At 38.5% G+C, this 258,356-nt stretch overlaps 24 protein-coding genes, 3 long non-coding RNA genes and 6 pseudogenes across 52 annotated transcripts; 20 read left to right on the top strand and 13 right to left on the bottom strand.

Annotated features, from left to right (window-relative positions):
- Positions 1–1,425: 1,425 nt before the first annotated feature.
- On the top strand, positions 1,426–6,524 carry LOC126629721 (uncharacterized). Its single transcript, XR_007625837.1, has 5 exons — positions 1,426–1,698; positions 1,793–1,903; positions 2,006–2,285; positions 5,155–5,413; positions 6,156–6,524. It is a non-coding gene; the product is annotated as an uncharacterized LOC126629721 (long non-coding RNA).
- A 25,837-nt stretch (positions 6,525–32,361) lies between these two features.
- LOC126628266 (uncharacterized) lies at positions 32,362–33,923 on the top strand. Its single transcript, XM_050297889.1, has 2 exons — positions 32,362–32,473; positions 32,569–33,923. Exon 2 carries the CDS (start codon positions 33,189–33,191, stop codon positions 33,804–33,806), a length of 618 nt encoding a protein of 205 aa, XP_050153846.1. The 5' UTR covers positions 32,362–32,473; positions 32,569–33,188; the 3' UTR covers positions 33,807–33,923.
- A 4,777-nt stretch (positions 33,924–38,700) lies between these two features.
- On the top strand, positions 38,701–45,371 carry LOC126629064 (N6-adenosine-methyltransferase non-catalytic subunit MTB-like). 2 transcript variants are annotated; one of them, XM_050298957.1, is made up of 7 exons: positions 38,701–38,936; positions 39,509–42,210; positions 42,539–42,622; positions 43,703–43,807; positions 43,928–44,036; positions 44,510–44,661; positions 44,832–45,371. In XM_050298957.1, exons 2-7 carry the CDS (start codon positions 39,523–39,525, stop codon positions 45,273–45,275), a joined length of 3,582 nt encoding a protein of 1,193 aa, XP_050154914.1. In that variant the 5' UTR covers positions 38,701–38,936; positions 39,509–39,522; the 3' UTR covers positions 45,276–45,371. The 2 variants fall into 2 exon arrangements, with proteins under 2 accessions (XP_050154914.1, XP_050154915.1); XM_050298958.1 differs by having other exon boundaries at positions 39,411–42,210.
- A 252-nt stretch (positions 45,372–45,623) lies between these two features.
- Positions 45,624–48,332, bottom strand: LOC126629065 (sec-independent protein translocase protein TATB, chloroplastic-like). The gene is made up of 6 exons (XM_050298959.1): positions 48,046–48,332; positions 47,825–47,946; positions 47,092–47,151; positions 46,699–47,002; positions 46,187–46,327; positions 45,624–46,105 (listed from the first exon to the last, which is right to left on the bottom strand). Exons 1-6 carry the CDS (start codon positions 48,251–48,253, stop codon positions 45,978–45,980), a joined length of 963 nt encoding a protein of 320 aa, XP_050154916.1. The 5' UTR covers positions 48,254–48,332; the 3' UTR covers positions 45,624–45,977.
- A 5,872-nt stretch (positions 48,333–54,204) lies between these two features.
- Positions 54,205–98,050, top strand: LOC126629234 (uncharacterized). Of its 2 annotated transcripts, XR_007625686.1 has the most exons (3): positions 54,205–54,510; positions 55,473–56,954; positions 97,854–98,050. XR_007625686.1 is itself a non-coding variant. In XM_050299197.1 (2 exons), exons 1-2 carry the CDS (start codon positions 54,427–54,429, stop codon positions 56,874–56,876), a joined length of 1,488 nt encoding a protein of 495 aa, XP_050155154.1. In that variant the 5' UTR covers positions 54,205–54,426; the 3' UTR covers positions 56,877–57,148. The 2 variants fall into 2 exon arrangements, 1 of the variants encoding a protein (XP_050155154.1); XM_050299197.1 differs by lacking the exon at positions 97,854–98,050 and having other exon boundaries at positions 55,473–57,148.
- On the top strand, positions 62,895–66,009 carry LOC126629230 (silicon efflux transporter LSI2-like). The gene is made up of 4 exons (XM_050299190.1): positions 62,895–63,053; positions 63,723–65,086; positions 65,167–65,356; positions 65,466–66,009. The coding sequence occupies exons 2-4, from the start codon at positions 63,896–63,898 to the stop codon at positions 65,726–65,728; spliced, it is 1,644 nt and encodes a 547-aa protein (XP_050155147.1). The 5' UTR covers positions 62,895–63,053; positions 63,723–63,895; the 3' UTR covers positions 65,729–66,009.
- LOC126629232 (silicon efflux transporter LSI2-like) lies at positions 66,156–140,621 on the top strand. Of its 5 annotated transcripts, XM_050299194.1 has the most exons (5): positions 136,347–136,488; positions 136,617–136,806; positions 138,646–139,816; positions 139,897–140,086; positions 140,196–140,621. In XM_050299194.1, the coding sequence occupies exons 3-5, from the start codon at positions 138,677–138,679 to the stop codon at positions 140,456–140,458; spliced, it is 1,593 nt and encodes a 530-aa protein (XP_050155151.1). In that variant the 5' UTR covers positions 136,347–136,488; positions 136,617–136,806; positions 138,646–138,676; the 3' UTR covers positions 140,459–140,621. The 5 variants fall into 5 exon arrangements, with proteins under 5 accessions (XP_050155153.1, XP_050155150.1, XP_050155149.1 ...); XM_050299196.1 differs by lacking the exons at positions 136,347–136,488; positions 136,617–136,806 and adding an exon at positions 66,156–66,973 and having other exon boundaries at positions 138,516–139,816; positions 139,897–140,076; positions 140,196–140,373; XM_050299193.1 differs by lacking the exons at positions 136,347–136,488; positions 136,617–136,806 and adding an exon at positions 125,834–126,681 and having other exon boundaries at positions 138,516–139,816.
- On the top strand, positions 66,967–69,639 carry LOC126629233 (silicon efflux transporter LSI2-like; annotated as a pseudogene).
- LOC126629229 (silicon efflux transporter LSI2-like) lies at positions 74,019–77,082 on the top strand. Its single transcript, XM_050299189.1, has 4 exons — positions 74,019–74,278; positions 74,997–76,348; positions 76,428–76,617; positions 76,725–77,082. The coding sequence occupies exons 2-4, from the start codon at positions 75,158–75,160 to the stop codon at positions 76,985–76,987; spliced, it is 1,644 nt and encodes a 547-aa protein (XP_050155146.1). The 5' UTR covers positions 74,019–74,278; positions 74,997–75,157; the 3' UTR covers positions 76,988–77,082.
- Positions 87,837–98,050, top strand: LOC126629243 (uncharacterized). Its single transcript, XM_050299213.1, has 2 exons — positions 87,837–88,170; positions 97,269–98,050. Exons 1-2 carry the CDS (start codon positions 88,053–88,055, stop codon positions 97,775–97,777), a joined length of 627 nt encoding a protein of 208 aa, XP_050155170.1. The 5' UTR covers positions 87,837–88,052; the 3' UTR covers positions 97,778–98,050.
- On the top strand, positions 90,625–96,609 carry LOC126629242 (uncharacterized). Its single transcript, XM_050299212.1, has 2 exons — positions 90,625–91,422; positions 95,434–96,609. The coding sequence occupies exons 1-2, from the start codon at positions 90,762–90,764 to the stop codon at positions 95,550–95,552; spliced, it is 780 nt and encodes a 259-aa protein (XP_050155169.1). The 5' UTR covers positions 90,625–90,761; the 3' UTR covers positions 95,553–96,609.
- LOC126629227 (silicon efflux transporter LSI2-like) lies at positions 109,392–112,598 on the top strand. Of its 2 annotated transcripts, XM_050299188.1 has the most exons (5): positions 109,392–109,538; positions 110,219–110,277; positions 110,361–111,582; positions 111,663–111,852; positions 112,142–112,598. In XM_050299188.1, exons 3-5 carry the CDS (start codon positions 110,392–110,394, stop codon positions 112,408–112,410), a joined length of 1,650 nt encoding a protein of 549 aa, XP_050155145.1. In that variant the 5' UTR covers positions 109,392–109,538; positions 110,219–110,277; positions 110,361–110,391; the 3' UTR covers positions 112,411–112,598. The 2 variants fall into 2 exon arrangements, 1 of the variants encoding a protein (XP_050155145.1); XR_007625685.1 differs by having other exon boundaries at positions 110,219–111,582; positions 111,663–112,048; positions 112,142–112,280.
- On the top strand, positions 126,678–129,093 carry LOC126629231 (silicon efflux transporter LSI2-like; annotated as a pseudogene).
- Positions 129,528–131,826, top strand: LOC126629244 (uncharacterized). Of its 2 annotated transcripts, none has more exons than XM_050299215.1 (3): positions 129,528–129,969; positions 130,541–130,612; positions 131,485–131,826. In XM_050299215.1, exons 1-3 carry the CDS (start codon positions 129,845–129,847, stop codon positions 131,642–131,644), a joined length of 357 nt encoding a protein of 118 aa, XP_050155172.1. In that variant the 5' UTR covers positions 129,528–129,844; the 3' UTR covers positions 131,645–131,826. The 2 variants fall into 2 exon arrangements, 1 of the variants encoding a protein (XP_050155172.1); XR_007625689.1 differs by having other exon boundaries at positions 129,903–129,969; positions 131,401–131,582.
- Positions 136,414–154,065, top strand: LOC126629226 (mitogen-activated protein kinase kinase kinase YODA-like). 3 transcript variants are annotated; one of them, XM_050299187.1, is made up of 13 exons: positions 147,717–147,991; positions 148,359–148,443; positions 148,687–149,393; positions 149,529–150,266; positions 150,551–150,638; positions 150,736–150,798; positions 151,073–151,233; positions 151,343–151,418; positions 151,508–151,567; positions 151,658–151,765; positions 151,930–152,169; positions 152,549–152,640; positions 152,800–154,065. In XM_050299187.1, the coding sequence occupies exons 3-13, from the start codon at positions 148,825–148,827 to the stop codon at positions 153,317–153,319; spliced, it is 2,715 nt and encodes a 904-aa protein (XP_050155144.1). In that variant the 5' UTR covers positions 147,717–147,991; positions 148,359–148,443; positions 148,687–148,824; the 3' UTR covers positions 153,320–154,065. The 3 variants fall into 3 exon arrangements, with proteins under 3 accessions (XP_050155143.1, XP_050155144.1, XP_050155142.1); XM_050299186.1 differs by lacking the exons at positions 147,717–147,991; positions 148,359–148,443 and adding an exon at positions 136,414–136,488; XM_050299185.1 differs by lacking the exon at positions 148,359–148,443.
- A 24-nt stretch (positions 154,066–154,089) lies between these two features.
- On the bottom strand, positions 154,090–154,554 carry LOC126629246 (short-chain dehydrogenase TIC 32, chloroplastic-like). The gene is made up of 2 exons (XM_050299216.1): positions 154,444–154,554; positions 154,090–154,319 (listed from the first exon to the last, which is right to left on the bottom strand). The coding sequence occupies exons 1-2, from the start codon at positions 154,547–154,549 to the stop codon at positions 154,090–154,092; spliced, it is 336 nt and encodes a 111-aa protein (XP_050155173.1). The 5' UTR covers positions 154,550–154,554.
- A 662-nt stretch (positions 154,555–155,216) lies between these two features.
- Positions 155,217–157,688, bottom strand: LOC126629241 (short-chain dehydrogenase TIC 32, chloroplastic-like). Its single transcript, XM_050299211.1, has 8 exons — positions 157,556–157,688; positions 157,225–157,456; positions 157,057–157,136; positions 156,584–156,737; positions 156,241–156,319; positions 156,008–156,092; positions 155,742–155,788; positions 155,217–155,607 (listed from the first exon to the last, which is right to left on the bottom strand). The coding sequence occupies exons 1-8, from the start codon at positions 157,659–157,661 to the stop codon at positions 155,548–155,550; spliced, it is 843 nt and encodes a 280-aa protein (XP_050155168.1). The 5' UTR covers positions 157,662–157,688; the 3' UTR covers positions 155,217–155,547.
- A 2,571-nt stretch (positions 157,689–160,259) lies between these two features.
- On the bottom strand, positions 160,260–167,790 carry LOC126629239 (short-chain dehydrogenase TIC 32, chloroplastic-like). Its single transcript, XM_050299210.1, has 8 exons — positions 167,590–167,790; positions 167,234–167,465; positions 167,068–167,144; positions 161,426–161,579; positions 161,200–161,278; positions 160,970–161,054; positions 160,701–160,747; positions 160,260–160,566 (listed from the first exon to the last, which is right to left on the bottom strand). Exons 1-8 carry the CDS (start codon positions 167,693–167,695, stop codon positions 160,408–160,410), a joined length of 939 nt encoding a protein of 312 aa, XP_050155167.1. The 5' UTR covers positions 167,696–167,790; the 3' UTR covers positions 160,260–160,407.
- A 1,132-nt stretch (positions 167,791–168,922) lies between these two features.
- LOC126630306 (SKP1-like protein 21) lies at positions 168,923–171,617 on the top strand (annotated as a pseudogene).
- Positions 170,143–170,826, top strand: LOC126629248 (uncharacterized). The gene is made up of 2 exons (XR_007625691.1): positions 170,143–170,293; positions 170,490–170,826. It is a non-coding gene; the product is annotated as an uncharacterized LOC126629248 (long non-coding RNA).
- A 2,226-nt stretch (positions 171,618–173,843) lies between the features above and the next one.
- LOC126629238 (short-chain dehydrogenase TIC 32, chloroplastic-like) lies at positions 173,844–222,320 on the bottom strand. 5 transcript variants are annotated; one of them, XM_050299206.1, is made up of 8 exons: positions 222,135–222,320; positions 221,779–222,010; positions 221,611–221,690; positions 221,138–221,291; positions 220,793–220,871; positions 220,556–220,640; positions 220,290–220,336; positions 173,844–174,215 (listed from the first exon to the last, which is right to left on the bottom strand). In XM_050299206.1, exons 1-8 carry the CDS (start codon positions 222,238–222,240, stop codon positions 174,057–174,059), a joined length of 942 nt encoding a protein of 313 aa, XP_050155163.1. In that variant the 5' UTR covers positions 222,241–222,320; the 3' UTR covers positions 173,844–174,056. The 5 variants fall into 5 exon arrangements, with proteins under 5 accessions (XP_050155163.1, XP_050155165.1, XP_050155164.1 ...); XM_050299208.1 differs by lacking the exons at positions 220,290–220,336; positions 220,556–220,640; positions 220,793–220,871; ... (2 more) ...; positions 221,779–222,010; positions 222,135–222,320 and adding exons at positions 174,353–174,399; positions 194,101–194,185; positions 194,331–194,409; ... (2 more) ...; positions 202,370–202,601; positions 202,726–202,886; XM_050299207.1 differs by lacking the exons at positions 173,844–174,215; positions 220,290–220,336; positions 220,556–220,640; ... (3 more) ...; positions 221,779–222,010; positions 222,135–222,320 and adding exons at positions 193,330–193,697; positions 193,832–193,878; positions 194,101–194,185; ... (3 more) ...; positions 202,370–202,601; positions 202,726–202,886.
- On the bottom strand, positions 174,652–175,183 carry LOC126629247 (uncharacterized). The gene is made up of 3 exons (XR_007625690.1): positions 175,035–175,183; positions 174,846–174,924; positions 174,652–174,692 (listed from the first exon to the last, which is right to left on the bottom strand). It is a non-coding gene; the product is annotated as an uncharacterized LOC126629247 (long non-coding RNA).
- LOC126629236 (uncharacterized) lies at positions 178,574–189,393 on the top strand. Of its 5 annotated transcripts, none has more exons than XM_050299200.1 (6): positions 178,574–179,007; positions 179,095–179,193; positions 180,567–180,654; positions 181,026–182,281; positions 187,712–187,799; positions 188,171–189,393. In XM_050299200.1, the coding sequence occupies exons 4-5, from the start codon at positions 181,030–181,032 to the stop codon at positions 187,762–187,764; spliced, it is 1,305 nt and encodes a 434-aa protein (XP_050155157.1). In that variant the 5' UTR covers positions 178,574–179,007; positions 179,095–179,193; positions 180,567–180,654; positions 181,026–181,029; the 3' UTR covers positions 187,765–187,799; positions 188,171–189,393. The 5 variants fall into 5 exon arrangements, 3 of the variants coding, with proteins under 3 accessions (XP_050155157.1, XP_050155156.1, XP_050155155.1); XM_050299199.1 differs by lacking the exons at positions 187,712–187,799; positions 188,171–189,393 and adding exons at positions 179,826–179,888; positions 187,348–187,659; XM_050299198.1 differs by lacking the exons at positions 187,712–187,799; positions 188,171–189,393 and adding an exon at positions 187,348–187,659.
- LOC126629237 (SKP1-like protein 21) lies at positions 209,551–228,315 on the top strand. Of its 3 annotated transcripts, none has more exons than XM_050299203.1 (10): positions 209,551–209,713; positions 224,633–224,902; positions 225,326–225,547; positions 225,743–225,934; positions 226,014–226,124; positions 226,323–226,401; positions 226,849–226,946; positions 227,085–227,263; positions 227,530–227,663; positions 227,770–228,315. In XM_050299203.1, exons 2-10 carry the CDS (start codon positions 224,867–224,869, stop codon positions 227,784–227,786), a joined length of 1,068 nt encoding a protein of 355 aa, XP_050155160.1. In that variant the 5' UTR covers positions 209,551–209,713; positions 224,633–224,866; the 3' UTR covers positions 227,787–228,315. The 3 variants fall into 3 exon arrangements, with proteins under 3 accessions (XP_050155160.1, XP_050155161.1, XP_050155159.1); XM_050299204.1 differs by lacking the exon at positions 209,551–209,713 and adding an exon at positions 216,083–216,182 and having other exon boundaries at positions 224,770–224,902; XM_050299202.1 differs by lacking the exon at positions 209,551–209,713 and adding an exon at positions 223,470–223,668.
- LOC126629245 (SKP1-like protein 21) lies at positions 216,176–217,595 on the top strand (annotated as a pseudogene).
- A 669-nt stretch (positions 228,316–228,984) lies between the features above and the next one.
- Positions 228,985–229,952, bottom strand: LOC126629719 (uncharacterized). Its single transcript, XM_050299824.1, has one exon. It carries the CDS (start codon positions 229,857–229,859, stop codon positions 229,074–229,076), a length of 786 nt encoding a protein of 261 aa, XP_050155781.1. The 5' UTR covers positions 229,860–229,952; the 3' UTR covers positions 228,985–229,073.
- Positions 229,953–231,261: 1,309 nt separating this feature from the next.
- Positions 231,262–232,012, bottom strand: LOC126628776 (uncharacterized; annotated as a pseudogene).
- A 2,403-nt stretch (positions 232,013–234,415) lies between these two features.
- Positions 234,416–235,544, bottom strand: LOC126630035 (uncharacterized; annotated as a pseudogene).
- A 486-nt stretch (positions 235,545–236,030) lies between these two features.
- On the bottom strand, positions 236,031–241,323 carry LOC126628572 (uncharacterized). Its single transcript, XM_050298312.1, has 10 exons — positions 241,098–241,323; positions 239,743–239,964; positions 239,390–239,526; positions 239,234–239,278; positions 239,100–239,153; positions 238,631–238,735; positions 238,324–238,527; positions 238,151–238,236; positions 236,916–237,934; positions 236,031–236,803 (listed from the first exon to the last, which is right to left on the bottom strand). Exons 2-10 carry the CDS (start codon positions 239,918–239,920, stop codon positions 236,529–236,531), a joined length of 2,103 nt encoding a protein of 700 aa, XP_050154269.1. The 5' UTR covers positions 239,921–239,964; positions 241,098–241,323; the 3' UTR covers positions 236,031–236,528.
- A 911-nt stretch (positions 241,324–242,234) lies between these two features.
- On the top strand, positions 242,235–245,117 carry LOC126628573 (uncharacterized protein At3g49055-like). The gene is made up of 6 exons (XM_050298313.1): positions 242,235–243,242; positions 243,341–243,417; positions 243,785–243,896; positions 243,999–244,115; positions 244,258–244,601; positions 244,754–245,117. Exons 1-6 carry the CDS (start codon positions 242,310–242,312, stop codon positions 244,767–244,769), a joined length of 1,599 nt encoding a protein of 532 aa, XP_050154270.1. The 5' UTR covers positions 242,235–242,309; the 3' UTR covers positions 244,770–245,117.
- Positions 245,093–247,212, bottom strand: LOC126628575 (probable prolyl 4-hydroxylase 12). Of its 2 annotated transcripts, none has more exons than XM_050298317.1 (7): positions 247,035–247,212; positions 246,442–246,558; positions 246,270–246,327; positions 246,078–246,179; positions 245,897–245,954; positions 245,630–245,802; positions 245,093–245,530 (listed from the first exon to the last, which is right to left on the bottom strand). In XM_050298317.1, exons 1-7 carry the CDS (start codon positions 247,103–247,105, stop codon positions 245,177–245,179), a joined length of 933 nt encoding a protein of 310 aa, XP_050154274.1. In that variant the 5' UTR covers positions 247,106–247,212; the 3' UTR covers positions 245,093–245,176. The 2 variants fall into 2 exon arrangements, with proteins under 2 accessions (XP_050154274.1, XP_050154273.1); XM_050298316.1 differs by having other exon boundaries at positions 246,442–246,561; positions 247,035–247,210.
- Positions 247,213–247,592: 380 nt separating this feature from the next.
- On the bottom strand, positions 247,593–250,483 carry LOC126628574 (uncharacterized). 2 transcript variants are annotated; one of them, XM_050298315.1, is made up of 6 exons: positions 250,465–250,483; positions 249,146–250,211; positions 248,772–248,830; positions 248,510–248,638; positions 248,079–248,214; positions 247,593–247,987 (listed from the first exon to the last, which is right to left on the bottom strand). In XM_050298315.1, the coding sequence occupies exons 2-6, from the start codon at positions 249,848–249,850 to the stop codon at positions 247,724–247,726; spliced, it is 1,293 nt and encodes a 430-aa protein (XP_050154272.1). In that variant the 5' UTR covers positions 249,851–250,211; positions 250,465–250,483; the 3' UTR covers positions 247,593–247,723. The 2 variants fall into 2 exon arrangements, with proteins under 2 accessions (XP_050154272.1, XP_050154271.1); XM_050298314.1 differs by lacking the exon at positions 250,465–250,483 and having other exon boundaries at positions 249,146–250,453.
- A 2,272-nt stretch (positions 250,484–252,755) lies between these two features.
- LOC126629286 (uncharacterized) lies at positions 252,756–257,515 on the bottom strand. 4 transcript variants are annotated; one of them, XM_050299273.1, is made up of 11 exons: positions 256,993–257,515; positions 256,816–256,902; positions 256,460–256,603; positions 255,600–256,378; positions 255,275–255,363; positions 255,058–255,161; positions 254,872–254,971; positions 254,422–254,497; positions 254,178–254,289; positions 253,559–254,090; positions 252,756–253,464 (listed from the first exon to the last, which is right to left on the bottom strand). In XM_050299273.1, the coding sequence occupies exons 1-11, from the start codon at positions 257,291–257,293 to the stop codon at positions 252,972–252,974; spliced, it is 2,817 nt and encodes a 938-aa protein (XP_050155230.1). In that variant the 5' UTR covers positions 257,294–257,515; the 3' UTR covers positions 252,756–252,971. The 4 variants fall into 4 exon arrangements, with proteins under 4 accessions (XP_050155230.1, XP_050155231.1, XP_050155232.1 ...); XM_050299274.1 differs by having other exon boundaries at positions 255,600–256,360; XM_050299275.1 differs by having other exon boundaries at positions 255,600–255,688; positions 256,993–257,514.
- Positions 257,516–258,356: the final 841 nt, after the last annotated feature.

Raw genomic sequence — 258,356 nt, 5'->3', positions numbered from 1 at the left:
ACACAAAACAAAAATGCACAATTAAAATCCTACTCAACGGAATCGATACGAGAATAAATGCTCTTTTTTGCCAATGTTATCAATGTGTAAAGAGAATTGCACATGTCCAAGAGGCATTCGAATGGTTATTACCTGCTGCAGAGCGCACCGGTTACCCAAAGGTTATATTTGTTAGCCAAAGAAATACAATTGTTTCCATCAATCATGCATGTCTTTTCACCAAACATGAAAATAAGCAGTGTTTAATTTGAAGAAAGATGATTGTGGCAATGACCCAACTCCCTACTCTGCCAATGCAACCAGACGCGTGTGTGTATATATATATACACACACACATATATTCCTGAAATATTCAACAAGGTGTGACGTTGGATTGGCAGATATTGGGGTTTGGATTGGTGAAATCCTATTGGGGATTTTGGCGGAGGTTTGGGCTGGAGAGTTGAGAAGAGTGTCCGAGTGAGAAAGGAGAGAGAGCTGTATTCCTGAGCAGTAAGAGAAATGTTGTTAAAGGAAATGTCTACGAAAGTGAGACTTCTCATGAACTATTTATCATTTTTTATTGTATAATATTTTATAATGTTGCAACGAAATTGTGCGAAAAAAATAAGGTGACGATATATTCACCCATCTCATATAACTTCTTCATTTTTTATTTGCTAAGGATGACGTTAATAATAAGCCTATACAACTTTTGTATCATTGCCAGGGTGGCGTCAAGTAAATATAATTTGCTCTAAATAGCCTGATCAACTTATATGGAACTTGACAAATTGTTATAGTAGCCTCACGATTTAATAATATATTATCACGTGAAAAACGAAAAACGGACACTACACTTTTAGACCAACAAATCATATTAACTTAAAATTTGAAAATTTTTATCGACAAAAAAAAAAAAAAAAAACTAAAAATTCTTATTCCCCACCCTCAAACTTAAATCACACATTACCCTCAAAGTGTGGAAAATAAAACAAAAATAAACAAAAATAATACATAAACTTTCACTTGACTAGAAAAAATACGATACAAATAAAGAAATAAAACTAGAAAATAAAACAGAATACAAAATAAGAAAAAAAAAAAAAGGAATGGATATATAGAAAAAGGGAACTTTAACGAAAAGCAACTAGTACGGTTCACTTTAACAAAAAATCATATTTTTACACTAAAAAGTCAATCCTGGTACTATTCACTTTACCATTTATTTTTTCCTTATCATTAAAACTCAAAATTTTCAAGCCATTTTCATTAGTTTTCCTATAGAAAAATAAGGTACAAATTTGCCAGGCGCTGGGATCGAACTCGTGACCTGGGAGCCTGAAAGGGTTGAGCTTTGCACGTGCAAGAGGACTTGTGGGAAAACCCTAGGACTTTCAGTTATATAAGTTGCTTAACAGCTTCGTTCTTCATTTCCAACCTAACCCTTAGCCGTTGAGAGCTCATAACCTCGAGCCCAGAGCCAAGAGCGCGCTCTCTCTTACTTCCTCATCGTTTCTTATGGAGCTTATGAGTACATCAAACCCTAATCTAGTAGCACCTGCACATTTTCAAAACCCTCCGCCTCTCAACCAAGCCGCAGACTCCCTCAGTTCTCTCCATTCTTGTAAAAAAAAACACCACCACAAACCCTTGCCCCATTTCTTCTCCGCTCATCTCTGAAACCTTTGAAATCACAGCCCCAACCCTCACTGAAAAGTGAGAATCCTCATTCTGTCTGAAAATTTTCTGGTCCATTGGCATTTAATGGTGGAAATATGTGAAACCTCATGCATGTGTTGGTCTGTTTCAGGGACTGGGTTTCCAAAAAGAGACATGAAGATGGCGCTACGGGCCCAACCCCAACTCGCAATGCAAGAAAGGAACTACGGAGTTCCTCCCAGCTCAGATCCGTAATCTCAAGGTATAACCCACGATTTTCATCTTTGTTCTTGTTCAGAAAGTGCAGCAGTCTGATCTCTGTGAGGTAATTCATCCCGATATTAACGTTCTCCTCCCTTGTTAGATTCTGCTCCTCCCCATCACCACCAACAGTGGCGGATATTTCGAAGGTTGTTCTGGTGGAGTTTTACCAGCTGTCGGAAACTCGGGAAGGAAGAGGAGGGAGTGTTTAGGGTTGAGTATGGGGATGAGATGGAGGGTGTGGAGGTGGCCGAGGCGGCGGCGGAGGAGATCGGTATAGCTGATCTGGCAGTTGAGGAAGGCACCAGGGCTTTGAAGGACTTCATACCCTACAATGGGGTCTTGAACTTGGAGGGCGTTCACAGGCCACTGCTAGCGTGCAGGTAATTAATCAATTAATACTAAGTAACCTACATGAAAAAATACGATCATTTTCTGCGAAATCTACTCACCTGCATTTTATGTGACATGAAGCGTATTCATTCCGGTAGTTGGCCTCGATTTAGTTTCTAATTTCTCTGTGAAATCTACTTATGTGCTATTTTACTTATCATTATATAATTTGAATGACACTTTGAAAAAAACTTTCCGAATATAATGTGACAATCTCATCTTGGTACACTTTTTCTTGCCTCTTGAAAGGGTACAAGCAAGGCCCACGAACTGACATTGTTTTTTGAAAGGCAATATAATGATTTAGTTTTAGATTCCTTACTTGCAATTATTGAGCAAAGAATACAAAAAAGCTATTGTCTATATATATCCAATAATTTATCAAAAACATTATGCGAGCAAGTAAAGCCATGGTTGAAAAGTTAGTCAGTTGGTGACAGTGCATCCGTCTTTTTCTTGAATTTCAATTTTTAGTATCTTACTTGTAGCTGAATCAGCATATCCAAGTGTTATCACTGTTTGAGAACTGATCGGTTGGTCAGAACAATATGTTCGTTGTCTGTTAACTTGACTTCAAGCTCGATTTATATGTGCTAGAGGCGTTTTAACATATCTTTTTTCACCCAAAAAGTAGGGTAGTGTTATGATAGGATTTTTACCACACGCACAAAATGATTAAAACATCTATAATGCTTACAAGAATGATAATGATATTGTAGTATAAATGATTCTGCTGAGAGACTCTGATCGTGTAACTTTCACATACTCAAATTAGTTAGAAATTTCAAATTAGACTAAACTAAAATCTGACCGTGTAACTTTCACATACTTTATACCAACCTTTAAAAACAGAAGATTAACCTTAGATGACTACGAAAGAAAGAGATCATCTCCGGATCTCTTTCACCAAATCCTCCTAATCATTTAATCTGGACCCTTAAAATTTGATTCAACGACTACAATCCTTTAAAAGTTATAATCATTTTAACCGTTGGATCAAATTTTAAGGGTCTCAATTAAATAATTAGGAAAATTTGGTGGAAGAGATCTGGAGAGGATCTCTTTCCGACTATCAAAGTGCTTCAAAAGAATCAGTGCTATTTCCAACCTTGAAAGATTCAAAGATTCAATCTCTGCCAATGCCAGTCCTTTCTGGTACAATGCCTCTGATAATTGATCACGGGTTGTCTCCAACTTCTTTTTAGGGTTGTGTCCATCTTCTTCTTATTTTTCTATAACAAGAATCAGTGCTAGTTATTATTAACCTATCGATAAACTTATGAAGAAAAGCTCGTAAGATTTGTTGATTCTCTGAAATAATTTTGGCAGATCTTCACAACGGTTTCAAGAAAGACGAAATAAAAATAAGAAGTATGCTTTCACACATAACATAGTCCCTTCTTTTTTCTCTATATAACTCATATTTCTCACATTTTTCATCAATTTCGAACGCAAATAAAACATGTTAAGCATAATAAAATTACCATAATAATGTTACGTAGTTTTTTTTTTCTTTCTAAAATTCTCTCGTTACATAAAAAAATTACCCAAACCTCATTTCTTCTACAACAAGCTGCACATAGTAGGTATACATTCTGAGTATGAATGTTATTGTTTTGGTGTCATTTTAGTCATCTATGATACATAGTAGGTACTATCAATGATATTTTTGTATGCAACTTTTGATATATGATTATGTTTTTCGGTCCCGTCACATATGATATCCTAGATTTGTAGGCGTTCATGCACAAAATTGGGTCGATTTTGGACCAATGTAAATCTGATCGTGAATCACACAAATGCATAAGAACACAAAGATATATTGGGGTTCACCACAAGTTGGGGCTACGTCCACACTGGTGTCGATTCGGTTTCACTATGTAAATTGAGGGTTACAATGTACATGGAGATAGAGGTTAGGGTTTGCTCTCTTTGCTCCTATTTGCCCCTATTTAAAGTGAGGTGAAGGATCCATTTATAGAATAAGGGTTCCCTTCACCTCCTACATGCTTCATAGGCTAGGTCGTGAGGCCCAAATACTAAGGCCTAATATATGGTACAACATGACTTCCTTAATTCTTCAGTCAATAGAGTCTTTTGGTTGAAGACTTTAAATCCAATCCATGTGTAAGTCGAAGTGACTAAAAGTGGTCCTGAAACCAATACTCGACATAGGGCAGTGCCCATTCTCAAGCAATACTTAACTACAGGTAGCACACATTGCGAGGTTGCTCGACTAGAGGAAATGCTCGAGGCAAGGCAGTTGCTCTGCTGGAGACAGTGCTCGTTGCAAGGCAGCTCGACTCGTGGTGTTCCTCGTGCACTCGAAGTCAGCATGCATTCATTATGAGTTAACTTTCGATATGACTCGGGTTTGCTTGTCGAGTTCGCATATGGGTCTATATGTCTGCTCCACAGATCGGGTCCACAAGTCGGGTCTCTAAGTCGGGGCCATATGTAGGGGCTTTGAGTTGGGGCCACAAGTTGGGTCAATGAGTCGAGTTCCGAGCTCAAGTGTGTCCAATCTAGTAAGTCCGACCATGAATCACACAAACGAACAAGACACACAAAGATATATCATGGTTCACCCAAAATTGGGGCTACGTTTAGGGGTGGAAAAAATTCCCAAAATTCCCAAACCAAACCAAAAAAATACCGATCCCAAACCAAAAATGTCCCAAACCGATTTTCCCAAAATTTCGGTATTCCCATACCGAACCGAAAATATATATTTTTAATTATTTTATATATATATATATATATATAGATAATAATATATATTGTTTTTTTAATATAGTTAGAGTTAATTTGAACCGTTGGATTGCTTCAAATTAATCCATGCCATCCATTCCTTGTTAGGTTTCTCCCAGTCTAGTTTCATTTCTGATTTCTCACTCAGCCTTCCAACACCGACAGCCTTCCTTCGAATCGTCTCTGACTCTCCAGCCGCCCAGCCTTCCTTCATGAATCACCACCCAGCCACCGCCACGCCAAAGCATCAAAGACTGAACTCTCCAGCCTTCCTTCACGAATCGTCTCCGACTCTTGCGATCTCTCTCTCACGGACAGAACTCTCGATCTAGCACCGAGTCCGAGTCTCACTCTCACCCCAAATTAGGTAACTAATTTAGTGTTTTGAAATCTAATTTCTGACACTCATCCAAAGTAGGGATTGTTGGCAATTTTTTTTGTTTGTGTGTTAATAACTTATACATTTCTTCCATCTTCATCTGTTAGTTAGTAGTCATTCAATAATTAAAATGATGTTTGATTGAGTTTGTCGTATTCTTTTTGAAAAATCGTTTCTTTTATTGATGATGCGCTGCGGCACCCGTGTTTGATGCTATGTATTTGGTTTTGGCGGGTTGTAGGGGGGTTAAAGTTGTTTCTGGTTGCATCCTGCTCGCTTCATTCAGAATGTTGGTACTAGGCGCTGTGTTAGTCCATTAATTTCATGTTCACATAATACTTACAGGGAAACTCTTCAACTTTCTAGATGGCTAGTTCAAATTGTTAGGCTCTAATATCATAGCTTGGAAGTGGAGAATTTCAACTCAATTCTTAATGAACTGCACTTTTGTTGCGATACCTTAACTAACAAAGGGTTTAATGAGAATAATACCCCTGAGTTTACACTCTGGAGAAATAGATTGAAGTTATACTTTTTTCTTGGAGTCTTACTTGCGACAATAAGTAAATCTCTTTACACCTGCACACACATCATTGAATTAAGCGTTCACTGGTGCACCTTTACATGTAATAAATTAAACCGCTATCATTGATCATTAATCAACAAAGAAAATTATTAAGCACTACTACAAGTGATTATCTATGCTGACTGATTTCCTGGTTATCTTCAGGGAGAAGTGTTAGCAGGTTTAGCACTGCTGTAGCAACTGAGGAGTTAATCATTTCACCTGTTCAAACTTCAAATTAGTCACACGCTGCGTCAGGTAATATTTTTGTTTTGGCTATAGAATCTTAGATACATGGTCTTGCTTTAATGTTTGATAGCAAATCAAGTTTTGTAATTCTGTGCACAGATTGGCATATTCTAGGCAGATACTTAACTGGGCCTTGCCATTTAATTGGCATATTTGTGCACAGATTAGTAGAAAAAAGACATGACGTTACAAAGTCTGTAGGTTTGCCATCCTCTATATTAGAAACGAGCTGGTTTTTATTTGCTCGGAATATATTTCTATGTTGAATGCTAATATTTTTGCTTTTGGATTTGGTACTTAATTTATTTTTATTGCATGCATGTGTAGTAGAAATTGAATAGGCAGATGCTATTGTGCACAGACAGATTGGCAGATTGCTTTTGAATAGGCAGATGCAATGAAAGTATGAAACTATGTCAAATTGGCAGATTGGGCAGATGCTATGAAAGTATTGAATAGGCAGATTTCTTTTTAATAGGCCTATATGTCAATTTTTCAATATAAAAGATTGAATTTTAGCCCAAAAGCATAATATGTCAAATTTTAGTCCAAAAGCCCAAAACCATTTCGGGATTCCCGATTTGTCCCGAAATCCCGAAACTATTTCGGGATTCCCGAAAATTGGGATTCCCGAAAATTTGGTTTGGGATCGGTATTGCAATTGGGATTCCCGAAAATTTCGGTTTGGGAATCGGGACAAGGGTTTCGGTATGGGATCCCATACCGAACCACCCCTAGCTACGTTCACATTGGTGTCGATTTGGTTTCACTATGTAAATTAATGTACATGGAGATATAGGCTAGGGTTTGCTCTATTTGCTTTTCTTTGCCCCCCTTTAAAATGATGTGAAGGATCATTTTTATAGAATAAAGGTTCCATTCACCTCCTACATGTTTCATGGGCTAGGGTGTGATGCCCAAATACTAAGACCTAATATATGGTACAACAATATGCAAGATTGATATGGATGAGCAATCTTCGAGAAGCCAGTTTGTGTTTACCCTGCATATATCGGGGGAAAAACAAAACCAAGAAACAAAAAGTCAATGGGGTCTTAAATCTTATCGACCTTGCTGGAAGCGAGAGATTGTCAAGGATGGGTGCAACTAGATAACGGTTTAAGGAAACCCAAGCTATTAATAAAAGTTTTTCATCCTTGAGCGGCGTAATGTATGTTTTGGCGAATAAGGAGGACCATGTTCCATTTAGGAATTCCAAGTTGACCTCTCTACAAGTATAATAATCAATGATAGTTTTACCATTATGGCTGCTTGCTTTGTTCTCAAGGAATTATAGTATTTATTTCACATCTTTTTAATGCATAAACAACCTTGTCTGGGAGGAGATTGCAAGTCGTTGATGGTAGTCAACGTCTCGCAATTTTCCTCTTTCGTCGGGGATACCCTATGTTCGCTCATATTTGCTTCTACAGTTTACACGTGTGAACGGATTTCTCGAAGGCAAATGACCAAGACCTTGCAGCTAGCTAGTTCAGCTTGGTTTGGTGTTCTGAGGACCACCAAGAAGCTTGCTCAACCAGCTACTGCTCATTCTAGTGTGAAAAGGACAACCGTGAATACCTTATATCTAGGCATGAAGAACTTACAACTAGACAGTCCAGCTCCGTCTGGTGTCTAGTGAAAATTTATGAGGTTTAGAATATAAATCACTAGTAGAAAAGAAAACAAATGCATATAGTTTCTTATCTATTTAAGAAATCATGAGCTGTCAATTGTCTAATCACATCACACCTTGGATGTTGATTCTGCCCTTCCGTAAGCTATAGGTTTAGTTTGGATCTCAATCACATCAACTTTGATGTGAAATTCCAAAATTTGATGAGGTATTCACAGCTTCACCACGGCTTCCAAAAGGAATTAGATGACATGGCCAGATTTCTTAAAGAGATAAGAAACTATATGCATTTGTTTTTTTTCCTACTAATGGTTCATGTTCTAAACCTCATAATTTTTCACTAGACACCAGACGGAGCTGGACTATCTAGCTTTAAGTTCTTCACGCCTAGATGTAAGGTATTCACGGTTGTCCTCTTCACACTAGACTGAGCACTAACTGGCTACACAAGCTTTTTGGTGGTCCTCTAGATAACAAACCGAGATGGACTAGCTAACTGTAAAGTTTTGGTCATTTGCCTTCGAGGAATCCCTTCACACGTGTGAACTGTAGAAGTAAATCTGAGCGAGCAAAGGGTTTCCTCGAAGGAAAAGATATCTTGCGAGACGTTGACTACCATCAACGTCTTGCAATCTCCTCCTAGACAAGGCTGATTATGCATTAAAAGAAATGTGATGTAAATACTACAATTTCTTGAGAGCAAAGAGCAAGCGACCATATGGTAAAACTATCATAAATTATTATAACTGTAGAAGATAAATAAGCTTGGAATTCTCAAATGGAACATGGTCATCCTTATTAGCCAAAGCAGACATGATGCCACTCAAATGGAATTCTCAAACTTTTGTTAATAGCTTGGGTTTTCTCCAACCGCTCTCCGGTTGCACTCGTCCTCGACAATCTCTCAATTCTAGCAAGGTCGATAAGATTTAAGATCCAATTGACTTCTTGTTTTGTGTTTTCGTTTTCACCAAATTACATAGGGTAAACACGAAATGGCTTCTCGAAGATTGCTCGTTCCTACAAACCTAAGATATCATTTGTGACGACACTAAAAAAACAAAATCATAAGTTGCATACAATTACATAATTGATAGTACTGTAAAATTAGAAGGTAATGCTAAAATGACACCAAAGCAATAACATTCATACCCAGAATGTATACTTGCTATATACAACCTGTTGTATAAGAAATGGGGTTTGGTTTATGTTAGAGACATCCACGATTGTTATGCCAGAAACGTTTTCGTTTCCATCTGTATCATGGTGTATCAAGTCCTGAATCTCTCTGTTATAGATTCTGAGCACTGAGGCCTGCACATAATTAAATGGCATTATAATTTGCACAATTCAACAAACAAAAAACAAGTTAATAGTACATGCATCCTGTATGTCCAACCCTGGGTCATAAGGGACTGACTTGTTTGGAATATCTGCTCGAGTGAACAAGGTATTAAACATTTCTACTTTGGAGCATTTCGTCTGCCCATCATAGTATAAGTTTTCCCAGAACCTATTTGATCATAAGCAAATATGCAGACCTGAAAAAAAACAATCAATATTTTTTAGTGCATGCCTAAATGTACCAAATGAACACATATTCAAGAATGTCAGGGGCAATGTTGACCTTTGTGGGAAGATTGGAGCTTCCATGTGCCAACATTTCCATGGCAAAGACTCATTTCTTTCTAACCAAAGCAAAAACGCACAATTAAAATCCACCATTTGAAACATTTATGTACACAATCCTACTTAGCACGAGGATTCCCAGGATGATGTTTTTGTGGAAATATCGGAGTTTGTGTAGAGTGCACTCGATGGCCACAAGGTAAAGTGATCTTCTTTTCTGAGCATTTTAAACTGTGACACTTTTATTTCTTCCATTATTTTGGTTTTGAAGTCCATATTCGAGCATAACTTTTGCCCTCGACAATTGGCTGCCAATGCCTTAATATTGTGTATTTTTGTTATGTATTGATTTTTTTCTTTCCCTTTTATGTGTATTTCTGTTTGTTGAATTAGAACTTCTCCTAACCCCTCTAGTGAATTATTTTACCTTTCATACACGCAAAGGCATGCACTAAAAAAAATATTGATTGTCTTTTTTCAGATCTGCATATTTACTTATGGTTAAAGAGGTTTTGGGAAAACTTATACTATGATGGACAAACTAGATACTCTAGAGTAGAAATATTTAATACCTCATTCACTCGAGTAGATATTTCAAACAAGTTAGTCCCTTGAGCCCCAGGGTTGGACATACAGGATATAGGTATTATTAACTTATTTTTTGTGTTGAGTTGTGCAAATTATAATGCATTTTAATTATGCGCATGACTCGATGCTCAAAATCTATAACAAAGAGATTCAGGACTTGTTATCCACAAGTGGTGCAGACTTGGCAATGACAACACACGGAAAGCAATACACAATACACCATGATGCAGATGGAAACGCACACGTTTCTGGCCTAACAATCGTGGATGTCTCTAGCATAAACCAAACCTCATTTCTATGTGCAGCCTCTTCTACAGGCTGCACATAGAAATGAGGTTTGGTTTATAAAGACATCCACGATTGTTAGGCCAGAAACGTGTGCGTTTCCATCTGCATCATGATGTATCGTGTACTGCTTTCTGTGTGATGTCCTTGCCAAGTCTGCACCCCTTGTGGATAACAAGTCTTGAATCTCTTTGTAATAGATTTCGAGCATCAAGGCATGCACATAATTAAAATGGATTATAATTTGCACAACTCAACACAAAAAATAAGTTAATAATACCTACATCTTGTATGTCCAACCCTGGGCCTCAAGGGACTGACTTGTTTAGAATATCTGCTCGAGTGAACGAGATATTAAATCTTTCTGCTCTGGAGCATATGGTATGCCCATCATAATATAAGTATTCCCAGAACCTCTTTGACCATAAGCAAACATGCAAACTTGAAAAAAGACAATCATGTTCTTTTTAGTGCATGCATTTGCGTGTATGAAAGGTAAACGAATTCACCAAAGGGATTATGAGCAGTTCTAATTCTACAAACAGAAATACACTTAAGAGGGGAAAGAAAAAGGATCAGTACATAACAAAAATACGCAATATTAAGGCACTGGCAGTCAATTGCCAAGGGCAAAAGTTATGCTCGAATATGGATTCCGAAACCAAAATAATGGAAGAAAGAAAAGTATCACTGTTTAAAATGCTTAGAAAAGAAAATCACTCTACCTTGTAGCCATCGAGTGCACTCTCCACAAGTTGCGATACTTAACATCCTCCTAGAAAGCCTTGTGGTGGTAAAATTATATTTTTGGCCTACAAAGTTAATAAAACATTTATGATGAAATTAGATCCAAATAATTTGTCTCTATGATTTTAAACTAGATAAGAAAAAAAAAACATTTTCTTTTATGTTATAGGCCTCTTGAATCTTTTATTTACCTATTTTCTTTTATGTTATTTATGTGTAATGCCGCATTACACCAAAATAACATCTAAGTAAATAGAAGATTCAATAGGCATATAACGATATATATATATATAGACCAATGAGCTAATTAAACCCAACCAAGAAAGCAAACAAAATAGAACCCTAATATTACTTGAAGTTTATCATTTGCAGCTCATGCTTCAATGTAAATTTTTTTGAAGAAGACAAGGTAAGAGCTCAAGATTTATAAACTATGAAGAATGATAGAGATTTTGATTTTGGTGTGTGATTTATTAGGATAGATGGTGAGTTATATAGAGAAAGAAGAAAAGAATAGGTTATGTGTGAAAGCTTACTTCTTGTTTTTATTCCGTCTTTCTTGAAACCGTTGTGAAGATCTGCCAAAATTATTTCAGAGAATCAACAAATCTAGCCCCATTAACGTACAGATGAAATCACAAGTGAATTGATCATACACTCACCAACGAGAAATATAAATGAAGTGCTAAGATCGGACCAATCTTCAGGAAAGAAGAAATAAAATACAAGAAACCATTAACAATTTTAGGGTCTTCCTTTTCAAGTTTGTGCAAAAGGAGCGTCTTAAAGTGTCGAACCTGACGTCCAGTTGATGTTGGATCCATCATGCGTGCCTTCTGAAATCCTTGGAAGCGGCCTGAACGCACAAAAATAAAGGAACTTTAACAAAAAAATTTCGATACTGTTCATTTTAACGAAAAATTTTGTTTTACATTAAAAAGTCAATCTTGATACTATTACTTTACTCTTTATTTTGTCGTTATGTTAAAACTCAAAATTGTACTTTTGGAGAATGACACGTGACGCAACGAAATCGGTTAAAAATCATATCCAAAATTACATATAAAATCATTTTTTTAATTATTTTATAAAATTAATATTTTAATACAAATTGTTTGGGCTATTCAGTTTAAGGATGGAGATGCAATATGCAATTATTATTTATTAAAGGCAGTTACTAATTACTTGAGATGATTGAATCATTTTTTACACGCTGGAACTGCTCTATGCTACCTGAATTCTCAAGGACACTATCCATATTAAATAATGAAAATCTATATCAGACTCTTCAACTTCAAATAGGGAAACAACATATCAATTTGGTTTATCTGGTTCAATATTTAGCCAAATTATGTGACTAACAGTAGTATATTAAGGATACTAAAACATAAACCAACCAAAAATTCAGTTTTTTGCAGTAAATTATGGCGGAATGAAGGAGAGTTCTAAATGATCACATATGAAAATAGAACAAAGATTGTTTAACCTCCCATTTTCGGTGCCCTCCTGTGCCTTTTTGTTTGTGTGCAGTGGCGAAGCCACGTGAGGGCGAGGAGTGGCGGACGCAGACAATCCTTGTCCATGAAAATACAGCCTAATTGGAGCCTCTATAGCTCATTAAATCATCCAAAATCATGTGACCTAAAGAATCTCATGTCATCTTTTCGAATGCCAGTAAATCTAGTCTTAGATTTTACAAAACATAGATACCCATCCAGAGATTCAAATAAATAAGAAATTTAACTGATACAATCAAGGACGCGGGAGTGAACTGCGTGGCGATGGGGAGCTCGCCGAGGTTCCAGGTCTATGAGGTGGATTTCGGGTGGGGAAAACCCGAGGGGGTGAGAAGCGGGTCGAACAACCGGTTCGACGGGATGGTGTACCGTGTATTTGTACCGAGGGAAGAGCGGCGGGAGGAGCATCGATGTGGAGATTAGCTTGGAGGCTCCGACGATGGAGAAGCTCGAGCAGGACACTGGTTTTCTGGTCGTTGAAAACTAGTTAATTGAGCTTAATTAATTAAGCATGGATTTGGGTTAATTTGAAGGCAGTTTAATTAGTAGTGTTAACTATGGGATTATAATTAATTAATTGGTTCGTGTGTGGGTTTAGTTGAGACAGGCCTTTAATAATTACTACTGGAGTCACATAAGGACCACTTTTTATTTAGATTTGTGTGGGAGAGTGAGTGTTTTGTTGGACTTTAATTTAATTTTCTTTTTTTATTTATTTTTCACTTAATTGGAATTTCGGACCTTTCAATTCTCAAATTTAAATTCTATATAAATGAATGTTATTTTAAAATTTCTATGAGTGAGATTTTAAATATAAAAAAGTTCGTATTCAAATTTAATTTTTTTTAAGTTAACCAAATAAGAAAATTCATAAATTCTAAAAATTAAAATTTTGTTGTTTCAATTTTCGTCATTTTAAAATTCCTCAGCAATTTTGAATTTTCTCATCTAAACAAGATGTGAAGGACTATATCAAAAATATGGGGGTGCAGCCCACTGCCAATCATACCGAACCTCATACAACGAGTTGAATCATTTAATACAAGTTGCAGTTATTTTGTAATTAAGTTTGCCGATGTTGGACTTTCACATTATTCAACATATACAAAGCTAGTAGAATCATCAAAATGATGCTCAAATGTTGAAACAATTGGGTGCGAAACACACCTTCACTTTTAACTTCTCAACCAACAATGCCTCGACTTCTTCCTTCGTCAACTTAACATTGCCACACTCTGATCCCTCCACGCTGCCTATATCGCTGGGACTTGCTGCATCTTGCTTAACACCAAGTGGCGGTCATTGGCGTCTCATGCTACTCGGTACCTCCAATTTTCTTGTTTCGATTCTTCACCACTTGTCCATAGGAACTTGATCAAGACTCCTCTCTTTCTAAACAAAACAAAAACGCACAATTAAAATCCACCATTTGAAACCTTTCTATACACAATCCTACTCAACGAATCGATACGATAATAAATGTTTTTTTTTTGCCAAAGTTATCAATGTATGAAGAGAATTACACATGTTCAAATTAATCAAAGTTACAAGACTTATAAAGTCACATTGGTTAAAAGAAGTCATGTCTGTTTGAATATAATATGATGAATTATTCAAAAGGAAAACTAATAAAAAAAAATTTAAAACTTTCAGTTTTAATGATAAGAACAAAATAAAAAATATAGTAAATAGTATCATGAAAGACTTTTTAGTGTAAAAAATATAATTTTTCATTAAAATAAACAGTATCGGAAATTTTTCGTTAAAATTTTATTATCCAAAAGCATTCCAATGCTTATTACCTGCTGCAGAGCACCAGTTGCCCAAATGTCATATTTGTTAGCCAAAGAAAGACACTTGTTGTCTATCAATCATGCTTGTCTTTTCACCAAACATGAAAAGAAGCAGTGTTTAATTTGAAGAAAGATGACTGGGCAATGACCCAACTCCCTACTCTGCCAATGCAAACAGAAACATATATATATATATATATATATATATATATATATATATATGTTATATTATATGTACATATATTCTTGAAATATTCAACAATGGTGTGACGTTGGATTTTGCAGACAGGGGTTTGGATTGGTGAAATCCTATTGGGGATTTTGGCTGAAGTTAGGGCTAGAGAGTTGGGAAGAGTGTCTGAGAGAGAAAGGAGAGAGATGTGAGCTGAAGAACAGAGGAGAGAGAGAGCTGTAATCTTGAGCAGCAAGAGAAATGTTAAGGAAATCTATTAAAAGTGGAATTTCTCATGAATTGTTTGTCACTTTTTTTTTTTTTGCGGTTGCGTTTCACATTAAGCAATAAACTACCTCTTTCTATGGTGAAGCTTGTTTTATTTTACTTGCATTGGATTCATTTTGATTTCCACGTCAATAAAAGAGTCATTTTTCGAGGATTGTGAGACTCTCTCGACCTTGCCAAAAGAAAGTATTTTCTCAATATTTATAATGTTGCTATGAAATTGGGCAAAAAAAAAAAAAAGGTGACAATAGGGTGCGTTTGGTACGCAGACGGGACGAGACGGGACGGAACGAAGGTGTAATTTTTGAAAAAGACATGGGGTATATTTGTCTTAAAATGGTAAAACATTGTGTTCCACAGACGTGGAACAAACCCGTTCCAGGGGGGGAGGTGGAACGCAAAAACACCCAAAATCTGTCCCGTGGAACAGCCCGTTCCACCCATTTTTGGCGCACCAAACGCGGGACGGAACGCCTCGTCCCGTTCCGTCCCGTCCCGTCCCACGTACCAAACGCATCCATATATATCCACCCATCCTATATAACAACTTCATTTTTTATTTGCTAAGGATGACTTTTATAATAGGCCTATACAACTTTTATATCATTGCAGGGGTAGCATCAAGTAAATATAATTTGTTCTAAAGAGCCTGATCAACTTATATGGAACTTGATAAATTGTTATAGTGGTGTCACGATTTAATAAGGGAATTATTATTAGCCCTTCAAAATTCTCACTCTACACTCCTAACTTTCTATATTTAGAAAGAAAAATACACTTATGAGGAGTGTAAAATAAAAATTTTGAAGTGCCAATAACATTTCCCTTTAATAATATATTATCACGTGAAAAATGAAAAACGGATACTTCACATTACTCTTTTAGACCGAAAAATCATATGACTTAATACAATCCCATTGCTACGATAGAATTTGTGGCTTGCCAGCTTTTTGCAGGAAATAACATAGGAGTAGGATTCTTTCTCCTTCTAATCTCTCTTCCCTTCTATCCCCTCCTATTTAAACGGTTGCGATTACGCAACGTTTACATCTTGTTTTGAATTTTTTATATAAAAAATAAGACAAAAAGAATTCTACTTGTTAATAGGATGGTAATAGGAGACGAGAGAATTCTACTTGTTATCGATGTCATTTACCACACCGTACCTTTGTACAAAAGTAAAAGCAATCTACCTCACTAAGGGAAAAATGGGAAGGAGGGTAGGGTTTCTTCTGATGAAATAAAGGGAGAGAGAGCAGCGGCTATTGTATGTGTGGACAAACTTTCTGATTAGATGGAGTCTGGAGATAAGAAAATAAATTGTATTGGGTTAGAGAAAAATGAAGTCCATTTTTGACTTAAATCTTTACCTTGTGAGCATGGCAGATATTTTTTGTGGTGTGAGAAGACCTTGTTTTAAGAAAAAAATATATGCGCATATCTTTTAAGGATTAGACAGCTTAATCGCTTAAGTATGTTCGACATCCATATCAAATTGATATGTCATTCGTATTATTGAAACCACTGAAAATTCGATTACAAAAATGTATATCTTGAAAGTAAGCATAATCTTCATAGAAACAAAACTATCTGTATAAATAAAGGTGGAGGTACCACCGAGCCCGTATCAGAGGCACAGCTGGAAAGCTGTCCGGTGTAGTCACATCAGCACGAGGCACCTGGGTGACCGTCAGGATCAGCGGGCAGCAAAGGTGGAGGTACTGCCGGTACAAAGTGTACCGAAGGAGTAGAAGCCATTGAAGACAGAAATGGGTAGTCATCCGCAGAAGAGAAAAATGAAAGAGAAAAAGAGGATCGGGACACTGACAACACTGATCTCATATTTTTCTTTAGATATGATCAAGATTCCTCATGAAGTGGATGGAGACAAACCCCGTCTAGTCTCTCAAGTTCCATTCAACAAGACTTAACACAAACCCTAAATTTTCCTGTGTATTTTGAAATGATGTTATCGTGTCGAGTATGATTTTGTCAAAATTAACTTTGAGGTAATTCATCTTGATATTAACGTTTTCCTTTAAACAAGCTTTACGTGTTTGAGTGATCACCTACGAAAATTAGTTTTTTTATACTAAATTTGCAAATTATGTGATATGTTATCAACCGAAAATAAACACATTAATCAATATTTATAATTGTCAACAACTGCATTATATGGTTTACTCAATTTAATCTAAAGAATTCGTTTTGCTACCATAAAACATTCATAAAAATAACAAATCCACAGGTCATTAAATAAGTTGGCATCAGTAGTAAACCAAAATAAAGCAGTTTCTAGTGCAAACCAACAACCAAAAGACTTCCTAAGCATAATGATCTCCACTTGCATCACATGTAGACAAACTCCATCCACATAAGAACTCGAGACAAGGAGCTCATCATTAATCCGGGGAATATCATAATTTTGACTATCAGGGCAGTTCAGCAAAATTCAATACTACCATACCATCACATTTAACAATTCTAAATTGCTGAAAGTTAGCAGTAATACACCCAATAGTTTCCTCCTGCCCATCTATAAACCCTTTATTGGTCAATAAACATTCATGCTTATGTTGAATGTTAAGTTCTTAATGTTGTATTAACAATGTGATTTTCATTACTTACAGTGGGCTTGATCAAAAGCAAGGAAGAAAATATCGGTAATATCGGAAATATCGGTAGTCCGAAAACACGGAAATATCGATGGAAATATCGGGATAATATCGATATCGATAAAAATTACATGGAAACCACGGAAATTGTAAGAAAAACTTGGAAATTTTTAATGAAACTTTGCAGGATGTTTATTTAGTCAATTATCTATTAGTTTATCACAAAAAATTGAAAGGAAATGCATTGCATGATGGATTTAACTGATTTAAGTTGATTATATAGCGAGCTGGCAAACATTGTGAGTGTAGAAAATATGTAGTAATTAATGAAAGAAGTTTAAACACACCATAATCATTTATATATAACTAATTAGTACAATATTGGGAGGTTTTATTTAGGATATTAAAAAAAAAAAGGAATTGAATAAAATGATGAAGAATAATGTGCCGAATTTGACACTTTAAATTTCTTACACATAAGCATGTGTCTAGGCGTTGAAGTTCCAAATTATAGTATATCAATTAACGATTGAAAATCAATAGGTTGAATAAGACTAAACTTTAATTTGGATGCCGATTATGTTTTTTCAAGTTTATATAAAGTAAAAGAATTGAATTTTGGAAGCCAAGAGTGTGTCAATTGTTTTATAATTCGTCCGGTCAAACCACGGTGAGTTGGCCAGCGTACAAGGTATCAATCTCTTCGTCTCGTCGAGTAGTACAACTTTCCTTTTTGTTTCACTCAATTTCGTTGAGTATTGAAAAAATTATACTCATTTGAATCTTACCCAGTTTCCAGCGACCGCAGTGACTTTCGAGTAATTTTCCGGCCAAACCACGACGAGTCAGACGTCGTGTGAGATACCATTCTCTTCGTCTCTTCGAGGGCTACAACTTTCGTTTTTGTCTTTCTTGATTTCGTTGAGTTTTGACAAAGTTATGGCCTTTTAAAGTGGGTGTAAATTTTCGGCCGAAATTCTGATTTTCTCTCCCTTGGGCGAGTCCCACATCGCCCATGCGAGGGCAGTGAGCAAGCAATTTGTCCTATAAAACCCACATTCCCCTGCTCAGCAGGGGAATGTGGGTTTTATAGGACAAATTGCTTGCCGAGAGCAGGGGAATGTGGGTTTTATAGGACAAATTGCTTGCTCACTGCCCTCGCATGGGCGATGTGGGACTCGCCCAAGGGAGAGAAAATCAGAATTTCGGCCGAAAATTTACACCCACTTTAAACGGCCATAACTTTGTCAAAACTCAACGAAATCAAGCAAGACAAAAACGAAAGTTGTAGCCCTCGAAGAGACGAAGAGAATGGTACCTCACACGACGTCTGACTCATCGTGGTTTGGCCGGAAAATTCCTCGAAAGTCACTGCGGTCGCCGGAAACTGGGTAAGATTCAAATGAGTATAATTTTTTCAATACTCAACGAAATTGAGTGAAACAAAAAGGAAAGTTGTACTACTCGACGAGACGAAGAGATTGATACCTTGTACGCCGGCCAACTCACCGTGGTTTGACCGGACGAATTATAAAACAATTGACACACTCTTGGCTTCCAAAATTCAATTCTTTTACTTTATATAAACTTGAAAAAACATAATCGGCATCCAAATTAAAGTTTAGTCTTATTCAACCTATTGATTTTCAATCGTTAATTGATATACTATAATTTGGAACTTCAACGCCTAGACGCATGCTTATGTGTACGAAATTTAAAGTGTCAAATTCGGCACATTATTCTTCATCATTTTATTCAATTCCTTTTTTTTTTTAATATCCTAAATAAAACCTCCCAATATTGTACTAATTAGTTATATATAAATGATTATGGTGTGTTTAAACTTCTTTCATTAATTACTACATATTTTCTACACTCACAATGTTTGCTAGCTCGCTATATAATCAACTTAAATCAGTTAAATCCATCATGCAATGCATTTCCTTTCAATTTTTTGTGATAAACTAATAGATAATTGACTAAATAAACATCCTGCAAAGTTTCATTAAAAATTTCCAAGTTTTTCTTACAATTTCCGTGGTTTCCATGTAATTTTTATCGATATCGATATTATCCCGATATTTTCATTGATATTTCCGTGTTTTCGGACTACCGATATTTCCGATATTACCGATATTTTCTTCCTTGGATTGAAGCAAGAGCCATATGTGCTGAGGGTCAAGGTATTGTTTGCATGATTGGAAATGAAATAGCACCATTGGCTATGGATATGTTAAATAACGTCTATGGTTTGCGTGTTGGCTTCGGTGCCACATGACTAGAATTGCGAGAGGGAAACTCTAGATGTCATGACCAAAGAGTTAGGCACTTTGAGGAGCTGGAACGTTTGACGGAAAATTTTACATTAGTAATCCAAACGGTGAAGTCAATTAAAGTTGGTATTGAATTCGTTTTACCTTTGTTCGCTTATATTAATTTTAGAGAAAATTAGAATCCCCCACCCATATGACAATTTTTTTTATTAAACATTTGTGCATTTCAGATTTTGATTAAAAGCATTTCACTACTACTAGTTACTCATATATTTTACTTAACAAATTAATACTAAATTGTGTTAATATGTATGAAGATATATTAGAGAGAAATATCAAGAACTAGAGAGAGAAATTAAGAAGATAGAGAGAGATGAATGTACTGTTATATTGATTTCTTACTGAGAAAGTCATTACACTTAGGTTTATATAGAAGTCATAATACATGTAACTGACTAACTAACTAAGTATACAATCTATTGACAAGTGTCAACATCTCATAACACTAATATATCATAACATCCCCCCTCAATCTCATGTGGGGATGCACCAAGCATGAGATTGTTACAATGAGACCGAAACAAATGAGAACTAAGCCTTTTAGTTAAAATATCGGCAAACTGCTCCCTAGAAGAGACAAACTAAACCATGAGCCGTTGTTTGGCAACCCGTTCTCGCACAAAATGAACATCGATTTCAATGTGCTTTGTGCACTGATGTTGAACATGATTAAAAGACAACGTGATGGCAGACAAGTTGTCACAGAATAACACATGAGTTGCAGGAAGTTTGATGTGCAGAAAATCAAGAAGTTGTTGTATCCAATCAAGTTTTGCAAAAATGGAAGACATAGCTCGATATTCAGCCTCAGTACAGAACCGTGAAACTGTATTCTGCTTCTTGGAGGACCAGGAAATGGGATTACCACCCAAAAACACAACTAAGTCAATTGTAGAACGTCGATCATTAGGATCGCCAGCCCAATCAGCATCACTAAAAGCTTTTAAATGCAAATCACGAGCATAATATGATATACCAAAGGACATTGTACCCTTTAAATATCGCATGATCCTCTTGGCTACAGTGTAGTGGAAGACCATAGGTGCTTGCATAAACTAACATACTTGATGCATAGAAAAAGCAATATCCGGCCTGGTAAAAGTGAGATATGCAACGCACCAACTATACTGCGATAGGCTGCAGGATTGTTAAAAGGAGAACCATCATCATTGGGTAATCGATTGTACAACAAGCATGGTGTATCACAAGGCTTGCAATAAACCATTTCAGCCTTCTGCAACAAATCTTGAATGTACTTGGTTTGAGACAAGAAAATACCTGTTCCAATTCGAGTGACTTGGATGCCAAGAAAATAGTGCAACTCTCCCATATCCTTAATATCAAATTCAACTGTAAGAAAGGCAATAACTTGTTGAATGACAGAAGAAACACTACCCGTGATGATTATATCATCAACATAGAGCAAGAATATCACAATCTCAGTGCCAAAATACTTAACAAACAGAGAAGAATCAACATAAGTAGATGCAAAACCAAAAGAATGAAGAAAAGTGGTGAACCTCTCATTCCATGCTCGTGGGGCCTGTTTCAACCCATATAAAGATTTGTGCAATTTACATAATAACTCAAGATGATTCGGATCTTCAAACCTCGGAGGTTAAGCCATATAAACCTCTTCTTGCAACAAGCCATGTAGGAACACATTTTTAACATCAAGCTGCCTTAATGGCCAGTGAAAATGTGAAGCCAAAGCTAGAATTAACCGAACTATAATAGGTTTGATGACAAGACTAAAAGTTTCCCCATAATCCAAACCAGGTTCTTAACTAAAACCCTTAGCTACCAACCGAGCTTTATGCCTAGAAATAGAACCATTAGAATTTCTCTTAAGCTTGAAAATCCATTTGCTTCCCACTAAGTTTTTCTAAACAGGTAATGGGATTAAAGTCCAAGTTCCCTGATGATGGAGTGCTTCAATCTCTTCTTGCATGGCTTTATACCAAACAGGGACCTTAAGAGCAGATTTGTGAGTTGCAGGCTCACACAGGGATAAGTCAACATAACTGGAATCACATAGATTACTGAGAAATGCTTTCTCCTTGAAAATACCATTCTTACTCCGAGTTTGCATTGGATGCATATTTAAAGAAGGAATAGGTAACACTGGATGCAGTTGAGTAGGATTGAACTCAAGATCGACAGGGAGTGAGGAAGAAGAGTTTGGTGATACAGTAATAGACTGAAGAGAGGATGCAGCTATGGAGTGCAAATGAGATGGTTATGGGGATATAGGTATGAGAGATGGTGATGAACTCATGGCTGAAGGTATGGAAGGATGAACCATAGTATTGGTAAGATTAGGGACTGGTGTAACTGAAGATGCAGGAAATGATGCACATGATATGGAACACTTGTTAGATTGAGAGAGTATGTGTTGGTAAGGGAATGTTGATTCAATAAACATAACATGCCAAGATACATATAATCTACCCTTTAAGACATCATAACAAATTAATCCCTTATATTTAGAGGCATATCCCAGAAAAACACACTCAGTAGTTTTAGGTTGTAATTTGGAAGTGTTATAGGGCTTGAGTAAAGGAAAAACATGAACACCCGAAGACTCTAAGATGGGTAATGATAAGAGAGGTACCATAAAGCAACTCAAATGTAGACTTATGCTTTAAAACTGGGGTAGGCATTCTATTAATCAGATAGGCAGCAACCTGACAAGCAAACGACCAAAACTGAGAGGGAAGCTTGGCATTTTGCAGCAGTGTAATAGTTGTTTCAATAAGGTGTCTATGTTTTCTTTCAGCTAGGCCGTTTTGCTCAAGAGTATATGGGCAAGAGATTTGATGCAACACCTCTTTAAGTTTGAGAGAAGATTGAAGTTTATGATTTATGTACTCCCCCCCCCCCACCATCTGTTTGTAAAGTCTTAATGGTCACAAAAAACTAAGTTTGAACATATGCATAAAAGGAGACAAAGGTATCAAAAAAGTTTGATTTATTTATAAGTGGGAACTCCCAACAGAATCTAGTACATTCATCAATGATAGTTACATAGAATTTGAAACCATCAAGGGAAGTACATGGTGCAGGACCCCAAAAGTCATTGTGTACAACTTCAAAGGGGATTTGGGATTAATGAGTACTAGATTGAAAATGAAATTTAGTAAATTTCCCTTCTAGGCAACTATAATAGACAATTGGTGCATCATCCTTAGAACACCTAATATTAGCTTTACTGAGCATGGTAGAAACCACATTATTGGTAGGATGACCAAGCCTACTATGCCAAATAGATGAACTAATAAGCTATCCCAGATATGCAGAAACCTTGATATTGCTTGGTGAACAAGGAGATGAGGGTTTGGCAAGAGATGGGATGGGATAAAGTCCATTACTGCAGAGCCCTTTGTATAGAATCCTTCATGTGGCATTGTCCTGAATCCAAAAACAAAAGGCATCAAAAATCAACCAGCAGTTATTATCAAGACAAATTCTATGTACGGATAATAAGTTCTGAGACAACTTAGGCACATATAAAACAGAATTCAATTTGATAGGTTGTACTGGTGTATTAAGAACACTACTGTCAATATGAGATACTGTCAAACCTTCTCCATTAGCAGTTTGAAATGTCTCATTTGTGGGATATGGAGAGGCTAAAGATAGGTTACTAAGATCAATGGTCATGTGATTCGTGGCTCCAGAATCAGCAATCCAAAATTGAGGAGAAGTCTGAGATGAAGAGGCCTGAGAAGATGAAACTATATTATGCACTCTTGGTACAGATGGTGACGAATAAGATGGAACCATATCATGCATAGCTTGCATTGCAAGTTGAGCTAGAAACTGAGGTGCTGAAGGAGGATAGGAATAAAAATCCATGGATGGTTGATGTGAACCAATGTATGCAGGGCCCTTATCATTGTAAAAACAGAACTAAGTAGTGTGATTGTGCTTCCCACAAATCTGGCAAGCAGATTTATCCCCTGTCTTTGAACGGCAAAATGGGGCAGTATGACCACAAGCATTGCATAACTGACAAGGCTGAGCAGAAGACACATTCGGAGGTGGATCAAGAACACCGGAAGTAGGAACATGAGCCTGATTGAAGAATGGTTGTCTTGGTGTAGAATATTGATACCCTTGATTGAACTTTCCTTTACACTTCTGCTTGTTATGGTTAAACTGCCTAAACGGAAGTAGGAACATAAGCCTGATTTTAAAATATTGATTATATCTATTAATTCATAAATTTACATTTTACATCTAATGTTTATTTTCTTTTGGATGGCACTGACACAACTAGAAGAACAAAAAAAAAAAATCATGGTTGAAAAGAAAAACTTTAGAAAAAAAACTTCATAACACTATTATTGTAAGTTTATTATTAGCACCTCACACTTTGTAAAATGCACCCTAATTCTTGTTTTATTATTAAATAATTTAACACTCTAAATTTCTTGAAGTGCGAGTAACATTTCTCTTATATTTCATTGTTATAAAACTTACTTTAAACCTGAACAAGCGAGTTTTTTTTAGTTATAACCTGTCCGAACCTAACCCAATTTCAACCCGTTCATGGATTGGGTTGAGTTGAGTTGATCATTTGCCCGTTCATCCCCATCCCCAACCCAACCCGATCCCGAGTTGTATTACAATGTCAACGTCAAACCTAAGTTTCTACTGTATTTGGTGTTTGGAGCATTTGTGGGATTGGATTGCAATGTCAACGTCAAACCCCTGCAAATTTAGGGTTTTTGGTGGCTTATGTTGCAACGTTTTCTCCCAAAAAAATAAAATAAAAACTTTGAAAAATCCAAAAATATGTTGCTTTCTTTATTTATCTAGTTGATTTTACCTCTGTTTTTAATTTTCACAAAAATTGGTTGATTGCAAGTTGCAAATAGATAAAATAAAGGCAAATGATCTTATACTGGATCATGCACTCATCAGCAAGTCTATATTCACATCAACCACACCTACACTACACTGAAATTTAAAGCAATTAACATGATTTAATTTAAAGATGCAAGTTTGGGGGTGATTGTTGAGCACCGACACATAATTTTGAGCAGTTAATTTTTTGTAGCTCAGTTTTGCGATGCATGGATGAGAAGTACAATTAAATCACAGATCCATACAACACATAATTGAGTACATGTATTACTACCGGATCTACAACTGAACTTACAAGGATATGAAATTTTACCTCCCAGATGCACAGATCTGGGCCCTTGGAAGCTTTGGCTGTTTTGGTCCGTTCTAGGTCGCGTGTTGTTCATTAGTCCCTCGAGCTCACATGGATTTGAGCATCATGCACACAAACCATCAACATGAATATACAAAGATCAAGAGTTTCCTACCACAAGTAAGCAGCTCCAAGGTGAATTTTATATGAGACATGAAGTGAGAGATCAGTTATGAAGGCTAGTGATTTTACTTTTTTTTTTTGGATTTGTGCTGTTAGAGTGTTGTTCCTCATTTTACCCATTATTTCGTCAGCGGATCCAGAACCTCATACACATATCAGACTAAACATGTGTTAGTTTCCTACTTTTTCTGTCTAAATATCACCAAATGGACACATATTCAAGAATGTCATGGGCGATGTTTACCTCTGTGGGAAGATTAGAGCTTTAATGTGCCAACATTTCCATGGTAGAGACTCGTTGGTTTTGGGTTTTTGCAGAGAAGAGTGAGTGTTGTTGAGCGGCTAGGGTGAAGGGTTTGTGTTGATGTGAGAGGGGAGGGTAAAGCATTGAAGTAGAAATGGTAGATGAGGTGCGGCTAAGGTTGTCATATTTTTGAGAGATGGGAGCTAGGGTTTTGGTTTTTGAGAAAAGAGCAGCTAGGGTTCTAAGTTTAGAGAAATAAGAGACATCTCTCATATTTAAGAGAGAGATAGGGCTGAGGGAACTGCAGAGATAGAGAGAGAGCTGTTTGGCTCTGGGCTGGAGAATAAAGAGAGAAGTAGCTGATGGTTCAAGAGAGGTTTCAAATGTCAGAAATGAAAGAAATGCGTGTGCTTTAGTTTTATTGGATGTAGGGGACATGAGGGTTGTGATGCCAACTGCATCCCATTTCAAGTGCAGCAAAATCTCCACCCAACCAAGCAAACAAAAAAAAATAGAAAAGTAATATTACCTTAAGTTTATCATTTGCGACTCATGCTTCAATGTATCTATCTCATGCTTCAATATAAATTTTTTTGAAGAAGACACCCTAAAAACTCAAGATTTATAAACTATGAATGTTACACTCGACCCCCGATTAAGGTAGTTTTGAGTTTTTATTTAAAAATGATTTTTGTGTCTTAATTGGTGAGCCCAAAGGGCCCACCCCTGTTTTATCCCCTATTCATCTCTTATATTTAAGAGAGAGACAAAGCCCAGGGAACTGCAGAGATAGGGAGATAGCCGTTTGACTCTGGGCTGGAGGATAAAGAGAGAAGTGGCTGATGGTTCAAGAGAGGTTTCAAATGTCAGAAATGAGAGAAATGTGTGTGTTTTAGTTTTATTGGATGTAGGGGGACATGAGGGTTGTGATGCCAACTGCATCCCATTTCAAGTGCAGCAAAATCACCACCTAACCAAGCAAAAAAAAAAAAAAAAAAAAAAAGAAAAGTAATATTACCTTAAGTTTATCATTTGCGACTCATGCTTCAATGTATCTATCTCATACTTCAATATAATTTTTTTTTTGAAGAAGACACCCTAAAAACTCAAGATTTATAAACTATGAACGTTACACCCGACCCCCGATTTTAAAGGTAGTTTTGAGTTTTTATTTAAAAATGATTTTTGTGTCTTAATTGGTGAGCCCAAGAGGCCCACAGCCTGTTTTATCCTCGGTTCCATTCCCATTTTCCTTCTTTTTTCTGATTTTTATAACACACACACTTTCTCTTATCTCTCATTCTCGACAACTCTCTCTGTTCCTCTCCGATACACCCCCCACACCCACACTCAGTTACGCACACACACCCTAGGGCCCTCCCAAGCAAGAACTCGAACCCTGGACAGGTCCGTGGTGCACCACAGTGGCGGAGACCGCTGTTCTCTTCCTCTCTCGTTGAACTCCAGTGAGTTTCTTGAATTTTCGACCTTGATAAGCTTCATGACTCTCTCTAATATTCCTATTGATTGATCAAACTCTAGTTAGAATTCATTTTAGGTGCTTTGGTGAAGGTTTGTAGTGAGAAACAACTCGGAGGTTTGTTTTCCCAGTTTTACCGGCGAGTCCGACAGCTTTTGAACCAATGTCCAGCCAAACCATGATGAGTTGGCCAGTGTGCAAGGTATCAATCTCTTCTTCTCGCTGAGTACTACAACCTTTCTTTTTGTTTCACCCAATTTCATTGAGTATTGAAGAAGTTATACTCATTTGAATCTTATCCAGTTTCCTGCAATCTCCGCGGCTTTCGAGGCATTTTCTGGCCAAACCACGGTGAGTTAGACATCGTGTGAGTTACCATTCTCTTTGTCTCGTCGAGAACTATGATTTCTGTTTTTGAATCACTCAATTTCGTTGAGTATTGACAAAGTTATGAGCGTTTAAAGTTTGTCCAACTTTCCGGCCGAAATTCCGCCTTCCCTTTCGTTTAGCTCCGGCGAGCGGCAACCAAACTAGGCCTTTAGGCCTTTCTTGCCGAGCCCAACCCAACCCTTTTAGGTTTTTGTTTTAAAGGCATTTGGGCCTTGTAGGTTAAAGCCCAAAACCAAATTTAGTTTGGTTTTATTTTTGTTTCTAAAAAAACATAATGTCTTTGGCCTTTCTCCTTTAGGGCCTTCGACCTGAGTAACCCAAAACCCCAAGCCCAATTCCTAAACCCAAAACCCATCTACCTAAATCCTAAACCCTAAACCCATTGCCCTAACTTATTAACCTAACCTTTAACCCTAGCCCAAGTCTTTACTAAACCCTTTACTATTTTAAACCCTTAACCCAATCCTCTAACCTGTTAACCCAAAACCCTTTTTAAATTAGAAAACCCTTAACCCATTAACCCATTATCCTAAGCCCAACCTACCTAAACCTAAACCTAAACCTAACCCAAGTCCAGACCCTAAACCCTAGCCGACCCAAAACCCTTTATGGAGAATATTCCGTTAGGGAATATTCTATTGACATTTACGAAATTTAACCAGGACCCTTCTTAGGGTAATTCGACATCCTGAATCCGTTTCCGACGTCTGTTTTCCCAAATTTAATTGTTATAATATAGTTTTATTAATTGTACCATTTATATGCTTAGGGGCAATTATATTGGTGTTTCTGTCTTCGCTAGCTGTGTGGCTCTTTAGCGGCGAAGTACTGTGAGTGGACCCCCTTATAAAATGCATGTTTTAATAGTAGAAATGCATACATGGAAAAGCATGATTTAGCAATTATGTTATATGAAACGCTTTGAGATAACACGCTTACTGAGGCTACTTTGAATTATTACTATTTTTCCTATAACGCGTGTTCTTGTAGAATATCTTATGGATGACGATATGATATTTAGAAACACCTCTTTATAGTATAGATGATGGATGCCTTTATATATGTTCAATGATTTTGTACTTACCTAGTGGTCATTTCCGCTACGGGACGTAAGGATAGATTCTGGTCCGTCCTAGGCAACGTTTTGGTGTTGGCATAGGGCCTGGAGTGTGTTTTCTCTGGCTATTTAGCACAGGGACGGGGAGCCGGCATAGGGCCTGAAATGTATTTTCCTTTGACTGTCTGCTCAGAGACAGGGAACCAGCATGGGGCCTGGGGGTTATTGGACATTCACTAGTGATTATTATATATACAAGTTATGATTTGAGACATTGCACGGCATGCTAGGTTTCGGAAAACCTATGTTTATCATTATATATGTGTTTTTATAAAACCTGGGGATTAGTACGTTGATGACTGTTTTACTATATATATCAACTTGGTCTACTTATGTTTATTTTGCGCCCCCTTCAGGACTTAGAATCGAGGCATACAATCCCTGCGTCAAGGCACTTCCGCATCGGCATCTTCGAGTCTTCTTGGTGTGGGACCCATTCTTTCATTCATTCAATTTTATATTATTTCCTTTAGTGTTCTAGTAGTTGTATGCTCTAAACACGTTCCTTAAATGCATATTATTTATTCTTTTATATTTATAAACCTTATCAATTCCTTGTTTTCAGCATTTGCATTCAATAAATGGTTTTCGTCACCCTCGGGTGTTGGCCAACACATGCCTATCCTGGTATTCGGAGAAATATCGGGATCGGGGCGTGTCAATGAAGAAGGATAGAAATTTCAATTTTGGTGTGTGATTTCTTAGGATGGATGGTGGCTTATATAGAGAAAAAAGAAAGGATTAAGTTGTAGATAATGTCATGTGGTACGCTGTGATTCGTTAAAAATTTTATCGAAATCTATCATCAAAGATTCTAACAAATAGTGACACGTGACGCGACATAATTGGTTAAAGATCTTATCAGAAATCTATCATCAACAATTCAAAACACGTAACGACATGTGGCACAACGAAATTGATAAAAAACTTATCGAAATCTATCACAAAAAATTGTACTTTCGGATAAGGACACGAGACATGACGAGATCAGTTAAAATCCTATCGAAATTACATATATTTTTTTTTTATAAAATAAAAAATACTAATATTTTAATATGAATTGTATAGACTATTCAGTTTAGAGGTGAAGATACAATAGACAATTATAATTCATTAAAGGCATTTACTATTCACTTGAGGGATTGGAATTACCTATTACCATCTGAAGCCCTTACACACTGAAACTGCTCTAAGCAGCCTGAATTCTCAAAAAACACAATCCACATTAAATTACGAAAATCTAAATCAGACTCTTCAACTTCAAATAGGGAAACAAAATATCAATTTGGTTTCTCTTGTTCAATATTTAGCCAAATTATGTGGTTAACAGTAGTATATTATCTAAAATATAAACTAACCAAAATTTCAGTTTTTTGCAATAAATTATGGCAGAATGAGAGAGAGTTCTAAATGATCACATATGGAAATACAGCCTAATTGGAGCCTGTACGGCTCATTAAATCATGTCCCACAAAAAATATGTCACCTAAAGATTTGAGTGCACTTGAAGCATGGGAAAATAATTCATTGGATAAAGAATCTTAGGTCACATTTTCGAATGCCAATTATTGGTTTGGTACTGATGTGTTTCTATAAAAAGTGGATATAAAAAAAAAGCTAAATTCAAAAATATGTTTGGTAAACACTTAAAAACAGCTTATTTTCGTAGTTTTGGATGAAAATAAGCTGAAAATGTGAAGCAGCAAAAATAAGCTTATTATCAGAACACGGCAAAAACAAATTTTTTTTCAAAGCCTAACAATACCAAACCAGCTCTAAATCTAGTCTTAGATTTTACAAAACATAGATACTCATCCAGAGATTCAAATAAATAAGAAATTTAACTGATACAATCAATGGATGAATGCTAAAGAATAATTGACGTTGGTATGACATCATGATCATCAAACCATCCACACGAATCAAGTGCAGCATCTCCAGCTCCATCTTGCTGGTGTATAAGTATAAAGCCACCAGCTTGATACCGTGCAGGAAAATCTTCTCACGTTTTCACTTTCCAGAATTCATCTGGAAATTTTCCTGAAATTTTCTCCAACATTACAATATTGACCAACTATAATGGTAATCCAACGACACCATCTTATTTACATTGTATACCCTTGACAAAGACCACGTGAAAACATAAGAAACTGAAAGGAGGCATACACCCCTCTCCAACTTTAGAAACGAGGCATACACACCAAAACAATTTTAAAACCCGTAGCAACCCGCACATTCCGATCAAACTAAGCTCCCACATCTGAGGTTAGGATTGTCAAATAGTTTATACAAATTATCCATTTCACCACCAACATTGCTTGTTTGACATTTCACTAATATCACGTAAGATTATACGCAATCCAAATGTGATTGCAATTTCTTGCAAAATGCCCAAATGCAAGGTTCCTCCAGACCGACTCCCACACAGCACATCCCCTAAAACCAAACCAAGAAGCCTTCTTTCATTACTGTGTCTAGTATGCTCTATGACACATCATTACATAGACTAATTGTAATTAAAGTGAATAACAAAAATGATTAAGGGCTCGTTTGGATGTGCTTTTAAAATGACCGATAGCGTTTTTAGAAAAAATATTTTTTTATTCCAAAAGCACTTAAAGTGTTTTTTTCAGAATTTACTTGCATTTTTATTAAGAATTGGTTTTAAAAACATTTTCAACAGAAACGCTTTCAATCATTTTAAAAGTACATCCAAACGAGCTCTAATTCTTCAATGTGAAGAAGCTCTGTGCAGAATTAAATAAGGAAGCCGAAGAGGATTTATTTATAGCAGTTGAATCAAAATTCAATTGCCCGGATCTATTAATCCCTAGGCTCAGATCCGGAGAGGATTTGTGTCCGGAAGCTACAAGCTTGAGCCTCAGACCGATTAAATGATAAGACATCGGACAAGGACCTGTCCAAGAAACAAAAGAGAGCATAACTATTTAGTCAAGAAAATAAGGAAGCCGAAGTAATCGAGACCAATGCACCCGACAATAATTGGTGGACAAATTTCTTCAAACGTTAATTGGGTACATGTTGTAAAATCGACTGTGGGTGCAGTGGAATAAATGAAACAAGACACAAAATTTACGAGGTTCCTCTACAGTCAGTGTGACTGGAGTACGTCCTCGGGGCAGCAGCGGCGCTTTCATTATAATTTGAAATAATAGGAGTACAAAGATAACTCTCTCTATTATCTCCTCTCATCTTCCTCTATTCTCTCTCTTCCTCTTCCTTCCTTCCTCTCTTTCTTTCCCGTGAACTCTTCACATCTATCTATCTCTTTGTTGTGTTTCATAAGGCTTGTTTTTATACAAGTAAATCACATGCTAAATAGTGGAAGGGCAACTTGCCCATTATTTGAGTGGACATCCATTTCTACAACACTCCCCCTTGGATGGCCACAAGTCTTCGATTGACTCGTTAAAATCTTGATTTGTTTTGAATGCTCCACCTGATGAGTATCTCCCCCAGATTTCAAATCATTTAGGTTGATCGTTGATCGTTCTGCTTTAGTCTCTTAGTAAGAAGAGTTGCTAAAAGAGTTGCTTTACTTGTTGTTAACTTTCCACAGGCTTTTTCTTGAACTGGGTTGTAGGACTTTCTGCTAGACTAGCATCCAAAGGTCTGAATTTACTCCTTTTATCTGGAGCGGAATTTGATTCAAGAGTAGTGAACACTTGATCTTGAATCGGACTTGTGATTTCTTTAAGGACCTTCGAGGCTTGATCTTGAATGAAATTGGACCATGAGGAGCTTCATGTGGCAAGTGATCTTCAGTTTTGTCAGGGATGAATCAGCACGTGTTTGTTGCGCTTGTCTCCACATGCTTCAATGTATCATTTTCACTTTCCTTACTTGCTCCCCTTGCTTAAGTAGTATTTTCACTGCTTTTCCCCCCATGCATATGTGGCATCTTCTCTTGTAGGATTTGTCCCCTGGTGCAGAAGTGGAATGCAAACCCTTGCATTTGGATGGTTCATCACTTCTTGGTGACTGGAGACCCAACTCCAACCGTTGAAGATGACTACTCGAGAGCAATACTAGGTAAGCAATCAGGAAAGGTTCCAGGCAATCGGTTCCTTACCGGGAGTTTGAGTGGAGGTTCCGACATATTGCTTTCCTTATCCTTGTCTTTGCAGGCAAGAACATGGACAAAGGAAAGGACAGGGAGATTGCATGATATGAGATAATCTTGCTCTGGTCCCTGAAGATATGTGATAATCTTGCTCTGGTGTGACATGTTTGAAGAGGTATTCTCGGAGAGGAAGAAAACTGAGTATTTCGAGATGCTATGTTGAAGATGCATTCTCGGAGATGAGGAAGAGTTAGGTATTCTTGCAGTGTTGCAGGTCTGCCTTGTTATGGAGAACAGAGGTCGACATATATAGAGATTTCTCAATAGCAAGTGGTGGTGCTGTGCTTTTACTCTTGTCAGCAACTGTGGTGTAAATAGAACAGTAAGATTTACGCGTTTTCAACTTTGTCAGAGATCTTTGACAAAATTGCACGCGACATCTGAAAAGCTGGGATTACGTCTGAAAAATGCCAACGAACTTTATTCAGGAAAATCTGGCTTTTTGAAATTCGGAGAGCCGTGTCGCTTTGATCTTTGAACAAGCGGCTCTGTTGCCTCTTCTTTTATAGAGACATCAATTGCGTTCAAGAGTATGCTCAGAAAGTTGCTGCCTGAGAAATTTCCACCTTCTTGCACTTCTGAAATTTTATTTGACCTCTGTTTTTCCTTCATCATTTCTGAAAAATGACTTGCCCATCTAACATTTGCTTAGATTTGAGTCTTATGAGTGATACAGACGAGCAGCGTCAGGATAATATATGGCGCCCGTCCTTCTTATCTTCTAATGGTCCTCTTACGGTTGGGGACTCTGTGATGAAGAATAACATAACCGCTACTGTGGTAGCTAGGAATCTTCTCACTCCAAGGGATAACAAGATCCTTTCAGAACGGTCTGAAGAGTCGGCCATTCAAGACTCCTTGGCTCTCAGTGTTCAGTGTGCTGGCTCTGTGTCCAATATGGGCCAACGCCTACTTGCTCAAACTCGCCAAGTTGAATCATTGATGGCGGAGGTGGCAAGTCTTAAACAAGAGATCAGAGGGCTCAAGCACGAGAATAGGGTGTTACACGTGCTTGCAAATAGTTACTCTACGAGCATGAAAAGAAAGCTCGTCCAACTGCAGGAATCCGAAAGTCGGATTCAAAGTGATCACCAGAGGTTCGTTGCTAGATTCCGAAAGCAACTGATGCCTTCCCCTTCTGGTGTTTTGCTAAGTACTGGGGTGCCACATGATCAATCTCCAGTGCCTCCCCCTTCTGGGGTACTTCCGAGTACTGAGGCTTCACATGAGCAACCTTTGTGAAGGCTTCATCCTGTTTGTTTGTTTTAACTCATGTGTATGTATATATCTATAATTTCTTGGAGATATTAATAAATAAGCTTTATTTCATTCAATGTATTGTGCCAAATACAATAAAGCATATACTTCACTAAGATGTGGTACTTCTGGACCAAATATTAATTTATCTTTACCCTCACGAAGATAAATGATTATTCTTAGTGTCTTCATCATATGAGTATTCAACTCATAATCTTCAATCCATATGATTCTTTTAATATCATAAATATTATGGATAAGATTCGTGTTGGTAGATTGTTCGATCTGCAGCTCGAGACAATAATTCCTTCAACACTTTATAATTTTTCTAGACTCTTCAGGAGTCCCAATTTAATATCATCAACTCTTCAAGAGTTATAATTTAATGTCATTGACTCTTGCAAGAGATTTTAGTATGTTGCAACAATATCATAATGATAGTACTCACTAAGGCAATTTATATCATCCATTGGTATTGAGTACATATTTTATGTTTTACCCTTCAGAGGCTTACTTCAAGCAATTTGAATCCTTCAAGGGTTTTCTACACTTCATGACACATTTTCCTTTGGAATTTATACAGAGCAATTTGCTCCCATGTATACTTGAGGGATTTACTTATGGAGATATAATGTGGGCGACTCACAACCCTTCGTATATAATTCTCCATTCATATGAACTCGTTTACAACCTTGTGTCATATCATGTAAGTGTATTACACTATATTACAAATGCCCATATATAACCTCCTTGGTTTAACATCATTTGGCTATTTGTATTGTATTCAAATATATATAGGTTCATTTGCCCACGTTCTTACAAAATTTGTAATGGAATTGCCTTTCTCCATTTTTGGCCAATAATTTTTCTTTTGTCGACGAACAAAAGAACGTGACTTAATATTAACACAGCTTATTGATGAATTTAGTAGCTACTTGTAAAAACCAAAATTACCATTGGTTATCATCAATCCGTGATCCCATACTCTCATGTGCACGCGCATGCATAAAAACTTTTCATTTCTTTGGATATCCATTGCCTCTTCAAGGGCATGACGCTATCTCTTCCAGGATAGTCATAATTGAGAGAATGTGGATCATAACCTCCTCTTGAGCGTTATAGAGCTTGGATTTTAATCTCCACTTCCGGGAGTTGAGTCATTGGAACCTATATGTCTATTATGCTTCATGTATGAGACATCAACATTCCCATGTCTGTGGATTGTCCTATCTGGGACGTGTATCCATGCGGCGACTGTCATGCTTCTGGCATGCAACAGTTATGCTTCGGGAATGCAATAGTTCAGTAGTGCCATATTATTCTTCTTTCGAATAACTGAACCTTTTGAGTCTAAAAATCTGCCACGCTTCAGGCGTGCAATAGATAAATCATTTACTGTCTCATTATTTTGTCCAACAGGGACATCAATTCTTGTAGGCACATTTGCAGTAAGTATATGTGATTTCATCACTTTCGTTGCATCATTCAATTATTTCAATTTCATTTTCTCATTGTTTGTTTCGTGAATCAAAATAAGACAAATTCTCTTCGTTCTTCTGGAACGGTCTTTTCTCATCATTCTTCTGGAATGATATTTTCTCATCGTTCTTCTGGAATGATGTTATTTTCTCCCCCTAATGGCAGGAAAACTGTCTTATCAAAATCATAGTCCGCAAATCATGCGGTAGACATATCCCCAGTCAAGGGTTCCAAATATTGAATGATAGATGATGTTCAACATCAATGCCTAATCTACGATGATGCCTCATTTCAGTACGTTGTGGCAGTCTTACATGCACATAGATAACACAACCAAAAACTCGTAAATGTATAATGTTTGGCTAGTTCCCAAACACGAGTTGTACTGAGAAGTATTGATGGTTGATAATATGTCTCAACCGAATTAATAATGCATTATGTAAAGTTTACATGTTCCCATGTAGAAAATTGGCAATTTTGTTTTCTTGAGCAGAGCGTTGGTAATCAATTTCACCCACTTAATAAATGTTTCTGCTAAACCATTTTAAGTATGGACATAAGGAACTTCTGGTCCTTGTTTAATAGTCTGTTAACCGAGACTCTTATGTCCTTTATTATGGTTAAGTTGAGGCACTGCGGCACTTTAAACTTACGGTACTCATCAAGGAATTTCATGTCCTGATCTTCAGGATCAAAGGACTTCATGCTTGATCTTTTTGTATGATGGAACTTCGGGTCCTATCATTTTATATGATGAGGATCAAGAAACTGCAGGTTCTGATCTAATCAAGGAACTCTAGGTCCTTGTTATACTCATTGTAACAAAAGATAAGTACAATAAATAAATTAAAGCAATAGACGGTAATTCCAGCCATAATGAATAAAAATTGCATTTAAGTAAATAAAGCTTGTGACAAGGGCTTTAATTCAGCACCATCAAAACTTAAAGCAATAGGCGGTAAAACCGTCCATGGTAAATAAATTGCTTTAAAGTAAATAAAGCTTGTGACAAGGGCTTTGATTCAGCACCATTCACATAAATATCAAAGCTTTAAAGCAAAGGGTAATAATTCTACCCACTATAAATAAATTGCTTTAAATAAATAGAACTTGTGACATGGGCTTTAAACCAACACCATGCACATAAATAAATATATAATTTTATTATTTCTTTTCATAATGGTGATGGTCTCATCAACTTCCCACTATCAACTTTATTATTATTTTTTATTATTTCTTCCCTTCACTTCTGTCGGGGCACCCATCCAAATTGTCCTTATTTTATTAATGTTTTCATTTCACAACAACAAGTCCTTTTAGTTACTCAGGAAGTAAAAGTAACAATAAGTTCCAATTGGTGTTCCTCCTCCGGTGAGTTTCGAAAAAGTCGAAACGGTTCCCATAAGTTTTGGAGTCAAAAGTGTCTGCAACTTATGAGAAGATCAAACCGTTAGATTTAGTTCAAATTTTAGTATGATATGGATAAGAGGATACCAAACAACTTTCGTGAAGAAACAATTTCGATTTGAGCTACAGAAATAGAGTTATGGTACTCATAAGGTGGCTGTCCAGTTTTATGCGGAAATTGGAAACTGGTTTAGTATTTCAGACATCTGCAACGATCGCACCGTTAAAGTTTTCTGAAATTTTGATATGTTGTAGATATTGAGTGGACGAACAACTTTCAAGAAGAAAATATTTTAATCCGAGGTCCGCAAGTTGGAGTTCAGAGGCTGTTTACATTGCTGTCAAATTCTTTACGAATTTTGAGTATGTACTCTTTTGCTTCTGCAAAGGATGATATACAGTCATACAACAATATATATAGTTGCTTCAAGAAAATCAATTGTACTGAGATTTGAAGATGAAATGAAAATTGTTTCTTATCTGTGAGATTCCAGTTGAAGGAGGTGAACATGATTTGTGGCGTTGTGCTTTCCACTGACATAAGAGCTTCTCGTGCTGATAACGTGTTGTAAAATCGACTGTGGGTGCAGTGGAATAAATGAAACAAGACACAAAATTTACGAGGTTCCTCTACAGTCAGTGTGACTGGAGTACGTCCTCGGGGCAGCAGCGGCGCTTTCATTATAATTTGAAATAATAGGAGTACAAAGATAACTCTCTTTATTATCTCCTCTCATCTTCTTCTATTCTCTCTCTTCCTCTTCCTTCCTTCCTCTCTTTCTTTCCCGTGAACTCTTCACATCTATCTATCTCTTTGTTGTGTTTCATAAGGCTTGTTTTTATACAAGTAAATCACATGCTAAATAGTGGAAGGGCAACTTGCCCATTATTTGAGTGGACATCCATTTCTACAACAGTACACGAAATAAGGAAAATAAAGCTAAACAGTTGAATCAAAAAATGAAGAATTTGAAGGAAAGGAACAGAACCATAGCATCTTGTGGGAGGACTAATCCAAGGGTCACAATGAATTTGAAGTGAAGTATTTTCTTCTGCTGGTTATCAATTGTCATAGTTAAGATGGGCGCTTGTATTAATCTCAGCGGATAATTTAAAATTTATATTTTGTTATATTAAATTGTGAATAATTTATTGTACTATATTATAATTTTGACCTTATTTTATTTGGACAATTAACGTTGGTCTATGCAAGTGGTCATCTACTACAGTTTACAGTGGTGGAAATAAGTATTACCCTTATATCACGGCGTGGGTTTAAACCCTATAAATTTTCTAATCTAATAAATCTATCGTTTGTGTATGAAGTGAGGATATTTTTTGGTATTTTGAATGTTTCACTTTTTTTGCCTTCTCACTTTAGACACACACATGTATGTCGATACGATTTTCGGAAGATGTGCAGCACATTGGAGAATTAGATATATTATTGAAGAATTCGAAAGGCTTGCTTCATCCTTCTAGTTAGTGGAATGGAACCATATTCTTAGAGAAGAGAAGTTTATGGCGAATGCTATGATCTCCTCATGTCACCATGTGAGTAATATGTGTATTTGGGAGGGATGAGCCCTCTCCAAACCAAAAATACTTTTCCAGATATCTCGGATGTTTCCGAGACTTCTCTTTAAAATAATTCCTTTGTTTTCTGAAGAAAAAAAAAGGTTCCATACCTACCAACCTGAACTTAATTAAACTACTTAACTCTCTGTCGGTTTACCAAAAAAAAAAAAAAAAAATTTTATGAAAAACTCCTAGTACTGTTCACTTTAACGAAAAATCATATTTTTACACTAAAAAGTCAATCCTGGTACTATTTACTTTACCCTTTATTTTGTCCTTATCATTAAAACTCAAAGTTTTCAAGCCATTTTCATTAGTTTTCTATAAAAAAAAAACCTAAATATAGTTTTGTTGAGTGTAATTTAAAAATTAAAATTATACTTGTGTAGAGTCAAACCGTAACCAAACCGGTTCAATTTGGCGTCTAGGGCTTTACAGGAAAAATACACAATTTCTCTCTCTCTCTCTCTCTCTCTCTCTCCCCTCATCGCCCACTCTCACTCCCCCCACCCGCCAACGTTCCACTGTCCTCCTCCCTCCAAAATTTGAAGGCATCGCAGAAATATAATCATACGTCCGAGAGGAGGATTTACAGACTTGCGAAAATTTCGATCGGCGTTGAGGTTTGAGGGACGGCGGATTCTTTCTCGGGTAAGTCCGATTCAGATGTTACGAAATTTGAGATTCTGAAACCCTAGTTTCTACTGTATTTGGTATTTGGGGCATGTGTGGGATTGGATTGCAATGTCAACGTCAAACCCCTGCGAATTTAGGGTTTTAGGTGATTAGCTTGCAATTTTTTCTTAATTGTGCTAAACATTTGGAATTATAAGCTATTGAATTGGGTTTACTGTTCAGAGTGTGTTTACGTGCAATTACTAGCATTAATATGATAAAATGAATTGGTTTAGTTGTTTTTCTTTTAGGGTTTTGGTTGAAATTGCATGTGAAGCACTTCATTATTGCAAAAGAAAAAAGCTTGAATTGGATTTTTGGTATTCCAGTTTTATTGTTGGGTAAGTCAATCTAATTGGGTTCGGGGTTAATTGTGATTGTTTACAACTCTCTTATTTTTAAGTGGATTCATTGACTTGTGTTGATTTTGTGTTTTACATCTGGATCCAGGATCATTTGGTCACTAGGCTTTCCAGTATCTGCTCCTGATGTAAAATACATCAGGCAAATCAGAAATAATAGTAATAATTATGTTTGTTAATTTGAAGGCCTTAGGGTTTTGATGGATTCTCCCGAACGTAGTCGGAGTCATGTGAAACGAGAGTTGGAGGATAGCTCGGATTTGAGGAGTGATAGGGCTGGAGACGATGAAGAGTGGGAGGGCAGTGATAAGAGGAAGCACAGGTCAATCCGATCAAGAAAGTCTGGCAATGGAGAAGACACGGGAGGAATAGAGAGCAGTGGAAGAAGGAGAAGTTATGGGGACAGAAGTGAGAGCCGAAAAAGATCAGGTGGTTCTAGCATTGCAGATAGCGATGAAGATGATTATGACTCAAGGAAAGAGTCACATTCTAAGCAGATGAAGAAAAAACAAGAAGAGAGCAGTTTGGAAAAGTTGAGCAGTTGGTATCAGGACGGCGAATTAGAGAACAGGCAAGATGGGGGAGATAAGTCGGGAGGTAGAGGGTCAGTTCGAACCGAAGAAAGTGATAAAAGGAAAATGAGCTCAAAGCTTACACAGCATGAGGATTCTCAGAGTAAAAGTAAGAATAAAGAGGAAAGACCCTATGATGGAGAGCTTGAAAAGACACTTGGTAGAGACTCCAGGCATTCGGAGAGCAAGGAAAGTAGCCATGAGAGGACACATGGTTCTTCTGAACAGGTGAAGACCTCAAGAAGAAGATGGGATGAATCAGAAGGTGGGAGAAAGGCAGAAGAAAGTCATTATGAAAAATTTGATTCAAGAAGCAGTAAGCCTTCTGATTCTAAGTATGAGAGTTCTAAGGAAAAGAGTGCCACTGTGAGAAATGAACCCAGTGACAGGAGAATCCGTGGTGTGGATTCAAACAGTGATAGGCCTACCAAATCTAACAGGGAAGAGAGAAAACCTGATTTGGAAAAGAGTAAGATTAAAAGCAGGACCGAAACACTGGAAGAAGGCAACAGTGATAGTCCTGTCACTCGTGAAGATAGATCACACAGGGAGAAAACTGAAAAGCATAGACAGCAGAGAACTCCAACTGGTCGGGATGTTGTTGAAAGCAAGGAGAGGTCTTTGAATGCAGATGAAGAAGCAAATGCGGGGACGAAAGACAAGGGTCCTAGAGAAGTAGGAAGAACCACCAGGTCAAGGACACCTGATAGGAGTGGGAGGCGTTATCTGGATTCAGAATACGATTATGACAGGAATTTTAATCTTAAACGGAAGGAACTGGAAAAAGATGGTTATAGGAATGATCGACCTAAAGGCAGAGATGATGACTGGACTGACAGGAGTAGGGATCGGGAAGGTTCCAAAGAGAACTGGAAAAGAAGGCAACCCAGCAGTAGTGAAAAAGACTCCAAAAATGGGGACATCAATTATGATCAGGGTAGGGAGTGGGAGCTGCCACGACACGGTCGTGAGAGGACTGACAGTGAAAGGCCTCACGGTCGGTCTGGTAATAGGAAAGATGGAAGCCGTGGTGAAGCTGTGAAGACCTCATCAAATTTTGGAATTTCAAATGAAAATTATGATGTGATTGAGATCCAAACCAAACCAATAGATTACGGAAGAGTAGAATCAGCATCCAACTTTGCCAGGAGGACCGAAGCTGGTCAGCAATCTGATGGGAAATCAACACCAAGTGAGGAAGAGTGGGCATATCTGCAGGATGACAGAACAAGGAGTGATATGTATGGATCTGGGCCACCTAGGGAAGATTCAAAGGAAATATATACAGATGATATTAACTCCTTGCGAGATCAGAATTCATGGAGGGAGGACTCTGATGCCCATGGAGGCAAAGGAAGAGGACAGAAAGGTTCCATGCCTGGGTGTGGTACTGGTGGCCAAAGTTCTGGGGGTGGTTCACAGCCTCCATATGGAAATGCGGAGCCAGGTTCCTTCAATAGAAATGCTTCGCAAGGGATGAAAGGGGGGAGAGTTGGTAGAGGAGGAAGGGGTAGGCTTACTGGAAGAGATAGCCAACCGGTAGGAATTCCACTTCCAATAATGGGATCGCCGTTTGGCCCTCTTGGAATGCCACCACCTGGACCTATGCAGCCACTTACACCTAGCATGTCACCTGCTCCAGGTCCACCGATGTCCCATGGTGTCTTCATTCCTCCATTTTCTCCTCCCGTGTGGCCTGGGGCTCGGGGAGTTGACATGAATATGTTAGGTGTCCCACCTGGTCTCTCCTCAGTCCCTCCTGGACCATCAGGCCCAAGATTTCCTACTAATATGGGTACTCCGACAAACCCTGCCATGTTTTTTAACCAATCTGGCCATGGAAGAGGACTTCCTCCAAACATATCTGGCCCTGGTTTTAATTCTGCAGGACCAATGGGACGAGGAACTCCGGCTGATAAAAATCAAGGTGGTTGGTTTCCTCATAAAAGTAGTGGACCTCCTGGTAAAGCTCCTTCCAGAGGAGAGCAGAATGATTACTCTCAAAATTTTGTCGATACCGGTATGCGACCCCAGAATTTCATCAGAGAGCTAGAGCTTACAAATGTTGTGGAGGATTACCCCAAGCTGAGGGAGCTTATACAGAAAAAGGATGAGATTGTGGCTCATTCTGCTTCACATCCCATGTATTACAAGTGTGACCTGAAAGAGTTTGAGCTATCCCCAGAGTTTTTTGGAACCAAGTTTGATGTCATTCTTGTGGATCCACCTTGGGAGGAATACGTTCATCGTGCTCCTGGTGTTGCTGACCACACAGAGTATTGGACATTTGAAGAAATAATGAATCTTAAGATTGAGGTAGTATGGCTGAAAATCACATTTTTTTTCCCTGACAAAAGATTAGAAAGAGGCATATCTATGAGCTTATGCAAAACTTGCTGCTTAGTTACTTTTTATTTCTTAACTTCGTAGTGGTAAATATTAATAATAAAGCAGGTATCGACAGGTGCTTCATATTATTAAATATTAGCATTTTCATATTCTTTAGGCTGCACATACATTTATATGTACTGTACTGTATTAGACATTTAGACTTCATTCATATGCCATAAGGGTTTAATTATTGCCTTTACGCTTCCTCTCACCTTTGACTCAGTAATTGAACTTTTGTCTTTTGTGCTCACAGGCAATAGCAGACACACCTTCTTTCATTTTTCTTTGGGTGGGTGATGGCATGGGTCTTGAGCAGGGTCGTCAATGTCTAAAAAAGGTATTTAATCAAGAATTGTTGGTTGGATTGTGTAGAATTTTTGATGTGTATTTCATGAAGAAACAATTACAAGATGAAACATATATATAGGGAAAGAAAGTAGACATAAGCCTAACTTGCCTAACTTGTGTAACTTGCCTAATTTCCTAACTTGCCTAATTCACACAAAGAATGTTGACTAGCCTAAACCACTAGCCATCCAATACTCTCACTTTTCCAACACTCCCCCTCAAGCTGGATCGAGGGGATTCCTTGAGCCAAGCTTGGACAGAATGCGCATGAACTGAACCGTAGGAAGAGGTTTAGTAAAAATGTCAGCCAATTGATCATGACTGCGAGTGTAATGAGTGTTGATGATGTTGGCTTGAACCTGTGCTCGAACATAATGACAATCCACTTCAATATGCTTCGTTCTCTCATGAAATACAGGATTGGAAGCAATATGCATGGCAACTTGATTGTCACATAACATAGATATAAGTTCCTTACTGTAAAACCCTAAATCAAACAGAAGACTTTTCAGCCATCTTGGCTTCATAATGTTCTCCAGCCATCTTGGCTTAGAGTAAAAGAAACTTAGCGGAAGCCATCTTGGCTTCATAATGTTCTCCAGCCATCTTGGCTTAGAGTTCTCCAGCCATCTTGGCTTAGAGTAAAAGAAACTTAGCGGAAGCCATCTTGGCTTCATAATGTTCTCCAGCCATCTTGGCTTAGAGTAAAAGAAACTTAGTGGAAACGATCAACAGAGCCAGGAATTTAGAGTTCCTGCTCTGATACCATGTAGAATTTTTTATGTGTATTTCATGAAGAAACAATTACAAGATGAAACATATATATAGGGAAAGAAAGTAGACATAAGCCTAACTTGCCTAACTTGTGTAACTTGCCTAATTTCCTAACTTGCCTAATTCGCACAAAGAATGTTGACTAGCCTAAACCACTAGCCATCCAATACTCTCACTTTTCCAACAGATTGTAAACGCAACATGGGGTTGCCTTTGTTGATGTAATATGGTGTTGGATGATATGTATGTGTAAACTAATTGTAATTATCGACATCTAATCAATGTGGTCCTGCAGTGGGGCTTTCGTAGGTGTGAAGATATATGTTGGGTGAAGACAAACAAAACTAATGCAACTCCTGGTTTGCGGCACGATGCTCATACTTTGTTTCAGCACTCAAAGGTTAGTGTAATGTTTCTAGTGTACACCTTTATCCTATCACCTGCCCTCCTCCCTTGTTGAAAATCCTGTGGTAAGCTGAGTGTTTTTTAAATGGTTTATTCTGTTGCCAATACAATGAAGGAACATTGCTTGATGGGAATAAAAGGCACTGTTCGTCGCAGCACTGATGGTCATATAATCCACGCCAACATTGATACAGATGTGATAATAGCCGAGGAACCCCTGTACGGTTAGTAACCACAACAAGGACGCTGAGTTTTATTGCTATGTGTGAATCATGGGTATAAAGTTGAAGAGTGGTGGGGGTTTTTATCTCAATGTTTCTGTGATTGGGTCATGTGATGTGTAGTGAGCTGGTGGCAGTGACATAGTCTGCTAGAGAGTTTGCATTTGTGAATGTGTCTAAAATGAGTCAAATGTTTTATGCTGTTGGTTTATATATAGTAACTTGGTATTCATGTTATTTCTGTTATGTTTTAGACGTTAAATGGTGACACAATGATCTCTGTAGCGAAATTTTACTTTCGGTGTAAACACATAGAAACAGTCGTATCCTCGAACAATTAACAAAGTGAGGAATGGGGGAGAGAGAAAAGGCATTATCAATTACATTATTCTTGGTTCTTGGGATACCATCCCATTTGCATCTAGAGCAATGAAAATGAGCACCTATGATGCTAAATTGTGCCTTCGCAATTGCAGGTTCAACCGAAAAGCCTGAGGATATGTACAGGATTATTGAGCATTTTGCCCTTGGCCGCAGAAGGCTTGAGCTTTTTGGTGAAGACCACAACATTCGGTCTGGCTGGCTGACTGTTGGTAAAGGACTATCCTCATCGAATTTTAATACCGAGGTAAAATAGCTTAAGCTCAAACTTTTTGTGCTTTTTGTTTGGTTTTATATTGCAAAGTAGAAATATGAATAACCATACGTGCCAGAAAGTGGGCTTAGAGTCGATTAATTGTACCACTGCATCAATCTTGTTCCCTTGTCAACATCAAAATTCGTTTCATGATTCTCCAGGGCTATATCAAGAACTTTGCTGACAAGGACGGGAAGGTTTGGCAAGGAGGGGGTGGACGAAACCCTCCTCCAGAGGCACCTCATCTTGTTGTGACAACTCCCGACATAGAAGCACTTCGGCCCAAGTCACCAATGAAAAACCAGCAGCAATTGCAGCAGCAGAATTCATCGTCCATTTCTCTGACACCGGCAAATTCCTCCAACAGAAGACCTGCCGGAAATTCGCCACAAAATCCAATTGCTCTTGGTATAAAACAAGAAGGTTCAAATTCCAATCCCTCAACTCCAGCTTCCTGGGGGCCTCCACCAATGGACGGTTTTAAAGGGAGAGACGGCAACAATATGTCGTCCGATGATAAGGTTTTTGATATGTATGTATACTCCGGACAGCCAAATGCGGAGTTTGTAGATTTTGAGTCTCACAGACATATGAATTTGTTGTAAGAAAATTCCGAGTATTCTCTTTATTTGTATTTTAATTCTTTTTCCCTCTAATATAATGGAAAGAAAATGCGCTTTGTTATGCATCCATCTTCGTCATTGTTCATCTTATTCCTTTTCACTCAGTGTTTAAAAATATCGATATCGGTTGCTTTCGATGAAAATGATGAAATTCTTCTATGGCAGTTTGTCGATATTAACTGATATGCCGAAAATATAGACAAAATTTGTCAGTTTTAGACGAAATTTAAAAGTTTTTTTGATATCTTGTGAAGTTTGGACTTCACCCTCTTTTCATGTCTTTTCTCTACTTCTCTAATATTTTCAAGGAAATATTGACCCGTATCGAAAAAATTTCTAACACTACTTTCACTTTGAATAAAATTGCTCAAATATTTGTGTCTTTGAAGCTGAAGACATCATGGTACAAACCCGAAAAGAAAGGTCGAAATTCACTTTCCAAAAAATGGCATATCTACATTAGTACTAGGTCAAGATATTGCTACTAGATGAGATTGCAAACACCTTTTTGGACACTGAATTATACAGAAATTCTACGTACTAGACTAATTCCATATTTTCTTTGAGAAGGAACAACAAAAGTGGGATTTCTCAGCTCCATTCATCCTCTGTCAAAGCTTCATGTCTCAACTTTGAGATTTATGAACAATTGGCAAGCGTCCGTCCATCAATTGTAATTTGTTCTTATGTCTCAATTTGAGGTTGTTGAGGCGAAGGCGTTCTAGCGGCAGTTTCTTCTTCAACAGTTTGAGGTTGCTGGGGTAAAGGCGTTTCCACAGCAGTTTCTTCAACAGTAGCTGTTACCAATGTACCTACACAACAAAATCATCAAGAGCGAGAGAGAGATGTATGCATTCAACAAAGTTGTCAAGAGAGATTTGATAACGACTAACCTTGAGATGAGGTCTGAGGTTCAAACTCACTTTCCGCTGGAGCAGATGCCTGCGCCTGCTTTTGGGCAGCTGCTAGCTGCTCCTCTGTGATCTTTAAGTACTCTTCTGTGGTGTATGCTTTGGGTGGTGATGGAGCCCCATCTGCATTAGACAATTGACAGGTCCGGGTTTATTAGACAAAAAACTATTTGCATTGAATCATACAGCGACAACATGAATCTGATAAAAAAAAAAAAAAAAAGAAGACTAAACACTGAATATTTTCCTCTGTACAAAGCAGATGTAGCACATATGAAGGATGATGCATGTGCAAGAAATATTATAGGAGATAGAACCGGCTCAACATTTCCCAGCTCTAGTTACTCGTATTTGTTTTCTTTCCTACCATTAGTCCATATTCTAAACCTCACAAATTTGTTCTAAAGTTCCATAATGTGTCAATTGATGTAATGGTTAATATTTACTTTTTCAAAACGAGGGTACAAATTTTGAAGAACAGGTTAATCACTTACCGGTGTCAGCCGTGTTCTTGGAATCTTCAGCCGTCGCAGTTGATGAAGAAGTTGAAGTCTTGCCCATTATTCTGGCATTGTACGCATCTATTGATGATAAACTTGAAATGTCTACAGTTTTGGAATCTTCAGCCGTGGTTTTGGAATCTTCAATCGTGGTTTTGGAATCTCCAGTCATGGTAGTTGATGAAGGGGTTGAAGTCGTGTCCATTTTCTTGCCATTGAATGCATCTATTGATGAACTAGAAATGTCATCAAGACCGATCTCCTTTTCTAGGGTGCTCTTGAAATCCCTCGAAACTTCCTACATGCAGATGTACGTACATGCAACATTGACATCCTTCTCATAAGAGGGCATAAACATACATTTCGAATGAAGCTCATATTATCTACCTGAAGTTCTCTAATGGTGGGTTGAAAAGCACGCAAAGTTTTTCCTAAAGTCCGAGCAACCTGCATGAAGATAAATCGTTACTCAGGAATGCCAGAACATCTGCTAACTGTCGAGACTAAACATTATCAATTCTTTTCTAAAGCTTGTTATCCTAAGCTCATGACACTATCATTTTGACAGACGAAAAATCTGTGAGGGGTTCATATGCCAATCGTAACCCCCCAATTCTCCAAAACCCCTCCATCCCCGCTACTCAAACTGAGAATACATGCATCTACACAAGAAATTAAGGGCTCGTTTGGGATTTCCTTCTGGGAAAGTCAAAAGTGATTTTAACGACAGAAAAATTTATAAGTGCTTCTAGTTTATGTAAGTACTTGTAATGCTTCCTGGGAGAAGCACTTCTAATGCGGAAGTGCTTCCAAATGCATTTCCAGGAAACACCTGGATTTCTTAAAACATTATTGTGCTTCTAGCACAAGCAATTTGGCTGGAAGAACTAATGAGTAGAAGTGTTTTTTACGAAACAATTTGAGAGCTCAATTTCCAGCATAATATAACATACCACGGGTAATGCTAGACACTCAATTTGGAGACTAAAATTTGAAAACTAAAGGACATGGAAGTTGATAATTGGTTTATTACTTATGTGTTAATAGACTGCTCATTTCTACCGCCACATCATTTAGTCTTCAAATTGAGTCTCCCTGCATTACTCAACATACCACTTACCTCAGCAAGTCCTTTGGGACCAAAAACCAGCAGAGCCACAACGCCAATAACGAGAGCCTCCGGAGCTCCAACCCCAAACAGGGATGCATAAACCACCATACCCTTACACCTTCCCCTCCTCTCTGCACCGCCAAATCACAAACGAGCTGGACTGTTTAAGCAAAACAGCAAACAAATTGCAAAAGCAAGAAAACCCCACGAACCCAAATACAGAAAGTTACCTAATTTCAAAGACTTCGGTGCCAATGAGATGCCCAGCTGCTTCAATCCAATCCATGGCGCGAAAGGGCTGAGACCCAGTGGAGGAACCACAGAGCAGAGCTGAAACTTCGGGTCTTTGCGACGAAATCTGGCTGCTTTTGTGCCTCCGGCGGTGGATGACGGCGAGCACACAAACGTAGCAGCAGCAGGAGCAATGGTGGACGTCATGGCAATCCGTTCAAGAGTTCTGATAATTTTGGAGTCATGAGCTCTGGTGGCAGTTCTTCCAAAATTATACCAACCAGAAGAAGCGTTGGATGTGTTTTCAGATTTTCAGCAGTTCTGGGTGGGCCTGGGAAAGTGGGCTTTGTAATCCAACTGAGAGAGGATCACGAACACTGAATGATTTTAGAAGATGGGTTTGATCTATCTTTTGTTGGGCCAGTTTAAATGTTGTTGATGTGCTCTTCTTTGGGCCCAAATTATATATGTTACTTGTTTTCAGATACAGGCTAAGGCGGGTCAGGGTGGGTTAGAACACAAGACCTCGTTTGGAGGAGGTAAACGCTCTTAACCGCTTTGGTTACAACAACAAATCCTTTTCATGTGAAAATTTGGCTCCTAATGTTCTTTTCTTTTCTTTTTGGTATATGGAACGAAATGTTGTTTTGTAGGGGTTTAAGTGATTTTCTAACAATAGATACTTTAAGCTACTCTAATTTATTTAGAGTTGATTGAATTACGAGAGTGACAAGTCACTCCCTCGCCTTGCAGCGTCGACATATGTCTTCTAAGTTAAGTCGTTTCCTAAAATGACTCAACTTATTTTACGATAATCCAAGCAACAATACTTATTAATCAACTAAACTAACACATACAAGCAAAAGATTCGTGCATTAAGGGCTCGTTTGAAAGTACTTTCAAAATGACTAAAAGGGGTTTTAGCGAAAGTGTTTTTAGATTCTAAAAGCACTTGAAGTGCCTCCTACAAGAAGCACTAGTAATGTGCTTCATGCATGAAATATTTAAGTGTTTTTCTATGATTGGTTTCAAATATATTCTTACTATAAGCGATTTCAGCCATTTTAAACATACTTTCAAACGAACTCTAAATCCTACAACAATGATTGACCTTCATCCATACTTCCAAAGCAGGATGATGATGAATTATTCTGATGAGAGAATTTTGCATAGGAGCGTAATTTATGATGGAGGATCTTGAATTAAATCTTTTATATGCATATAGTATGTTATGCATGTGTCTGTATATTAAAAGTTTGAGATCAAATCCCCCACCTACTTGATAAGTGGAACATGTGGTGTGCTGGTTTAGCTTTTGGCTTGTAGGACCATAGCCACAACACCTAGCCACCCCATTAGAGGGACCATTTTATGAAATATCCAGTGGTTGCACCTCCCTTGGGGGCCCCTGCCTTTTCCAATATTTGGTTACATGGGTGGATCTAGAACAAAGAAGTATCACGTTCTACACTTCAAATGTAACCAAACTTATATTTTTATTTTTTTATTTTTTTATTTTATCAAAGTGGGATATGCATATGATTAGTGTTAATATGATAAATTATCCTTGTTTCGTGAGCCAGCCAAGGATGAAGTCATAAATTTGTAAGAATGAGGGCACTTTCAAACAACAAGGTACAATTAAAAACCTCAAGAATTTACTGCACAAAACACTTATATATTAATCCATAAAGTTTTTCACACAACATCTTACAATATTCTTCAACGCGTTTTCATGCAAATAGCTCTCTCTATAAAAATAATCATGTTATCATTGATCCATTGATTTCCCATTCGATTTCTTAATCGATTTTTCAGAAATTTCATGGCCGAAAATGCTCTTTCAACAGTGGCAATAGCAACTGGAAGAGTTAATGCTAATGTCACAAGCATGTAAACTAGCGGATACACCTTGTCTTTTTTTCCACTAGACCATTTTTTTTTTAGTTTAATTAGAACTGACGTTGGAATTGAAATGCAATCCATTTTTTCATTTGTAGTTTAATTAGGGCTTGGGAATTGGAATGCAAAAGTACACACGCACACACAATTGAGTGGGGGCAGATGCCCCCTAAGCCATATACAACTCCGTCCTTAGGGCCATCATGGAAAGGCTTCTCCATAGTATCGCGTTGAGAGTATTGTCTCATGTTAGGTTGATGAGGTGTTTTGTTGAGCATTTGGTAGGCATGTCGACATATGTCAAGCTATGCTACGAAGACTCCTCAAACATCACCTATCGTGTCCTGTTGAGATATGTTGAGCATACATTTCAACGAACACCTAATAGGCACTATCAGGTCTTGGATCAAATTGTCATAAGCTATTCAGAGGACTTTCCAAGCCATTCTTCTGTTTTCGATCTCAAGACATGGTTGATCCCTAAATGTATCTACTCGGGGAGAAAACTAAGCTTAGTTACTAAGGGTTCTAGTTCGACATCTAGGCTCAATCCAAAATCCTTATGGGTTGCACAAACACTGTCTACCATAATTCACTTGTATATTTACTTACCACTAATAGATATGGAAGGAGCTTGTATTGTTTCAATCTTGAAATTTTTCTGTGCTTACAACATAGTATTAATCTTACATGTGAACAACCACGTACCATATCAGCTATAAAAGAATAAATTTATCTTATACCCGAACAACTATATATCATTCTGATTCATAACTCACTCGATTTGTTCATAACGTTCGACTAGGGACAAGAACACAATCTTAATATAAGTGTGTGTGACTAGGTAACATGAAATTCAATAATTAAAAAGTAAAATCCGACACCATAAAGGTAGAAAGGTAAAAAGGTAAAAAGGTAAAAGGATAAAAAGGTTAGTAATAATAATAAAGGGGAAGAAAGAGGGTGTTGAGATTTCATTATCAGAAAGCAAAAGGATTGAATATTTGAATGGATGGAGGGATGATGAAAGCGAAAACCACCCGTGCAAGTTTAATTTAGTGTATGTGCATGTCGCTATCTTACGCACGTGGGGTGCGCACAAATACCCATTCAAAAAACACAAAGGCATCGCCCCCACGTGCACATCTTTGACAAAAGGTTTCATCTTAGTGGAAAATATAATTAAAAATTAGAACTTTCTGCCTTTTTATTTTATTTTCTTGGTTGGAATTTGTTATTTGTCCAAGTTATATTTCAATATAGTGATCAATTGATAACTCGTTTAGAAGTATTTTTAAAATAATAAAAAAAAAATTTGAGGAAATTAGTTGGCTTCAAAAAGTATTTTAGTGTTTTTTATTACAAAAAGTATTAGATATTTGTTTCTTGTATGAATAATTTAAAGTGTTTTTTCAAAAACCACTTAAATTTTTATTGAGGATTATTTTCAAAAATATTTTTACTAAAATGTTTTGATTATTTTAAAAGATATTTTAAACAGGCAATTAATACATCATTTTATAACATTTTTTACCAATAAATTAACAAAATATAAAGAAAAATTTACCCATGATATTGTATGACCATCTCCAAACGAAATTGGTAAGCATAGCCTCATCTAAAATTATAGCCTCGCAAAAAATTATTTAGAAATGAACAATGTCAGGCTACTCATATACCTTCTCTCTAATCGGACCCCTCAATAATTTATTAGTTTGAAATTTATACTCTAAATTTATTAGTTAATTTAACTAAACTAATGTAGGATGTTCAAATCTAGCCGTTGAATTTTAACTCAGACATCGGTTACAGATAAATTTCCAGACAAATATTTTTGAACTTTTGAATCTTTAGGTATCGTTTGGTATGCAGACGGGACAGAACGGGACGGACGGAGAAGGAGCAAAGATGCCTTCGGATGGAAACAATGAGGAAGAAGAAGGAGACCGAGAGATTATAATTTTATGTTCCATAGTTGTGGAACGAGTCGTTCCAGAGGGGATGAGGCGGAACGAAAATTCACCAAAAACTCGTCCTGTGGAATAGCGCGTTCCATGCATTTTAAACGCACCAAACATCCAAATGTGGGACGGAACACCTCGTCTCATTTCGTTTTGTCCCGTACTACGTACCAAACGGTACCTTAATTCTCTTCAAAACGTCCCAGTTCTTCTCCCATAATTGGGCCCACTACATATTGTAATTTATATTTAACTTGAAAAGTTACTGAATTTGCGGTTATTCTGTTGGGCTGTTCCGTTGTGGGGATGGCAACTGAAATGCGGTCACGAGAGGGGCGCGGGACTCGCGTAACGTAAAAATCAGAAACCCAGAATATTACGAGTCACGAGTATCTCACGCGGTCACACCACCGCGGCTGCTTTTCCCATTAAAATCACCGCTGAATCATTAACTTGGTGGGACATGGTTGGTAAATTAGAACTACATCAGAGCCCAATTATGTCATTTTGTATTCTCTGGCTACTGGAAGCACTCTAATTTGTGTGGAGAACATGATTTTTTATTGTTTGTTTATGCTGTCTTCGGATCTAAGCTTGTGTGGGTCTCCCGTTGTATGTTGGGTTGATGCTCTCATTTTGCTTGGACCTTTTACTTTCCCTGTAATTGTTTATCCAGCCATTTTTGGGGCTTGTACTAGTTTTTATCATAATGAAAGTTGACTTTGTGATTAAAAAAAAAACAACGACCGCTGTAAATACTATATCATTTCTCATTACCAGTTAATAAAATTTTTAGTATTTATTAAGTGGTGGTTAGATAATAATTTGTTTTTACCTTTTTAAACTGAAATCTTGTTTGATAGCTATTTTTGGTTTTCAAAAAATGAAAACAAGAAAAATACTTTCTTAAGTTTTCAAAATTTTGCTTTCAGTTTTTACTTTGTTGTTTTCAATTTTCATTTTTATGAAAACTGAAAAACTAAAAGTAGTCAGTTAGGGTAATGCTAGTGAGACAATCTATTAAAACTATATTTTGTAAACCGTATGACGTGGTTGTTGGTGATTAGATTAGTGTTTATTAACGTGTTTATTTTCTATTGGTGACACGTCACGTAATCTACATATTTGGTTTAAAAAATTGGTTTATGTAGAGTTACTCAATTATCAAACGGCTCTAATTAAAACGTGTTTAACTTGAAAAAAGTACACACATAAATAAAAAGGGTAATGCTATTAACACACATGTTTTTAAATCCCACACATTCTTGTTAATTTTATCTATGGATCTTCTTCAATTCATTCGGTCCAACCGTTGGAAATTGAAAAGGGCGTTTGAAAAAGTGTGAATAAACATCACCTATTAATAAAATGTGTGTGTAAGAGAGATGACAGCTGGCTTTCTTTTGTCCAATCCCTTATCCAATTATCCCCCAACTTGCAAGATTTAATCATTAATTAGTGAAACCCATGGCCACAGTAAGCTAGTTTAATACAGCTATTAGTTTTGTCAACATTAAATAGATACATATGTAACTTGTCGAACAAGTTCCTCTTCATTGCAATGAATCTATCAACATGTCCAGATCATTGTTATGTTTGAAAAACATAAAACCAATCAGATCTATTACATCAATAATTATTAAATTAGGAGAGATTCTTTCTTACGTCAATATGATTAAAGATATAGAACGAACAAATATATTTTCTCAGAAACAGTCAAGACCTTTCCCAACAAAGGATTAAGTTATTGCATTTAAGAAAATTCAAACATATAACATAGGTATTTTTTGTCTGGTGGAGTCTTTCACTATTATCACCTCTCAGAGAAACGAACCTCTTGGCAAGCGTTGTTACTAGTTATGGTCACTCTATTCAAAACTGCTACATTTGGGATCACTCCGACGGCTTGGAATGCCTTCCTCTTTTACTGTATTAAACTTGGATGTACTTGTTCGATATGAATTTTATTTTCTAGCAGAAAATATACGACAATATTATATATATATATATATTTATAATTTCATAACAAAAAATTAAATAAGGCATCAAGTGACAAGCCCACGTGCAACTAATTTCTTTTCTCCTTGGTTTATCCATCACCATCGATATCCATATTATTTTAATTAATTGATACCCAAAAGATTTATAAAAATAAATTAAATAATTCAGCAATGCAATAATGCGAGATAGATTTTGCTAGAAAATAGAAATAAAAAATAAACGTGTGGGTCCCATTTCTAGAGAGAGATAGTGTACGCATATACAATACAATACAAGCTCACATTTTTCATTCATTCATTCATTCATTCATTCAGGTTCAAGAAACGTTGATTACCAGATCGAATCCGCCATGCCGGTCGAATCTCGCCGGAAAAACTGTGGTTATTCGGCCAAATAGCTCCGAATTCGAAACCCAGTTGCTCAATTTTCGCCGGAGTTGTTTATTTGAGGAAAAAAAGCAGAGGAATTTAGCTTCTGAAGCAAAGCAACGAGCTTTGTGGGATCACAAAAGCAATCATGAATAGCAGCGTTGACACTATCAGCGCCGCCGCCACCGCCATCGTCTCCGCCGAAGCTCGCGCCCAGCCCACCACCGTCTCTGTAACTCCCCCTCTCTCTGTCTATTGCATACATATCTTTATGCATGTGTGTTTTTCTCTTCTCCCAATTTGTTAATTTGTTGTGACTTTTGGGTCCTTGTTATACTCTGTTTGGTTGCTGAGAAACTGTGGGAATCTAAAAACGCAGTTATGGCCAGTTGGATCTTGCGTTCTTTTACTTATTTTCAATCCTCAAAAGTGAAAAGTATTAATCTTTGAGTGTTTTTGTATTGCAAATAATCCTTGGAATTGTCACACATCTGTGTCTGTGTGTCTGTGTGTCTGTGTGTCTGTGTGTCTGTGTGTCTGTGTCATGACTTGCTTTGTTTCTCAAATCAATGAAAACATTAGAGGAAAAAGTTGAGAAATTTGATTGAACTCGGACAATTTAATGACTGATTAATTAGTATAAAAATGTAAGAATTTATTTTAATGGAGACTTTCTTGTGTTTGTATTGCTATGGTGACTTCATTTTATTTCAACTGCTAGTATTTTTGGTAGGTATGTTTTGATGTGGTAGATAACTCTGGAATTCCAGATTTTGCTAGGTAGCACTTAGCAGAGTTTCAGAATTTTCTGTAAGGTATCTGGTGAACATTTCGTAGTTTAGAGATTCTGGAGTTTCGGCGGAGAAATCCAGCCGGGAAGAGTACCTACTTCCCATTCTAACAGCTCTTCTTTCTTGTTGCCATTGCTATGGAGGAACCGGAATAGCTATAAACCCAAAAACTGTAAAATTCAATTTCAGTTGCCATCTTTGTGTTATTTGCTATGTGATATAGAATGGTGTATAAGTAACTTTTACATGAAATACTCGTGTATTCGTTTGTGGGTCAAGAGTGAACTCAAATCTGTGCGGTGATAAATTTTGAAGAGTTGGTTCTTCTGGTGTCTTTCGTGCATTTTTTTGGTGTTAAATTTTGAAACTGTGTCGTTGACAATCTTTTACCATTTGACTACAGAAAAGAAGATGGGGAAGCTGCTGGAGCCAATATTGGTGCTTCGGCTCACATAAAACTAGCAAGCGAATTGGTCATGCTGTCCTCGTGCCCGAGCCTGTAGTGCCAGGAGCTGCAGTTTCAACCTCTGATAACCAAACAACCTCCACCGCAATTGTATTACCCTTCATTGCCCCTCCATCTTCTCCTGCATCTTTCCTTCCATCCGATCCACCGTCTGCTTCCCAATCACCTGCTGGATTTCTGTCCCTCACATCCCTTTCTGCCAATGCCTACTCTTCGGGTGAACCTGCATCCATGTTTTCCATAGGCCCTTATGCATATGAGACACAGTTAGTGTCACCACCTGTATTCTCTACATTCAACACTGAACCATCTACTGCTCCATTCACTCCCCCTCCTGAATCCGTTCAGCTGACTACACCTTCATCCCCTGAAGTGCCATTTGCTCAACTTCTGTCATCTTCATTGGACCGACAACGTAGAAATAGTATTAACAACCAGAAGTTTCCACTGTCCCAATACGAATACCAGCCTTACCAACAATATCCGGGAAGTCCAGGTGGTAATCTCATATCACCAGGATCAGCAATATCGAATTCAGGAACATCTTCTCCGTTCCCAGACAGACACCCTATGCTTGAGTTTCGAATGGGGGAAGGTCCCAAACTCTATGGATTTGAGCATTTTACCAATCATAAGTGGGGTTCAAGGCTAGGTTCTGGATCTTTGACACCAGATGGTGCGGGGCTGGGTTCCAGGCTAGGTTCTGGAACATTAACACCAGATGGCTATGAGCTAGGTTCAAGGCTAGGTTCCGGATGTTTGACCCCCAACGGTGTGGGAGTTGGTTCAGGGATGGGTTCTGGATGTTTGACGCCTGATGGTACTGGACCAGCATCGAGAGACGGTTTCCATATGGAGAACCAGATTTCTGAGGTGGCATCCCTGGCCAACACAGAGAGTGGATGTCAAAATGGTGGAACTATAATATTTGATCACAGGGTGTCATTTGAATTGACTGGTGAAGATGTTGCATGCTGTCTTGCGAATAAAGCATTAAGAACTGCAACGGAATATTCAAATGATATAGCAGCAGAAAACTCAATCGAAACAGATGCGTTATTAACAGACTCCAACAATCACCGAGTGTTTAATGTTGAGGAAAGTTTGAGTAGAATTCCTGAAAATGCTTCAAGAGAAGGGGAGGATCAAGGATACCGGAAGCAAAGATCCATCACACTTGGGTCGACGAAGGAGTTTAATTTTGATTACACAAAAGCTGAAGTTCCGAGTAAGTCCAACATCGGCTCAGAATGGTGGGCTAACAAAAATGTTGCTGCTAAGGAATCTAAGCCTTGCAATGACTGGACTTTCTTTCCGATTCTACAACCGGGAGTTAGATGACATAGCAATGGTTCAACATGGCTTTTCTGATGTGTATAGGTAGGGGATCACGTTGTTGACGGACAAATGGATGCAGAGGTGAGAGTTTCTTACGAACGAAAAACATAATTCAGAGAATAGATTGTAGAATTGTTAGTGTTAGTACTCAAAGAGCATTCTTTAGAGCATTTTTTTTACTTTGATGTTATACAGAGGATAGAATTCACTTATAAAGATGATGTGCTGTAAATTATTTTTTGTTCAATGTGTAATATAAAGGTCGAATTACGTCATTTGTGTAATGCATTTTATCTTGGTAGGATTTGTACTCGAAGATGCATATCGCATTCTATAGGAAAATGCCCAGAAAGCTCATACTTTCTGGGCCTTATTGGAAGTATAATGCATTATATATTCGAAAGTCGATTTCTTTGCCCTAAACCAGTTGTGAATTCGAAAACCAAAATCGGGTTCATGCCCGAAACCAGGTTCAAACTTGGAGTGAATGGAGATGGAATGGAGAGCATGAAGTGCCTTAAATATGTAGGGCAAGAGCTTCACTGGTCTAACATTGTAGGGTAATGGATGTGCAACCAATCAATACGGCGCCAATAATTGTTATGAAGGATTAAAAGGATAAGCATAGAATTAAAAATGTCAGGTAATGGCCAAAGCTCAAGTCTCTGTCAACCATCACGGGGTGGTCTAGTGGTTGAGACGAATTCTTGATCTGTATTCTACACGGCACATCCTGAGTTCAATTATTGAATCTGGTGAATCATACGATAATGGTTATAGGAGGTTGAAATGTCTATGTAAGTTTTTCCAGCTTCTGAAAAAGGTAGAATGTCATGGCGAAGCCACCGTCCTTTTTTTTGTTAGTTAAAAAAAGCTCAAAAGTGTCTGTCCTACCCACTTGCCCAAAACAGGGCAGAAATGCAAACTGGGAACAGGCTGTGACCAACAAACCAGGAGACATGATAAAACAAGAAGGAAAGCATTAGGGCAGCATGTCATGTGGAAAAAAGTTCATGGCTCCAACTCCAAACCTCATCACCATCAGCTGGATCGAGGTGCATATTGCAGTGTGGCTAATTGCACACCAATAGGTTTTTGTAGTGCTTAGAAATAATTGAGGGTTTGTTTGGAACTGCCTCGGTTGGAAACACATTTTTGTTGATTTTTTTAAACGCGTTTTTTTTCAACATAAACGTGCTTTTAATTTTATTTGTTAAATGTAGTAAAAAAAAAACATTTTGATTATTAGATAGCATTTTTAGCCGTTTTAGAAGAAATACTAAGCACGCATTAAAACTAATTATGGATTATAAAAACACTTTTTGGAGGTTAGAGTTCATTACCAACTAGTGCCTCATTTTAATTAAAATTTCTTACACGCTTCTAATGAAAGTACTTTTAAATAATGTAAGTGCTTATAGGTAGAAGTGTTTAGTACAAATACAAATTTCAGCAAACCGTCCTTGACATTTTTTTAATAATTAATATGGGCTATAAGTTGAGAAAAACCTACACATGAGGACTTCAAAATAAAAAATAAAAAAATAAAATTACACATGAGGGCAGCTCATTCGAGGAAGGTATTTTTGACTCTTTCTGACACCTATTTAGCTCAAAATATTAGACTTCCAATTCTTTATTGCATGTGAAATTGACGTTAATGGTTTAATAAAATGTGTCACATTATTTGGTTATGATTATCACATAACTTTTTTAGGTTAAAAAGAATCAGCTAACAGTTTCTTTACGATAGTTTATATTTTTAGGGGTAGGTAACACTTACAAAGATAGTTCAACTTTTTTTAGTCTAATCGTGTAATTTACCGACACAAAAAATTAAATAAAAAACATGCCGTATGAAAATCTTAAATGCTTTTATAATTATGAATCTGTATGATTCAATATTTTTTAATGACATCTTTAATTAATCTATCATTCAATTTTATTTCTTTCTTGTTTGTTTTTCTCTCTTGGCAACATAGTAGACAAAACCAAAAACCAAAACATGTTACATCACGCATGCTAGTTTTGTTGCTGATCCATCTAAGCATCGTACATGTTTAATATATCTATTGCAAACCTAATTTTGTTGCTAATGCGTTAAAGAGTCTCATTCTACAATTTTATTGATCGGGCCTCACTTGGTCGGCGTCATCTACGAAAAAAAAAAGATTTATAGGTTACATAACTGACATTAAATAATTTCTTGCAAGTCTTGCTTCGCTATCAAGTCTATCATCTTATGAGAAAATAATGACAGGATTAGGCGTTTGTCTTGGAACGCCGTGTCACAATTCATCTTTTTCTTCCACTCCCTATCCGGTCTAACACTTCCAATTTGTCATCAGATCAAAGTTCAAACCAGAGATCGGTTCACAGAGATTCAGTAAATATTAAATTCCGCAGGCAACAGATTAAAAAAGGTTGTAATATTAGGTGCCGATCGGTAACTATTTTTTTTAACTCATGTTTTATAGAGACTACCTCTTAGTGTATTTTAACGATCCGAATAGTTTATCTTTTTTATCTCCACTCGAAGATTATGTTTAACAAATCACTCAAATATGAAATTACTTCACCGTCAGATTAAGGGTTTAGTACTCAAAAAATTTTATTCTACAATCCTTACAAATATATTTTTCTTTCTAATTATAAAATATTTAAAATACAAAATAAAAATTTTGAGGTATCAATAATAATTCCCTTAAAAAATGTGTAAAAATGATATCGCCGATCTGTCCCAATAAACAAAAGATCCAGATCGACTAAACATTATCATTTTGTTGCTCTCACTAAAATAGAGTACAAACTTTTTTACCCATAATTTTTAAATATAATAATAAAAATAAAACTCTGCGGAAAAGTATAAGAATAAGAGTGAAGTCCCCATATTTGCATCATATAAAATAAGGCATTTGATTTAGATCGTGATTTTCATACTTTTTTTTTTTTTTGAGTTTTTTCTATTTTTATTTCTTTGTTTTTTTTTTTTTAAAGGAAGGACAACGGTGGCAAGCCACGATTATCTACAATTTTCATGGACAGGGAAGCCATGGTCATTTCTTTGTTTTTGTCCTTGTATTGTTTAATTTATACAATATAAATACCATGTTTTTTTCTCTCCGCTTTTATTTCTTTGTTTTGGTATTTGATTATTTGATTTATGCAATCTAAATGCTAGGAGAATAGGTAGAAATTCTTTGTATGTGAACAAAAAAAAAAAAAAAACCCAGAAGAATAGGTAGAAATTCTTTGTGCATGACCAAAGAACAAATGTGTATAAATATTATTGAAATATAATTATTTCGTTATGTCTTGTTAGCGACAATAACATCAACACATTAGTATTGAGATACAAACAATAGAAAACTTCATTCTAATCGTTGGCAAAGATGACTTTTATACTAAAACCATTAGTAAGATCAAAATATAATTTTAGTCCCTTGATACATTAATAACTTCATTTATTAATTACATTTTGATTTTTTAATTATTTCTCTTTTTCTTCGTAATTTTATTTTATTATAATTATAACTAGCATTTGCCTATACACTTGTGTGTATGAACACATTTTTTTTTAAAATGAGAAGGAGAGAGGGAGAGAGAGAGAACGTGGGGGGAGTGGGAGATTTTTATTTTTAGTTTTATTTATTTATTTATTTATTTTAATATTGAAGGTATTTTAACTTCATCTTCATATGAGGTTTCAATAAAAAACAGTAAAATTTGGACCTGTGAAATTACATTATTGGCCATCATTTTTTTTAGTGATAGAAGACTAATTTGTCTTTTCACCCTCTTTTGATTGACAAAGAGGGTTTCATTAATTGGTAGAGATTTTCATTTCATTTATCGTAATATATTTTGTTGTAAACATTTAGATAAACTAATTTTTGTTATACAATATCCTTCGATGTAATTTGTCTTCTTCATTTAGGTACATTAAATTCATTATAATACAATTTGATGCATACATTTAGGTACACACATTTTAGTACATACATTTCGATACAAACATTTAAGTACATTAATTCAATATAATACATTTCAGTACTAATATTTTGGTGCATACATTTCGGTACACGCATTTAGGTACATTAATTTAATATAATACATTTCGGTGCATATATTTCAGTACATCTATTTCGGTACTAACATTTAAATACATTAGTTCAATATAATCCGTTTCGGTAATAACATTTAAATACATTAGTTCAATATAATACATTTCGGTACTAACATTTAGGTACATTAATTGAGTATTTCAAGTTTGATGAATGTTAAATAAAATTAATAAATTAAATATTTAATGGGAGACATTAAATAAAATGCACATTAATTATCTTGAATTGAAGACATATCAAGGAACTATAATCAATATGTAATCGAATTTATTTTAAATTTCAATCTTTTTGACGGATTAAAGTTAAAAAACCAACATTTAGTTCACTCTAGATGATGAATATAAACAATTTATGTTTGTTTCAAGGCTAGATTGTTAATTCCGAATGAAAAAAAGGAAAAAATATATCCAACTATTTGTATTAAGACACTGTGTAATGGACAGTGTTTTCGGCACATTGTAAAAATTCTCATTGGACTGAGATGGTTTCATTCATGTGGGATTGTGACTGGTATGATGTCACATCCGACTCTGCTGTAGTACGATATTGTCTGCTTTGGGCTTACCATTCCCTCACGGATTTGTTTCTGAGAACTCCGACGAGAACTTCTCAGTGGGTCACCCATCCTAGGATTGCTGCCTGAACTCGCTTAACTTCGGAGTTCCGATAGAATCCGAAGCCAATGAGTTCCCAAAATGCCTCATGCTATAGGGAGATGAGCATGTACATATAAGGCACATCACCCTCCTCTCCGTTGGTTGATGTGGGATCTTACAATCCACCTTACTTAAGGGGAACCCGGCGTCCTCGCCGGTACATTCGCACCAAACAGCAGAGTGGCTCTGATACCATTATGTCACATCCCAGTCTGGCTTCGCCGTAACACGATATTATCCGCTTTGGGCCACACTCTCATGATTTTGTTTCTGGGAACTCACACGAGAACTTCCCAGTGGGTTATCCACCTCACTTAAGGGGAATTCGGCGTCCTCGCCGGTACATTCGCACCAAACAGCAGAGTGGATCTGATACCATTATGTCACATCCCAGTCTGCTTCGCCGTAGCATGATATTGTCCACTTTGGGCCACACCCTCACGGTTTTGTTTCTGGGAACTCACATGAGAACTTTTCAGTGGGTTACCCATCCTAGAATTGCTCTCGCCCGAACTCGCTTAACTTCGGAGTTCCGATGGAACCCGAAGCCAATAAGTTCTCAAAAGACCCTGTTCTATAAAAGGTGGACATGTACATATAAAGCACATCACCCCCTCTTTGTTGGTCGATATAGGATGTTACAATCCACCCCCCTTAGGGGTCCAACGTCCTCGTTAGCATATTCGCATCACACGACATAATGGCTCTGATACCAAACTGATACATCTCAATCCCAACTCCACCGTTATACGATATTGTCCGCTTTGGACCACGCCTTCACGATTTTGTTTATGGGAACTCAGAGCAACTTCCCAGTGGGTCGCCCTCTTCGTTGGTCGATGTGAGATCTTACAATCCACCCCACTTAAGGAGAACCCGACGTCCTCGCTGGCACATCTGCACCAAATAGCAGAGTGGCTCTGATACCATTCTGTCACATTCCAGTCTCGACTCCGCCGTAGCACGATATTGTCCGTTTTGGGCTTACCATTCCCTCACGGATTTGTTTCTAAGAAGCCAGACCAGAACTTTCCAATGGGTTACCCATCATAGGATTGCTCTCGCCCGAACTCGCTTAACTTCGGAGTTCCGAAGCTAGTGAATGCCCAAAAAGCCTCGTGCTATAAAAAAGAGAGCATGTACATATAAGTCATATTATCCCCTATCTGTTGGTCGATATGAGATATTACATATGACCTTAAAGTGCATCAAGGATATATTAAAGACAGATAATCACAGTCAAAGTTTTTAGCTTTTTATTTTAAATTTCATTGTGTCGATTTGGGAACTGAGAAGAAGCCCCACTCACTGCAAATCGATCGATTCCCTTTTAACTTATTTATAAATTACCCGAAACAGAAAAGCAGTTCAATCCCCACTTCCTTTAACCTTTTTTCGAGGTAAGATCTTTGTTTCTTTTGGTCTTGGTATTGCTAATTAATTTCGATTTTGCTTAAAAGTTCAGCACTTTTCTCCGTCCAGCTTGAGCTACCTTTCTGTTTCGTTCTACTTATAGCAAATACAGTGGGTTGTTTTTGTTGAAATTAGCAAACAAATCGCCATTAACTTTTTTTTTCCTGATGAATTTTTGTAAATTTCTATTGAGTTGTTGCTATTAAACAGAATGAAAGATTCAATCTTGGCTTGGTTCTTCTTGTAAATTATTGAGATTTAGGATGCGATTGTTAAGAGGATTGACATTGGATAGGATAACTCGGGAAGAAATAGATAGCAACTTCAAAGATAAAAAGATGAATTAATTACTCATGAAGGAATGTTTTCCCGTCTAATACCACAACAATAATAGGATTAGAAGGGTTAACTTCGTTCATAACTACTCAATCGTTTACCTTCAATTCGGACAAAATTTGGAAGTTGTCCTTATTTCTAACGAACGCAGCCTTACAGTTCACGTAAAGTTGCAATACTGCTGCTCACTGATCCTTATATAGAACTTCTTGTTTGTTTTACCGTTTGCATTCAAGCTGTTTGGTCCTGGTCTAATTCAGTCTCTAAGTTGAATCTTTATTAAATCTGATTGTGCAACTGGAATTGGTTTTCGTGTTCAGGTCTTTTCGTTTAGCTAAGTGGAATTGGCCCGTATTGATGCTATGGTTAGCTATCACGAGTAAGATCTTCAGCTTCTTACGATACAGGCGATATTCTACTTTAAACTAATATAGATTACGGGGTTCAAATCTGAGTGCACGGGAGGGAGCACATCCAGTCTTAAGTTGGAAAAATGGCAATGGCTTCTCCAGTCAAAGTGGTTCTTGGCTCGATTGCTTTTGCATTCTTTTGGGTGTTAGCTGTGTTTCCGGCTGTCCCTTTCTTGCCAATCGGTAGGACTGCAGGGTCCCTCCTCGGGGCAATGCTTATGGTTGTTTTCCGAGTCTTAACTCCTGATCAAGCATACGCAGCTATTGATCTCCCAATCATTGGTCTTCTGTTCGGGACAATGGTTGTGAGTATCTATCTCGAAAGAGCAGATATGTTCAAGTATTTGGGCAAGTTGCTCATGTGGAAAACTCAAGGGGCAAAGGACTTGCTCTGTCGAATCTGTTTGATTTCTGCAGTTTCGAGCGCTTTCTTCACCAATGACACCTCTTGTGTGGTTTTGACTGAGTTTGTTTTGAAAGTTGCAAGACAACATAACCTCCCGCCTCATCCTTTCCTACTCGCCCTTGCCTCGAGTGCAAACATTGGGTCTGCAGCAACCCCGATTGGCAATCCTCAAAACCTTGTTATAGCTGTACAGAGTAAGATATCTTTCGGGACATTTGTGATTGGAATTCTCCCTGCAATGCTTGTGGGAGTTTGTGTGAATGCTGTGATTCTTCTATGTGTGTTCTGGAGATTGTTGTCTGTCCAGAAGGATGAGGAAGATCCAGCTCTGGAACCTGTTCCAGAGGAGGATGTAAGTTCTCATCGGTTTTCACCAGCTACATTGTCACATAGTACATCCTTAAACTCTCAAGAAATGAACTCTAGATTGGAAACCCCAACTGTGCAAAGTTCTCTGAATGTTAATGTGAGCATAGGTAATGTCGAGACTCTTAGAAACCGCTTACCTTCTAGCGAGAATGAAGCGAACAAGGTTCCTAGTGGTGCGATAGAGTCTGCAAGAATTTCAAGTGCATCAAAAGAGGACACGAATGATTTGTCTTCTCCTAAAAGGGACAGAACAATCCCATCAAAAAGGTCTCCATTGAATGATAGACAAACAGATGCATTTCCTATGGAGTCGTTGGAAGGGAAGGAACATCTGACCAAAAGATGGAAAAGGATATTGTGGAAATCTGGTGTTTACCTTATTACTATAGGAATGCTGATTGCACTGCTTATGGGCCTCAATATGTCGTGGTGTGCGATTACTGCTGCACTTGCTCTGGTTGTTCTTGACTTCACGGATGCCCGTCCAAGCCTAGAAAAGGTAAGTTTCACAAGCACGAAGTTCACTCCGAACGTTAGATTAGATTACAAATGTAACAAGTTTCCTTCTTTCTTTGACAGGTTTCATATTCACTCTTGATTTTCTTCTGCGGAATGTTTATAACCGTCAATGGATTCAACAATACCGGCATTCCAAGCAATCTTTGGGACTTCATGGAGCCGCATGCGCAAATTGATCATGCTAGCGGGATAGCAGTTCTTGCAGTCACCATACTTGTGCTGTCAAATTTGGCTTCAAATGTACCAACTGGTATGTATGCTGATATTATTTTCCGTTTGCACTCTATAAGAACCAAAATATTATCATACTTCCAGCAGCCACTTAACATGCATGTTTTTTTTTCTTTTGTGTTGGATAGTTTTGTTGCTTGGAGGGCGGGTGGCAGCGTCAGCGGCCCTAATCTCTGCTGCGGAGGAGAAGAAGGCGTGGCTCCTATTAGGTTGGGTGAGCACTGTGGCCGGAAACCTGTCGCTTTTGGGATCAGCAGCCAACTTGATAGTGTGCGAGCAGGCTCGCCAATCTCCTCAACTTGCCTACACATTGTCCTTCTGGAGCCATCTGAAATTTGGAGTCCCCTCCACTCTTATAGTCACTGCTATTGGTTTAACACTAATTAGATGAAACTTTTGGACAACAAAGAAAGCATCTTTGTATAGTTTTATTTCTACCTTTGTATGGGCAAGCCTGAAAGATTGCGCCTTTGTAACCAAAATGTCACGGGTTCGAGTCGTGAAAATAACCTCTTTACAAAGCAAAGACAAAGATGCGTATGATAGATGTTTATCCTCCCCCCAACCTTCACAAAGCGCGGGACCTTATTAGCTTGGAGTCTCCTTTTATTTGTATGGGATTTGTTTCGGCACAATGAAAAATTTCTCAATGGACTCAGATGGTTTCATTAACGTGGGATATTGATTGGTGCGACCTTAAAGAGCATCAAACATATATTAAGGACAAAGATGATAACAGTCAAAGTTTCTAGCTTTTTATTTTAAATTTCATTGTGTCGATTTGTGAACTGAGAAGAAGCTCCACTCACTGCAAATCGATCGATTCCCTTTTTACTTATTTATTAATTTACCCGAAACAGAAAAAAGTTGAAGCCAACTTCTCTTTATGTTTCATGTGGTTATATGTTCTGATTCTGGCAGCAGATCATGGAAAAGCAGTTCAATTCAATCCCTACTTCCTTGAACCTTTTTTCGAGGTAAGATCTTTGTTTCTTTTGGTCCTGGTATTGCTAGTTAGTTTAGCTTTTGCTTAAAAGTTAAGCACTTTTTTCCGTCCAGCCTGAGCTTCCTTTCTGTTTCTTTCTATTTATAGCAAATACAGTGGTTTTTTGGACAAGGGTTTTTGCTGAAATTAGCAAACAAATCTCCATTAACTTTTTTTTTTTCCTGATGAATCTTTGTAAATTTCTATTGAGTTATTGCTATTAAAGAGATTGAATGTTTCAATCTTGGCTAGGTTCTTGTAAATGATTGAGATTTAGAATGAGATTGTTAAGAGGATTGACTTTGGATAGGATAACTCGGGAAGAAACGGATATAGAAGATGAATTATTCATGAAGGAAAGTTTTCCCGTCTAATCCCACAACAATAGTAGGATTAGAAGGGATAACTTCGTTCATGACTGCTCAATCTTTTAACTTCAATTCAGACAAAATTTGGAAGTTGTCCTCCATTTCTAACGAATGCAGCCTTACAGTCCACGCGAAGTTGCAATACTGCAGTACACTGATCCTTATATATAATTTGTTTGTTTTACTGTTTACACTCAAGTTGCTTGGTTCAGGTCTAGTTCAGTCTCTAAGCTGAATCTTTAGTAAAACTAGTTGTGCAACTGGGATTGGTTTTTGTGTTCAGGTCTTTTCGTTTTTGGTCCGTATTGATGCTATGGTTAGCTATCATGAGTAAGATCTTCAGCTTCTTATGATACAAGCGATATTCAACTTTAAACTAATATAAATTACGGGGTTCCAATTTGAGTGCATAGGAGGGAGCTCACCTACTCTTAAGTTGGAAAAATGGCAGTGGCTTCTCCTGTCAAAGTGGTTCTTGGCTCGATTGCTTTTGCAGTCTTCTGGGTGTTGGCTGTGTTTCCGGCTGTCCCTTTCTTGCCAATTGGGAGGACTACAGGGTCCCTCCTTGGGGCAACGCTTATGGTTGTTTTCCGAGTCTTAACTCCTGATCAAGCATATGCAGCTATTGATCTCCCAATCATCGGTCTTCTGTTTTTGGACAATGGTTGTGAGTATGTATCTCGAAAGAGCAGATATGTTCAAGTATTTGGGCAAGTTGCTCATGTGGAAAACTCAAGGAGCAAAGGACTTGCTCTGTCGAATCTGTTTGATATCTGCAGTTTCGAGCGCCCTCTTCACCAATGACACCTCTTGTGTGGTTTTGACCGAGTTTGTTCTGAAAGTTGCAAGACAACATAACCTCCTGCCTCATCCTTTCCTACTTGCCCTTGCCTCGAGTGCAAACATTGGGTCTGCCGCAACCCCGATTGGCAATCCTCAAAACCTTGTTATAGCTGTACAGAGTAAGATATCTTTCGGGACATTTGTGATTGGAATTCTCCCTGCAATGCTTGTGGGAGTTTGTGTGAATGCTTTGATTCTTCTATGTATGTTCTGGAGATTGTTGTCTGTCCAGAAGGTTGAGGAAGATCCAGCTCAGAAACCTGTTGCAGAGGATGATGTAAGTTCTCATCGGTTTTCACCAACTACGTTGTCACATAGTGCATCCTTAAACTCTAGATTGGAAACCCCGGCTGTAAAAACCTCTTCAAATGTTAATGTAAGCGTAGGTAATGTTGAGACTCTCAGAAACTGCTTACCTTCGAGCAAGAATGAAATAAACAAGGTTCCTAGTGGTGCGATAGAGCCTGCAAGAATTTCAAGTGCATCAAAAGAGGACACGAATGATTTGTCTTCTACTAAAAGGGACGAAACAATCCCATCAAAAAGGTCTCCATTGAATGATGGACAAACAGATGCATTTCCTACGGAGTCGTTGGAAGGGAAGGAACATCTAACCACAAGATGGAAAAGGATGTTGTGGAAATCTGGTGTTTACCTTATTACTATAGGAATGCTGATTGCACTGCTTATGGACCTCAATATGTCGTGGTGTGCGATTACTGCTGCACTTGCTCTGATTGTTCTTGACTTCACGGATGCCAGTCCAAGCCTAGAAAAGGTAAGTATCGCTCTCCGTATGTTAGATTAGACTACAAATGTTAACAAGTTTGATTCTCTTTCTTTGACAGGTCTCCTATTCGTTCTTGATTTTCTTCTGTGGAATGTTTATAACCGTCAGTGGATTCAACAAGACCGGCATTCCAAGCGATCTTTGGGACTTCATGGAGCCCCATGCGCAAATTGATCATGCTAGCGGGATAACAGTTCTTGCAGTCACCATACTTGTGCTGTCGAATTTGGCTTCAAATGTACCAACTGGTATATATCTTGATATTATTTTCTGTCTGCACTACAAATATTCTCAAACTTTCAGCAGCCACTTAACATGTATTTTCTTTCTTATGTGTTGGATAGTTTTGTTGCTTGGAGGGCGGGTGGCAGCGTCGGCGGCCCTAATCTCTGCCGCGGAGGAGAAGAAGGTGTGGCTCCTATTAGCTTGGGTGAGCACCGTGGCCGGAAACCTGTCGCTTTTGGGATCAGCAGCCAACTTGATAGTGTGCGAGCAGGCTCGCCAATCTCCACAACTTGCCTACACATTGTCCTTGTGGAGGGCAAGCATCTTTGTATAGTTTTATTTCTACATTTGTATGGGAAAGGTTGCTCTTTGTGATCGAAAGGTCACGGGTTCAAGTCATGAAAATATCCTCTTTGCAAAGTAAGGGTAAGGATGCGTACGATAGAAGTTCCCTGGCCCTCGCAAAGCATGAAGCCTTGTTGGTTGGGGTCCCTTTTGTTTTTTAAGAAACAATATTATTTTCGCTATGGGGGTGGGTTTAGCCTCACAATGGGCTAACAATAATGTAGTTCAAATTAGTCTTTGGCTAGAGCTGAACCTAAGACATCTCACTTACAAGTTGTTTGTACCATACTTAGGGCTTCCGTATTTAAATCTTGTATAAATACTCGGGAGACTTAAATGTAATTATGTAATAAAGGAAGGGGCAAATATATAAGAAGTGAGGAGCTCTTATTCTATAAAAGGACTCCTCACCCTCACAATTAAGGGGAGGCCAATTCCTAGGCCATCAGAGACCTCACTCTCTCCCTGAGAGGCTCTGAATCTCTCTCCCTCACAAACAAAGAAATACATAATCAGTGTGGAAGTAGCCCAAACCTTGGGGTGAACCACGATACATCTTGTGTTATTTACATTTAATGCAGATTCACGGTCGGATTTACGTTGTTCCAAGACCTCCGGTTTTGTGCATCAACACAAGTGAAGAGAAATATCACTAGAACGTAGTACTAAGTGGGATTTTACTATAGGCTCAAAGCCAAAATGGTTCTTAAGATTTGCATAATCAATAGAAATGGTCAATTTTAAAAGTTTTGGAACTTAATCGTTTCTTAACCAAATTCGACCCATAATATATCAAAATGAAGATAGGTAAGTGTAGAACAAGATTATACCTATTTGGAAGCTCAATTGTTGCAATAGATGGCCGGAATATAGCCTGAAATTTGACTGGTCCGTGGGAAAACTGGAAAACTCGCCGAAAACTAGGTAAACTTTAAACGTTCATAACTTCTTCAATACTCAACGAAATCGAGTGATTCAAAGCTCAAGTCTCTATCAACCACCACGGGGTGGTCTAGTGGTTGAGACAAATTCTTGACCTGTATTCTACACGGTACATTTTGATCCTGTGTTCAATTATTGATTCTGCTGAATCATACGATGATGACTATGGGAGGTTGAAATGTTTATGTGAGTTTTTCCAGCTTCTGAAAGAGGTAGACTAACGTGGAGAAGCCACCGTCTGGTCTTTTTTGTTGTTAAAAAAGCTCAAAGTCTCTGTCCTACTCACTGCCCAAAACAGGGCAGAAATGCAAACTGGGAACAGGCTGTGACCAACAAACCAGGAGACATGATAAAACAGGAAGGAAAGCGTTAGGGCAGCATGTCATGTGGAAAAAAGTTCATGGCGCCAACTCCAAACCTCATCACCATCAGCTGGATCGAGATGAATATTGCAGTGTGGCTAATTGCACACCAATAGGTTTTTGTAGTGCTTAGAAATAATTGAGGGTTTGTTTGGAACTGCTTTGGTTGGAAACACATTTTTGTTGATTTTTTTTAGACGTGTTTTTTCAACATAAACATGCTTTTAAGTTTATTTGTTAAACATAATAAAAAAAAAAACATTTTGATTATTAGATAGATTTTTTAACCATTTTAGAAGAAATACTAGACACGTATTAAAACTAATTATGGATTATAAAAACACTTTTTGGAGCTTAGAGTTCATTACCAACTAGTGCCTCATTTTAATTAAAGTTTTTGACATGCTTCTAATAAAAGTACTTTTTTTTTTTGGAAATCAGATAAGCTATAACCGGGCAAAGATGCCAAAAGATTACAAGAAAGCCTACCAAAGAGGCAATCAAACAACAGAAACAACAACAGAAAATAGAACAAGAAGGTACAAGGGAACCATGACGCCGCGTCTAATGATAAAGCGTCCCTTCTCAAGCTATCAAAAAACTACTAAGAGGGGCAAGGAAGGCCATCATTGCATAAGACATGGACCAGGGAAGATGGGGGTCTATTGACCCAACAGAGATCACATACTTCCCTACATTTTCGCGACGTCAAAAAGTCCGTGACCGTGTTGGCCAGTCTTGGTACCCAAGACCAGCGACAAGCTTGAAAAACCATTCCCAATCTAAAGCACTTCCTAAGAATGGGAAAAGCATCCCAACTGCCCTTCTTTGCCGGATCCCTCAGGCAAGATAATGCTTCGAAAGAGTCAGATTCAATATATATCGAATTCCATCCGTTTCTTACCCCCAGATTACACCCATGCATAATGGCCAAAGCTTCCGTCATAGTAGCACCAGTAGCCTTGATCTTATGCCTAAAAGCAGCCAAAAACCGACCATGCTCATCCCTTGCCACCATCCCGGTGAAACCCTTACCCACACTTGCCTCCCAGCTAGCATCCATATTAATTTTGATAACTCCTTGATTCGAAGGAGACCACTGCACTCCATCACCCATACTCGGTTGATTGAGCAAAGATGGGGAACTCGGCCTATTGATTGATTCCTGATAAGTCGAGACCAATCTGGAGATAACAGCAACCATCCTGCTGAGGTAGATAACTTGATTGTTGAACTGAAATTCACATCTTGATTTCCAAATATGCCAGCATGTGAAAGCAATATAAGATATCTGATTAATCCTCACCTCCATGGACCCAATCTCCGCATCACCCATTTGCACGATCCAGTTTGCCCAGCTCGAAACATGCAGCCAATGAGGTTGCAAGTTCAACATACCCCCAAACCAAACCACCTCCACCCATGGACAAAAAAGAAAGAGATGTTCAATGGACTCATCATTAGAGTTACATAGAGGGCAAATGGGACAAGGAGAAGATCTATGAATATATAAATTCTTCATAGTAGCTAAAGCCGCATGCAGGGTCTTCCACATGAAAGTTCTTATTTTTGGAGGTACCTTCAACATCCAGACAATCTTCCATAAGGTAGTAGGAATGGAGACCAACCGGTTTGATTGAAGGCTGCAATCAATATTTCGAGTGAGACTCCAATAATAACCTGATTTGACTGAATAAGATCCCCTATTGTCATAAGGCCAAACCAATATGTCCTTGAGCGTCGGATCACCAGTATGCATATCCAATATTGCCTTAATCTCCAAATCTGCCAAGAAAGGTTTTAAAAAATCAATTTCCTATTCCCCACTCTCAGGACAAATTAGCGACTTCACCTTTAGATTTTTTGAGACTTGAACTGAACCCAACGGGGACGATCTACCCAAAGGAATGGAGGGGAGCCATCTGTCCACCCAAACCCTCATGTCATTTCCATCCATGATCTGCCAATGGGCACCATTCCTCAGAATCTCTCTTCCAGCCAGAAGGCTAGACCAAACCTAATAAGCTCTCCCACCCTTCTTAGCATCAAGGAAAGAGCAATTAGGAAAATAACGGGCCTTAAGCACAAGTGCCTATAAGGATGTAGGTTCCAAAATCAACCTCCAACACTATTTGGCCAACCGAGCGTCATTGAACATCACAAAGCTCCTTAGGCCGAGACCCCCTTCCTCTTTCAGCTGACCCAACCTCTCCCTGGATACCCAATGGATCCGATTTTCACCTTGTTGACCCCACCAGAATTTAGATAACAAGGCATCCAATTCGTTACAAAACAATATAGGAAACTTAAACAAATTCATTGGATAAGCCGGGATTGCTTGTGCCACCACCTTAATCAGGATCTCTCGTCCAACTTGTGAAAGAGTTGATTTTTTCCAACCTTGCAGCTTATCCAAATGCATGCCTTTAACATAGGCCAGCCCAGCTTTCTTAGATCTTCCCCATATAGCAGGAACCCCGAGATAAATCCCCGGATCTCCCACTCTCTCAAATCCGAGAATATCTGCTAGATGTCGAGAGACCTGTCCTTTACTTCCACCCCTATCCGATCTAACACTTCCAATTTCTCATAATTTCAAACCAGATATCGGTTCACAGAGATTCAGAAAAATATTAAATCCTGCAGGCAACAGATTAAAAAAGGTTGTACCATTAGGTGCATATTGGTAACACTATTTTTTTTACTCACGTTTTTTTAGAGCCTACATTTTAGCGTATTTTAACGATCATAATCGTCTATTTTTTAAATGTCCACTTAAAAATCACATCTATAAAAAATCACTAAAATCTGAAATACAGTACGAACTTTTTTACGTTGAAAACCTGTAATTTATAAATATAATAATAAAACTCTAAAGAAAAGTATAAGAATAAGAGCGAAGTCCCCATATTTGCATCATATAAAATAAGAAAAACTAATAAACAGAGTTTGAAAACTTTAAGTTTTAACGATAAGGACAAAATAAAGGGTAAAATGAATAGTACTATGATTGACTTTTTAGTGTAAAAATGTGATTTTTTGTTAAAATAAACAGTACCGTGAACTTTTTGTTAAAGTTCCCTATAAAAAATGCATTTTTTTAGACAGTGATTTTCATACTTTTTAAAAAAAGTTTTTTCTGTTTTTATTTCTTTGTTTTTGTCCTTGTTTTGTTTAATTTATGCAATATAAATGCCGTATTTTTTTTCTCTCCGCGTTTATTTCTTTGTTCTGGTATTTGAGTATTTGATTTATGCAATCTAAATGCTAGAAGAATAGGTAGAAATTCTTTGTGAACAAAAAACAAACCGGAAGAATAGGTAGAAATTACAAACGTGTATAATATTATTGAAAATATATATTCTGTTACGTTTTGTTAGCAACAATAACATCGACACATTAGTATTGAGATATAAACATTTAGTTCATTATAGATGATGAATATAAACAATTTCAGTTCGTTTCATTGCCAAACTGTTAATTCCAAACCAAAAAAAATGAAGAAATAGATCCAATAACTTGTATTATAACAATGTTAACAAACGGTATTTTCGGCACATTGTAAAATTTCTCATTGGATTGAGATGAATTCATTAATGTGGGATTGTGATTGGTACGACCTTAAAGAGCATCAAACATATATTAAAGACAAAGATAATCAAAGTCAAAGTTTTTAGCTTTTTATTTTAAATTTCATCGTGTGGATATGGGAACGGATCAGATCCTCTCCTGAGCTAAGGATAAGGATCCTCCTGATAAAAAAGTGTGGGTGTTGTATTTTTATTCAACGACTACAAACAAAAGGATACCTTTAAAGTTATAATAATTATAACCGTTGAATTTTCATCCAATAATCCACATTTCTTGGTTCTCCTCACCCTTAGCTCGGGAGAGGATCCTGATCATATGGGAACTGAGAAGAAGCTCCACCCACTGCAAATCGATCGATTTCCTTTTTACTTATTTATTAATTTACCCGAAACAGAAAAAAGTTAGAATCCCAAAGCCAAGAACTTTTTATGCTTCATGTAGTTACATGGAAAAGCAGTTCAATCCCCACTTCCTTGAACCATTTTTCGAGGTAAGATCTTTGTTTCTTTTGGTCCTGGTAATGCTAATTAGTTTAGATTTTGCTTAAAAGTTAAGCACTTTTTCCTGTCCAGCTTGAGCTTCCTTTCTGTTTCATTCTATTTATAGCAAATACAGTGGTTTTTGGATAAGGTTTTTTGCTGAAATTAGTAAACGAATCTCCATCAACTTTTTTTTTTTTTTCCTGATGAATCTTTGTAAATTTCTATTGAGTTATTGCTATTAAACAGATTGAACGTTTCAATCTTGGCTTGGTTCTTGTAAATGATTGAGATTTAGGATGCGATTGTTGAGAGGATTGACTTTGGATGGATAATTCCGGAAGAATTGGATAGCACCTTCGACGGTAGAAGAATTATTCATGAAGGAAAGTTTTCCCGTCTAATCCCACAACAATAGTAGGATTAGAAGGGATAACTTTGTTCATGACTACTCAATCTTTACAATAGTAGGTTAGAAGGGATAACTTCTTTCATGACCACTCAATCTTTTACCTTCAATTCAGAAAAAAATTTGGAAGTTGTCCCCCATTTCTAACGAACGCAGCCTTACAGTCCACACGAAGTTGCAATACTGCACACTGATCCTTATCTTCTTGTTTGTGTTTACTGTTGCATTCAAGCTGTTTGGCTCAGGTCTTAGTTTTTCAGTCGCTAATTTGAATATTTATTAAATCTTATTGTGCAACTGGAATTGGTTTTCGTGTTCAGGTCTTTTCGTTTTTGGCTCATATTGATGCTATGGTTAGCTATCATGAGTAAGATCTTCAGCTTCTTATGATACAAGCGATATTCTACTTTAAACTAATATAGACTACCGGGTTCAAATCTGAGTGCACAGGAGGGAGCACATCCAGTCTTAAGTTGGGAAAATGGCAATGGCTTCTCCTGTCAAAGTGGTTCTTGGCTCAATTGCTTTTGCAGTCTTTTGGGTGTTGGCTGTGTTTCCGGCTGTCCCTTTCTTGCCAATCGGTAGGACTGCAGGGTCCCTCCTCGGGGCAATGCTTATGGTTGTTTTCCGAGTCTTAACTCCTGATCAAGCATACGCTGCTATTGATCTCCCAATCATTGGTCTTCTGTTTGGGACAATGGTTGTGAGTATCTATCTCGAAAGAGCAGATATGTTCAAGTATTTGGGCAAGTTGCTCATGTGGAAAACTCAAGGGGCAAGGGACTTGCTCTGTCGAATCTGTTTGATTTCTACAGTTTCGAGCGCTCTCTTCACCAATGACACCTCTTGTGTGGTTTTGACCGAGTTTGTTTTGAAAGTTGCAAGACAACATAACCTCCCACCTCATCCTTTCCTACTCGCCCTTGCCTCGAGTGCAAACATTGGGTCTGCAGCAACCCCGATCGGCAATCCTCAAAACCTTGTTATAGCTGTTCAGAGTAAGATATCTTTCGGGACATTTGTGATTGGAATTCTCCCTGCAATGCTTGTGGGAGTCTGTGTGAATGCTTTGATTCTTCTATGTATGTTCTGGAGATTGTTGTCTGTCCAGAAGGATGAGGAAGATCCAGCTCTGGGACCTGTTCCAGAGGAGGATGTAAGTTGTCATCGGTTTTCACCAGCTACATTGTCACATAGTACATCCTTAAACTCTCAAGAACTGAACTCTAGATTGGAAATCCAGACTCTACAAAGTTCTCCGAATCTTAATGTGAGCATAGGTAATGTCGAGACTCTTAGAAACCGCTTACCTTCTAGCGAGAATGAAGTGAACAAGGTTCCTAGTGGTGCAATAGAGTCTGCAAGAATTTCAAGTGCATCAAAAGAGGAGACGAATGATTTGTCTTCTCATAAAAGGGACGAAACAATCCCATCAAAAAGGTCTCCATCGAATGATAGACAAACAGATGCATTTCCTACGGAGTCGTTGGAAGGGAAGGAACATCTGACCAAAAGATGGAAAAGGATATTGTGGAAATCTGGTGTTTACCTTATTACCATAGGAATGCTGATTGCACTGCTTATGGGCCTCAATATGTCGTGGTGTGCGATTACTGCTGCACTTGCTCTGGCTGTTCTTGACTTCACGGATGCCCGTCCAAGCCTAGAAAAGGTAAGTTTCAGAAGCACGAAGTTCACTCCGAACGTTAGATTAGATTACAAATTAACAAGTTTCTTTCTTTCTTTGACAGATTTCCTATTCACTCCTGATTTTCTTCTGCGGAATGTTTATAACCGTCAATGGATTCAACAAGACCGGCATTCCAAGCGATCTTTGGGACTTCATGGAGCCGCATGCGCAAATTGATCATGCTAGCGGGATAGCAGTTCTTGCAGTCACCATACTTGTGCTGTCAAATTTGGCTTCAAATGTACCAACTGGTATGTATGCTGATATTATTTTCCGTTTGCACTCTATAAGAACCAAAATATTCTCAAACTTTCAGCAGCCACTTAACATGCATGTTTTTTTTTCTTGTGTTGGATAGTTTTGTTACTTGGAGGGCGGGTGGCAGCGTCGGCGGCCCTAATCTCTGCCGCGGAGGAGAAGAAGGCGTGGCTCCTATTAGCTTGGGTGAGCACCGTGGCCGGAAACCTGTCGCTTTTGGGATCAGCAGCCAACTTGATAGTGTGCGAGCAGGCTCGCCAATCTCCACAACTTGCCTACACATTGTCCTTCTGGAGCCATCTGAAATTTGGAGTCCCCTCCACTCTTATAGTCACTGCTATTGGTTTAACACTAATTAGATGAAACTTTTGGACATCAAAGAAAGCAAGCATCTTTGTATAGTTTTTTGTCTACCTTTGTATGGGAAAGCATGAAAGATTGCTCCTTTGTAACCAAAATGTCACAGGTTCGAGTCATGAAAATAACCTCTTTGTAAAGCAAAGACAAAGAGGCGTATGATAGATGTTTATCCTCCCCCGACCTTCACAAAGCGGGACCTTATTGGGGGTCTCCCTTTATTTGTATGGGATTTTACTAAAATCTGTAGGCCATCAGACGCTGGGTTTAATTGTTTTGAAGTAGATGAAATATGGGCCTTTTGACCCCAAAAAAAGAGAAGAAAATATTATGGGCCAGCAGAGTAGTTGGGTTTTGGACCTTACAGTACATTAATCAGTCATGATTCATGATGACTTTAGGATTGCTAATGGCAGTTCTCAAACTTTTCGGGCTGACTATATATATATATATAAATATATATATATAGGAAGCCTTTAAGGGAAGGGATCTCCATTTTTCAAAAAAAATGGGGACATTTTCTTAACTGTTAGATTTGATTTTAATGAAATCCTGTGGTTGAGATTCTGTGGCCTGTGATTTAATCTCAGTCATTGAATTTTATTAAAGTCAAATCTAACGGTCAAGAGGGTGTCTCCATTTTTTTTGAAAAATGGGGATCCCTTCCCTTAAAGGGTTTGTATATATATTAATACAATCATCATCCAACGGTTGATATAATTCATGTGAATATATGTATTTAATACAACCATCATTTGGCCGTCTTGATGGTGATCCTATTATATACATGTAAGTATCAAACTTTTAATGAAACATAAAACCGACAAATTTTTGTATGTATTTTATGGTTTATGTTGTAGGTAGAATTATAGCATATGTGTAATTGTGTAAATCTTAACTGATTGTATTAGAATTCCTTACGTAATATGGAAGATCTTAGACTTTCTTATTTGTAGCTCAAGTAAGACCATTATGTTTTTTTTTTGTTTTTTTAACAAACAATATTATCTATACTAAGGAAGGGGGTGAATTTAGTCTCACAATGTGCTAGCAATAATGTGGTTCAAATTCGCCTTTGGCGAGAATCAAACATAAGACATCTCACTTACAAGTGAAGAAGTGAAGAAGAATACTATTAGACCGTAGTACTAAGTGGTAGTAAGCCTGTTATGTTACAATACATAAAGGCACAAGATAGTGTGAAAAGACCAATTTTTCCTACCCCTTTCTTTTCTCTCTTTCTCCCTCTCTTTCTCACACCCTCTTTTTCTCTCTCCTTCAGTTAAATTTAGCTGCTTTTTCATTAACGTTGCTTTGAGTTCTATTTTTAATTAAAAGTCTGTAACAGTTTTACATGTGGATATCCCCTAAAACATAATAATTTTCTAAGAAAAATGAGAAGACTATTTTGTCATGTCATGGCAACTATCATAACTTGGAACTTAGAAGCCATTTCAAGTATGATTCAAGTAACATTAACTTGGAACTTAGAAGCCATTTCAAGTATGATTCAAGTAACATTGAATGAGTATCAATGAGTTGTGAAAATTTTTAGACCATATCCATCTCCCTTGGAGTCAACTTTTTTAGTGTGACTATTATTCTGTCATGTAATACTATTAATTTAATGATTTTTTCTGCTTATTAATCCACTTCTACTAACAATTCTTACAAAATCACATCAACAAATTTATATTATAACACATAAATTCATAACATTACGTGAAAACATGACCATTATGGATCTCGACTTGGTCCCAACATAAAGCAAAGCCAAATCTCTACATAAGAAAAGGATTGTGGAAACATGACACCTGCGATCCATGGCCCCACAAATTTTAGCTATTTATGGTTTTCAAAAAATGAAAACAAGAAAAATACTTTCTTAAGTTTTCAAAATTTTGCCTTCAATTTTTACTTTGTTGTTTTCAATTTTCATTTTTATGAAAACTGAAAGTATTCAGTTAGGGTAATGCTAGTGAGACAATATATTAAAACTATATTTTGTAAACTGTATGATGTGGTTGTTGGTGATTAAATTAATGTTTATTAACATGCTTATTTTCTATTGGTGACACGTCATGCAATTTACATATTTGGTTTAAAAAGTTGGTTTATCTAGCGTTACCCAGTTATCAAACAACTCTAATTAAAACGTGTTCAACTTAAAAAAATTACATACATAAATAAAAAAGGGTAATGCTATTCACACACATGTTTTTACATCCCACACTCTCGTTAATTTTATCTATTGATCTTCTTCAATTCATTTGGTCCAATCATCGGAAATTGAGAAGGACGTTTGAGAAAGTGTGAATAACATCACCTATTAAAAAAATGTGTGTGTGAGAGAGATGACAGCTGGCTTTCTTTTGTCCAATCCCATATCCAATTATCCCCCAACTTGCAAGATTTAGTCATTAATTAGTGAAACCCATGGCCACATTAAGCTAGTTTAATACAACTATTAGTTTTGTCAACATTAAATAGATACATATGTAACTTGTGGAACAAGTTCCTCTTCATTGCGATGAAGAGAATCTATCAACATGTCCAGATCATTGTTATGTTTGAAAAACATAAAACCAATCAGATCATTGTATCAATAAAAATCAAATTAGGAGAGATTCTTGCGCACGTCCATATGATTAGAGATATAAAACAAACAAATATATTTTCTCAAAAACAGTTGAGACCTTTCCCAACAAAGGATTAAGTTATTGCATTTAAGAGAATACAAACATATGGCATAGGTTATTTTTTGTCTGGTGGAGTCTTTCACTATTATCACCTAGAAGTATGTTTTTAGAAAAACCAACCTCTTGGCAAGCGTTGTTACTAGTTATGGTCACTCTATTCAAAATTATATTCAAAATTGCTACATTTGGGATCACTCCTTGCCTTCGACGGCTTGGAATGCCTTCCTTTTTTATAGCTATTTTTGAAACTGTGTCGTTGACAATCTTTTACCATTTGACTGCAGAAAAGAAGATGGGGAAGCTGCTGGAGCCTATATTGGTGCTTCGGGTCACATAAAACTAGCAAGCGAATTGGTCATGCTCAGTGGCGAAGCCAGGATTTGCCGAGGGGAGGGGCTAAATTCAAAAGAGTGCAAGGTTCAATCGAAACGGTTGCCTTCACATTGGAGAGGGCAAAGTTTTGAATCAATATTTATAACAGAAAACAGTATATCCACCAAATCGGTTGTAAGCGGTAAGATCAAAGGCATGTAAGAAGCTTAAATTGGTAAGAATTAGATTCTAAAAAACATTAGGCGCTAGTCAGGCGGCGGACTGGGGCCTACCAATTAGGCGCTTAGGCGAGATTTAGGTAGGAACCTAGATGGATTTAAATGTCTTTTATTGTAAAATAAGCATTACACGATATTTACATTATTTTAAAAAAAATTAATACAACATTTATAGATAATGTGAGAGTTTAAGATAAATACGCTGGGGTTTTAAAAAGAGGGGAAAAAATACATACAAGAATAATAAATAAATAAAAGAAAAGAGAAGAGAAAAATGGGTTAACAAACCACAAAAAAATGTGTTGTCATAATTTAATAGGAAAACTAATGAAAAATGCTTGAAAACTTTGAGTTTTAATGATAAGGACAAAATAAAGGGTAAAGTGAATAGTACCATGATTGACTTTTTAGTGTAAAAATGTGGTTTTTCGTTAAAGTGAACAGTATCAGGTGTTTTTCGTTAAAGTTCCCTAATTTAAATTTAGATCATTGATTAAGTTGATTCTTTTTTAAACGTTTGATTTGGATTTAATTTGTCAACATAAGTCTAGCGATATACGACTTGTTGATGATTGAACTATGTAAAAAGTAGTTATGCTCATTTATAAGTGTGTTTACGCTAAAAGCCTAAAAGTGCATTCATTAGTTTATTCAATATCTAAATGCTTCTTCGTGAAAGACTTCCTGAAGAATAATCTGACAAAAAGCACTTCGAGAACTTAGAAAGATGTAATTTTTATGGCAGATGTAACTAAAAGTGCTCTTTAGCCATTCCAATGGCATTGCCCAACAGGTCCATCCATACATGCATGCATAAAAAAAAGGAAAACTTTGGGGGAGGAAGCCGAGAGGTAATGGGGACAAGTGGTCCTCCCATCATATTTTAATATTTGTTTTTCAAATTAAGCCCAAATGCCCAAACACACCGTTTCACTTATTTTAATATTAATTTTTTTTTTTCAAGTTTTCCCTTCCCTGCGCAGCCATGAAGAACTGCTGCAGTTGTAGCAATTGTGAGCTGTAATCCGGCGAAACCAGAGGTGCTATGGGGCAGCAAACCATGATTTTTGGGCATGTTTTCCTGTGAGAGGAGGGGCGGACCCCTCCCGGGCCTTAACAGCTTCGCCGTTGCACGCGCAGCGTTTGTGCAGCTGCAGCAAAAAACATGGCTTCATTTCCGGCGAGAGGAGGGGCGGGTACTCGCTCCTGGGCTTCATTTCCGGTGAGGGGAGTGGCGGTCGCCACTCCTCGCCCTCACGTGGCTTCGCCACTGGTCATGCTGTCCTCGTTCCCGAGCCTGTAGTGCCAGGAGCCGCAGTTTCAACCTCTGATAACCAAACAACCTCCACCGCAATTGTATTACCCTTCATTGCCCCTCCATCTTCTCCTGCATCTTTCCTTCCATCCGGTCCACCATCTGCTTCCCAATCACCTGCTGGATTTCTGTCCCTCACATCCCTTTCTGCCAATGCCTACTCTTCGGGTGAACCTGCTGTTAGCCTTATAAGGTTATACAATTAAAACACAAACGAAAGAGTGACTGACCTGATTCCAATGGTAGTTATCGAAGATGCAGCAGCCATGCAAGCAAGACGTGATCGATAAAACTCTAATCTTTATGTTTGCCGTGACAAACAGAAACACCAACTATTCTGTAAACTCCTAGCTTTATGACAAAGCTCTATGGGAAGCCTTAGTTGTCGTGTCTAGGGTTAGCAGGGACCGGTGTTTATATACTAGCCAAAAAGTCTTAGATTCCGTCCATAAGGGAAAACTAAAACTCTCATTTCTTGGCTCTCAAGTAAAATATTATAATAATATATTATTAAGGATTCCATCAATCCTATTTCCAATATAAGACACCTTATATAGAATTAATATCTTTAAGAGATTAAATCACAATTAACATTATTCTCCAATATTACATTCCTATTACATGTAGTAGACCACTTAAGGTTGATTTATATTGGATAAATCCAACATTCTCCCACTTGGTCTACAAAATGTAATATTCACGTTTATACTTGAGATTGGAGACTAATGTCACTTTAGTGGCCATGTAACAGTGATTACATCTCGTCCTTAATGCAGCTTCTGTCAAATGCATTTCTTAACATGGAACTAACAAAGTTGTAGGATTGACACAACCCAGAACCTTCATAATCACACATGCTAAGATCCTCATTCACATGAAACACAAATTATGATCAAGAGATGAAACTTTAAATAAACTTTAAATTAACTAAAATGTCTTACTTTATATCATCTTAGGTCCACCTTATTGTAACTCACAAGTTACACTTTATGCTTCTTCGAAGCCTTAAATCTGCCAATGCAGATATCCTTCATCTAATGAAACCACCATAACCTATAGGTGTGAATACATCTCCAAAATAATCATGCATCACCTTCATTAGATCAGTAACAATACAAACAATGTTTGTAACCAACGGACACAACTGAAAATACCAAATAGGCACATGTCCAAGTAAAATATCCCAAAAACTTCATAAAACAAATTAATTCAACACTTGTGAGCAAGATGAATTAATATGTTTTTGACACTGATCTATGCACCATACCAGTTACTTTCATAATGATTTCCAACACCTGCGGGCAAGATGGAAATCTTCACAACTGAGGTAGTGCACAAACCATGCCATGACATTTAATATGCAATTTGATAACAACTTGAAATCTGATATATATTTCATCAGATGATTGACTAGCACACAAAAAATGTGACTTAATGAATCCAACTGGAGATTAATATGAATACATGGATTCTATACATACTTTATAGGTCATCTGCAAATGTAAGACATTACTAACACGAAACTCAAACTCCCACTGATCTGCAACATCGTTACTTAATTTGCAAATCAAAAGTCACTTAAATCATACTGCCTTTGGGAATAGCCTTACTTAGTCAATGAATGCATATTACCTCAATGAAAGGTACAACTAAGCATGAAAGCATTCACTGCTATTTACACAAAAAACGTGCATCCAACAACCGTCTTATATGTATTAATAAATCCACATTTATGCTAAGTCCTTATGAACCCCAAAACAATATGATCAATCGAGAAATCTAAATGATTGCAAGTAATAGAAAATGTACGCATATACCAAGTATCCATTTGTGCAACTTAAACATATTATAGACATTCAAGTAACACAAATTCATGGAAGATAGAATAATGCTTTAATAGATTCATGCAAGTCCACTTAGTGCTCAAAATTTTAGAACTCCCACTAAGTTATCAGAGTTTATACTTGCAAATAAGTTAATGAGTGTGAAGCCCAATTTTCGTTCACTAATTCTCCCACTTGGGCAAACACTCGTTAATATATTCTTTTAAAGATGTACCTAAAGAAAATGTCTTTATATATTAGACATAATAAAATAGACATCACAACCAACATAAAGTTGTCAAACAGAATTTCAGCAATGAGTTACACTTACTTTAGAATTTATCATAATTAATTTACAAGCTTGATTGCTACCAAATTTATACTGATCAAAATAGACATACTAATCTTCATAAAATAGAAATACAGAGCCATTTTGGGTCAAAATAGTAGTCTAAAGTCACGTCTCAAAAAACATCACAATCTGCCAGTAAAAACTGTCTATACGAGCATGGGTTACTAGTAAATTCACCATAATTAACATACATGGCAGAAAATTACGAAAATTTGCAGACACATATTAGACATCTATATGTTAAACATATCCAAAATTCAGGTCATTTGGTGACCATTAGACATGTCATTCACCCGATTTAAATCAAGACACGTAATCTGCCAGAAACAATTATGTGCTTCTATCATGAATTTATGCATCCATAACAAATTCAATTTCATATCATTTCAATTTCGATGTCCAAATGAAACTTTAGTATTCAAATTTCATCCTCTAAATCGACATCATAGTTCAAATTGAAAAGATTTTCAAGCATAAGACTTAAACAATGCGTACCTTAGCAATCCTTGATTAACCTTCATGGGTCCAATACTTTGCATCAACAAGTCTCATGAAGAGACACAAAATACGTCATGATGCAACCGATTTCCATGCCTTCAAACCACAACCTTTTATGGGGCTCATTGTGGAAATTTTTGTCACTAATGGCATGGAACTTTATCCCAATAAACTTCATGAAACTAAATTAATTTACACCTGTAGGCAAGAAAAATAACAAGTTTCTAGTACTAGATTTTATGTCACAAAAGTTCCTTCATGAAAAACTTCAACACCTGTAGGCAAGATGAAGGTTTTCACAACTTCTGTGAAATAAAACCCATACTATGCCATCTTAATTAAACTAAAAGAAGTAATCCACACCTGTAGGTAAGAAGATTATCCCTTTTATTCTAATTAAGATGCAAAGTTGATCGAAGTAACTCAAAAATACAGTCTCATCATCAACTGAGCCGTTGCGGCTTCCTTTAGTTGAAAAGACATTTATCAACTCCGTCCTGAAACAATGCAAAAGTCACATGGATTAATTAACTGTAAGTGACAAAATTATGATAACCTGATTCAAGCGTCGAGTCCTGCCAACAAATGGCACTAATTCCTTCATGACTCCCTTTGACATTAAATTAATCTCAAGAAACCTGACAACATACTTGAAAGAGATTAATCACATATAGAACAAGTTTTATTCCACCACAAGAATGTCAATACTTATCATTACGGAGTCAATTGCTTGAAATAGAAATACTTTATGTAATGCAAAAGAACAATACATTCCTTTAATTTAAAAACTAAATTGCTCAAATGTTTTCTTAAGTCAAACGGGTTCCTTTTCTTTTGTACCTTTCTTTCCGTAGTACAAGGCTCCTAAAACATTAGCATCAAAATCGTGCATTAGCCTTGTAAATACCAATTATATAAAGGAACTACCAAAATTATTTTCTTCCATAGAAAACATTTCCAGTATATGCCCTACATTAGCCTTGAAAAGTTTCTTTTCTTCTCCCCTTATGACATATAAAAATTACTAATCAAAGCACTGCTTAAATTCTTTAGGCATAGGAAAAACCACAAACAATAATACATGTTTGAAAATTCATGCTTATCAATTAAGCCACATACTTTGAATGGATTACATACCTCATGCCTTCATATGTTCATCACTTCTTTGTAAACATATGTATAATCACATGACCAACCAAAATTCTCATATAAGAATAGATAAAAATACAAATGAGAATTGTCACATAATTACTACAAACCTTATTCATTTGTATAATACCCTTGTTCTTGTCACTGGATGCTTTCTGTCATTCTCAGTCAATTCACAAATTATACATCAATTTTTCACAAGTAACTAGTCATGTATAATTTAAATGACTTTTGAGATAAGAAAGCAAATTGTAGACAAACTTGATTGATTAGTCATGCATATTTCTTGTGCTATTAATGGCATAAAAGTTCATTCACATCTCGTGAAAATTAGTGAAAACAACACTACAATTCACTATAGTCCAAAACCCATGGCAATATTAAAAATATGTTATCTCATGCTTGAACCAAATTAGCCATACAAGCAACACTATACATGCCATTTGCTTAACAATATTAAAATTTTGGTTCAAGCAAATTAGTTACAATTTATCATATGCTACGGTCATGGAAGAAATTGTGTCACCTTACACATCTTTGAAACATATCCGTGATGCTATAGATGCAATAACAAAAATTGCCAAAATTTATATTGACCTGCTTTCAAATATAGACATATATAAACTTAGCATATGCATTCCTGCAACACAACTGTAATATATGTTACCACAATCATATATATAGGCACAAATCATATACCAATAATAGTATTGAGACATCTAAAAGTGAACAATTCCGTTACCAACATTCCGAAAGATGTCAAGCAATATTTGAACTGTTACGCCTCTTTCTTAATTCTAAGAATTAGGTTGCAGTCAAAATTGGGTTCTGAATAATTAGTTGGTTATGCAAGTACGAAAACTCTTTGATGCCACCAAAACAAGGAACCAAAAACATAATATTCCAAGTAATAAGGAGATGTCACGGCATATGTAAGTTATGCAGGAACCAAATAATCACCTTTTAAATCCACCACAAAATCTTGTCAGCAATTAAGACCAAGGGAAAAGATTACACCAAAAACCCAAAATCCGAATTGAGTCGATGAAACACAATGCTCTGCTTTGGCAGAGGTCAGCTTGCTAAATTGAGAGGCCGCATCACTTTTCCAGTGTAAATGTGTATTTGCATATGCTTACAAAATTGACAAAGACATCCGTAGTACATGGTTAAACATTCCAACCAAAAACATCAACTTTAAAATAGAAAATCTGAAATATGCCATGGTTTCCAGTCATAGTTAATCCAATGAACTAACTAATCAATTTTCTTTAACATCCCCTTATCAGAACTATTGGTGGTAATCAAATTTGACTAATCAAATAAAAATTACATGCTCTTGCTTGATCAAATATTAGCAATCTCCAGACTTTGGTGGTTCGACCCAAACATATTTTATGCAATAAAGATGCCTGATCAAAAACTATCAACTAAACCATATTGTTTGCAATTAAAATAGGTATAGTTTAAAAAACTGTTGGGATTTGAAGCTTATTCCATATTTGGATCATCACCATTATTTTAATTTTATACTTCAACACGGTTTATATATATACTTCTCCGCATGCGGCATGCCACTATTATAGTATTGATCCACGATTTGCTGCTATTCTTGATAAAGTTTCCCAGATTCATCATGCCATAAGATTATTAAAATTCTTGACTAAAACCGAATGGTTATATAACCTATTAACAATCATCAATTGTACCGATTGAAACAACATGGTGGTGTTGCCAAGTATATGCAATCATAACATGGATTAAAAACGCAGCTCATAAAAATATTATATAGTCCAACCTAAACCCTAATAGGTTTTAATCATATAACCAATGGCTCTGATACCAATTGTTAGCCTTATAAGATTATACAATTAAAACACAAACGAAAGAGTGACTGACCTGATTCCAATGGTAGTTATCGAAGATGCAGCAGCCATGCAAGCAAGACGTGATCGATAAAACTCCAATCTTTATGTTTGCCATGACAAACAGAAACACCAACTATTCTGTAAACTCCTAGCTTTATGACAAAGCTCTATGGGAAGCCTTAGTTGTCGTGTCTAGGGTTAGCAGGGACCGGTGTTTATATACTAGCCAAAAAGTCTTAGATTCTTTCCATAAGGGAAAACTAAAACTCTCATTTCTTGGCTCTCAAGTAAAATATCATAATCATATATTATTAAGGATTCCATCAATCCTATTTCCAATATAAGACACCTTATATAGAATTAATATCTTTAAGAGATTAAATCACAATTCACATTATTCTCCAATATTACATTCCTATTACATGTAGTAGACCACTTAAGGTTGATTTATATTGGATAAATCCAACACCTGCATCCATGTTTTCCATAGGCCCTTATGCATACGAGACACAGTTAGTGTCACCACCTGTATTCTCTACATTCAACACTGAACCATCTACTGCTCCATTCACTCCCCCTCATGAATTCGTTCAGCTGACTACACCTTCATCCCTTGAAGTGCCATTTGCTCAACTTCTGTCATCTTCATTGGACCGACAACGTAGAAATAGTAGTAACAGCCAGAAGTTTCCACTGTCCCAATACGAATACCAGCCTTACCAACAATATTCGGGAAGTCCAGGTGGTAATCTCATATCACCAGGATCAGCAATATCGAATTCAGGAACATTTTCTCCGTTCCTGGACAGACACCCTATGCTTGAGTTTCGCATGGGGGAAGGTCCCAAACTCTATGGATTTGAGCATTTTACCAATCATAAGTGGGGTTCAAGGCTAGGTTCTGGATCATTGACGCCAGATGGTGCGGGGCTGGGTTCCGGGCTAAGTTCTGGAACATTAACACCAGATGGTTATGAGCTAGGTTCAAGGCTAGGTTCCGGATGTTTTGTTGGAATATATTAGCATTTTAGGTATTATATTGTTTGGGTTTTAACTCCGCCTATGTAAGTTTATCTTACATTGCCGGTCCCAAGCCCGGATAAAGGAGGAGGGGGAGGGCGTCAGGTAGTCGACAGCCGGCACTCCATGGTTACGTCGAATCCTTATGAAAATGAATCCAGAACGAAATTGCGCTAAAGCTAGGGCGTCACCCGTAAGTGGCGCGCTGTGTGGCTCGAGCACAGTGATAAGTGAGCAAGGGTCGCTGTATCTCCATCGGCACCCGGATGCAGTGTTAAATGAGCAAGGGGGCCATAAAAACTTATTTTCGAACGACTCCACTTAAAGTTGTTTGGGAGCATATGCTCCTATTAACTTTACACGGGACACACAAAAGAAGTACTTTGATCCTATTAGACGGGGGAGGGTGAAGAAGCTAGGACAGAATGGTAGAGTTCAAGAGAGCAAAATGCGTTTAGGAACGTGGAATATAAGAACCTTAACGGGAAAATCTATGGAAGTAGTGGAAGTTATGGTGAGGAGAAGGATAAATATTATGTGCCTACAAGAAACTAAGTGGGTTGGTCGTAAGGGAAAGGATCTAGAAAACTCAGGGTTTAAACTTTGGTATTCGGGCACAAATAGAACGAGAAACGGTGTTGGCATCATCGTGGACAAGACCTTGACACAAGATGTTGTAGATGTCAAGAGGGTAGGAGATAGAATCATGGCAATCAAGATTGTAATAGGACAAGAACTTATCAATGTGATTAGTGCGTACGCACCTCAAGTAGGGTTGGATACGTTGGGAAGACCTTGGAGACTTGGTGCAAGGAATTGCTCAGACGGAGAAGTTATTTATAGGAGGAGATTTAAATGGACACGTGGGCAGGGAGACAGGCAACTATGGAGGTTTTCATGGTGGCCATGGTTTTGGGGAGAGAAACGAGGATGGGGAAGCTATCTTGGATTTTGCAATGGCATATGATCTCTTCTTAGCCAACACCTTCTTTAAGAAGAGAGAAGAACATGTGATCACCTACAAGAGTGGGTCGTCAAAAACACAAATAGATTTTCTTCTAATGAGGAAAGGGGATCGTATAACTTGTAAGGATTGCAAAGTTATACCGGGAGAGAGCTTGGCTAATCAACATCGCTTGTTGGTGATGGATGTACATATCAAAAGAGTGAGAAAAAAGAACAAGACTTGGAAGTGCCCAAGGATTAGATGGTGGAATCTAAAAGAAGAAAAACAAGCCATTTTCAAAGAGAAAGTAATCACCCAGTGTGTGTGGGATAGAGAGGGGGAAGCTAGCCAAAGGTGGGATTCCATGGCTAGTTGTATCCGAAAAGTAGCAAAAGAGGTATTAGGAGAGTCCAAGGGCTTTGCTCCACACCAAAAGGAATCTTGGTGGTGGAATGAGGAGGTACAAACAAAGGTGAAGGCTAAGAAGGAATGTTATAAAGCCTTATACAAGGATAGGACCGATGAAAATGGTGAAAGGTATAGAAAAGCGAAGCAAGAGGCGAAGAAAGCTGTGAAAGAAGCTAAGTTAGCGGCTTATGATGATATGTATAAGCGACTAGATACCAAAGAAGGAGAGTTGGATATCTATAAACTAGCTAGAGCAAGGGAAAAGAAGACAAGGGACCTAAACCAAGTGAGGTGCATCAAGGATGAGGATGGAAAGGTTCTTGCTACAGAGAACGCGGTCAAAGATAGATGGAGAGGTTATTTTCATAATCTTTTCAATGAAGGACATGAAAGGAGTGCTTCTTTAGGGGAGTTGAGTAACTCAGAAGAGTGTAGAAACTACTCATTTTATTGTCAAATCCGGAAGGAAGAAGTGGTTGTAGCTTTGAAGAAGATGAAGCATAGAAAAACAGTGGGCCCAGACGATATATCGATCGAAGTGTGGAAAGTTTTGGGAGAGACATGTATAACATGGCTCACTGACCTTTTCAATAGGATTTTGAAAACGAAGAAGATACCAAATGAGTGGCGAATGAGCACTTTGGTGCCTATCTACAAGAATAAGGGCGACGTACAAAATTGCATGAACTATAGGGGTATTAAGCTAATGAGTCATACAATGAAGCTCTGGGAGAGAGTCATTGAGCATAGATTGAGGCAAGAGACACGGGTTTCGGATAACCAATTCGGGTTCATGCCAGGGCGCTCAACCATGGAGGCAATCTATCTCTTACGAAGATTGATGGAAAAATATAGAGATGGGAAAAAGGATTTACACATGGTCTTTATAGATTTGGAAAAAAACGTATGATAGGGTCCCAAGAGACATTCTTTGGAGGATTTTAGAGAAGAAATGAGTACGAGTAACATATATCCAAGCTATAAAGAATATGTATAAAGGAGCAAAGACTGCCGTAAGAACTCATGAAGGACAAACCGAAAGCTTTCCCATAATTGTATGATTACATCAAGGCTCATCCTTAAGTCCTTACCTTTTTGCGTTGGTAATGGATGAGTTAACATGACATATTCAAGATGATATTCCTTGGTGTATGCTTTTCGCAGACGATATAGTGTTGATAGATGAAACTCAGGAAAGGGTAAATGCAAAGCTTAACCATTGGAGAGAAGTGTTGGAATCTAAAGGTCTTCGCCTAAGCCGATCAAAGACAGAATATATGAAGTGCAAGTTCAGTGCAAATGGAGGCCAAAACGAGTTAGGGGTGAGGATCAGAGATCAAGAAATACCAAAGAGCGACCGTTTTTGTCACCTAGGATCTATCTTGCAAAAGAACGGAGAATTAGATGGAGATCTCAACCATAGAATACAAGCTGGATGGATGAAGTGGAAGAGTGCATCCGGCGTGTTGTGTGACCGCCGTATGCCACTGAAGCTTAAGGGAAAATTTTATAGGACGACAATAAGGCCGGCGATGCTGTATGGCACAGAATGTTGGGCGGTGAAGTATCAACATGTACACAAAATGGGTGTAGCGGAGATGAGGATGCTTCGTTGGATGTGTGGGAACACGAGAAAGGACAAGATTAGGAATGAGGATATCCGGAGTAAAGTAGGAGTAGCCGAAATTGAAGGAAAGATGAGAGAAAATCGGTTACGGTGGTTTGGACATGTGCAAAGAAGGCCTACTGACGCTCCGATTAGAAGATGCGACTATGGGACAGAGGTTCAGGGCCGAAGGGGTAGAGGAAGACCTAGGAAACTTTGGAAGAGACTCTAAGAAAAGACTTAGAGTACTTGGATCTAACGGAGGACATAACACATGACCGAGCACAATGGCGTTCTAAGATTCATATAGCCGACCCCACTCAGTGACTTGGATTTTCCAAGTCTCCAACCGAGAAGTTTTCCTCACTCGGGAAATTAAGGGAACACTACCTCAACCTACATGCTCCACTCACAAAGCTTCAACATACAAGCTTCAACAAAAGAAAAATTCAAAGAACTTAGCGAAGAAGGCTTTGGTGTATTTAACACATTACGTTGAAATGAAGCAAAGCTTATTTATTGATATCCCCGATAAGTTACAAATATGTACATATACATGAGTCAAAATAAACAAACAAGAGGGAACCTTCACGAAGGTTGCTTAGGAGAAGTCTCAGCTGTCGGTAGAGCCCCAGAAAGAGAAGGCACCAGAGATGGATCATTTGGAGCCTCAGTACTGGACAGAACCCTAGAAGGAGGAGGCATCAGAGGTTGATCATTTGGAGCTTCATTACGCGGTACAGCCCCAGAAGACGAAGGCAATAAATGCCTTTGGAACAAACCCACAAACCTCTGATGATCAAGTAAAACCTGACCATCAGATTCCTTCATCTGGTCAAGCTTCCTCTTCATGTTTGTAGCATAGTCATGTGCGAGTCGGTGCAACTGTTTATTCTCATGCTTGAGCCCTCTAATCTTCTGTTTGAGACTCATCACTTCAGCCGCCAATGATTCAACTTGGCGGGTTCGAGCAAATAGGCGTTGGGCCATATTAGACACAGAACCTGCACACTGAACACTGAGAGCCAGAGAATCCTTAACAGCCAACTCATCAGACCGTTTGGAAAGTAGTCTGTTATCTTTGGGAGTGAGAAGGTTCCTGGCCACCACCGCAGCGGTCATATCATTCTTCATCACAGAATCCCCAACGGTAAGAGGACCAGTAGGGGAGACGAAGGATGGGCGCTATATGTTGTCTGGAGAAGGCGTGGTTGCCTTTTCAACAAGGTTCAAGTCAAAACAACGGTCGGAGGGGCCAGACATTTTCAAAAGTGTTGAAGAGAGAAGAGGTCGGACAAATCAAGATCTTAGAAGTGCAAGAATGAAGCTTCTACTAGTGGAGATTCAAGTGTGCTTTGGAACTTAATGCTAGCCTCTATAAAAATCTGCACTCGACGGAGCTTCAGAAATCGAAGAGGCGCCTGCTCAGAAATCGAAGAGGCGTTTGCTTTCTCAAAAGCTGGGCTGCTCAAAGACAACAAAGGTCGATCTCAGAAATCGAAGAGGCGCTTGCTTTCTCAAAAGTTGGGCTGCTCAGAGACCACGAGGGCCGATCTCAGAAATCGAAGAGGCACCTACTTGTTCAGCCTTGTCAGCACCTGTCACACGCACACTCAGCTTTGCGGAAATTACGAGCATTCTGTCGAAGATTTCTGGTGAAGTAGAAAGCACATGAATCTTACTGTTCAATCACCTACTTTCCACACTCAACATTAGCTCATGGGTACCACAGATAACTTTGCCAAAGTTCTCTAACAAAGTTGAGACACGTGAAGCTTGCAGCTCCCACTACATCGCTCTGACCAAGAAGGGTAAAAGAATAGCAAAGAAACAGCACTAACAAAGTTTAGACACATAAATTTTGAAGGTCTAGCTACCATATTATTACCCACAAGGGTAAAGGAACAGTACCACTGCTGGATAATTGGAAAGTCACTGTGTGTCAACCTCTATGCTCCGTGGCAAGGTAGACTAGCAAACATGCCCAACCTTTACTCACATTCGAGAAAACACTCCCAACAAGATTACTTGCTCCAAAATCGAAGAGGCACCGCCCTCCGAATCTCGAGAGCCAGACTCCCAACATGATTACTTTCTCAAAAATCGAAGAGACACCGCTCTCCGAATCTCGAGAGCCAGACCCCCAGCATGATTGCTTTCTCAAAAATCGAAGAGGCATCGTTCTCCGAATCTCGAGAGCCAGATCCCCGACAGGATTGCTTGTTCGAAAACCAAAGAGGCACCACTTTCTCAACTTCGAGAGCCAGATCTCCTTGGATAAAGCTTGTCTGTAATCTTCACACGCAACATCAGCTTTCCAGATACCACAGACCACTTTTTCAAAGTGCTCTGACAGAGTTAAAACATGTGAAGCTGGCAGCTCCCACTACAGTGCTATGACCAAGCAGGGTAAATGAATATCATTACTACTTGTTAGGGAGACTCCTATATATGTCGACCTCCATCCCCAACGGACAGGCAGACCTGCAAAAATGCTCAACCCTTTCTCATATCTGAGAGGGCACTCCCAACGAAGCCTTTCGAAATATTCAGCTTTCTTTCCCCCCGATAATACCTCTGCAAACAAGCTATACCAGAGCAAGAATATCTCATATCATCAGGGTTAAAAGCAAGAGTATCCCATATCATGCTTTTTCCCTGTCTTTTCCTTTAGCCTTGTTCTTACCTGCAAGACAAGGAGAAAGAGAGCAATCAGTCAGCACTTGGAATCAAGCTTCCAGTCAGGAACTGACTGCCTGGAACCCCTTACCTGATTACTTACCTGGCATTGCTCTCGAGTACTCATCTGCAACATCTTATGCTTCCAGGGAAGATACCGCATCTGCCTGAGGAATAGATAGGGCAAGTGAGAAGGATACAAGGAAGCATGTGGAGACAAGCGTAACAGCACACGTGCCGATATATCCATTACTTTGTCAAAAGCAAAAGTATCTCATATCAGCAGGGTCGAACGTACTCTAGATTTGATGGACTTGTTTTGACCCTCAAATTCTTCAGTCGGCCTTATACTCTGGAGGAAACCAGAAAACCCTCCAGCCCAATTCAAGAATAAGCCTGTGGAAATTTACTTCTTCAAAAGCAAAAGTATCTCATATCATCTCTTCTCATTTTTCTTCTCTTTATCCTTTATGCTGCCTGCAAGATAGGCATAATGAGAACAATCAGCCGGAACTCGAAATCAAACTTCTGATCTGGGACTGATTGCTTGGAACTCTGATTGCTTACCTTGTCTGTCACCTCTTTCAGCAGATCCCCTAGCTCGGCGACTTGGGGGACTCCTACTACATGGTTTGTATCGCGCTTGACCAAGCTTGAAACTACAAGTAAGCTTCAAGTGAAATTGATACATTACCTTGTGCATCTCCACCAGTTAAAGATACCACCCCTGGATGGAGGAAGAGTACTTCCAGAAAAGATGTCACATCTACCTATGAGACAGATAAGGCAAGTGAAGACGATACCACACTTCGGTACTTAGAAGTTTCGTGATTACGAGATCATTCTCCCACAATATTTCCTAATGTCATTTGTACTAAATCATTCACTTGTACTCACTAAAGGAGAGCTTACACCTATGTACTTGTGTAAACCCTTCACAATTAAAGAGAACTCCTATATTCCGTGGACGTAGCTAATCTGGGTGAACCACGTACATCTTGTGTTTGCTTTCCTGTCTCTATCCATTTATATACTTATCCACACTAATGACCGGAGCAATCTAGCGAAGATCACAAAAAGCGACCGTTTTCGCTACCTAGGATCTATCTTGCCAAAGAACGGAGAATTAGATGAAGATCTTAACCATAGAATACAAGCTGGATGGATGAAGTGGAAGAGTGCATTCGGCGTGTTGTGTGACCGTCGTAGGCCACTAAAGCTCAAGGGAAAATTTTATAGGACAACAATAAGGCCAGCGATGCTGTATGGCACAGAATGTTGGGCGGTGAAGCATCAACACGTACACAAAATGGGTGTAGCGGAGATGAGGATGCTTCGTGGGATGTGTGGGCACATGAGAAAGGATTAGATTGGGAATGAGGATATCCGAGGTAAAGTTGGAGTAGCCGAAATTGAAGGAAAGATGAGAGAAAATCGGTTATGGTGGTTTGGACATGTGCAAAGAAGGCTTACTGACGTTTCGGTTCGAAGATGTGACTACGAGACAGAGGTTCATGGCCGAAGGGGTAAAGGAAGACCTAGGAAAACTTTGGAAGAGACCTTAAGAAAAGACTTAGAGTACTTGGATCTAACGGAGGACATGACACAAAACCGAGCGCAATGGCGTTCTAGGATTCATATAGCCGACCCCACTTAGTGGGAAAAGGCTTTGTTGTTGTTGTATATTGTTTGGGTTTTCTTATAAGTTTAGTTTGGGCCTAGCCTGTTAGCATTAGGGTTAGGGTTAGTTTATTATAAATAGAGTGCTTTGTTATTCATTAGAAATCAAGCTAGTCACAATGTAACCTCTTAGGGTTTTGTAACCGTTCCGGCATTCTCGTTTGTTTAATAATATTCCTATTATTTTATTAATCTCGTTCGTTGCGCACTGTGATATTCAACTTGGTATCAGAGCAGATTTGATCTTTTGGGATTTAATATGTTCTTGATAGGTATCCATGTTGTTTGTTTGATAATAGTTTTCAGTGTTAGTTTTGAAAAGAAAAAAAATTGATTATGTTTGCTCGGACGACCCACCAGAATCTGCCCCACTTCCGCTGCATCGTCACCCAGCCATCAGCCTTCGTACCAGGTCTGCAACTAGAAACCCAGCACATCTGCTGTTCGTATCCAACACCAGCTGCATCACCACACCGTTTCCTGCACTGCATCCGCACCCTCTGCACGCCTGCACATACCCGATCACTCGATGCTGCACCACTTCCGCAAGCCCAGACGACATGACCTGCTTCCTATTGCCAGAATCACCGAAGCCGCACCTTCGTCGAACCAGCCTGCACTTGTGTGCCCAGATTCGATTGCAGACCGTATCTACTTGAAATCCCGCTGGTGCCCATTCTTGCTCGTCGCTGTTGCACCACCAGTTTGACCCGATTGCTGCTTGTTTTATTGGTATTATTGTTTATGAAGAAGAAAAAAAAAAGGAACGTACAGACAGAAGAAAGAAAGGAAGAAGGAGAGAAGAAAAAAAAATGAAATAAAAAGGAGAAGAAATGGCAAAAAGCGAAAGGAAAGAAAAAAATTGTTTGCTGTTGCTTTAGGCCCACACGGGCAAAAGAAAAAAATGTTTAAGTTTGTTTTTAGGTCGACACGAGTTGTTGGCCTATTTGGAATTGTTTTGTGACCGTTATTCGAGTGCTTGAATTGTAACCACTTGAGTGATAGTATTTGTATTTGTTTGTTCGTTGCTACAATTGAGATATGAAAATCTCGTCCGTTTAGTGACGGGTTCTTTCCATACTCTCAACTCTAGTCAGTCGGAACCAGAATCAGTTTGCCAGCAAGAATCAAGAATCAAGAATCAAGTCAAGTTTGCCAGTTTGCCAATCAAGTCAAGTTTGCCAGTCAAGTCAAGTTCGCAAGTTCGCCCGTTTGCAAGTTCGCCAAGTCAAGTCAAGTCAAGTCAAGTCAAGTCCAATTCAGTCAAGTCAAGTCAAGTTTGCATGCCTACCAGTCCACCTAACGGAGCCAGTCCGCATCTGCATGTTTGCAAACCCATGTCGTAAACCGCCATGAGTTTGATGGGGGGTGTTGGAATATATTAGTATTTTAGGTATTATATTGTTTGGGTTTTCTTATAAATTTAGTTTGGGCCTAGCCTGTTAGCATTAGGGTTAGAGTTAGTTTATTATAAATAGAGTGCTTTGTTATTCATTAGAAATCAAACTAGTCACAATGTAACCTCTTAGGGTTTTGTAGCCGTTCCGGCATTCTCGTTTGTTTAATAATATTCCTATTATTTTGTTAATCTCGTTCGTTGCGCACTCATATTCAACTTGTTTGACCCCCAATGGTGTGGGAGTTGGTTCCGGGATGGGCTCTGGATGTTTGACGCCTGATGGTATGGGGCCAGCATCGAGAGACGGTTTCCATATGGAGAACCAGATTTCTGAGGTGGCATCCCTGGCCAACACAGAGAGTGGATGTCACAGTGGTGGAACTATAATATTTGATCACAGGGTGTCATTTGAATTGACTGGTGAAGATGTTGGATGCTGTCTTGCGAATAAAGCATTAAGAACTGCAACGGAATCTTCAAATGATATAGCAGCAGAAAACTCAATTGAAACAGATGCGTTATTAACAGACTCCAACAATCACCGAGTGTTTAATGTTGAAGAAAGTTTGAGTAGAATTCCTGCAAATGCTTCAGGAGAAGGGGAGGATCAAGGATACCGGAAGCAAAGATCCATCACACTTGGGTCGACAAAGGAGTTTAATTTTGATTACACAAAAGCTGAAGTTCCGAGTAAGTCCAACATCGGCTCAGAATGGTGGACTAACAAAAATGTTGCTGCTAAGGAATCTAAGCCTTGCAATGACTGGACTTTCTTTCCGATTCTACAACCCGGAGTTAGATGACATAGCAATGGTTCAACATGGCTTTTCTGATGTGTATAGGTAGGGGATCACGTTGTTGACGGACGAATGGATGCAGAGGTGAGAGTTTCTTACGAACGAAAAACATAATTCAGAGAGAATAGATTGTAGAATTGTTAGTGTTAGTACTCAAAGAGCATTCTTTAGAACATTTTTTTACTTTGATGTTATACAGAGGATAGAATTCACTTACAAAGATGATGTGCTGTGAATTATTTTTTGTTGAACGTGTAATATAAAGGTCTAATTACGTCATTTGTGTAATGCATTTTATCTTGGTAGGATTTGTACTCGAAAATGCATATAACATTCTACCAGGAAAGGCCTAGAAAGCTCATACTTTCTGGGCCTTATTAGAAGTATAATGCATTATATCTTCGAAAGTCGATTTCTTTGCCCTAAACCAGTTGTGAATTCGAAAACCAAAATCGGGTTCATGCCTGAAACCAGGTTCAAACATGGAATGAATGGTGACGGAATGGAGAGCATGAAGTGCCTTAAATATGTAGGGCAAGAGCTTCACTGGTCTAACATTGTAGGGTAATGGATGTGCAACCAATCAAGACGGCGCCAATAATTGTTATGAAGGATTAAAAGGATAAGCATAGAATTAAAAATGTCACGTAATGGCCAAAGCTCAAGTCTCTGTCAACCACCAAGGGATGGTCTAGTGGTTGAGACAAATTCTTGACCTGTATTCTACACGGCACATTCTAGGTTCAATTCTTGATTCTGGTGAATCACACGATGATGGCTACGAGAGGTTGAAATGTCTATGTGAGTTTTCCGGCTCCTGAAAAAAATAGACAGCCGTGAAGAAGCCACCGTCTGGTCCTTTTTTTTTTTGTTGTTAAAAAAGCTCAAAGTCTCTGTCCTACCCACTGCCCAAAACAGGGCAGAAATGCAAACTGGGAACAGGCTGTGACCAATAAACCAGGAGACATGATAAAACAAGAAGGAAAGCGTTAGGGCAGCATGTCATGTGGAAAAAAAGTTCATGGCTCCAACTCCAAACCTCATCACCATCAGCTGGATCGAGATGCATACTGCAGTGTGGCTAATTGCACACCAATAGGTTTTTGTAGTGCTTAGAAATAATTGAGGGAATTGAGGGTTTGTTTGGAACTGCTTCAGTTGGAAACACATTTTTGTTGATTTTTTAAAACGTGTTTTTTCAACATAAACATGCTTTTAAGTTTATTTGTTAAACGTGGTAAAAAAAAACATTTTGATTATTAGATAGCATTTTTAGCTGTTATAGAAGAAATACTAGACACGCATTAAAACTAATTATGGATTATAAAAACACTTTTTGGAGCTTAGAGTTCATTACCAACTAGTGCCTCATTTTAATTAAAGTTTTTGACATGCTTCTCATAAAAGTACTTTCAAATAATGTAAGTGCTTATAAGCAGAAGCATTTAGTACAAACACAAATTTCAACAGACCATCCTTGACAATTTTTTAAGGGAAATTTTATTTGAACCCATATTTTGTATCTCAACACCCAGCTTACTTTTTATATCCACATTGTATTTGATTTATCTATCATTATCTCTTTACACCCAACGTTATTTCCAAAACCGCCCTCACTTATCAAAACTCAACTTAATCAAACTTCTTTTTACACCCAACTCAATCTACTTAAAAATAAAAAATAAAACCCTAACTAGTCCATCATCTTCATGGAGCAAAGCCCCTTCTCTCTCTCTTTAAAAAATCCTTCAATCTCCCATGGTTGTCATTCTGCACCCCCATCTACTCCTCCGTAGTCATCCAAACCTTTTTCTCTTCCTTTTCTTCATCATTTGACATCTCTAAATTTCTAGAGCACTAATTAGCTTAATAATTGGTATGTGTTCAATCGATTGGTTCAATTTTTACGTATTGATTCCTTTTTCTTTTCAATTAAATGAGCTTCTGGTTAGAGTGTTTAATGAGTTTGGTATGTTTCAATTAAATGAGAATCTTCTAGACTCTATATTCCTATCTGTGGTAGAAAAATGGGTATGTCCATGATAATTTTTGGTAGATCAATGAATATTTTTAACTGTGGATTTTTTTTTTTTTTGGTCAAAACCGTGGATATTTATTAGATACAAAAGTTGCAAACAGCAATTCACATTACATTGAACTGTGGCTAAAACGTATATCGCCTTTGCAAGTTTTAAAGGCGAACTCAAAGCTAAGCAATTTTTATTGTGGAGCAAAACTTCGGGAATTGATCTAACCTGGATGTGTAATTGAGTTTATGCATTTTAATAATTAAACTAATAAATATTTCAACTACATATGAATTTAATATCGTAGTATCTTTTAGCCTCTATATGCCACAAAAGTTGCGAACAAAAATTCACAATACATAGAATTGTGGTAAAAAAGTGTATCGCCTTTGCACGTTTTATAGGTGAACTCATAGGTAAGCAGTTTTTATTACACTACTACAAAAGGGCCTTATAGTGTCAGTAGGTTATGTCGGTTTAATATAATATAGTGGTGGACAAGACATTTGCGATACCTACTGAACATGACGTCAGATTTTCTGTCACTTGTAATCGTTATACACTGTTTATGTCGCTTTTAACCGACATAAATATTTAATGTCGCTTATAACCGACATACATTTTAATAATTTTTAAATAATGGTGTCGCTTAAAATAAAAACAGTGTCACTTTTAAGCGACATAAAGTATAGGTGTCGCTTCTAGCCGATACTAATTATTGTTTTTAAATATTTTAAAGCCTGTGTCGGTTCTGAGCGACATAGATTTTAGTTTTTTTGCACGTGCAAAGTTTTCTTATTTCGACGCCACATCCAATCACTGATTCACTGACATGTCTCTCAGACATACGTCGGTTTGAACCGACACAAAATTTCCCTATTTCGATGCCACTTGCAATGACTATAAAATTTGTCAGGCTCACGTCGGTTTGAACCGACGCAAACTTTTCCTATTTCGAGGCCACCTGCAATGTCTATCAGGCACACGTCGGTTTCAACCGACGCAAAAGTTTCTTATTTCTATGCCACTCAAATCTGTCTGGCTAACGTCGGTTTTATCCGACACAATTTTTTCCTATTTCGACGTCACTTGCAGCAACTGTCGGCCTTAACCGACGCTAACTTTTTATCCATATTTAAACACCCTTCTATTTTTTTAAATACTTATCTCGCATGAAAAAAAATTTGGCAGGATATTTCCCCCCGTATTTTTAAACGAAAAAGAGGATGTCAATCTCCCTCTTTCAAAAGGCTTCACCTCGAGCCTAAAGGTCATTTATCTTTCCCTTCTTCCAAGCACACCAAAAAACCGCAGCTCATCTCTCCACATTTTTTCAAACCCTAACCTCCGTTTCTGCAAACCAAACCTTAATCTTCCATCATCAACCCATAAGACCTCACAGCCATGGATTTACTGCATCACCAGAAGGGTAGCAGCACTGATCTTGGTGCCAACGCACTCAGAGGTAAACTTCTCACCCTCCCTTGCCGATTCATGCACTCATGTTCACAGATTGAAATATACCATACAAGAAAAAAATCTTCAACTCCTCATGCTTGTGTTGTTTCTTTTGCAGGGACTTGAGATCTGTAAAAAAAAAAAAAAAAAAAAAAAAAAAAAAAAACTATGCAACCACTGGTACAGCCCTAAATCGCATCTCAAGGAAAAACCACCACAGAGTTGTCTCCGTTCTAGATCCGTCATTTAAAGGTATAGCAACAAAATCTATTCTAATTGGATGATTTGGCGGTGAAAAGGTAGGAAGAATAAGTGGAACTCTTGATGTATTTACAACATTCCACGTAGCTATTAATATGTGAATGCTAAGCAATCTAATGCATGACTCACTAAAGCTATAATCTCCATTGAGCTCATCTTTTATGTTCTTATTTAGTAAGATCAGCAGTGCGAAAATCCATATAAAAATTCATGCATGTTCATTTTGGATCTGAAGAGCAAGGACACTGGAAATCGCAAATCCATAATTTTTGAAAGGTATAAAACCTGAGTTTAATCTATAGAGATTAGAGCCCTAATGTTGAAGTAGTAAAGTAATGGAGCATTGATCTGATGGCAAGCATGGCAGCATGGAGCTACATAATTTGTGGTCTTCGACAAAGGCAAGCACGGGAAAGCATCATGGCAGCTGCTAGTATTATATGCAAGCATGGAGCTCTGATTAGTATTATATGTAATTGTTAGTTTTTTTTATCTTCATCTTGTAACCGGTTCTCTAATGGCTCCTATATATGTGTTATTTGTACTTCCTTATTTATATGACATAGAATACATTTAACAAGAAATTCTACACCCAAAGACCCCAGTTGAATTCTTGAATAAATTGAATCTGTCAAGTTTGCATCTCATGTACCATCTGTGTAGGAATGCATGATAATTATTTTATTTATCGAGATGTTGGGTAATGTTGGTTAGGACAGACAATAGATTGAGTATTTTATTTGTTAGTTGCTAGTTGATGTCGGTTATGACCACCATCATATCAGAACATCATGTCGCTTTTAGCCGATGTCATAGTGGGTGTCGCTTTTAACCGACGCTAAGTTGTGGCGGATTAAGCGCACAAACGGACATCGAAGCCCTTTTGTGACGCTAGCAATGGTGTCGTTATTCCAATCCGACATTGCATAGTTTTATGTCGAATTTTTATCAAATTTTCGACAGAAATTGGAGTTCTTGTCGGTTTTTGGTTCGCCGATGATAGCCTCTTTTGTAGTAGTGTTGTTGACCAAAACTTCGGGAATTGGTCTAACTTGAATGTATAATTGAGCTTACGCATTTTAATGATTAAATTCATAAATATCTCGATCGCATATGAATTTAATATCGTAGTGTCTTTTAGCCTCTATATTGGTATATGTGGCAAAAAAATGGGTACCTCCATGAGAAAATTTTGTAGATCGATGAATATTTTCAATCTGAATATTTATTAGATACCAGAAATTATTAGTCTATTCGCAAAAGTCTAAGTCAATGCCACATACAATATTTGTTAAGATATATTTAGAGAACTGTTATTAGCACTCCAAAAATCTCATTCTACACTTTGCATAAGTGTATTTTTCTTTCTAATTATAGAAAGTTTGGAGTGCCAAATGAGATTTTTGGAGTGCTAATAACAATTTTCTATATTTATATACATTTTATTTTAGTTTGGAAGTCGACTTCCTTTTTTTTTTCTTTCTTTATCAAGTTAAGAGTTCACTGACTGTGACCCTATGCAACTAGTTGCTGATTCTTTTTGAATAATCAACATTATTTCTTACAATGTCTTGGGCGTATGAATAATAGAAAGAAAACGGTCATGATACAAGCTGAATAGTAGTAATACTAATTAGTAAACAACTTGTGCATGATGTTTGCTTATAACCAAGTGACATGAAGGGACAAATGTGTATGTTTCATGCATAAATTGGAATAGTATTAGTAAATGCATGATGTTTGCTTATAACCAAGTGGCATGAATGCTTATAACCAAGTGGCATGAAAGGACAAATGTGTATGTTTCATGCATGACTTGGAATAGTATTAGCAAATGCGTGATGTTTGCTTATAACCAAGTGGCATGAAGGGACAAATGTGTATGTTTCATGCATGACTTGGAATAGTATTAGTCGTCGAGAGATTTTGCATCAAGTTGTTTTTGTTTTTAATATGTATATATTAAGTTCTATTTTAATGGGATTGTTCACCACCCCTAAGTTGTGATAATGCCTTTATTTATCGTTGTTATGTGAGTTTAATTAAAATTTGAGATTGTGTTTATCCACTACATACATTTCAATTTTTTTCTTTTTTGAGTCGAGTGATAGCATTAATAAGTTAGATGTTAGATTAGTCACCAACAAAATTCGAACCAACGTCGTCATGCAAGAGCACAACACTTTTTCACCACTGTGGTAAATGGCCACTTACCAACAAGTTGATTGACATGTGTGACTTTACTAATACTATTCCAAGTCATGCATGAAACATACACATTTGTCCCTTCATGCCACTTGGTTATAAGCAAACATCATGCACAAGTTGTTTACTAATTAGTACTACTCTTATTTAGCTTGTATCATGACCATTCTTTCTGTTATTCATACACCCAAGAAATTGTAAAAAATAATGTTGATTATTCAAAACGAATCAACAACTAGTTGGACAGGGTCATAATCAAAACTAATGTTGTAAGAAATAATGTTGATTATTCAAAACTAATACTATTCCAAGTCATGCATGAAACATACACATTTGTCCCTTCATGCCACTTGGTTATAAGCAAACATCACGCATTTACTAATACTATTCCAAGTCATGCATGAAACATACACATCTGTCCCTTCATGCCACTTGGTTATAAGCATTCATGCCACTTGGTTATAAGCAAACATCATGCATTTACTAATACTATTCCAAGTTATGCATGAAACATACACATTTGTCCCTTCATGTCACTTGGTTATAAGCAAACATCATGCACAAGTTGTTTACTAATTAGTATTACTACTATTCAGCTTGTATCATGACCGTTTTCTTTCTATTATTCATACGCCCAAGACATTGTAAGAAATAATGATGATTATTCAAAACGAATCAACAACTAGTTGCACAGGGTCACAGTCAGTGAACTCTTAACTTGATAAAGAAAGAAAAAAAAAAAGGAAGTCGACTTCCAAACTAAAATAAAATGTATATAAATATAGAAAATTGTTATTAGCTCTCCAAAAATCTCATTTGGCACTCCAAACTTTCTATAATCAGAAAGAAAAATACACTTGTGCAGAGTGTAAAATGAGATTTTTGGAGTGCTAATAACAGTTCCCTAAATATGTCTTAACAAATATTGTACGAGGCATTGACTTAGACTTTCGCGAATAGACTTAGAATTTCTGGTATCTAATAAATATCTAGATTGAAAATATTCATCGATCTACAAAATTTTCTCATGGAGGTACCCATTTTTTTTGCCACAAATACCAATATAGAGGCTAAAAGACAATATGATATTAAATTCATATGCGGTCGAGATATTTATGAATTTAATCATTAAAATGCATAAGCTCAATTATGCATTCAAGTTAGATCAATTCCCGAAGTTTTGGTCAACAATAAAACTGCTTACCTATGAGTTCAACTATAAAATGTGCAAAAGCGATATACTTTTTAACCACAGTTCTATGTATTGTGAATTTTTGTCCTCAACTTTTGTGGCATATAGAGGCTAAAAGATACTACGATATTAAATCCATATATGGTCGAAATATTTATCAGTTTAATCATTAAAATGCATAAACTCAATTACACATCCAGGTTAGATCAATTCCCGAAGTTTTGCTCCACAATAAAAACTGCTTAGCTATGAGTTCGCCTATAAAACGTGCAAAGACGATATACTTTTTAGCCACAGTTCAATGTAATGTGAATTGTTGTCCGCAACTTTTGTATCTAATAAATATCCACAGTTAAAAATATTCATTGATATACCAAAAGTTATCATGGACATACCCATTTTTCTACCACATATAGGAATATAGAGACTAGAAGATTCTCATTTAATTGAGACATACCAAACTCATTAAACACTATAACCAGAAGCTCATACCAATTATTAAGCTAATTAGTGCTCTAGAAATTTAGAGATGTCAAATGATGAAGAGAAGGAAGAGGAAGAGGTTTGGATGACTACGGAGGAGTAGATGAGGGTGCAGAATGACAACCATGGGAGATGGAAGGATTTTTTAAAGAGAGAGAGAAGGGGATTTGCTTCATGAAGATGATGGATTGGTTATGGTTTTATTTTTTATTTTTAAGTAGATTGAGTTGGGTGTAAAAAGAAGTTTGATTGAGTTGAGTTTTGATAAGTAATGGCGGTTTCGGAAATAATGTTAGGTGTAAATAGATAATAATAGATAAATCAAATACAATATAGATATAAAAAGTAAGCTGAATATTGAGATACAAAATATGAATTCAAATAAAATTTCTCATTTTTTAATAATCAATATGGGCTATAAGTTGCGCAAAACCTACACATGAGGACTTAAAATAAAAAATAAAAATAAAAAAATAAAAAAATTACACATGAGGGTAACTCATTCGAGGAAGGTATTTTTGGTATTTTGACTCTTTCTGACACGTATTTAGCTCAAAATATTAGACTTCCAATTCTTTAATGCCTGTGAAATCGAAGTTAATGGTTTAATAAAATATGTCACATTATTTGGTTTATGATTATCACATAACTTTTTTTTCGATAAAAATAATAAGCTAACGGTTTCTTTGCGATAGTTTATATTTTTAGGGGTTGGGAACACTTATAAAGATAGTTCAACCTTCTCTAACCATGACCGTGTAATTCACCGATACAAAAAATTAAACAAAAAACATGCCGTGTGAAAATCTTAAATGCTTTTATAATTATGAATCCGTATGATTCAATATTTTTTTAATGACATCTTTAATTAATCTATCATTCAATTTTATTTCTTTCTTGTTTGTTTTTCTCTCTTGGCAACATAGTAGACAAAATCAAAAACCAAAGCATGTTACATCTCGCATGCTAGTTTTGTCCCTGATCCATCTAAGCGTCGTACATGTTTAATATATCTATTGCAAACCTAATTTTATTGCTAATGCGTTAAAGAGTCTCATTCTACAATTTTATTGATCGGGCCTCACTTGGTTGGCGTCATCTACGAAAAAAAAGAATTATAGGTTACATAACTGACATTAAATAATTTCTTGCAAGCCTTGCTTCACTATCAAGTCTATCATCTTATGAGAAAATAATGATAGGATTAGGCGTTTGTCTTGGAACGCCATGTCACAATCTCTCTTTTACTTCTACTCCCTATCCGATCTAACACTTCCAATTTCTCATCAGATCAAAGTTCAAACCAGAGATCGGTTCATAGAGATTCAGTAAATATTAAATTCCGTAGGCAACAGATTAAAAAAGGTTGTAATATTAGGTGCCGATCGGTAACACTATTTTTTTTTACTCACGTTTTTAGAGCCTACTTCTTAGTGTATTTTAACGATCTGAATCGTCTATCTTTTTTATCTCCACTCAAAGATTATGTTCAACAAATCACTCAAATATGAAATTACTTCACCATCAGATTAAGGGTTTAGCACTCCAAAAATCTCATTCTACAATCATCACAAGTATATTTTTCTTTCTAATTATAAAACATTTAAAATACAAAATGAAAATTTTGAAGTACCATTAATAATTCCCATAAAAATTGTGTAAAAATGTTATCGCCGATCTGTCCCAATAAACAAAAGATACAGATCGACTAAACATTATAATTTTGTCGCTCTCACTAAAATAGAGTACAAATTTTTTTACCCATAATTTATAAATATAATAATAAAAATAAAACTCTGCAGAAAATTATAAGAATGAGAGTGAAGTCCCCATATTTGCATCATATAAAATAAGGCATTTTATTTAGACCGTGATTTTCATACCTTTTTTTTTGTTGATTTTTTTCTATTTTTATTTCTTTGTTTTTTGTTTTTTTTGTTTTGTAAAAGGAGAGACAATTGATGGCAAGCCACAATTATCTACCATTTTCGGGGGCAGGGAAGCCACGGTTATTTCTTTGTTTTTTTCCTTGTATTGTTTAATTTATGCAATATAAATGCCATGTTTTTTTCCTCCGCTTTTATTTCTTTGTTCTGGTATTTGATTATTTGATTTATGCAATCTAAATGCCAGAAGAATAGGTAGAAATTCTTTGTGCATGATCAATGACCAAATGTGTATAAATATTATTGAAATATATATTATTTCGTTACGTCTTGTTAGCGACAATAACATCGAAGCATTAATATTGAGATATAAACATTAGAAAAGTTCATCTAATCCTTGGCAAAGATGACTTTTATACTAAAACCATTAGTAAGATCAAAATATAATTTTAGTCCCTTGATACATTAATAACCTCATTTATTAATTACATTTTGATTTTTTAATTATTTCTCTTTTTCTTCCTAACTTTAATGTATTAATTTTATTTTTTTATAATTATAATTTTCATTTCATTTATTGTAACATCCCACATCGCCCAGGGGAGTGGATCCTCTATGCCTTATATGTATATTCTCATCTCTACCTAGCACGAGGCCTTTTGAGAGCTCACTGGTTTTGGGTTCCATCGGAACTCCGAAGTTAAACGAGTTTGCGCGAAAGCAATCTCAGGATAGGTGACCCACTGGGAAGTTCTCGTGTGAGTTCCTAGAAACAAAATCGTGAGGGTGTGGTCGGGCCCAAAGCAGACAATATCGTGCTACGGTGCTGGAGTGGGCCCGGGATGTGGTGGACCCCGAGCCGGGATGTGACAATTTGGTATCAGAGCCTACCCCTGGCCGCGTGTGTGCTGATAAGGACGTCGGGCCCCTAAGGGGGGTGGATTGTAACATCCCACATCGCCCAGGGGAGTGGATCCTCTATGCCTTATATGTATATTCCCAACTCTATCTAGCACGAGGCTTTTTGGGAGCTTACTGGTTTCGGGTTCAATCAGAACTCCGAAGTTAAGTGAGTAGCGCGCGAGAGCAATCCCATGATGGGTGACCCACTAGGAAGTTCTCGTGTGAGTTCCCATAAACAAAACCGTGAGGGCGTGGTCGGGGCCCAAAGCGGACAATATCATGCTATGGTGGAGTCGAGCCCGGGATGTGGTGGGGCCTGGGCGGGGATGTGACAATTATCATAATATATTTTGTTATAAACATTTAGATAAACTAAGTTTTGTTATAAAATATACTTCGACGTACTTTGTCTTCTTCATTTAGGTATATTAAATTCATTATAATACAATTCGGTGCATACATTTAGGTACACACATTTCAATACAAACATTTAAGTACATTAATTCAATATAATACATTTAGGTACTAACATTTTGGTGCATACATTTCGGTACATTAATTTAATATAATACATTTCGGTGCATATATTTCAGTACATACATTTCGGTACTAACATTTAAATACATTAGTTCAATATAATACATTTCGGTACTAACATTTAGATACATTAATTGAGTCTTTCAAGTTTGAAGAGTGTTAAATAAATTTAAAATAAAATAAAAACTTTTTTTTTATTTTAAATTTATTTTAACACTCTTCAAACTTGATTTTTGGTAAAAAAAATTAAAATTTGTATATTAATAAATTTAAATATTTAATGGGAGACATTAAATAAAATGCATATTAATTATTTTGAATTGAAGACACATCAAGGGACTATAATCAATATGTAATCAAATTTATTTTAAATTTCAATCTTCTTGAATTATTAAAGTTAAAAAACCAACATTTAGTTCACTCTAGATGATGAATATAAACAATTTCTGTTCGTTTCAAGGCTAGACTGTTAATTCCGAACGAAAAAAAGAAAAAATATATTCAACTATTTGTATTAAGGTACTGTGTAACGGACAGAATTTTCGGCACACCGAAAAAATTCTCATTGGACCGAGATGGTTTCATTCATGTGGGATTGTGACTGGTATGACCTTAAAGAGCATCAACAACATATTAAAGACAAAGATTATGACAGTCAAAGTTTTTAGCTTTTCATTTTAAATTTCATTGTGTCGATTTGGGAACTGAGAAGAAGCTCCGCTCACTGCAAATCGATCGATTCCCTTTTAACTTATTTATAAATTACCCGAAACAGAAAAGCGGTTCAATCCCCACTTCCTTGAACCTCTTTGGAGGTAAGATCTTTGTTTCTTCTGGCCCTGGTATTGCTAATTAGTTTAGATTTTGCTTAAAAGTTAAGCACTTTTTTCTGTCCAGCTTGAGCTACCTTTACGTTTCATTCTATTTATAGCAAATACAGTGGATTTTTGGATAAGGGTTTTGTTGAAATTAGCAAACAAATCGCCTTTAACTTTTTTTGTTCCTGATGAATTTTTGTAAATTTCTATTGAGTTGTTGCTATTAAACAGATTGAAAGATTCAATCTTGGCTTGGTTCTTCTTGTAAATTATTGAGATTTAGGATGCGATTGTTAAGAGGATTGACATTGGATCGGATAACTCGGAAAGAAATAGATAGCAACTTCGAAGATAAAAGATTAATTAATTACTAATGAAGGAATGTTTTCCCGTCTAATACCACAACAATAATAGGATTAGAAGGGCTAACTTCGTTCATGACTACCCAATCGTTTACCTTCAATTCGGACAAAATTTGGAAGTTGTCCTTATTTCTAACGAACGCAGCCTTACAGTTCACGTAAAGTTGCAATACTGCTGCACACTGATCCTTATATAGAACTTGTTGTTTGTTTTACTGTTTGCATTCAAACTGTTTGGTCCTGGTCTAATTCGGTCTCTAAGTTGGAATCTTTATTAAATCTAATTGTGCAACCGGAATTGGTTTTCGTGTTCAGGTCTTTTCGTTTAGCTAAATGGAATTGGCCCGTATTGATGCTACGGTTAACTATCATGAGTAAGATCTTCAGCTTCTTATGATACAAGCGATATTCTACTTTAAACTAATATAGATTACGGGGTTCAAATCTGAGTGCACAGGAGGGAGCACATCCAGTCTTAAGTTGGAAAAATGGCAATGGCTTCTCCAGTCAAAGTGTTTCTTGGCTCGATTGCTTTTGCAGTCTTTTGGGTGTTGGCTGTGTTTCCGGTTGTCCCTTTCTTGCCAATCGGTAGGACTGCAGGGTCCCTCCTCGGGGCAATGCTTATGGTTGTTTTCCAAGTCTTAACTCCTGATCAAGCATACGCTGCTATTGATCTCCCAATCATCGGTCTTCTGTTCGGGACAATGGTTGTGAGTATGTATCTCGAAAGAGCAGATATGTTCAAGTATTTGGGCAAGTTGCTCATGTGGAAAACTCAAGGGGCAAAGGACTTGCTTTGTCGAATCTGTTTGATTTCGGCAGTTTCGAGCGCTCTCTTCACCAATGACACCGCTTGTGTGGTTTTGACCGAGTTTGTTTTGAAAGTTGCAAGACAACATAATCTCCCACCCCATCCTTTCCTACTGGCCCTTGCCTCGAGTGCAAACATTGGGTCTGCAGCAACCCCGATCGGCAATCCTCAAAACCTTGTTATAGCTGTTCAGAGTAAGATATCTTTCGGGACATTTGTGATTGGAATTCTCCCTGCAATGCTTGTGGGAGTCTGTGTGAATGCTTTGATTCTTCTATGTATGTTCTGGAGATTGTTGTCTGTCCAGAAGGATGAGGAAGATCCAGCTCTGGGACCTGTTCCAGAGGAGGATGTAAGTTATCATCTGTTTTCACCAGTTACATTGTCACGTAGTGCATCCTTAAACTCTCAACAACTGAACTCTAGATTGGAAATCCCGACTCTACAAAGTTCTCCGAATCTTAAAGTGAGCATAGGTAATGTCGAGACTCTTAGAAACCGCTTACCTTCTTGCAAGAATGAAGCGAACAAGGTACCTAGTGGTGTGATAGAGTCTGCAAGAATTTTAAGTGCATCAAAAGAGGAGACGAATGATTTGTCTTCTCATAAAAGGGACGAAACAATCCCATCAAAAAGGTCTCCATCGAATGATAGACAAACAGATGCATTTCCTAAGGAGTCGTTGGAAGGGAAGGAACATCTGACCAAAAGATGGAAAAGGATATTGTGGAAATCTGGTGTTTACCTTATTACCGTAGGAATGCTGATTGCACTGCTTATGGGCTTCAATATGTCGTGGTGTGCGATTACTGCTGCACTTGCTCTGGTTGTTCTTGACTTCACGGATGCCAGTCCAAGCCTAGAAAAGGTAAGTTTCACAAGCACGAAGTACACTCCGGACGTTAGATTAGATTACAAATGTAACAAGTTTCTTTCTTTTTTTGACAGGTTTCCTATTCACTCTTGATTTTCTTCTGCGGAATGTTTATAACCGTCAGTGGATTCAACAAGACCGGCATTCCAAGCGATCTTTGGGACTTCATCGAGCCGCATGCGCAAATTGATCGTGCTAGCGGCATATATGTTCTTGCAGTCACCATACTTGTGCTGTCAAATTTGGCTTCAAATGTACCAACTGGTATGTATGCTGATATTATTTTCCGTTTGCACTCTATAAGAACCAGGTCGCACTGGGTGCGATGGCAAATGTCTTCGCCCATGAGCGGTAGGTCTCGGGTTCGAGACTTGGGAGCAGCCTCTCCATAAATGGGGGTAAGGCTAGCCGACATTCACCTCTCCCATACCCTGCGTAAAGCGGGAGCCTTGTGCACTGGGTACGACCGACCGACTCTATAAGAACCAAAATATTCTCAAACTTTCAGCAGCCACTTAACATGCACGTTTTTTTTTTCTTTTGTGTTGGATAGTTTTGTTGCTTGGAGGGCGGGTGGCAGCGTCGGCGGCCCTAATCTCTGCCGCGGAGGAGAAGAAGGCGTGGCTCCTATTAGCTTGGGTGAGCACCGTGGCTGGAAACCTGTCGCTTATGGGATCAGCAGCCAACTTGATAGTGTGCGAGCAGGCTCGCCAATCTCCACAACTTGCCTACACATTGTCCTTCTGGAGCCATCTGAAATTTGGAGTCCCCTCCACTCTTATAGTCACTGCTATTGGTTTAACACTAATTTGTATAGTTTGATTTCTACCTTTGTATGGGCAAGCCTGAAAGATTGCACCTTTATAACCAAAATGTCAAAGGTTTGAGTCGTGAAAATAACCTCTTTGCAAAGCAAAGACAAAGATGCTATAATATTTATATATATGTTAATACAATCATCATCCAACGGTTGATATAATTCGTATGAATATATGTATTCCTATTAAATACATGTAAGTATCAAATTTTTAATGAAACTTAAAACCAACAAACTTTGGTATGTATTTTATGGTTTATGTTGTAGGTAGAATTATAGCACACGTGTAATTGTGTAAATCTTAACTTATTGTATTAGGATTCCTTACATAATATGGAAGATCTTAGACTTTCTTAATTGTAGCTCAAGTAAGCCCATTATGTTTTTTTTATTTTTTTAACAAATAATAATATCTACACTAAGAGAGGGAATGAGCTTGGTCTCACAATGTGCTAGGTGGTTCAAATTCGCCTTTGACGAGAATCGAACCTAAGACGTCTAACTTACACGTGAAGAGGAATACCATTAGACCGTAGTGCTAAGTGGTAGTAAGCCTGTTATGTTACAATACATAAAGGCAAAAGATAGTGTGAAAAGACACAAAATTTTCCTACCCCTTTCTTTTCTCTCATTCTCCCTCTCTTTCTTGCACCCTCTTTTTATCTGTCCTTCAGTTAAATTTAGGCTGTTTTTTCATTAACGTCGCTTTGAGTTCTATTTTTAATTAAAAGTTTGTAACAGTTTTACATGTGGATATCCCCTAAAACATAATGATTTTCTAAGAAAAATGAGAAGACTATTTTGTCATGTCATGGCAGCTATCATAACTTGGAACTTAGAAGCCATTTCAAGTATGATTCAAGTAACATTGCATCAATGAGTTGTGAAATTTTTTAGACTATTCATCTCCCTTGGAGTCAATTTTTTTTAGTGTGACTATTATTCTGTCACGTAATACTATTAATTTAATGATTTCATCTGCTTATTAATCCACTTCTACTAACAATTCTTACAAAATCATGTCAACAATCTATATGGTAACACATAAATTCATAACATTACGTGAAAACATGACCATTGTCGATCCCGACTTGGTCCCAACATAAAGCAAAGCCAAATCTCTACATAAGAAAAGGATTGTGGAAACATGACACCTACGATCCATGGCCCCACAAATTTTAGCTTGAATAAGCTTAGTAGGAATAGGATCCTCTCCGGATCCTCTTTGTGGGGATCCGGATGATCAATCAATTGTGTCCGTTCATCGTACATCGTACAGTTAAAAATCATTTTAAATTTTTTATATAAAATTGAAGATAAATAGTACCTAACGAAAACTGGCCGCACGATATACGATAAACGGACACGATTGATTAATTTCTGGATCCCTACAAATAGATCCGGAGAGGATCCTTGTCCAGTTTAGTACATCTCCCCTTGTGTGCAGGTTGGCCATCGTTCATCTCCCATCACCAAACTCTTGCCTTATGTTTGGCAAAATAATTGGTACAAAATACAAAACATCCAGAATTTTCTTTCAATTCTTTTTGTTAGACCAAGGCTTAGGTTCGAATTTCGCTACTAAAAATCTCTCTTGTGAGCTATCTGTAAAAATAAATACCAAGGACATTTATAGTAATGCCCTAGCCTTGAGATGGGTAGCGTTCCCTGCCCTTAAGCTTTTAAATACCAAAGAAAATCAATCCTACTTCCTAAGAAATTAATTTAGTATTATTTTCCATAATATATATATATATATATATATTATAACCTAAAAATATCTTGATTCCAATAAATATATAAAAATCACTAAACCGGCACCATAAAATTCGTGGAACACTACGAAAAAATATGAAACACATAAAATAATTTTTTTTAATTACTTTAGCCGTTAGATTTAAATTTGGACCATTAGATTTTTTTTTTACTGTTGGATTTGATCAAATTAGATCTTAGTCGTTGAATTCGATAAATTTATAAATATAAAACAAAAAAAAAACACATATATGGTGGGCCAACCCCACTAACTCAGAGGGGAATCCTGGGCTAAATTTGCCCTATAAATGAGTTTTGGGTTTTAACTCATATTTGCCCAAAGTGTTGGAGCAAGTTGGGATAAGTTTAGAATCTAAAATTTGAGTTTTACTCCAAGGGTCGGAGTATGTCTAATAAAAATAAAAATGTAGACATCGAAATTTCGGTAAATAAATGTTGACCGATAAATCAAAGTTTCAACGCTCATGTATTACATAAATTTTACACGTAGCGTGTGTCTAAACGAAAATTGAAATGAGTTGGAAAAGTCATCAAATAGGACACGTGTCAACACCTGGCAGAAACGACTTATTTCATCTGGGATATTATATTCAAAATTAGGCCTTGGAAAATTCAATAAATACAAGCCCATTTCATTCATTTGGGGGGGGGGGGGAAGAACCAATTCATATTACACCTTGAAGCTCTGAAGCTCTAAAACTCCGAAGCTCTCAAGCATCCAGGTTCCCGAAGAATCAAGAAAGCTCTCTTCGTTCTTCGTTCTTCGTTCATCGTTCTTCCAAGATCAGGCCCCAACGGCCCTTTGGATTAACAATCATCCACTAATTCAAGATCAAGCCCCAACGGCCCTTGAAGAAAGCATCATCGTTCATCATCCGTTCATCTAAGATCAAGCCCCAACGGCCCTTTGGATCAACAAACATCAACAAATCCACACGTCCAACCGTTCTTCAAGATCAAGCCAAAAAGCCCTTGGAGATCCGTTCATCACTGTTCTTCAAAGATCAAGCCCAAAAGCCCCTTTGAAGATCCGCTCAAATCCACCTTCAAGATCAAGTCCATGGCCCTTGAAGAACGCTCATCCTTAGATCAAGCCCAGCGGCCCTTTGGATCAATCGCACATCCACAAATCAACACCTTACGGAGATTGAATCAGAGGATCAAATTTGAGAGAGATTGTAACCCAAAATCATCAAATACAAATATTTGTTTGTGCACGTTGTTCTTGTCTCTTTCGTTTCAGGAATTTTCCGTGTTCACAAATTGGCACGCCCCGTGGGACATCTCTACCTCTCATCTCTTTCTCCGTTCAAGGAATCCAAACACACCTCAAAGTCAATGGCATCAAGCAAGGGACAAGCCATTCTCGCAACCACTGAGGGAAGGATCCTAAGCACTTCTGCCGCAAACGGACAATCCATTGGCGCCACAACCGCTCCTCAACATGCCACTTCAAAGTTGGTGCCGCTAAAAGAGCAAGGGGAGCATCAAAGGTGTGAGTCTGTCATCAACCTGACCTCGCTAGGGGCACCGAAGCATGCTGCTGAGGCACATAAGATGACACCCCAAAACAGCCAACAACGTTCTTCGTCAGCATCCTGGATGTCTAAAGGAAAGTCACGTTTATTGGTTGCACAAGTCATAACCATCGGCGTTACCTCCATCGAAGAACAACTGGCTCAAATGAATGAAGCGATCGCAAGGCTAACACGGATTGTTGAAGAAAAAGACTTGCAAATCGCTGCACTCGTCAGCCGACTGGAGCCACAGGACGACGAGAACCCCGACCTAGAGAATGATCCACTAAAGAAAAGAGATGACGAAGAAGAGGAGCCTCAGGTGGAGAAAAACGATGTGAAGCCGGAGCCAAACCAAGCAGCGGCACTCATGGGATCTCTTTTTATCCAGCAGTTGCAGGAGATGATCACCAACACCATCAAGGCACAGTACGAAAGGAGCTCACATACCTCCTTGTTCTACTCGAAGCCCTATTCCAAGAAGATTGATGCCCTAAGGATGCCAAGGGGTTATCAACCACCGAAGTTCATGCAGTTTGATGGAAAAGGAAACCCAAAGCAGCACGTTGCACATTTCGTCGAAACTTGCAACAACGCGGGGACGGAGGGAGACTACCTCGCCAAGCAGTTTGTGCGCTCGCTGAAAGGAAACGCATTTGAGTGGTACACAAACCTAGAGCCTGAGTCCATCAACAGCTGGGAGCAATTAGAGCGGGAATTCCTCAACCGATTCTACAGCACCCGTCGCACTGTGAGCATGCTAGAGCTAACGAGCACAAAGCAGTGGAAGGACGAGCCAGTCATTGACTACATCAACAGATGGCGCACTCTAAGCCTCGACTGTAAAGACAGGCTCTCGGAAACCTCTTCAATCGAGATGTGCACCCAAGGCATGCAATGGGGTTTGCAATACATCCTTCAAGGCATTAAACCGCGGACTTTCGAGGAATTGGCCACTCGCGCCCATGACATGGAGTTGAGCATCGCCCATCATGGGAAGAAAGAACCGATCGCCGACTACAAGAACGACAAAGTTCTTGGGCCAAAGTTGGAGAAGACTGCGTGGAAACCCACCAAGGAAGCAATGACGGTCAACACAACTCCCGTCAAAATCCCTACACGAGGCAAGGCGATTCAAACTGAAGCTTTTCGTGATCAAGAGATGCGTAAACGCACTTTGAAGGAGCTTGAGGAGAAGACTTATCCATTCCTCGACTCTGATGTGGTTGCCATGTTAGAAGACTTGCTGGAAAATAAGGTGATCGGCTTGCCTAAGTGCAGACGGCCAGAAGAGATGAATCGCACCGACAGTCCAAGGTACTGTAAATTCCACCGCTTCATCAGTCATCCGACAGAAAAATGTTTCGTGCTGAAAGATCTCATCATGAAGCTGGCTCAGAAAGGAATCATCGAGCTAGATCTTGACGATGTGGTGAAGTCAAACTATACCACCTTCACTTCTGGCTCTTCCGACTCAAAGTTTTCACCTCAACCGCTGGGGGCATCCTCCAAGACAAGCAAAGTTGAAGGATGGACTCAAGTCACTCCTAAGAAATTGCACAAGAAGCATACGTCTCCTCCACAAGTCCGCCAATCGGAAAGGGGGCAAAGCAGCTCTTGTCAACCTTCAAAGCAACGTGAACGTGTTGAAGATGATGAAATTTCGACACATAGATCGTCCATCCCCATCACGATGCGTGATTTCTTTCCTGAAGACTTCTTCAACTACTAAGTCAAGGCTCCTTGCTATGAAGATTGCGAGGAACGACTCTCTCAGATCGCTTGACGAACCAAAGCTCCTTGTTTGCATGAGCCTAAACTGCACGAACCAAGGCTCCTCGCCTGCATGAGCCTAAACTGCATGGCACAATGCTCCTGGTCTGCACGAGCATAAAAGGCAACACCAACGCTTTTGGTCTGCACGAGCATAAAAGGCGACAACCCAACGCTCATTGCCTGCACGAGCTGAAACTGCAACACGGCACCAAATGCTCATTGTCTGCACGAGTTGAAACTGCAAACGACACCAACACTCCTTGCCTGCACGAGCTGAAACTGCAACACGGCACCAAATGCTCCTTGTCTGCACGAGTTGAAACTGCAAACGACACCAACACTCATTGCCTGCACGAGCTGAAACTGCAACACGGCACCAAATGCTCCTTGTCTGCACGAGTTGAAACTGCAAACGACACCAACACTCATTGTCTGCACGAGTTGAAACGGCAAACGGCACCAAAAGAAAATACCAAGAAAAAAAAATGTATTTTGAACTACGTTTTGACTTGATCTCTTTCTTTGGAATGGTACGTAGGCAGCTTGAATATTCAATTTCAAGTTCAGTCACATCAAAATAAAATAAAAAATGTTTCACAAAAAAAAAAAATACATATGTGATTACTTTGTTTTTTTTTTAAATAAATAAATAAGTGTTTCATTGATAAAGGTCAATTTTATTACAAATTTATTTTGTTAAAAAAAAATTGCAATTTTCTTTGTTCACAATTAAATTACAGTTTCTTAAAAAAAAAAAATCAGCAAGAAGGCACTTGATTGTGCCTGTGAAGCCCAAAGCCTGTGCAGCCCAGGCCCTTATCGAAGCCCAAAGGGATCATCACCTCCGGAGCCCAAATCCATGAAAATGAGCAGCCCAAAAGACCCTTCTTTCCCAAAGCTCTCCATCATAGCCTTCTCCTCGGATTGCAAGCATTCCACCCTCGTCCACCTCTCACTTCTCCTCACTGCCCTTTTCCTTGCCGCGTCATCACTCTTCTATGGTGCTGCTGCTCAGGAGGACTGACACCAGCACCGCCGCAGCAGCCACATTGTTAGCCATGGAGCCCTCTCCGACGAGGAAGCCCTCTACATCAAGAACCGCCAGCTCCTTTACTACCGCGACGAGTTCGGCGACCGCGGCGAGCTCGTGACCGTCGACCCCTCGCTCGTCTTCAAGAATGACCGGCTCCGGAACGCTTACATAGCTCTGCAGGCGTTGAAGCAGGCCATTCTCTCCAACTCGCTCAACATCACGGGCAATTGGGTGAGATATAATGTCTGCAAGTACACCGCAGTTTTCTGCACCAAGGCGCTCGACAACAGCACGATCAGGACCGTGGCCGGGATCGACCTCAACCACGGCGACATTGCCGGGTACTTGCCAGAGGAGCTCGGGCTGCTCACGGATCTCGCATTGTTCCACATCAACTCCAACAGGTTCTGTGGAAACTGTTCCTCACATCACACCCGCCGCCGACAATTCCCATTGGTCCCCGTCCCTCTCATCCGACCTCTACCGAATCGACGCCTGGGGTGGGCCCTACTTCATCGTCAATTCCTCCGGCAACGTTGCCGTCCGTCCTCACGGGAGGGCGACTCTGCCGCACCAGGAGATCGATCTGCTGAAGATCGTGAAGAAGGTTTCGGATCCAAAACCGGACTGTGGGCTCGGGTTGCAGCTACCGCTCATTGATCACCTGCCCGATGTGCTCAAGAACAGGCTCGATCGCTCCAGGACGCCTTCGATCTGGCAATCCGGTCACACGACTACGGCTCCCACTACCAGGGCGTGTACCCGGTGAAATGCAACCAGGATCGGTTCGTCGTGGAGAACATTGTCAAGTTTGGATCGCCGTTCCGGTTCAGACTGGAAGTCGGGTCGAAGCCGGAGCTCCTCTTGGCCATGAGCTGCTTATGCAAGGGTAACCCCGATGCCCTTCTCATCTGCAACGGATTCAAAGACTTGGAATACATTTCTCTGGCGCTGTACGCTCGCAAGCTCACCGTGATTGTTCTCGAGCAAGAGGAGGAGCTCGATTTGGTCGTTGATTTGAGCCGGAAGCTCGGCGTTCGACCTGTGATTGGCGTTCGCGCTAAGCTTAAGACCAAGCATTCGGGCCATTTTGGTTCGACGTCCGGCGAGAAAGGGACTTGGTCAGCAGCCTGCCATGGCGAATGGAATAAGAGCAACAATGGGAAATAATTATGTTATGAATAGAAGGATCGGAATGGCATCGATGGCTCGAGAACAAAGTATGCGTCATCATCGGAGCGGTGTCGTCTTGCGATGGTCATCTTCGTCGTTGATGGGCCTGCAATTCCAATTGCAGATGAGTTGGCAGTCGAGTCTACTGAGTCAGAAGCACAAGAATGGCCTGCCGCCTCTACGGTTACGCAACCTCGGCAACTCTTGCTACCTCAAACAGCGTCCTCCGTGCTCCTCCTTCTTCCTCCTCCTCCGTCTCTTGCCTTGCAGCTGCCACCAACTTCAAAGACCGCTGTCAAACGACTAGCCGGCCGAGAAGCTCTTCCTTAAACTCTAGCTCTCCGTCCGTCTTCGTCCTTCCCTACAAAATCCCTCAGCCAAGCATATTAATTTATACAGAAAAAAAAAAAGTGGTGGAGCAAAGCAAAGCACCACGTGAAAAAAGGGGAATGGTGGATCAAGCACCATGTGAAAGCAGACGAAAAAAAAAAAGTGGATTCTTGGTGGCTAGCACCATGCAAAAAAAAAACAAAGGGAAAATGGGTTTTGGGATGGTGGATCACTCCACGTGAAAAAAAAAATATATATATATATATATATATATGTATGTATATATGTATGTATGTATATATGTATGTGTATATATATATATATATATATATATATATATATATATGTGGGTATAATATATATATATATATATGTGGGTATAATATATATATATATATATATATACAGCAAAAAAAAGAAGGCATTAAGAGAAATAAAAGTCCATTTTATTTTATTTTTTCTGGAAATTTTACATAAAATTGCATTCTACATACCCAAAAAAAAAGAAAAAATAATAATAAAAAAAAAATTTACAAATGTGCAAACAAACGGGAGGGAGTCTTTATTGCTCAGGTGGTGTCTCAGTACTCGGTGGAGCTCTAGGAAAAAGAGACGTCGGAGGTTGACTGTTTGAAGTCACACCACTCGGTGGAACTCCAGGAAGAAGAGGAGCCGGAGGTTGATCATGAGGAGCTTCATTACACGGTACAGCCCCAGAAGACGAAGGAAAATGCTGCTGGAACAAACCCACAAACCGCTGATGATCAAGTAAAATCTGACCATCAGATTCCTACATCTGGTCAATCTTTCTCTTCATGTTTGTCGCATAGCTATGTGCGAGCTTATGCAACTGTTTATTCTCCTGCTTGAGCCCTCTAATCTCCTGTTTGAGACTTATCACTTCAGCCGCTAATGATTCAACTTGACGGGTTCGAGCAAATAGGCGTTGGGCCATATTAGACACAGAACATGCACACTGCACACTGAGAGCCAGAGAATCCTTAACAGCCAACTCATCAGACCGTTTGGAAAGTAGTCTGTTATCTCTGGGAGTGACAAGGTTTCGGGCCACCACCGCAGCGGTCATATCATTCTTCACCACCGAATCCCCAATGGTAAGAGGACCAGTAGGGGATATGAAGGATGGGCGCCATATGTTGTCTGGAGAAGGCGGGACTGCCTCTTCACCAAGGTTCAAATCAAAACGACGGTCGGAGGGTCCAGACATTTTCAAAGGTGTTGAAGAAAGAAGAGGTCAAACAAATCAAGAGCTTAGAAGTGCAAGAAGGGAGTTTCTACAAGCGAAAATTCAAGTGTGCTTTGAAACGAACTGCGTGCCTCTATAAAAATCAGCACTCAACAGGATTTCAGAGATCGAAGAGGCGAGCTCAGAATTCGAGAAGGCCATTCAAAAATCGAAGAGGCAAGCTCAGAAATCGGAGAAGCATCTTGCTTTTCCAGACGCGTCGACACCCGTCACACGCAAACTCAGCTTTGCGGAAATCACGGGCAATTTGTCGAAGCGCCGATCCCAGATATCGAAGAGGCGCCAGTCTTTTTCAGCCTCGTCAACACCTGTCATATGCACACTCAACTTTGCGCAAATCACGGGCAATTTGTCGAAGATTTTCGATGAAGGAGAAAGCACGTGAAGTTTACTGTTCAATCATCCAACGGTTGCCGACTAGAGTGAAAGAACAGTACCAGTTATTAATTCATATAAATGACCACCTTCACCCTTCATAGCAAGGCAGACATACAGAACCTTTCTTCATCTCCAAAAATGCTTTCCCAACGAAGCCTCTCTAGTCATTCAGTGTTCCTTATTCCTTGGGGTACCTCTGCAAATAAATGACACCAAAGCAAAAGTATCTCATATCACCAGGGTAGAAAGCAAGAGTATATCATATCATGCGTTCTCCCTATCCTTTCCTTTGTCCTTGTTCTTACCTGCAAAGACAAGGATAAAGAAAGCAATATGCCGGAACCTCCACTCAAACTCGGGTAAGGAACCGACTGCTTGGAACCCTTCCCTGATTGCCTACCTAGCACTGCTCTCGAGTACTCGTCTTCCACTGCTGCTGTACTTTCAAAGAAGCTGCCACATCTGCCTGGAGAACAGATAAGGCAAGTGAAAATGATACCTTGCAGCATGTGGAGACAACGTGCAGAAGAAACAAGCAGAGAAGAATGCGACCTGCACAGTCAACTCAGCAGAAGGAGTCTGAGATGAGGAACTCGAGAAGATGCCACATCTGCCTGAGGAACAGATAAAGGAAATGAAAATGATACCTTGAAGCATGTGGAGACAAGTGCAACAAAGCACGTGCTGATTCATCCGCTACTTCTTCAAAATCAAAAGTATCTCATATCATCTGGTTTGCAATCACTCTGGACGGTGAACTCGTTTTGACCCTCAAATTCTTGGGTCGACTTACTAGGCGTTGTGGGCTACACATGCCGATTCACCGCCCTTGAATCAAATCCTTAAAGATCAAGTCACCAACTGGAAGAAGAGCCCATCAATCTTGAAGATCATACCGTTGACCAAACTGCTCAAGTGTGAATTAGAAAGATTGAACAAAGCAACAAGTCGTCACCTCCACCTCGTGCTTGTTTGCCATGTGTTCGAGCCAACCTTTAAAAAATCAAGCCTTAACGGCCCTTGAAGAAGCTTCCAGCCGAATTCAAGATCAAGCCTCGACGGCCCTTGAGGAAATCACAAGTCCGATTCAAGATCAAGTGTCTACCACCCTTGAATCAAATCCAGTTCAAGAATAAGCTATGGAAAGTCAACAATCGGAGGAAACCAGAAAACCCTCCAACCCAGTTCAAGAATAAGCTGTGGAAAGTCAACAATTGGAGGAATCCGGAAAGTCTTCCAATCCAGTTCAAGATCAAAGCTGTGGAAAGTCAACAAGTGCAACAAAATACGTGCTGATTCATCCACTACCAAAGCCAAGGATCATCTACCACATGAAACTCCTTGTGGTCCAATTTCAACCTTCAAGATCAAGCCTCGACGGTCCTTGAAGAAATCTCAAGACCAATTCAAGATCAAACCTCAACGGCCCTTGAAACAAACTCCAACCCAATTCAAGATCAAGCCTCGATGGCCCTTGGATCGACATCTACAGTAAGGGACTTCAAAACGCATCTCCTATACGTGACAATCACATGTATACGACACGCCTTGAAGTGGGGGCATTTGTAGACATCGAAATTTCGGTAAATAAATGTTGACCGATAAATCAAAGTTTCAACGCTCATGTATTACATAAATTTTACACGTAGAGTGTGTTTAAACGAAAATTGAAATGAGTTGGAAAAGTCATCAAATAGGACACGTGTCAACACCTGGCAGAAACGACTTATTTCATCTGGGATATTATATTCAAAATTAGGCCTTGGAAAATTCTATAAATACAAGCCCATTTCATTCATTTGGGGGGGGGGGGGAAGAACCAATTCATATTACACCTTGAAGCTCTGAAGCTCTAAAACTCCGAAGCTCTCAAGCATCCAGGTTCCCGAAGAATCAAGAAAGCTCTCTTCGTTCTTCGTTCTTCGTTCATCGTTCTTCCAAGATCAGGCCCCAACGGCCCTTTGGATTAACAATCATCCACTAATTCAAGATCAAGCCCCAACGGCCCTTGAAGAAAGCACCATCGTTCATCATCCGTTCATCTAAGATCAAGCCCCAACGGCCCTTTGGATCAACAAACATCAACAAATCCACACGTCCAACCGTTCTTCAAGATCAAGCCAAAAAGCCCTTGGAGATCCGTTCATCACTGTTCTTCAAAGATCAAGCCCAAAAGCCCCTTTGAAGATCCGCTCAAATCCACCTTCAAGATCAAGTCCACGGCCCTTGAAGAACGCTCATCCTTAGATCAAGCCCAGCGGCCCTTTGGATCAATCGCACATCCACAAATCAACACCTTACGGAGATTGAATCAGAGGATCAAATTTGAGAGAGATTGTAACCCAAAATCATCAAATACAAATATTTGTTTGTGCACATTGTTCTTGTCTCTTTCGTTTCAGGAATTTTCCGTGTTCACAAAAACTCTGCATCGGAAGAATAGGTAAAAATTATTTGTGCATAACAAGGAACAAACTGGAAGAATATGTAAAAATTCTTTGTGCATGACCAAAGAACGAACTTGTATAAATATTATTGAAAACACATCGATAGTACTATATCGTTATATCTTGTTAACGACAATAACATCGACACATTAGTATTGAGATATGAACAGTTTGTTAACTATAGATGATGAATATAAACAATTTTCGTTCGTTTCATTCTCAACGGTTAATTTCAAACCAAAAAATAAAAAAATATATCTAAACACTTGTGTAACGGACAGTATTTTCGGCACAATGAAAAATTTCTCAATGGACTTAGATGGTTTCATTAACGTGGGATAGTGATTGGTGCGACCTTAAAGAGCATCAAACATATATTAAAGACAAAGATGATAACGGTCAAAGTTTCTTTTGGAAATTTTGAGTAGAATTTCATGGTCCCACATTGCTCACCACTATGGATGCAAATTTTCGCCTTCTTCTTCTTTGACAAAATTGCACCTACAAAACAATCAACACCTTTGGTCAAGGCCAAGAGCCTCACGCGCCTATGATGAATTGAGGGGGGGCTTTGGCCGAAGAACCTCCGATGCCAAAGTTAGAATTTAGAGAGAAAAGTGTTTGGAGAGTTTTTGGGAGTTTTGCAAGAGTGTGGAACTTAGCTTTTTAGAGAAAATGGGGTCCAATTTATAGAGCATGGCCGACCCTCTTTGGGAAAGGGAGTGGCCGGCCTTTGGGTGTTTTTTTGGGGTGTAATGGGTGAGTTATTTGGCAATTAATGGATTAATTAGGTAATAAATCCATTAATTGGCCAATTAACTCAATTTATATGGAATGTTTTGAGGGTTATGGAGTAAATACCTTGTAGGGAATATAAGATGAGGATGGATGAAATAATTTTGAATTTGTTACCTATTTTGGGCACTTTTGGCTTGGTTGAGGGATGCTTGCCCGCTGCTCGCGCGTAGGAAAATTGGTGTGCCTCAAGGGTAATTTTGTCCTTTTTACCTAAAAATCCACGTGTCGTCTCTTGATTATTTTTTGCTCCACAACCACCACAAGGTTTCCTCACTTTATAAGGCTTTGTCCCTTATAGAAAGTGATTGGAGTGATGGATCTTAGAGAATAAACTTGGGCTCACCTTTGGAGTTGGGCTTTGGGCTCGGGGTGTAATTAATTATTTTCAGATTTAATTAATTTTTATTTTTTACTGACAGACTCATCCTTTGGATGAAGTCTGAAGTGTGGTGAAAGAATGCAGAAAGCAAACACCCCTCTGAGAAGATGTCTCCCCACAGATGCATCCCTTCTCCATATTTGTTGCGAAGAGGCATAATCATATTATATATACATCCATCTGCATGGCATTTAGAACACAGAAAATATCAAACTGTTCTTCTACATTCCTAAACCTTCTTACTAAGAGAGCCACACTAAAATTCACTAGAAGTTAAGTTTTCTGGTGCTGGAATTCTAACTTGATCGTTGAATCCTAGTGAAGCAGACGTCCATAGAACTACAAGTACTGAGTAGGGACGAAATTTCTGTTTCAAGGACATTGCGGTACGTAAGCCTTGATCTTCAAGTTGTCTGTTTTTATATTTTTTTATTCTTGTTCATACTCTGTTAATTTCCTATTCGCATTTATTATTTATTAGCATATATAATTTTATCACAGATTGTTGACATATATCCAATGGTTTCTAGCTTTTTATTTTAAATTTCATTGTGTCGATTTGGGAACGGAGAAGAAGCTCCACTCACTGCAAATCGATCGATTCCCTTTTTACTTATTTATTAATTTACCCGAAATAGAAAAAAGTTGAAGCCAACTTCTTTTTATGTTTCATGTGGTTACATATTCTGATTCTGGCAGCAGATTATGGAAAAGCAGTTCAAGCCCTACTTCCTTGAACCTTTCTTCGAGGTAAGATCTTTGTTTCTTTTGGTCCTGGTATTGCTAGTTAGTTTAGCTTTTGCTTAGAAGTTAAGTTCTTTTTTCCGTCCAGCCTGAGCTTCGTTTCTGTTTCTTTCTATTTATAGCAAGTGGTTTTTGGACAAGGGTTTTTGCTGAAATTAGCAAACAAATATCCATTAACTTTTTTTTTTTCCTGAGAATCTTGGTAAATTTCTATTGAGTTATTGCTATTAAACAGATTGAATGTTTCAATCTTGGCTTGGTTCTTGTAAATGATTGAGATTTAGGATGAGATTGTTAAGAGGATTGACTTTGGATAGGATAACTCGGGAAGAAACGGATATAAAAGATGAATTATTCATGAAGGAAAGTTTTCCCGTCTAATCCCACAACAATAGTAGGATTAGAAGGGATAACTTCGTTCATGACTACTCAATCTTTTACCTTCAATTCAGACAAAATTTGGAGGTTGTCCTCCATTTCTAACGAACGCAGCCTTACAGTCCACGCGAAGTTGCAATACTGCTGCACACTGATCCTTATATATAATTTGTTTGTTTTACTGTTTACACTCAAGTTGTTTGGTTCAGGTCTAGTTCAGTCTCTAAGCTGAATCTTTAGTAAAACTAGTTGTGCAACTGGGATTGGTTTTCGTGTTCAGGTCTTTTCGTTTTTGGCCCGTATTGATGCTATGGTTAGCTATCATGAGTAAGATCTTCAGCTTCTTATGATACAAGCGATATTCTACTTTAAACTAATATAAATTATGGGGTTCCAATTTGAGTGCATAGGAGGGAGTACACCTACTCTTAAGTTGGAAAAATGGCAATGGCTTCTCCTGTCAAAGTGGTTCTTGGCTCGATTGCTTTTGCAGTCTTCTGGGTGTTGGCTGTGTTTCCGGCTGTCCCTTTCTTGCCAATTGGGAGGACTACAGGGTCCCTCCTTGGGGCAACGCTTATGATTGTTTTCCGAGTCTTAACTCCTGATCAAGCATATGCAGCTATTGATCTCCCAATGATCGGTCTTCTGTTTTTGGACAATGGTTGTGAGTATGTATCTCGAAAGAGCAGATATGTTCAAGTATTTGGGCAAGTTGCTCATGTGGAAAACTCAAGGAGCAAAGGACTTGCTCTGTCGAATCTGTTTGATATCTGCAGTTTCGAGCGCCCTCTTCACCAATGACACCTCTTGTGTGATTTTGACCGAGTTTGTTCTGAAAGTTGCAAGACAACATAACCTCCTGCCTCATCCTTTCCTACTTGCCCTTGCCTCGAGTGCAAACATTGGGTCTGCCGCAACCCCGATTGGCAATCCTCAAAACCTTGTTATAGCTGTACAGAGTAAGATATCTTTCGGGACATTTGTGATTGGAATTCTCCCTGCAATGCTTGTGGGAGTTTGTGTGAATGCTTTGATTCTTCTATGTATGTTCTGGAGATTGTTGTCTGTCCAGAAGGTTGAGGAAGATCCAGCTCAGAAACCTGTTGCAGAGGATGATGTAAGTTCTCATCGGTTTTCACCAGCTACGTTGTCACCTAGTACATCCTTAAACTCTAGATTGGAAACCCCGGCTGTAAAAACCTCTTCAAATGTTAATGTGAGCGTAGGTAATGTTGAGACTCTCAGAAACTGCTTACCTTCGAGCAAGAATGAAGTAAACAAGGTTCCTAGTGGTGCGATAGAGCCTGCAAGAATTTCAAGTGCATCAAAAGGGACGAAACAATCCCATCAAAAAGGTCTCCATTGAATGATGGACAAACAGATGCATTTCCTACGGAGTCGTTGGAAGGGAAGGAACATCTAACCACAAGATGGAAAAGGATGTTGTGGAAATCTGGTGTTTACCTTATTACTATAGGAATGCTGATTGCACTGCTTATGGACCTCAATATGTCGTGGTGTGCGATTACTGCTGCACTTGCTCTGGTTGTTCTTGACTTCACGGATGCCAGTCCAAGCCTAGAAAAGGTAAGTATCGCTCTCCGTATGTTAGATTAGACTACAAATGTTAACAAGTTTGATTCTCTTTCTTTGACAGGTCTCCTATTCGTTCTTGATTTTCTTCTGTGGAATGTTTATAACCGTCAGTGGATTCAACAAGACCGGCATTCCAAGCGATCTTTGGGACTTCATGGAGCCCCATGCGCAAATTGATCATGCTAGCGGGATAACAGTTCTTGCAGTCACCATACTTGTGCTGTCGAATTTCGCTTCAACTGTACCAACTGGTATGTATCTTGATATTATTTTCTGTCTGCACTACAAATATTCTCAAACTTTCAGCAGCCACTTAACATGTATTTTCTTTCTTATGTGTTGGATAGTTTTGTTGCTTGGAGGGCGGGTGGCAGCGTCGGCGGCCCTAATCTCTGCCGCGGAGGAGAAGAAGGCGTGGCTCCTATTAGCTTGGGTGAGCACCGTGGCCGGAAACCTGTCGCTTTTGGGATCAGCAGCCAACTTGATAGTGTGCGAGCAGGCTCGCCAATCTCCACAACTTGCCTACACATTGTCCTTGTGGAGCCATCTGAAATTTGGAGTCCCCTCCACTCTTATAGTCACTGCTATTTGTTTAACACTAGTTAGATGAAACTTTTGGACAACAAAGGAGGCAAGCATCTTTGTATAGTTTTATTTCTACATTTGTATGGGAAAGGTTGCTCCTTTGTGACTGAAAGGTCACGGGTTCAAGTCATGAAAATATCCTCTATGCAAAGTAAGGGTAAGGATGTGTACGATAGAAGTTCCCCTGGCCCTCGCAAAGCATGAAGCCTTATTGGTTGGGGTCCCTTTTGTTTTTTAAGAAACAATATTATTTTCGCTATGGGGGTGGGCTTAGCCTCACAATGGGCTAACAATAATGTAGTTCAAATTAGTCTTTGGCTAGAGCTGAATCTAAGACATCTCACTTACAAGTTGTTTGTACCATACTTAGGGCTTTCGTATTTAGATCTCGTATAAATACTCGGGAGACTTAAATGTAATTATGTAATAAAGGAAGGGGCAAATATGTAAGAAGTGAGGAGCCCTTATTCTATAAAATGACTCCTCACCCTCACAATTAAGGGGAGGCCAATTCCTAGGCCATCAGAGACCTCACTCTCTCCCTGAGAGGCTCTGAATCTCTCTCCCTCACAAACAAAGAAATACATAATCAGTGTGGACGTAGCCCAAACCTTGGGGTGAACCACGATACATCTTGTGTTATTTACATTTCATGCAGATTCATGGTCGGATTTACGTTGTTCCAAGACCTCCGGTTTTGTGTATCAACACAAGTGAAGAGAAATATCACTAGAACGTAGTACTAAGTGGGATTTTACTATAGGCTCAAAGCCAACATGGTTCTTGAGATTTGCATAATCAATAGAAATGGTCAATTTTAAAAGTTTTGTAACTTAATCGTTTCTTAACCAAATTCGACCCATAATATATTAAAATGAAGATAGTTAAGTGTAGAACAAGATTATACCTATTTGGAAGCCCAATTGTTGCCATAGATGGCCGGAATATAGCCTGAAAGTTGACTGGTCCGTGGGAAAACTGGAAAACTCGCCGGAAACTGGGTAAACTTTAAACGTTCATAACTTCTTCAATACTCAACGAAATCGAGTGATTCAAAAACGAAAATCATACTTCTTGACAAGACGAAGAGCATGGTACCTTTCTCTATGGCTAACTCGTGGTGATTTGGCCGAAAAACGACTCGAAAGTGGCTAATAGTTTGTTTTAGACAGTGAATTTGTGGCTTATGTTGCTTTTAGTTTGTTATTACGTTATGTTTATTTTTTGGCTTAATTTAAATGTTTGGGAACTTGTGGTTCTGAATGAAAATGTGGGTTTGTGGTATTTTAGCTCAAAGTCTCTTATTTTGCAAGCTCTGGTTTCAAATGCAATCTCTGGTTTTTGAAGATAGTATAAAGGTGGGCAAAGGAGAAGGGCAATTGAAAAGGTTACATAGCTTGCTTAATGATACTCAATGAATCTTGCAGCTGCAACTTTCTTTCTTACATATATATATATATGTACACACACATACATATATCTATTAAAATTGGTGTGATGTTTAGAGAGGCTAAGGATTGATTTGTGAACTGAATTTGTTGTGATGTTTAGATAGGCTAAGTATACATTATATATTTCTATTAAAATTGGTTTTGTGGAGCTATTAGAGCTTGCGTATTAGGTGTTTGTGAAAATTCCACATGGAGTTAGCCTCTAACTTTAAATCTGTAACATACATATCAAATTCTCAAAATATCAGATATCTTTATCCCTTTCAGGTAGTTGCATATATTAATGCGTATTAACTATTAATTATAGATTATGGCCCTGCTTTGGAACTAATGTATATGTCTTTCTTTTTCATAAGTTGGTAGTATTCTCTTGTACTATGTCAAACGAAATTGAATCCCCATCCTCAAATTTTAAGTTATTAAGAGATATAAAATAATTTATGTAAGCAGCCCAACAAGAGGCAATGGAATGACAGGATGCTTAATATACCTATTTATGATTGTTAGATCGAAGAAGGAAGTTCAATTTATCAAGATCAAGTTTTGGAGTAGCAGACACCACGTCACCTTCGATTTGAGGTATGGAAATCTCGAACTTGGAATATGGCTGCTTTCATATTGTGTTTTTCTTTGAATGCCTTGGATTGTATGTATGAAATCAAAACTGAAATGATGTTGCAAGTTACCGTACTTTAAGAACAATGTAGTCGTGTTAAAAGTTTTCCCAATATGGCTTTGGTTCAAGTTAGCTGGTAGCAGTGTAGTTATATAAAATTAGTAATAGTGGACCATGGTTCCTTTGGATCTTACATTGCTTGGGAATTGAAGTTAAGTTTGGTTGGCAGCTTTGATTGCCCTGGTAATGCTGCAGTTGACCGTTACTCACAACTGACTCCCAGCTGCATTTATAATCATTCAGGATCGATGAAAATATTCGTTGGGTTTCAATTAATTTTCCCATGACTTGGTCATGCTTCCATTCGTGACTGATATGATTGTGGATTTTTTATAGTAATAGTACAATCAGGTTTTGTTCTGAAATGGGAAGTAAGACTCATGACTCATGACAGTATATCGCCTATGTTTACCCAAAGGGTTGCCGATGTTAATATATATGCCTTCATTTTGGTTCTACGTTAAAGTTCAGGATTGGCTTCACTGGCCTTTCCTTACTATTTGATCTGCTTTACCATCAATTTTGATCACAGTTTTCATATTTTATAATTGGTGTGTAACTTGTGTCTTATGCATCAAATACCATTGGTGTTTACAATTACTGGAATATTATACTTTAGCATTAACATTCATAAGTGAATGTAGCTTTTAGCTTTGTTTTAATTTTGATGTTTCTGTTTACATTGTTCTAGTACGTGTCTGAGAGATGTCAAACAAGGACTTTGAAAATTACCTTGATGATAAAGCTAATTGGCCAAAACCAATTTGAATGTTAGAATGCAATCAAGGAATGATACTTTGTTTCAACAATTTGAAGACAATGATGTTGATGTGGTAGATGAAGAAAGCTTGGGGGCGAATCAAGAAGGGGAAAACATGCATTTGAATTACGACAATGTTATGAATGATGTTAGAGACCACATAGCCGGATTTTGATTATTGAGCATATATGTGTTGTATTAGCACATGGATATCAAAATAGTATGTCTAAGGTTTAATTTCATATGTTTTGAATATCTCAAAATAAATAAATAATTGAAAAAAAAAAAAAACTTTTTTCAAGAGTTAAACCAAACAAGTTTTCAAATTTTTAGATTCAAAAATAGTTTTTAAGTTCAATGCCAAACACGTTTTTGAAACCTTAAAAAAAACTGTTTCTAAGAGATGTTCTTAAAAGTTAGTTTTAAGAACAATTCAAGTTTTTTAGTAGGATACTAAACAGGTTTTTAGTAGTTCGAAAGAGATTTATAACAAGACATAAAGCGCAACTTTTGTCCAAATTCTAGACATCCCACTAACCCAGAAAAATACAAAATGACAACTAGCTACTCCAACGTGATCAACACATTTGCTTCATTTTTCACGTTGGTGGGTTATCCTGAGCCCCTCAAATAATTAACAAATCATCCAAACATGTTTTATGTTGGTGGGTTATCATGAACTTCTCAATAATTAATAAATAAACCAGCATGCTTTCACAGTGTATCTACACTACTTGGTTCCAGGAAGTGATAAAACTGAAAGTTGAACAATGTTTTTACTCCCACTATGTCGTTAACTTTTAGCCCTCAAGTCTTAATTAAGTTTTTTTTTATTGTTGTTATTAAGTTTTGTCTGCATTAAAACAAAGTCACCACCTCCCACTACATCATTAACTTTTGACACCTACAGTTATTTTGAATTAATAGCACATAATAAAGCTACTTTAATTTTCTTCTTTGGAATTACTTTAATGATGCAGGCATCCTTGGTATTTTCTTCTCTGGGATTACTCTAAGGGAACTTAACAAAAAGTTTTCGCTACAGTTTATTTTAACGAAAAATCATATTTTTACACTAAAAAATCAATTATGGTACTATTCATTTTACCCTTTATTTTGTCCTTATCGTTAAAACTCAAAGTTTTCAAACTTTTTTCATTAGTTTTTCTGTACTTTAATTATGCAGGCATCCTTGCATTGCCTTAAAAATGCATGCAATCTCGGACACGTAACAAAGCTGCTCACTTTGATGAGCAATTTTCCCTAAAAAAAATTGAGTGCATCACAGTCACAGATCATGGCCCATAAATTATGAAAATAGTTACGAAAAACTACAAAAGCAAGTGCCCCTTAGTTTACGTGAACAAAAGTATAAAATTATGTGAAAAAGTTTAAAAGTGTGTAAAAAAGAAGTCTAAAGATGTATGTAAAAGTTTAAATGTGTGTGTAAAAGTCTAAAGCTATGTGAAAGTAAAGACTTTTGAACACCTATGTTTTATGTTGTCGTGTAAAATCTCTATAAAAGAGATGTCGATGTACGTACAATGTTATCATCTGTTGTTCGAACTAGAACAATGCTTCTCCATATTTTTTGCATGTGAATAGGCCATTGTAAGATCAGTTCCCCAATTTTTACACAAAAGGACAATCTAATGTTTTCAAATCTTTTATCTGGAACTACTAATATGAATCAAGAACTAGGATGACTGCCAAGGGTGAATATCATTTATAACCATTTGTGTATGTCAATGACAAAGTGTTTGCTAATGTTTTTTTTTGTATAAAATGTATAAATCTAGACACTGGCCTATAAAAAATATTCGCTACATTATCTATACAGCCTTCATTATCTGTGTAAATAGTATTAGTTTGGATTTCTATGCATTTATATTTTGGGAGTTATAAATTTTTAGAACATGTTCTATAGTTGGATTTTCACTCTCGCAACAACATGCGGGCATAGTTTTCTAGTATTATGGCATGTTTACGTAAAGGTAATCGGAATAAGAAAACAAAATTGAATTCCAAATACGGGATACTCCAATATTTATTGAATATTGGAGAATAAAAAAATAGTGGGACCTACACTGTAACATCCCACATCGTCCATGGGAGTGATCCTTAAATGTATATTCTCATCCTTACCTAGCACGAGGCTTTTTGGGAGCTCACTGACTTCGGGTTCCTTAGGAACTCCGAAGTTAAGCGAGAAGGAGGCCAGAGCACTCCCATGATGGGTGACCCACTGGGAAGTTGCTTGTGAGTTCCAAAAAACAAAACCGTGAGGGAATGGTAAGCCCAAAGCGAACAATATCGTGCTACGGTAGTGGAGCAAGCCCGGGATGTGGTGGACCCGGGCCGGGATGTGACATACACAGATTTTATAATCCACCTCTAAAATTTGGAGGAATTGGATTCCCCATCAATCAATAGGATGGTTCAATTCATTGTATTCTGATTGCACAAATTAAGAAGTGTTAATATTTGGTTCCAACCAATGTCTAAAATATCAATGATATCGGAAATATCGGTAGTCTAAAAACACAGAAATTTCGTTGGAAATATCGGGATATTATCGATATCGATAAAAATTGAATAAAAACCACGGAAATTGTAAGAAAAACTTGGAAATTTTTATTGAAACTTTGCAGGATGTTTATTTAGTCAATTATCTATTAGTTTATCACAAAAAAAAATGGAAGGAAATGCATTGCATGATGGATTTAACTGATTTAAGTTGATTATATATCGAGCTGGCAAACATTGTGAGTGTAGAAAATATGTAGTAATTAATGAAAGAAGTTTAAACACATCATAATTATTTATATATAATGAATTAGTACAATATTTTACACTTTATACATTGCATAAGATACATGAGTGACTTAGTACCATATAGAGTTCCTATCAAGGTCTAAAATATCGATGATATCGGAAATATCGGTAGTCCAAAAACACGAAAATTTCGATGAAAATATTGGGATAATATCGATATTTTAGACTTTGGTTCAAACAAAATGATGGTATGATATGATGACAAACCCTAGCTCATTTTGTTCTACTGCCATTATGCCATACCCAAACAATGACTTCAATGAGTAGACACCAACAAACAAAAAAGTTGTACGAATTAGAGTTACCACTTAATAAAATCTATTAACATTGTGTAATTTAAACCCACATACCGCGTATATCGTATCTATTAGATTGGCCAAGTTGTTCTTGTTTTTAGCTTTCGAGTACTTTTGGTTTGATGAGCTTTCTAATTTAAATTCAAGATACCATTTTTGAAAATTGTGTAGATAATGAATATCACATTTATGAGAGGAGAGATCTTGCGTGTATTTATAAGTAGTTGGGTTACTCCCCATATTGTCAATTGATTTTATGATGGAACTCTATCTTCTTCATGGTATTAGAGCCAAGTTGTCTCACGTGTGAAGCTTATCGGCCAAACGTGTTTCACGTCACTCGATTTGTATTGTTCATATGTTTGACTTGAAAATTCGTCACACGTGAAAGTGTGTGTTGAGAATGAGTCACACCCTTGTATACGCTTATAAGTAGTTAGACTACTTCTTATATTGTCAATTGGTTTTATGATGAAACCCAGCTTCTTCAATTTATACATATTCTTGACGTTTTATTAAAATCATTGTCAATTAGATGGCATAAGTATGCTTTATGATGAATAAAAAAAGGGGAGATACGGCACTACTTTATAATTAAAAGTTGGGTATCAATCAAGTTGTATTTTCTTTGTTTCTTAGGCACATATAATCAGGTTGTGCCTAGGCTACTCAATTTACCTTTTCTACAATATTTTGATAAAACATACAAATGTTTTTTAATTTTACACTGACAGTTATATACTGTCACATAGTAATTTTAATTCACGTATTATAATATAAATATAAAAAATATAATATCACATAAAATATCGTGTAAATTTAGAATATAATTTATTATATATATATATATATTATAAATGAGGGAAACAAATCAATATTATAACATGATGATATGACAGTCACACTAATAAATTTCACCATTGCTACATTTTTTTATTAAAACAATTAGTGGATATAGGAAATTATGCCCTTGAGCAATTATAATGCCCTTTAGTGGACACTCGTAAAATATAGAGAGTAAAATGAAATTTGGTGAAGAGTATTTGTATTATAGCTAAAAATACGCTAAAATTAATTAAAAGTAATGTTTTTTTCATCAGTATTAGTACTAACTTTTTTTTTTTATACTATTCGATAACAAAACTGTAAGATCCCACATCATATAAGGGAGTGAATCTTTAGCCTTATATGTACATTCTCACCTCCATTTAGCACGAGACATTTTGGGAGCTCACTGGCTTCGGGTTCTATCAAAACTCTGAAGTTAAGCGAGTTCGCACGAGAGTAATCCCATGATGTGTGACCCACTTCCCAGAAACAAAACTGCGAGGGCGTGGTCGGGTTCTAAAGCAGACAATATTGTGCTACGGTGAAGTCGAGCCGGAATGTAGTGGGGGGTCCGGACCAGGATGTAACAAAAAACGATCTCAATTTTTTTTGAATTTTTACATAAAAAATCTGTGTATAATAATTTATAATACGAATAAATCTGATCATAAACGTAAATTTCGTTATCTGATCATAAGATGTCGAGAGAAAGAATTACTTTCATCAACAATTCGTATTTTAAAAGTTATAAAAATGAAAACTCAGCAGCTCCAGACAACTCATTAATGTCTTTTGAGCTCAGAATAGAATACTGTCTCTCTCTCTCTCTCTCCCTCTCTCCCTCTCTATAAAAGCCACGATTCTCTTCTTCCTTTCAATGGAAACAAACTACATAAAATTCCTCATAATCCAATCCCCTTTACGTCCTTCATTTCCAGGGATTTTGTTCTTCCGAACTATTTCACTGAGCAATCAGAAGAAGCCCCTCAAATTATCGTCGAGATTCGTGCCAGATTCCAAGTGGGTTCAGCTCGGATTTTGCAGCTCCTGAAAATTTACAGTGAGTATCGTTTTGTCTGTTATCCAAGTTTAGTAAATTACTGAGTTTTTTGAGTTAATTTAGTTGTCTGTGGATTATGTGTGAGTGTTTAAGTTTGCAAGTATATCTGTGTTGCGAGTTTGTGGCAGTGAGCAATTTGGGATCGAAACTTTTTGTTTGGTTACCGAGAAAATTGGAGAAAGAAAATGAAGGGGAAGATTTGAACGTTGTTGTTACCGTTATTTTTGGTTCTGGGTATTGAAAATTGGAGGCAATACGTCCGTTGTGCTCGTTGAAATCAGAGTCTTTGTGTTGTTTTACATGACCCAACTTATTAAGGTTTGGATTTGAAATTATGGGTTTCGTTTGCAATTTGCTGCTTTTCTCAGGAACCAAACAAAGATTAAGGCTTGGGGATTGGAAAGAAGTGGGTGTGAGCTAATTTAACTTAGCCTTATAAAGTGTGAAAACCTTTTAGGAACAAAGCCTTATAAAAATATCAAACACATTAAAAATGATTATATAACGGACAAAGCCTTATAAAGAACCAGGATCCTCTCCTGAGCAATTCCTAGGGACCCCGCAATCTTGCCCGTTTATTTTATATCGTGCGGTTAGTTTTCGTTAGGTACTATTCATATTTGAATTTTAAAATTTAAATTTTAAATGATTTCTTACCGCACGATATACAATGAACGAACAAGATTGCGGGATTCTTAGGATCCCTAGGGAATTGCTCAGGAGAGGATCCTGGTTCCCTTATAAAAATATCAAACACATTAAGAAAGATTATATAATCATTTAAATAATCTGAAGTGTGAAAGAACTAGACTTGACATTCGTGTCGTGTTTCTCGTGTTCGTGTCGTTTTCGTGTCATACCCGATATCTTAACGGGTCGTGTCGTATAATACCGTTAAAGTAAACAGGTAATATATCCCGACCCGAAATCAACCAGTTAATATTATCAGGTAATATGACTCGACCCGTTACTTGTTAAGAAAATATTTTTTAAATCAATAAAAATGAAAATGAAAAACATAATTTGACCAAAAAAAATGGAAAACATAATATCAAATTAGTATATACATACTAAATTTCGAAGTTGACCCATTCATGAAAGTTGTAAAGCTTTTCATTACAAATTATTACATTTTTCACACTTCTACAATAATATTGTTAATTTTATTAATTTTGCACTCAAATAAAAAACATTGTTCATGAGATTTGGAGAGTTTTAAAAATCTAAACGGCCATGTAACCATCATTTAAGCATTGAGCATGCAATTATGAATGTTTATTATGCTTTCACATCTTTCAGACTTATACATTAATGATTATGAATTTTGTTTATTTTGAACTCCTTTCAAAATACTATTCATGAGAGTTTGTGTGGTTTTAAAAATTCAAACGATCATATACCCATCATCAAAGTGCGGAGGATGCGACTACGAGCATTTACATATTTTTTTTCTTATTTTTCGCACATGTAAATTAATTATTATAATTTTTTTAATGTGTTTGGTATTTTTAAATTACTTGATATTTTTATTTTTAATGTGTTTTATGATTTTTAATCTCAATCTTTGCCTATAATATACTATAAAAATAAATAAATAAATAAAACTAAAATTTTAAAATTTATATAGAATAATAATTAATAAACTATATATACATATTCATTATATCTATTGTATTTTATAGTAAGTTTTTTTTAGTAGTTTAAAAAATTAAAATCATCAAAATAACTTTTTTCTTATCGTGTCGAAACAGGTTACCTGCGTGTCACTCTCGTGTAAACTTGTTAAGGACCCATTATTAACGGGTTATTATCGTGTGATCCGATAATAACCCGATTAGTTATCGTGTTGACCCAAAATCCGTTATTACGTGTCGTGTAAGAAATTGTCAGGTCTAGAAAGAACGCAGAAAGAAAACACAGATGTCTCCCAACAGATATAGATTACGGGGATTGGTTTTTGTGTTCAGTCTCTAAGCTGAATCTTTAGCAAAACTAGTTGTGCAACTGGGATTGGTTTTTGTGTTCAGGTCTTTTCGTTTTTGGTCCGTATTGATGCTATGGTTAGCTATCATGAGTAAGATCTTCAGCTTCTTATGATACAAGCGATATTCTACTTTAAACTAATATAGATTACGGGGTTCAAATCTGAGTGCACAGGAGGGAGCACATCCAGTCTTAAGTTGGAAAAATGGCAATGCCTTCTCCAGTCAAAGTGGTTCTTGGCTCGATTGCTTTTGCAGTCTTTTGGGTGTTGGCTGTGTTTCCGGCTATCCCTTTCTTGCCAATCGGTAGGACTGCAGGGTCCCTCCTCGGGGCAATGCTTACGGTTGTTTTCCGAGTCTTAACTCCTGATCAAGCATACGCTGCTATTGATCTCCCAATCATTGGTCTTCTGTTTGGGACAATGGTTGTGAGTATCTATCTCGAAAGAGCAGATATGTTCAAGTATTTGGGCAAGTTGCTCATGTGGAAAACTCAAGGGGCAAAGGACTTGCTCTGTCGAATCTGTTTGATTTCTGCAGTTTCGAGCGCTCTCTTCACCAATGACACCTCTTGCGTGGTTTTGACCGAGTTTGTTTTAGAAGTTGCAGGACAACATAACCTCCCACCTCATCCTTTCCTACTCGCCCTTGCCTCGAGTGCAAACATTGGGTCTGCAGCAACCCCGATTGGCAATCCTCAAAACCTTGTTATAGCTGTTCAGAGTAAGATATCTTTTGGGACATTTGTGATTGGAATTCTCCCTGCGATGCTTGTGGGAGTTTGTGTGAATGCTTTGATTCTTCTATGTATGTTCTGGAGATTGTTGTCTGTCCAGATGGATGAGGAAGATCCAGCTACATTAACACATAGTACATCCTTAAACTCTCAAGAAATGAACTCTAGATTGGAAACCCCGACTGTGCAAAGTTCTCTGAATGTTAATGTGAGCATAGGTAATTTCGAGACTCTTAGAAACCGCTTACCTTCTAGCGAGAATGAAGTAAACAAGGTTCCTAGTGGCGTGATAGAGTCAGCAAGAATTTCAAGTGCATCAAAAGAGGAGACAAATGATTTGTCTTCTCATAAAAGGGACGAAACAATCCCATCAAAAAGGTCTCCATCGAACGATAGACAAACAGATGCATTTCCTACGGAGTCATTGGAAGGGAAGGAACATCTGACCACAAGATGGAAAAGGATATTGTGGAAATCTGGTGTTTACCTTATTACTATAGGAATGCTGATTGCACTGCTTATGGGCCTCAATATGTCGTGGTGTGCGATTACTGCTGCACTTGCTCTGGTTGTTCTTGACTTCACGGATGCCCGTCCAAGCCTAGAAAAGGTAAGTTTCACAAGCACGAAGTTCACTCCGAACGTTAGATTAGATTACAAATGTAACAAGTTTCTTTCTTTCTTTGACAGGTTTCCTATTCACTCTTGATTTTCTTCTGCGGAATGTTTATAACCGTCAATGGATTCAACAAGACCGGCATTCCAAGCGATCTTTGGGACTTCATGGAGCCGCATGCGCAAATTGATCGTGCTAGCGGCATATATGTTCTTGCAGTCACCATACTTGTGCTGTCAAATTTGGCTTCAAATGTACCAACTGGTTTGTATGCTGATATTATTTTCCGTTTGCACTCTATAAGAACCAAAATATTCTCACACTTTCAGCTGCCACTTAACATGCATGTTTTTTTTTCTTTTATGTTGGATAGTTTTGTTGCTTGGAGGGCGGGTGGCAGCGTCGGCGGCCCTAATCTCTGCCGCGGAGGAGAAGAAGGCGTGGCTCCTATTAGCTTGGGTGAGCACCGTGGCCGGAAACCTGTCGCTTTTGGGATCAGCAGCCAACTTGATAGTGTGCGAGCAGGCTCGCCAATCTCCACAACTTGCCTACACATTGTCCTTCTGGAGCCATCTGAAATTTGGAGTCCCCTCCACACTTATAGTCACTGCTATTGGTTTAACACTAATTAGATGAAACATTTGGACAACAAAGAAAGCAAGCATCTTTATATAGTTTTATTTCTACATTTGTATGGAAAAGGTTGCTCCTTTGTGACCGAAAGGTCACGGGTTCGAGCAATGAAAACCACCTCTTTGCAAAGTAAGGGCAAAGATGCGTACGATAGAAGTTCCCCTGATCCTCGCAAAGCACGGAGCCTTATTGGTTACAGTCCTTGGTTTTTTTTTTTTAAACAAACGATATTATTTTCACTAGGGGAGTGAGCTTAGCCTCACAACGAGCTAACAATAAAATGGTTCAAAATTAGCTTATGGTAAGAATCTAACTTAAGACTTCTCATTTATAAGTGAAAATGAATATCATTAGACCGTTGTACTATGTGAAATTTTACTATAATCTGTAGGCCATCAGCCTTTGGGTTCAATTGCTTTTGAAATAGATGGATTATGGGCCTTTTGACCGGAAAAAAAAATAGAGAAGAAAAAATTATGGGCCTGTAGAGTAGTTAGATTTTGGGCCTTACAGGACATATATACTTGATTAGTGGTAAATACATATAGAATCAGTCATGATGACTATTGTAGTGCTAAATTGCTAAAGACCGTTATCAAACTTTTGGGATTGGCTATAATACTTACATATATTTTCATGCAACTATTATTTGACAATTAGATATAATTCAATAGATGTATTTTACCCAATCATCATTTGATCGTCGTGATAGTAATTGTATTAAATACAAGTAAAGTATTAAATCTAAAACTTTTAATAAAAAATAAACTAAAGAAACCCAAAACCAACACTTTTTTGTAGTATGTTATGGTTTATGTTGTAGTTAGTGATTGTGTAAATACTAATAAATTATATTTAAGATTTATGTGTAATCTAGAAGATCTTAGGCTTTCTTTTTTGTAAGACAAGTAAGCTCCTTATGTTTACTATAAATAAATGCACAAGGTAAGGGAAAAAGATACACACAGAATTTTCCTACACCTCTCTTTTCTCTCTACCGTCGCACTCTGTCTCTCTCCTTTAGTTAAATTCGGCCACAACAATTTAGTGTTTTCTGACGTTGCTTTGAGTTCTATTTTTAATTAAAAGTTTGTAACAGTTTTGTGTGTATATTCCTTGAAACATAATGATTTTTAGCTTAAGAAGAATGAGAAGGCTATTTTGTCATGTCTTGGCGGCTATCATAACTTGGAACTTAGAAGCCATTTCAAGTATGATTCAAGTAACATTGATGAATGAGTATCAATGCGTTGAGAAAGTTTTTAGACTATACCCACCTCCCTTGGAGTTCATTTTTTTAGTGTGACGCATTCTGCCATGTAATATTATTTATTTAATAATTTCATCTGCTTATTACTCAACTTCTGCTTACAATTCTTAAAAAATCACGTTTGTCTATATTATAACACATAAATTTATAACAGTACGTGAAAATATAATTATCTAACATTCCGACTTGGCCCCAACATAAAGCAAAAGCCAAATCATTACACAAGAAAAGGATTGTGGGAGCACGACACGTGCGATCCATGGCCCCACAAATTTTAGCCTGAAATAGCTTTGGTGCATCCCCTTGTGTGTAGGTTGGCCATCTTTCACCCCCAACACCAAACTCTTGCCTTACGTTTAGCAAAATAATTGGTACAAAATACAAAAGAAACAGAATTTTCCTCCAATGAAAATCAATTATAAAATAATTAACGAGAACAGGTTAAGTTAGCAAGGATAATTTTTTCATTAATTAAGGCTTAAGTTTGAGTTTCGTTGCAAAAAAATCTCTCTTATAGGCGGTCTGTACAAAAAAAATAAAAAAATAAGTGTAGGTTCTCAAAGATACTTGTAATAAGGTCATTTCCAAGCGAATGAGGGCCAAGGGACTCCTTTTAGCCCTATATCCCTATAACTCTGCAAGAAATTATATTTTAATGAATAGTGTTAGACTATATTTTATACTATCTCCAACCGAGGATGTCAAATGGTCATAGGTCAAACATTGCTCTTTGACAAAAAATCATCTTCAACCAAGGGGGCTAAAGGGCCATATGCCAAACATAATTTATGATTTTAATTGAATTAATACGGTTAATTAAATTAAACTACTATATTAAAATAAGGTTTTCGGACATATTTTGAGTGTCATTTGTTGTCAAATGAATAAGCCTCCGAATTTCTTATCTTTAATTTTTTTTTATAGGATTTCGAGTTATACGTGTCGCTAACATGAATAACTCTCCAAATTTCTTATCTTTATGTAATCTCAATAATTTTTTGGATAGGATTTCGAGTGACACATGTTGTTAAAGTGAGTAACTTTTCAGATTTCTTATCTTTATGTAATCTTAATAATTTTTCATATTGGATTTCTAGTGCCACGTGTCGAGAAGTAATTGGTTGTGCAAATTTTAGATAGGATTCTTATCTACGTGGCACTTCTTATCTTCAGCTTTCAATGTTGTAGAAATGGTGTAGGTATTTATAGGGAAAAAAAATTAGATTTTATTTTTTAAATTCGTCTTAAAAAGAATAATTCAAATTCTAACGGTAACTTGACAGCAGCATGAGGTTAGTTAGCCGCTGCTAGCTGGTGTCATGCTAACACCAGGTAACCGTTAACATTCAAATGGGTTGAGCTGGAAGGCTGGCAAAATGTCAAGCTTGACATTCTGGTGCTGGAGGGCTGGCTGGTTGGTTAGAAATGGCCAACCTGTTGGTCTGATTTGAGGGTTTGGACTCGGTGGGGCCCATAAGCCCTTTGGCCTAGCCCTCGGTTGAAGACGATTTTCGTGTCATTCCGAGCAATTTTTAGCCCTATAACCTTTTAACTGAGTTGGTTGGAGATGGCCTAATGCTTTGACTCTGAGATGGGGGAGCGTCCTCTGCCCCTAAGCTTTTAAATACCAAATAAAATCAATCCTAATTCCTAAGAAATTAATTTAGTATTTTTTTCCATAATAATATTATATTAATTCCTTAATTCCTGTACCATGTTTTCGGTGAATAAGACTACCAAAGTGCGACATATGCGACCGGATCTCTCCACCTCAAACTGTGACTAAAAATGCAGTGTGAAAACAAAAACAAAACGTCATATATTCATCCTAAGATTATCACGAATTAAGAAAACAAACAAACAAGGAGACGGCCCGCATGTATCTCGTGTGCGAAGTCAGCTACGACGAAAGATTCACAAACTTTCACAATCACAATTTGAAGCTTGAAATTTTTGGAGTGTTTTTGTATCGTAGGCGGCCTCAACTCGAAAAGCAAAGAGTGCATTTCCACATGATGTGTCCAGTGAAAGCTTTCGTGCAACCAATGCATAATCTGAGTAGTGTCATCTTTCTAATGAATGCTAGCCGCATATTTAAACAGTGAACTATCTGTTAAAAAAAAAACTCATTTGATACGTCTTATTTGCATGGAGAAGTATTGATCTCTTTACATGAGGAGAGATTTTATCGCATGTTGTTAAGGGACCGCTATATGCTCACACACCAACCATTTTCTGCACAACAACGAGAAGTGTATGAAACTCAAGGAGACCACCACAAACATCCAGTCATTGACGGCCACGATGGAGGACAATGGTTCGTTTACATGCTCAAAATTTTATTTGGAGAACAAGTGGTGGCAAAATACGGTTATCCACCTCTTTCGGATCCAGAGAGGCCATGTGGAATTTCACCCTGCCCGCAACCACAGTCAAGTAGACTCGCTAACTCATAGCATCGAATTTTGAACCTCTCACAATTTTTTGTTTATTGGGGGGACCTCCCACATGCTCGAAATTCCATTTTAGTTAGATATTCAGAAAAAAAAAATATTAATATGAAATTTAAAATAGGGAGTTTTAACAAAACACTCATGGTACTGTTCACTTTTAACGAAAAACTACATTTTTACCTTTAACTGGTACTATTCACTATACATTTAAAAATGATTTTTCGTTAAAAGAGAAGTTTTTTTGGACTTTTCGTTAGTTTTTCTTTCTTTTAATAGGGTAAAAACTATTTGACTTTCTATAGCAAACAAAAAAGAAGAACAAATATTTAAAAACTCAATATGTACTTTGATGGGTACTAAATTTTGTGAAGAAGAGGCACATTACCATTTACTACCAAAATTCTCCTATATTACGGTGTATCTTAAGTGTCATAATTTTTTGCCTTAGATCTTCGTCATAAATTTTTTATCAATGATTTAATAGCTAATATTCTCAGTGTATTGAATACCACATATCATACTCAAAATACCCTCATGTACCTCTTTTTATAATAATTTTTCAAAGTACCGATAACAACTTCCTCAATGATCTTATCCTATAATGAATCAAAGATCATTATGTAAATATTATGCTACGTTTACGTAAAGGTAATCGAAAAAAAAAAAACAAAATTGAATTCCGAATACGGAATACTTTAATGTTTACTGAATATTGGATAATAACAAAAATAGTGGGACCCACACTGATTTTTAGAGGAGGAATTGGATTCCCCATCAATCAATAGGATGGTTCAATTCATTTTGTTCTGATTGCACATATTAAGAAGTGTTAATATTTGGTTCCAACAAAATGATGGTATGATATGATGACAAACCCTAGCTCATTTTGTTCTGCTGCCATTTTGCCATACCCAAACAATGATTTAAATGAGTAGACACCAACAAACAAAAAAGTTTGTACAAAACAAAATTACCACTTAACAAAATCTATAATTAACATTGTGTAATTTAAACTCACATACCGTCAATGCCGTGTCTATTAGATTGACCAAGTTGTCCTTATTTTTTTTGGAGTTTTAACGAAAAGTCCGCGATACTATTCACTTTAATAAAAAAACCATATTTTTACACTAAAAAGTCAAACCTGGTACTATTTACTTTACCCTTTATTTTGTCCTTATTGTTAAAACTCAAAGTTTTCAAGCCATTTTCATTAGTTTTCCTTATTTTTTTTGCTTTCAAGTATTTTTGGTTTGAAAAGCTTTTTGATTTAAATTCAGATACCCCTTTTGAAATTTGTGTTGATAATGAATCTCACATTAATGGAATGAGAGACCTTACGTGTACTTATAAGTAGTTGAGTTACTCCTCATACTGCCAATTGATTTTATAATGAAATTCTATCTTCTTTATGGTACTAGAGTCAGGTTGTCTTGCTTGTGAAGCTTAACGGCTACACGTATTCCACATCACCCGATTTGTGTTGTCCACGTGTTTAGCTAGACTACTTTTCATATTGTCAATTAGTCTTATGATGAACCCCTAACTTCTATTAGTTTATACATATTCTTAACGTTTTAATAAAATCATTTTCATCTCATTAAAAAATAAAAACATTATGTATTTCACTAAGTAAGGTTAGTTGATCTTATTACTTGTGAGTTTGTAACATGCTAATTTGAATTAGATGGCATGAGTATGCTTTATGATGAATAAAAAAAGGGAAGATACGGCACTACTTTATAATTAAAAGTTGGGTATCAATCAAGTTGTCTGTTCTTTGTTTTTTAGGCACATATAATCAAGTTGTCCCTAGACTACTCAATTTACCTTTTCTACAATATTTTCATAAAACATACAAATGTTTTTATGTTTTAGAATTTTATAGTGACAATCGCATACTATCACAAAGTAATTTTAATTAACGTATTATAATATGAATATAAAAAAAATATGATATCATATAAAACATCGTATGATTTTATGATATAATTCATTAAAAATATGAATATTATAACAGAATGAAACAAATCAATAATATAACGTGATGACATGACCGCCACATTAAGGGCACGTTTACTAATCCGTAATTAAATTAAGAGAAACTGAATTGAAGAAGAATTAGATTAAGGAGGAATTGGAATGAGGTGTAACCAGAATCAGATTCCTATTAGAGTTGTTTACTAAAACTGTCTGGAATTGGAGTAAAAAAGACATTAATATATATAAACTGTTTACTAATTCTTATGAATCGGAATGAAAACTAATATGATTACTAAAATACTCCTAGTTGAACTAATCTATTTTATATGCTAATTATTTTTAATAAAACTTTTAATCTTTCTTTTTTTTTTGATGAAAAAAGGCCAAAACCCATCATTTTTTTATTTTTAGTAGAGAGAACAAATTTCTTTTTTATTTTTTAGTAAAACTTCTTTATTCTTCATTGTTCCTATTTTTTTTTTTTTTTGTGTGTGACCCTCTCTTCCCCATCTTTCTCCCGACCCTCTCCCTTTCTAAAATTTATCCCATCTTTCTCTGTTGCCTACCTACTGCCGCCCACCCCATTCTAAAATTTCCCCTTTTTTCTCTACTACAGATCAACCCCACCTTTGCGAAGAACCTTTCATGCTCTCTCCTTCCATATCCCAGCCTTGATTACCTACTAAAATTGCAGCAAGGTTCTTCTTGGTCTGTGATTTGATATACTTTTGTGGTTTAATTGTTGTGGAAGATGATGGTGGCTAGGTCTGTGTCCTGGGAAAGGCAAGGGATGTGCGACGGTGGTGAGGGAGAACGAGAGGGATAACATTAGGGACAAGAGCTTGGGTTTCTTTGGAATTTCAACTTTTATGCGAAGGCATAATGGGTATGAAAAATGGATTCTGCATCCCCTCAATCATCCGGAATCCAAATACAATCCAATTATTAGGAGTCCAATTCCTCCACATTTGGGAATAGGATTCCAAAATTTGTGTGGGACCCACTAAATTTTGATTCTCTTAAATTTGGTAAACACTGAAGTATTCCGTAATCGGAATTCAATTCTTTTTCTTGATGCCTATTACCTTTACGTAAATGTGCCCTAATAATCACCATTGCCACATTTTTTTTATTAAAATAATTAGTGGATGTAGGAAATTATGCCTTTGACAATTACAATGGTCTTTAGTTACACTCATAAAATATAGGGGGTAAAATAAGATTCGGTCAAAAGTACATGTATTATAGCTAACAATACACTAAAAATTAATTAAAAGTAATGTTTTTTTATCAGTTAGTTATAGCAAAATAGGTAGATATTCATAATATTTTTATTGGTTCCGATCATTTGTTTTATACAAAAAATAGTCTCATATTTTTCTAAATTTTTACATGAAAAATCTGTATATAATAATTTATAATACGAATAAGTCTGATCATAAACATAAATTTCGTAAATTGATAGTAAGATATCGAGAGAAAGAGTTACTTTCATCACCAGTTTGTATTTTAAAAGTAAAATATAAAAATGAAAACTCAGCAGCTCCAGACAACTTATTAATGTCTTTTGAGCTCAGAATAGAATACTCTTTCTCTCTCTCTCTCTCTCTAAAAGCCACGAATCTCTTCTTCCTTTCAATTGAAACAAGGGAGCTACATCAAATCAAATTCCTCATAATCCAATCCCCTTTACGTCCTTCATTTCCAGGGATTTTGTTCTTCCGAGCTATTTCACTGTGCAATCAGAAGAAGCCCATCAAATTATCGTCGAGATTCGTGCCAGATTCCAAGTGGGTTCAGCTCGGATTTTGCAGCTCCTGAAAATTTACAGTGAGTATTGTTTTGTCTGTTATCCAAGTTTAGTAAATTACTGATTTTTTGAGTTAATTTAATTGTCTGTGGATTCTGTATGAGTGTTTAAGTTTGCAAGTAGATCTGTGTTGCGAGCTTGTGGCAGTGAGCAATTTGGGATCGAAACTTTTTGTTTGGTTCCCGAGAACATTGGGGAAAGAAAATGAAAGGGAAAATTTGAACGTTGTTGTTACCGTTATTTTTGGTTCTGGGTATTGAAAATTGGAGGCAATACGTCCGTTGTGTTCGTTGAAATCAGAGTCTTTGTGTTGTTTTACATGACCCAACTTATCAAGGTTTGGATTTGAAATTATGGGTTTCGTTTGCAATTTGCTGCTTTTCTCAGGAACCAAACAAAGATTAAGGCTTGGGGATTGGAAAGAAGTGGGTGTGAGCTAATTTAACTTAGTGTATGGATATTATATTGCACTGTAAATTTCAATGATCCATATTTGTTGAGTTCACTAAGTGTCGTTTGAAGCCGGGTTTGGGAGTACAGCACGAGTATTTGATATAGTCATACTCCTGTGATCTACCAAATTTTAGACCGCAAGATTTAGGTGCTAGTGGACTTTACTTAATTTTGGTTGTTTTTGTAGCATAGCTTTTGGTCTATTAACTAACATAGAGATCCTTTAAATAGAGTTACTGACATGCAGCCTTTATCCCTGCAGATTTTGATAATTTGCTGAATTAATTGTGAACTCGTGTAACGGATTGGTAACCCATGTAATGGTGTTATACAATTGACTTCTAATGCTAGAAAATGAACTACCTTTAAAGCACTTTCCCTTGGATTTTGAAAACCGTGTATGAGAAATATGCCTTCATGGTGGGGGAAGTCGTCGTCCAAAGAAGCAAAGAAGAAGGCAGGAAAGGAAAGTTTCATTGACTCTTTACATCGGAAATTTAAGTTTTCTTCAGAAAGTAGAGTGAATAATAGATCAGGAGGATCTCGAAGAAATTGCAATGACACAATTTCGGAAAAAGGATGTCAATCCCCTATAGAATCAAGATCTCCTTCACCCTCAAAAAATGTTGCCAGATGTCAAAGTTTTGCTGAAAGGACTAATGCTCAGCCACTTCCACTTCCTGGTCTACATCCTGCTCATGTTGCTCGTACAAATTCTGGAATTAGTATATCAACAAAACCGAGATCAGAAAAAGGCTCTAAGCCATTATCGTTTCTACCTCTCCCGAGACCTGCGTGCATCGGTAGTAGGTCAAATCATACAGACGTAGATGGAGACATGGTCACTGATTCAGTCTCTAGTGAGAGCTCTGTTGATAGTGACGATCCAGCTGACTCATCATGCCATCGTAGCCCTCAGGCAACTGACTATGACAATGGTCCTAGAACGGCTGCTGGCAGCCCTTGCAGGTGAGCTTTCATTTATTGCACATGCCACTATGCTACTAGTATGCATGTTTTTTTAATATGCATGATTGCGCATGATTTATTTGTAATTCTTTTAGCTTGCTCATCCCTGACATTTTTTCTGCAATTTTTATGAAGTGTGATGCTCAAGGATCAGTCATCCACTGTTGCTCCAGTACTCTCAAGAGAGCCAAAAAAATCAGCTAACATTTCTTTCAGTAATCACGTTTCCCCTACATTGCCTAAATGGAGACTTTTAGGCAGCCATGTGCCAAACCTACAGGTTCCTTATAATGGAGCTTTGTGGAGTGCTCCCGACAGCTCATTGTCAAGTCCTTCTAGAAGCCCAGTGAGAGCATTTGGCACTGAGCAAGTCGTGAACTCTGCTTTCTGGGCTGCAAAAACTTATACAGATGTCACTCTACTTGGATCTGGCCACTGCTCCAGTCCAGGTTCGGGTCACAATTCTGGGCATAATTCAATGGGAGGGGATATGTCTGGACCGCTGTTTTGGCAACAAAGCAGGGGTAGCCCTGAGTATTCTCCGGTACCTAGTCCCAGAATGACAAGCCCAGGGCCAGGCTCAAGAATTCAGAGTGGTGCTGTTACGCCTATTCACCCTAGAGCAGGAGGGACTCCCAATGAGACACAGACAAGCTGGGCTGATGATGGGAAACAACAAAGTCACCGTTTACCTCTTCCCCCGACAATTACAATTGCTTCCCCTTTTTCTCATTCAAATTCAGCAGCAACATCTCCTTCTGTGCCACGAAGTCCGGGAAGGGCAGAGAACCCACCAAGCCCTGGTTCACGCTGGAAAAAGGGAAAGCTGCTGGGTAGAGGGACTTTTGGACATGTTTATGTTGGTTTTAATAGGTAGATACTAGATACCCAAATACATTTCTTTTCTCTCTCCTCTCTCTCTCTCTCTCACACAACTAAGCAATCATTTATCTAAGTACTTAGCCGTTAATACTCTAAAGGATATAAAATTCAGGGAGCTAATGCTAATGGAACGTTCTGAATGATATTTGCTTGATGATTTGGCCAAGTGTAGAAAAAAAAAATATCCATTTTATCTCAATAAATTAGTTTTTCTCATAGGTTGCTTGTATGTGAAATTTATGCCCATCTGATTTTTTATTACCAACTTTGTTCAGTGAAAATGGTGAAATGTGTGCGATGAAGGAGGTCACATTATTTTCTGATGATGCAAAGTCAAAGGAAAGCGCTAAGCAATTAAACCAGGTATTTTGTTTTAGGTTTCAAGTTCCTTCCTTGGACAAAAGTTATATGCTTTCCTTCATTTATTTTATTTGACTCTTATGTTGCAACGTTTTGACAGGAAATTGCTTTATTGAGCCGTTTACGGCACCCAAATATTGTGCAATATTATGGGTCTGAATCAGTAAGTCTTTTGTCCATGATATATTATTTTTAGTACACATTTAAATATCGATCTTTCATTTGTCTTTTTTGTCAATATTACATTTCTTAGTTATCACTTATGAGTGAAGCTTAATCTCTACACATTGAGAAGTTGTTAGTTCACTGGTCTATGGAGAAGCTAAGCATCGCACTCTAGATTGGACCCCATAGAGCCACATTTTCTGCAAAATTAACTTTTATTTGAAGATTCAAGCAACCACAGTAATTTATGCTGATATTCATTCCTATAACAGGTTGGTGACCGACTATATATATATTTGGAGTATGTATCTGGTGGCTCCATATATAAACTTCTCCAAGACTATGGGCAATTTGGCGAACTAGCAATTCGTAGTTATACTAAGCAAATCTTGTCGGGGCTGGCATATTTACATGCTAAAAACACTGTTCACAGGTGAAATTCATTATCTATTCTTGATCAAGTAATTTGAAGCATAAATTCAACCGTTGTAATATACTGATCGTGATGTAATTACTAAACATTAAGCATCTTTCATGTTCAGGGATATTAAAGGAGCAAATATACTTGTAGACCCAAATGGACGTGTCAAGTTGGCAGACTTTGGGATGGCCAAGCATGTAGGCGCAGGCATACTTAATCTCGATATGATTAAAGGAGTTTGACATGATATTGCAAACCATAACCCACTATCTTGTGTGCTTTTCAGATCACCGGGCAGTCATGTCCGTTATCATTTAAGGGAAGCCCTTACTGGATGGCACCTGAGGTTAGATTGCTTCTACTTTTTCTATTTTTCTCGTCAATGACATGCTTCTTGATGGGTTTACTTAGGTCTTCATTTTGGTTGCTTGCCCAGGTTATAAAGAACTCAAGCGGTGCCAACCTTGCTGTGGATATATGGAGTCTTGGGTGCACTGTTTTGGAAATGGCTACGACAAAACCACCTTGGAGCCAGTATGAAGGGGTAAGAATATATATCTATTATCTACAAACAAATACTTTTGTACATTTATTTATTTATTGGATGTAGGGCTGGGGGTTATAAGAATTTGAATTTGAGATTGAGATCATTGCGGCTGTTCAAGTATTCTTTACATTGTGTAATATTTTTCTTTTTGTGGTTAAAAGGTTGCTGCCATGTTTAAGATTGGGAATAGCAAAGAACTTCCAGCAATGCCAGATAGCCTCTTGGATGATGGAAAGGATTTCATAAGGCAATGCTTACAGAGAAATCCACTACATCGTCCTACAGCTACCCAGCTTTTGGAGCATCCTTTTGTGAAATATGCTGCGCCTTTGGAAAGATCTATGTTGAGCACTGAGCCTTCTGATCCATCCTCTGGGATTACAAATGGAGTGAAAGCACTGGTATGAATTCCATTTTTACCACAAATGTAAAATTGGTGTCTTACGGTGTTGGTAGTTTTGTGATCATTTTTTCATTTATGTTTGAGCATAGTGCATGCTATCAGGTTCTATATCTGTTATTTCCTAAATGTGTGCTAAGAACTCATGAGTTCACATTACAACCCAACCCAGTCCCAATATGTAGAGAGAATACAGATGTTGAAATCTGTGTTTTAGTGTCTCTATCCGTTGAGGGATTGAAATTCTTTCCTTGTGTTTCATCAAGTATAAAAACATTTATGAATCCTTTATTGGACTTTGATGAAGCAGCTGTTATTTGCACGGGTCCTCTCTTCTTGCCTCTTATTTTCATCTGTTGTGTTTTATTGATCATTGTCAGGGTATTGGGCAAGGAAGGAATTTCTCCAACTTGGATTCAGATAGGCTTGCAATTCATTCATCTAGAGTTTCAAAAACTAATAACCATACCAGGTCTCTCTCTCTCTCTCTCACACACGCACACACATACATTTATGTATATATCCATCTATCTCTATGTTTCTCTCCGGTGATGTGTACGACAACATCTGTGATGATGCATACGACAACATTTTGATAATGAGATTTTGATCTTATTTGCCTGAACTGCAGTGAGATCCATATTCCCAGGAACATATCATGCCCCGTCTCACCCATTGGAAGCCCTCTATTGCACTCAAGGTCACCACCACACCTAAATGGAAGAATGTCACCTTCACCTATATCTAGCCCACATACTACTTCGGGCTCATCCACTCCTCTTACAGGTGGCAGTGGTGCCATTCCATTTATTCACATGAACCAGTCCATCAACTTGCAAGAGGGTTTTGGAGGAATTTCAAAGCCCTCGAATGGTCTTTATGTCAATGGTCCTTCGTCCTATCATGATTCATGTCCTGACATGTTTCGAGGGAAGCAGCCAGGATCTCATATCTTCTCGGAACTGATACCCTGCGAAAATGATGTTCTGGGAAAGCAGTTTGTAAGGCATGCCCACGCAGAGCAGTATGATGGACAATCAGTTTTAGCTGATCGGGTGTCTCGCCAACTCCTTAAGGATCATGTTAAGATGAACCTTAAACTGGATTTAAGTCCCAACTCTCCTTTGCCGAACCGCACAAATGGTGTCTAACTTGTTTTGATGGAACCATCAATCAGTTCAAGCTCCCAAGTTAACCAGACCATTATCAACCATCCATCATGATGAAAGTATATTTTGTACAATAAAAACTCAAAAGTTGAAGAACAGCGGAATAAGGTTGAAGCTCCGGAGAGTTAGTGGCTGGAAGCAGACAACTCTTTTGCATGGCATGGCTTAGTGTTCAGGCTCGTATGAGATGGAACGGATTCCGGAATTATGCATATCAAGCTCACATCCTGACAAATAACATACTCTTGTAGTACATAGATGCGGTTTTGACTTGTAGAACATTGAGTGCTTGACTGATTGGAGCTATGAAATATGCTTGATTTTGGCCGACGAGGATGGCTTCTGATGATCTGATCCATTGCAGTTCCTCTGGTAAGCAAGAAACTCAAGGCAGCAAGAAATGTATATTCTTTGAGATGTTCATATAGAAGGAAAAGAAAAAGCTAAGAGGCAAATACCATTTAGCTTTGGAACAATTTTTTGGGTCTGAAACTGCTGTACAGAAGATGGAGACTATGCCGGGGCCGGACTTGTTAACGAAATAGTCAGTCGGGAGATTTTTGAAGCCTACACGTTCTGTTTTCGGCACTGATTTTTTGTGGGCTCATATGTAACATTGTATAATGCTGTCTTGAACAACCTATTTTGTTGTATCATCGTCATCATGTATGTAGTGTACATCATCACTCAAGTGAAATGAAGAAATCTAACTGCATGCTTCTCTCTTATGCCATTTCTGCCCATTTCTTACATTAAGATGTTAGAGGAAGACCAGAGGAATTGAAATCCGATGCGAATTTCCTAACGGATGATAACGAACTGAGATCCAATTCCATGGCATCAACTTTGGCACTGGGGATTGCCTTCACTATTTGTTCTCTTGCATCTTTACCGGCAGCCATGTTCCTCACTGCCATAACCACATGGGCGCCACGCAGTGCAAGAACGCGTGCGGTTTCGGTGCCAATACCACTCGATGCTCCTGCAACATCAATATGCAGAACCAAAGAGCATTTTCCCATAAGAATACGGAATAATAGTTGAAGAAAGCATACCATCTGCATATCAAACTTAAAGAAAGAAGAAGCAAATGGAAATTCCCACGCCTGTAACAATGGCGGTGAGACCAGTGGCATCAATCCCTTCAGTAACTTCTTCTGCTGTGGAAGATGATGAGAACCCTGATGGCCCTTTTCTTCTGAAGAACCACATCTTCTTCTGCTCTCACTCTCTCTCTGCACGCAAAGAGATGGGAAAATGTAGTTTTACTGACAGTTTTGGCGAAGTGTTTTTCTTTTCTTTGCTTTGGTGGTGGGTGCCTCGCTGTAGCCTCTTTGGTCTATCATGTTTTTAGTGTCTCAATTTTTTGATACGGTGATACTATCTACACACATCTTTGTTATTTTATGTCATTTGATTTTTTTTAATTTATTTAATTTGACGGTCGAAAATTAAAAGGAATGCATGACAAGTAAAAAATGGTGTGTTATACAGCACCCTTTAGATATACACAAAGTTTGAAAATGTCAATTTAATTACAACAACTATCCTCGTCTTATTCTTAATTTGGTAAGATTACCGTTGCTTCAAATTTAAACACATGACACCAAAATGATAGGATTGAAATGAATTATGTTGTTCACAATTTGGCTTATTTTCGTTTATCTTGTAATTCGGATTTAAATCTTTTGGAACAAACTCCACCGTCTTGTACACTGTTGCTAGTTATTGACATAACTTGCTGAAATTATTTCGCCTTGTGATATTTTCAATAGGTTGGACATCTATGTTTAACAACGGAATTTTGTTTCGAAGATGAAATTTCCATACTTGATACAAGATATCAAACGAAAAGCAATCTTGAATCAAAACGAAAAGGTTACGAGCAGAAAAAAGGAGTTTATTCACTTTGAAAGGATATTGTTCGACTTCTGATTTATAAGTAACAGCATTCTTGGAGTCTATTATTCAAACAACAAACAAACACCGCTAAGCGTTATTCCAGTAAGGAGAGTACACTGTATGAATCTTAGAACGCGTTGACCCTAAAAACGACACAGCACAAAGGGCTCTCCCTTGAGTATTTATACAGAGTTTAAGTCTTGCGAAGATCATTTAGTCAAATCCATGCTAAAATCCCATAGTTTCTTTGCCATCTCCACGTCTTGACCTTGTGGCCTTGGCTTGGATAGGTTACAGTCCGAGAAATATTAGCCGGTCACCCCCTTGACTTGGGGATGCAGTGCCGCGTAGCACGTCGTTGCTGCTCCCTGTAATCAACGAAGTTAATAAACTACACGACATTCTACGTTTACACGACTATTTGAAAGTTCATCATATTTCGAATTACTCAAATTCGCTTGGTATGTTGTTTGCTCTAGAGGTTCAAGCAGATGTAACTTACCTGCTGAACATTTTTAAGCACAGTTCTACCAAGCACATTAACAAGCCCTGCATCAAACCAGAAAGCCAAACGTCTGATTATCCGAAACTAAGCACGTAGATAATGAATATGTAAATTTGAGATTTGTAGATTGACGTCAATTTTGGTTCGGTTTAAACTTTAAACATACACTGAATACAAAGCCTCCTCAACAAGCGATAGTATGCAGTTTATATCGGAATACATTTAAATAAGACTAACATAGTTGGTTTTGTGAAGTGATTTACCGTTAATAATGCTGTAATAACGAAACAGATTGGTAACAATTGCACCAGGGTGAAGCGAGTTTGCGGTTATATCTGCTCCTTCTTCCTGTTGGACAATCACAAATAACAGAGTTCACTCAATACACCATGACTGCCATAAACATAAAATAAGGTAATGTGTGTTTATCTCTACATACAAAAGTACAGACGTATTTTCAGAATCACGATTCTGCTGATTTAACGTTGCGGATTACCTTTAAGCGTCTTGCAAGCTCATTAGCATGCAAAATGTTAGCAAGCTTTGATTGGCCATATGCACGAAAGCTGCTGTACCTGCAGATGGGCAGTCACAAAATCGGATTGGACTTGTATATCTCCCTCCATTCAGCATACGCTATAATGAAGGAAGCAAACCGAAAACAAATATACTACGTGACTAACTTGTGCAGAAGTATTGATATGGCATCAAAATCCAATTCCAAACTTTCTTGCTTAAGCTCCACCCGCTTTTAATCAAAATCCTATGTGTAGCTCATGCGCTAACACGCATATAATACTATCTAAATATCTAATAACTAAGAATTATCTCAATGTTACCCTGCTTGGTCGTTAATTTTATCAAAACGAATTCCTTCAGGATACGGGTTGCGGTGAGCTTCTGAGGACACATTTATGATTCTCCCTTCTTTGCCGCTTTTGCGTGCTGTTTTCTTCATAGTATCCAACAAAAGATTTGTCAAAAGAAAATGACCTGAAAAATCAGGAAAATAACCAAATAGATACAAATCAACTCTCCCGAATCAAAGAAGGATGAAAGGTTAGCTGAGTTTATTGATGCATATGCTCCGACACCAAGAGATATAAGGTCTAAAACTAGATTGGCGACAGATTAAACTAGAAGAAACATTCAGTCAATTAGAACAACTGAACCAAAAATACTTTTTACACTGTCAATGGCGTTCTGAGATTCATACAGCTGACTCTACTTAGTGCGATAAGGGTTGGCTGCTGTTGTTGTTGTTGTTTGTACTTTAAACTGTCAGTTTTACAGAGTAACAAATGCAACATACCTACGTGGTTTGTGGCGAACTGAAGTTCGATCTTGTCCTTCGAAGGCGTGAAAGGGGTTCCCATAACTCCTGCATTGTTACTTATGAAAAGACGAGTATTATTACCTAAAGTGGATTTTATGAACAAAGCCTCTTCAAGAACTTGTACCGTTTCTGTCCATTTCTTACATTAGGATGTTAAGAGGAAGACCGGAGGAATTGAAATCCGATGCGAATTTCCTAACGGATGATAACGAACTGAGATCCAATTCCATGGCATCAACTTTGGCACTGGGGATTGCCTTCACTATTTGTTCTCTTGCATCTTTACCGGCTGCCATGTTCCTCACTGCCATAACCACATGGGCGCCACGCAGTGCAAGAACACGTGCAGTTTCGTTGCCAATACCACTAGATGCTCCTGCAACGTGGATATGCAGAACCAAAGAAAATTTTCCCATAAGAACAAATAATAATAGTTGAAAAAAAAAGTAGAAGAAGCAAACGAAAACTCCCTCGCCTGTAACAATGGCGGTGAGACCAGTGGCATCAATCCCTTCAGTAACTTCCTCTGCTGTGGAAGATGATGAGAACCCAGATGGCCCTTTCCTTCTCAAGAACGACATCTTCTTCTCCTCTCTCCCTCTCTCCCTCTCCCTCCCTTTCTCCCTCCCTTTCTCCCTCTGCACGCAAAGAGAAGGGAAAGTCTCGAAGTGCTGTTTTTAGTGACAGTTTTGGTGAAGTGTTATTTTCTTTGCTTTGGTGGTGGGTGCCTCGGTGGATCCTCTATAGCCCATGTTGTCTTTCGTGTCTAATTTTTGGACACAAAGTTTGGAAATGTCGATTTAATTAGCACAACTATCATCATCTTATTCAAGAATTTATTATTCACGAGTTGACTTATTTGGGTTTATCTCGTAATTTGGATTTAATTTTGTTTTGCAAACTCCACCGTCTTGTACAATGTTTCTAGTTATTGACATAGCTTGTTGAAATTGTTTGGCATTGTGACATTTTTAATAGGTTGAACTTGGTTATGTTCGGCTTAGTTTATCCTCAAAATTGAAAACTAAACTAATAAGATTTATTCGGTTTGCCTCGTTCCAATTCTTGTTAAAATGTTTTAGAACAAACAAACCAAACCGAAGACCCGAACTAGTTCAGTTTCAATTTGGGACTTCACGGTTTTAAACTCTGGGTCAATCGAGCTCAATTTATAGGGACATGTTAACAATTCAATACTAACCACACCAATACTATTCCACAACTTGCATCTTAACATCATAGTACGACATGTGTAATATTTTATTACAAAATGCTTGATGAAATTAACTGTAAAATTCTTAGATATCAATTATATTTAATTTAGTCAGGTTTTTGATGCAAGAATTTACATTATTGAGCAAAAAAAAAAAAAAAAAGAGGATATAATAGTAAGTACACTATTAAAAAAAACATCTATAAAAATAGATAAAATAAAGATTCTGTTTTTGTTCCCTCTTACTTAGGGGTGAAAGTTGTTGTGTTTGACTCATACATTTGTGAGTAATTATGAGTCATGTGTTGACAACAATTGAAGACATGATGACTACCACAAGCAAAGTTATACTTTATAGACTAGGTATAGACTTTGGTGCATGCTAGGTATGCTAGGTGATGATTATGTCATGTTAACTTAAGACTTTTTGGTTTTGGTTGTTGGCATAGTTGCTAGTGTATGCCTATAACTAGATGCAATGTTTGTGCATTTAGTAATGCTTAGAAAGTGGGAAGGTAAGCATCATAGAAGCATCCAAGGAGAGAGCATTAGGCTCTCTCATGGGAAAGGTTGAACATGGGTTGAGAGAAAATCAAGAGAGCTAGAGTGAAAAGTATTCTAATGAAAGAACTCTTGGGGTAGAGTGAGGCTCTTGGGAAAATTCTATGAGTGGGTGTGCAAGGGATTTGGGATTGAGTTATGTTGATTTAACTCATGTGTACTTGTACTGTTATTCATAGTGAAGAGCAATATCTCTTCGGGGACGTAAGCATGTTTTTGTTGAATCTCGTAAATTTCTCGGTGACTTTATTTCTTATATTTTATTCTGTTCAACTGAGTGTGATTTGGTGAGGTTGTAATCTGAATCTCGTTTCCGCATTAACGAACGGGCCAAGGCACAACAAAAGTTTGATTGAAAATTTCCATCTAAATCGAAAATTTCTATTCTTAGTTTGAATATTTTTCGATTCTGAAATTTTTTGATCACATCTGAATATACCTATTAGATCCGAAATTTCTCAAACTTAGTAATATATATATATATATATATATATATATATATATATATATATATATATATATATATATACAGAGAGCTTAAGGGGAGGGATCCCCATTTTTTGAAAAAAATGGGGATTAGGTGTGGGGCCCACTTCACATCAAATTTCAACGATCCGAACCGTCTATTTTGTTAGTCTCGATTCATAGATTATCCTTGCAAAAATTCAATTCAATCCGAAACCATTTGCCTATTTAATTATCAATATCAAATTTCATATTTTCTTATATAACAAAGTATTCGTTCATTTCCTTGAACCCAATTAGATGTCTTAAACATTTCCAATTTAGCTAATATTTTGCAAGGATGATCTATGAATCGAGACTAACAAAATAGACGGTTCGGATCGTTGAAATTAGATGTGAAGTGGACCCCACACCTAATCCCCATTTTTTTCAAAAAATGGGGATCCCTCCCCTTAAGCTCTCTGTATATATATATATATATATATATATATATATATATATATATAGCATGCATATTCTTATTTTATCATGTTTATTCTTAATTTTAGATATTCTTTATTTCATATTGTATTTTAATCATACTATTATATATTAAAAATGACATAGCTTGTTGAAATTGTTCGGCCTTGTGATATTTTCAGTAGGTTGGACATCTGTGTTTAACATAGTATAATGCTGTCTTGCACTACCTGTTTTGTTGTATCATCGTCATCATGTATGTAGTGTACATCATCACTCAAGTGTAACGAAGAAATCTTACTGCATGGTTCTCTCTTTTACTTCTTCAACTTCTCTGGTCTTTTCGTAACGAATATCAAGTGAATTTGTCATCAGTCCATCAATAAGCACCCGAACAACGGCATTTTGTTTCGAAGATGAAATTCCTAAACTTGATACAAGATATCAAACGAAAAGTAATCTCGAATCAAAACGACAAGGGTTCGAGCAGAAAAAAGGAGTTTATTCACCACAAACCACCACCACTAAGCATGATCCCAGCAAGTGAGATCGGCTATATAAATCTTAGAACAGAACAGCGCAAAGCGCATTCTTTTAAGTCTTTATATAGAGTTTAAGTTTTTAGAAGATCATTTAGTCAAATCCATGCTGAAATCCCATAGTTTCTTTGCCATCTCCGCATCTTGACCTTGTCGACTTGGCTTGGATAGGTTACTGTCCCGAAAATATTCGCCCGTCACCCCCTTGACTTGTGGATGCAGTGCCACATAGCACGTCGTTGCCGCTCCCTGTAATAGACAAAGTTAATAAACAACACGACATTCTACGTTTAAACGACTATTTGAAAGTTCATCATATTTCAAATTACTCAAATTCGCTTGGTATGTTGTTTGCTCTAGAGGTTCATGCAGATGTAACTTACCTGCTTAACATTTTTAAGCACAGCTCTACCAAGCACCTTAACAAGCCCTGCATCAAACCAGAAAACCAAACGTCTGATTATCCGAAACTAAGCACATAGATAGTGAATGTGTAAATTTGAGATTTGTAGATAGACGTCAATTTTGGTTCGGTTTAAACTTTAAACATACACTGAACACAAAGCCTCTTCGACAAGCGATAGTATGCAGTTTATATCCGAATTCTACATTTAAATAAGACTCCCTTAGTTGGTTTAGCGAAGTGATTTACCGTTAATAGCACTGTTATAACGAAACAGATTGGTAACAATTGCACCAGGGTGAAGCGAGTTTGCAGTTATATCAGCTCCTTCTTCCTGTTGAACAATCACAAATAACGGAGTTCAATCAACACACAATGTGTGTTTATCTCTGCACATAAAAGTACAGACATAGTGAACCGATATATGCAAGCGGGTATTTTCAGAATCACGATTCTGCTGGTTTAACGTTGCTGATTACCTTTAAGCGTCTTGCAAGCTCATTAGCGTGCAAAATGTTAGCAAGCTTCGATTGGCAATATGCACGAAAGTTGCTGTACCTGCAGATAGGCAGAAGTACTGATATGGCATCAAAATCCAAATCCAAACTTATTTGTTGCATAAGCTCCTTCCGTATTTAATCAAAATTTTATGCATGACTCTTGCGGTAACACGTAACTAATAACTAAGAATCATCTCAATGTTACCCTTGTTGGTCGTTAATTTTATCAAAACGAATTCCTTCAGGATACGGGTAGCGGTGACCTTCTGAGGACACATTTACGATTCTCCCTTCTTTGCCGCTTTTGCATGCTGTTTTCTTCATAGTATCCAACAAAAGATTTGTCAAAAGAAAATGACCTGCAGAATCAGGAACATAACCAAAAAGATACAAATCAACCCCTCCGAATCAAAGAATTATGAACGGTTGGCCGAGTTTATCGATGCATATGCTCCAACACCGACTGTTAAAAGAAGGTCTAAAACTAGATTGGCAACAGTTAAACTGGAAGTAACATTCAGTCAATTAGGACATCTTAACCAACAATACTTTCGTAAAATGTCACTGGCGTTCTAGGATTCATATTGCCGACCCCACTAAGTGAAAAATGATTAGTTGTTGTTGTTTGTGATAACAGTATATAAAGCAAGCATAACAGCTTGTGATCGTGTGGTTGTAATAGTGACAAGTGTAGTCATCTTGTAATCATTGTGATAGCTTAGAAAGTAAGCAATCTAGTTAGCTATATACTATATAACTATCATTGTAAGAAGATGAAAAGAGTTAATGTGAAAAACAAATATCTTCTCTGTCTAAAATTCTATTTCTCTCTCTGAATATTCATTTCTTCTTCTGCAAGAATACATCTCCTCTATACCTGTCGATATCTTTACATGGTATCAGAGCGCCGGAAAAGCTTCATGCTTCACGGTTTCTTGATCTTGGTTCTTCTGCTTCCGCTCTGTTTCTTCTATTTCTTGATTTTTTAGGGTTCTCATTTCCCTTTTCTTCTCTGGTTCTCGGTGTTTACGATACTGCACACCAGGTGTTTGTTCTTTTGTCTCAGTGACATTTTCTTCGAGTTCTTGATTCCTATTCGATCATGGTGACTGCTACACAATTGCAGATTCTTCAATCTCCCATTACCTCTCTCATCTCATCAGTTTCATCTTCTGTTTCTGTGAAACTTGATGATTCAAATTACCTCACATGGCATTTTCAGATGGAGCTTCTTCTCGATGGTCATGGCATTATGGGGTTTGTCGATGGTACAAATCCTTGTCCTTCGAATCTGAGTGATTCAACTGAGTCTTCCAGTGATTTGCATACCAGTGATGCTTTCAAGATTTGGAAAATGCATGATCGGGCTCTCATGCAACTCATCACTGCCACATTATCTCCTTCTGCGATTTCGTGTGCTATCGGTAGCACGAGTGCTCGGGACTTATGGGTGCGTCTTAAAGAACAATTTTCAATTGTTACTCGGGCTACAATTTTTCAGATGAAATCTGAGTTGCAGAATATTAAGAAAGGTACAGATTCCATTTCCTTATACCTTCAACGCATTAAAGAAGCTCGTGATTACTTGGCTGCTGCTGGGGTTATGTTTGCTGATGATGATATTGTGATTTTAACTCTTAATGGTCTGTCTTCCGAATACAATACATTGCGATCCATTATTAGAGGTCGGGAGAATGTTATTTCTATGAAGGATCTTCGCTCCCAATTGCTTGCTGAAGAAGCAATGCTTGCTAATGTTTCTGTTACTCCTTTCCTGTCTGCAATGGTAGCTAGCAATATGTCTGTTTCGTCTAAGTCTTCTCAATTCGAGGCCAATTCACCTCATGATAATTACTCCAACACTGGTCCTTCATCAAATGGTGGTTCGTATGGGTCTCAAGGAAGTTTTTATCAATACAATGGGTCTGGTTCCAAGCCTCCTTACCACAGGAACAAGGGTAAAGGCAAGTATCAATACAACTCCCGGTTTGGTAATGCCAAGTCTAGTTCTTTTCATAACAATGCCCCTGGTATTCTTGGTTCCTCTCCACCAACGGCACAAGGGTTTTTTCAGTCTTCTTGTCAAATTTGTGGCAAATTTGGACATCTAGCTGTTACTTGTCGGTTTCGAAATACTGAGAATTCTATTACAGAGGCTTGTCAAATCTGTGGGAAAAAGAATCACAGTGCTCCTTTCTGTCATTTTCGAAATGCCAATCTCCAAGCTCAGCAAGTGTCAGCTATGCATGTTGCTGGTCCATCCTCTGTTCCGAGTGCTAATTCTCAACAAGTGTGGCTTACAGATTCTGGGGCTACATCTCACATGACTGCTGATCTTAATCAGTTGTCGTTGGCCTCTCCATTTCCTTCCAATGAGACAATTCAAACTGCTGGAGGTGGTGCAGGTTTATCAATTTCCCACATTGGTTCCTCAACTTTACATACACCTTTCAAACCCCTGCATCTTAATTCAGTCTTATATGTTCCTCAACTCTCTCAGAATTTGTTATCTGTGCATAAATTGTGTCTGGATAATAACTGCTGGTTAATCTATGATGCTTTCTGTTTTTGGATCCAGGACAAAGCCACAGGGAGGATCCTCTTCAAGGGACATTGTAGTAATGGACTGTATCCTATTCCTCTACCAGTTTCATACCGTTCTTCCTTACCCAACGTACACGCTGCTTTCCTTGGACAACATGTGTCTTCGAGTCTTTGGCATAGTAGATTAGGACACCCATCCAATTCTATAGTATCTGCCATATTACGCAAATGCAATGTATCTGATATATCTGATAGTAAGTCTGTGATGTGTCACTCTTGTCTAGAAGGGAAATTTTGTAAATTGCCATTTGTGGATTCTGTCTCTAAGTCCCTGCATCCTTTTGATACTATTCATAGTGATGTATGGGGTCCTTCTCCTTGTAACTCTGTAGAGGGTTTTAGATACTATGTGACATTCATTGATGAATGCACTAGACATTGTTGGATATTTCCTCTCATCAATAAAAGTGATGTTTGTTCAACTTTCATTGCCTTTTACAATTTTGTGTTCAATCACTTTGCTATTTCTGTTAAAACTTTACAAAGTGATGGGGGAGGTGAATATATTAGCAAGTCATTTCAACAATTTCTTGCATCCAAAGGTATTAAACACCAATTGTCCTGTCCATACACCCCTGAACAAAATGGTCTAGCTGAAAGGAAGCATAGACATATTGTTGACACAGCTATAACCCTTTTACAAACTGCTTCCTTGCCTTCAAAATTCTGGTCTTTTGCATGCCAAGTTGCTGTCTATCTTATTAACAGAATGCCAACACCTGTTTTACACAACAAATCTCCATTTGAGTTGTTGTTTAAAGATGTCCCAGCTATCAATCATCTTCGGGTTTTTGGATGTTCCTGTTTCCCACTCTTAAAACCTTACAATTCCAACAAGTTACAGCCTAAAACAACAAAATGTGTCTTTTTAGGTTATGCCTCCAGATACAAAGGCTACTTATGTTATGAAGTGAGACATCAAAAAATGTACATATCTAGGCATGTTATTTTTGATGAGGGTGAATTTCCTTATGCCATGTTGTCTTCCAAAACCTTAACTTCATCATCCTTTACTCCTCTTTTGTCACCTTCTATTTCTCTGCCTTCTGTCACACATGATAACCAGGTTGTCTCCATAGCATCTACATCTACTTCACCTACACTTGAGTCCATTTCTACCCCAACACATGCTGAATCCATTACTGCACCGTCCATACAGTCTGTGCTTCCTTCTTCCCCTGTGGCTGCAGTCCTGTCCTCTGGATCCAATCCTCATGATCATACTGAGATTTCTTCAGAGTTTCAACCTGAGAGTTTGCAAGTGGTTTCTTCTATTCCACCTATGAATACACATGCCATGCAGACAAGATCCAAAAATGGTATCTTCAAGCCTAAAGCTTTTCTCTCTAAAATTGAAGCTGATATTCCAATTGATTTAACTCAGGTGGAACCCTCAACATATAAGTCTGCTCTTTCATCCTCAGTATGGTGTGCAGCTATGAAAGAAGAGCTCTCTGCTTTGCATTCTCAAGGAACTTGGTCATTAGTTCCTCTTCCTTCAAACAAGAATTTGGTTGGGTGTAAGTGGGTCTTCAAGATTAAAAGAGATGCAGATGGGAACATTTCTAGATATAAGGCACGCCTTGTTGCCAAAGGCTTCAATCAAGAAGAGGGTCTTGACTATGGGGAGACCTTTAGTCCAGTTGTTAAACCTACAACTGTGAGGTTAGTTTTGGCTTTAGCTGCACAATTTGGTTGGTCTTTACGGCAACTCGATGTGAAGAATGCTTTTCTTCATGGTATTTTACAAGAAGAGGTCTATATGTCTCAACCTCCGGGTTTTGTTGACTCTCACCAGTCTTCTCATGTTTGTCGGTTACATAAGTCTCTATATGGCTTAAAACAAGCCCCACGGGCTTGGAATGAGAGGTTTACCAACTTTTTGCCTTCTTTGGGTTTTCTTACAACATTTTCAGACTCCTCATTATTTGTGAAACATGTTGGCAACTCTGTGGTCATTCTCTTGCTCTATGTGGATGATATAATCATCACAGGAAGTGCTACTGCAGCTATTACTGATGTTATCCAGGCTTTAGCTCAGGAATTTGATATTAAGGATTTGGGACTCCTTCATTACTTCTTAGGCATCCAAATTACTTATCATTCCACTGAATTATTTCTCTCCCAGGCTAAGTATATTACTGATTTGCTTCATAAGACTGATATGAGTCTTTCCAAACCGTGTCATACCCCTTGTCTGCCGTATACCAGGTTACTTAAAGATGATGGGACACCCTTTCACAATCCAGCATTGTATCGCAGTGTGGTGGGGGCTTTGCAATATCTTACATTTACAAGACCCGACATTGCTTTCTCCGTGCATCAGGTATGTCAGTTCATGCATTGTCCCATGGAGTCTCATTTTCTTGCTGTGAAGAGAATCCTCAGATATCTGAAAGGCACGATGGATTATGGTGTTCACTTCAGCAAAGGAGATTTATGTTTACATGCCTTCAGTGATGCTGACTGGGCTGGGGATCCCAATGACCGACGGTCAACTACAGGTTTGGTGGTCTATTTGGGGTCTAGTCCCATTTCTTGGTCTTCCAAGAAACAAAATACAGTTTCTAAATCCTCCACTGAAGCTGAATACCGAGCACTTTCATCCACTACTGCAGAGATTGACTGGATCAAGCAACTTTTGCAGTTTCTTCGGATTGATGTTTCATGTCCTGTCACTTTATTTTGTGACAATCTGTCTGCTATAGCCTTGGCTTATAATCCAGTTATGCACCAAAGGACAAAGCACATTGAGGTAGACATCCATTTTGTTCGAGAACGGGTTGCCAAGAAGCTGCTTCAACTTCAGTTTGTTTCTTCAAATGAACAATTTGCCGATATTCTCACCAAGGGATTGTCTACTCCATTGTTTCAGACCCACTGTTCCAATCTCAGGTTGAGCAAACCTCCTCCTGTGATTGAGGGGGGATGATAACAGTATATAAAGCAAGCATAACAGCTTGTGATCGTGTGGTTGTAATAGTGACAAGTGTAGTCATCTTGTAATCATTGTGATAGCTTAGAAAGTAAGCAATCTAGTTAGCTATATACTATATAACTATCATTGTAAGAAGATGAAAAGAGTTAATGTGAAAAACAAATATCTTCTCTGTCTAAAATTCTATTTCTCTCTCTGAATATTCATTTCTTCTTCTGCAAGAATACATCTCCTCTATACCTGTCGATATCTTTACAGTTTGTACTTTAAACTTTCGGTTTTACTGAGTAACAAATGCAACATACCTACGTGGTTTGTCGCGAACTGAACTTCGATCTTGTCTTTAGAAAGCGTGAAAGGGGTTGCCACTCCTGCATTGTTACTTATAAAAAGACAAGCTATTATTACCGGAGGTGGATTTTACGAACTAAGCCTATTCAAGAACTTGAAACATTTCTGTCCATCACTTACATTAGGATGTTAAGAGGAAGACCAGAGGAATTGAAATCCGAGGCGAATTTCCTAACGGATGATAACGAACTGAGATCCAATTCCATGGCATCAACTTTGGCACTGGGAATTGCCTTCACTATTTGTTCTCTTGCATCTTTACCGGCAGCCATGTTCCTCACTGCCATAACCACATGGGCGCCACGCAGTGCAAGAACGCGTGCAGTTTCGGTGCCAATACCACTAGATGCTCCTGCAACATCAATATGCAGAACCAAAGAGCATGTTCCCATAAGAACAAGGAACAATAGTTGAAGAAAGTATACCATCTGCATATCAAACTTAAAGAAAGAAGCAGCAAATAGAAGTTCCCTCACCTGTAACAATGGCGGTGAGACCAGTGGCATCAATCCCTTGAGTAACTTCTTCTGCTGTGGAAGATGATGAGAACCCAGATGGCCCCCTTCTTCTGAAGCACCACATCTTCTTCTTCTCTCTCCCTCTGCAGCAAAGAGATGAGAAAGTCTCGAAGTGTAGTTTATAGTGACAGTTAGTTGAAGTGTTCTTTTCTTTTCTCTTTCGTGTCTAATTTATGGACACAAAGTTTGGAAAGGTCAATTTAATTAGCACAATAATCATCATCTTATTCACTAATTTGTTGTTCACGATTTCACTTATTTGGGTTTATCTTGTAATTTGGATTTGATTTTTTTGAGCAAACTCCACCGTCTTGTACACTATTTCTAGTTGTGGACATAGTTTTTTTTTTTTTTTTTTTAACAAGCGACATTATCTACACTCAAGGGAAGAAGTTGAGCTTAGCCTCACAATGAACTGGCAATAATATGATTCAGATTCGCCTTTGATGAGAATCGAACCTAAGATCTCACTTACAAACGAAAAGAAATACCACTAGACCGTAGTACTAGTGGCAATTGTGGACATAGCTTGTTGAAATTGTTTGGTATTGTATCGTTTTCAGTAGGTTGGAATTCTTTATTTCATATTATGTGTTTTTTTTTTGAACAATTTATATTATCTACACTAAGGGGAGGGAGTGGATTTAACCTCACAATGGGCTAGCAATAATATAGTTCAAATTCGCCTTTGGCGAGAATCGAATATAAGACCTCTTACTTACCAGTGATAAGGAATATCACTAGACCGTATCATATTATGTGTTTTAATCATGCTATTATATATTAAAAACGAAGAGTACATATTATCATACGTACTATTTTATATTGTCTAATATGATTTTACGTCATACACACCTGAGATGACATGCAAATATCACAAAAATTTGGAAAAAAAATAATTGAATAGTGGATATATAAAAATTTGAAAATTTCCAAAGTCTTGCAAAAATATAAGAGATCCGAATTATGAGATAAAACGATTTCGAAATTTTTCATAAATTCCGATTTTCGAATTAGAACTATAATTTGATTTCGAAATTTTTTAAATTGAAATTGGAATGCTTGTTTCCGATCCAATCCCACCTAAAATCAGTGCCATGCATGAAATATATGACAAAGGTGAAGAGTCCACGAAAATAAAACAAACGAGGAGAAAAATCACTGTGGGCGTGGCCTATTTTACCAAAACCTCACCCAACCCACGTGATACTGGGCATCTCACTACCCGAGCCGCCCAAACACTAGCCGGGCCGATCACCTCCTCCATCCAAGTCCGAAAGGTCCGAAACCCTAACTACCAGCACGTGCGAGGGCGCCTCCTTCTTTGATGGAGTCACGTGCCGGAAACAACCGCGCAGAGACTCCAAATCGTGATATAGCTGGAAGAAGTAGTTTGTTTCTAGACTAACTCTTGGTGGAATGTAAATGGAGAGTTGTAATTTCTTTACAAAGGCTGGTGCATAGTGGTCAGAATAAGCAGTGTAGAAAATAAATAGAAGATATGGCTAGGACTGCCACACCTGGGGTTATTGGTTCTGTGGGTTGCATGTGTGGTAGTTCAAGCTAAGATGATATAGGAGTCTCCGTTGTGTTTCTCTTTTGACTCCCTCCTGAATTTCCTTATGTTTTGTGCAATTAGATGAAATCTTACATCTGGCTTCAAACTGCTGATGGCTCCATCCAACAAGTAGAAGAAGAGGTTGCCATGTTTTGTCCCATGATATGCTTGTAGTTTCCTTTTCTGTTCTTACATGATATTATTTTCCAGTTGACAATCAACGGTGAAAATCTTATGTAGAAAACTTGGAGAAAATATTGCTACCCTTTATGTGGCCGAAAAAGGGTGGTTTTGATAGTCTTTTATCCATCATCATCATGTACATGGTGAAGTCAGAAGTAATTTATGTGTTTGATAGAATTGTTATTGTTGGTATTCAAAGTTTACTAACTCAATACAAAAAATATGTGGGTGATAAGTTTTCTAACTTTATCACACATCTCACTATCACTCTCAATAAAATTGGACAAGGAAAGAAAGAAGTAAATGAAGAAGCAAACTTTTGTGTTGGACAAACTGCACGGCAAACAAACAAAACACTTTAATATATTTAATAAGAGTTTACAAACTCAATTGCTTACAAGCTGAAATGGAAATGGGATTCTGAGAGCAGTTCCACCGTGTCTAAGGCCCCCTAGGGCTATCCACTATTTAATTCACCTCATGAACAGTAACTGCCCTTAATAAACAGTAATTGCCTTTTACATCTCCACCCCTACATTGAATTACCATGGCAATTGATAATAAAATATTAATATTTTTTTCCTCACCCAATCCATCAAACATCCCAATCACCTTTCCCTTTCCCCCCTAATTTGACCTGTTATTCCTTTGTCTCTCTCCCTCTCTCTCGTTTCTTTCTATCTCTCTTTCCCTTTTTCCCCTCATTTGACCTTTTTTCCCGTCATTCCACCATCATCATCTCTCTTTTTCTCTGCTTTCATTCCCTCCTTCTTCCCCAATCTTTGTCTTCCTCTTCCACTTCCCTTCTCTCTACGTCTCTCTGGCGAAGATATCACACATAGCGGCAACTGCTCACATGGACTAGAATTTCTCCTCAATTTCTAGCGACTCGTTCTAAGTCCCAGCCATGAATCCTGAATAGTGAGCTCAATCCGACGATTCTTCTTTTTTTTTTTTTAAATTTATTGCTTGATTTATTTGTTGCCGATCGAATTTGATCCTATATGAGGTGGTTTAAAACTACAGTTTTATTGGAAAATTTAGTTTAATTTAATTTTCTGAAATTGATTCTGTATAGTTGATGTTTTTCGTTCGGATTGAGGGTTTGGGTGTGTAGATCCAGGTCAAATGAGGGGAAGGAGGATGGGGAGATGTCAAGCTCGGCGCATGCACCAATGCCGCACACCAACCATATGTCACACAGCCCTCAGGCTCTCGGGCGAGCGATTCCTGTCGGGCCTCTCCCTCGGGCATGCTCGGGCTCCCTTGCCAGCACACGCTAGACCACCTTCCTCGGGCTATCTGGCCCTGTTTGAGAGCCAGTCCATCGAGCTATTGCCCACGGTGGAACTGCTCTGATGTAATATCCTAAAGCCTTACAAGAGGCTTAGTTATACATGCAAAAAGTGACGAACCACTTAAGTGCTTTTAATAAAAAAATACAACACATGCAATGAATGATGGTGTTTACCATCTTTACACCCTTTCACACATGCACCACCTTTGGATGCACACACACATGCAGCTTTTCTAAAAGCAGTTCAGCTATCACATGGCAGCACACTGCTGTCTTGTAATCACCTTTCGGCTGACAGATGGAGGGAGCAATGATGTTTGTAGTTGTAGGTGAACAACCTGGAAAGAACTAATAGCTAGCTTTAACCATTGACAACCTGTTTTTATTTGAATTTCCAACAGTTATCATGTGCATGAGCGCAAAACTTTTGATGAGAAATTTATTCGAATGGATACAAAAAAGTTATGTGAATTGACGTCCGCTGCTGACAGCCTCCAGTTGAAGCCTTTGGTTGATCTCACCAGCCGAGCACTTGCTTGAATTATTGAAGTAAAAACACCTGAGGAGATACGCGAGACATTTCATTTACCATATGACCTCACAGAGGTTTTTTAGTATCAGAAGTTTTATTTTTTATTTCCTTCCATCCATGTTTTTCATGTATATATGGTTCAATCCAGGAGGAGAAGTTGGAACCTCTGAGAAACATAACTGTTGATCCACGTATCCGGCTCCTTAACCGGTTATATGCTAGAAAGAGGAAAGAATTAAAAGAGCGAGAGAAACTGAAGGTGCTTACTTTTACTTGACGAGTTTGAAGCCTTTACCATATGTTAAATGCGATATATGTGGTAATTTTATATTTCACAATGTTTATCATTTGAGTTGTGCAAAGTATAAACAAAATGATAGTATAATAGTATTCAGCCGTCAATAGAATGATAGTGATAATGCATGACATGTTCAGAAAAATCATCTAATTCAGAATACAAGTGGAAGGTGCTCTTACAAGTGAAGTCAAGGCAGAGAGGATGATGCGGTATCACCGGTAGAGGAATGTCTCGTAGCTTGAATCGTATGCCTCGTTCCTATGTCCTGAGGGGGCGCAAAACAAACATGAGTGGACCAAGTTGATATATATATATATATATATATATATATATATATATATATATATATATATATATAATACTGAAACAGTTATTCAACAACGTACTAACCCCCAAAGTTTTATGGAAACTCAATAGTATAATATGTAATAGGTTTTTCTGAAAACCCTAGCATGCCATAAAACCTTCGTAAAACATATATCGTATATAGTGTGTTAAATAGCTGTATTATAATCGACCGAAGCCACTACATCACCCGACTAGTAGGCCAAATATATGAATATCTTCCGACTTGTAGCCACTACCTCACCCGACCCGTAGGCCAAATAAATATCTTCCGACGTGTAGGCCACTACATCACCCGACCGAAGATAATATAAGTATCATCGCCCGTAGGCAGAATAATGACCACTAGATAAGCACAAAAACATTGAATATAATCTTTCCAACATAAGTATATATCTCAATGGAGTTTAGTAGCTCAAACATCATATCTCAAAACATCTTCATAGTATATAGTCATCCATCATATATACTACAAAGAGTGTAAATTCGATAAAGTATGGTATTCCAAAATATTCTTAGTAAAGCATGATATCTCATAAAGTGTAAAACCAATTTACTCATAAACATTTCATAAAACGTAACTATTAAATCATGCTTTTCATGTATGCATTTCTAATAGTAAAATCATGCATTTTAGAAGGGGTCCACTAACAGATACTCTGTCACAGAAGAGCCATGCGAAATAGGAATGATGGAATTGCCGCTAATAATCGCACCTAAGCACATAAAGGGTCCAATTAATAAAACTAACAATTGAATTTTGGAAAACGAACATCATAAACGGATTCAAGACGTCGAAAAACATAAAGGGGATCTCGGGTACCCTCACGTGCTGTTGCAAGGTGGTGACTCTGGCGGCCATGCGCCGCTGGAAAGTTGGTCGGAAAAGTCACCGGTGCCGCCGTGGACGGCGACGTCCACGGCGACGCGTGTGCTCTATGTGCCAACACCGGCAACCCTTCACGTGCGCCCACACACACCCTCACGCGCGGCCTGGGGTATGGGTTAGTTGGGTTTGGCCCTAGGGTTTGTTGGGTTTGGGCCTGAGCTTTGGGCTTATGTCAAAATGGTTTGGGCCAATGGTTTAATGGGCCAAAGGCCCAAGTTCTACACGGCCAAAGGGCCTAGGTTCAAAAGGATTTAGGATGGGGTTTTAACAGGCTTTGGACTTGAAAGCTCGGCTCAAGTCACTGGGTTTGAGGATTTTAATGGGTTGGGTTTGGTTGCTCAGTGAGCCAAAACCCTTAGGCTTTGGGTTAAAAGGTTTGGGCCAAAAGACTTGGGTTGCCGGGTTTAGGTTGTTTGACCAAGTTTCGACGAAAAAGGAAGACGGAGCTTCCCTAGCTCTGTTCAAATCCTATTCTCAATCCTAGGGTGCGATCTAGGTACCAAATTGAAGTGTAGGACGAGAGGAAGAGTTTCGTACCTATATCACGTCGTGAGGTGGCCAAAGTTGGTCAGATTTTGACTCAAAAGCCATAGGGCTCGCCGGAGAGGTTTGGGTGGCCTCTAGGTGTCTCGATGCTTTGTAGAGACGAAGGAGAGAGAGAGAAGGTCCACTCAATGTTGGTGGTGGTGTCGTGGTTCTTTGGGTGTGCGGGTGGGTGTGTGTGTTGCCGGGAAGGGAGAAGGAGATAAGTCCGAGAGATAGGGAGAGTGAGTTGAGAAAGAGCTTGGGGGAGAGAATAGAGAATGATATAAGGGATGGGGGGTGGTGCCACGTGGCAAGCAGAGAGAGCAGAAGAGTTGTAAAATAATGACAAAAAAAATCTAAAAAAGGGAAGGGGAATCCGGATAGGATGGGAGGATAAGGGGCAAAAATGTCATTTCATAATTCCGTTAAAATGACAAAATACATAATTTGGGACGGGATTTCACATAATTTGTCATTAGTCAATCAATAAGCACACGAACAACATAATTTTGTTTCGACGATGAAATTTCTAAACTCGATACTAGAAATCAAACAAAAAGCAACCTCGAATCAAAACGACAAGGCTTTGAGCAGAAAAAGAAGATTATTCAGCTTGAAAAGATATTGTTCAACTTTTGAATTATAAGTTACAGCATTCTTTGAGTCTATTATTCAACAACAAACAACCACCACTAAGCATTATCCCTGTAAATAGGGTTGGTTGTATGAATCTTATAACGACACAGTGCAAATGGCACTTTCTTAAGTTTTTATATAGAGTTTTAAGTTTTGAGTAGATCATTTAGTCAAATCCATGCTAAAATCCCATAGTTTCTTTGCCATCTCCACGTCTTGACCTTGTGGCCTTGGCTTGGATAGGTTACAGTCCGAGAAATATTCACTGGTCACCCCCATGACTTGTGGATGCAGTGCCACGTAGCACGTCGTTGCTGCTCCCTGTAATCGACGAAGTTAATAATCAACATTACATTATACGTTTAAACGACTAATATTGGAAAGTTCATCATATTTCGAATTACTCAAGTTCGCTTGGTATGTTGTTTGCTCAAGAGGTTCAAGCAGACGTAACTTACCTGCTGAGCATTTTTAAGCACAGCTCTACCAAGCACGTTAACAAGCCCTGCATAAAACCAGAAAGCCAAACGTCTGATTATCCGAAACTAAGCATGTAGATAATGAATATGTAAATTTGAGAGTTGTAGATTGACGTCAAATTTGGTTCGGTTTAAACTTTAAACATACACTGAATACAAAGCCTCCTCAACAAGCGATAGTATCGGAATACATTTATATAAGACTAACATAGTTGGTTTTGTGAAGTGATTTAACGTTAATAATGCTGTAATAACGAAACAGATTGGTAACAATTGCACCAGGGTGAAGCGAGTTTGCAGTAATATCAGCTCCTTTTTCCTGTTGGACAATCACAAACAACAGAGTTCACTCAATGCACCATGACTGCCATAAACATAAAAAAAAACAAGGTAATGTGTGTTTATCTCTACATATAAAAGTACAGACGTATTTTCAGAATCACGATTCTGCTGATTTAACGTTGCGGATTACCTTTAAGCGTCTTGCAAGCTCATTAGCATGCAATATGTTAGCAAGCTTTGATTGGCCATATGCACGAAAGCTGCTGTACCTGCAGATGGGCAGTCACAAAATCGGATTGGACTTGTATCAATCTCCCTCCATTCAGCATACGCTATAATGAAGGAAGCACACTGAAAACAAATATACTACGTGACTAACTTGTGCAGAAGTACTGATATGGCATCAAAATCCAATTCCAAACTTTCTTGCTTAAGCTCCACCCGCTTTAATCAAAATCCTATGTGTGGCTCATGCGCTAACACGCATATAATACTATCTAAATATCTAAAAACTAAGAATTATCTCAATGTTACCCTGCTTGGTCGTTAATTTTATCAAAACGAATTCCTTCAGGATACGGGTTGCGGTGAGCTTCTGAGGACACATTTACGATTCTCCCTTCTTTGCCTCTTTTGCGTGCTGTTTTCTTCATAGTATCCAACAAAAGATTTGTCAAAAGAAAATGACCTGAAAAATCAGGAAAATAACCAAATAGATACAAATCAACTCTCCCGAATCAAAGAGGGATGAAAGGTTAGCTGAGTTTATTGATGCATATGCTCCGACACCGAGAGATAAAGGGTCTAAAACTAGATTGGCTACAGATTTAACTGGATGAAACATTCAGTCAATTAGAACAGCTTAACCAAAAATACTTTTTAAGCTGTCAATGGCGTTTTAGGATTCATACAGCTGACCCTACTTAGTGCGATAAGGGTTGGCTGCTGTTGTTGTTGTTGTTTGTACTTTAAACTGTCAGTTTTACAGAGTAACAAATGCGACATCCTACGTGGTTTGTGGCGAACTGAAGTTCGATCTTGTCCTTCGAAGGCGTGAAAGGGGTTCCCATAACTCCTGCATTGTTACTTATGAAAAGACGAGTATTATTACCTGAAGTGGATTTTATGAACAAAGCCTCTTCAAGAACTTGTACCGTTTCTGTCCATTTCTTACATTAGGATGTTAAGAGGAAGACCGGAGGAATTGAAATCCGATGCGAATTTCCTAACGGATGATAGCGAACTGAGATCCAGTTCCATGGCATCAACTTTGGCACTGGGGATTGCCTTCACTATTTGTTCTCTTGCATCTTTACCGGCTGCCATGGTTCTCACTGCCATAACCACATGGGCGCCACGCAGTGCAAGAACGCGTGCAGTTTCGGTGCCAATACCACTAGATGCTCCTGCAACATCGATATGCAGAACCAAAGAAAATTTTCCCATAAGAACAAATAATAATAGTTGAAAAAAAAAGTAGAAGAAGCAAACGAAAACTCCCTCGCCTGTAACAATGGCGGTGAGACCAGTGGCATCAATCCCTTCAGTAACTTCCTCTGCTGTGGAAGATGATGAGAACCCAGATGGCCATTTCCTTCTCTTCTCAAGAACCACATCTTCTCTCTCCCTCCCTCCCTCCCTCCCTCTGCACGCAAAGAGAGGGAAAGTCTCGAAGTGCGGTTTTTAGTGACAGTTTTGGTGGAAGTGTTATTTTCTTTGCTTTGGTGGTAGGTGCCTCGGTGGAGCCTCTGTAGCCTATATTGTCTTTCGTGTCTAATTTATTCGGTTTGCCTCGTTCCAATTCTTGTCAAAATATTTTATTACAAAATGCTTGAATGAAATTAATTGTAAAATTCTTAGATATCAATTATATTTAATTTAGTCAGGTTTTTTATGCAAGAATTTACATTATTGAGCAAAAAAAAATTAGGATAAAATAGTACGTACATTATTAAAAAAAAACATCTATAAAAACTGATAAAACAAAGATTCTGTTTTTGTTCCCTCTTACTTAGGGGTGAAAGTTTGATTGAAAATTTCCAATCTAAATCGAAAATTTCTATTCTTAGTCTGAATATTTTCGGTTTTGAATTTTTTTTATCACATCTAAATATACCTATTAGATCCGAAATTTCTCAAACTTAGTACTATATATATAAGCATGCATATTCTTATTTTATCATGTTTATTCTTAATTTTAGATATTCTTAATTTCATATTGTATTTTAATCATACTAGGGTGAATTACATAGTAGCCCCTCAGGTTTGAGCTTTATTGCAATCTCATACAACATCTTTAAAACATTTCACTTTCATACCTCAAGTACTATTTTATTTCAATTTCATACAACCGTTAGATTTTCCATCCATGGATCTGTTAAATGCTGACGTGGCTGCCACATATATGACACGTGGCTGCCAAATGTCTGCCACGTGGCAAATAAAAATAATTTTTTAATTTTTTTTAAAAAAACCTGAAATTGGAAGAAAAAAAAAAGGTCCGAACCCAGAAGAAGAAGAAAGAGAAAGAGAAGAAGAAGAAGAAAGAGGAGGGAGGAGAAAGAAGAAGAAGAAAAAAAAAAGAAAAAAGAAAGGGGTCCGAAACCAGAAGAAGGAGGAAGAAGAAGAAAGAGGAGGAGGAGGAGGAGGAAGAAGAAGAAGAAGAAGAAGAAGAAAAAAAAAAAAGGGACTGAACCCAGAAAAAGGAGGAAGAAGAAGAAGAGAAGAAGAAAGAGGAGGAGGAGGGAGAAGAAGAAGAAGAAGAAGAAAAAAAAAAAAAAAGGTCCGAACCCAGAAGAAGAAGAAGAAGAAAGAGAAGAAGAAGAAGAAAGAGAAAGAGAAGAAGAAGAAAGAGAAAAAAAAAGAAAAAAGAAAAGGATCGAACCCAGAAGAAGAAGAAGAGAAGAAGAAAAAGGAGGAGGAGGGAGAAGAAGGAAAAAAAAAAAAGGTCCGAACCCAGAAGAAGAAGAAAGAGAAAGAGAAGAAGAAGAAGAAGAAGAAGAAAGAGAAAGAGAAGAAGAAGAAGAAAGAGAAAGAGAAGAAGAAGAAAGAGAAAAAAAAAAAGAAAAGAAGAAAGGGACCGAACCCAGAAGAAGGAGGAAGAAGAAGAAGAGAAGAAGAAAGAGGAGGAGGAGGGAGAAAAAGAAGAAGAAGAAGAAGAAAAAAAAAAAGAGGTCCGAACCCAGAAGAAGAAGAAAGAGAGAGAAGAAGAAGAAGAAAGAGAAAAAAAAAAAAAAAGTGGCAAATATGTTTTTTTTTTTTTTTTTTAAATTAAAAAATTATTTTATTTGCCACGTGGCAGACATTTGGCAGCCACGTGTCATATATGTGGCAGCCACGTCAGCATTTAACAGATCCATGGATGGAAAATCTAACGGTTGTATGAAATTGAAATAAAATAGTACTTGAGGTATGAAAGTGAAATGTTTTAAAGATGTTGTATGAGATTGCAATAGAGCTCAAACTTGAGGGGCTACTATGTAATTTACCCATCATACTATTATATATTAGAACAGATTGCTTAAGCTTGTTGAAATTGTTCCGCCCTGTGATATTTTCGGTAGGTTGGACATCTATGTTTAACATAGTATAATGATGTCCCCATTTTTTAGAAAAATGGGGATCCCTCCCCTTAAGCAATCTGTATATTAGAAATGACATAGCTTGTTGAAATTGTTCCACCTTGTGATATTTTCAGATGTTTAACATAGTATAATGTTGTCCCCATTTTTTTTGAAAAATGGGGATCCCTCCCCTTAAACAATCTGTATATTAGAAATGACATAGCTTGTTGAAATTGTTCCGCCTTGTGATATTTTCGGTAGGTTGGACATCTATGTTTAACATAGTATAATGTTGTCCCCATTTTTTTAGAAAAATGGGGATCCCTCCTCTTAAGCAATCTGTGTAACACCCGCCCCCACTTATAAAATTATATGTGTGTAATATTCCCTAAATATTATAAATCTATCAATTTTACCCTTTTTGGACTACCCTATCAGGATCTAAACTTTGGATCCTTCTTTCTTTTCAAACTGCCACGTGGCAGCTCCCTAGCAATTTCCCTGTCTTCTCTCTCTGTCCCCCCCCCGTGACTCCTTCTTTCTTCTTCTTCTTTTTCTGTTTTCTTTTCTTTCTTCTGTCTGTCTCTCTGTCCCTCCCGACTCTATCTCTTTCTCTCGTCTCTCTCTCTCATAGCTCCCTCATCTCTCTTCTCTGCAGCAACCCGCACGCACGCACCCGTCTCCCCCGCGCGAAGAAGACCCATCTCCTTCTTCTCTCTCCCTCTGTCCCGTGCTGCGAGCCCAGAAACCGGAGAGGAACTCCGGCGAAACCTTTATTTTCCCGGTTGGGTAAGCTCCAAACCTTCACTTTTTCGTCCTAAGATCTGGTGAATGAGTTTTAATGGAGGTTATTTTGTGATTTTTCGAGGTTTTTAGGACGAATCGAAGCCGGGTGTAAGCACACCCAACTCCGGCGATCCCGAGGGTGTCGGGGCTTTTTCCGGCCATCTCCGGTCGTTCCACGACGAAAGGAAGGTATAAAAACACTCCATTCGTCTTGCTCTTCGTTTTGGTACCTAGATCGGACTCTAGGGTGGTGTGTGGTAGTTGGCCGGAGCTGTGAAGCTCCGGTGGTGGTGCTCCGGTGAGGTCAGGCCTCCCAGGCCGGTTTCGAATAGCAGGCGGGCCTTAGGCCCGTGTGGTGAGGCCAGCCCAATCCAACCCATTTCCTTTTAATTGTTTAAATTAATTTCTGTTATAAATTAAGGCCCTTGGGCCGGTTATGTTTAGGGCATTAGGCCCGTGTGTGTAGCACAAGCAGATTAGGCCTTGGGCCAATCTGAGTTGGGTTTTCAACCCAAAACCCTTAAGGCCTTTCGGCCCAACCCAAATTCAAAGCCCAGTGGACTTTGACCTCTGACCAGTTGACTGTTGACTGTTGACTTGGTCAACGGTCAACGTTGACTCGGTCAACGGTCAGAGTTGACTTTGACGTTGACTTTGACCGGTCAACGGTCAACGTTGACTTTTTGAGTTGACTTTTCGGGGTTTCGTTCAGGACCTCTCCTAGGCTAATTTCGACGTCCTGGACCCGTTTTTGAAGTCCGTTTTCCCAAATTCAATCGTTTGAATAGAGTTTGACCAAAGGTACTCCTTTGTGTGAATAGGTGCAATTATTAACGGTGATTCTGTTATACCTTCTTGGTATAGCTTTGCACCGTCGGCGTACGGTGAGTGGACCCCTTCAAAATCATGTTTTAACAATAGAAATGCATACATGAAAAGCATGATTTAATACTTATGTTTTACGAAGTACTTTATGAGATATATGCTTACTGAGGCTAGATTGAATTATTACTATTTTTCCTATAACCCATGTTCTTATAGAATATCCGATGGATGACGATATGATATTAGAACATGTTTAGAACACCTCTTTGTAGTATAGATGATGGATGACTTTATACTACGAAGTTGTTTTTCAATATGTTTATGCTCAATGGTTTTGTACTTACCTAGTGGTCCTTTCCGCTACGGGACGTAGGGATAGATTCCGGTCCGTCCCGGGCGACGGTTTGGTGTTGGCATAGGGCCTGGAGTGTGTTTCCTCTGGCTATTTAGCACAGAGACGGGGAACCGGCATGGGGCCTGTAGTGTATTTTCCTCTGATTGTCTGTTCAGAGACGGGGAGCCGGCATGGGGCCTGCAGGTTATCGGACAATTCACTAGTGTTTATTACTTATACAAGTTATGAATTTGAGATATTGCACGGCATGCTAGGTTTCGGAAAATCTATTTTGATCATGATATATATGTTTTCATAAAACCTGGGGGTTAGTATGTTGATAACTGTTTTATTATATTTATATCAAATTGGTCCACTCATGTTTGTTTTGCGCCCCCTTCAGGACCTACGAACGAGGATTACGATATAAGCTACGAGGCCTTTCCCTACCAGTGATCCAGTGCTATACTTCTTCTGCTTCGACATCTTTTGTAATATAGCACATCTCTATCTTAAATTCTGTTTGCACCCTGTAATAGACGTATGCTCTGACATTATGCGTTGATCCTAATGTTGTTAATTAGAAGTTGATTTGGTAGTATTATTGTGGCTAGTCTTGCTACCTGTTTTAGCTTATTTATGAGTTTTTACTTAAATTAATGGCTTTCGTCACCCTTTGGGTGTCGGCCAGCACGTGATCATCCCGATGTCACGAGGACATCAGGATCGGGGCGTGTCAGATTGGTATCAGAGCATGATTCATTCAGAGCATACTTAGGATTCTTTTCCACCATTTGGTAATTATAATTCCCCTTATATCCTTAATTTTCTGTTGTTCTAAATCTTTCTTGTTTCTTATCAGAATTATGGATCCCGTTGGGGGGCATGTACCTCGTCGAGCTCGTTCTGGTATAGGAGGAGGACTTGAGCAATTGGCTAATGTTTTGCGAACTGCCCTTACTGGTAGATCATCGAATCGCACCTATATTGAGATTGCTACCAGTCATGGTATTCCAGAGCTTAAGGTAGTGGGAGCCTGTCCGGAGGCTGAGGAATGGTTAGAGCAGGTGGAAGATACTCTGGAGGGTATGAGATGTCCACCAGGTGAGTGGGCGGAGACTGCTGGGTTTTTTCTTAAGGGTCCTGCAAAGATTTGGTGGAAAGGAGTGAAGCATTCTCGTCCACGAGGCACTTCGATGACTTGGGTGGCATTCCGGAAAGCTTTCAGTGCACATTTTCTGAGTCCCAGTTATCAATTGAGGATGAGACAACAATTTCTGGAGTTTCGTCAAGGCGATCTGAGTATCACAGAGATGGATAATACTTTTCGACGCCTGTCGAGACACCATCCGGTGACTTATGATAACCCGAGTGAGAAGATGGTTCAGTTGCTGGTTTGTTTGAACCCTGACTATCGTGAACGAGTGGCAGCCATAAGGCACAGAAGTTATGAGGAAATGATTGAGACTTGTTTGAGGATTGAACAATCTAGGTGGGAGACTCAGCACCAGGAGGAGCAGGCGCAGTATCAGGAACCACCCAGATATCAGGAACAACCTCGGAACCAGAACCAGAGAGGTCGTGGTTTTAGATCTCGGAGTGTGAGGGAATCTGGTAGCTCTTCTAACTTTGTTGGCCCTAGACACTCTCATTCCTTCAAACGTCAGGGTCAAGGTTCAGGTTCTTCCAGCGAGGGTTCGGGTAATGAATCAGGGAGGCGATCTTTCAGTCATTTCCGATCGCAGGTTACGTGCCACAGGTGTGGAGGCATGGGACATATTGCCAGATTTTGCCCTTCAGGACAGCCTGCTGAGAGTTATGCATCGGTGCCGAGTTATGGTGGAGGGAGTAATCCGAGTTCTAGCTATGGAGGTAATTACACTCAGAGCTATGGTGGAAGTGGAAGTGGAAGTCAGAATACCCAATTTTCCACTCAGAGACAGCCGCAACAGTTTGGTGCAGCTTCGAGTAGCCGCTCTCAGGGGAATCGAGCAGGCCGTAATAATCAAGGTTTCAGAGCTCGTGGTAACCGTAACAGTGGTGGAGGACGTCAGTTTCATGGACGTATCAACGCCATGACACAGCAGGAGGCTGATCAGGATCCTCAAGTCATTACCGGTATGTTACTTATTTGTGGTAACTGGGCGAGGGTTCTAATCGATCCGGGTGCTACTTTTTCTTTTGTGTCTTCATCTTTTGCACCGAATTTAAATGCACCACCTACACCTCTTGGTTATGATATGCTTGTGCAAATGCCGCAAGGGGATCTGTTTTGTGCTCAGTGGGAGTATAAAAGTTGCCCAGTGGTAGTGGAAGGGGAAATGATGGAGGCTAATCTGGTCCCTTTTCATTTGGCGGAGTTCGATGTGATTTTGGGGATGGATTGGCTATCCAGGCACCGGGCCTATGTCGCATGTTGGGAGAAATCTGTGACGTTCAATCGACCTGGACGACCGTCAATCACATTTCAGGGTGAGCGACGAATCCTTCCTAGTAGTATTATTTCCGCTATTCAGGCTACTAGATTGTTGAGTAGGGGATGTGTGGGATTCTTAGCCCATGTAGTAACGAGGGATAAATCTTCGTTACGTCCTAAGGATGTGCCAGTGGTGAAGCATTACACCGATGTTTTTCCGGAGGATTTACCAGGGTTACCGCCTGCGAGGGAAATTGAATTTACCATCGATTTACTTCCAGGAACAGACCCTATCTCTTTAGCACCTTATCGAATGGCACCGGCGGAGTTGAGGGAATTGAAGGTTCAACTTCAGGAGTTGGTGGATAAAGGTTACATCCAACCCAGTATGTCTCCCTGGGGTGCTCCTGTTTTATTTGTTAAAAAGAAGGATGGATCGATGAGACTTTGCATCGACTATCGGCAGTTAAACCGGGTGACGGTGAAGAATCGTTATCCTTTGCCTCGGATCGACGATCTGTTCGACCAGCTGAAGGGTGCTCAGATATTCTCTAAGATCGATCTTCGCTCAGGTTATCATCAGCTGTTAATTCGGGAGGGAGATGTACCGAAGACTGCTTTCCGCACTAGGTATGGACACTTTGAATTTCGTGTCATGCCTTTCGGACTGACGAATGCACCTGCAGCATTCATGGATTTGATGAACAGAGTTTTCAGACCGTATCTGGATCGGTTTGTGATTGTGTTCATTGATGATATTCTGATCTTTTCCAAGAGTGTCAGCGAGCACAAGAAGCATTTGAGGTTGGTGTTGGAAAGGTTGAGCAGTGAGCAGTTGTATGCTAAGTTTAGCAAGTGTCAGTTCTGGCTAAACCAAATTAGCTTTCTCGGTCATGTAGTATCTGCTGAGGGGATTAGTGTGGATCCTCAGAAGGTGTCAGCAATAACTACGTGGGAGCAACCGAGGAATGTTACTGAAGTGAGTAGTTTTCTAGGTCTGGCTGGCTATTACCGAAGATTTGTTAAAGGTTTCTCAGCCATTGCCTTACCTCTGAATAAGTTGACTCGAAAGGAAGTGGAGTTTAAGTGGGATGAAGATTGTGAGCGGAGTTTTCAGGAACTGAAGCGATGTCTTACTCAAGCTCCCGTTCTTACTCTTCCAGACGATAGCGGTGAGTTTGATATCTACACGGATGCATCACTATCAGGTTTGGGTTGTGTACTGATGCAGCATGATAAAGTCATTGCTTATGCTTCCAGATAGCTCAAAATTCACGAGAGAAACTATCCCACTCATGATTTGGAACTTGGTGCAGTAGTGTTTGCTTTGAAGATCTGGAGACATTACTTGTACGGTGAGAAGTGTCGCATCTTTACTGATCATAAGAGCCTCAAGTATATCTTTACTCAGAGGGATTTGAATTTGAGGCAGAGAAGATGGATGGAACTTATCACTGATTATAACTGCACGATCGAGTATCATCCCGGACATGCCAATGTAGTGGCAGATGCACTTAGTCGGAAATATCATGGACAGCTTGCATCTCTCCAAGCTATTCATGTTCCACTACTATTTTCTCTTCGAGAAACAGGCTTGTCGGTGAGACCGGGTGAGCAAGGAGCGTGGTTGGCAAATTTCCAAGTTAGACCTGTTTTGGTGGATATGGTCATAGAAGCTCAGGAGCTTGATCAGGAGAGTGCCAACATTAAGGTCTCGGTGGAAAAAGGAAAAGAGAAGCATTTTATCATCCGAAGTGATGGAGCCTTGATGTGGGAAAACAGATTGTATGTTCCTCATGATAACGAAGCAGTGAAAAGAGCAATTCTGGATGAAGCACATTTGTCAGCTTATGCCATGCATCCAGGAAGTACTAAACTGTATCGCACTATCCGTCCGTTCTATTATTGGTTGGGAATGAAGCGGGATGTGGCGGATTATGTGAGTAGATGCATCATTTGTCAACAGGTGAAGGCAGAGAGGCAAAGACCTGGAGGATTGATGCAGAATCTTCCGATACCAGCATGGAAATGGGAAGACATCACCATGGATTTTGTGTATGGTCTGCCGAGGACGCGGTCGAGATTGGACGGCATATGGGTAATTGTTGATCGACTGACTAAGACCGCTCATTTCTTACCTGTTCGACAGACCTATTCAATGGAGAAATTATCGAAGTTGTTCATCGATAATATTGTTAGACTTCATGGTGTACCTGTCTCTATTGTTTCAGACAGAGATCCCAGATTTACTTCCAGATTTTGGAAAGCTTTTAATACTGCCATGGGTACTCAGTTGCTGTTTAGTACTGCTTATCATCCACAGACTGACGGTCAGTCCGAGAGGACAATACAAACATTGGAGGACATGTTGAGAGTGTCTGTTCTTCAGTGGAAGGGTAGTTGGGATAACTATCTGCCGTTGGTTGAATTTGCATACAACAACAGCTACCATTCGAGTATTGGTGTGGCATCTTATGAAGCCTTGTATGGGAGAGTGTGTCGAACGCCGTTGTGTTGGGCAGAGGTCGGCGAGCGAGTATTGTTGGGACCGGAGATTGTAGACACTACCAATGAGAACATCCAGCTGATAAAGAGAAATCTCAAGGCAGCTCAAGACCGACAGAAAAGCATAGCGGACAAACATTCCAAAGATCGGGAGTACAAGGTTGGTGACTTTGTATTCTTGAAGTTGTCTCCCTGGAAGGGTGTGGTTCGTTTTGGTAAGCGAGGAAAGTTGAGTCCTCGATATATTGGTCCTTATCAGATTACGGAGAGAATTGGTGCAGTTGCCTATAGATTGGAGTTGCCACCGGAGTTATCTCAGATTCACAATGTTTTCCATATTTCTATGCTTCGGAAATATGTATCAGACCCCTCTCATGTTATTCAGTTAGAGCCGCTGGAAGTAAGTCCGGATGTTAGTTATGTTGAAGAACCAGTGGCTATTCTTGACCAGCAGAATAAAGTGTTGAGGAACAAGGTCATTCCGTTGGTGAAAGTGCTGTGGAGGAACCATGCTACTGAAGAAGCGACGTGGGAAATGGAAGACCTGATGAGGAGTCAGTATCCGTATTTATTTGCTTGAAGTTGTAATTTCGGGGACGAAATTTTTATAAGGGGGGTAGATTGTAACACCCGCCCCCACTTATAAAATTATATGTGTGTAATATTCCCTAAATATTATAAATCTATCAATTTTACCCTTTTTGGACTACCCTATCAGGATCTAAACTTTGGATCCTTCTTTCTTTTCAAACTGCCACGTTGCAGCTCCCTAGCAATTTCCCTGTCTTCTCTCTCTGTCCCCCCCCGTGACTCCTTCTTTCTTCTTCTTCTTTTTCTGTTTTCTTTTCTTTCTTCTGTCTGTCTCTCTGTCCCTCCCGACTCTATCTCTTTCTCTCGTCTCTCTCTCTCATAGCTCCCTCATCTCTCTTCTCTGCAGCAACCCGCACGCACGCACCCGTCTCCCCCGCGCGAAGAAGACCCATCTCCTTCTTCTCTCTCCCTCTGTCCCGTGCTGCGAGCCCAGAAACCGGAGAGGAACTCCGGCGAAACCTTTATTTTCCCGGTTGGGTAAGCTCCAAACCTTCACTTTTTCGTCCTAAGATCTGGTGAATGAGTTTTAATGGAGGTTATTTTGTGATTTTTCGAGGTTTTTAGGACGAATCGAAGCCGGGTGTAAGCACACCCAACTCCGGCGATCCCGAGGGTGTCGGGGCTTTTTCCGGCCATCTCCGGTCGTTCCACGACGAAAGGAAGGTATAAAAACACTCCATTCGTCTTGCTCTTCGTTTTGGTACCTAGATCGGACTCTAGGGTGGTGTGTGGTAGTTGGCCGGAGCTGTGAAGCTCCGGTGGTGGTGCTCCGGTGAGGTCAGGCCTCCCAGGCCGGTTTCGAATAGCAGGCGGGCCTTAGGCCCGTGTGGTGAGGCCAGCCCAATCCAACCCATTTCCTTTTAATTGTTTAAATTAATTTCTGTTATAAATTAAGGCCCTTGGGCCGGTTATGTTTAGGGCATTAGGCCCGTGTGTGTAGCACAAGCAGATTAGGCCTTGGGCCAATCTGAGTTGGGTTTTCAACCCAAAACCCTTAAGGCCTTTCGGCCCAACCCAAATTCAAAGCCCAGTGGACTTTGACCTCTGACCAGTTGACTGTTGACTGTTGACTTGGTCAACGGTCAACGTTGACTCGGTCAACGGTCAGAGTTGACTTTGACGTTGACTTTGACCGGTCAACGGTCAACGTTGACTTTTTGAGTTGACTTTTCGGGGTTTCGTTCAGGACCTCTCCTAGGCTAATTTCGACGTCCTGGACCCGTTTTTGAAGTCCGTTTTCCCAAATTCAATCGTTTGAATAGAGTTTGACCAAAGGTACTCCTTTGTGTGAATAGGTGCAATTATTAACGGTGATTCTGTTATACCTTCTTGGTATAGCTTTGCACCGTCGGCGTACGGTGAGTGGACCCCTTCAAAATCATGTTTTAACAATAGAAATGCATACATGAAAAGCATGATTTAATACTTATGTTTTACGAAGTACTTTATGAGATATATGCTTACTGAGGCTAGATTGAATTATTACTATTTTTCCTATAACCCATGTTCTTATAGAATATCCGATGGATGACGATATGATATTAGAACATGTTTAGAACACCTCTTTGTAGTATAGATGATGGATGACTTTATACTACGAAGTTGTTTTTCAATATGTTTATGCTCAATGGTTTTGTACTTACCTAGTGGTCCTTTCCGCTACAGGACGTAGGGATAGATTCCGGTCCGTCCCGGGCGACGGTTTGGTGTTGGCATAGGGCCTGGAGTGTGTTTCCTCTGGCTATTTAGCACAGAGACGGGGAGCCGGCATGGGGCCTGTAGTGTATTTTCCTCTGATTGTCTGTTCAGAGACGGGGAGCCGGCATGGGGCCTGCAGGTTATCGGACAATTCACTAGTGTTTATTACTTATACAAGTTATGAATTTGAGATATTGCACGGCATGCTAGGTTTCGGAAAATCTATTTTGATCATGATATATATGTTTTCATAAAACCTGGGGGTTAGTATGTTGATAACTGTTTTATTATATTTATATCAAATTGGTCCACTCATGTTTGTTTTGCGCCCCCTTCAGGACCTACGAACGAGGATTACGATATAAGCTACGAGGCCTTTCCCTACCAGTGATCCAGTGCTATACTTCTTCTGCTTCGACATCTTTTGTAATATAGCACATCTCTATCTTAAATTCTGTTTGCACTCTGTAATAGACGTATGCTCTGACATTATGCGTTGATCCTAATGTTGTTAATTAGAAGTTGATTTGGTAGTATTATTGTGGCTAGTCTTGCTGCCTGTTTTAGCTTATTTATGAGTTTTTACTTAAATTAATGGCTTTCGTCACCCTTTGGGTGTCGGCCAGCACGTGATCATCCCGATGTCACGAGGACATCGGGATCGGGGCGTGTCAGATTGGTATCAGAGCATGATTCATTCAGAGCATACTTAGGATTCTTTTCCACCATTTGGTAATTATAATTCCCCTTATATCCTTAATTTTCTGTTGTTCTAAATCTTTCTTGTTTCTTATCAGAATTATGGATCCCGTTGGGGGGCATGTACCTCGTCGAGCTCGTTCTGGTATAGGGGGAGGACTTGAGCAATTGGCTAATGTTTTGCGAACTGCCCTTACTGGTAGATCATCGAATCGCACCTATATTGAGATTGCTACCAGTCATGGTATTCCAGAGCTTAAGGTAGTGGGAGCCTGTCCGGAGGCTGAGGAATGGTTAGAGCAGGTGGAAGATACTCTGGAGGGTATGAGATGTCCACCAGGTGAGTGGGCGGAGACTGCTGGGTTTTTTCTTAAGGGTCCTGCAAAGATTTGGTGGAAAGGAGTGAAGCATTCTCGTCCACGAGGCACTTCGATGACTTGGGTGGCATTCCGGAAAGCTTTCAGTGCACATTTTCTGAGTCCCAGTTATCAATTGAGGATGAGACAACAATTTCTGGAGTTTCGTCAAGGCGATCTGAGTATCACAGAGATGGATAATACTTTTCGACGCCTGTCGAGACACCATCCGGTGACTTATGATAACCCGAGTGAGAAGATGGTTCAGTTGCTGGTTTGTTTGAACCCTGACTATCGTGAACGAGTGGCAGCCATAAGGCACAGAAGTTATGAGGAAATGATTGAGACTTGTTTGAGGATTGAACAATCTAGGTGGGAGACTCAGCACCAGGAGGAGCAGGCGCAGTATCAGGAACCACCCAGATATCAGGAACAACCTCGGAACCAGAACCAGAGAGGTCGTGGTTTTAGATCTCGGAGTGTGAGGGAATCTGGTAGCTCTTCTAACTTTGTTGGCCCTAGACACTCTCATTCCTTCAAACGTCAGGGTCAAGGTTCAGGTTCTTCCAGCGAGGGTTCGGGTAATGAATCAGGGAGGCGATCTTTCAGTCATTTCCGATCGCAGGTTACGTGCCACAGGTGTGGAGGCATGGGACATATTGCCAGATTTTGCCCTTCAGGACAGCCTGCTGAGAGTTATGCATCGGTGCCGAGTTATGGTGGAGGGAGTAATCCGAGTTCTAGCTATGGAGGTAATTACACTCAGAGCTATGGTGGAAGTGGAAGTGGAAGTCAGAATACCCAATTTTCCACTCAGAGACAGCCGCAACAGTTTGGTGCAGCTTCGAGTAGCCGCTCTCAGGGGAATCGAGCAGGCCGTAATAATCAAGGTTTCAGAGCTCGTGGTAACCGTAACAGTGGTGGAGGACGTCAGTTTCATGGACGTATCAACGCCATGACACAGCAGGAGATGATGATGATTTCGAGTTTGCTTTGGCTAGTTCATATGCTGATGGTCACTCCAATGAGTGGATTTTGGATTCAGGTTGCACCTATCATATGTGTCCCATTCGGGAATGGTTTTCTAATTTCGAGAAGCTGGATGGTGGAGTTGTTTTGATGGGTAATAATAATGCCTGCAAAACACAAGGGATAGGCAAAATCTGTTTGAAGATGCATGATGGAACAGTCAGAGAATTAAGTGATGTTCGGTATGTACCGGATATGAAGAAAAATCTCATCTCACTAGGTGCATTGGAATCCAAGGGTCTCAAGATCACTATGGAGGGTGGAGTTCTTAAAGCTGTGTACGGGGCACTGGTGGTGATGAAAGGTACAAGACGAAATAACTTGTATTTCTTGCAGAGGAGTACAGTTATTGGTGGAGCAGCTGTCACCGAAGCTGCTGATGGAGATAGCACAGACACCACGAGGTTATGGCATATGCGTCTTGGGCATGCTGGTGAAAAAGCGTTGCAAGGATTGGTGAAGCAAGGCTTATTGAAAGGTGCAAATGCATGCAAATTGGAACTCTGTGAGCATTGTGTGTTGGGTAAGCAAACTAGAGTAAAATTTGGCACTGCTATTCACCACACTAAAGGCATTCTTGATTATGTTCACACTGATGTTTGGGGACCTTCCAAGAATGCATCTTGGGGAGGTAGCCATTATTTTGTCTCCTTTGTTGATGACTTCTCTAGAAGAATATGGGTGTACACCATAAAGCGTAAAGATGAAGTCTTGAAGATATTCCTGAAGTGGAAAAAGATGATTGAAACGCAAAGCGGTCGAAAGATCAAGACTCTCAGATCAGACAATGGGGGTGAATATAAGTCTGATCCTTTCTTGGAAGTTTGTCAAGATGAGGGTATTGTGAGGCACTTCACGGTTAGGGAGACACCGCAACAGAATGGGGTGGCGGAGCGCATGAACCGTACTTTGCTTGAGAAAGTTCGGTGTATGTTGTCTAATGCTGGATTAGGCAAGGCATTTTGGGCTGAGGCACTCACTTATGCAAGCCATCTCATTAATCGATTGCCAGCGGCTGCGAATGAGGGCAAAACGCCCATGGAGGTATGGTCTGGTAAACCTTGTACTGATTACAAGTTTTTACACATATTTGGTTGTTCTGCTTACTATTATGTCAGAGAAAGCAAGTTGGATCCAAGAGCAAAGAAAGCTTTATTTATGGGCTTTAGCACTGGCGTGAAGGGATACCGACTCTGGTGTCCAGATGAGAAGAAATTTGTTGTAAGCAGAGATGTGACTTTTGATGAGGCTGCTATGGTTAATCAGAACAAGCATGAAGGTGAAACTGAAGCGACCGAGACCATGAGTAGCTCAAAGCAGGTGGAGTTACTGAAGACTCCAGTTGTTCCAGTAAGGTATGATGTTACAACCACTAGTCCTACAGTTAATTCTGATGATGAGGACGAGGATGATGAAGAGGAAGCACTTGCCCAAGAGCCTCCACAGCAACAAGACTATATTACAACCAGAAGATCGAGAAGGGAAATTCGAAAGCATGCTCGATTTACTGATATTGTGGCATATGCACTTCCTGTTATTGAAGATGATATTCCATCCGCCTACAAAGAAGCTGTCATGAGTTCATAGTGCGAGTTGTGGAAGAAATCTATGGATGAGGAGATGAAATCTCTTCATAAAAATGAGACTTGGAATCTGGTTCAGTTACCAAAGGGGAAGAAAGCAATTGGTTGTAAATGGGTGTATGCCAAAAAGATGGAATCTTTGGGAAAAGACAATGTAAGATTCAAAGCCAGATTGGTAGCTAAAGGCTACGCTCAGAAGGAAGGCATTGACTACAATGAGGTATTTTCTCCTGTAGTAAAACATTCTTCTATTCGTATTTTGTTGGCTTTGGTTGTGCAGTTTGACCTTGAGTTGGCCCAACTTGATGTCAAGACTGCGTTCTTACATGGTGATTTGGAGGAAGAGATTTATATGTCTCAGCCAGAAGGTTTTAAGGTTGCTGGAAAGGAAAATTGGGTTTGCAAATTGGAAAAATCATTGTATGGCTTGAAGCAGTCTCCAAGACAATGGTACAAACGATTTGATGGATTTATGATCGGGCAAAAGTACACAAGAAGTCACTATGACCATTGTGTATACTTTTGCAAACTACAAGATGGAACCTTCATTTATCTGCTTTTATATGTTGATGATATGCTTATAGCATGTAAGAGCAAAGTGGAGATTGAAAGGTTGAAGACTCAACTAAGTAATGAATTTGAGATGAAGGACTTGGGAGAAGCTCGGAAGATACTAGGTATGGAAATTGAAAGAGATAGAGCCAAGGGCAAGATTAGTCTGTGTCAGAAGCAATATTTGAAGAAGGTACTACAACGTTTCAGGATGAATGAAAATTCAAAACCGGTTAGTACACCTCTTGCCTCTCATTTCAAACTTAGCGCTTCTATGCCTCCTAAAACTGTTGAAGAGAGTCAGTACATGGCTCAAATTCCTTATGCAAATGTTGTTGGTAGTTTGATGTATGCTATGGTGTGTACTAGGCCTGATATTTCACAAGCTGTTAGTATTGTCAGTAGATATATGCATAATCCAGGAAAAGGGCATTGGCAAGCTGTGAAATGGATTCTACGGTATATTCTGGGTACTGTGGATGTTGGTTTATTGTTCCAGCAGGATAAAGTTACTGGTCACTGTGTTGTTGGATATGTGGATTCTGATTACGCAGGTGATTTGGACAAGCGTAGGTCCACTACTGGTTTTGTATTCACTATTGTTGTAGGTCCAATAAGTTGGAGGTCGATTCTGCAATCTACAGTTGCTTTGTAGACTACTGAGGCAGAATACATGGCTGTGACAGAAGCTATAAAGGAAGCCATCTGGCTTCAAGGGTTGCTTGATGACTTAGGGGTTCAACAAGACCATGTGGATGTTCATTGCGACAGTCAGAGTGCTATTCATTTAGCAAAGAATCAAGTTCATCATGCACGTACGAAACACATTGACGTGAGGTTCCATTTTGTTCGTGAGGTTATTGACGAGGGAGATATTCTTCTTCAGAAGATTGGGACCGCTGACAATCCTACGGATATGTTAACAAAGCCAGTTTCATTGCACAAGTTTAAGCACTGCTTAGACTTGATTGGCATTTGTAAAATTTGTTGATTGCCCCATGGGGGATTGGGAGACGACTATTAGGAGTTCTACTTAGAGGGTTTGAGCCAAGGTGGAGATTGTTGATTATTGACTCAAACATGTAGTCAAAGTTCAATTCTTTAGGCTACTTTGTGGTAATGGGAGACAAACTACAATTGTGCCTAACTCTTTGTGCCTAACTCTTTTGACTTGATGGTAGGCCTTTGGCCATTGATGTCTTTGAGAAGCTTTTCTTTGGCTATAAAAGGGGAGCAAGGTGCAGCCCATAAGCATTGAGAAGTGATAGGAGAAAGGAAGAGAGAAAAATAGCAAGAAGCCATTCGGCATAGAGAAGAATTTTCTCAAATTGTCTTGCTTTGTATTTTTTTGGTTTTCTCTTCCTATTGTAAGTGTGAGAGCTTGGGTTATTTGGGTCTTTGGGAAATTGAGTGATAAACACTATTGTATGTTCTCATTGATTATAGTGGAATACTCCGTCGTCTCCAAACTGGATGTAGGCATTGCCGAACCAGTATAAATCTTGGTGTTCTTGTTGGTGTTGGTTTTATTATGTTCTGTTTTACTTATTCACGTACAGTTGAATGCCGCTTCCGCACAACATCAACTTCTCTGGTCTTTTCATAACGAATGTCAAGTGAATTTGTCATCAGTCCATCAATAAGCACCCGAACAACGGCATTTTGTTTCGAAGATGAAATTCCTAAACTTGATACAAGATATCAAACGAAAAGTAATCTCGATCAAAACGACAAGGGTTCGAGCAGAAAAAAGGAGTTTATTCACCTTGAAAGGATATTGTTCAACTTCTTAGTTATAAGTTACAGCATTCTAGGAGTCTATTATTCAAACAACAAACCACCACCACTAAGCATGATCCCAATAAGTGAGATCGGCTAATCTTAGAACGGCACAGTGCAAAGCGCATTCTTTTAAGTCTTTATATAGAGTATAAGTTTTCAGAAGATCATTTAGTCAAATCCATGCTGAAATCCCATAGTTTCTTTGCCATCTCCGCGTCTTGACCTTGTCGACTTGGCTTGGATAGGTTACTGTCCCAAAAATATTCGCCCGTCACCCCCTTGACTTGTGGATGCAGTGCCACATAGCACATCGTTGCCGCTCCCTGTAGTAGACAAAGTTAATAAACAACACGACATTCTACGTTTAAACGACTATTTGAAAGTTCATCATATTTCGAATTACTCAAATTCGCTTGGTATGTTGTTTGCTCTAGAGGTTCATGCAGATGTAACTTACCTGCTTAACATTTTTAAACACACCTCTACCAAGCACATTAACAAACCCTGCATCAAACCAGAAAACCAAACGTCTGATTATCCGAAACTAAGCACGTAGATAGTGAATGTGTAAATTTGAGATTTGTAGATAGACGTCAATTTTGGTTCGGTTTAAACTTTAAACATACACTGAACACAAAGCCTCCTCGACAAGCGATAGTATGCAATATATATCGGAATTCTACATTTAAATAAGACTCCCATAGTTGGTTTAGCGAAGTGATTTACCGCTAATAGCGCTGTTATAACGAAACAGATTGGTAACAATTGCACCAGGGTGAAGCGAGTTTGCAGTTATATCAGCTCCTTCTTCCTGTTGAACAATCACAAATAACGGAGTTCAATCAACACACAATGTGTGTTTATCTCTGCACATAAAAGTACAGACGTAGTGGACCGATGTATGCAAGCGGGTATTTTCAGAATCACGATTCTGCTGGTTTAACGTTGCTGATTACCTTTAAGCGTCTTGCAAGCTCATTAGCGTGCAAAATGTTAGCAAGCTTCGATTGGAAATATGCACGAAAGATGCTGTACCTGCAGATAGGTAGAAGTACTGATATGGCATCAAAATCCAAAACCAAACTTACTTGTTGCATAAGCTCCATCCGTATTTAATCAAAATTTTATGCATGACTCTTGCGGTAACACGTAACCAATAACTAAGAATCATCTCAATATTACCCTTGTTGGTCGTTAATTTTATCAAAACGAATTCCTTCAGGATACGGGTAGCGGTGACCTTCTGAGGACACATTTACGATTCTCCCTTCTTTGCTGCTTTTGCGTGCTGTTTTCTTCATAGTATCCAACAAAAGATTTGTCAAAAGAAAATGACCTGCAGAATCAGGAACATAACCAAAAAGATAAATCAACCCCTCCGAATCAAAGAAATATGAACGGTTGGCTGCGTTTATCGATGCATACACTACTATAATACTAGCTTTAGGTGTCGGACGATCCTGGCGGTTAATAAGTCATTCTGACGGATAAAAGATATCCAACGCATAATTTATTTACTGGCGGATTTAACCGCCATAAAATTATTATAACCCTCAGTATGTTTTTTAATATTTTTAACATATTCTGACGGTTTCTAAGTTAATAGTGGCAGTTATAACCGACATAAATTGACTATTTTATTATTTTAAAATGTTACATTGATTAAAAATAAATAAATAAATAAACAAATGGTTTAATTTTTTTTTCACTCACGGTCCTGTTACCTAATCTCTGAATGTTTTTTTTTTTTTTTTTTTTGCGATTTTTTACACATGCTATCTCGGAGTATATACAAACATATTTGACGGTGAATGCATACCCTATCAAATTGATAGATTTAACAAACACTTAAGAGTTAATGTTATACTTCCATTAAGTATAAAAATTCACTAGTGTAAATATTTTAAATTGAAGATCAAATTCATTCAATGCATTCTTATAGGGTCAAGGAGTGTAGCTGTAAAAAATCATCAAAATTGGAGCTAAAATAACCGTTAAATTGTGATGTTTTGTTTATAACCATCGAAATTTTTTGTTTCGTTACCTAATATCTGAATGTTTGTTTTTTACGATTTTTTACGTATACAATCTCGGAGTGTGTAAAAATAAGTTTGACGGTTGGATCGTTGAAAAAAGTTTAATAGAATGCATATTGCATCAAAACTGTAGACACTTTGAGTTAATATTATACTTCTATTAAGTATAAAATAAGATTTTGTTGTATCCACTAGTGTAAATATTTTAAATTGAAGATCAAATTTATTCATTACATTCTTATAGGGTTGAGGAGTGTAGTTGTAAAAAATCATCAAAATCGGAGCTAAAATAATCGTTAAATTGTGATTTTTCTTTTATAACCGTCGAAATTTTTTGTTCCGTTACCTAATCTCTGAATGTTTATTTTTTACGATTTTTTACGTATGTAATCTCGGAGTGTGTAAAAATAAGTTTGACGGTTGGATCGTTGAAAAAAGTTTCGAATAATGCATATTGCGTCAAAACGGTAGATTAAACAAACACTTAGAGTTAATATTATACTTCTATTAAGTATAAAATAAGATTTTGTGGTATCCACTAGTGTAATATATTTTAAATTAAAGATCGAATTTATTCATTACATTCTTATAGGGTCAAGGAGTGTAGCTGTAAAAAATCATCAAAATCGGAGCTAAAATAACCGTTAAATTGTGATTTTTCGTTTATAATCGTCGAAAACTTTTGTTCCGTTACGTAATCTCTGAATGTTTGTTTTTTACGATTTTTTTACGTATGCAATCTCGGAGTGTGTACAAATAAGTTTGACGGTTGGATCGTTGAAGAAAGTTTCGTAGAATGCATGTTGCGTCAAAACGGTAAATTAAACAAACACTTGAGTTAATATTATATACTTCAATTAAGTATAAAATAAGATTTTGTGGTATCCACTAGTGTAAATATTTTAAATTGAAGATCAAATTTATTCATTACATTCTTATAGGGTTGAGGAGTGTAGCTGTAAAAAATCATCAAAATCAGAGCTAAAATAATCGTTAAATTGTGAATTTTCTTTTATAACCGTCGAAAACTTTTGTTCCATTACCTAATCTCTAAATGTTTTTTTTTTACGATTTTTTACGTATGCAATCTCGGAGTGTGTACAAATAAGTTTGACGGTTGGATCGTTGAAAAAAGTTTCGTATAATGCATATTGCGTCAAAACGGTAGATTAAACAAACACTTAGAGTTAATATTATACTTCTATTAAGTATAAAATAAGATTTTGTGGTATCCACTAGTGTAAATATTTTAAATTAAGGATTGAATTTATTCATTACATTCTTATAGGGTCGAGGAGTGTAGCTGTAAAAAATCATCAAAATCGGAGCTAAAATAACCGTTAAATTGTGATTTTTCGTTTATAATTGTCGAAAACTTATGTTCCGTTACGTAATCTTTGAATGTTTGTTTTTTACGATTTTTTACGTATGCAATCTCGGAGTGTGTACAAATAAGTTTGATGGTTGGATCGTTGAAAAACGTTTCGTAGAATGCATGTTGCGTCAAAACGGTAGATTAAACAAACACTTGAGTTAATATTATACTTCAATTAAGTATAAAATAAGATTCCCCTAGTGTAAATATTTTAAATTGAAGATCAAATTTATTCATTACATTCTTATAGGGTTAAGGAGTGTAGCTGTAAAAAAACATCAAAATCGGAGCTAAAATAACCGTTAAATTGTGATTTTTCTTTTATAACCATCGAAAACTTTTGTTCCATTACCTAATCTCTAAATGTTTGTTTTTTACGATTTTTTACGTATGCAATCTCAGAGTGTGTACAAATAAATTTGACGGTTGGATCGTTGAAATTTTTTTCGTAGAATGCATATTGCGTCAAAACGGTAGATTAAACAAACACTTATAATTAATATTATACTTCTATTAGGTATAAAATAAGATTTTGTGGTATCCACTAGTGTATATATTTTAAACTAGTTTCGTAGAATGCATAAATTTGCCAAAATTTTGAAGTGGGAAAAGTAATTTGTGCTAAATTTTTTTTTTATGTTTTTCAAGTATTGATTAGACAATATTTAGTTTGTGTGAAGACATTTTCATTGTACAATTCTCTTTTTGTTTCTTTATCGCATATTTTACATGGATTATTATCTATTAAACCAAAAATGTAAAAATTATCTATTAAACCATACAATTATTTATTTAATTTTTAAAAACATATGTTTATTTATTTATTAAACCAAACAATTATTATTTTATTTTTTAAAATCGTAACAAATTTTTTTTTGGGGGGGGGCAATTATAAAATTTGGGGGAAAGTTTAAAATTTTCAGAGGGAATTTTGGGGGGATTTTTGCCGTCATTTTGTTTCTGTCGGTTATAACAAACATTAATGAGAAGTTTTTGTCGGTTTTTATTTAAAAAAAAAATATTTCTATCGGTTTTAACCGACAGTAATAAAACATTTCCACAATATCACCCCTCCATCTCTTCCTTGCGCCGGTGCTTCTCCCTTCCCCATTTTCTCCTCTCCTCATTTCCTTCTCCTTATCTTCTCTCCTCATTTACCTCAAATACGGGGCAGTCGGTGTACGTGCCCAAGACGAAGAACCTCATCACGCTCGCGGGTTTGGCTTCGGAGCTCACTGTGCTCACCTGGAACACCGCCACCAAAATCGAGCACCACCAGGTGAGGTACTACACTTTGTTAATGCTACCCAGTCGAGTTTTTGACACGTGGATGAAAAGTTGTTTTGCTGACGCTGTGGGTTTTTGGTAGGCTTCTCGGGTGATAGGGTCTGGGACTTTCGAGTGTGGGAGTGCTATTGTGGAAGGAGAGGATTTTATTGCAGAGAACATTACTTTTGAGAACTCTGCTCCAGAGGTAAGCTTTTCTTATGTTTTCATCACTTAGTTTTTACTCAAAGTTTGCATCTTTTGATTGCTTTTTTGTACATTGAGCATGGTGAAACTTGTCACGCCCCGATCCCGACATACATCCAGGATCAATACGTGACGTTACCAAATACTTGTATCTCAACATACCTCGTCTCCAGAATATGACAAATCACAACTTAATAATCGAATTGCATAGTCATTTTTCCGTATACTTTATGGCTGCATCTAACCTACTCGTTAGACTACCTACGTACCCTTATTAGGGATCAAGCCATTCGTAGTTTGTCCTTTCGCTACACTCGAACATTCATCACATAAACCACTGTATCTCAACATAATACCACAATTCAATTATGTAGCACCTCAAGGAGCATTTAACAAGGCACAATATTAATTTCTATTCATATCATCACTCATCCACACATATGCATTCCAACACCATCCAATTGTCACATCAATCAATAATGACAATCACCATATCATCAATAACACATACAATTCATCGAACTGCAGGGCTATAGCGACACAGTTCTGCCGAAGCCTACATCTCTGAAGCTGTCTCAAATGATGCGATTTCGAACCACTCAACGAAATCCATCATCATCGGGTTCTGGACCTCTCAACGGAACCAGGACACCAAAGGGGATTCCGGACCATCACTCAACGAAATCCAAATTGGGATATGATTTCGGACCATCACTCAACGGAATCGCGAAGTATGAGGGATTCCGGACCATCACTTAACGGAATCCAAACCAAGATACGATTCCGGACCATCACTCAACGAAATTGCAAAGTAGAAAGGAATTCCGGACCATCACTCAACGGAATCCAACCAAGCATATGATTCCGGACCATCACTCAACGAAATCACAGAATAGAAGGGATTCCGGACCATCACTTAACGGAATCCAAGCAAGCATATGATTCCTACCAAATGTACCAGGTATATCTAAACCTCATCATCTACATAATTACAACGTAGTCACTTACATATTCACTTCTTGTGACCACCAACTAATATGTCACACAAGCATATAAGTTCTACATAATACTTCTAATAGGAATATACGATCACATTATCACCACATTTATCGGACTTACCTTTCACATTACTAAAAGATAATTAAACGCACATATATCACAATCATCACCCGTACACAAGCCAATTCATGTTTAATAAACATAAGTCTATGGCTAAATATATATATATATATATATAAATCATATGTCAATGGAAATCCTATTTATAAGACCAATTCATATTCACAATTAATACCAATATAAGAAATTAAGATAATAAACAATATCACAAGTATTCAAGTCACTCTCCAACCAATGTAGTCCCACTAGACTTCACTTAAGTCTCCCATAGTACTAATTTTAGTAATTAGGACGCTTCAAGACATGTTGACCAAAAGTCAACTCTCGATCAACAATATGGTCCACAAACTTTCGTAATTTGATTCAGAAGATCTGTACCTTGGATTTCCGATCCGTAACTTTCCAAAGTCCACATTATGCTCAAATAACAACATACAAAAATCTCAACACGATTCGACGGTTGGATCTCCGCCAATTTCAAAATTCAAGTGACGATCGACATTTAATTTTACAAACTTAGAAATTCAATTAGGCAAGATCCGTACATCGTATTCTCGATCCGTATGTTTCTATGATACAAAAATATTATGTTCTATCACATATTAAGGTTTGGTGACGATCCAACGGTCGGATCGTCGAATCATATTTTTGACCTAACCACGTATCGTAATGAAATTAGGTTCAAACAATCAAACCATATCACAAGGATATCAATTATGAAACCAGGGCATATAATTGAACTTAAAAGGATATCTTTGGCCCACCGGCCAGGCCGCCACCGCAAACGCTGCCGCGGGTGGCGGTTGGCCGCCCCGACTTGTCGGAAAATTCAACTATTTTTAAAAATTACCAAAAATTATATAAATGAAGATCTCAAAGAGTAGAGCAAACTTTATACCTGTGGCCAAGTCCAATTTGGCCGGGAAACACTTCAATTTCACTCAAACCCGCCAAAAACCCTTGAATTTGGGTGTTCTTGATTCGACTCCAAAGCTACTCCGACGCCTCAACCATTACTTGGGCTTTGTTCCAGGTTTCAAGAGGAGTCTAATGGTGGTGGCAATTTGATGAAATCGTTTCGAATTTGGGTGATTCGAACACAACACCATCGCACCCTACCGTGCGGATTCACCCATTTTCAAGGCCAAAACCCTTGATTTTTGAGGTGCAAGAGGAAGAAGGAAGGTTATGGGGAAGTTTTCAATTGATTTTTTGGTGGAATTCACCGGAAAAACCGTCGGAAAAGCCGAATGAGTGGCTGGAGTTCACGGGTCCGTTCGACCCGACCCCTTTTCCCTTATTCTTTTTTTTTTCTCCTTTCCCTCCTTTCCCATCCTTTCCTCCCTCTCTGATTCGCCACTTCCTTCCTCTCTCCTCTTCTGATTCGTCCCCCCTCTCTCTCTTTTCTCTCCCGCACCTCCTTTTCTTTTCTTCTTCCTCCCCCCTTTCAACCACACCCCGTGGCTTTTTCTTTAATTTTTTTTTCTTTCTTTCTTTAGCTGCCATTTGGCAGCTCAATTTCTTAACATTAATATTATTATTTTTTTTCCAACAATATGCAATCGAGGGGCTTCTCATAAAAAAAACATGCGTTGTACATATAAATGCGTTGCAATTAATAATACGAAAATATGTACCTTTAAACAGTGAAATTCGGGGACGGAATTTCACAAAACTTGTAGTTTGAAGTTGAAATTTTGAACTTGTTGGTTTGTGTTGGTTTGGTTTGGTTTTGTTTCGTTTTTTTCTATGGAGTGTTATGAATGTTGGACTTCCTTTCACTTTTTGAACTTCATTCACTCTGAACATTGTGTTTAACTTTTTCTTCCCTTTGTTTTGTTGGTAGGGTTCATGTCAAGCTGTGGCAATTAGAGTAACAACTGATCGATGTGCCTTCTATAACTGCAAGTTCCTTGGATGGCAGGTATACCCATTGCCCCAATTGGTCTGTTTATTTTCTTAAATTTCTTGTTGGGTTCAAACTTTTACTGTTTTTACCGGGTAATCACGAGCTATTTGAGGATAAATGAGAGCAGTTATCAGTCTAATTGGTGGGTTCCTTCGAATTTTAATGCAGGATACCCTGTACTTGCATTATGGAAAACAGTATCTCAAAGATTGTTATGTTGAAGGAAGTGTGGACTTCATTTTTTGCAATAGCACGGCGCTTCTGGAGCATTGTCATATCCACTGCAAGTCAGCAGGTTTCATATATAACTGCCCAAAGCAGGAAATCTCCCCAGGAGACAACAGGATATGGAAAATGCAGAATTTTTTTTATTTATTATTAATATATTTGCTTTCGGTTTTATCCGACAAGAATGATTTTATTTCTTTTTATAATAAATTCTCTATCAGCTATAACCGACAGAAATCTTGGTGGTTTTAGTATTTTCTGTCGGTTTTATCCAACATAAATTCTCTTATTTATTTATTATAAATATATATCCTGTCGGATATAACCGACAGTATTTCTGTTGGTTTTAGAGTATTTTCTGTCGGAAAATTCATTTCCTGACGCATGCAATTAGAGTATTTTCTGTTGGTTTTTGAACCGCTAGTTATAGATAATTTTGTAGTAGTGATATGCTCCGACATCAACTGTTAAAAGAAGGTCTAAAACTAGATTGGCTACAGTTAAACTGGAAGTTACATTCAGTCAATTAGGACATCTTAACCAACAATACTTTCGTAAAATGTCACTGGCGTTCTAGGATTCATACTGCCGACCTCACTAAGTGAAAAATGATTAGTTGTTGTTGTTGGTTTTGTTGTTGTTTGTACTTTAAACTTTCACTTTTACTGAGTAACAAATGCAACATACCTACGTGGTTTGTCGCGAACTGAAGTTCGATCTTGTCCTTCGAAAGCGTGAAAGGGGTTCCCATAACTCCTGCATTGTTACTTAAGAAAAGACAAGTATTATTACCTTAGGTGGATTTTATGAACAAAGCCTCTTCAAGAACTTGTACCGTTTCTGTCCATTTCTTACATTAGGATGTTAAGAGGAAGACCAGAGGAATTGAAATCCGAGGCGAATTTCCTAACGGATGATAACGAACTGAGATCCAATTCCATGGCATCAACTTTGGCACTGGGAATTGCCTTCACTATTTGTTCTCTTGCATCTTTACCGGCTGCCATGTTCCTCACTGCCATAACTACATGGGCGCCACGCAGTGCAAGAACGCGTGCAGTTTCGGTGCCAATACCACTGGATGCTCCTGCAACATCAATATGCAGAACCAAAGAGCATGTTCCCATAAGAACAAGGAACAATAGTTGAAGAAAGTATACCATCTACATATCAAACTTAAAGAAAGAAGCAGCAAATGGAAGTTCCCTCACCTGTAACAATGGCGGTGAGACCAGTGGCATCAATCCCTTGAGTAACTTCTTCTGCTGTGGAAGATGATGAGAACCCAGATGGCCCCTTTCTTCTGAAGCACCACATCTTCTTCTTCTCTCTCCCTCTGCAGCAAAGAGATGGGAAAATCTCGAAGTGTAGTTTATACTAGTGACAGTTAGTTGAAGTGTTCTTTTCTTTTCTCTTTCGTGTCTAATTTATGGACACAAAGTTTGGAAAGATCAATTTAATTAGCACAATAATCATCTTCTTATTCACTAATTTGTTGTTCACGATTTGACTTATTTGGGTTTATCTTGTAATTTGGATTTGATTTTTTTGAGCAAACTCCACCGTCTTGTACACTATTTCTAGTTGTGGGGCATAGTTTTTTTTTTTTTTTGTTGAACAAGTGACATTATCTACACTAAAGGGAAGAAGGTGAGCTTAGCCTCATAATGAACTAGCAATAATATGGTTCAAATTCACCTTTGGCGAGAATCGAACCTAAGATCTCACTTACAAACGAAGAGGAATACCACTAGACCGTAGTACTAATGGCAATTGTGGACATAGCTTGTTGAAATTGTTTGGTATCGTATCATTTTCAGTAGGTTGTAATTCTTTATTTCATATTATGTGTTTTTTTTTTAAACAATTGATATTATCTACACTAAGGGGAGGGAGTGAGTTTAACCTCACAATGGTCTAGCAATAATGTGATTCAAATTCGTCTTTGGTGAGAATCGAATATAAGACCTCTCACTTACCAGTGAAGAGGAATATCATTAGACCGTATCATATTATATGTTTTAATCATGCTATTATATATTAAAAACGAAGAGTACATATTATCATACGTATTATTTTATCTTGTCTAATATGATTTTACTTCATACACACATGTGATGGCATGCAAATATCACAAAAATGTGGAAAAAAATAATTGAATAGTGGATATATAAAAATTTGAAAATTTCCAAAGTCTTGCAAAAATATAAGAGATCCGAATTATGAGATAAAACGAGTTTGATATTTTTCATAAATTCCGATTTTCGAATTAGAACTATAATTTGATTTTGAAAAATTTTAAATTAAAATTGGAATGCTTGTTTCCGATCCGATCCCACCTAAAATCAGTGCCATGCATGAAATATATGATAAAGGTGAAGAGTCCGCGAAAATAAAACAAACGGGGAGAAAAATCACTGTGGGCGTGGCCTATTTTACCAAAACCTCACCCAACCCACGTGATACTGGGCATCTCACTACCCGACCCGCCCAAACGCTAACCGGGCCGATCACCTCCTCCATCCAAGTCCGAAAGGTATCGTTTAGTATGCAGACGGAACGTGACTGAATGGAGAGGGAGTAAAGATGCTCTCGGATGGAAACAAGGAGGAAGAAGAAAGAGACGGAGGTGTTATAATTTGTTAGTCGTGAGTCAATATTAGGAAAAAAGGAATGTAAATAGTAGGAGTCCTTTATTAGGTAGGTTTGTTTATAAGCTTTATTATTTGTTTCCTTGTTGAATAATGATTGTACATGTATATATTTCAAAAGAAGTAATACAAGAAATCATACCGTGAAATTCTATTTGGCATCAAGAGCCGGTATTGCCGAAACCCTAGTTTTTCCGCTGTGCTTGGTTGATTGTTTTTCCTGCAAATCTTCTGCAGAAAAACAAGATTGCCGTGTGTGAAGTTTTGCTGCGTGTGCAGCAGTGTGGGTTGGTTGACTGTGCTCTTTTCTGCACAGTCTTGCCGTGTGTGTGTAGTACGGCAGGATTGTTTGTTTTTCTTCTTTCCAGCAGTGTGGGATTGATTACCGTGCGTGTGCAGCAGTAAGTCTTGTTTGTGATAGTGCTACGTGTGTGGTAGTGTCTTGCTGTTTTCTTTGGGTAAGGCAGATTTGTGTAAGGGAGTATGGCATCTACGGAAGGCAGTGGTTTTTTTAAATTGGAGGACAATGCTCGTACCTCTAATACAGTAGTGAATCCTGTTGTTATTCAGAATGATGCATCTGCTGTACCAAACACTGTGAAACTAAATGGATCGAATTATCCTCTTTGGTCCAAGGTTTTAGAGATGCACATTGCTGGACGCGGTAGGAAGGGCTTTGTGACTGGGAGTACCAAGGAACCTGCTGAGGGTAGTGCTGAGTATGAGATGTGGGAGACAGGGAATGCAATAGTAAAAGGGTGGTTGATCAATTCCATGGAACCTGCTATCATGGGATTTTTTATTCACCTGCGTACCGCTAAAGAAGTTTGGGAAGAGGTGGCTCGGACCTATTATGATGGTTCGGATATTTCTCAGATTTATGAATTGAAGGTTAAATCGTTCAGACTCCGTCAAGAAGGTCGGTCAGTTGGTGTGTATTATGCTGATCTCAAGTCCGTTTGGCAGGAGTTAGATCAACGGAGACCAATCAAGATGGAATGTGCTGTGGATCTCAAGACACTTCGAGAAGAAATTCAAATTGATCGTGTGTATGCTTTTTTGGCGGGTTTGGATGATGTCTTTGATAAAGTGCGTAGTGATATTTTACGTACTCAGCCCTTACCATCGGTTGAGGAGGTGTTTTCTGTTGTTCAGCGTGAAGCTCAACGCCATGCTACTATGATGGGTGGAAGTAACAACCAAGGAGGGTTGCCGTCCATGGCCATGATCTCTCGGCCAGCTGGTAATCCTCGTCCTAGTAATTCTTTGAATCAATCTTTAAATTCTCGTCCCTTCAATCGAGAAAATAAAGATGATTTGAAGTGTACTTTCTGTGGACAAACTCGTCATACTGAGGATACATGCTTTGCTAAGCATGGGGTGCCTGATTGGTTCCCAGAATTGAAGAAAAAATTGCGTGCCAAGGAGCGTGGAGCAGTAGGGTCCAGTGGAGGCCGTGCCTCCCTTGCTGCGGCTACACCAACAGTACAGGAAGCCGTGCCTAGCCCTAGTGACTCTAGTCAAAATTTGTTGACTCGTACTCGGGGTGACTCATCTTCCAACACAGGTATCTCGGGACGTGTTCTCTTAGCCTCCGAAATTCAGGACCATACAGGTTGGATTCTGGACTCTGGGGCAACGGATCATATGACATATGATAAAAATATGTTTCAATACATGACTACATCTCACATGAAAAACATAACAACTGCCAATGGTACTTTGGCACCCGTGTGTGGTGCAGGCACCGTGCATCTCACCCCGTCACTTCCCTTACATCATTGCTTGCTTGTTCCTTCTTTAACTCATCAGTTATTATCCATACCACAGGTTACTGAACAATTAGATTGTGTTGTTCTAATGTATCCGTCCTTTTGTCTACTTCAGGATATTCAGACCAAGGAGATAATTGGGCGTGGCACTAAGAGAGAGGGGTTGTACTATGTGGACGACGTCGTTCCTGGCAGAGCTAATGTCGTTCGAGTGTCCCAGTCTAGTAATTTACAAGAAGTGTGGTTGCTGCATCGTCGGTTAGGGCATGCATCTTTTGGGTATTTACGGCATATGTTGCCTAGTCTATTTAGTGGAATAAATGAATCAGACTTACATTGTGAAGTATGTATTCTTGCTAAAAGCCATCGTGCTTCGTTTCCTCCTAGTATGAATAAAAGAGCTTTACCATTTGAACTTGTGCACTCTGATGTTTGGGGACCTTCTCCTGTTGTTACTTCTTCTAGGATTAAGTGGTTTGTTACATTTGTGGATGATTGCACTCGTATGACGTGGCTATATGTGTTAAAAAATAAAAGTGATGTTGGTATGGTATTTCGATCTTTTTCTCAGATGATTGGAACACAATACTCGCATGTGGTTAAAGTTCTCCGTTCTGATAATGGTGGTGAGTATCTTAATCTTGAGTTGTCGACGTTTCTTGGTGATCACGGCATTCTCCATGAAACAACTTGTCCCCATACTCCACAACAAAATGGGGTGGCTGAAAGGAAAAATCGCCATATCTTAGAAACGGCACGTGCTCTACTTCTAAGAGCATCTGTTCCTAAGGTTTTTTGGCCTGAAGCTGTCACTTATGCTGTCTATGTGATTAATCGTATGCCCTCTCGGGTGGTTGATTTTCGCACCCCTCTTCAAGTCCTCACTCAACATGTTCCAGTGGTGTCTACTAATACTCTCACCCCTCGGGTATTTGGGTGTGTGGCGTATGTGCATATTCAAAAGATTCATCGTACTAAGTTGGATCCATGTGCTCTCCGATGTGTGTTTGTTGGTTTCTCCTCTCACCAAAAAGGGTATAAATGTTATCACCCTGAGACTCGTCATATGTATGTTACCATGGATGTGACCTTTTCTGAGTCGGAGTTGTTTTATGCTCCCGTATCTTCATCTTCAGATCACCAGGGGGAGAGCACTAGTAGTGATCTGGAATGGTTGGATCTAGACAGAAATACTATGGTAGAGATCACACCTGCTGTGACTCAGGAGAATGATACTATAGCAGAGATTTCAAGTGTTGCAGTACCATCAGAACAACCACTACAGTCACTTGCCGAGAACCGTATGAAGTCACGGCAACCACCTGCCGAGAGCAGTATGGAGTCGCAGCAACAGCTTGCCGATTTTGATGATGTAACCCCCTCTCTCTCTAGCTATACAGTGCTGCCCAATGAATCTTCTTTGGATATACCTGAGGTAAGTATTGTGGATGATTATGTAACTAGTGCAAGTAATGATGTAAATACTTATAAGCTGCCACCGAGACAAAATCGAGGTGTGCCACCTGACAGGTTTTCTCCGGAAGGTAAAGTGAAGTATCCAATAGCTAACTATGTCTCATGCAATGGTCTTGCACCAGAGCGCAAGACCTTGGTGGACAATATGGAGTCTATTCGAGTACCAACCCGTGTGGATGAGCCTCTAAAGGATCCAAAGTGGGCAAAAGCAATGGATGAGGAAATGTTGGCATTACAGAAGAATAATACATGGGAGGTGACGTCTTTACCAGAAGGAAAAAAACCAGTGGGATGTCGGTGGGTGTTTACTGTCAAATACAAAGCCGATGGATCGATAGACAGGTACAAAGCAAGGTTGGTAGCTAAAGGATACACCCAAACATATGGGGTAGATTATCAAGAAACGTTCTCTCCGGTTGCCAAGATGAATACGGTACGTGTCTTGATATCTTTAGCTGCTAATATGGACTGGCCATTAAAACAGTTTGATGTGAAAAATGCTTTCCTCCATGGGAACTTGGAGGAAGAAGTATATATGGATTTTCCTCCTGGGTACAGTGCTGGTAGGAATACCGGAGTTTGTCGGTTGCGTAAGTCTCTTTATGGACTTAAGCAATCACCTCGTGCGTGGTTTGATAGGTTTACTCAAGTTATGAAAAAGATTGGGTATTATCAGAGTCATTCTGATCATACATTGTTTGTTAAACGAAGACAGGGAAAAGTGACAGCCTTAATCATCTATGTAGATGACATGATCATCACTGGAGATGATTTTGATGAGATTTCAAAGTTGCAGGGTAATCTTGCGGCTGAGTTTGAAATGAAGAACCTAGGGGATTTGAAGTATTTTCTTGGAGTTGAAGTTGCTCGATCTTCGAAAGGTATTTTCTTGTCACAACGTAAGTATGTTTTGGATTTGTTAAAAGAAACTAGTATGCTGGGATGTAAACCAGTAGATACTCCTATTGTTGAAAAACATCATCTATGTTTGGATTCGAATCCGAAATCAGTTGATAAAGGGAGATATCAGAGACTTGTAGGGAGATTAATTTATTTGGCTCATACACGACCAAATATTGCCTATGCAGTGAGTCTAGTGAGTCAATTTATGCATTCACCGAGTGAAGATCATATGGCTGCTGTTATGCGTATCTTAGCATATTTGAAGTCTGCACCTGGAAAAGGAGTTTTATATCAGAAGCACGAACATTTGAGGGTTGAGGGGTTCACAGATGCTGATTGGGCAGGAAGTGTGAGTGACAGAAGGTCTACTTTGGGATACTTTACTTTTGTAGGAGGAAATTTGGTTACATGGCGAAGTAAAAAACAGAAGGTGGTGTCTAGATCCTCAGCTGAGGCTGAGTATAGAGGGATGGCTCACGGCATTTGCGAGATTCTCTGGCTTCAAAAACTTCTTGGGGGACTTGGGTTTAAGCCTAAGGAGACCATGAGACTATATTGTGATAATAAGTCAGCGAGAGATATAGCTGATAATCCGGTACAGCATGATAGGACAAAACATGTGGAAGTTGATCGACACTTTATTAAAGAGAAACTTGAGAGGAAAATTGTGTCAATACCATTTGTGAATTCAGAGGAGCAACTTGCAGATGTTCTAACTCATGCGGTATGTAGTCGAAAGTTTGATGACTCACTTGTCAAGTTGGGCATGTGTGATATCTATGCACCAACTTGAGGGGGAGTGTTAGTCGTGAGTCAATATTAGGAAAAAAGGAATGTAAATAGTAGGAGTCCTTTATTAGGTAGGTTTGTTTATAAGCTTTATTATTTGTTTCCTTGTTGAATAATGATTGTACATGTATATATTTCAAAAGAAGTAATACAAGAAATCATACCGTGAAATTCTATTTAATTTTGTGTTCTACGAATGTGGAACGAGTTGTTCCAGGGGGTAAGGCGGAACGAAAATTCACCCAAAATTCGTCTCGTGGAACAGCGCGTTCCACCCGTTTTAGGAGCACCAAACATGGGACGGAACGCCTCGTCCCACTCCGTTTCGTTCCGTCCTGCGTACCAAAAGGCACCAGAGGTCTGAAACCCTAACTACCAGCACGTGCGAGGGCGCCTCCTTCTTAGAGTCACGTGCCGGAAACAACCGCACACAGACTCCAAATCGTGATAGCTGGAAGAAGGGAAATGATACAGGAAGAAAAGGAAGACAGAGAAAGAACAGAACAGAGATAGAAACCCTAGCTCCCTCCCCAGTTTTCCCACCTCCAAATTTCCCACCTCTCCCAATTTCCCTCCCAATTCTCCATGCATTTCAGCTCATGTTTGAGGTACGCTCACCGCTCGTTCTCCAATTGACAATTTTTCATATGGCATTGATTTATGCATGCGACTGTGGCTAATTGTATTTTTCCCAATTCAGGATTGTTTAATCGATTGACAGTTCTTTGATGGGATTGTTTTTTTTATTTTTTTCATATAAATAAACCCTAAATTTAATTTATATAGAAATACTACTGTTGATAAGGATTTTGTTAGTTGTGAGGTGGAATCATCAACAATGGAAGTTGAAGGTTCTTCCTACCATTTGGCATGCTTTATAATCTGAATTGTCGTTTGTATGTGTCCTGGAATTCGGCTTTTCGGTTTCTTGGCAACCATTTGACATGGTTTGTTATATCACTTCTTATTGGGTTCAGCTAACCCAACTGTTTATAAAGAGATTCTTTTTTTTTTTTGTTGAATTGCTCAACCAGTTGGTTGCATTACAATCGTCTCTTTTCGTGCTTGTTTCTTATTGGGTCATGGAGATTGAAGAACTCAATAGATTAGCTTCCAAGTTGTCTCCTTTCCGCATACTGCCCCTTTATTTCTTTTGGCAGACCGAATACTACATTGAGTTCTGAATGTTGGTTTATGCATATTAAAAGCTATTTTGTGTTGTATTTATCATTCAATCTTTAATATGTTAGTCTGGTATTAAGTATTGAGCTTTGTGCTGCTAGCGTGAAACTTATTTTTTCTCAACTTTCCCGACCTCCCTAGATGGTTCTAGATGGGCTGTTCATAGCTTGTATGTTGTATGAGAATCTACGGGTATAAAATGAAAAAGAACAAGTGAAAACCAATACAATTGGAATATACTGTCATGTCCAAGCCGATCTCCTCCCTTAGGTAACAACCTGTCCATGTGCTCATCAATATTGCTCATGTATTGTAATATTTTCTTTTCTTTCTTTCCCCTCTATGCTCACAGAGATATTGAGAAACTCCAGTGAAGTACTCCACAAATATACTTACCCTTTTTCTTGTTACAAATTTTAATTACCACTGTTAACTGTTATAGTTAAATTAAAATATTAAAGTTAATGATAAAGGTCGTCATGGAATTTGAGGATATAATCTCGTTTGCTCCCCATATCTTATTGTGTTTTACTTTGAATACAGGAAAAATATTTGAGAAAGCTCTCCAGATAAGAATACAACAACAACAACAACAACAAAGCCTTTTCCCACTAAGTGGGGTCGGCTATATGAATCCTAGAACGCCATTGCGCTCGGTTTTGTGTCATGTCCTCCGTTAGATCCAAGTACTCTAAGTCTTTTCTTAGAGTCTCTTCCAAAGTTTTCCTAGGTCTTCCTCTACCCCTTCGGCCCTGGACCTCTGTCCCGTAGTCACATCTTCGAACCGGAGCGTCAGTCGGCCTTCTTTGCACATGTCCAAATCACCGGAGCCGATTTTCTCTCATCTTTCCTACAATTTCGGCTACTCCTACTTTACCTCGGATATCCTCATTCCCAATCTTATCATTTCTCGTGTGCCCACACCTCCCACGAAGCATCCTCATCTCCGCTACACCCATTTTGTGTACGTGTTGATGCTTCACCACCCAACATTTTGTGCCATACAACATCGATGGCCTTATTGTCGTCCTATAAAATTTTCCCTTGAGCTTCAGTAGCCTACGACGGTCACACAACACGCCGGATGCACTCTTTCCATCCAGCTCGTATTCTATGGTTGAGATCTCCATCTAATTCTCCGTTCTCTTGCAAGATAGATCCTAGGTAGCGAAAACGGTCGCTTTTTGTGATCTTCGCTAGATTGCTCCGGTCATTAGTGTGGATAAGTATATAAATGAATAGAGATAGGAAAGCAAACACAAGATGTACGTGGTTCACCCAGATTGGCTACGTCCACGGAATAGAAGAGTTCTCATTAATTGTGAAGGGTTTACACAAGTACATAGGTTCAAGCTCTCCTTTAGTGAGTACAAGTGAAAGATTTAGTACAAATGACATTAGGAAATATTGTGGGAGAATGATCTCGTAATCACGAAACTTCTAAGTATCGGAGTGTGGTGTCGTCTTGACTTGCCTTATCTGTCTCATAGGTAGATGTGGCATCTTCTCTGGAAGTACTCTTCCTCCATCCAGGGGTGGTATCTTTAACTGGTGGAGATGCACAAGGTAATGTATCAATTTCACTTGAAGCTTACTTGTAGTTTCAGGCTTGGTCAAGCGCGATACAAACCATGTAGTAGGAGTCCCCCAAGTCGCCGAGTTAGGGGGTCTGCTGAAAGAGGTGACAGACAAGGTAAGCAATCAGAGCTCCGACTGATTGTTCACCTTCTCCCCATCTTGCAGCAACATGAAGGATAAAGAGAAGAAAAATGAGAAGAGATGATATGAGATACTTTTGCTTTTGAAGAAGTAACTTTCCACAGGCTTATTCTTGAACTGAGCTGGAGGGTTTTCTGGTTTCCTCCAGAGTATTAAGGCCGACTAAAGAATTTGAGGGTCAAAACAAGTCCATCAAATCTAGAGTACGTTCCACCCTGCTGATATGGGATACTTTTGCTTTTGACAGAGTAATGGATGTATCGGCACGTGTGCTGTTACACTTGTCTCCACATGCTTCCTTGTATCCTTCGCACTTGCCCTATCTGTTCCTCAAGCAGATGCGGAATCTTCCCTGGAAACATAAGATGTTGAAGATGAGTACTCGAGAGCAATGCCAGGTAAGTAATCAGGTAAGGGGTTCCTGGCTGGAAGCTTGATTCCAAGTGCTGACTGATTGCTCTCTTTCTCCTTGTCTTGCAGGTAAAAACAAGGCCAAAAGAAAAGACAGGGAAAAAGCATGATATGGGATACTCTTGCTTTTAACCCTGATGATATGAGATATTCTTGCTCTAGTATAGCTTGTTTGCAGAGGTATTATCGGGGGGAAAGAAAGCTAAATATTTTGAAAGGCTTCGTTGGGAGTGCCCTCTTAGATATGATGAAGGGTTGAGCATTTTTGCAGGTCTGCCTGTCCGTTGGGGATGGAGGTCGACATATATAGGAGTCTCCCTAACAACAAGTAGTAATGCTATTCCTTTACCCTGCTTGGTCATAGCACGGTAGTGGGAGCTGCCAGTTTCACATGTTTTAACTCTGTCAGAGCACTTTGAAAAGGTGGTCTGTGGTATCTGGCTCTCGAGATTCGGAGAACGATGCCTCTTCGATTTTTGAGAAAGCAATCATGTTGGGGGTCTGACTCTCGAGATTCGGAGAGCAGTGTCTCTTCGATTTTTGAGGAAGTAATCATGTTGGGAGTCTGGCTCTCGGGATTCGGAGGGCGGTGCCTCTTCGATTTTGGAGCAAGCAATCTTGTTGGGAGTGTTGTCTCGAATGTGAGTAAAGGTTGGGCATGTTTGCTAGTCTACCTTGCCACGAAGCACAAAGGTTGACACACAGGGACTTTCCAATTATCCAGCAATGGTACTGTTCCTTTACCCTCTCTTCGATTTTGAGAAAGTAGTCATGTTGGGAGTCTGGCTCTCGAGATTCGGAGGACGGTGCCTCTTCGATTTTGGAGCAAGCAATCTTGTTGGGAGTGTTTTCTCGAATGTGAGTAAAGGTTGGGCATGTTTGCTAGTCTACCTTGCCACGAAGCACAGAGGTTGACACACAGGGACTTTCCAATTATCCAGCAGTGGTACTGTTCCTTTACCCTTGTGGGTAATAATATGGTAGCTAGACCTTCAAAATTTATGTGTCTAAACTTTTGTTAGTGCTGTTTCTTTGCTATTCTTTTACCTTTCTTGGTCAGAGCGATGTAGTGGGAGCTGCAAGCTTCACGTGCTCAACTTTGGCAGAGAACTTTGGCAAAGTTATCTGTGGTACCCATGAGCTATTGTTGCGTGTGGGAAGTGGGTGATTGAACAGTAAGATTCATGTGCTTTCTACTTCACCAGAAGTCTTCGACAGAATGCCCATAATTTCTGCAAAGCTGAGTGTGCGTGTGACAGGTGCTGACAAGGCTAGAAAAGTAGGTGCCTCTTCGATTTCTGAGATCAGCCCTCGTGGTCTCTGAGCAGCCCAGCTTTTGAGAAAGCGAGCGCCTCTTCGATTGATTCGGAGAACGATGCCTCATCGATTTTTGAGAAAGCAATCATGTGGGTCTGGCGTGCCTCTTCGATTTTGGAGCAAGCAATCTTGTTGGGAGTGTTTTCTCAAATGTGAGTAAAGGTTGGGCATGTTTGCTAGTCTACCTTGCCACGAAGCACAGAGGTTGACACACAGGGACTTTCCAATTATCCAGCAATGGTACTGTTCCTTTACCCTCTCTTCGATTTTTAAGAAAGTAGTCATGTTGGGAGTCTGGCTCTCGAGATTCGGAGGACGGTGCCTCTTCGATTTTTGGAGCAAGCAATCTTATTGGGAGTGTTTTCTCGAATGTGAGTAAAGGTTGGGCATGTTTGCTAGTCTACCTTGCCACGAAGCACAGAGGTTGACACGCAGGGACTTTCCAATTATCCAGCAGTGGTACTGTTCCTTTACCCTTGTGGGTAATAATATGGTAGCTAGACCTTCAAAATTTATGGGTCTAAACTTTGTTAGTGTTGTTTCTTTGCTATTCTTTTACCCTTCTTGGTCAGAGCGATGTAGTGGGAGCTGCAAGCTTCACGTGATCAACTTTGGCAGAGAACTTTGGCAAAGTTATCTGTGGTACCCATGAGCTATTGTTGCGTGTGGGAAGTGGGTGATTGAACAGTAAGATTCATGTGTTTTCTACTTCACCAGAAGTCTTTGACAGAATGCCCATAATTTCCGCAAAGCTGAGTGTGCGTGTGACAGGTGCTGACAATGCTGGAAAAGTAGGTGCCTCTTCGATTTCTGAGAGCGGCCCTCGTGGTCTCTGGGGAGCCCAGCTTTTGAGAAAGCGAGCGCATCTTCGATTTCTGAGATCGGCCTTCGTGGTCTTTGAGCAGCCCAACTTTTGAGAAAGCAAACGCCTCTTCGATTTCTGAGATCAACCCTCGTGATCTCTAAGCAGCCCAGCTTTTGAGAAAGCAAACGCCTCTTCGATTTCTGAGCAGGCTCCTCTTCGATTTCTGAAGCTCCGTCGAGTGCAGATTTTTATAGGGGCTGGCATTAAGTTTCAAATCACACTTGAATCTCCACCAGTAGAAGCTTCATTATTGCACTTCTAAGATCTTGATTTGTCCGACCTCTTCTCTCTTCAACACCTTTGAAAATGTCTGACCCCTCTGACCGTCGTTTTGACTTGAACCTTGTTGAAGAGGCAGCCCCGCCTTCTCCAGACAACATATGGCGCCCATCCTTCGTCTCCCCTACTGGTCCTCTTACCGTTGGGGATTCCGTGATGAAGAATGATATGACCGCTGCGGTGGTGGCCAGGAACCTTCTCACTCCCAAAGATAACAGACTACTTTCCAAACGGTCTGATGAGTTAGCTGTTAAGGATTCGCTGGCTCTCAGTGTTCAGTGTGCAGGTTCTGTGTCTAATATGGCCCAACGCCTATTTGCTCGAACCCGCCAAGTTGAATCATTGGCGGCTGAAGTTATGAGTCTCAAACAGGAGATTAGAGGGCTCAAGCATGAGAATAAACAGTTGCACCGGCTCGCACATGACTATGCTACAAACATGAAGAGGAAGCTTGACCAGATGAAGGAAACTGATGGTCAGGTTTTACTTGATCATCAGAGATTTGTGGGTTTGTTCCAAAGGCATTTATTGCCTTCGTCTTCTGGGGCTGTACCGCGTAATGAAGCTCCAAATGATCAACCTCTGATGCCTCCTCCTTCTAGGGTTCTGTCCAGTACTGAGGCTCCAAATGATCCCCCTCTGGTGCCTTCTCTTTCTGGGGCTCTACCGACTGCTGAGACTTCTCCTAAGCAACCTTTGTGAAGGCTCCCTCTTGTGTGTTTATTTTGACTCATGTATATGTACATATTTGTAGCTTATCGGGGATATCAATAAATAAGCTTTCCTTCATTTCAACGTATTGTGTTAAATACACCAAAGCCTTCTTCGCTAAGTTCTTTGAATTTTCTTTTGTTGAAGCTTGTATGTTGAAGCTTTCAGAGTGGAGCATGTAGGTTGGGGTAGTGTTCCCTTAATTTCCCGAGTGAGGAAAACTTCTCGGTTGGAGACTTGGAAAATCCGAGTCACTGAGTGGGATCGGCTATATGAATCTTAGAACGCCATTGTGCTCGATCCTGTGTCATGTCCTTCGTTAGATCCAAGTACTCTAAGTCTTTTCTTAGAGTCTCTTCCAAAGTTTTCCTAGGTCTTCCTCTACCCCTTCGGCCCTGAACCTCTGTCCCATAGTCGCATCTTCTAATCGGAGCGTCAGTAGGCCTTCTTTGCACATGTCCAAACCACCGTAACCGATTTTCTCTCATCTTCTAATACAAATTTTGTTGGGATTCAAGATCGTATCATTTTGGGAAGCACTGATAACTATTTTGTACTTAGTTAATCAAGTCAAGCTTTTGAATGAGGAAAAGGTTCCATTTCCCCTGTAACTCCTTGTGTTTGGAAGTGGTGGTAAAAGGTGGTTTTTGGTTCACCTCTTCTGAAAGTTAGTTGCGGTATCACTGTCAAATGTCAGAAGGTGTCATGGCGGTAGTCAAACCTGAGGTATGCTACTTCATTGTCTGATGAATTACAAATGGTAATTTAGGCAAGTTAGATTATTCAGTTTCATTCCATTTGTTTTCACATTCTATGATTTCAGCAGCATATATATCTTTAAGGGTCCTTTGTCACTTGACTATGGTGGGAAATGAATAGGTATACTAAAAGAATTAGTTTGTTTCTAGACAAACTCTTGGTGGAATGTAAATGGAGAGTTGTAATTTCATTACAAAGGCTGGTGCATAGTGGTCAGAATAAGCAGTGCATAGTAAAAGAATTAGGTTCTGTGGGTTGCATGTGTGGTAGTTCAAGCAAAGATGATATAGAAGTATCCGTTGTGTTTCTCTTTTGACTCCCTCATGAATTTCCTTATGTTTTGTGCAATTAGATGAAATCTTACATCTGGCTTCAAACTGCTGATGCCTCCATCCAACAAGTAGAAGAAGAGGTTGCCATGTTTTGTCCCATGATATGCCGAGAAATATTGCAAACAGGAATGGGATCTTCCAAAAACCATACTATATCACTTCCTCAACGAGTTAATCCTGCCATTTGGGCTTAATACTCGACTACTGTCGGTTTCATCAAGTACCCGCTCGCTCTAATAAGGTCTTACATATAATTCTAACACTTTTAGTTTCTTTTTCTGTTCTTACATGATATTATTTTCCAATTGACAGTCAACGGTGAAAATCTTATGTAGAAAACTTGGAGAAAATATTGCTACCCTTTATGTGGCCGAAAAAGGGTGGTTTTGATAGTCTTTCATCCATCATCATCATGTACATGGTGAAGTCAGAAGTAATTTATGTGTTTGATAGAATTAGTATCATGTATAGGAGCGCAAAACTTTTGATGAGAAATTTATTCGAATGAATACAAAAAAGTTATGTGAATTGACGTCCGCTGCTGACAGCCTCCAGTTGAAGCCTTTGGTTGATCTCACCAGCCGAGCACTTGCTTGAATTATTGAAGTAAAAACACCTGAGGAGATGCGCAGACATTTCATTTACCAGATGACCTCACAGAGGCTTTTTTACTATCAGAAGTTTTTTTTTTTTTCCTTCCATCCATGTTTTTCATGTATATATGGTTGAATCCAGGAGGAGAAGTTGGTACCTCTAAGAAACATAACTGAGGATCCACGTATCCGGCTCCTTAACCGGTTATATGCTAGAAAGAGGAAAGAATTAAAAGAGCGAGAGAAACTGAAGTTGCTTACTTTTACTTGACGAGTTTGAAGCCTTTCCCATATGTTAAATGCGATATATGTGTTAATTTTATATTTCACAATGTTTATCATCTGAGTTGTGCAAAGTATAAACAAAATGATAGTATAATAGTATTCAGCCGTCAATTGAATGATAGTGATAATGCATGACATGTTCATAGCATACATCTAATTCAGAATACAAGCGGAAGGTGCTCTTACAAGTGAAGTCAAAGCAGAGAGGATGATGTGGTATCAAGTTGATATATATAATACTAAAATAGTTATTCAACAACGTACTAATCCCCAAAGTTTTATGGAAACTCAATAGTATAATATGTAATAGGTTTCTTCTGAAAACCCTAGCATGCCATAAAACCTTTGTAAAACATATATCGTATATAGTGTGTTAAATAACGGTATTATAATCGACCGAAGCCATTACATCACCCGACCAGTAGACCAAATATATGAATATCTTCCGACCTGTAGGCCACTACCTCACCCAACCCATAGGCCAAATAAATATCTTTCGACGCGTAGGCCACTACATCACCCGACCGAAGACAATATAAGTATCATCGCCCGTAGACATAACAATGACCACTAGATAAGCGCAAAAACATTGAATATAATCTTTCCAACATAAGTATATATCTCAATGGAGCTCAGTAGCTCAAACATCATATCTCAAAACATCTTCATAGTGTATAGTCATCCAACATATATACTACAAAGAGTGTAAATTCGATAAAGTATGGTATTCCAAAATATTCTCAGTAAAGCATGATATCTCATAAAGTGTAAAACCAATTTACTCATAAACGTTTCATAAAACATAACTATTAAATCATGATTTTCATGTATGCATTTCTAATAGTAAAATCATGCATTTTAGAAGGGGTCCACTAACAGATACTCTGTCACAGAAGAGCCATGCGAAATAGGAATGACGGAATCGCCGCTAATCATCGCACCTAAGCACATAAAGGGTCCAATTAATAAAACTAACAATTGAATTTCGGAAAACGAACGTCATAAACAGATTCAGGACGTCGAAAAACATAAAGGGGATCTTGGGTACCCCCACGTGTTGTCGCAAGGTGGCGACTCTGGCGGCCATGTGCCATTGGAAAGTTGGTTGGAAAAGTCACTGGTGCCGCCACGGACGGCGACGTCCACAACGACGCGTGTGCTTTATGTGCCAACACCGGCATCCCTTCACATGCGCCTACACGCACCCTCACGCGCGGCCTGGTGTCTGGGTTAGTTAGGTTTGGCCCTAGGGTTTGTTGGGTTTGGGCCTGAGCTTTGGGCTTAGGTCAAAATAGTTTGGGCCAAGGGTATAATGGGCCAAAGGCCCAAGTTCTACACGGCCCAAGGCTCAAAAGGATTTGGGCTGGGGTTCTAATAGGCTTTGGGCTTGAAAGCTCGGCTCAAGTCACCGGGTTTGAGGATTTTAATGGGTTGGGTTTGGTTGCTCAGTGGGCCGAAACCCTTAGGCTTTGGGTTAAAAGGTTTGGGCCAAAAGACTTGGGTTGCTGGGTTTAGGTCGTTTGACCAGGTTTCGACGAAAAAGGAAGCCGGAGCTTCTTAAGCTCTGTTCAAATCCGATTCTCAATCCTAGGGTGCAATCTAGGTACCAAATTGAAGTGTAGGACGAGAGGAAGAGTTTTGTACCTATATCACGTCGTGAGGTGGCCGAAGTTGGTCGGATTTTAACTCAAAAGCCATAGGGCTCGCCGGAGAGGTTTGGGTGGCCTTTAGGTGTCTCGGTGCTTCGTAGAGACGAAGGAGAGAGAGAGAAGGTCCACTCGATGGTGGTGGTGGTGTCGTGGTTCTTTGGGTGTGCGGGTGGGTGTGTGTGTCGTCGAGAAGGGAGAAGGAGATATGTCCGAGAGAGAAGGAGAGTGAGTTGAGAAAGAGCTCGGGGGAGAGAATAAAGAACGATATAAGGGATGGGGGGGGCTGGTGCCACATGGCAAGCAGAGAGAGGGGAAGAGTGATAAAATAATGACAAAAAAAAATCTAAAAAAGAGAAGGGCAATCTGGATAGGGTAGGAGGATAAGGGGCAAAAATGTCATTTCATAATTCCATTAAAATGACAAAATACATAATTTGGGACGGGGTTTCATATAATTTGTCATCAGTCAATCGATAAGCACACGAACAACATAATTTTGTTTCGACGATGAAATTTCCAAACTCGATTCTAGAAATCAAACGAAAAGCAACCTCAAATCAAAACGACAAGGCTTAAAGCAGAAAAAAAAGATTATTCAGCTTGAAAGGATATTGTTCAACTTTTGAATTATAAGTTACAGCATTCTTGGAGTCTATTATTCAACAACAAACAACCATCACTACGCATTATCCCTGTAAATAGGGTTGGTTGTATGAATCTTATAACGACACAATGCAAAGGGCACTTTCTTAAGTCTTTATATAGAGTTTTAAGTTTTAGAGAAGATCATTTAGTCAAATCCATGCTAAAATCCCATAGTTTCTTTGCCATCTCCACGTCTTGACCTTGTGGCCTTGGCTTGGATAGGTTACAGTCCGAGAAATATTCACCGGTCACCCCCTTGACTTGTGGATGCAGTGCCACGTAGCACGTCGTTGCTGCTCCCTGTAATCGACGAAGTTAATAATCAACATTACATTATACGTTTAAACGGCTAATATTGGAAAGTTCATCATATTTCGAATTACTCAAATTCGCTTGGTATGTTGTTTGCTCAAGAGGTTCAAGCAGACGTAACTTACCTGCTGAACATTTTTAAGCACAGCTCTACCAAGCACGTTAACAAGCCCTGCATCAAACCAGAAAGCCAAACGTCTGATTATCCGAAACTAAGCACGTAGATAATGAATATGTAAATTTGAGATTTGTAGATTGACGTCAAATTTGGTTCGGTTTAAACTTTAAACATACACTGAATACAAAGCCTCCTCAACAAGCGATAGTATGCAGTTTAAATCAGAATACATTTATATAAGACTAACATAGTTGGGTTTGTGAAGTGATTTACCGTTAATAATGCTGTAATAACGAAACAGATTGGTAACAATTGCACCAGGGTGAAGCGAGTTTGCAGTAATATCAGCTCCTTCTTCCTGTTGGACAATCACAAACAACAGAGTTCACTCAACACACCATGACTGCCATAAACATAAAAAAAACAAGGTAATGTGTGTTTATCTCTACATATAAAAGTACAGGCGTATTTTCAGAATCACGATTCTGCTGATTTAACGTTGCGGATTACCTTTAAGCGTCTTGCAAGCTCATTAGCATGCAAAATGTTAGCAAGCTTTGATTGGCCATATGCACGAAAGCTGCTGTACCTGCAGATGGGCAGTCACAAAATCGGATTGGACTTGTATCAATCTCCCTCCATTCAGCATATGCTATAACGAAGGAAGCACACCGAAACCAAATATACTACGTGACTAACTTGTGCAGAAGTACTGATATGGCATCAGAATCCAATTCCAAACTTTCTTGCTTAAGCTCCACCCGCTTTTAATCAAAATCCTATGTGTGACTCATGCGCTAACAAATATATAATACAATCTAAATATCTAAAAACTAAGAATTATCTCAATGTTACCCTGCTTGGTCGTTAATTTTATCAAAACGAATTCCTTCAGGATACGGGTTGCGGTGAGCTTCTGAGGACACATTTACTATTCTCCCTTCTTTGCCGCTTTTGCGTGCTGTTTTCTTCATAGTATCCAACAAAAGATTTGTCAAAAGAAAATGACCTGAAAAATCAGGAAAATAACCAAATAGATACAAATCAACTCTCCCGAATCAAAGAAGGATGAAAGGTTAGCTGAGTTTATTGATGCATATACTCCGACACCGAGAGATAAAAGGACTAAAACTAGATTGGCTACAGATTAAACTAGATGAAACATTCAGTCAATTAGAACAGCTTAACCAACAATACTTTTTAAATTGTCAATGGTGTTCTAGGATTCATACAGCCAACCCTACTTAGTACCATAAGGGTTGGTTGTTGTCGTTGTTGTTGTTTGTACTTCAAGCTGTCAGTTTTACAGAGTAACAAATGCGACATACCTGCGTGGTTTGTGGCGAACTGAAGTTCGATCTTGTCCTTCGAAAGCGTGAAAGGGGTTCCCATAACTCCTGCATTGTTACTTAAGAAAAGACAAGTATTATTACTTGAGGTTGATTTTATGAACTAAGCCTCTTCAAGAACTTGTACAGCTTCTGTCCATTTCTTACATTAGGATGTTAAGAGGAAGACCGGAGGAATTGAAATCCGATGCGAATTTCCTAACGGATGATAACGAACTGAGATCCAGTTCCATGGCATCAACTTTGGCAGTGGGGACTGCCTTCACTATTTGTTCTCTTGCATCTTTACCGGCAGCCATGTTCCTCACTGCCATAACCACATGGGCGCCACGCAGTGCAAGAACGCGCGCGGTTTCGGTGCCAATACCACTAGATGCTCCTGCAACATCAATATGCAGAACCAAAGAGCATGTTCCCATAAGAACAAGGAACAATAGTTGAAGAAAGTATACCATCTGTATATCAAACTTAAAGAAAGAAGCGGCAAATGGAAGTTCCCTCACCTGTAACAATGGCGGTGAGACCAGTGGCATCAATCCCTTCAGTAACTTCCTCTGCTGTGGAAGATGATGAGAACCCAGATGGCCCTTTTGTTCTGAAGAACCACATCGTCTTCTTCTTCTCTCTCTCTCTCCCCTTCTGCACGCAAAGAGATGGGAAAGTCTTCAAGTGTGGTTTTAGTGACAGTTTTTGGTGAAGAGTTCTTTTCATTGCTTTGGTGGTGGGTGCCTCGGTGGAGCCTCTTTAGCCCGTTTTGTCTTTCGTGTCTAATTTTTGGACACACAGTTTGGAAAGGTCAATTTAATTAGCAAAACTATCATCATTTTATCCACTAATTTGTTGTTCACGATTTGACTTATTTGGGTTTATCTTTTAATTTGGATTTAATTTTTTTGAGCAAACTCTACCGTTTTGTACACTGTTTCTAGTTATTGACATAGCTTGCTGAAATTGTTTGGTATTGTAATATTTTTAGCATGTTGGGATTCTTTATTAGGGAAACTAATGAACATGTTTGAAAACTTTGAGTTTTAACGATAAAGACAAAATAAATGGTAAAGTGAATAGTACCAGAATTGACTTTTTAGAATAAAAATGTGGTTTTTCGTTAAAGTGAACAGTACCAGAAGTTTTTCGTTAAAGTTCCATTCTTGATTTCATATTATGTGTTTTAATCATACTATTATATATTAAAAGCAAAGAGTACATATAATCATAATATCGCAAAAATTTAGAAAAATAATTCAGTAATTGGATGGTGGGTATATAGAAATTTGATTCTTTCTTGCAAAAATATAGGAGATTCGAATTATGTTTCAAAAATTATGAGATAAAATTGATTTTGATTTTTTTTAAAAGTTAGAACTATAATTTGATTTCAAAACCTTTTAAGTTGGAATTGAAATGCTTGTTTATGATCCAAGCCGACCTAAAATCAGTGCCTTGCATAAAATATAGGAAGTTTTAACGAAACAATTCTAGTACTGTTCATTTTTAACAAAAAATCATATTTTTACCTTTCTTGGTACTATTCACTACACCTTTATTTGTTCTTTTTAATTAAAACTAATTTTTTTTTAAATTGTTTGTTAATTTTCCTTAAAATATACGATAAAGGTGAAGAGTCCATGAAAATAAAACAAATGAGGAGAAAAATCACTGTGGGCGTGGCCTATTTCACCAAACCCTCACCCAACCCACGTGATACTGGGCATCTCACAACCCGACCCGCCCAAATGCCGGGCCCATCCCCTCCTCCAATCCAAAAGTCCGAAACCCTAACTACCAGCACGTGCGAGGGCACCTCCTTCTTCGATAGAGTCACGTGCCGGAAACAACCGCACACGGACTCCAAATCCTGATAGCTGGAAGAGAAATGACACAGGAGGAAAAGGAAGATACAGAGAGAACAGAACAGAGATAGAAAGCCTTGCCTTTCGGAAACCCTAGCTCCCTCCCCAGTTTTCCCATCCCCAATTTTCCCACCGCTCCAAATTTCCCTCCCAAATTTTCCATGCATTTCAGCTCGTATTTGAGGTACGCTCACCGCTCTTTCTCCAATTGAAAATTTTCATATGGTATTGATTTATGCATGCAGCTTTGGCTAATTGTATTTTTCCCATTTCATAATTATTTAATCGATTGACTGTTTTTTGATGGTTTGATTTTTTTTTAATAAATAAACCCTAATTTTAATTTATATAGAAATACTACTGTTGATAAGGATTTTGTTAGTTGTGAGGTGGAATCATCAACAATGGAAGTTGAAGATTTTTCCTTGGTGGGAAATGGAAACCGTTTGGCATGGTTTATAATCTGAATTGTCGTTTGTATGTGTCCTGGAATTCGGATTTTCGGTTTCCTGGCAACCATATGACATAGTTTGTTTATCACTTCTTATTGGGTTCAGCTAACCCAACTGTTTATAAAATTTTTTTTTTTTTTTTTTTTCGCTGAATTGCTTAACCAATTGGTTGCATTACACTCGTCTCCTTTCGTCCTTGTTTCTTATTGGTTCATGGAGATTGAAGAACTCAGTAGATTGGCTTCCAAGTTGTCTCCTTTCTGCATTCTGCCCCTTTATTTCTTTTGGCAGACCGAGTACTACATTGAGTTCTGAATGTTGGTTTATGCATATTAAATGCTATTTTGTATTGTATTTATCATTCAATCTTTAATACTTTCGTCTGGTATTGAGTATTGAGCTTTGTGCTGCTAGTGTGAAACTTATTTTTTCTTTCCCATTTATGTGCTCATCAATATTGCTCATGTATTGTCATTTTTCTCTTCTTTTTTTCCCATTTATGCACACAGAGATATTGAGATACTCCAGTGAAGTCCCCCCCCCCCCAAAATATACTTCCCCCTTTTCTTGTTACAAATTACATTTACCACTGTTAACTTTTATAAGTTAAAATATTGAAGTTACTGATAATCTTGGAATTTGAGGATATCATCTTGTTTGTTCCCCAAATCTTATTGTGTTTTACTTTGAATACAGGAAAAATATTTGAGAAAGCTCTCCAGATAAGAATGCTCAAACAAATTTTGTTGGGATTCAAGATCGTATCATTTTGGGAAGCACTGATAACTATTTTGTACTTAGTTAATCAAGTCAAGGTTTTGAATAAGGAAAAGGTTCCATTTACCCTGTAACTCCTTGTGTTTAGAAGTGGAGGTGAAAGGTGGTTTTTGGTTCACCTCTTCTGAAGGTTAGTTGCAGTGTCACTGTCAAATGTCAGAAGGTGTCATGGCGGTAGTCAAACCCGAGGTATGCTACTTCTTGTCTGATGAATTACAAATGGTAATTTAGGCAAGTTAGATTATTTAGTTTCATTCCATTTGTTTTCACATTGTATGATTTCAGCAGCATGTGTATCTTTAAGGGTCCTTTGTCACTTGAGTATGATGGGAAATGAATAGGTATAGTAAAATAAATTAGTTTGTTTCTAGACAAACTCTTGGTGGAATGTAAATGGAGAGTTGTAATTTCTTTGGTGACAAAGGCTGGTGCATAGTGGTCGGAATAAGCAGTGTAGAAATTAAATAGAAGATAGTGGCTAGGACTGCTACACCTGGAGTTATTGGTTCTGTGGGTTGCATGTGTGGTAGTTCAAGCTAAGATGATATAGGAGTATTAGTTGTTTTTCTCTTTTGACTCCCACCTGAATTTCCTTATGTTTTGTGCAATTAGATGAAATCTTACATCTGGCTTCAAACTGCTGATGGCTCAATCCAACAAGTAGAAGAAGAGGTTGCCATGTTTTGTCCCATGATATGCCGAGAAATATTGCAAACAGGAATGGGATCTTCCAAAAACTATGCTATATCACTTCCTCAACGAGTTAATCCTGCCATTTTGGGCTTAATACTCGACTACTGTCGGTTTCATCAAGTACCTGGTCGCTCTAATAAGGTCTGACATATAATTCTAACACTTGTAGTTTCTTTTTCTGTTCTTACATGATATTGTTTTCCAATTAACAATCAACGGTGAAAATCTATTGTAGAAAACTTGGAGAAAATATTGCTACCTTTTATCCATCAACATCATGTACATGGTGAAGTCAGAAGTAATTTATGTGTTTGATAGTATTGTTATCATGTGTAGGAGCGCAAAACTTTTGATGAGAAATTTATTCGAATGGATACAAAAAAGTTATGTGAGTTGACGTCCGCTGCTGACAGCCTCCAGTTGAAGCCTTTGGTTGATCTCACCAGCCGAGCGCTTGCTCGAATTATTGAAGGAAAATCACCCGAGGAGATACGCGAGACATTTCATTTACCTGATGACCTCACAGAGGTTTGTTACTATCAAAATTTATTGGTTTGTTTTTTTTCCCTTCCATCCATGTTTTTCATGTATATATGGTTCAATCCAGGAGGAGAAGTTGGAACCTCTGAGAAACATAACTGATGATCCACGTATCCGGCTCCTTAACCGGTTATATGCTAGAAAGAGGAAAGAATTAAAAGAGCGAGAGAAACTGAAGGTGCTTACTTTTACTTGAAGAGTTTGAAGCCTTTACCATATGTTAAATGCGATATATGTGGTAATTTTATATTTCACAATGTTTATTATTTTAGTTGTGCAAAGTGCAAACAAATGTAATTATGTAGTTGGAAGCTTGAAGCATTAAGACCTGTGCATATATGATCGCATGAATAGAAAGTTTATTGTTTTGTTTCAGAGTGTTGAGGCTGAGGAAGAGCGTATCGATGAGCGTTCAGTCGATGATCTCTTGACATTTATAAATGGTGGAAACAGAGGTATGATCCAGAAATTATCTCTCTTCATCCTGGTTTTCTACCTTTTTTCTTACACATCGATTTTATTTATTAATTTGTTGACCTTTTGCATCTTTTTTGCTGTTTGAAGTTATAGTATGTTTGGCTCTCAAATTCATAGGAGATAAAATTTCCTGTGTTCTTGTTAGTTAAGTGAGTTTGCTTCGCGGCTAGGACCACTCTGTTGAAGGTTATTGGCATCCCTATCTTATCTCCATGGACAAGGAGCACAATATTTTTTGGTTTTACATACTTTTTGATAGGTCATTCAGTCAGTAGATTCACATATCATGGGTACTTAATGAAGCATTCAAGTTTTTTTTTTCTGTACTGTACTATAGCTTGTCATATGAAAGTTGTATTTGATAGACCTATCTAGTTATTCTTTATCTACTCTCAAAACTTACCATAATCTGATACACTCTGCAGAAACAAAGGGGATTAAGACCAATAAGAATAAAAAGAAAAATCGAAGAAGAAAAGATCATCCAAAAGATTCTTCAACCAATGTAAATGGACATAACAAGGTTAGTACTTCTTTCTCTTGCTCAAGACAGCATCCTATCCAAACTTAAGTGTGTGTGTGTGTATAGTATGCTTGTGAATTTTCCTGCATGTATCAAAACTTGTTTGTGATTTCTCTTTGCCGTTATCTACATTTCTAGGATTTGGATGCGCTTTCTTCTGCTTCCCAAGATGGTGACACTATCAATGTTGAGTCTCCGTCTCCCAGTTCTTCAAAGTTGCAAGATTCTACGTCTGTTACCTTTTCACCAAAGCTTGACTTTGATGATGGTGATTTGGATGACGATTTAGATCCTGCCATGAAGGAAGAACTTGACAGGTAACAACAATGTCCATTTAGTTTGTGATGATGAATCAATCTTCTGTTTTTATAAAGTATATTATTCAATCATATTAGAATGATCACACTAATATTTAACTGTTTATATGAATTATGCTGACCCTTGTCTCAGCATGCATGGAAATTTTTCTTTACCCCTGTTAAATATCCCCTTCCATGGTTACTCGGTAGAATCTACAGATATTTTATGATTATTGCAAAGACTGTTTGTTTCTTATATTCCTTTATGTTTATGCTTTATGTAGGGAAGTGGAGGATTTTGCACGAAGATTAAATTCAGATTGGCCAGAAAGGATGCAGGAAATTTTATCCTTGGGCCAAGAGAGGAAACTTGCACCAATAGATATAAACGGCAATGGCTCTGCACGTAGATATAAAAGTATGTCCCAATACATCCTCTGATATTGAGAGTGATTGAGTGAGTGAGTGTGCAACTAGATTGAGTGAAGATTTGGTTAGACTGAGAGTTACCGGGTGATTTGCAGGTTTGGACAGGAGATAGTGATCTACGAGAGAGCACTATTTAATCCGAATCTGCAGCAGCTTGAGTGATTGGAACAGATGCTACCGACGAGGTTTGCTGCTGCAGAAGCTTAGAAGAGAGCAGTGTTTTTGGTGTTGACGGCATGTGAGTACATTTGTTTGTTTTTTCCATCACCAAACGCAATTTTCGTTCTGTGGGCATCTTCCATGTCGAAGAAAGCAAACGAACATATATCAAGAAAAAGAAGAGGAAGAGCCCACAATTGGGAGCATAGTTTTCCTCGTTGCCTTGAGCTTATGTTCTCTTTTGTGGTTGTTTATGAGGAGCATACTTGCCGCTGTTTTTTTCCTTGAGCCGCCATTGATGGGAGCCGGCCCCCTGTACTTTCTTGAAACGATGCCGAATTTTACAGATGTACCTTTTCTTCTTCATTTCATATAGAGGCCCCATTTGGCTTTACAGAGTCTTGCAAGAAGTTGTAAGTTCTTTCAGTTGATGTAATGAAATCGAAATGAGAAATAAAGGTTATTTAAAAAGCTTTGTACAATATGGTCGTTTTGAATATGTTGGAAGGGCATATTTAATCTTAGGTTCCACGGAGCGGATTTGATGACAAAGAAAAACTTTCACGCACCTGTTTCACAAAACTACTTCATGAAATCAGTTTCTAACATGTAAGCTCGTGAATGTGAGACTTTAGAAATAAGTAAATGTAAGTTTTTCTCCTTAAGAGGTCGCACTTGGTGCGATGGCAAGTGCCTTCGCCCATGAGCGGTAGGTCTCGGGTTCGAGACTTGGGAGCAGCCTCTCCATAAATGGGGGTAAGGCTAGCCGACATTCACCTCTCCCAGACCCTGCATAAAGCGGGAGCCTTGTGCACTGGGTACGACCTTTTTTTTAAGTTTTTCTCCTTGACGGTAGATATGAACATTTACTCATCACCAATGCCTTTTCAAGAATTTGAATATGTTGGAAGGCCATATTTAATCTTAAGTTCCACAGAGCGAATTCGATGACTGAGAAACTTTCATGCACCGGTTTCACAAACCCACTTCATGAAATCAGTTTATCATGTACAAAATCATGAATGTGAGACCTTCGAAATAAGTGTATCCAAGTTTTCTTACTTTTGGTGACGGTAGAAGCGAACATTTACTCGTCACCAATGCCTTTTTCAATTTCAATTCATTCACAAGTAGTATTCATAAAATTCACATTCTATGAAGATCTTTTATTCATTTATTTTTCTTTAACATTAATAAACGAAAACGAAAAAAAAAGGAAAAGAAATAAGTACGTTGAAGATCAGTAATCTTTCAGTTTATGGGAAGAGTAATACTTCTTGAAAGCCCTAGGAAGATAGAAAGGCAACAAGAACCCAAATAAATTGAAGCACCAAAACCCCATATTAGCAATAGCAAGTCCTCTCCCAACGTACAATCTTCTTGCAGATCCACCGTACTCCTCATACTCTTTGGAAAACTCACTCTTCAGCCACTCAACAATGGTGAATATCCTCCTGGAATTATAGAAAACCGGCACGAAAACACGTATGGGCGTTGAGAACCGGTCGCCGAAAGCCATTCCTTCCATGAACACCTGACTTGCGAGGAGAAAAACGTGCGGGGAAGCGGCGCTGATGCCTTCTTTATCGCCTTCGAAAATGCCCTCGAAAATGTAGGCAATGGGGAGCAGAAGGCCGATGATGGCGCCCGTTAGGACGTAGAGGCGGAGGATTTTGTTTTTGGGGTTGAAAACTGTGGGGTCTTTAGAGGAACTGAGGGCGGGGAAAGCAACTTTGGAGATGAAGTTCATGTAGATCATGGAGAAGACAACGAAGGCAAAGTCTTGGGGACTTACCATGCCGCTGGCGGAGAAGACTACGACCACGGCGAGGGCGTTGAGCTGCCGGAAGGAGAACATACCGCCACCGGCTTTGCGCGGAGAGGCGGTGGCGCTGGAGTGTAAAGTTGGGAAGTTCTGATGGGAGGTGAGTTTTGAGGAGGTTTGGTCGTTGTGTTCCTTGAATTCATGTTCTTGTTCTTTAGGGAGGCTAATGTCACTGCAGGTTGGACCAACCCCACCTGACATATTTTTGTGTTCGTGTTGATTAGGGTTAGGGTTTCTTGCAGAGAAAGAAGAGTTGAAGAGAGAAAATTGTGAGAGGTTGAAAAAGGTTAGAGAATTAAGAGCTGGGGAGAAGTATGTAGGGCAAAGCAAAAGGTGGGGAGGGTGGACAGGTGGCAGTGTAAAAGGGATTTCAGGAGGCTGGTGAGTGGACATCATTTTACCTTAAATACTTTTGTCCAAGTCAAAGTGGCTTTTGCTGTTCTTAAGCTTAGTCTACACTTTTATTGGATAGTGTTGTTTAGGGGTGATAAACGAGAAAAACTTCAGTAGGACGGTGGGATGAGTCGGATTATGTACATTGTCGAAGCCTCCTATAAAGCATAACCTGTATTTTGAAGATGTAAACAAATACTATAAATTTCGACCTCTTGGAGAGTTCTCTCGCAGTAATGAGATTCTATAATAATCTAAATTCATGTATTAAATAATAATAGCACTACGTATACGTAAGTATAACTCATATGAAAATTACTAGCCAACTTCCTATCTAATATTTTTCCAGAATTAGACAGAGAAAATGTGTGATCCACTTACAGGCCATTGAATTTGGTGCAATGACAAAATGCTAATGTTTTAGTGAATCACAGGGTTTGGATACTGTGCATGTCGTGTGGCAACGTGGCTCGTGTAGTAAAACTAAATGACAAACCTACCGCTTCACTAACTTTGTGACAAGATGGTCGAGTGTCCCTGCATGCACTGACATAACTACGTAACAAGAAATGATCGAATTTAGACGTTATTCGACCAGAATCAAAATAAGATTAATGCTAGAAATGATCGGATTTATTATTCAACCAGAATCAAAATAAGATTAATGCTAAGTAAATTAAATTCATAAGTTAAATTTATAAATTAAATGATACGTCATTGAAATAAACATATTAATTAATATTTAAATAATAATTTAATTATAGTTTTTATATTTAGAATTACTCTAAAAATGATGTTTCTAAGAAAGTAACTACTAACCAACTATTATGAATTCGAAACGATGAATTCAAATATTATTGGCACTTGAAAAACGACAATAATTAAAATTATCGAAGTTTTTATGAAGAGAAATGCAAAAGAGACCCACAAACTCTTCACGAACTACCTATCTCATCTTATATTTTTTGCACAATATTTATAATGTTAAAATGTGCTGTAAAGTATTAAAATGATAAAGAGTCTGTGGAGAATTTCACCTTGTGAGATTCTCCTTATTAGCATTTCCCTTCTCAGAAAAAACCAAGCAAAAATGATATGTTTTCGGCACTGTAAAAGAAGGAAAGTACTGAAACCAGCTACTAGAAAATTTAATGAGTTAACATCTTACAAAGCTTCATGATATCTTCATACAAAGGCACTTGAAACGTCTTCAATCTTTGACTTCATTGTAAGCCGAGTAATATTTCTTGAAAGCCTTAGGAAGATAAACAGGCAACAAGCACCCGAAAAGATTAAACGACCAAAACGCCAAGTTAACAACTGCAAGCACTCTCCCAACGTACAGCCTCTTCGCAGAGCCACCGTACACTTCTTCATCTTGTTTCGAGAACTCACTTCTAAGCCAATCCACTAGGGTAAAAATCCTCTTGGAGTTGTACAAAACCGGCACGAAAATGCGTATCGGAGTGGAAAATCTGTCACCAAAAACCACTCCGTCCATGAAAAGTTGACACGCAAAGAGAAAAACAGGTGGTGTAGCTGCTTTGATCCCTAGCTGGTCGTTCTCGAGAACGCCCTCGAAGATGTAGGCTATGGGGAGGACAAGGCCGATGAGGACGCTGAGGACAATGTAGAGGCGAAGGAGCTTGTTGTGGGGGTTGAAGAATTGGGGCTCTTGAGAAGAAGGGGGGACGGGGAACACAAACTTTGAGAGGAAGAAGATGTAGAGGAAGGAGAAGAACGAAAGCCATGTCCCCGGGGCTGACCATGCCGCTGGCGGAGAGGACGATGATGATGGCGAGGGCGTTGATCTGCCAGAAGGGGATGACACCGAATCTTTTGAGTTTCGAGGAAGTTGGATCGGTTTTTCTTTGTTTGACGAGTTCATGTTGTAGCTGTTCTTGTTCTTGCTCTCTTGAGAGGGTGATGTCGTTGTAAGTTGGACCAACCCCACCTGACATTTTTGCGGCTCTGTGAGAAAAGTTGCTCTTGGTTATCGTTTAGGACTTAGATTTTACCTTGATAAAAAAGAAAGATCAAGAAAGAAGAAAGTTGTGAGCGTTTTCTTTTAAGGTTATTTGCAACTTGTATGGTTGTCTATTTTTCTTTTTTTGAGCCATTGTTCTTATCTTTTAAGTTTTAAGCTTAGTTTATATGCGAGATTGAGGAGTGTGTCACTTGGAGACCGCAACCGCATGGCATTCGGTTGGGGGGAACAACCAGTGTTTTATCTTACAGTCTATAATATCAGCACATGCGTGTACACACGTCAACTCGCAGCATTTAAATCTTTATTTTTTTAATATGTGATATTTTATTTAAGTTAAGGGTAATGCTTTATATACAAAATTTTGAAAACTAAAAGATATAGAAGTTGATGATTGATTTATTATTTAAGTGTTGATAAAAGTGTTCATTCATATTAGTGACACATCATTTAGTTTGCAAATTTAATCTCCCTAGCATTACCCTTAAGTTAATATCCAAACTCCGAGAGTAATTCGAATGAATGACATTACATTCATCATATTTTTCATACCATTTTTGTACTCTCTCTCTATAATATAGTAGGGCCGCCAATGTATATGTCATCTCTATTAGTCTTTTGACTTCGACTTATTAATAATTAAACTTGTTTGGAGATGGTACAAATCTGATATGAAAAAAATGATCGTCATGAGCGAATAGAATGTGGATCTACAGTGCATCTCACCTAAACCACCTATCTTCCTGAGTAGAAGTTTAGTTTCAAACCCCAGTTTGAATAGAAGAAGTACGTTACGCTAATCTGCCTTGAATGATCCACATCTTAGGATCAAGTGCTGATGAGCCCATTAAAGTAGCATTTTTGAATTAGCTATTGAGTTGAACACATACTAAACCTTCCTCGTCATTGGTTAACAAAACTTTCAATTTTTCTTACTAGGCATGTAGTGGTAGTTGCCCAAGATTGGTATACTAACAACTTTAGCTTCACATATATGTTCAACCCAACAAACATCTTAGCCTTAATTAGAACTTGCCTAACTATGTTTTAGTACATACTCATGTCTCTCAACTACCAAACTTACACTTCATTCACTATAAACCAAATCTATTGGGAAGGCGCAGGTTAGAACAGGCACATTTACATTGAATATATTGAATGTATCGCATACAATAAATTCAATTCAAATATCCATCTCCTTAATCAACTTGTCGTGTTCGTGTCAAATCTATTATCTTAATGAATTAATTAATTTAAGAAGTAAAAATTATTTATTTTTGTATCAAATCAATTAGTTTAAAAAAGTGAAAGTTGTTTATTTTCGTGTCAAATCCCTCTTCATATCGAATATTAAGAAAAATTCTTGAGGTTCTATGCACTTTTCATGCTATGAGATGCTTTCCCCAGGATTCTTATCACAGCTTTATTTATCTTTGTAGAATTTGATCCGTAAAGCTTTCATCTAATCAAGAAGTGCATGTACTCTTGTTTTCTCCTTTCTTTCTGTTAAAAGCATATGATTTGATGAATAAATGATTTTAGTTCAAACCATAGCTCGGAAATGAGATGGCACTTTTAGTTTGAGGGACCTCGGGTGTCACCCTAAATGTGTCCAAAACACGTGCCGAAATACTACATGTAATCACACCAAATTTTTTTTTATTCAATTAAATATAACACATGATGTATCATCTCATAAATGAAAGTTGATCAAACTCTTAAAAACCACCGTCGAAGGCTTAAATTGCGTGCTTGTTGCTTCAACAAATTGCTTTATTATTTTCATTTTCTCGTCGGAGATATGGAGCGAAATAGTTGGTTTGGATATATGAGATATATATATATATATATAAGAGTTCAAGATGGATGGTGGAATACGTACAATTATTAGAGAGACGAGGTAAAGTTCACTTCTACACTTCTAATAATATCGATATTGTTCTTAAGTTTGTAATTATTACCTGCATAATTTATCAGGATGAGATTTTATCATAAAAGATCTTGACGGAAATTTATCACAAAAAAGCCCAATGTTAGTTAAAAAGGGGTTATAAGAGCATCTCCAAAGGAGATGTCAAAATCCTAGGAATACCATTGTACATATTTGACATCAAAAGTCTCTCCAACCGAAATGTTATTTACTGACTGAATTTGAAAGCTTAGTGATTTGATGTCAAATTTGACATCAATATCAAATTTATTTTAATAATGGGTTCCTTATTCTACTAACATTTCAACCAATAAAAATTTTGTTTCAACATTTTTTTAATAATTAATCATTTAAAACTCTATTTAAATAATAAAATAATATTTAACAATTCGGTTGAAGAAGTACAAAATTTGACATATGACTTCAGATTGTCACATCAGTCATCAATTGTAATTTAACTCTTATAATTTGAGATTTCCTTTAGAGATGATCTAATGTTAAAACTATTAAATATCTTTTAGTACGAACGACGTGAAATTCAACAGAATACATATACAAGAAAACAATACGCAAAATGAAAGCTAAAATCCGAAAATTATTTTAACAGTGTCTACTCAATCTGTTTTCGCAGATGAGTAATATTTCTTGAAAGCTCTAGGAAGATAAATAGGTAACATAAAACAAAAAAGATCTAAACTCCAAAACACCAAGTTAGCAACAGCAAGTCCTCTCCCAAGAAGCACTCTTCTTTCTGCAGCTGCATCACAACCACCACCAACACACACTTTGGAGAATTCGTTCCTAACCCAATCCATAAGCGTGAAAATCCTCTTTGCGTTAAAGAAAACCGGCGCCAAAACCCTAATCGGCGTCGAAAACCTATCGGAAAACGCCACTCAGTCCATAAAAGCTTGACTAGCGAGTAAAAACACGTGCGGGACAGCCGCTTTGATGCCTTCTTGGTCTCCTTCCAAAAACCCGTGAAATATATACGCTATCGGCAGGGCGAGGCCCAACATGGCGCCGAAAGCCGGGCCGGTTTTGACCATTATGCCCTCGGCGTTGAAGACCGGCGGGTCTTTTGAAGGGTCGTCGGATTGAGGCGGGAAAGGTAAAGTCTAGAGGGCTGACCAAGCCTCTGGCGGCGAGGACCACCATGACGATGAGGGCGTTGAGCTGCCAAAAGGAGATGCGGTTCGCCCTGCGGGCGGTCTCCATGGTTTGGCCCCTTTTGGGGTTGAGGTACTTCAGGGAGCTTGCGGGGACGTCGTCGTTTTGTTGCTTGTATACATGTTCTCGTTCTTCTGGGAGGTTGAGGTCTGTGGGATCAGCCATTTTCTCTTGGTTACGTGGAATTTACTGGAAGCAAACTAAGAGCTCGATCGAAGTTAAGTAGGGGAGAGAGAGGATGGTGGATTTGGGCATAGAAAGCTGAGACGAAACTGGACACGTGGCAGTCGAGTAGGGATTTGATTTGTATACGTGTAATAATAACTGATAAGTAGACAAACCGCTTGCTTCTTGGATTGTTATCGAATTTTTAGTTTGGACTTGTTACATATAAATGCGTGTAAGAAGAGACCGTAGAGTTGTTATATCCGTTATCTTAACAAATTATATTATGTTAAACTCATTATCTTAACAAATTCTTAACATGTAATTTGATAGCGACGCGATTCGTTAATGGATTGTATCATTTTGATGAGTCAAGTTATATCAAATCCGTTATCTTAATAGATTTGTAACATGTGACGCGATTCGTTAATGGACCATATCATTTTAACGTGTGGATGCAACAAATCATCATGTTTGATGTAATCTGATAACGACACAACTCATTAACAAATTCTTAATGAATGACTGATAACGATCCAATGAGTGAACAAATTAATCCGAAACTTGTAATTTTCGTTTCGTTTCATATGAGTTAACGAGTCGTGCAATAAATAGTCTGTACAGATAACTCATGTGCTAGCCCATTAATAGAGGAATACATTCGATTGGGAAGTCTACACAATCGAATTTGATAAAAATTAAAAAAAAATAAAAAATAAAAAAAACATAAGCGAAAATATATTCCAATTTGATCAAAATTCTTGTATAATACACCTTTCTCAATTTCAACTTCAAATGCTGTGACCCGAAATGACATCACAAATGCACCTTCATAAACAAAATGCCTGTCCAGAAACCGACTCGTTTGGTCCGTCGGTCTCATCCACGACGCCATCGAGACGGTACGAAAAACGCATGACAACGAAAATAGGAAAGGACGGCTCAAACCACAAAACCAAATTTATTACACAAATTTTTTATAAAGGGAAGAAAAATCTCACTAATCAATCTGCTATGACAAAGAAAAAAGGACGGAACTATAACAGAAGTAAAAAAAAAAAAAAAAAAAAACTTATCTTCCAAAACTTGTTCTTCGATTTTCCGACAGAAGACCGCTGGTAAAAACTGGACCCCTCTGCTGCTACGAATATAATCACTGGCTAAACTGTGCACGTTGTATAACCCCGAAAAAAGAAAAGAAAAACCATCTCTTTACCCTCGATTACTAGGCAACTGCACTATGTTTCGGAATGTACTTGATCTTCACACCCTTATCATGCTTCGTCCTGCGCCTGACTTTAGCAGCTCCAGCAGTTGGCAAATCAAATGCCTCTCCATTTACAAGCCGGTTTTCTGCATTGCCAAGAATGCTGCGTTTAAACCTCGATGGATGAGTCGCTGCTACTTCTCGGTCATTTTGATTTTCCGGGCATCTGGGAGGTTCAGAGTCTTGGAATAGAACCAATTCCACATGATCTGCAGCAATAGCATCCTTCCATCCTGCACAAACAAGACGTCTATTTATTGTATTGTATTTTTAATTAACTTCCATGGGGAGCTGCTTGTACAAAAGATAAAATAGAACAAGATATAATAATGGAGCTGAACTCACTCTGTGCAAGAAAATCTTTTGCCGCATGGCTAGAGAAGCCCATCCTTCCAGTTTCATCGGGGTGAGTTGAGTCATTCCCGTTTCCAACATTATGGCCATCCACAACACACAATCCTTCACAATTTTCACTGTAAGGGTTTTGGCTGTTGCCCTTTTCAGCTACCACATTTATGTCAGATTCTTTGCTGCCCTTCTGAATTGGCATAGGACCTTTTGTTCCATTCCGGCTCACTGGCCTCCAAAGCTTCACTGTTGACCGGTTTGTGCCACTCTGTACCAGATCAGGTTTATTGGTTTTATCCTGAGAATTGTCCTTTGGCATTTGACCCTTCTCTGAAAGACAATCATCGTGAACACCAGCCTGATTATTACTTTCCTGGCAACAATTTCCAAGATTGACTGGTATAGAACCAATCAAAACCTCACGGTTCTTGATTTGATCTGGTTCAGATGCTTCTTTCTGTTCTCCAGCTTTCAAACTCCTCCCATCATATTCTGGTTTAGGCTTTCGACTCCATACTCTATTGCCACTGGAAGCAGCCCTTGCATCCCTGTGGTTACCATGGTGTTTTGTGGATGAATGCTTCGATGTTTGAGAACTATGACCTCCATGAAATCCATTGGGCACACCCCGCTGCGATTTTGGAGACAACTGCCATTGAGCAACTGCACGCCGACTACCATTTCCTTGCACCACCCGCCGTTCAACATTTGGTCCACTCGCCAAATCAACATGTCCAAAGTTAACTCCAGTCTGAGATTCGGGATCCGCACTTACATCCATGTTTGAGAGTTGGAATGATTCAAAAGATAAGCAGGCATGATCCAGCATATCCGAACTGGCCGTGTCAGAATCAAATGTTGCTGAAGGACTAGATGTTTCTACGAGTGGCACAGCCTCCAGAGTTTCATCAATGTTCTCCTTAACATCGACCTTCTCCCCATGTCTCTGATCCTTTTCCTTCAGTTCTTTCTGCCTAAGCTTCTTCTGCCTTTTCCTTTCCAACAGCTCTGTTTGCCTACAGTTATTCAGAAAATAAGACCAAACAGATTATGCAACTGATAAAAAACAATAGGGAACAGCTTAATCAGTCATGCTGGCCTATACTCTATATAGTGCCGAGTTTAAAGAGGTGACTTTTTTAAGAAAAAGGTAAAGGCACTGAAAATCTTCCCACCAACACAATTAAAAAACAGAATTGTGCCGAAAATCAAATAGAAATGCTTGTTTGTACCTTCTTTGAGCAGCTTCTTCTTCCTCCACTAGCAACTTCTGTAACCTCAAAGCTTCCGTATCCTTGTCAGCATGCCAGGCTTTCAACTGAGCAAAAAATCACCACAGGCTGAAACGCAATAAACATAGTAAAATCAACTATATTTAAAAATGGAAAGGAAGCAAGAAAGTTACCAATTTCTGTTCCACCAGGAAGCTTGTACAAGCAACTAAGTTTTTTGATTCAAGGCCAATTTTCCCAGCCTCCCCATCAAAAATATATCTTTGCATTGATATGGCTGTCCCAGACAGAAATGTCTTTTCACTTGCATCATCGAGGATAGAAAATAACTCCTGGGAAGATATGGGAAACCTGGAAGGTCTAGCTTGAAAAATATCCTGGATAAAAGGAAAAGAATCACAATATCACATCCATATAACAGGCAATGTGGCAGTTCATTACAATAAATACTCATACACAAGAAAAAGAATAATGTCTTACCAGAAGGGCTGAACCGGCCTTCAAATAAATGTGGGGGAAAGGAGAAAATCCTGGTTTCCGTATAAGTGTTGTCAATGCCTTTATAATTGAAGACCCTGGAACTTCCTAGAAAATATATTAAATTAGGAACTCTCCCTTAAACACTGTTTCTTTCACATGATTGCACTTAATTAACAATTTAAGAAATAAAATGTAGAAGCTAAATAAAGATGACACCAGCACAAATAATATAGTGACTTTGAAACAAATGAAGCCCACTAGAAATTAACTGGAGGAAGGGGCGAAGAAAAAATCATGGTAATTCAAAACTACGATCTGTGAGGACAAAAACACATTTACTATCCTACCCTAGTTTATGTTTGATGAATCTAAGCACGAGGGAAAAAAATGTCACTTAATACCATACCACGGAACATGATTATAACTTATGATGCATGACATAAAAACTAAGGCAAGTAACAGAAAATACCTCTAAAGTCACATTCTTGAATGATATAGCTTCTGTTGCCTCTTCTGGCGAGAGCTGGACAAAGACCAAATCATGGAAGGGTGAGAACATACACTAAGAAGAAGGTAGCATTACTGTATTCAAAGAATAAATACCTTATCCCAAAATTCACCTAGAAGCTCCCTATTTTTAGAAGAATCCTACAAGATGTAAACAAAATAAGCATTATGAACACAATGGGCGGCAAAAGATCGCAACTCACAGAAAAACAATATAGACAAATTTACAACAGTTAAAAATAGAAGGGATACCTTATCAAGCTTTTTCAATCGGTGATGCACACGTATGTGTCTTCTGTAGTTGATGGATGAGCAAAACTCTCGAGGGCACTTGTCACACTTTTGCATCTGCACTTTAATAGGAGAGTGCAGGGGCCAACCTGGAAGTTCTGCCAGAGTAACGTGTATCATCAAACACTTAGAAACAAATTACCTTCTTATGGCATAATATGTATATTAAAACAGCCATTGGCCTTAGCAGTGGATTGAGAAAGGCAAACCAAATGCAGGATACTCCCCATTAGGTATGGCACAAATCTCAATCTAATGGTGCACTACTTCTATAATCAAATAAAGTTGTGATTATACGAAATAGTTTCTAGTACCTTGTTGGTCTAAGGCATGAAGTAGCTGAATCCACGGGACTGGGCTATCCCCAGCCCTTGAGAAAGAAATAGATGGCTCTTTTGCAGCTTGTTTGATGATAGTGTCAAGGGAATCATTTTCCTCCTTTGATTTCATAGCAAACAGAGAGTTTGAGGTCGTAGGTTTAGCAATTGACATCTATACACACACAAACTTCAAATCCACCAGAGCACCGCGTGTCTCTGTACAAAATATAGGACAAATAAAAACAAGGTAAACATCTAATGACTAAGTGGCATTCAGTTGAACTGGGTTGAGGCACAAATATGCCGCATCTAAAGTGGATGCAGCAATTGAAAACAAGCTCAGGGCACAAAAGCATCCTATTTCATCCACATTACAGCTAAATAGATTTATTTCAAAACAAGTTGACGTGTCTAATAAGTCCGACAATGCGCAGTTATCAGGAAACATAAGTTACAACATCAATGGACATCATTGTTTACAGAACAGAATAATTCTCGACCATATTATCAAAGAAGCCACAATTATATTACATGTGTTCTTGTACCGAACTTAGTAACGCAAAAAAGAATTAGAACTTCCAGCTAACAAAAGAAATTCGAATACCTTAATTATTTCACCACATAAACAACCACCTAAAGATCCATAGATTAAACAACGAAGAATAGCATGAAATCTGAACAAAATCTACCATAAAAGATAGGAAATAGCAAAAAAAGTGAAAACCTACAAAATTCAATATCCTAAACATGTTATGAAATACAGATCCACCAGAAATATTGCATAGCGAAAAGTGCCTCTGCCTACGCATCAAACGAAACATTTATCGATATACCTCGTTATAGAAACATAATCATACAACAAAAATCGAAATAAAATCAAAAGTAGGTGAATGAACATATGAGGGGAAATTGAAACCAATGTTAAAAAGGATAGGAAACTTCAATAAATCTCACAGAATCGGCATGCCGGAACTCAAAATCATAAACATGCAAAATCAAAGTTAACCAGAGACGACTGTAAGACTTAGCTAAGTTGAAATTACACCATTAACAATTCCAAATACACCACAAATACATACACACAAATATATATAAAATTCGAAATCTCTTGGTTTCCTCTTCTCATTGCACAGATGCAGAAGAGTTCTTACCAGCTATCAAACAGAAATATAATTCTATTGAAAAAAAAATTAAGACTACAAAAAGCATGAATTCGGCGAAGCTTGGTAAGGTTTGGAAACACGTGATCTGTGATCGATTTGTGATATATATATATAATATGTATATGTATAAATGTATAGATATATATATGTGTGAGAAGGAAGTGAGGGTGTAATCGTTTTACGTACCAGTGGAGCGAGCAGAGATCGGTTGGAGAAGGGTGAGGACGTCGGGCGATCTGCGGGAATCGGAGCAGGCGGGAGGGAGATTCGGAGTGTTTGGCGGGAAGGAAAATCGCCGAGAAAATTCGAGAAAGTGACGAGCCGAGGGGGAACGGAGAGATAAAGTGAGGGAGTCCGTAAGGAGAAGATATAAAGGCGAGAGATGGAAGAAGGGAAGGGAAAGCCTTCTGTCTCTCTGCAGTAAAAGGGAAAAATATTTAATAAAACAAAAATAAAAAAAATTTGAGATTACGACATGAGAGGGCGGTTGGGTTTCTTCACGCGCCGAGGGAGAGAGTGAAGGGACGGCCTTGGGAATTGAGAGATTGACAGCCCTAAGTTGGTCCCCCTGGGCGAGAATTCAGTTCAGTATAATATTGGGCTTCGAGCCCATCCACTAAGATTGGACTTTAGGTTTTTTTATTTTTTTTTTAATACGTCTTGAGATTATTGAGGATAGTGATATTCACACTCTCATTTGAATGTGTTCAGTCCCACCAATGTAGCCAAAATTAGGATTCTTTTTTCTTATAGTTTTCAATGTTGTGTTTGTTCTTTATCAATGGAATAAGGGAAATTCAAACTTATAATATTTTTCTCCGTCTGAAAAAAAACAAGTATAATTAGACTAAGATTCGTGAAATTCATATGATTTTTTTCTATCCAGAGAATGATTGATATATTCCAATTGTATCTAATGTAAAACTCTTTAATCTTCACAGTCTCACACATAGACATGGTCCAAGCCAATTTACCTAGCCAACACATGTGTACTTACTTCACTCTTAAGTTTTTTTTTTTTTTTTTGGTCAAAACTTCACTCTTAAGTATTGACTGTTATCTTTTACTATATACAAAAAAGAAAAAGAATGTGTGGCTATCAGTTCTCTTATTTAAAAACACTATTAACTTTTTTTTTCCAAACGTGCATAAGCACTTTTTGGTTGTCGAATTGAAAAGCTCATCACACTAAATCGGGGCCAACACTAAGCCCAATTGCAACAACCCATATTCAGAGAAAAGCCCAAAACTTTATGGCCCATCAGAAAACTGTCCCGCGCCAAAACCCGAACTTCTCCTTCTCCATCTCCACTTCTTTGACTGGTAGTTCTGAAACTGTATCCCTCTCAGTCACGCACTATTCATGACTATCTATAATCATCGTCTTTTCCATGGACCATGGAAAACGCTACAGAAACACTCCCCGACCCCCAAATCAACGGCCCAGATCCCCCGAACAACCCAGAAACCTCCGAACCCGATCATGTTCTTCTTGCCGAGCTCGAGTCCCTCTGCCAGTTGCACCAGAGCCTGCTATCGAAGGCGGCGGCGATGGAGAAAGAGTCTAATATCATCCGGCAGCAGAGAGACGACGCCCTGGCTCGCAACGCCGAGCTAATTGAAGTCGTCGGAGAAATTTCCGGCGAGAGAGACTCTCTTCGCGGCGAAATTCAGAAGCTCGAAGGTTCTCTGAGAGAAAAGGAAGATGGGTTTGCTTCCAAATTGGAGGAGGAGTTGAAGACGAAGGAGGCGATTGAAGACGAGGTGCGAGTTTGTCGGGGGACGATTGAAAGGTTGGAGCTTGAGAGAAAAGAGAGAGATGTGTTTTTGTTGAAGTGCCTGGATTCGCTCCGATCGACCAAGGAGGGCATAATCGGAATAATCGACGGCGTCGGCGACGAAAAGGCTGAGAATGGAGCTGAAGAAGCTGAGGGGGTTTGGGAGGAGAGTGCGGCGGTTGGGCGGCTGGCAGCTTCGGCGGAAGCGAAGGTGAGTGAGTATAAAGAGCTGAGGAAGAAGGAGAAGAAGGAGTTGGAGAAAAGCGTGGTGAGTCTGACAGAGGAGAATAGGGATATCAGCAGCTTGCTGAAGGTTGCTCTGGTGGAGAAGGAGGCGGTGGAGAAGAAGTTGAAAGGAAACAGCGAGCAGAAGCGGGTGGCGCTTTTGCAGATTGCGGAGAGGGGTTTGCAGAGAGTTGGGTTTGGGTTTATGATGGGAAGTGGGGGCAATGAGCAGTCGCCGGAGAGTTCCGGTGATAAACTGGACGGTGCAGGGTCTACCGCCGGAAGTAAATCAGATAGTAGTGACTTTGAAGAGGGGGTTATCAGTCTGGTGAGTTCAATTTTTCGTTGTTTAGGTTGTGCTAATTTATGATTTCTCTCTCTGTTTGATTTATTGTTGGTATTTTCGTGTTTGATTTTTCGTATCAGGCATCGACTGTAGAGAAGATAATGAAGAACCTGCGGCTTGAGATCACTCAGTTGAGAAGATCTCTGGAAGAATCTAGGTAATTCGTCGTCCAATCGTAACATATTTGAATCTGCATTTATATTTTGGTTTGTTGTGAGGTAGGCCTGGCTGTAGAAGATATCGCGTTGGTTCGGTGTTATTCACCTGAATTTGGATTTCGAAATCATGTAAATAATGCAGTTCTTAGTTCTTACGAACGGTTCAGAAAGAAGGAGAACATTGTTTAGTTGAGGGAAACAGTAACTGTTTGAGTATGATTCTCAAAATTATGTGATGAAAACTTGTTACAGTTCAAGTTTTTTACGAATATGAATTTCTGCAAGCACCACTCTAACCATACTGTACTGTAAATGTTGAGTATCGTTGATTTAGTTGTCGATTACTTGTTATCAATCCTATGCCAGGTCAGACACCGAGCGCTTACAGAGTCTCACGGAAAAGCAAGCTCAAGAAATTTCGGAAAACATGCAGTACATCAAGGAGTTAGAAGATAGAGAGAGGGCGTTAACTCAAAATGTAATGGCTAGTTGTATAACAAAATCCGTTGATTGTTTGCTTTGCATTCCTAAAGCGTACTCACCTTCTTGCTGATGTGTTTTCTCATCGTATGGTTGTAAGGTTGAAGAACTCGTGATCGAAACAAAGGAAGGTGAAGCAGAGGTTGCTAGATGGAGAGAAGCTTGCGAGCTAGAAGTTGAAGCCGGGAAAACTGAGATAGGAGAACGTGAGAAAGTGGTAAATTTCTGTTCCCCGTTGTTAATTGCTATTGATTGATCGTTTTTTCCCAGTCACTTGCAAGGATTTTGTTCTACGCTTTATTTTCTTATCTGGTGTTCCTGAATTTAGTCTCTCTCACTTTGGTATGTTATTTCGTTAGATCGCCATTCTAAAGCAAGAATTGGAGAAGACAAAGACGGCTTTGGACGTATCAAATGGCAAACTGAAGCTGAAAGAAGAACTTGCAGCAACCGCTATGGCTGCACAGGCAGCAGCAGAGAGATCCCTGCAGCTGACTGACAGCAGGACATCAGGACTGCGGAAGCGTATAGAAGAACTATCAAAACAAGTAGAAGAAGCAGAGAGCAGAGAGCAAAATAACCGAAGGGTGAGATGCATATGTTGGCCATGGCGACCCCTCAAAGCTGCCAACACTGCACAAAACAGAATCGGGCCTGTAAGACGGTTGCTACCAGAAATGCAAGCCTTGCTTCACTACAGCGGGTGATAAATCAGTTACTTTTCGGTTCAAATCAGTTGTATTTGTTTGAATCAGTTTCTTCGTTTATTTTGAAGATGTAAATAAACAATTGCTCGAGCACAGTTACGATGTGCAATGTTAAAGTAACTTACCAAGATTTGAAGTTCCTTTTCAGTTGGGAGCGCTCGTAATCAAGCGAAGAACAACTAGTTTCCCTTTGGCAACCAAAAGCAGAGTATTTTCAAGACAGATATCCTTAAACTCGCCTTCAAGACGCAAGAATCTGAGATTTGGAGCGCGGATGTTTAGAGCTAAGCTATCAAAGTATGACAAAGCCAGACTCTAAGTAGAGGGCAACTGGAAATAAGACTTTCAATTGCATCAAGAGTAACCATTTTATGTTGGGGGTTGGCGAAAACCAACATCCATAGGTTACCCATAGGATGTTACACAACATAGAATCTTTAACGCTTGAAGAGCTTGAACCTTTGACAATTAAAATTGCAAACTCAAGTAAGAATGGTACCATGTCTTTATTATGTGCACTGTGGAAACAATAGTTCTTTGAGATAAAGGACTCTCTCTGGACGTTTGGCCATCAGCACACATTACAACTCTTCCTGCAAGTCCCGTAGTAATCAGGGGAACCAACCATGAAAACCGGGTTCCTTTGACACTCCCCCATCGAAGCCCACCTGGGACAGTTATCATCTTCATCGGTGCATTCACTGCTCCCGGAATCAGAAGAGATCTTCTCGCCAGCAACGGCTTTAGCATGAAGGAATTTTGTGGCACACCACAATTCCCCTTCAAGTACAGGGCATCTGGTATGTGGACTGCTCTTGTCTGGTGATGCATTCGGATGAAGAGTGAAAAACAAAATCGCGTTCCCTTTAACGGGTCTCAAGATGCTGCTGCTCCTTCTACAATCAGACTGGACCTTGCTCGTCAGCTGAGAGATAGTTTCAACCACGGTTAACAATTTAACATACGACAATAAATCACAAACCTATATTGAAACGCAGAAATAAAATGATAGTTTCTCTCTAACCTCTGATTCGGGGAATAGAATCTCACCACCACGAGTGACATTTGAGAGATACAAAATAACTGTTGCTAATAAAGGCTCAGTTTGTTCCAATGTGGACTTGTTACCGAAGTAGTTGAAATTCTTGTCACCCTCCTCGTTCCCAAAATGGAAAACTTGTATAGCTCTGCTGTTCTCTGAAGGACAAATACAAGCACTACATGTGTAAGGTGGATCAAGTCAGCCAGTTCAGGAACTGAAGACCATAGCAACAACAGCGAGGGCAGATACCTTTCGGAAGGAAAGTCCAAGCTGAAATTCTTGCCTCAATCCTTGAAACTACCTCATCCTAGCAACCAAAAGACAGTTAATTAAAGAAAGGAATTTGGAGTACTTGCATCACCAAATATTAGGCAGCATACAGCCATGAAATGATTAACAAAACACACTTTAACAAAACATAAAATTCTACCTCCATGTCCAAGGGAATTTCTAAGCTTTTAATTAACCTCATGGTGTTGGTGTTTCCTAACTCATCATATTCGGTCACAGATTTATCTTCTCCCCCGAGTGCCTAGGCGCCAGAATACCAATTTTAGAACTACTAAGCAGCCTTAACCGATTAATATGCTGAAAGTCCAAAAGGATGACGTGAGGGATATACCAAAGAAACAAGGTGGTCACACTCCTCATCTGATAGAAAACCTTTATACAAAAACACCCTATTGCAAGAAGGATGACGAAGTTAGATTCTCAAAGCAACGAGACATTACACATTCCTGGAACTGGAAACTTTGAGAAAATCATCATACAAGAAATTCATCAATGTACCTGACCTTGGTTGCCAAGATAATTGGACAACGCGTGACGGGTCAATTCGGTTAGAATGAACCGAGTGGCCAAAATGTATGACAGTTTCTTGGATGGTTTGATTAGTCCTCAGTTCCTTCCTGCTACTGAAACAAAATAGAGAGAAAAAAACATTCTTCCTTCAGTTTGTAAGAAGCATTATATTCTTATTAAAGAGCGACCCCAAGCCAACAAGGCTCCCCGCTTCGCAAGAGAGAAATATTCCTTACTCCACGACTCAAACCGGTGACCTTTGGTCACAAAGGAGCAACCTTTCTGCTGCACCAAGGCTCAGAATATAATCTTATGCTAGGGTTTTCAGGAATTCATCCAAAAACATGGATCAAAATCATTAACCCTTAAGCAGAATTAGACAGATAATTAACACTCTGAATTTCAAGCATCTGTGCCCAGAAACCCATCAATTAATGAACGAGAAAACGAGGCTGAATTGTGATAATTTCAATTAAGAAAGCAATAATTGCGAAATATATTAACAAATCCCTAATTAGCGTTACGGTAAGATTGAATCGCAAATAAAATGGAGCTTGCGGAAAGAAAATTGAGATGAAATTCTTACATTTCGGCAGAAGAGCTGAAGAAGGAAGACGTAACGGAAAGAAGAAGGAAGATCGAGGCAAGGGAGGCCATTGAAGCTGAACCTCCTCTCCTGCGTCAAATTTGAAAGCTAGTTGATCTGGGAGGCCCTTTTTTCTCTTCGTTTCTGTTAAATGTACAACACTTTGAAATAGTCAATTTCCACTTAAAAATAATAATTTACTAAACAAGATTCCGCTACTGGAGAAGAACTTTCTTGAAACGACATATTACTTTGTCATTATCCCAAATTAATTAAATATTGTCACTAGAAAAGTTTAAGATGAACAGTAACATAACCAGTTTTAAATACCGTCACTATGATTGTCATCCCTTTGTAAGTTTCTCTCTCGACATTCCTTGTAAATTTAGTACTTTCATATGCGTGCGTCCATTTTTGTTCAAACACTTAGACAACTGTATTAATTGTCATTAGATGAATGCAATTTGATTTATGTACAACCAAATTTCGGAATTTAAACTCATTCCAACTAATTTGGCATCACAGAAAGCCACAACTTTTGGCTCAAGAAAAAAGCAATGAATCAATGAATTCAAATGTATTCTTTTCTCCATGTTTGTACCTGAAACAACTACAGTAATGATCGATCACTACTTATCAAACAATAGTAATAACAACAACAATCACTCCCTTCTCGTACATTCTTTTCTCTAGAAAAACCGCGCTGTGAAGGACTTGCTTTTCTTAGTCGATCCAAACGAAGATTCCCCGCTTGATCCATATGAGTGATCTTCCTCGTCCTTCTCGTCAAAAGTTCCGTACGGAGACGGTGAATATGCATGAGGCACGGCCAATGTGACAGCCCTCTGTAATGCAGCCTTGTACTCTTCTGTGTGTTCTTTGGCTAATGTCTCCTGCCGCTCCATTCTTTGCTTCGATGGAATCTCCATAATATGATCTTTCTGCAACATTAACTGAAGAGAGGGGAAACACGTACAGAGGTTCAGACACCGGGCGAGGATTTTAAGCTTTAAGATCTACATGAGGCTTGAGCTAAAAACTTACATCCAGAGCCCTTTGGGCTTCTCTCTCTATCCAAATGATGGCGTGGTCAGAAGTGGCATTACAAGAAAGAACGATGTGCTCAAATCTCCCGTCCACGGGAACTGCTGTCTTGACAACGGGGGGAAATCTTCCACACCTGCAAACAAAAGTATGTAGATGGGAGATCTTTTAACAGCATAACATCAGAAGTTACTCCCTGCTCAGCAAAATATCCATTGAACTGTTGTATCTTTTGTTCAATATGGATGTCAAAATCCCCCGGACATCAGGTATTACTGTATAACATCCCCAATAGGAAAGGTATAGTAGTTAATGAGGCAGAATATAGGTCTCTAATATTCTATGTTGGATTACACATCTGAATTTACACATTGTAGAACAACCGCACATTGACTAAAGCAAGAACAGAAGTGAAAGCTTGTCCTTGGTACCTAAAAGGCTTTCTCTCAACAATGTGATAAAGGCGGCCAGGTGCATAGAGCCTCCTTGGATCTTTGAGCATCTTCTCCTCAGGTATACATGTGTCCCTCATGCATCGTAGGCACAATATGCAAGGCAAACTGTTAAAGCATCAAATATAACTTCAATGCAGATAAACTGAGTCCAAAATGATGTCATCACCAAACTAATTCTCAAAATATTAGTTTGCCTTCAGCTATGAAGGTTAAAAACAGTGATCAGAGCCATCTATACCAGAAAAGTGACTTGAAAATGTCTTCCAAGGGTGTAGCAGTCCGCGGTAAGAAGTCATCCTGGTCCGGCATAATGACCACAATCAAATCTAAGAATGTATTGACAGAACCACTACTACTTAAAGATTCTCAAAGTAAATTTCATAGAGGTGGAATACATCATTTTTTCTATTTAGTTATGAAAGAACAAGCTTCCACACATTGCCAACACAGATAAACATAAGACGAGGAGATTTTGGGATGAAAATTTTACACAAATATGAGACAAAAGATGCCAATAAGTATAAAATCTAAGGCTGCAGAAGCATAATAAGATGTATACCCATTTAAACTTATTGTACAAAATAAGAACAAAGAGAGTTAGTACATACTTACCTGAAGCACAACAGAATTGATGACGTCTGCATATCTGACAGCTAGGTTCAATGACATACACCTTGCCGGTGCAATAGCATAGCCCCTAACCCTCTTCCGATCAATGTCCCCCAACCTATCCCTGTTCTTCACTACCACCATTGTTAACAATGCTGCTACACCTGACCCTAGGGAGTGTCCCGCGAAAGTCAAAGTATAATTTGGATAATTCTGCACCAGATCTTTCAAAATTTCACATTCTGCATCCATAACCCATTGAGCAGATTTCAATAGCCCGTTGTGAACATACCCGCCATCAAATTTCCTCTGGCCGAGCTTATTATCCATCAGAACTGCATAGTCACTCTCTCTTGCCAAGTTAAGGCCTCTGAAGGCAAGAACTATATCGGCATGATTGTGATCAAGATACAATATATAAGGAGGAGCTAGACCTCCGGTATCTTCATAAGTCTTTTTCAAGATTAACCAATCTGGGTTAATTCCATACCCACCGGGTGGTTCCCAAAGAGGGCATCGAAGGTCATCTTCGTAAACTGCTAGAATGTAGCGGCAAAGGCGAGGAACAGGCTCAAATTCTTCAGCAGTGGAAAGGCCCCAAGTCTCACTGTCATGACCCGCTGTGTGGAGGCATCGCTTCCACGCCCAGCGGGTACATGCCAGACAATAAACACACTCAAGGACAGGACACGCACATAGGATTGACATTGAGTCCTACTCTAAACATACTATGACACATCAAAACTCAGAATTCACAATACACCAATCCCTAAGGAAATTTCAGCAGCACATAAACATTCGGATTCTCGCAATCCCAATACAGGTATTCATTGACTAATGTTCAAAAGAAATCTCAGTAGAAGCACATCAAACACAATGTTATATAATTTGATCCCAAATTACACAAAATTGAATACTTGAAAACTGGAACCAAAGCTGCTTTCTTTTCATACCCAGAAGCTGAAACTTGACAAAGAGCTCAGTTGGATCAACTGGGTCTCCACCATTACTGTATTTTGAATTTTTGATGCACTGATAAAATCTTCAGCAGCTGAAACGATCACAATCTCTACATCCAGCAAACACCAAAATAAGAGAGGAAAAAGCAGAGAGAAGGAAAGTACAGATACCCAGAAACCAAGATTTCGGTTTTGATCAAATACTGGAGTCTCGCGGCAAAGACACGAGAATTTTCACAAGATTTGAGAGCATGGACTTCGTTTTTCGGATGAAATTAAAGCGTGGTTTGGCGTACATTATACAAATTTGGTACTAAATTAAGTTAAATAATCAAATAAACAGTGAATGGAGGGTGGTCGTACCTGCAAGTCAATGGCCATTTGGTATTTTATGATTACTTGGAAGCAAGGGAGAAAATATCGGTGATATCGGAAATATCGGTAGTCCGAAAACACGGAAATATCGATGGAAATATCGGTAAAATATCGATATCGATAAAAATTACATGGAAACCACGGAAATTGTAAGAAAAACTTGGAAATTTTTATTGAAACTTTGTAGGATGTTTATTTAGTCAATTATCTATTAGTTTATCACAAAAAATTGGAAGGAAATGCATTGCATGATGGATTTAACATTATCAAGTTGATTATATAGCGATCTGACAAACATTATGAGTGTAGAAAATATATAGTAATTAATGAAAGAAGTTTAAACACACCATAATCATTTATATATAATGAATTAGTACAATATTTTACACTTTAGAACCACAATATTGTAAAAGCTGCATGAAATTGTCTAAATAATTGTAAAACTATTGAGTGAGTTTATCCTCCTGACAGGAGGAACCCACACACATCATCACTGTCAAAAACACATCGCACGCACACACAACGCACGCACGCAGACCACACCTCAGTCTCTCTCTCTCTCGATCCTTCTCGTTCTCTCTTCTCCCTTCTCTTCTTCCAAACACACACACACACAGAGAGCTCCTCAGTCTCTCTCTCTCTCGATCATCATTCTCCATCTCTCTTCTCCCTTCTCTTCTCCCACACACACACTCACACAGAGAGCTCCACAGGTTGACATCGGATCCAAGTCCAACACACGCACACACAGAGATCGGACTCACAGAGATCTCCGATCTCTCTTCTGCCAAACACACACATGCACACAGAGATCTCTCGATCTCTCATCTCCATTCTCCGATCTCTCTTCTCCCTTCTCCGATCTCTCTTCTCCCAAACACACACACACACAGAGATCGCCGTTGATCGTGGCTCAGGCGAAGTCAGAGGTGCGCCGCGGAGCAAGGATCGTTCGTATTCCGCTTCGTCAGGTGAGATTCCATGAAACCCTAAACCCTAATCTCTCCGACTTCACCCTGCCTTGAATCGTTTGTATATTTGTGAAATCTGATGTATATTTGTGAAATTAATGTTAAGATTCGTGTTTTTGCAAGGTTTTTGGGACGAAACCGGCCCGGGAATCGCCCCACCGTCTCCGGCGTTCTTCTCCGACGTCGCCTCGGATTCCGATTCCACCGTCCATGGATATTTCGCCGATAATTTCCAAATATCGCGATATTATCGATATTATCGATAATATCGCGATATTTGGCCGAAAACCCCACGGAAACCAGTTAAAATATCGCCGACCGGAAAAATCGATATTATCGGCGATATTTCGCCGATAATATCGATATTTAAATCTGTGCTTGGAAGGGGGTGGAAACATGACGAAGGTGCGCGGTTAAGGCCAATCATCACTGTTGGCTTCCTTTGGCAGTGGCAGTTGTATAAATTCGGTCGATTTACAGTGGCATTTGTTTCGTATCATTCACTTTTCCGCTACCGTACTGTGGTAAAAAAATTCACATAACCCTCTTAATTTTCGGTTCGTGAATTGAATAAATTAAAAAAAAAAGTAATGGTTAAAATTTTAATAAGAGTATGTGAATGGTAAAAGTATGCATGTAAAAAGCACTGTTCTTTACATATTGTGAATTTGTGATGAGAAATAATTGTGGCAGTAACTCTTCACTCTTCTTTAACCATACGTGAGTTGAGCTTGATTAGTCTTGAATTCTTAATTAGGTTTGTCAAAAAAAAAAAAAAAAATTAATTAGGTATGAAACAATATGATTTTATCTCGTGATTAATGTGAGTTGAATTTGAAACATCTCACTTACAAGTTAAAAGAAAAATGTATCCGGTGCTTAATTAAATTAAGATATATTCATGACATTCCTTCCAAATTTGCGTTAAAAAGCAAACTTGAAATTTTAGTTGTCCGTATTAGTGTGTTGATCAATTGATACTACGATTTAATAGTATTTCTTACACTAAGCTTTAATAGAGCAGGAAGCAACCGACGAGTCAGGTTTTTCGGGTGCTCGGGGGTGGAGACATCGAAGCGGATCGGAGCAACCAAGACCTAGAGAAGCAAGGAAGAGTAGCAATGCGATTCACAATTTCTCACTTTTATGTTAATTTTTTTCACCAGACATATGATAGGATCATTTATACTGTTCGAGCCAACATGACTCTGTGGCGACGGAAAATAAGGTGAAATAAAAAACTAGAATAAAATGAACAGAAAACAAATCTTTGATTCAAGGAAAATCTTATTTTTCTGGATTTAACCATTCCATTCAAAGTGTGAGGGGGGCAATTTTACTACAGTTCAGATATGTGATTGTGTACTTATTACAAAAGACTGCCTAGCTAAGCATCAGTGGTATAAATACTCTCTATATGAATCATGATGGATTGTGCCCTTCATCGACAAATTCTCAAAACTGTTTTACATTTCTGACTACTCAACAGCCCGACGTCCAAAATTTACTGTTAAGCGATCGCGGTCATGCCTTAAACTTCTGAGTGAGTTTCCCCACTCCTTCCCTACAATCTTCTGCGACACGCTTGGCACCTTCTTTGACGGCCAAGCTAAACTCCAAGGTGCTTTGCTGCAGCTCTTGGGCAGATCTACTGGCCTTTGAAAGGGCGGCGTCTTTTAGTTCTGCAGCCCCTTTTCCTGCCTTGAGGATCCACGCCCTCAAATTGGATATGAGCAAGGCTATCTTTTGGATGATCTGATCAATTATATCTCGGGATTTTCCTTTTATATTTGTTGCTAGTGCCTTCAGCTTGTCCATTAAATTCTCCCCTCTGTTGACAGTTCCTTCAACCGAGAACTGCTTGCTAGCATCGAGCCATGTAACCTCACCCAAGGCATCTTCTCGGAGGTCGTTGTCAACAACTACCTTGATTCCCTGCCTCTCCCAGCGATCTCTAGCCTCCTCAAGTACTTTAGCATGTTCTCTTGCTCTTTTTGCCTCATCTTCTGCCCAAGCCCTGGATTAAAAAGATTAAAGTCCTAGAATGTTGGGTGAAAAAATACGAATTCACTAGATGCCTAACAGATGCATAGGACTTGGAAGCTAAATACCTGGCCATGGATAAGGCTTTCCGTTCAACCTCTAGATCATACTGTAGGCGTGCAATCTCCTGGCTTTCGGTTTCCGCTTCAATCCTAAGTTTGCTAATTCTTTCTTTTTCATAGGATATCTCCACTTTGTTACTCATTAGGCTCTGCAATTGTTCCTCCACCTCATGCCTTAACTTGGACAGAACTTCCATTTCCGATTCAACGGCTGCATGCTCCTTCATCAAGGCAATATTATCTTCCTCTCTCTTAGACCTTAACCTTTCCAATTCCCGTCTTGCTTCTTCAGCCATTTTCTCCACGGCATCAATTTTTTCCCTCTCCAAGGAAAGATCCTTCTCAAAATTTGCATTCACATCCTTTTCAACTTCAGCTACTAAAGCATTATGTGCATCCACAGCATTTTCTGCTATAGATTCTGCTTCAATACGTGCAAGCTCCTCACTCACTGAGTCAGAATACTCTCCGGTTGCAAGGGCAATAGCAGCCTGGGCTTTTGTTACTGGCTTATCCGGCTGGAAGAGTCTGGTGTAACCTTTAAATCAAAATTGAAAGAAATGTCAACTATCAAACCCGTAAAATTGTGTGAATATTAGAAATACAGTTACGAGCCATGACTCACCAAATGCAAGAGCAATAATACCCTGTTCTCCAGATAGGTCAGCAACAAGTGCAGGACATGCATCTGGATGTATCTTATCAGCGTCTATAAAACCAGAAATTCGGTAGAGGACCTGTCCAAATGCACATAACAAGTAGAGAATTAATAATTCAGAATAATAAGTAGAGAATTAGTATTGAGACCTACAAGCAGAAGAGTAGCTCAAAAAGAATAAAACTGAAAACAAGCTTATACTGTTAACAACCTCCTTGTCAGCTTTTGGGAGATATCTTTTCTCTAGGGCCATCTTCCAACTTACAAGATCCTGCCGTGATAGAGGGCTGCAGCAAGGAATTGCACACAAAAAAAAAAGGAAAATAAGAAAAACCATTACCTATGTAATTTAGCCTAAATTCTGGAACAAAAAGCAAATCGATGAACATTTAAACGCAAGCAGAGAAACATATTAAACAAATATAGATAAGTTACTAAAATATACTGCAAGGCCTCACAACTAGAGCAGCTAATTTCCAAAGGTAATGAGACCATGCAACGAAACAAGTACTTGTAAATTTTCAATCATGAACGGTCAGGATAATTGGTTTGGAGGAGATACACCCGGCTTATTTAGAACTAGACCAAAATAATGCCAAGTGATTTTAATGAAACAACAAACTGAAGAGAGCACTACATTACAAGGAATTAAATATACTACCTTTCAGGAGAGAAGTAGAATGGACTTTCATCTTCATCCATGGAAGAACGCATATCCTTTCTTGACAGCTTGCTAGAAATAAGTCCAGCTTCAGCCAAACCTGAATGGATGCAGAGAAACTATAAGCAAACAAAGCCTATCACACTATCACTTAAGCTACACCACAGAAATCTAACATGCTCAAACCTTGAATGGATGGAAAATCAGGGTCTTCAGGTGTAATATCATCAAATGCAAGCTCGGTAACATTCTCAATATACATAGAAGGATATACTTTAGAGATTGAGTTCCTACAGTTAACACAGAAGAAATTATGTCAGTACGTGTAGACCTATAATATGCCTCACAAAAATAAAAAAATAATGTTGCGAATATTTATATCTTGTCAAGGAGGGTTTTATACCTTGAAAGAGCACTACTTGCAGAAACCAACCAACGAGCATATTCACGTCGTGTACACAAATCACCAGGTTGAACATCAGCCTCTATGACCTGAAACAGTTGTCATATTCAAATTACAGAATGGAAACTGGCTTACAATCTATGCAACCAAAACCATAAAAAATAATGAGAACAACATCGCAATCTGTGTCGAAGATTTCCAATTCAAAATTTGTCAAACTAAAGGACTCAAATGCAACAATACGATTGAATGTTCATACAGAGAAATTGTTGTAAAGACTTTGGAACAAGGAAATTAGAAGCAAAATATGACAATATATCAGTACCTTTAACACTTGCAGCGCTGCGAATGCCTGCCCCTGAACCTGATCAACAACGGCAGGAACCAAAACCTTCCCAGGTGGCACCTGTAGAGCTGCAGAAACCACAGTTGGAGCAGGTATGCCATTGCCAGCAGAAGAGAAGGAATTCCCAGCATTTGGTAATTGTGACTTGTTTCTAGACAACTCACTTTCAATTATGGTATTCTTTTCCAGGGATGAACTAATTCCCTCAGCTAAAACCTGCAGTGTTTTGCTCATTTCAAGGTTTTCTTGGGTTGAAGATAAGGGTACAGTCCCTATGTTATCTTCAGATGATACCTGAGGTTCTAAAATTGTGTTTGACTGTGAAGTAAGTGAAACATACACAGCTACAGGTACATTGTGTTCATGTGCAATGGCACTTAAAGAAGAAGACTCAAAAGTGGAAATATGATTTTCACTTCTCCCGGGTATTCCATCCTGGGGTTCAGTGCTAAGGTTTGAATCAGAGGCTTGCAAGTTAGTTGGTTCGACACTCACTAGGTTCCCTTTAAGTTCAGAAGCCAAATCTCCTATACCTACAGCAAGGCTGCTGTCAAAACCCTCAATCTCAGAGGCAACAAATGAATCATTGCCATTATCAGATTCAGACAGATCAAATTTCCTTGTGAATGTTTCAGGTTCAACTGATTTGTCATCGGAAGTTGATTCAAGTGGTGAATCTCCTTTATCAGAAGCATTATTGATGGCATTGGCTTCAGTACCTCCGGCTGTGTTTTTAAAATCTTGCACAGACAAACCCCCTATATCATAATCATTATCAACTCTAATTTCACTGGAAGACTCATCAATTTCTGGAGATGAAGAAGAATCCTCATTAGTACCTGTCCTTCCTTCCGGACTACTACTAGCATCATTCTTCACATTGCTTTGATCATCTACATCTTCTGCACTTCCATGATTTTCATCATCATATGTCAATGATCGCTCCTGCTGCGTTGTTAACTGCTCCATCTGTTGTTTTGGGCCTGAATACATCCACATACGTTTTAACATATAGCCAAAAACAAGAAATACGTCGACTGCAGTTCAAGGCAAACTTGTTCCATAAAACACATATCATACACAACCATAAACAATACAAGATACAAATACTTCAATTTCCATCAACGTCATCAAATTTTCAGTCCATGTAATTCAGAGCTTGATTATTATCGAAAGAAATAAGGCAGCTACTTACTCGAATTCTTTCGCTTTCCCAAAGACAATGCTGCGAAAGTAAGCCCCGCAACAAGAACGACTCCGGCAACTCCAGCTCCCACAGTTCCTGAAAGCAAACTACTCCAAAAATGTTAGCAGCCAGACAGAGCATAACTGATAAGAAAACGCCAATCTAATACAGTCGAACAATTATTACCTCCAATCCATTTCTTCCTCTGTGAGTCCAATGACTCTTCCCCATTATCTGAACCGGACCACCCTTTAAACCCGTCAGCATTTGAATTCGACCAGACCCACGAACCCCCATTGCGACGGGGCTCCAATTCAGCCCCGGACCTCTCATTGCCCTGAGCAACGCAGAGCACTCGAGCCCGACGATCCAGCTTCCCCAATCGCCTACGTACGAGAACGGAGGAGGCTTTACCGCAATTGCCGCAATTGAAAGCTAAGCGAAGCTGGAGGGAGCTGGGAGAGCATGTTGCAGTGACTGTCGCCATGGAAATTCACCGCTGCTGGTTTCGGATTGGGGGAAATTACAGCCAATTGAAACGCATAGAGAGCGATTGAGGAAAGCTTCGGTGGGGGAAGTTGAAATTAGGTCTTTTACAAGCTTGAATTTGGGAGAGAGAAGATTGAATTTCAGATAATTGGGTGTGATTTCGAGGGTTTTGGATTCGAGGAGGTTGCCTCTGTCGCTTTGATTTTCTTATTCAATATTTTAATTTCATTGTCTTTTTATTTATTTTTTGGGTGGTATTTTGATTTTATTTTTCTAGGGATAAATTGTAGCAATGGTCTCTCAATTTTAATCAAATTGGAGCAATGGTCTTTCAACTAAAAATCTATTACCATTGATCCCTCGACTCATCAAAGTGTGTAGCTATGGTCCTTTTCGTCAAATTCGTCAAAATTTTATCAAAATAAGTTATGTTGGAAGGACAATTGCTACAATCGGGATCCCTCAACTCGTCGAAATGTATAGCTATGGTTATTTTCGTCAACTTCGTCAGAATTTTGTCAAAATGAGTTATGTTGGAAGAACCATTGCTACAATTAGGTTAAAGTTGAGGGACTATTGCTCAAATTAAGTTAAAGTTTAGGGATCATTTCTCTAGTTGGATTAAAGTTAAGGGATCAATTGGAATGAATTTTTAGTTAAGGGATCATAGTTGCACGTTTTGATGAGTTGAATGATCAATGGTAATGGATTTATAATTAAGGGATAATTGCTCAAATTGAGTTAAAGTTAAGGGATCATTGCTCCAATTGAGTTAAAGTTAATTGACCATTGCTACAATTTACTCATTATCTATTAGGCCATCTCCAACCGATGGCTGGCCTGATGGCTCGTTTTAGCCCTCTGGCCCTCCAAGATTCTCCAAGATATTAATATTTTAATGAACAGTACATGACCATATTTGCGTCTGTCTCTAACCAAGGGTCAGATGGCTCGTTTTAGCCCTTTCACAAAAAACCGTCTCCAACCGAGGGCCAAAGGGTCATAGGGCCAAACATAATTTATTATTTAAAAACTACAACTTAAATTCAAATCTAATGGCT

Source organism: Malus sylvestris, chromosome 7 (genome assembly GCF_916048215.2).
Source record: "Malus sylvestris chromosome 7, drMalSylv7.2, whole genome shotgun sequence".
NCBI lineage: Eukaryota > Viridiplantae > Streptophyta > Magnoliopsida > Rosales > Rosaceae > Malus > Malus sylvestris.
This window is presented reverse-complemented; position numbering and strand designations above follow the sequence as displayed.

Bases quoted from the DNA above. Each gene is read 5' to 3' on its own strand.
- LOC126628574 (XM_050298315.1), bottom strand. From the start codon at position 249,850: ATGTCAATCCTATGTGCGTGTCCTGTCCTTGAGTGTGTTTATTGTCTG. The intron at 248,831-249,145 runs GTAAGTATGTAC...ATGCCGGACCAG, and splicing joins TCAATTCTGTTGTGCTTCAG to GATGACTTCTTACCGCGGAC. The intron at 248,215-248,509 runs GTACCAAGGACA...TTTTGTTTGCAG, and splicing joins GTTGAGAGAAAGCCTTTTAG to GTGTGGAAGATTTCCCCCCG.
- LOC126629227 (XM_050299188.1), top strand. From the start codon at position 110,392: ATGGCAATGGCTTCTCCAGTCAAAGTGTTTCTTGGCTCGATTGCTTTT. The intron at 111,583-111,662 runs GTAAGTTTCACA...TTTTTTTGACAG, and splicing joins CCAGTCCAAGCCTAGAAAAG to GTTTCCTATTCACTCTTGAT. The intron at 111,853-112,141 runs GTATGTATGCTG...TGTGTTGGATAG, and splicing joins GGCTTCAAATGTACCAACTG to TTTTGTTGCTTGGAGGGCGG.
- LOC126629226 (XM_050299186.1), top strand. From the start codon at position 148,825: ATGAGAAATATGCCTTCATGGTGGGGGAAGTCGTCGTCCAAAGAAGCA. The intron at 151,419-151,507 runs GTAGGCGCAGGC...TGTGCTTTTCAG, and splicing joins ACTTTGGGATGGCCAAGCAT to ATCACCGGGCAGTCATGTCC. The intron at 151,568-151,657 runs GTTAGATTGCTT...TTGCTTGCCCAG, and splicing joins CTTACTGGATGGCACCTGAG to GTTATAAAGAACTCAAGCGG.
- LOC126629239 (XM_050299210.1), bottom strand. From the start codon at position 167,695: ATGTGGTGCTTCAGAAGAAGGGGGCCATCTGGGTTCTCATCATCTTCC. The intron at 167,466-167,589 runs GTGAGGGAACTT...TTGATGTTGCAG, and splicing joins TCTCACCGCCATTGTTACAG to GAGCATCTAGTGGTATTGGC. The intron at 160,748-160,969 runs GTAAATCACTTC...GGTTTGATGCAG, and splicing joins TTATAACAGTGCTATTAACG to GGCTTGTTAAGGTGCTTGGT.
- LOC126628266 (XM_050297889.1), top strand. From the start codon at position 33,189: ATGACTTGCCCATCTAACATTTGCTTAGATTTGAGTCTTATGAGTGAT.
- LOC126629236 (XM_050299198.1), top strand. From the start codon at position 181,030: ATGGATCCCGTTGGGGGGCATGTACCTCGTCGAGCTCGTTCTGGTATA. The intron at 182,282-187,347 runs GTATGTTACTTA...TACAGGACGTAG, and splicing joins GGATCCTCAAGTCATTACCG to GGATAGATTCCGGTCCGTCC.
- LOC126629230 (XM_050299190.1), top strand. From the start codon at position 63,896: ATGGCAATGGCTTCTCCAGTCAAAGTGGTTCTTGGCTCGATTGCTTTT. The intron at 65,087-65,166 runs GTAAGTTTCACA...TTTCTTTGACAG, and splicing joins CCCGTCCAAGCCTAGAAAAG to GTTTCATATTCACTCTTGAT. The intron at 65,357-65,465 runs GTATGTATGCTG...TGTGTTGGATAG, and splicing joins GGCTTCAAATGTACCAACTG to TTTTGTTGCTTGGAGGGCGG.
- LOC126629286 (XM_050299272.1), bottom strand. From the start codon at position 257,293: ATGGCGACAGTCACTGCAACATGCTCTCCCAGCTCCCTCCAGCTTCGC. The intron at 254,972-255,057 runs GTTTGAGCATGT...GCATCCATTCAG, and splicing joins TGATTTTCCATCCATTCAAG to GTTTGGCTGAAGCTGGACTT. The intron at 254,498-254,871 runs GTAGTATATTTA...TCCTTGCTGCAG, and splicing joins TTCTACTTCTCTCCTGAAAG to CCCTCTATCACGGCAGGATC.
- LOC126628572 (XM_050298312.1), bottom strand. From the start codon at position 239,920: ATGTCAATTGCTAAACCTACGACCTCAAACTCTCTGTTTGCTATGAAA. The intron at 238,528-238,630 runs GTAAGACATTAT...CCTTTTATCCAG, and splicing joins AGGCCGGTTCAGCCCTTCTG to GATATTTTTCAAGCTAGACC. The intron at 238,237-238,323 runs GTAACTTTCTTG...TTTTTTGCTCAG, and splicing joins TCCTGGTGGAACAGAAATTG to TTGAAAGCCTGGCATGCTGA.
- LOC126629242 (XM_050299212.1), top strand. From the start codon at position 90,762: ATGCTTTTCGCAGACGATATAGTGTTGATAGATGAAACTCAGGAAAGG. The intron at 91,423-95,433 runs CTAGGAAACTTT...GTAAAGGAAGAC, and splicing joins CCGAAGGGGTAGAGGAAGAC to CTAGGAAAACTTTGGAAGAG.
- LOC126629719 (XM_050299824.1), bottom strand. From the start codon at position 229,859: ATGTCAGGTGGGGTTGGTCCAACCTGCAGTGACATTAGCCTCCCTAAA.
- LOC126629237 (XM_050299203.1), top strand. From the start codon at position 224,867: ATGTCAGAAGGTGTCATGGCGGTAGTCAAACCCGAG. The intron at 226,125-226,322 runs GTGCTTACTTTT...GTTTTGTTTCAG, and splicing joins AAGAGCGAGAGAAACTGAAG to AGTGTTGAGGCTGAGGAAGA. The intron at 226,402-226,848 runs GTATGATCCAGA...TACACTCTGCAG, and splicing joins TATAAATGGTGGAAACAGAG to AAACAAAGGGGATTAAGACC.
- LOC126628573 (XM_050298313.1), top strand. From the start codon at position 242,310: ATGGAAAACGCTACAGAAACACTCCCCGACCCCCAAATCAACGGCCCA. The intron at 243,418-243,784 runs GTAATTCGTCGT...ATCCTATGCCAG, and splicing joins AGATCTCTGGAAGAATCTAG to GTCAGACACCGAGCGCTTAC. The intron at 244,116-244,257 runs GTAAATTTCTGT...TTATTTCGTTAG, and splicing joins TAGGAGAACGTGAGAAAGTG to ATCGCCATTCTAAAGCAAGA.
- LOC126629241 (XM_050299211.1), bottom strand. From the start codon at position 157,661: ATGTCGTTCTTGAGAAGGAAAGGGCCATCTGGGTTCTCATCATCTTCC. The intron at 157,457-157,555 runs GCGAGGGAGTTT...TCCACGTTGCAG, and splicing joins TCTCACCGCCATTGTTACAG to GAGCATCTAGTGGTATTGGC. The intron at 157,137-157,224 runs GTAAGAAATGGA...TCTTTTCATAAG, and splicing joins CTTCCTCTTAACATCCTAAT to TAACAATGCAGGAGTTATGG.
- LOC126629065 (XM_050298959.1), bottom strand. From the start codon at position 48,253: ATGACGTCCACCATTGCTCCTGCTGCTGCTACGTTTGTGTGCTCGCCG. The intron at 47,152-47,824 runs GTAAGTGGTATG...ATCTTCATGCAG, and splicing joins GTCCCAAAGGACTTGCTGAG to GTTGCTCGGACTTTAGGAAA. The intron at 46,328-46,698 runs GTAAGTGATTAA...TGTCTAATGCAG, and splicing joins CAAGAACACGGCTGACACCG to ATGGGGCTCCATCACCACCC.
- LOC126629243 (XM_050299213.1), top strand. From the start codon at position 88,053: ATGCTTGAGTTTCGCATGGGGGAAGGTCCCAAACTCTATGGATTTGAG. The intron at 88,171-97,268 runs GTTCCGGGCTAA...GTATGGGGCCAG, and splicing joins GCCAGATGGTGCGGGGCTGG to CATCGAGAGACGGTTTCCAT.
- LOC126629064 (XM_050298957.1), top strand. From the start codon at position 39,523: ATGGATTCTCCCGAACGTAGTCGGAGTCATGTGAAACGAGAGTTGGAG. The intron at 42,211-42,538 runs GTAGTATGGCTG...TTGTGCTCACAG, and splicing joins TAATGAATCTTAAGATTGAG to GCAATAGCAGACACACCTTC. The intron at 44,037-44,509 runs GTTAGTAACCAC...TCGCAATTGCAG, and splicing joins AGCCGAGGAACCCCTGTACG to GTTCAACCGAAAAGCCTGAG.
- LOC126629246 (XM_050299216.1), bottom strand. From the start codon at position 154,549: ATGTGGTTCTTCAGAAGAAAAGGGCCATCAGGGTTCTCATCATCTTCC. The intron at 154,320-154,443 runs GCGTGGGAATTT...TTGATGTTGCAG, and splicing joins TCTCACCGCCATTGTTACAG to GAGCATCGAGTGGTATTGGC.
- LOC126628575 (XM_050298316.1), bottom strand. From the start codon at position 247,105: ATGGCCTCCCTTGCCTCGATCTTCCTTCTTCTTTCCGTTACGTCTTCC. The intron at 246,562-247,034 runs GTAAGAATTTCA...ATTTTGTTTCAG, and splicing joins TTCAGCTCTTCTGCCGAAAT to TAGCAGGAAGGAACTGAGGA. The intron at 245,955-246,077 runs GTAGAATTTTAT...TTTGGTTGCTAG, and splicing joins AAATTCCCTTGGACATGGAG to GATGAGGTAGTTTCAAGGAT.
- LOC126629238 (XM_050299206.1), bottom strand. From the start codon at position 222,240: ATGTGGTTCTTCAGAACAAAAGGGCCATCTGGGTTCTCATCATCTTCC. The intron at 221,691-221,778 runs GTAAGAAATGGA...TCTTTTCTTAAG, and splicing joins CTTCCTCTTAACATCCTAAT to TAACAATGCAGGAGTTATGG. The intron at 174,216-220,289 runs GTAAGTTACGTC...CGTCGATTACAG, and splicing joins TGCTTAAAAATGTTCAGCAG to GGAGCAGCAACGACGTGCTA.
- LOC126629234 (XM_050299197.1), top strand. From the start codon at position 54,427: ATGAATAGCAGCGTTGACACTATCAGCGCCGCCGCCACCGCCATCGTC. The intron at 54,511-55,472 runs GTAACTCCCCCT...ATTTGACTACAG, and splicing joins CCCAGCCCACCACCGTCTCT to AAAAGAAGATGGGGAAGCTG.
- LOC126629244 (XM_050299215.1), top strand. From the start codon at position 129,845: ATGAAAATGTGGGTTTGTGGTATTTTAGCTCAAAGTCTCTTATTTTGC. The intron at 129,970-130,540 runs GTTACATAGCTT...TATGATTGTTAG, and splicing joins GGAGAAGGGCAATTGAAAAG to ATCGAAGAAGGAAGTTCAAT. The intron at 130,613-131,484 runs GTATGGAAATCT...TTTGAATGTTAG, and splicing joins CACGTCACCTTCGATTTGAG to AATGCAATCAAGGAATGATA.
- LOC126629232 (XM_050299193.1), top strand. From the start codon at position 138,677: ATGGCAATGCCTTCTCCAGTCAAAGTGGTTCTTGGCTCGATTGCTTTT. The intron at 139,817-139,896 runs GTAAGTTTCACA...TTTCTTTGACAG, and splicing joins CCCGTCCAAGCCTAGAAAAG to GTTTCCTATTCACTCTTGAT. The intron at 140,087-140,195 runs GTTTGTATGCTG...TATGTTGGATAG, and splicing joins GGCTTCAAATGTACCAACTG to TTTTGTTGCTTGGAGGGCGG.
- LOC126629229 (XM_050299189.1), top strand. From the start codon at position 75,158: ATGGCAATGGCTTCTCCTGTCAAAGTGGTTCTTGGCTCAATTGCTTTT. The intron at 76,349-76,427 runs GTAAGTTTCAGA...TTTCTTTGACAG, and splicing joins CCCGTCCAAGCCTAGAAAAG to ATTTCCTATTCACTCCTGAT. The intron at 76,618-76,724 runs GTATGTATGCTG...TGTGTTGGATAG, and splicing joins GGCTTCAAATGTACCAACTG to TTTTGTTACTTGGAGGGCGG.